Raw genomic sequence first — 209,273 nt, 5'->3', positions numbered from 1 at the left:
AGGATCTCGTCACGGTATGTCTGTGCATTAAAATTGCCATAGATAAAATGCATTTGTGTTAGTCGTCTGTAGTTTATGCCTGCCCATACCTTGACCCGACCACCAACATGGGGAACTCTGTTCACAACATTGACATCAGCAAACCGCTCGCCCACATGACGCCATACATGTGTTCTGCGGTTGTGAGGCCGGTTGGACATACTGCTAAATTCTCTAAAACGGCATTGGAGGCAGTTTATGGCAGAGAAACATACATTCAATTCTCTGGCAACAGCTCTGGTGGACATTCCTGCAGTCACCATGCCAATTGCATGCTCCTTCAAAACTTGAGACATCTGTGGCATTGTGTTATGTGACAGAATTGCACATTTTAGTGGCTTTTTCTTGTCCCCAGCACAAGGTGCACCTGTGTAATGATCATACTGTTTTATGAGCTTCTTGATATGCCACACCTTTCAGGTGGATCGATTATCTTAGCAAAGAAGAAATGCTCACTAACAGGGATGTAAACAAATTTGTGCACAACATTTTAGAGAAATAAGCTTTTTGTGCGTATGGAACATTTCTGGGATCTTTTATTTCGGCTCATGAAACATGTGATCAACACTTGACGTTTATATTTTTGTTCAGTATATATAGGTCTATGGGTGTCCCGTACCAGTCATTATGATATCATCCCACCTCTGTTACCAGTGTAGTAATCTCAGCTACTAGACTATAATCTGTTACAATAGATTGCCAGTGTAACAAGCCAGGGTGCACCAGACATTAACATTTTAGTCATTTAGCAGACACTCTTATCCAGAGCGACTTACAGTAGTGAGCACATACATTTTCATACTGGTCCCTTATGGGATTCAAACCCACAAACCTGGCATTGCAAGTGCCATGCTCAACCAAATGAGGCACACGGGACTTACTTAAAGTCCTCTCAATCAAACATCAAGAAAAAGGATCTGAAGACTATTTTTGTGCCCTCTCAACTTGACTTCCAGTTACAATGTATGCAGCTCACTCATCTCCTTAAAAATATATGTTCAACCCCTATGTGGGTATAGTAGGCAGTGCACTGCATAGGTAAATGGAACATGACAAAGTAGCACTTGACAAAAAAAGCACCACTTGTATTTGTTGGTCTTTTAGAAGTCTGTAAGAGTTTTATCTTTTTACAAAATGAAGAAGAGAAAACAAAATGGGGAAAAAAATCAAACACTTCGCAATTCTCTTGGAGAACGCCCTGTTGTGTGTGTGTGCACGTTTCACATGGGCTGGCACACAATCTCTAACGCCACACAATACTGCTGTCTTCTTGGCCTTCAGTGAGAGAGGGAGGGATGGAGAGAGGGAACGGGAAGGCAAGAGAAGGGGGAGTCTAACTAGACCTGGGTTCCAATAGTATTTATTTTCTTTCAAATACTTTAGCTGCACTTGTTTCAACTTGCCTGGCGCAACGGAATAGTCCCAAAAGTGCAAACCCTGTTTATCTGGAGCTCCTGGCAGGATAAACCAAAATGCTCAAAGTATTCGAAAGGAAGAAATATACAATTTGAGCCCAAGTTTGTCTCTAGCATAAAATAAATGTAATTTTAAATACATTAGTGAAGAGGGGGAACAGAGGGACAGAGCAGAGATGGGGTAACATTTAGGGGTGTGGTGCAGCAGTACTGCGCATCTGCCTGACATGCCTAGTCCATCTCCTCAGCTGTCTTGTGCGCCACTTCAGCCTTCAATCTTTTCCTCCCTCCACAAGTCTCCTCAATCCTTTCCCTTTACAGTTTGGTTGCCGAGGGCAGCGGGTTGCTCGGGGCATCTGTTGGCACGGCAATTCAGGAAGGCAGCCTCAGGGTTCCTTTGCCCAGCAGGAACTGCAGAACGCGGTCAACCAGCAGGGCAGCGACAAAGTCAACCACCAGGACCTGGGCGATGACTAGCTTGAACTGCAGGGCAGAAAACACATGAGGTTATAATAATTTATACGTCCTTTTGCGCTGGTTTCCCAGACACAGATTAAGCCTAGTCCTGGACTTAAAAGGAGTTAAATGGAGAATTTTATTATAAACTTAGTTAATTCATTATAAAGATTCATACATGCATATAACAAGTTATAAAGCAATACAAAATGTGTGTGAAAGTACAGATGTTGGATCTTGATTTGACCAGTTTCATTGCATGATGAAAATAATCCTGCAGGAGAAGTTGAATGTTTGAAGCAATATGTAGAATCGCCACCAGGGGGAAGCTGAAAGCAGTGTTTCGATACAATGCAATAGCATCCCTACAATGTACCTTGGACTGCAAGGCCACTGTGTGCCAGTTAAAGTAGGCTACAGCGCGTCTCGCGTGTATTCTTATGTGGATTATAAAACATTGATATTTGTAGGGTGTATATGTATTTTTCGTTAGGGATAATCATTTTATTTGTTGATCAATTGTTTTTTTATATGTTCAAGGCAAGAAATAGGCAAAACCAATTATTGGTGGCCTCAGTGCCTGTGTGGTCCAGCATCTACAGCCACTGACCCCGGGACATATATACCAGAGTTGGCATTGGTTCAAATCCATCCCACTTCTCTATGACCACCCCCCAAATCTTTCCAACAATGTTCTCTCGCTTCAATAAAAGCAAAACAAATACAAAAGGCGTGGGATTGCCCCACCTTTAAGAAATAATAAATCATTGGACAAATAACAATTAGATTGTGAGCACAAGTCCAACATAAAAATGATTATAAGTAATACAAGGTATGCTAAATTGATTCATAGAACATGCACCGACCTAGCAAGCAACAATAGACTGGGAAACAAACAGTAGCCTATTATGGGTTTTCACACCTTTCAATATGTGACAATGAATAGGCTAACGGGTAGCCGACAGAACATGGACAAATATAGCCCCACTGGTCTGAAAAACTTGACCGCCCCCTCAAGGAGAAATAGAGAACAGCGGCTTTTCAGTGAACATAACTACTATAAATCAGAAGGCTCATTTGAATTCCCTAATGAGCAGTACAGTTTTCCAGGACAAAAGAGTGATCAGATTAAAGCCCGACATCTGTATAATATATGCTGACCTCTGTTGGTATATCTACAAGAGCAAACTGCTCGTTGAATTCAGGCGAGGACCCTGAGAGAAGGCCCACGATGGCCAGACCTGACAGGGCAATACTCCACAGCAGCGGTTTGTTCTCTCTCAGAGACTCCATGAAAGGATGACCCTAGAAAAAACACACAGTATTAGTGGAATACACGTGTATTATTCAATGATGGCTAGGATAAGTACTGAAGAGTCTTTTCATTGTATAGAAATGGGCCACATTTTCAATTAGGTATCCCTTATGAAGGCTTAATGAAGCCTTCATAAGCCCTACATAGAAGCCTCACAAATATTTTATATGCAAAGAAAGGCCTTATAAAGGGATCATGAAGACTTCATTAAACCTAAGATATGGAGGAGGAAGAGCAGTACCTTGTAGTTAATGGCAAAGGTAGCCATCTGCATGGCCATAGACATTATGTACACAGTGCTGTTGATGAGACTGGGCTCAAACTCTTTGTACAGGTCCGCAAACCTCTCCGCCCTAAAAGGTAAAAGGACAACAGACAGAAGATTAAGAGAGGGGATACTTGGACAGGTTGGAAACAAGACCATGTCAATCATTGTAAGGTGAACATGTACGGTTAGTACTGGGTGGGAGCAAATACAGTATCAACAAGTCTGTAGATATCTATAGTGTGTGTGTGTGTGTGTGTGTGTGTGTGTGTGTGTGTGTGTGTGTGTGTGTGTGTGTGTACCTTGGAGGACTTCTGCTCTGTGCTCCTTTGTACAGGTATACCAGACTACAGAAGTGAACAGCAAACTGCAGCAGCACTGTCAGAACAGTGTACAGGTTGAAGATGTTAGGTAAGGGCCGCTCTTTAGACAGAGTCTTCAGGGGCTGGACAGGACAAGAGAAATTAGGATGAAAACTTGAAAAGGGAGCTTTAACATATGATCTATTTCCTGGAGCGTTTGGTGCCCTGAGCCGCACTATAAAAGCATGTATGACACACAAATTAATCCCGGCTAAAAATGTATCCTGGACTTGCGTTTCTCGCGGGTCCAAGTTGCAGGACCAGAGTATCAGGAGTCGCGTGGAACGTTTTGCCTGTTGTAAACTAGCTAGCTCGCTGACGTCATAGAATGTGCGTCTTGCTAATCTCACCCTGAAAACAGTTATTTTCAGGTCTGGTGGAAGCAAAACTGATGTTGTAGAATTCTCACAAACACTCCAGGAAAACGGACCAGGGCACCAAATTTAATGTGAAAAACCCCTAAATTGAGTTAAAGCTTAACTTGAAACTAGGGCTACATAATAATATGGATTCCTACCAATCACAACTAGAGTACATGCATGTCATACATGTAGTAAGCACACACAGGTTCTTTCTTAATACTCTTTCCACAATTTCTAATGTCCTTTTCTCCTAAAACAATGTCTGCGGGAACTGAGGAGAGGATTCAAGGAAAAGTAACGCTTCCCTCTGATGTTTTGAAGAAGCAGGGAAGGAGAGGACACAAGGAACTGAAGGAGGAAAAACTATCAAGGGATAGCACTACTGTGTTTTTACCTCCATGTGACCTCTCACCTTTGACCTGGAGATGAAGAGGAAGCAGCCGGCCAATAGCAGGCCCTGTAGGGTGGCCTGGAAGTCACTGAACTTGACCCCCTCCAGGTAGAGAACAGACTGGCTGTAGGCCAGCACCAGGGCGTTCAGCGCCAAGATCTTAAACATCTGTAGTGTGGTCACCAGCGTACAGCGGCCCTGCTTTATCACGTGGCAGACTGGGGAGGAGAGATGATGAGGAGATGATAATCATGTAGTGAGAGAGACAGTGAGAGAGCGAGAGGGAGAGAGAGGGAGAGAGAGAGAGAGAGAGAGAGTGTGTGAGTGAGTGAGTGAGTGAGTGAGTGAGTGAGTGAGTGAGTGAGTGAGTGAAAGAAAGCGAGCGAGCGTTTGTGTTCATTTGTGTTTGTATACAGTGTGGATGTAAAAAATGTGTGTTGATTATGTGTGTGTTCCTCACTGCACTGTATGGAGGACAATTTGGAGGTGAAGGGGGCAGCAATGGAGGCATCTCCCAGTTTCACTACTTGTATCTGATCTTCTTCCAGCTCCCTTAAGACTTGACTAATCCTCTCCTACAACAGAATAAACACCAAATGGTTAACAACACGCACGCATGTACACACACCCCTCCCTCCCTACACACACACACACATCCCACCTTTTGCGCGGCTAGCTGCTCCTCTCTCTGGGCCATGACCCTCTGCCTGGCTGCCCTGGAGGTCAGTTTGACCCCTGAGCTGGTGACCGGAGGTAGGGAGGGTCTGGAGTCGGCTGCTGGGGTCTCCTTCTCTCTGCCCCTCTTCCTCCTCTCAGGCATACGCTCTGGGGCGTTCGCCAACAGAGCCACACCTGATGGGGGGGAAAGGTGGAGGGAAGGTTGAGAGGGTAGGGGGATACAGGGAAAGAGGGAGAGAATGGACACAAAATGATTCCCATATAGTGACATTGTTTATGATAAGAGGATGGCATACATTTGCCTACTGAGACAATAAAGGTTGAATTGAAGGTGCCATGGACTAAGGTGTGCGCGTTAACGTTGCTGAATATTGTGCACAGCTTTGAGTGACATGTCGAGTGACCTCACCGATATGGGCGTGTTTGAGTGCTCCGACATCATTGGTCCCGTCTCCGCACATCAATGTTGTATAGCCCAAACCTTTAAGACTAGTGATTACAAACTCCTGGAACACAATAACAATACACACAGTTAGCACAAAACGACACAGCATAAAACTAGCCTCAAAATGTACCGGCAGTTCTTGAGTGTGTTGGTTGTACACCGAGTGTACAAAACACAAAGAACATCTGCCTCATATTGAGTTGGACTCAGAAAAGCTTCAATTCATCAGGGAATGGACTCGAAAGCATTCCACAGGGATGCTGGCCCCTGTTGACTCCAATGCTTCCCAAAGTTGTGTCAAGTTAGCTGGATGTCCTTTGGGCGGTGGACCATTCTTGATACACACAGGAAACTGTTGAGCATGAAAAACCCAGCAGCGTTGCAGTTCTTGACACAAACCAGTGTCTGGCACCTACTACCATACCCCGTTCAAATGCACTTCAATCTTTTGTCTTGCCCATTCACCCTCTGAATGGCACATATACGCAATCCATGTCTCAAAAAAAATCCTTCTTTAACTTGTCTGCTCCCCTCTTCCTCTAAACTGATTGTAGTGGATTTAACAAGTTACATCAATAAGGGATCATAGCTTTCACCTGGATTCACCTGGTCAGTCTATGTCATGGAAAGAGCAGGTGTTCATCATGTTTTGTACAGAGTAACTGTAGCCTATTTTTAGTTATCTAATCAATTTATTAATTCATTACAACAACCAAGACAGAATTGACCATAGCGCACTACTTTTGACCAGGGCCCATAGTGCACTACTTTTGTCAAAAGTAGTGCACTAGAAAAATAATAGGGTGCCATTTCTGACACTGCTAACGTCTACAAGAAGGCAAGAAGACTGACCTTCTGTTTAGGGCTGACCCGTGCAAACACCTGGACATGGGGCAGGAGGGCATGGAGCAACCGGGTGTCACTGGTCAGTCTGGTTAGCCCCTCCCCCGTCACACACAGATCATACTGATCGACCAGCGAGGGGACGGACGGCGGGGGCAGCGGAACACACACACTGCCGTCTATAGACTCCCACTGCCACTCACCTGGAAGGAACAACGCCACAAGTGACCGTATTACGGAGCATTCTTAAAACAGAAACATACTACACCCGGATTAAATACATATTATGTCAAATAGTCTCAAGTACCTACGGTGCGCTTGATTTGGTTTGCATTTTATTCCATTGCACTGGGGCAAAGTACACCAAGTGCAGCTCAAGTATAATATATATGCATTTGACCCAGGTCTACAACACATGCACTGTCCACTATAGATCCCATCATTACAACAATCATATGGCTATATCATCAATGCATTACTCTGTAGATTAGTCTCGTACAGAGCCCTCCAACCATGTTCGTGGAGAGCTACCGTCCTGTCCGTTTTCGCTCCAACCCCAGTTGTAACTAACCGGATTCAGCTTATCAACCAGCTAATTATTAGAATCAGGTGCACTAGATTAGGGTTGGAGGAAAAACCTACAGGGCGGTTTTCGGATCAAGCATAAATGGGCTCTTCATGTGCCCCTACCCTGGTTGGGTCTGGCCTGCAGTACGAGCGTGTGTTCCTTCTGGATGAAGTGGAGCTCTCTGGCCACATGGCATGCTGTCAGAGGGTTGTCACCTGTTATCATCACCACCTGAAGGAGAGATGGAGGAGAGGAGGGTTATGTGTGTGTGTGTGTGGTGTGTGCGTGCGTGCTTTACGGAGTAAGTGCGTGCATGGATGTGCCTGATATTACTGTGATAATTGTAATCTGAACCGAACCTTTATCAGTATCGGTGTGTGTCTTTTCCTGCTAATGAGTCTGTGCGAATGTGTGTGAGCGTGCGTGTGTATTCTGAGACCGCCTCCTCACGTGATGCGACGCCTCCTGGATCTCTTTGATGACAGCCTTGCTGTCAGTCTTCAGGGGACACGAGACGACCATGAAGCCGGCAAACTGCAGGTCACACTCCAGAGCATCACGAGTCACCTCCCGCACCTGTACAGACCGCCACAAGGCACCCAGTCACACAAACAACCAACCCCTGCTGTAAAACAGAGCCACTCTCATCTAGCCACTTGGCTGAGGTTCACGAAAGCCCTGTAGCTAACGTGGTACTTTATTTATCTCCAGGACCCAGAAGTACCTCAGCCGCTTTCTCGGCTGTGCAGCTTGGTTGTTGAGAGTATTGAAATAGCGTTCCACGTTAACTACGAGGCTTTCGGGGGAAACTCATCCCCTCACACAGAGCAGGACACGACAGATAGGTGAGTTAGACAGGACAAGTAGATAATGGATCCAGAGCATCTGGCACCGCCTATCAAACCACGCTCAAAGTCGCTCAGGTCACTGGTTTTGCCAATTCTAACGTTCAATCAAACAGTAACTAATGCCTCGATGCCCGTCTGCCTGCTTTATATAAACGGCCCATTTTCGTGAACCGGGTGGTGTACCCAATAAACGTTTATTTGATTTAAAAATGATATTACTAACAACAACAACATATTTTGACCAAGTTTTGACCAAGTGTACCATGGAATAAGTATTGCTTGTGTAATACAATACAATGTAATATTATTCATCTACAATGTATGTTCTTAACCCTGGGCAACATAGGCTTGGGAGTCTCACAGAGATACTGGTATCCACAGTACTCCACCAACTATCCGTTTCTCAACTCAATATTTATTTTAATCCCCCAAAATGTATTTTTTTTCTTTTTTCTTAAGTACATTGTCATTTAAGATTTAAAAACAGCAAAGTTTTCTCTCTGCCCCATGAAAAAATGCACTGCCCCATGAAAAAATGTGTCGAGTTGCAAGATATTAGTGTTAAAGCTGCAACAACAACAATTATCTCTGCCACATGACAAAATGTGCAGAACTGCAAGAAATGTTCTCTCCGATGCCAAGAGGCGGGTCTTTCGGGGCCCAAGACTTGATTCATCCAGCCATGCACTGCCAAAGTCATAGTAAAACTCATAGTATCCTAGTTTGTTTTTTTTATCTCACGAGTTGTGATCTGATTATGAGGGGGTCCCTGATGAATTTGCTATCACGAAAGGGATCCCCGGCTGCAAAAAGTTTGAGAATGATAGGACAGGTAGGTGAGTTGGACAGGACAGGTAGAGTTACCTGTTGGTGGCTGAGGTGTCCGATCTCTCTGTAGCCCAAGGCCAGAACCCTGGCCCCTTCTCGGGACATCTCCCTGTGCACCTGGTCATAGCTGTCTGGGCACTCTGAGAACTACAGAAACAAACAAATGGCTAGAACAACGGTAATGACTGCAGCAATGACGTATTCACTCAACACTGGGACTGTGTACTTGTACGTGAAGTGTGGTACAGTAGACATGTATTATAGTTAGACATGTAATTACATTGACCATAAAGACATATTCAATTATACATTCAAATGTCAGTGGTTCTATTTCATTCTATGATATTAACCATGTCCCTAAGTGTCTCTGGAGCTCCTTTGACAGTGGAGACATAGCAGAGGTCAGCGGAGCCCAGTTTCTCATAGGAGGCGAGGACGGACATCCTCTTCAGAGCACTGGCAAAGTGGAACCGCTGGTGGATCTTCAGGCCTGGGGTCTTTATACCACGAGCAAACACCTTTTCATCTACACCACACAGAGAGGGACAGAAGGGTAGATATGATGTAAACACAGAGACACACACACTTTCTCTACTGGTGTACAAAGAGGAGACGGAGCAAAAATCATGAGGTACACGGGCGCACACACACACACACACACACACACACACACAACCTTTAGTGAGGGTCCAGTCAGCAGCAGTGAGCATGGCCTTCTCCAGAGGGTCGCCTACCAGCTGTCCGTCGTCAAGAGTAACCAGTGAGTGACAGGTAGCAATCACCCGATGCGTTTCCACTGGGATCTCTGACACGGGAGTCACTTCTTTCCCTTCTCTGGAGGAGTTTAGAAAACGTTTACAAACAAACAAATGTAAAAATGTACTTCATATTCTTCCAAAAGATTTGAATATGATTAAATAAACGCTCAAAAACATGTCTGTTGCTCTTTACGTGTCACTCCTCAATATGACAAGATTCACAGTATGACACCAGCGCATAAGGGCATTGGTAGACACTTTACTTAACCCAGACCGCTACGATGCATTACGATGCCTTTAGGAAGCCTTTAAAAACGTTTTAATGTTATCAGGTCCAGTCAATCTTTGGAAAATAATTGCAACAAAGAAATGTATCATACTGAGAAATGTAAAAGAGAGAGTGTACCTGAGGCCAGCGACCCCCCGCACCACCAGATGGTCGCTGGTCAAGGTGCCCGTCTTGTCGAAGCAGCACACCTCCACCTTGCCTGCAAACGGGATCCTGAAGGGCTCAGTGCAGAACACATCTATGAAAGGGTGAAGAAATAAAGGGGTGAGTCAAATAGCAGAACAGCGAGGAGGACTAATATCATTATGTACTACAAACATTACTATTCCACTTTCAGAACCACTTTCACAACACATACCACAGCATACCACCCCCCCCACACACACACACACACACACACACACACAATATGTTGACTCACAGAGCTTGGCCAGAGCGATGAGGGATGTGTTGACCGCCAGAGACAATTCTATAGGAAGCTCAGGTGGAACCACAGAGGTCAGGATGAGAGTACACTCCAGGAACAACTTATACCGGTTCCTGCTAGGGTCCTTAGTTCCTGCAGGGGAGAGAACACACAGAGACAGTTACACACCTATAAGTAGTAGTTACTCACACAGAGAAAGCTATGCAGCATGTTCATTTATAAAATGTTTGCACACATGCCTGTAAGATGCTTTGGATAAAAGCATCTGCTAAATGTCATATATTGTTATTATTAGTAATAATATATACAGTTATACTGCATTAGGTCAGGAAAAATCTGCTGCTCTCTACTGACCTCAGGGCCTATTTCGACAACTTGTTTTCTTACGTTTTATAAAGGAGGAATTTGTGTTTAAGTCTTGTGTTTTTTATTTTTATGAATAGGGTCCTTTGGCAAGACTGTCAAAATGTTCATACATGTCTTAGGGAGTAAAAAAAATATCACCTTCAATTCTGTCTTGGCTAAGATATAAACAAAATGTATAATGGAGAAATGTTCTAAGTAGGACCAACTGTACTTCTGCCTCTGCATTGCTTGTTCCATGTGGTTCTAGACTGACGTAAAAAGTGCTTTATAAAATCCATTTGATTGATTGATTGAATTGCGTTGTTCACTGGATTACTCACCTTCCACCCACACATATCCAGCAGCAGCGATGGCGAACACCAGGAGGAAGAGGATGAAGATGAATGTTTCTAAGTTGTTGGCTGTCACCCTCTTCACTCCAAACAAGATGGTCCTCAGCAGTTTACCCTGTAGACAGGCATGGTCAACAACACCAGGGTTGTATTCATTAGTGAACACCGTAGCAAAACATTTTGCAACAGAAAATGAAAACAAGCGGTTCTTATTGGACAAGTTCGGTAAGTCAAGAGCAGCAGCCCCTCACCTGAGAGGTATAGAATCCGGTTCTCAACACATAAGCCACACAGCCATTGTCCACAGCTGCAGAAAAATGTAAAAGAAGAAAAACAAACTATGATTTGCTCTAAGTAAGACAAGATAGATACAATCACTGAGGGCAGATTCAATCCATCTATTCTGAGGCTGAGGGAGATGACAAAATTTCTCTAAAATGTAGATTTTTTTTATATTGATAAGCGATAACAACATTTAGATTGAAAGTGCAATACAATTAGAATTGTTAATCTCAAAGTGAAAAAAAAAGCTGGACATTTCTGCTTTACGACAAGTGAATAATACACGGCATAGTAGGTAGGAACTGACGTTTGAGTCCTACAGTGGCACGGAGCGGGGGGCTGTGCTGCACCACCTTGGTCCCACCAGAGATTATGTGGAGGCGGGCGTCTCCCTGAAGGTCCAGTACCCTCTCTGGGTCCAGATCCTCCACTGGCTCCTAAACACACAACATGGTGGAACTTCAAGTTAAAATACTCCTTTTAAGGATTAATGGAGCCTAAGATTTCTAAGCATAGGATTTTGATAAAATGCATTTGTGAAGCATCTATGATATTCTACGCTTCTCTTTGTGAATGATCTATAGTAACATTCCCATTGTGTTGACAATCTACAGTGATCATCATTGAGATGTTTCTACAACTTAGTTTGAGTCAATTGATAGGACATGATTTGGAAAGGCACACACACCTGTCTATATAAAGGTCCCTATAACCCTTGACAGTGCATGTCAGAGCAAAAACCAAGCCATGTTGTCAAAGGAATTGTCCGTAGACATCAGAGACAGGATTGTGTCGAGGCACCGATTTGGAGAAGGGTACCAAAACATTTCTGCAGCATTGAAGGTCCCCAAGAACACAGTGGCCTCCATCATTCTTAAATGGAAGAAGTTTGGAACCACAAATACTCGTGCTATAGCTGGCCGCCCGGCCAAACTGAGTAATCAGGGTAGAATTGCCTTGGTCAGGGAAGTGACCAAGAACCCGATGGTCACTCTGACAGAGCTCCAGAGATACTCTATGGAGATGGGAGAAACTGAAACGTCACGTCTGAAGGAAACCTGGCACCATCCCTAAAGTGAAGCATGGTGGTGGCAGCATCATGCTGTGGGGATGTTTTTCAGTCGCAGGGACTGGGAGACTAGTCAGGATCGAGGGAAAGATGAACGGAGCAAAGTACAGAGAGATCCTTGATGAAAACCTGCTCCAGAGCGCTCAGGACCTCAGACTGGGCGAAGGTTCACCTTCCAACAGGACAACGATTCTATACACACTGCCAAGTCAGCGCAGGAGTGGCTTCGGGACAAGTCTCTGGATGTCATTGAGTGGCTCAGCAAGAGCCCGGACTTGAACCCAATCAAACATCTCTGGAGAGACCTGAAAATAGCTGTGCAGCAACGCTCCCCATTTATCCTGACAGAGCTTGAGAGGATCAGCAGAGAAGAATGGGAGAAAATCCCCAAATAGAGGTGTGCCAAGCTTGTAGAATCATACCCAAGAAGACTTGATGCTGTAATAGCTGCCAAAAGGTGCTTCAACAAAGTACTGAGTAAAGGGTCTGAATACTTATGTAAATGGGATATTCAATTTTAGAATGAGGCTGTAATGCAACAAAATTTAGAAAAGGTCAAGTGGTCTGAATACTTTCCGAAGGCACTGTATATTGTCCAGATAGACTGCATTATTTTGCATGGATGTTATCTAGTCTAGTATAGCACAGGTTTTCCGTCTGTCTGACCTTCATCTGAGGAACGGACTCTCCCGTCAGCATGGCCTCGTCCACGATGCAGCGCCCTCTCAGCAGCAGCACGTCACATGGAACCAAGTTCTCCTGGGGCGAGCGGCCTGGGGGGGGAAGAGAAAGACATATATTCTGTGCCAAACCAACGTCAGAATGCTGTTCATTGACTACAGCTCAGAGCTCAGCACCATAGATTTCTTGAAGCTCATCACTAAGCTAAGGTCCCTGGACTACACCTACCTCTGCTTGATCACCGATGATGATGAGACAGACTACAGGGAGGTTAGAGACCTGGTAGTGTGGTGCCAGGACAACAATCTCTCAGTAAATGTCAGTAAGACAAAAGGAGTGGACTACAAGAAACGGAGGGCCAAGCATGCCCCCATTCACATCGATGAGGCTGTAGTAGAGCGTGTCGAGAGTTCCTCTCTGTCCACATCACTAAGGATCTATCATGGTTCAAACACACCAACACAGTCGTGAAGAGGGCACGACAAAGCCTCAGAAGGCTGAAAAGATTTGGCATGGGCCCTCAGATCCTCAAAAAGTTCTACAGCTGCACGATCGAGAGCATCTTGACTGGCTGCATCACTTCTTGGTATGGAAACTGCTTGGCATCAGACTGCAAGGCGCAACAGAGGGTAGTGCATATGTCCCAATACATTACTGGGGCCAAGCTCCCTGCCAACCAGGACCTCTATACCAGGCGTTGTCAGAGGAAGGACCAAAAAAATGGTCAAAGATTTAGGCCATAGACTGTTCTCTCTGCAACCGCACAGAAAGCAGTACCAATGCACCAATCTATAAATAACAGGACCCTGGACAGCTTCACCTCCCAAACCATGACTTCTGAACAAGAATGTTACAGCTAATCAAATGGCTAGCCGGACTACCTGCATTGACCCTTTTTTGCACTAACTCTCTTGCACGGACTCTACACACACACACAGACTGGGGTGAAGGTTCACTTTCCAACAGGACAACAGGACAATCACACAGCCAAAACAAAGCAGAAGTGGCTTCAGGACAAGTCACTGAAAGTCCTTGAGTGGCCCAGCAAAAGCCTGGACCTGTACCAGATCAAACAGCTCTAGAGACCTGAAAATAGCTGTACAGCGACACTCCCCATCCAACCTGACAGAGCTTGAGAGGATCTGCAGAGAAGAATGGGAGAAACTCCCCTAATACAAGTGTGCCAAGCTTATAGCGTCATACCCAAGAAGACTTGAGGCTGTAATCGCAGCCAAAGGTAATTCAACAAAGTATTGAGTAAAGGATCTGAATACTTCAGTTGTCTTTTTTCAAATAAATTAGCAAACAATTGTTTTTTTAACAGTTTTTGCTTTGTCATTATGGAGTATTGTGTGTAGATTGATTAGGGGGAAAACCGATTTTATCCATTTTAGAATAAATCTGTAACTTAACAAAATATAGAAAAAGTCAAGGGGTTTGAATACTTTCCGAATGCACTGTAGATGTACAGTACATAGCTACCTCTATTACCTAGTAACCTTGCTTGGTACTGGGTACTGATACTCCCTGTATATATACATTTTATTTTCTACTCCGTGGCCATGTTATTTTTTTAAATTATTTTGATTCGTTATTCACTGTGTATTTATTCCTCTTATCACTATTTATATTTTACAATTTTGTATCTTATCTTTAACTCTGCATTGTTGGGGCCTCCCGGGTGACATAGCGGTCTAAGGTAACGTATTGTTGTGTTTGAGGCATCACTACAGAACAGGGTTCGATCACAGGCTGTGTCACAGCCAGCCGTGTCCGGGAGACCCATGAGGCTGGATGGTGTTTCCTCAGACAAATTGGTGCCCCTGGCTTCCAGGTTAAACAAGCAGTGTGTAAAGAAGCAGAGCGGCTTGGCTTGGCAGGGTCGTGTTTTTGGGGAACGCATGGCTCTCAACCTTCGCCTCTCCCAAGTCCGTAGGGGAGTTGCAGCAATGGGACAAGACTAACTACCAATTAGAAATCACAAAATTGGGGAGAAAAAGGGTTAAAAGAACAAAAAATAATAATATATATATATATTTTTTTATCTGCATTGTTGGAAATGGACCTGTAAGTAAGAATTTGATTCTTAGTCGACACCTGTTGTCTACGACGCATGTGAAAAATAAAACTTCATTTGATTTTGACTGGCTGTGGACAGAGGAAATACGGAACTAAATTCTCCTGGGGTGAGCATCCTGGGGGGAAGACAAAGATATACGCACACTGTGTCAAACTGGCTGGGGCTCTATCTCAATTAGTCTCTTCACGATTCCTCGCATCTCTTCTCATCAACAGTATTTGAGGACAAAGTCCAAGGTCCCTCCCCTTATTCTCCAATGTATTTTAAAAAGGAGGCGAGGATATAAGATGCGTGAAAGATGATTTGAGAAAGTGCCTGGTTCTAGATGAAGAAAATACTCCTGAACGGAAAGGGTTAACAGACAGGAACCTTACCTATTGAGACAATGTCCCCGGGGACTAGTTCATCACTGGACACAGGCCTCCACTTCCTGTTGCGGTAAACCTGTTCGGAAACATGGGCACAAACGTGTAAATATCAGGGGCCTGTTCAGTAGGGAGAAAGCTTTTTTGACACCGAGTAAAACAGGGAGGTACTAGCTACACTTGTTCAATAATAAGAACACACAAAGATGTTCATTTTCCGTTTCAAAACATTTTACACGGTGTTCCCTACTGAACACGACACGGACAGATCTATATAAATCCAGATCAAATCGATCATTTGGTTAATGCAGCATTTCCAAAACTAGAGGTCACAACACTCCGACAGGGGTGGAAAGGTAGCCTGGCGGGTTAGGAGCGTGGGGCCAGTAACCAAAAGGTTGAAACCGAAAGGTTGCTGGATCGAAACCCAGCGCTGACATGGTAAAAATCTGTCGTTCTGCCCCTGAACAAGGCAGTTAACTCACTGTTCCCCGGGCACCAATTACGTGGATGTCGATTAAGGCAGCCCCCCGCACCTCTCTGATTCAGAGGGGTTGGGTTAAATGCTGAAGACACATTTCAGTTTAATGCTTTCAGTTGTACAACTGACTAGGTATCCCCCTTTCTATTTACACCAATTGTAGCTCTAACTTTGGAACGACATAAACTATACGCTATTTATTATGACCCTATTCCTGCCAGCTAAGACTCTCATGAACAAGAATGTGTCTTCTGTTTCCCTCTACCACGCACATAAGAATAATTTGTTAGAATCGAGTAGACAGAACCAGGCACCAAATCAGACTGGGGGGAAAAGAATATCATAATTGAAAGCAATGATGGTGTTCTTTTCGACACAGAAGATCATACACAACTATTAACCAATGATTTTCTGAACTTCCCAATACCTTTCTGATGCATTTCAGTCACTTCAAACCATACTTCCTTCTGATTGAAGAACTGCCATATTGATTTGCCATAGACACAAATAAAAAAGTTAAGATTGGCTGTTGATTACATTACCTTTTTATTTTACACATGGTGGGGTTGCAAAAAATGTTTGATAATCAAATTGGGCCATAGACCAAAAAAGAATTGGGAACCCCTGGATAAATGAGCCTGATGCTAGTATATAGTGGGAGTCAGGGCCTTCATTCTACAACTACAATAACAAGGCTCTGGTGACAATTTGATGATCTGCACTTGAGCAAGAAGAGCATGCGCCTTTGCTTGTATCGTATCAGCAAATATCAAAACGACATGATCATTTGGATAAAGAAACAGTAGTTCACCTGGATCATGTAGGGTTTGTTCCCCATGCGTCGTATCTCAGACATGTTCCTCATCTGCTGTTGTACCAGAGAGGCTTCGAAGGCCACCAGCATGAAGAGAGTGAACACGCTGTAGTACCAGTACTCATCCAGACACCACAGACCCACACAGAACACCTGAGGAGGGGGAAGAGAGAGCATCCATCTGTACAAATGTTGAGCCAAGCAGTACTGTGCTGGCTTGGTTGATGCATCGGCCATCCACCATAGTTGCTAGAACGGTAGTGGAAAGGACCACGTGAAAAGACAATATCAGAGCTAGTGCAGTATGTTTCAGGTCAGCAAGATAGTATGATAGTATTAACTATTGAGTCAATTCTATCCCCACATGCCCTTAAAGAGATCAATATAGAAAAAGGAAGAAAGAGACTAGAGAGGGATTTTGCTACGTGTCACATTACTACTTGACAAAACAACCCGCAAATACGCATGCGCACACACACACACCTGGAAGACAAAGAAGGGAGCGGTGGCTCTCTCCCTGAAGAGCTCCAGGAAGTCCGGCACCACCATCTCAGCGCGGTTGGTCCCATAGCGCTTCTCGGCGGCATGCAGGTCTGTCTCCTCCTGGTAGCCTCGCCAGGCCTGGAAGAAGCCCATTGGCTGTCGGACGGGGAACGACACGGGGAGGAAACACTTCCTCTCCTTACTGTCGAAAATGTAGCAGATCTTCTGGAACTCAAAGGAAAGGATTCCCTCGCCATTCTCATCCTGAAGAGAGAGCAGGAGAGAGAGCGATAGAGAGTGAGTACATGAATTAAAACACACACACAAAATATGCCATCCAAAAAGCAGTGTAACTGACTAGCATAGAGATGTTAAGAGAGGACCATTCTGACACCATGCATTTCCAACAAGTTGTAACCAGTATACCTGAGTCATGTACAGCACGGCACACCGTAGCAAATCATTTTGCAACAGTTACAAATGTTTTCTCCCCATTGAACACAACCATTGTTTAAGTAAACAAGGTGTGAGACAGGGGAACAAGGCAAACTTACCCGGTCTCTCTGCAGTGGTACCAGCTCAGCAGAACCATTGTTGGGGGTGGGTATAACCTTAGCCAGGGTGGCCTTGTGTGGGTCTGGCTCCTGTTAATACACATCGATTCACAGCATGTGAGCAATTCATATACTCTGACAGACACAGCCATATAATCAGGTCCAAACTTTCTGAACAAGAAACACAAATATATTACACTTCATTTGAAAATGTCCTTGTCAGCATTATTTTATGCTCTACACTATAAAGTGATCAAAAGTTAAATTGAGCAGTGTTGGTTCACAATCTCCAACAGCTAATTCCAAAACAACAGAAGACGATCCATCCACTTTACCTTTGCGCAGGTGAGCAAACAGTGCGCGTGCACGGACCAATAACCGGAGAGCGCTGTGAGGACGTGAGCGATCCCGATGGCGGCGAGAGCAAGTAGGCCTGCTTCTGGGTACTCGGAAGTACCGTATACTACGAGCCACAAGTACAACCAGCCAGGGTACAGCACGGCTAAAAAAGGTAGAACTGTGCCGTGGAATAGCCGGGGCCTGCGCCGGTACATTGACACCGAGCTAACGTTCTCGTCGTCAGTCTCGGCGCTGTCATGCTGGCTGTGGTTGTTCATAGAGGGGGCCATTTGCAGGTCCCCCGATCCCCGATTCCCGTCCCCCGCAACCACATCCCCCTGTTTCATATTCCCCTGTTTCGTAGCCCCGTTAATTTTCGTCCCTCTCTCTCCGGGCCCTCTCTTTCCTCCACCTCCCCCTAGTTATTATTGTCTCTGGTAAGGCAGTTCAATCTAGTTGTTTTAGTCCGGTGTCAGGTCCAGTTTTGTGTATCGGCTCGTTCTCACACAGCTGCTTCCGCGTACGCAACCACGTTAGGACACGTAATGTCCTTTTTGCTGTCGTGTGGTTACTTCCTGTCGAGAGAGATGCCGATTTGATCACATTTGTTTGACATCAAATATCCTAAATCAAGTGCATTTAATTAAATTCAAAGCAATGGTTAACAACATAAAGGCTAAAATATCACAGAGCATTCGGTTGTTTCTCCTTTAAGAAATCAACGCTTTTGTACTCGAGCTATCAAAATCTGTGATTGACAACAACCCAGGACCAATGGGATAGAACAATGAAAGTATGCAAGTGGTTTCGACCAATCGAAATAGAGGAGGGTGTATGCGGTAGATATTCTGTGTATGGCTGTGAACACTTGTTTTATAACCTTGCTTCTCACTTTACTTTCTTTCTAAACAAGCCGTCAAATTACCTCCATCGCAAACATGTGTCTTCAACGTTATGTATTTGATTCCATTTCATAGCTATCTATTTTAGTAAAAAATTCTATGTTATAATCTGACTTTTCATAACATGTTAGGAAAGAGGATCAAATTAGAGATTTCAACATTATAGTTATTATTACTCCCATCTGTCATTGGCACTTATATTACTTTTTTCAAAAGCTTTAAAACTGTTAACAAAGATGTTAAAAGAATTTAAAACTAAACAATAAACCAACGGACCAGTTCAAGTACAATAAAATTCTCGGTAATGTTATAGATTTTTGTTGTAATTGCTATAACTGTCGTATGTTGTTGTTTATCTACCTTAGTTGAATGCACTGACTGTAAATTGCTCTGTATAAGAGCATCTGCTGAATGACCAAATTGTAAATGTAAAAAATACTTGCAGAGCATGCTGGGTATTATCATAATGAGCTCCGCCCTCAAGTGCATATTTGGTCGATGCGGACCGGATCCAAATTTGAACGAATCAAAGATGTTTAGGCTACGTTTCACAAGTTTGAACATCACAGCACAGTACAGTATGGTACAGTACGTTACAGTAGAGTAACGTACCATACTGTACGAGTTTTGTTGAATCGAGTACAATAGACCAGAGGTTTTCCAACTGGGGTCTGCAGCCGTACTGCAGGAGGTCCACATAAATCACTGGGGAAGTAGATAAATGGCTTCATTGCCAAAACTCGAACTGTCCTTTTAATATGGAGGAAATTACAGTAAGTGGAGCTAATTACAGGATTCTTCTGTATAGAACATTTTTAAGCAGGCCGTCTAAGAAGTGGTCATTTTCGGAATGAAAAAAACGGTTTTAGTGTCATCTTAAACGACTAACCCCAGATACAAAGCATGCAGAAAAATATTGAAATATATATATTATGTATATATATATATATATATATATATATATATATATATATATATATATATATATCTTCTTTTTTTAATACCTTCTTTGAAAACTAACAATCAAATAAAAGCTAGACAGTCAGGTGGAATCTAAAAAAGACAGGCATTCAAGGAACATGCCCATAGATATTTTTATAATGATTGAGCAGAGGAACACAGCATTAGCAATGGCATAGAATTGCAGAAAATCTGCTTTACAACAACAACATTTTCTCTACGCCGCCAAGATACCTTTCTAGCTAATAGACTATGTTACAGTTTACTCTTCCAATGAACTGTGAGGAGGTCAAAATAATGAAACTGTCTACCAAATCGATTTATTTTAAAATGTACGGTACAGTATAGTAGTTTAATTCAGTAGACCAGATTACAGTTCAGTAGCGTTTATGTCAGTAAAATCGAGTACAGTTTAGTTCAGTACATTAGAGTATAGTAGGGTACAATACAATACTCTATACTTTACTTTTCTGTACTGTATGCTACTTTTCTTTACTGTACTGTAATGTACTTTACTGTACTGTCCAAACTTGTGAAACATAGACTTCTATAATTGGTTCCGATTTGGTCCATGATTGGGCAAAATATAGGCCGGCCCGGACGTCTGTGGACGTTCAGGTCAAGGCTGGTCCAGACCTGACCAATTTTGAACCAAACATAAGTGTGTAAATCAAGTCCGGTCCGGACCGGACCAACTCTGAACCAAACATAGGTGTCTAAATCAAGGCTGGTCCAGACCGGACCACATCTGAACCAAACATAGGTGTCTAAATCAAGGCCGGTCCGGACTGCGCCATAAAAAGAAAGAAACAAAGACGTCCAAAAGACTTTGCCATCGGTAAATGCTTAGCGATCAATTTGTTTTTCTGACATTCTGTCCACAGAAGAGGACACACAGTCCATGACTGGACTTCACTGTAATTGTCTATGCATATCTCAGAAACTGTTCTGCATGTCCGTGTCATCCTCCAGGCAGGTTGCCATGGATATTACCGCCAAGTGTTGCCATAAGGAGATGGAAAGCTATGGGCAGTGTGTGGCCTCCCACCCATCAACATGGCAACAGCACTGTCAAGACCTGAAGATGAAGGTGGCACAGTGTACCTCTTCACAGTAAGCTGTTGTCTCTGACAATATCAGTTGTGCATGTAGCCTAAAATCCATAACCTATTTAGCTAACTTTCAACTCCTTGTGGGGGAGTTGGGGGGGGGGGAGAAGGGTGGACATGGGGAATGAACTCTAGTCTCCAGTGGGGAACAGTATATTTGACTGGGCGGCGAACATTAACACTAGACCACAGGCTTTCTCCTAGGCCTAGACCCTATTCCTTCCACTGTGCTGTGCTTGTTCTTCGAGGGTCTAGGTTGGGTTACTGTAAAGAACTGTTGGTGTGAAAATAATTCAGGTGCAGGACGTCAAACCCGTGAGTACCGTACAGTGCTGATGTTGTGAAGTGTAGGATTGTGTTTGTTTTCTTCAATATCTTATTGATCAATGTTTCTGCAGCCCTGTGATCCAGAAGTTCCGGACAGACTGTTCAAAAGAGTTCACAGAGTTTGAGCACTGCTTACGAGAGAACCAGAACTCACCTACCTCCTGTTCGGTACACGTAGCGCGCTTCCTCGGCTGTGCAGAGACAGTGGACCTTGCCGGAATGCGTGAGTGTTCACTGATTGTAGATCAGTCTTCGGCTCGTTCACTACAGCCCTCAATTCTTTGTGATTATACTAACTTTTGACTGGTTCCCCTTGGCCTTGAGAGAGTGCTTTACATCAGTGTCTTTCCTCTTCGTCTTCAAGTACCCCCTAAAGTAAACACTAAAGAAATATCTTATTATGTGGTGTAAACTGGGTCTTCCTGTCCTTAGTATTCATACCTGTCCAGTGTCCGTACTCCGTACTGTATTTGTTTTACCATTTTGATCATCTCGGGTAAACCCAGAACTAAAATATTGCGCAATTTTGTCATTTATGTTTACGTAATCTGTTTCTGAGAGATTACCTTTTTGAATATTTGGTGTAGTAGCTGAAGTGAATATACTATATCTCCTCTTTCAGCAGTGAACCCGGTTCCTCGGCCCTCTTAGGACCCAGCAGTGACCATCATCCATCCCTCTCAGATATCTCCTTCCTGCAACACTGACACCGGACTGCTCTATCTATCATGGATAAATCAATGCCCATGTCATTTTGATAATGCCCTGACTTGGTACATGGATAAAGTGGACTCTTGTCCATGGCTACTTTAGGATTTGTCAAAAGATCTCAAAATCCTAGACATTTACAATTTCTGGAACTGATTTCTGAATCAAGACGGGTTATTTATTGAAGTTCTTTCATAACTCATCGATGCTAAAGCTCTCTGAAAAACAATGGGAATCAGAGGAGTCGTTTTCCCTGTATGTGAAAATAATCACTCAGTGCAACTGACTATGCAGCAGGTTTTAGTGTGTAATACATATTTACAACACTGTGGTAACCTCAGGTAGCAGCATAAATGCTTTTCTTTGCCTCTCAAATGTATATTGAGAATGAATGTGTAAAACGGTGTTAGCTTTGTAACCTCACTCCGCAACATATCTGTGTACAACTGCGTGATATATAAGTACCCCTTGTTTGCGGTGTGGTTGTCTCTTGTAGATGTTATTTTGGGTAAATTCTATCATGAAACTCCTATATTTCAGTCCTATTACTCATCCAGTTTGGATACATGCTGTCTGGTGTTATGGTGCTACACAAGGGTGCCCCTCGCTCCCTCCCACTCTCCTTTTCTTCAGGTTGGAGTGAGTCATGGTAGAATACTCGAACTGTGTTATGTATATCTCTCCCACACATCTCTCCTTGGCAACACGCTCGCTGAGGGAAAGGAGGGAGCTCAGGAAGGATGGAAGGAGGGGAAGGGGCCTGGAGAGTTAGAATTTGAAGGAGCTGAGGAAAGGTGGAAGGAAGGAGAAGTAGAGGGGATGAAGGAGGAGGCTATCCGCTGGCAGAAGGAACAGAGCCCAGGAAGGTTGGAGGAGAAGGAGGGGGCTGTGGAGTTATAATCTGTGTGACCACAAAGACAGTCAAGAGGGAGGACGTTGAGTTATGTAGCCTTTGACTACTAACCAGAACAGGCCCCCTTTTCTGCTTCACTTATTAAAGGCAGAGGGAGATGCAATCAAGTGGAGAGATTCTTCCTTGGAAATGTCAGTCTTCAAAAAATTTGACACAAACAACGTGCAGAGGCTCTTTTCTACAATTACATTGTAGCTCCCTACCATACCCGTGTTGACTCCAATGCTTCCCACAGTTTTGTCAAGTTGGCTGGATGACCTTTGGGTGGTGGACCATTGTTGATACACACAGGAAACTTGAGCATGAAAAACTCAGCAGTGTTGCACAAACCGGCACGCCTGGCACCGACTACCATACCCCGATCAAAGGCACTTCAATCTTTTGTCTTGCCCATTCACCCTCTGAATGGCACACATATGCAATCCATGTCTCAAGACTTAAACATCCTCCTTTAACCTGTCTCCTCCCCTTCATCTACACTGATTGAAGTGGATTTAACGAGTGACATCAATAAGGGATCATAGGTTTCACCTGGATTCAACCGGTCAGTCTGTGTCATGGAAAGAGCAGGTGTTCATCATGTTTTGTACACTCAGTGTAGAAGGAGAAGCCTTGCATCATCCGCATCACACATACTCAGAATAATGTAGGCATATTTAGTCAGACTCTGAATTGACAGGTTATATTGACGAAACGCGACATTACACTCAAAAAGTACACAATGGAAGAGGTCACAGAACAAAAACTTGGAACAATATCTTTCAGACAGAATCTAAGATTAAGAATTTCTCATACCTTCCAGAGAAATGTATCACACAATAAATTATATCCACGTAAATACTATACTGTAAAAAATATATATCATCAGTCAATTATGAGAAATCATATAGGAAGTGGACTCCACAAGATGGTCCCAGTGTGGGTATAAGCTATAGGAAAATACTGTCATCAGTGCTATGTTCATAGTAATAATTATTTACATTTTGAAAGTGTGGCACACACAGCTCATGCTACAACATAAATACTTAACCATAAGAGTACAAAATATTGAACAACGTCTATTGTAAGGTGTTTTCGATCAAAGATAAATTACAGTGATTATACCTATAGTAGTACTGTAGTATTCATTGTAACAACAATAATATTAACACAATTATTTTACATTGGAACACATACTTGTTTATCGTCGCTAGGGCCAGTAGTTTTCCTGACCACGTGACCTGAACAGGAAAAACTCCTGGGCCTAAACATACTTTTTACTTATGTTTTACACACCAATTAATATTCAACTTCTACATTTTCGTTTAGGGCTTAGTGTTTTTCCAGCCCAGGACAAACTCCTGCACCTTTTAGTGAATACTTCACAGTATTAAAGAAATAGTTACACGAACGCTAGCTTTGCTCCAGGGTGTTACAAATGGCTTGCTGATGCTGAGCATTCCCAAGCAAACCCCACATAAAACCCTGAGCCAGAGCTACATGAAAGCGTTACACTTTACACAACCCTGTTTCCTTTATAAGGTTCTCTGAATGACCCTGTTAGTCTACTTTATAGTGGTGTTTCTCAATCCTGGTCCTGTGGCCCCAAAAGGAGGGTACATTTTTGTTTTTGCCTTTCGCACCTGACAACGCACCATCTTGACCACACAGCAGCGCAGAGCTTTCAAGGCCTCCTTCGAGGCGTCCTCCGAACCATGCAGAAAGGTAAGCAGACCAGGCATAACATTGTTTCTTTCTTCTTTCGCTCTCTTTTCAATGTGCACCCCTTTAGGTCCCCAGGGCCAAGATTGAGAAACACTACTCTATAGGACCCTGATGTTATCTACGGTCTACACATCTCCTTTCACTATGTTGACTAATGTGAACTAATCGGGTTACAGGGATTTGTAAATCATTTCCCGTATAACATTGCTAAAAACCCTAACCGACACACTAACCTGAGAGCAAACTCTAGACCTAAGTTACCTAACCCACTTGTTTCACTCATTCCCAAACAAATCGAGCGTGCAACTCTGCACCCTTCAACTCATATCGACCTCTTATGAAATCTATCTCTCCAATGTTCCTCCAAATCCACCCAGTACCTTTATTCCAGTCATTCATTTAGGCTGAACTCCCATTCACTTTTTGATTTGACTGAATTGACCCCATCCACGCTATGAACCAGTGGCCATCTCCAATACAACGCTTTTTGGGTTGAATCATGTTCTGGAGGCAGCTCTGCCCCAAGCCTGCTGTAACCTCTCTGGTATGTGTCTTCACTCTGCTCCTTAACCCTGCTGCCAAGAAGACTCCCTAACCGTGTGGGCACAACAAGCAGGTCAGATCCTGAGCTAATGAATGAAACACTCCCCATTCATTAGCAACCTAATAAGTAACATAGGTTTCTGACTCACAAACACACAGACCTGACAGACCTGGGTTCAAATAGTATTTTCTTTTCTTTGAAATATTTTAGCTGCCCTTGATTTGAGCTTGCCTGGAGCAACGGACCAATGGAATAGTCCCTCTTATATGAAACAAATGAGAGAGTATTTGATCAAGTATGTTGTTAATAGGATTTCACATCTGTCTGCTACAGGGAGGATGTTGGGATCAAGCAAAAGAGTGTGGCCGTGTCCGAATACCCATACTTGCATCCTAAATAGTAGGCCGTTTGAGTATGTGAAAAAAAGTTTCATAGTATGTGAAATCTTGAAGATCTAGTATACTTTAAATGCCCGGATGTCATACTCATTTTGGCCTTTCATCTAAGTAGAATTCACTGGGCACTATTGAGGAAGATCATCGTCTTTTCACACCCGCGTGTTCAACAACAACTGATTATCAGAATAGGGGAGGCTCTCTGCAAAAAATGTAAGAATGGCGGGGAACAAGAGCGAACTGCGCATTCGATGACGCCTTCTCAGTATGGATGAGTAGTACTTTGATGTTTGTTGCTTACTGCATACGTTTGTACTAAACCGAACGTTCAAAATAGTATGTAATACAATTAGTACACAGTATGCAGTTTAAGTAAGTAATGGGCAAGCCAGACTTCGGACACGGCCTAAGTCATAGTTGAGATCTTAAATGGCTACCTGGGTCGTGTTTGGTATGGAAAAATGTGTTCTTAGTGGACAAATGAAGGTAGTACCTCCCCGTTTCACTCCCAACGTTTTCCGCCCTACTGAACATGACCCAGGTGTTTACTATTATGATTTTACTTGGTAAGGTACAATAAGCCCGGTCAGATATGGATATGGACCCAGCTCAAGCATGTTTGGTATGATGACCTTCTGGGCCTTGTAGGATAACCGGTCATTAGCTGCTTCTCTGAGTGGTGATTGGTGGAGTGAGTCAGGGGTCAAGGGTGAGGGGTCAGGATGTGAAGTAGGAGTTCTGCATGGAGTAGAGGCGGTCGATGGGGTTTCCCACCCGCCCCGCCAGGAGCCCACCATCTGCCGCTGCCAGAAGACAGTCGCCGAGGTGACTGAGGCTCCCGTCGCTGTCCAGATCGTGGAACACAGTCTCTGAATCTAAAGGGGAAATAGAGTTAGTATGTCTGTCTGTTTGGTCCGTCCATCTCTCTCGGTCTTTTTCCATCTCTCTCCCTATCCCTCCCTCTCTTACCGTAGGAGTGAAGATGTTCAGAGCCCAGCTGAGGAGGGGTGAGGCCATGGCGGAACGGCTCTCCTCCGTAGATGTTGGGGTCCAGAGCCAGTAGCTGCTGTCGTGGTAACGAAGGGTACGCCAACAGACCTTCCAATCCATGACCACTCGAACCGTCTGGGAAGACAGAGACTGAACATGAATCAATCCCTGCATCTCTTCCTCTCGTCCTGCCCCTTTAACTCCAGAGACATTGTTTCACCTGCCTTGAGGTGAGTTTCCTGAAACCTCGCTACTTTGGCAAAAGCTACTCTGTTAATTGTCACGTTTGTGGCGAAAGACTAATCTTCCTGTGCACGAATGAACAAAAACGGTCAAATTAAGCACTTCTACATCTACCGTTCCGCGAGTTAAGTACCAGTTAGCCACAAGGCTTTTGTGAAATCCCTGCTCTATTCCCCCCTCTTACCCTCACTGTCATCGTTGCTCTGTCGACCCCCCCTGCTCGGCCCTCTCCTGGACCCTCCCAGCTGCTCCTGCTCCTGCTGCTGCTGCTGTTGCTGCTGCCTGCGAGCTATCTTCTTCATCTGCAATGCACAGGACCAACACACTGATAATGGACTCAATGGCGCTATTGCTCTGTCGTTCGTTATAAGGATAGTTCTTCCTTGTGTTATTTGGGTGGATTATCCCTTTAACTGTGCTTTAGCCTTTAAAATAAATGTTTGCATGCAGTTTCAGAGCAATTGCGCCATTAGATTCATGATTAGTGTTGTTGGTTGTATTAGTGTCATGGGCAGGGGGGCGGGGGGGGGATTCAGGACAGGTCAAATATCTCACCTTTGCTCTCTGGTTTTGGAACCACACTTGCACGACTCGAACTGTCAACCCGGTCTCAGCTGCCAGTGTCTCTCTCACCTGAAGATAAGAGAAATTAAGCCATGACACTAAATGGGACTGTGTGTGTATATGTCTGTGTCTGTGTCTGTGTGTGTGTGTGTGTGTGTGTGTGTGTGTGTGTGTGTGTGTGTGTGTGTGTGTGTGTGTGTGTGTGTGTGTGTGTGTGTGTGTGTGTGTGTAAGAAAGAGAAAGAAAAGTGAAAAAGAGAAGGAACAAAAGAAAGAAACCGTGTTACGCCTGGTCTGCTTACCTTTCTGCAAGGTTTGGAGGACACCTCGAAGGAGGCCTTGAAAGCTCTGCGCTGCTGTGTGGTCAAGATGGTGCGTGGTCGCTTTGACCGTTTGTGGTCCTTCCCTTCGCCGCCCTTCCCCCCTACAGAACCGCCCCCACCATCCTCATCCTCACTCTTCACTGAGGGGTGTGGAGAGAGAAAATAGGATCTTCAATTGACAGACAAATTGCTATCAAATGGTGCCTAGTAGTGAATCCCAATGAAAAAACAAGTCATTAGGTTATCACTGTGTAATTACGTAATCTCCTGCACTTTCTATACCGTAGCATGAAGTGCCACCTAGATTTCATCCGGTGATTGTATGGTTTGATTGATTGATTGATTTGTTGGTTGCCCCGTCTTTTCCTGTTACCTGACTCAGTGGGTGTGGGGCTGATGGCAGCCAGCATCTCTCTCTCCTTCTCGTAGTCTCCTCTGCAGAGCAACTGGCCCTCCTTCAGGACAAACTCGTCCCCGCGCTGCAGCCGGCGCTCACACTCACAGCAGCTGAAACAGCCCAGGTGGTACACCTGCCCCAGCACACGCATGATCAGCTCTGAGCGGCCAATCACCTGCAGGCACGCACTGCACTTCCTGACAAACAGCCTATAGGGACAGAGGGGGGAAAGGGTGCATTCCAGTGTGTAATAGGTCAGGTGTCTTTATTGCAGTCGGGTGTGTTCCATGTTGTCTTTTTTGCAGTCCTGAAGAAGAGTTAGTTTAACGTCACAGTAGGAATACGATAAAGTAATATTCTGAGATGTGCAGAAGACACCGTCTTGACCACACAGCAGCGCAGAGCTTTTAAGGCCTCATTCGAGGTGTCCTTTCCAAACCGTCTTTTTTGAAGTCGGGCTGCAGATGATCAGGTCTCACATTGCTTGCAGGAATGTTGTAATTTCTCACTAACATGATATTAGCAGTCCTCTGAGATGTGCCGAGCGACTGAATGAAAGACAACCTGGAACGCACCCAAAGGCAGAGAGACAGACACAAGATTGCCTGAAAGATTAGACCTCATTTGCACCTGTGGAGATTCTCAACCAAACCTGTGTACGGTATATAATTAAATGTCACATCAGCATTTCCCAGAACATAAAGCTTGAACATATCTAACATATGTTTACTGCAATAACAGTATGTGGTAACGCTTCAGAATGTTGTTCTTCACTGATGACACTTGGGGGCAGTAGTCAACTGATGTGTAGGGAGCCTGCACTGAAGTGTTGGTGGAATCTTGGTCTTTTACTAATTCTTTACATTAATCTATTTAACGAGCTGGTCCAGTGTTTTAGCCCATCATTACCTACTATTCACAATTTAGTAGGATTTAAAAGAGAACATGTGAAACAAGCATCGTGCTTGGACATATTTTTTTTAAAACAGTTCACACACTGTCATTCACCGGGCTTTGTTGTCTACTTTCCTTTTGTCTTTTCATCACTCCTCTCGCGTGTCCCAACCCCTTTCATTTTCTCCCACTCTTCATTCTCTTCTCATCAACATATCAATTCAATTTAAAGGCCCCAAAACTCCTGCTTTTAAATTCCTCTTGAATCCCAGTTGTTTTATCACTCTGCCCCCCATCCCATCTCCCTCCAGTATTTTCTGACAGGATTCCCAATTCCCCCCCCCCCCTCCGTCCCTTCTCCTTCGCTCCCTCCCTCTGTAGTTCAGTGAAACTAATAAAGACAGGATTAATTAGATTGTTGTTTAAACAGTGCGATGCCCAGACAGACGCTGTAAACTCATAACCAGGGATTGGCCATAGCATGGGGTTAATCTCTTTCTCTTTTACACACCAAAATACACACACAAACACACACACAGACCCCCCCCCCCCCACCCCACAAACACACACACACACTCTCTTTTTTTCTCTGTCTCTCTAGCCTAACCCAACCTATAAACTCACACATATATTTACAGGAAACCCAGGTTACTCATCAGTATACGGTGAGTACTTCCATATACATTTCCACAATATCTATACATATCTAAAACACCCACACGCCTAATCATATGATGGCACATTGACACTGGGGAAATCCCTGGTCTGCAACCAAGGGGTCTGCTGTGGCAGTGACTTAGCTTATAGAACAAGAGAGACCATCGAAATAAGAGAGAGTGTGAGAGGCAAGAGGCAAGGGATGGCTGGATGAGATGAGAAAGTGACAGGATGAAGAGGGACAGAGAGATGGAGGGAAGTTGGAGGGAAAGAAAGGAGAGAAGGAGAGAAGTGTTAAGGCTCCCTGACTGGGTGAGAGAAAGGTGTTGCTGCTACCCCAAATCTGAAGGGTGGAGAGGGGAAGAGGCGAGAAGAGGAAAGGAGGAGAGAAGAGTGAGCCAGGTCGGCACATTAGAGCTCCTAATCTGTGATCTTGTCCTGTCCAAACCACAGCTGCCACGGAAAATCTATCTCAATCCATCGGTCTGCCAAAACTAGCTAACACTCCCGAAAATTACCCCAATCACAGCCCGCCACCGTCACACATACTTACTGAACCAAACACACTCCCTTGCCAAACACACTTACGTGCACACACTCACACACACGGACGCACGAGCACACCGATCGAGGAGCACCACTTCACCACTAATCCAGTCACCACCACCACCATCTATTCACTTCACACTCCATTATACCAAGCTGTCTGTCTATAACACACAGAAAGTTCTCTCAAGTGCCTCCTCTTAATTGCCTCATTGCCTCCAGCAATTGTAAAATATCTTATCCAATAGCCCCGAAAATGGCAAACCAGTATCTATTGTTTAAATGTGGCAATCTGCTATTTTTTTACTTTAACATTCATGACATATACACATTCATAATTGAAGAATATAAAACTTTGTGCCTCATGAGTTTAGTTCAATTGTCTTACCCCATCATTACCCAAATCATAAGATTGTTTTACTGCTTTGTTCATAAACAAAGTAATAAAACAGACACTGGTATAGCCTCAAAATATTGGTTAAAACTATACATTTGATCTCATGGATGGTCAGTCTTTACATCAATAGCTCTGTATACATTTGAGAGTAGTTACATTTCTCCATCCCTCAGCCGTTTACAAAACCAATGGCAGGGTGACGGCTTTGTTATTGTTTTAACTGCAGATTTCCCCTTTAAATCCCAGTTTTTGTTTTTTAATCCCATTTTATACTGCCAGCATTTACACAACATAAAGGCGACTTGGGACAACGGTCACCAGACCACAATTCCTCTGCAGTGTTTAAGTCCTGCTTTTTGGTTACTAATCCCATTTCATAGTGCCATATATTGTAGAATTTACTAAACTTGGAAACTGAGGGCAACAGTCACCGAGGGAGGTCTCTAAGTAGATCAGTATAATCCCCCTAATAGAAGTGTAATTCACAATAGACCTACTTGTGGCCCAAATGGCACCATATTCCCTTTATAGTGCACTACTTTTGATCAAGCCCCATAGGGCTCTGGTCAAAAGTAGTGCACTATATAGGGGATATGGTGCCATTTGGGCCGCATACCCCATAACCCAGAGAGAGGAGAAATGGCTCATGGCTGCTATCAGGATGAATGGTCCCACTTTAGACGAAACACTTTTTAGGCATAATGAAGCCTTCATAAACCCTTTATGAAGGCTATATAGGTATCTCTGAAATTATCACAAGCATTCGTAAGCAAACGGGGTTACTTTTCACCCTGGTTGGCACTTTGACCTCCCCAATTCACAGCACCAATGAGACTGACTGGGTTCGGACCCCAGTCTCTTGCACGGCAGTAGGTTACGACTGTTAACCTACTGAATTAAAGCCGAGACATTAGCTTGGGGAGCGAATGCAAGTCCTCAGATCTCAGCAAAGACTCTGTTATGCATGTATTATTTGTATGTTGATGTGTACGTGGTGCTGCTTGCTCCTATGTGCGTAAGCATGCATGTTCGGTATGTGTCCATCCATGTGAATGGATTAGTGAAAATGTGCATTGGGTTTTGTATTGTCAGCTATCAGTGGATGTTTGTCTTAGCATATTGGAAATGTAAGTTTAGGTGAGGTTGTGGGTATGGGATCTTTACAGTGAATCTGGATGTTACAATCTTAGTATGGCTTTAGTATAATTTTATTTCCGTGTGTATGTGTGAGCGTGTGTGTGTGTGTGTGTGTGTGTGTGTGTGTGTGTGTGTGTGTGTGTGTGTGTGTGTGTGTGTGTGTGTGTGTGTGTGTGTGTGTGTGTGTGTGTGTGTGTGTGTGTGTGTGTGTGTGTGTGTGTGTGTGTGTATGAGCGGATATTGCACTGTGAAGCAGGATGGCTCAGAGCCAGGGTTCGGTAATCACATCATCTCCTTTTATTAAATCTCCCTGCACTGCTCCTGTGTTATTAAAATTTCCCAGCATTCCCCACGATACCGCTCCCTCCGCCACCACCACAAACATGCAAACACACACACTGGCACGCACACAAACATGCTCATGTCCACACGCACACACACGCTCGTGACTCACACACACACACACACACACTAAGATGCACGCATTCAAAAACAGGAGGCCTAGTTTAGTAGGGGTGTGGCTTTCAGATAGTTCTTTTTGGCCACCCATGAGAGTCAATGTCATTCCTGTTAATCTGTTCTGTTGTATAGTTTTCACGTTTAGCTTCAATGAAGCTTACAGAAGTGTATGAGTTCCCTAAAAGCTTATGTAAATCCCACTGGTGGGATGCAATAAGGTGATATACCTTATTATAATTAAGCAATAAGGCCCGAGGAGAGTGAGGTATATGGCCAGTATACCATGGCTAAGGGCTGTTCTTATGCATGATGCAACGTGGTACATTATATACAAAAGTATGTGGACACCCCCTCAAATTAGTTTGGCTATTTAAGCCAAATGCATTGCTGACAGGTGTATCAAATTGAGCACACAGCCATGTATTCTCCATAGACAAACATTGGCAGTAGAATGGCCGTACTGAAGAGCTCAGACTTTTAATATGGCTCCATTCTAGGATGCCACCTTTCCAATAAGTCAGTTCTTCAAATGTATGCCCTGCTAGAACTGCCCCCGGTCAACTGTAGGTGCTGTTATCAGGAAGTGGAAACATCTAGGAGCAACAACGGTTCAGCCACAAAATGGTAAGCCACATAAGCTCACAGAACGGGAACGCCACGTGCTGAAGCACGTAGTTTTCAAAAATTGTCTGTCCTCGGTTGCAACACTCATTACCGAGTTCCAAACTGCCTCTGGAAGCAACGTCAGCACAAGAACTGTTCACCGGGGGTTTCATGAAATGGGTTTCCATGGCCAAGCAGCCATGCACAAGCCTAAGATCACCATGCACAATGTGAAGCGTCGGCTGGAGTGGTGTAAAGCTCGACGCCATTGGACTCTGGAGCAGTGGAAACGTGTTCTCTGGAGGAATGAATCACACTTCACCATCTGGCATTCCAACGGACAAATCTGTGTTTGGCGGATGCCAGGAGAACACTATCTGTCCCAATGCATAGAGCCAACTGTAAAGTTTGATGGAGGAGGAATAATGGTCTGAAGCTGTTTTTCATGGTTCGGGCTACGCCCTTTAGTTCCAGTGAAGGGAAATCTTAATGATACAGCATACAATGATATTCTAGACGATTCAGTTTGGGGAAGGCCCTTTCCTGTTTCAGCATGACAATGCCCCTGTGCACACAGCGAGGTCCATACAGAAATGGTTTATAGAGATCGGTGTGGAAGAACCTGACTGGCCTGCACAGAGCCCAGACCTCAATCCCATCAAACACCTTTGGGATGAATTGGAACGCTGACTGCGAGCCAGGTCTAAGTGTCCGACCTCACTAATGCTTGTGGCTGAATGGAAGCAAGTCCCTGCAGCGGTGATCCAACATCTAGTGGAAAGCCTTCCCGGACGAGTGGAGGCCGTTATAGCAGCAAAGAAGGGGACCAACTCCATATTAATGCCCAGGATTTTGGAATGAGCTGTTAGACAAGCAGGGGTTCACATACATTTGGTCATGTAGTGTATATTAGCCATAAATCACAAACCCCCGAGCAGTGGTGGAAAAAGTACCCAATTGTCATACTTGAGTAAATGTACACACCCCTTAATAAAAACTTACTCAAGTAAAAGTGAAAGTCACCCAGTAAAATTATTTGTTTCTAAATATACTTAGATATTTATTTTTTTACATGTAATTGCTAAAAGTAAAAGTACAAATCATTTCAAATTCCTTATATTAAGCAAAGCAGATGGCACCATTTTTTTTATTCACGTATAACCAGGGGTACACTCCAACACTCAGACATAATTTAAAAACAAAGCATTTATATTTAGTGAGTCTGCCAGATCAGAGGCAGTAGGGATGACTACGTGTTCTCTTGATAAGTGCGTGAATTGGACCATTTTCCTGACCTGCTAAGCATTCAAGTACTTTCGGGTGTCAGGGAAAATGTATGGAGTAAAAAGTACATTAGTTGTCAAAAATATAAATAGCAAAGTAAAGATACCCCCCCAAAATATTTAAGTTGTTCTTTAAAGTACTTTACACCACTGCCCCCAAGGTACCTTATTGCTATTATAAACTGGTTACCAACGTAATTAGAGCAGTAAAAATAACGGTTCTGTCATACCCGCGGTACACTTAAGGAATACGGCCCGAGGGGGTGTGGTATATGGCCAATATACCACGGCTAAGGGCTGTTCTTAACCACAACACAACGTGGAGTGCCTGGATACAGCCCTTAGCCATGGTATATTGGCAATATACCACAAACCCCCTAGGTGACTTATTGCCATTATAAACCGGTTACCAACGTACTTAAAGCAGTAAAAAATGTTTTGTCAGACCCTATATCTGATATACCACGGCTTTCAGCCAAACCAGCATTCAGGGCTCAAACCATCCAGTTTATAAAGTCTTATATATCGCGGCTGTCAGCCAATCAGCATTCAGAGCTCCAACCACCCCAGTTTATAATACAGTATGTAATAAATGATCTTCATATTATAGATTGAAGAATGTGTAAAATGCAAAAACAAAATAACAGGTAGACAAATCAAATCTATCTGAAAATAATTGAAGGATTACATTTAAAACAGACCCAGCTGCTAGGTCCACTCAGAAGGAGAGTAAAAAAATACCCAACTGATAGTTAAATGAACCAATGTTTGGGTAATCCCAACAACCCATAAAACAACTGGCTGGGTCAAAATAACCCAGCATGTGTTCTGTCCAATATTTACCCAGTGCTGGGTTACCAAATAATCCAAATTGGGTTGTTTTTAACCCAGCATTTCTTGGAGTGTATGTGTCTTAGACACGGTACATCACAGAACAGTGATATACAAACAGAAACAACTTGCAATCACACAAACATATGCAGATGGAAGCCATTTCCTTCAAAGCCTATGTGTACTTATAGACAACGTGCATCAGAGAGTCTTATTTGATTTCCAAACATTTTGAGCTATACGGTATGAATGACCCTCTGATTAGTATAAAATACAATATCAAGGTTTATTGCTAATGATTAGCACACCAGTCTCTCCGTATACTTTTCTTTTCTCTACTATTTACACTGTTCCTGACAATACTTGAGATACTCCACATCTGATCTCGGCTGAAAGATTTGACCCTTTAATGACAGCTCAGATATGGCATAACATGACCACATGGAACATACCTGCAAAGAGTAACGACTGAAAACTGTGCAGAACACTGTGCTTGATGCTTGGGAGAGTGTGAGAGGAATGTGTGGATGTGTGCGAGGATATGGATGAGTCTCTCTCTGTGTGTGTGTGTGTGTGTGTGTGTGTGTGTGTGTGTGTGTGTGTGTGTGTGTGTGTGTGTGTGTGTGTTGTTTAGATAAAACAGCTAATCCCCAGGCCACCAGAACGCAATATCCTGTCTGGCGGTTTCTCATTTCCTGTCTCTCTCTGGCGGAGCGGGGTGCAAGGGGGAGGGAGCAGGGGGAGGGGAGGGGACCCGTTGCCCCAGAAACAGGAGATACAGCCCCCCGATTTGAGAATGTTGACACCGCTCTCTCTCTAGCTCTCTCTCTCTCTCTCCCTCCCTCCCTCTCTCGGGTCCACCCCCCCATCTTTCCTTTTCTCGCTCTTCTTTTATTATCTCAGATTTAATAACGGCGAGGCGAGCAGCTTGTTCTTCCATGAAACATTTATTAGCTGTCTGTAATGAAATTGTTGTGGGGGAGGCCAGATGATTGGGGCTCATCGGGCATTATGCAAAAACCGTGGCAATATTACTAGGGGGTGACACAGACACACCTCACCTTCCTGCTCTTCTGTCTTCTCCTCCATGGCCTTCATCTTCTCCTAAAGCTCCCTCTTTTTATTTTATCCCATGCTCGCCCCCGATCTGCAATTTATCTTCTCTATCAACTTTCTCCAACTTCTTCTCGTTTTCAGTCACCTCTCTGTTCTCTTTCTGTCCTTTCTCTCTGCATAGCTTTGACACAATGCATGCCTTGATATAAATCACTGTAAGGTTCTGTCTCTCCATCTCTATTCTCTTCCTACCTCTTCTCTCTCTTTCTCCTGCATCACCTGTTGACCTGAGCTGGGAGGTGACGTGAGAACCCTTACTGTGTGTCTGGTGGAACAGAAGGACTGTCTGAAATAGCACCATTTTCCCTATATATAGAGGCACTACTTTTGACCAGACTGGCAACCTGTTCCCTATTTGGAGCACTATAGTGAAATACTTTAAATTACATTTAATGTCATTTCAGATAGAGACAAGATATTGCATTAAAAACCACAATACTACTCCTCAATCTGTATATGGAGTACTAAACGTGGCTCTGTCTGTCTGTCTGTCTGTCTGACCATACCCCCTGTGGACGACTGTGTATGAGCCAAGAGCAACAAAATATCCCTAACACACTCCTACACTCCCTCAGACTGAACTATAGTGAGTGCAAACACATGGAATGAATTCCTAACAATTCTACAAATAATTCTTCAGAATGGATATCATTGGCTGCAATAGGCTATGCTTCGGTTCTGACTGTGTGCCGCATTGTACAGTAGGCTTCTACACCTGCATTGCTTGCTGTTTGTGGTTTTAGGCTGGGTTTCTGTACAGTACTTTGAGATATCAGATGATGTAAGAAGGGCTACACAAATGCATTTGATTTGATTTAGGCTTGCTGCAGTTGTGTTGATTAATCAGCTTTGTGGGTTTTGGCACGTTTTTTTTAGTAGTCTATATGTTTTTGCAGTATGGGGCAGAATGTCTTATGCTTGATTTAACCCATTCTTTCCACTGTGCATACGAACTAACTATCCATCTCCTAGCACAGTTATACTGTATATTATGGTATATACAGAATATAACTATATACAGGTACTATGCATATATAGTTCTTCTCTTAGGCTTGTCATCACTGGAGTGGCTGAGTACATTTGGTAATTAGCGCTGTGTCCAATCAACCCCCTCCCTCCACCCCACCTTCCCTCTCCTCCCGTCTTGAGACACAAAGAGGCGCTGAGCGGAGAGACGATTAAGAGAAAACGAGGGATAAACGGAGAGATAAACTGATTGGTGTCATCACTGCTATCAATCTCAACGAGCGGGAAATGAGGTTTGGAATTGAGAAATATTATTACAAACCAGACAGTGATGAACGAGGTAATGGAGAGAGGGGGAGCGAGAGAGGGAGGCGGGAGGAGCGTGAGGGGGACGGGTGGGAGAGATGCTGTATGTGTGGAAGACCTATGGTTTCTCTGTTCTCAATCCCAGCATAGTACAACAGGGACTCCACATAGAACACAGTAAGATGAGAAGGTGGGCTTCTGGCCTGGCAGTTTGAGAGATTGTTTGGTCAGTGAACATTGGACTTGGCTGTGACTCTTGGGGCCTCCGCTCCCATGTGACTGTGGGAGTCTCCCCTCTCCCCTGCTCCAGACAGGGTCCCCTTGTCCCCCACCCCACAGAGTGATCTATTAGAGCCAGCATTGCAGGGCCAGAGGGTCGGCTAGCAGTTACCGGCGATACCACCTTGGGTGCAGATGCCTGTGTGAGTGTGGAATCGATTCCCAGCCCCGCCGTACTTTCCACACAAACCTCTCACTATCATTTCCGGTCTCTCTCTCTACAATGTCTGTACTACTAAAAAAAAAATCAATGGTGTTTTACCACCAGCTATGGTGATACAGTGATGTCCACTGTAGTGTCCTACATGTTGATATCCACTCCATGTGTGTGTGCAGTAGGAGCAGGCTATGTGCTGCTTGGTGGTGGTGTTGGTGGGAGGGGGTAGGCCTCCCACTCCAGACTGATATTGAACCTGGGCTCCAGGCTCCTCCAGGCTCTAGTCACCCGCCGGGCCCCCAGGGCGCAGGGCCTTTATTGGTAAGAGACCTGGGTCAGCCTAGAGACTCTGCTCTCTGTCACTCTGTGGGAAGTGTGTATGTGTGTGTGTGTGTATCAGAGTGTGAGGGGGATACTGGAGAGTCTGTACGGGCAGCGGTCTCTTGGAAATTGTTTGCAGTAAACACACACACCTCTCGTCTAAGAAAAAAGACAAATATGAAAATATTTGAAAACAATGGCTTGAGAGAGATACTGTAGCGGGAAGAGGCAAACATCTGGGCACAGCAGAGTAGAACTATGCTCCTCACGTAATGAGTAAACCTAACCCTAGCTTCAAGCACTACCCTTACCCTAGCTTCAACCACTACCCTTACCCTAGCTTCAAGTCCACATCCCAGTTCAACCATCACCATGACCCTAAATCCAGTTCCAACCATAATCTCCCAACTCCGAATTCACAACTTAACCCCTGATTAGCTCCCCAAACTAATACCTAGGCTTAGCTCAGCAGGCTAACACAGTCTTAGAACTAACTCAGGAGACCTGGGTTTAGGAGACTACAAGGTCAATATGAGAGTGCTATGGGAATGATACAGTAAGGGCTCGATTCAATCAGATCGACTTTAGCCCGCGATAACCAACTTCTGCATAGCGGTATATTGTTTCATTTAGGCGATGTCGGAGGTGGAACTGCGTTGGAACTGTCCAATCGGCTTCCCGTGTTATACCCATCGCAGACATGCAAATCGCATTTGTATAAACTGATTGAATCTATGCTTAATCCTGGAACTCTAGGGGCAGTATTTTCATTTTTGGAAAAAAAACTTTCCCATTTTAAACGGGATATTTTGTCAGGAAAAGATTCTAGAATATGCATATAATTGACAGCTTTCAATAGAAAACACTCTAATGTTTCCAAAACTGTAAAGATATTGTCTGTGAGTATAACAGAACTGATGTTACAAGCGAAAGCCTGAGAAAAATCCAATCCGGAAGTGCCCCAGGTTTTGAAAGCGCTGCGTTCCAATGACTCCCTATTTGGCTGTGAATGTACCATCAACGAGCTTACGCTTTCTACGTATTCCCCAAGGTGTCTACAGCATTGTGACGTAGTTTTACGCATTTCTGTTGAAGAATAACCGTAGGCGTCACATGGTGGCTCCGAGAGAGATTCTCGCGTAAAGTACAGAGGTAGCCATTACTCCAATCGGTCCTAGAGAAAAACGAATTGTCCCGATGGATATATTATCGAATAGATTTTAGAAAAACACCTTGAGGATGGATTCGAAACAATGTTTGCCATGTTTCTGTCGATATTGTGGAGCTAATTTGGAAAAGAATTTGGCGTTGTGGTGACCGCAATTTCCGGGAGATTTCTCAGCCAAATGTGAAGAACAAACGGAGCTGTTTCGCCTACTGTTTCGTGAGTGAAAACATCCGAAGTTCATCAAAGGTAAACGATTTAATTTGATTGCTTTTCTGATTTCCGTGACAAGGTTGCCTGCTGCTAGCAAGGCATAATGCTATATTAGGCTATTATAAACTTACACAAATGCTTGTCTATATTTTTGAAAATCTGAGACGACAGGGTGATTAACAAAAGGCTTAGCTGTGTCTCAATATATTTCATTTGTGATTTTCATGAATAGGAATATTTTCTAGGGATATTTATGTCCGCTGCTTTATGCTAATTCGTTTCAGGCAATGATTACGCTCCTTGATCCGGGATGGGTAGTATCAAGAGGTTTTAAGTAAGAGATCATTTGCAATAACGTACAGCAGATAAAATAGCTCAAACCAAAAGCCCAAACATCAGCACACACATACAACTCCAGACCGCAAAGGGTTACAGCAAAGAAACAGATCTCAAGCTTTCCACTATTTCTGCCAAATTCTTAGACACACAAACACACACGCACACTCAACCCAAATTCTCATACACACTCCTCCCGTACATCATACAGTACACACACCTGCTCACGGTTGAGGGGGAGCCGGGGAGTGGTGTGTGTGTGTGTGTGTGTGTGTGTGTGTGTGTGTGTGTGTGTGTGTGTGTGTGTGTGTGTGTGTGTGTGTGTGTGTGTGTGTGTGTGTGTGTGTGTGTGTGTGTGTGTGTGTGAGAGAGAGAGAGGTGCTGATGGAGTGACTGCAGGGAACACAAGGAGACATTGTTACTAATCTTCTGAAGGTCACCAGTAAAGACGTGTGCCAAGTCTCTCACAGAGACAGACATATACTGTACTCACACTATATAGAGAGAGACTCATCATATACCCACTATATTGTGAGGCAGGTAGCCTAGTGGTTAGAGCGTTGGGCCAGTAACCGAAAGGTTGCTGGATCGATTCATCGAGCTGACAAGGTAAAAATCTGTCGTTCTGCCCCTGAACAAGGCAGTTAACCCACTGTTCCCCGGTAGGCTATCATTGGAAATAAGAATTTGTTCTTAACTGACTTGCCTAGTTAAATAAAGGTTACATTTAAAAAAATATGGAGAGAGAGACTCAACATATATACACTATACAGAGAGAGAATCAACATATACGGTGCTTGCAAATGTATTCATCCCCATTGGTGTTTTTCCTATTTTGTTGCATTACAACCTGTAATTTAAATGGATTTTTATTTGGATTTCATGTAATGGACATACACAAATGTGACGACCCTCCCACTCTGTCTGCCGAATTCTTTCTCTTTGCTCTTGTTTTCCTTAATAGGATGTTGGTGGGGAGGGGGGGGGGTCGTCAGCGAAATGGGACACACCTGGGCTCGGGTGTGTCCCAGGACAAATACATCTTTTCCCCATGCAGACATTTATAGATTTTGGTTGTGTCATTTTTGTGGCCAGTTTGTTTGTTATGGCACCGTTCATTATCACATTTATGGCATGCAAACACTCACTTACACTACTGACTACACATACACACACACACACACACACACACACACACACACACACACACACACACACACACACACACACACACACACACACACACACACACACACACACACACACACACACACACACACACACACACCATGTTAATTGTTTTTAGTTTACTTTAGTTAATACATATATTTTGTTATTCCTTATCTCCACTTTGTCTCCCTTTTTATTATGAACTTTGAGCCGGTTCGTAACGTGTGGAGGCTCGTCTGGGATCATAAGGTTGATTCCTAGACATTTTGGCGTGTAGCACTTTGTTGCATTATGAAGGACTAACACTAGTGTCGTTGGGCTTACTAGTATGTGTGTGTTCGGGAGACAATGTGAAGTTAATGTTTGAAAAGTCTGTAGGTGATTTTCTTTGCATCTTTTGATTACAGCTTTTGAGTTGTAATGTTTAGTGCCCAGTATTGGCTGCCTTTGTTTGGGTAACTTGCCACCGAGGTGGCTAGCTGGTTGTGTGCTGCGTTGGAGAGTATATTCCTTAGTTTCCAGGCCCCTGCCCAGGTTGGAGACTCTTACTCTACTCCCTGTTGGGACATCGGTCTGAGGCGAGTACAATTTGCTATGTACCTCAGTGGGAAATTTGGGTAGGGTTGTGAAACTTGCTACCCAGAACTATAGCCTTTTTTTCCCGTTAGGCTTGGCGACGTGTTTCACTTTGGAATACGTTAGGCATGGTTATTTTGCTTATTTTTGTGTGGTGTCCGTGGACTGAGCAGTTGTCTCTGGGGCACATCTATGGCTTGGGGGGAATCTGCCAGCTTGCTTCTTTTTTCCCCCAAGTGGGCTACAGTGCGTAATTACCCTCCACAAATCCGCAAGGTGGAGTTATTGTAGGTTTTGGGGAAGCTCCATATGTATCTCATCTCTCTTCTGTGGTGCCAATTGTGATTGTCATTTTTGTTCTAGTGGTCTGGTCTGCTCAGCAGGGGGGGAGGAGCAAATTTTTTTTTTTGTATTTACTTGTGACTATGGTGTCTAACGTAGACGTGTTCATTTGCTTTCCATCAGAGGAACTGTTAAAATGATGTACTAAAGAACAGCTGTTGCAGATCGCTGAACACTACAAGATTGAAATGAGTGAAAAAACGTCTAAAATGATGTTGGTGTTGCCAAAATTTAATGAGAAGGACACCGAGATGTTCTTTTCGTTTGAGCTTGTTGCGGATGTGCTCTTGTGCGCCCTGTTCCTGAATGTCTACGTGACGGATCATTGTTTGAGATTGTCCTTTTCTGTCGCTCCTGTCTGTTCCCTCCTGGTCTCGTTTTCTTCTTTCCTCTTAAACGTTGCTTCATGTGTACAAAGGTTGCTGGGGCAAGTGAAAGTGTGAACACGTACCCTCTCGTCAATTTGGGACGCAGAGGCGGGGTCAATTTGGGGCACAGAGGCGGGGTCAATTTGGGGCGCAGAGGCAGGGTCAATTTGGGACGCAGAGGCTGGTATGGTTTTCCGGGGTCCTTGTTGGTCCTCGGTTTTATGGGACAGGGGTGTGACGACCCTCCCACTCTGCCAAATTCTTTCTCTTTGCTCTTGTTTTCCTTAATAGGATGTCGGTGGGAGGAGTCGGGAGGGTCATCGGCGAAATGGGACACACCTGGGCTCGGGTGTCCCAGGATAAATACACCTCTTCCCCAATCATTGGGGAGACTCTCCATGCAGACACTTATAGATTCTGGTTGTGGCATTTTTGTGGCCGTTTGTTTGCTTTGTCTCCTTTCAACACCCCTCATTATCATATTTATGCGCGCAAACACTCGCTTACACTACTGATAACTGACTACACAAACCATTGTTCATTGTCTTTAGTTTACTTCAGTTAATAAATATGTTATTCCTTATCTCCACTTTGTTTCATTTTTTGTTACGAACTTCGAGCTGGTTCGATGAGAAATAACTTTTTTTAAACCAAAAATCACATTTTTTACTGAAAAGTGGTGCATGCATATGTATTCACCCCTTTGCTATGAAGCCCCTAAATAAGATCTGGTGCAACCAATTACCTTCAGAAGTCATATAATTAGTTATATAAAGTCCACCTGTGTGCAATCTAAGTGTCACACGATCTGTCACATGATCTCAGTATACAGTTGAAGTCGGATGTTTACATACACCTTAGCCAAACACACCTAAACTCAGTTTTTCACAATTCCTGACATTTAATTCCAGTAAAAATTCCCCGTCTTAGGTGAGTTAGGATCACCACTTTATTTTAAGAATGTGAAGTGTCAGAATAAGAGATTCATTTCAGTTTTTATTTCTTTCATCACATTCCTAGTGGGTCAGAAGTTTACATGCACTCAATTAGCATTTGGTAGCATTGCCATTAAATTGATTAACTTGGGTCAAACATTTCGGGTAGCCTTCCACAACCTTCCCACAATAAGTTGGGTGAATTTTGTCCCATTCCTCCTGACAGAGCTGGTGTGACTAAGTCAGGTTTGTAGGCCTCCTCGCTCTCACACACCTTTTCAGTTCCGCTCACAAATTTTCTATAGGATTGAGGTCAGGGCTTTGTGATGGCCACTCCAATACCTTGACTTTGTTCTTCTTAAGCCATTTTGTCACAACTTTGGAAGTATGCTGGTGTCATTGTCCACTTGGAAGCCCCATTTGTGACCAAGCTTTAACTTCCTGACTGATTTCTTGATGTTGCTTCAACATATCCACAATTTTCCGTCCTCATGATGTCATCTATTTTGTGACGTGCACCAGTCCCTCTTGCAGCAAAACACCCCCACAACATGATGCTGCCACCCCAGTGCTTCATGTTTGGGATGGTGTTCTTCGGCTTGCAAGCCTCCCCCTTTTTCCTCCAAAAATAATGGCCAAACAGTTCTATTTTTGTTTATGGCCTTTCAGGTTATTTCGATATAGGATTCGTTTTACCGTGGATATAGATAATTTTGTACCTGTTTCCTCCAGTATCTTCACAAGGTCCTTTGCTGTTCTGGGATTGATTCTCACTTTTCGCACCAAATTACGTGCATCGCTAGAAGACAGAACATGTCTCCGTCCTGAGCGGTATGACGGCTGCGTAGTCCCAAGGGTGAACCATACTTGTGGTCTACTATTTTTTTTCTGAGGTCTTGGCTGATTTCTTTTGATTTTCCCATGATGTCAAGCAAAGAGGCACTGAGTCTGAAGGTAGGCCTTGAAATACATGCACAGGTACACCTCCAATTGACTCAAATTATGTCAATTAGCCTATCAGAAGCTTCTAAGGCCATGACATTGTTTTCTGGAATTTTCCAAGCTGTTTAAAGGCACAGTCAACTTAGTGTGTGGAAACTTCTGACCCACTGGAATTGTGATAAGGAATAATAAATGAAATAATCTGTACACAATTGTTGGATAAATTACTTGTGTCGTGCACAAAGTAGATGTCCTAACCAACATGCCAAAACTATAGTTTGTTAACAATACATTTGTGGGAGGTGGAAAAATGAGTTTTAATGACTCCAACCTAAGTGTATGTAAACTTCTGACTTCAACTGTATATACGCCTGTTCTGACAGGCCCCAGAGTCTGCAACACCACTAAAGCAAGGGGCACCACCAAGCAAGCGGCCCCATGAAGACTAAGGAGCTTTCCAAATAGGTCAGGGGCAAAGTTGTGGATAAGTACAGATCAGGGTTGGGTTAAAAAAAATATCTGAAACTTTGAACATCCCACAGAGCGCCATTAATCTATTATTAAAAAAATGAAAGAATATGGCTCCACAACACACCTGCCAAGAGAGGGCCGTCCACCAAATCACAGACCAGGCAAAGAGGGCATTAATCAGAGAGGCAACAAAGAGACCTAAGATAACCCCGAAGGAGCTGCAAAGCTACACAGCGGAGATTGGAGTATCTGATCATAGGACCACTTTAAGGAGTACTCTCCACAGAGGCCATAAAAAAGCCATTGCTTAAAGAAGAAAATAAGCAAACACGTTTGGTGTTTGCCTAAAGGCATGTGGGAGACTCCCCAAACATGTGGAAGGTACTCTGGTCAGATGAGACTAAAATTTAGCTTTTTGGCCCTCAAGGAAAGCACTATGTCTAGCGTAAACCCAACACCTCCCATCACCCCAAAAATACCATCCCCACAGTGAAGCATGGTGGTGGCAGCATCATGCTGTGGGATGTTTTTCATCCGCAGGGACTGGGAAACTGGTCAGAATTGAAGGAATGATGGATGGCACTAAATATAGGGAAATTCTTGAGAGAAACCTGTTTCAGTCCTTCAGAGATTTGAGACTGGGACGGAGGTTCACCTTCCAGCAGAACAATGACCCAAAGCATACTTCTAAAGCAACACTCAAGTGGATTAAGGGGAAACATTTACATGTCTTGGAATGGCCTAGTCAAAGCCCAGACCTCAATCCAATTGAGAATCTGTAGTGTGACTTAAAGATTGCTGTACAGCAACGGAACCCATCCAACTTGAAGGAGCTGGAGTAGTTTGCCTTGAAGAATGGGCAAAAATCCCAGTGGCTAGATGTGCCAAGCTTATAGAGACATACCCTAAGAGACTTAGGCTGCGGCTGAGGCTGAATTGCTGCAAAAGGTGGCTCTACAAAGTTTTGACTTTGGGGGGGTGAATAATTATGCATGCTCAAGTTCTCAGTTTGTCTTATTTCTTGTTTGTTTCACAATAAAAACATTTTGCATCTTCAAAGTGGTAAGCATATTGTGTAAATCAAATGATACAAACCCTCAATAAATATATTTTCATTCCAGGTTGTAAGGCAACAAAATAGGAAAAATGCCAAGGGGGGTGAATACCTTTGCAAGCCACTGCACACACTCTATAGAGAGAGTCTTTCACACACACACACACACACACACACACACACACACACACACACACACACACACACACACACACACACACACACACACACACACACACACACACACACACACACACACACACACACACACACACACACACACACACATATATATATATTTATATATATAGACATTTAAAACATTTTAAACATTAACAATTTGATATATAGACATTTAAAACATTTTAAACATTAACAATTTGATGTTATTTTAAATGGACAAAAATCAGCAACAATCTAAGTGACTTAGAAATGTCCTTGTTTTTGAAAGATTAAAGAAGCAATTTTTTTTAGTCCATTAAAATAACATCAAATTCAGTGTCATCAGATATACAGTACAGTGTAGACATTGTTAATGTCAATCATGAAGTGGAACGACATTTATTGGATATTTCAAACTTTTTTTTAACAAATCAAAAACTGAAAAATTGGCCGTGCAAAATTATTCAGCCCCTTTACTTTCAGTGCAGCAAACTCTCTCCAGAAGTTCAGTGAGGATCTGAATGATCCAATGTTGACCTAAATGACTAATGATGATAAATACAATCCACCTGTGTGTAATCAAGTCTCCGTATAAATGCACCTGCACTGTGATAGTCTCAGAGGTCCGTTAAAAGCGCAGAGAGCATCATGAAGAACAAGGAACACACCAGGCAGGTCCAAGATACTGTTGTGAAGAAGTTTAAAGCCGGTTTTGGATACAAAAAGATTTCCCAAGCTTTAAACATCCCAATGAGCACTGTGCAAGCGATAATATTGAAATGGAAGGAGTATCAGACCACTGCAAATCTACCAAGACCTGGCCGTCCCTCTAAACTTTCAGCTCATACAAGGAGAAGACTGATCAGAGAGGCAGCCAAGAGGCCCATGATCACTCTGGATGAACTGCAGAGATCTACAGCTGAGGTGGGAGACTCTGTCCATAGGACAACAATCAGTCGTATATTGCACAAATCTGGCCTTTATGGAAGAGTGGCAAGAAGAAAGCCGTTTCTTAAAGATATCCATAAAAAGTGTCGTTTAAAATTTGCCACAAGCCACCTGGGAGACACACCAAACATGTGGAAGAAGGTGCTCTGGTCAGATGAAACCAAAATTGAACTTTTTGGCAACAATGCAAAACGTTATGTTTGGCGTAAAAGCAACACAGCTCATCACCCTGAACACACCATAGCCACTGTCAAACATGGTGGTGGCAGCATCATGGTTTGGGCCTGCTTTTCTGCAGCAGGGACAGGGAAGATGGTTAAAATTGATGGGAAGATGGATGGAGCCAAATACAGGACCATTCTGGAAGAAAACCTGATGGAGTCTGCAAAAGACCTGAGACTGGGACGGAGATTTGTCTTCCAACAAGACAATGATCCAAAACATAAAGCAAAATCTACAATGGAATGGTTCAAAAATAAACATATCCAGGTGTTAGAATGGCCAAGTCAAAGTCCAGACCTGAATCCAATCGAGAATCTGTGGAAAGAACTGAAAACTGCTGTTCACAAATGCTCTCCATCCAACCTCACTGAGCTCGAGCTGTTTTGCAAGGAGGAAAGGGGAAAAAAATGTCAGTCTCTCGATGTGCAAAACGGATAGAGACATACCCCAATCGACTTACAGCTGTAATCGCAGCAAAAGGTGGCGCTACAAAGTATTAACTGAATAATTTTCTGAATGGCCAATTGTTCAGTTTTTGATTTGTTAAAAAAGTTTGAAATATCCAATAAATGTCGTTCCACTTCATGATTGTGTCCCACTTGTTGTTGATTCTTCACAAAAAATACAGTTTTAAATCTTTATGTTTGAAGCCTGAAATGTGGCAAAAGGTCTCAAAGTTCAAGGGGGCCGAATACTTTCGCAAGGCACTGTATCTATGTTCTATATATTTTGGTTAGGTGAGGGTATGACTAGGGTGGGTACTCTATGTTTTTGAATGTCTAGGTTTTTTGTATGTCTAGGGTTTTTGTATGTCTATGTTGGCCTGATATGGTTCCCAATCAGAGACAGCTGTTTATCGTTGTCTCTGATATGGTTGATCATATTTAGGCAGGCTTTTTTCCCACTTTCTGGTGTGGGATCTTGTCTATGTGTAGTTGCCTGTCAGCACTATATTGTATAGCTTCATGTTTCGTTTGTTATTTTGTTAGTCTGTTCGGTGTTCATTCTTTTAATAAAGAGAACGTACGCAGACCACGCTGCGCCTTGGTTAACTCCTTCATACTACGATTGTGACAGTCAGTCTATTCTTGTTCTGAGAAATGAGGGCTATTCCATGCGAGAAAGCGCCAAAACTGAAGATCTCGTACAACGCTGTGTACTACTCCCTTCACAGAACAGTGCAAATGGTCTCTAACCAGAATAGAAAGAGGAGTGGGAGGCCCAGGTGCGCAACTGAGCAAGAGGACAAGTTCATTAGAGTGTCTAGTTTGAGAAACAGATGCCTCACAAGTCCTCAACTGGCAGCTTCATTAAATAGTACCCGCAAGGTCAACAATGAAGTGGCGACTCCAGGATACTGGCCTTCTCGGCAGAGTTCCTCTGTCCAGTGTTTGTGTTCTTTTACCCATCTTAATCTTTTATTTTTATTGGCCAGTCTGAGATATGGCTTTTTCTTTGCAACTCTTCAATACACACCCCTTGACTCTTTCAACATTTTGTTGTGTTACAGTCTGCATTTAAAATGAATGATGATTAAATTAGATGTGTCCCTGGCCTACACACAATACCCCATAATGTCAAAGGGAATTATGTTTTTAGACATTTTTACAAATTAATAAAAAATGTAAAGCTGAAATGTCTTAAGTCAAGTTTTCAACCCCTTTCTTATGGCAAGCCTAAATAAGTTCAGGAGTAAAAATGTGCTGAACAAGTCACATAAAATACATGGACTCATTCTTGTGTGCAATAATAGTGTTTAACATGATTTTTGAATGACTACCTCATCTCTGTACCCCACACATACAATTATCTGTAAGTTCAATCAGCCAAGCAATGCATTTCAAAAACAGATTCAACCACAAAGACCTGGGAGGTTTTCCAATGCCTCGCAAAGAAGGGCACCTATTGGTAGGAGATTTTAAAAAATGCATATATTGAATATATCTTTGACCATGGTGAAGTTATTAATTGCACTTTGGATAGTATACACCCAGTCACTACAAAGATACAGGCATTTTTCCTAACTCAGTTGCCAAAGAGGAAGGAAACCGCTCAGGGATTTCACCATGAGGCTAATGATAACTTCAAAACAGATACAGAGTATAGTGGCTTTGATAGGAGTAAACTGAGGACATATCAACAACATTGTAGTTACTCCACAATATTAACCTAACTGACATAGTCAAAAGAGGGAAGCTTGTACAGAATAAAAAAAGACTCAAACAAATGCATCCTGTTTGCAACAAAGCACTAAAGTAATACCGCAAAAAAATGTGGCAAAGAAATGGACTTTGTCTTGAATACATAGCATTATGTTATAAAGAAATGGATAAATGGATAAAAAGAAATGGAATAGAGCTAAGCAGAGGCAGAATCCTAGAGGAAAACCTGGTTCAGTCTGCTTTCCAACAGACACCAGGATATTATTTCACCTTTCAGCATGACAATAACCTAAAACACAATGCCAAATATAGTTGCTTACCATGACAACTTTGAATGTTCCTGAGTGGCAAATGTATGGCAACACTTGGCTGTCTCGCAACAACCAATTTGACAGAGCTTAAAGAATTTAAAAAAATAATAATGTGCAAATATTGTGCAATCCAGGTGTGCAAAGCTCTTCAAGACTTACCACAGAGAGACAGCTGTAATTGCTGCCAAAGGTGATTCTAACATGGATTGACTCAGGGGGTTGAATACTTATATAATCAAGATACAGTTGTGTGTTTTTTCATGAATGTTTCACAAATATTAGAATTTTTCTTCCACCTTGACATTACAGAGTATTTTGTGGAGATCATTGACAATTAATCAATTTTAATCCCACCTTATAACACAACAAAATGTGGGAAAAGTAATGTGTTATGATTACCTTCTGAAGGCACTGTAGTTTCAGACACTTTTAGAGGGAGTGAGACAGTGAACTCATCAACTCAACACCATTTCATATCTGTCACACTCCAATTCCCCCTACTAACACCTCACCCAAATTACCCTGTAACGGTACACACACTCGTCTTAGTTTTCAAGTTAGGAATTATTAACATCATTTCCAAAGACGCAGCAACTGAGAGAACTTCTCTACTACTCTCTCTCACTTTCTCTTCATATCCTCTGTCTCTACTCTATATCCCTCTTCACCTATCCTTCTGTCTCTCCTCTCCCTTCTCTCCTCCCTATCCTCTCTCCCCTCCAACTTTCCCTCCCTTTTTTTCCCCTCTCTCCTCCAGATGTCTGCTACAGTGGGAGAGTCTGTGCGGCTGGACGTCGTCTGACACTGTTCACAACAATGATAACGACCTGCAGGCTACGTCCTTCAGCCGTCCGTCCCTGGGGATCTCACACACACATACAAACACACACACACACACACCCACGCACAAGTTGAATGCACACACATCCACACGACCACACACACACACACACACACACACACACACACACACACACACACACACACACACACACACACACACACACACACACAAGCAGACCCCCAGACAGATAAAAAGTCCAAGTCATATTTTTCAGAGAGGAAAGTGGAGCTAGCTTAAATCCTCACTAACAGCAATTCAGCGTTTCATGTATATACCCTCCAAACATTCAGGGACTAGTGTCTGCAGGTTTTAGTTTTTTTTCCTTTCAATTAAGACCTAGGCAACCAGGTGAGGGGAGCTCTTTACTAATGTAACCTTAATTCATCAATCAAGTTCAAGGGAGGAGCAAAAACCCGCAGACACTCAGCCCTCCATGGGATGAGTTTGACACATTTTACATCTGTTCTGTCACACATTCCATATAGACCAGTTCCTATAAGACCCTAAATAATTTCACACGTTTGTTCTATCTCGACACCAGCACACCTGATTCAGGAGGGGCACAAGGACTAGGTGACAAAACACTGATTAAGACAATGCCAACACTAAGGTTTGTGTGTCTTTTGGGATTTTAGTAGTTTTGACGTTCTCTTACTTTTCGTAGTCATGCTTGCAATAGAGCAGACGGTCTCTGCAGTAGCATGTCCCATTGAGTGCACTCAGACACACCGCACACTTGACGCAGGTCTCATGCCACGAGCGCTCGTTGACACGCAGCAGGAAGCGGTCGGCAATGGGCGACTCACACCCCGCACACACCTCGCCCCCTCCGCCCCTGTGTTCCGAACCTGAGGGGAGAGGGGGCACAGGAAAAAGGGGATACCTAGTCAGTTGCACAACTGAATGCATTCTACCGAAATAATGCTTCCGCATTTAACCCAACCCATCTGAATCAGTGAGGTGCGGGGGCTGCCTTAATCGAAGTCCACATCATCGGAGGGTATAGTGTGTGTGTGTGTGTGTGTGTGTGTGTGTGTGTGTGTGTGTGTGTGTGTGTGTGTGTGTGTGTGTGTGTGTGTGTGTGTGTGTGTGTTCAGATCTGTAAATGTCAAGCAGAGCTTAAAAAAAAAGCATTTCAACATTACTTCCCAGCAAGGTCAAGGATTTTTTTATAACAAAAATAGTAATACACATGATAAATACAAATGAAAATGTATCACATGTCAAATGTATTACATATTTGTCATATATGTATCCAATTTATAACATATAAAGTTGAGAATGTAAAAGTTTCTGTCACTATAACCTTTGAAATTTCAAATGGATATTTATTTGATTATTGGACAATAATGTTAAAATCATTATGTGCCAGTCAGGCTCAAGATGTCAGTCCTATTTCACTCCTCACCGAATGGCGTGGAGGCTGGAGGCTGCTGAAGACATGATTGGGTCTCCTCTGTTTTCATCCCGGCCCTCCTTCCTTCGTCGTGTTCGCTGGACGAGAAGGAGGAAAGAGAAAAGGGACAGTTACCCTCTAAATGCAAGCCTACAGACAACAAGTGCGTAGAAGGAAAAAATAGAGGGCAGGTTGTCGTTGACGAAAAGTGAGAAAGAGAATATACCGTAAGGGGGAACTAAAACGCATCAAAAGTCAATGAAAGAAAGACACGTGGATATTATATTTCAGTGTCCTCTTGAAAACATATTTAATCTCCAATGTATACATGAATTACATGAACAGTCGACCTGCAATGCGCACATATTGCAACAGGAATAAAATATAATATAAATATTGCCGTGGGATTGGATAAATTATTAGGAAATTAAATAAATGTGCTAAACCTAATAGGCTACTCAATTCGGTGCACTCAACAGAGTTTTAAACACCTGACCCACTGCGACTGAACGTTGGAGCCGAAGGTGGTGTGTGGCCCCATTCCTGTTTATTGACTTGCATCATATGACACCCGAAGTCAGATTGGGGGTCGAACCGGAGATCTGGCTTTGGCCTAATCTTGACCAAAAACTGGTCGGGATTAAACCCCGTGACCTGCTGACGCCACACGGACACACAAACGGGGGATGCAATACGTGATATTTTCAATAAAGAAAGATGATGTTGTCGAATACAATTCGTAGAAATGTATGAAATCTATCTAAATTCCAACTAAAGCATGGGGATTAATTAATATATTTTGAATAATAATACCAATATTAATAATAATACTGTTAATAATAGAATAATACAAATAATAATAATACTAATGGTTGTGGTAGACTATAGAATTGTTCCATCACGACACTTAGTCTTGGACTTCTCAGGCCTATTCCATGAACACAAACTTCATCTACATAAATCGTGACATTTCAAGAATGGACGGTAATCAATAGGCATATTGCAACATAGCGAGAACATGTTTATTTATTAATTGACAATATTCCAAATCAAAGCGACCCTAATTTTTATTTTTTTATGAATATTTATGATTAAGAACGCCTAAATCTAATTCCAGCCGATAACCTACATTTCGAAAGGAACTAACCGTTCTGAATGACCGATTATATTTAAATATATTATTTAGGCTTGAAATTATAATTTCTCAATTATTGGGTTATCAGATAACAATTCTTAATCGAATATGGCGCTTACCGTGGGCTACTTGTTAATGAATTGACTTGATTGACTTTCAAGATGCCTTTGCTCTCATTGGAGCAATGCGGGTGTCACTGCTTCGAATACAAATAAAAGGAATTTAAAAAAATGAAACCTGATTCATATATCAAGAAATATGAATCATAATTGATGTAGGCTATAATGTAATTTACACCGTCATTACAAATCGAAATAATTATTCGGTCTATGTGATGAATTAAGGATTACAATCTCGAATAAAATAGCCTACTAAATGAAATAATTTAGGCCTATGCATGTGCATAGACTACAGAACTGTATCCAATAACTTCACAAATATGTATTTCAATTGATTATTATCCAAATGATCACAACAGTGATTACAAGATAGGCTATAATATTAGAAAACCCCATAAACCAATCAAAAACAAATATGGAATATTATTTTGTTTTCGACCAACTGCTATAATGGACACTATCTGTCATAGAATGTGAGTTGCCTTGCTTGTGCCAAAGCAAGAGCGTCTCTATTCGCCTATTTCCGAGAGCACATAACGGATTGCAATTTCCTGTCTATTATTCATAACTGTGTAAGGTTCATGCAGACTAATACTGTGGACCAGAACGGCATATTCTTAAACTACTATCAAACACATGCGCCAACAGGTGCAGTAGACCTTACAGTGAAATGCTTACTTACGAGCCCCTAACCAACAATGCAGTTAAAAAACAAATAAGAATAAGAAATAAAAGTAACAAATAATTAAAGAGCAGCAGTAAAGTAACAATAGCGAGACTGTATACAGAGGGGTACCCGTACAGAGTCAATGTGCGGGGGCACCAGTTAGTCGAGGTAATTAAGGTAATATGTACATGTAGGTAGAGTTATTAAAGTGGCTATGCATAGATGATAACAACAGAGTAGCAGCGGTGTAAAAAAAAGGGGGAGGGGGAGCAATGCAAATAGTCTGGGTAGCCATTTGAATAGATGTTGTTGAGTAGATGCCAAGGAGTCTTATGGCTTGGGGGTAGAAGCTGTTTAGAAGCCTCTTTGACCTAGACTTGGCGCTCCGGTACCGTTTGTCGTGCGGTAACAGGGAGAACAGTCTATGACTAAGATGGCTGGAGTCTTTGACTGGAGTCTATCCTATAAGCTTTACGTTATACCGATAATGTACTGGACAAAACTGAAGGGACACCTGAAATTATTAGGAAATTAAATAAATGTGCTAAACCTAATAGGCTACTCAATTCGGTGCACTCAAACAGAGTTTTAAACACCTGACCCACTGCGACTGAACGTTGGAGCCGAAGGTGGTGTGTGGCCCCATTCCTGTTTATTGACTTGCATCATATGACACCCGAAGTCAGATTGGGGATCGAACCGGAGATCTGGCTTTGGCCTAATCTTGACCAAAAACTGGTCGGGATTAAACCCCGTGACCTGCTGACAACACACGGCCACACAAACGGGGGGATGCAATACGTGATATGTTCAATAAAGAATGATGATGTTGTCGAATAAAATTCGTAGAAATGTATGAAATCTATCTAAATTCCAACTAAAGCATGGGGATTCATTAATATACTTTGAATAATAATACCAATCTATGACTAAGATGGCTGGAGTCTTTGACTGGAGTCTATCCTATAAGCTTTACGTTTTACCGATAATGTACTGGACAAAACTGAAGGGACACCTGGTTTAGTCTCATTTTGCGCCCCCTCTAAATAAAAAGCATAGGCCAATCAAAAGCTATAGGCCCTGTGTAGTGATAGGGCTATCAAAACTTTAAAATATGGTATGTTAACACCAAAGTCTGGGGAATGTGCTCGGTAGGCCAACAATTAAAGTGTTGAGTGAAGTTGTAGGTTAAGGTCAGGGTCAGGTAAGGGTTATGGTTAAGGTTAGGGTAAGGTTTAAGATTAGGGTTTAGGGTAGGGATGTCACAAGGATCGCGGATAGCACTAACAATTAAAGATTGCCAGCAAATGCGGTGGATATAGGCTATGTCGTCGATTTTATTGGAGCTATGTTATTACTGCATCATCAGCACACGTTCACAATAAAGCTAATCACCATTTGATATCATATTTCCCCATTATATTCACATAATTAGGCTACCCCTGCCTTTTTCAATTTGGGTCTCCCTGTAGCCTATATTCTCCACAACATGTTGATATAAACATGTGTAGGCTTGAGTTAGACAAATATTTGTTTGTTTGGGATAAATAGTTTATTTCTATATAGGCTAATACCACCCCACATTTCAGCACCTCATTGAAGAGACATGCCTACATTGACATTTCGGACCATTGGCTACAACCGAGGTTGTGGCTATTATCAAATGAAATGAAATATCAAACTCGATGAGGAGCGAGACTCAATCATCATCATCATCATACAGGTAGACATGGGAAATGACAGCGGTTTTCAAATCCCTCAACCGGGACCCCCAGATGTTCCACAATTATGTTGTAGCCCTGAACTAGCTTACCGAATCAACGGCTTGATAATTAGTTGACAAGCTGAATCAGTTGTGCTCGCTCTTGAATAGTTGCAATTTTGGAACCGACTGGAGTCCCTGATGAGAGCTTTGAAACCCCCCGAGATAGGCTATAATAATTTCAAAATATCGATAAGGACTAAAGGTCTGCTATGGACCGCAAGCCTATGATAAGACAGAAAATGTATATCGGCAACCTTACCATTCAACAAAAGATTAAAGTCAAATGTTACTAAACTATTTGGGTATTTAAAAGTAGGCTATGTTAAAGTTGATAGGCCTACAAATATGAAATGATGTGGGCTAGTCAAATACCAGATTAGGCTACAGGCAATATGCAACACAACCCACACTTGGATAAAAGTCAAACCTTTGGTGAAATTCCCATGAGCCTCAAATAATACCACCAAGAAACCGATGTAGGATCACTCCTATTCTCAAGGAAAAACAAGACACGTAAAGGAGGTGGCCTGGTTAAATGTGATGAAACATGTAACACTTTATATTGGCAACATATCTGCAAATTGAGGTTGGCAAAGCACCGACAACCTGTCGACACGTTCTGGATGTTGGCGGCGGACGCACATACCTTGAGGTGAAACACACTCCTTCCGAAACCTCTATCGGTAGCATTAAAATAACATAAGACTAGTCGGTCCGTGGATGTGCACGCGTCGTATAGTCCTATTTCAAACTCCAGACAGAGAATAGCAGCAAAATAGCTTCATGTTAAGGCAAACTATTCTTTTGTGCTCTCTTTTCTCCCCGTCGTTCTGAAGCGGACTGTGCGCCCGGAGTTCGGTGTGCATAAAACGATGGAGGGAGTGGAAGGAGGGGAGGGGGGCAGGAGAAACGGCGACGGTTCTTAAGGTGAGGGGGTGTATGACGTAGTGATAATGTGCTGTGCTGGAATAAGGTGTTTGCATTCGGTGGAGATGGAGACTGGATAATAAGGAATCACCATTGGGTGATGAATGTTGTTCTTTTTAGATAATTGGATTGTTTTAACAAAACCATCATCCATTAGCATTGACAATAAAATTACTTTCAATAAAAATCACAGCAGAAAAAAGTAAGCCATTGACCATCAATGCCTAGTTTACACATTATCTTATGAAAGTGTGCTGCTGCATTATAGGAACTTTTATTTATTTCAAACCTTATCCTACTTGGCTATACCCGTATTCTCAACTGTTGAGATTACATCAAACTATTTTGATAGTTAGGCCTATTGAACAATGACTAGGTCACAGTTTCACAAACTTGTTTTAGTTCTTACCCTAACACTGCACAACTAATTCAAATAATCAACTAATCGTCAAGCTTTAGTAGTGCAAAAAAACAAAACGTGCACCCCTTGGGGTCCCGAGGACCGAGTTTGGGAAACGCTGGACTAGGCCCTACTGTATGCATGACCAACCTAAAGAGAAAGGGTTTGATGGATTATGTGTGGATGAGACAAAACATGCACCTAACTAAACAATTCGAAACAAATGTTTTCCTACTTGCTAGAAATAAGTGGTCGGTTTAACGTTTGGCCCCGTTTGTAAAAAAAAAAAAAAAAAAAAAAAAAACTTTTCATGCGGTGAAGTCTACTGCCACCGTGTGGCAAGAGAGGTGGAGGCGAGATGCCTACAGCCAGCCTACTGTTCTTACATGATGGTAAAGTCAGTCACACCAGCAATTCTATGAAATGCTTTCGTACAAAGTCCAAACAGCAATTCATCTGACTGGAATTCATATCAAATGGATCCAAATATGGAAATCGTTGTAGTTAGAAGTTAATATGGAATATGGAATACAAGGGAATCTCAATGTAAGTACATCTTTATATGTGTTTATTAATAGAAATATTACAGCATTCCGATGAGCTTCCTATAAAACCCTAATAGAACAATCACACATGTATCGACCGTTTGTTTACAGTGGAAGCCTGGCATTCGCGTTTTTAAGGGAATGGCGAACAGTGCAGGAAACACTCGTGTCAGAACTGGGGGGGGGACTTTTTACAGAATTTATCAAGAGGATGAGGTTATAGGAAAGACAGCGATTTATTGTCCAGCCCTGTGACCGTAAGTGGGCAGTCTATCTAGCCTTCGTCTTTGTGTGCGCTGCTGCATAGAGCATACTTTTCCCCAAAAACTCTCAAACTCTATCCAAATATTCAGAGCAGTTCATAGTTACAGTTACAATTAATTTAGAACAGTCCAGATTAACTTTACAAAAAAATGACCCCCCCCATAGAAACCTTGAGAAACGAGTTCGCCTGAACTCAGGAGAGAGTGTGCTTCCTCGTTAAAGGGGTTACAGTGAATATGTGTTCTAAATGGAACCCTATTCCCAATCCTTACATAGGGCACTGGTCAACAGTAATGTACTACTGGGAATAGAGTGCCATTTGGGATGGAACCACGTGGACTTCTACTTAAAGAGGTTATTACAGTGCTTATCCTGCTATATTTAGGTTATGGAGTCCCTTCTATACCAGAGCTGGCTATTGGTTTCCGTGGTTTCCGGCCCAATCCTGGCCTGTTAGAGATATAGTGTGTATTCATTAGTGCACACCGTACAGTAGCAAAATGTTTCACAATGGAAACATGTGTCGGTATTACTTTATAATAAATCCATGTAATAGAGCATTTATAATGGATTAGTAAAATAGCTCATGCATCATTTATTAATCATTACTCATTCATACAATTTTAATATAGGTCCGTATAAACCATTGTCTAATCATTAGTTAAGTATTTTTGCGTGGCGTGATCTAAAGTGTGGGCTATTAATACTTTATAAACGCTTTGAGTGACCAGTGTAATTTCTCATTAAAAGATGGACATGCCATTCATTGGTAGACATTCTAGCAGTACCTGCTGCAGGTCTCAAAATGGCCCCTAGAACATATCAATGGTTAAACAATAAGCACACAATACAGATGATTTTTAAATATATTGAACATTTTATTCCGAAACAGTCACACTGTTGTAATAATAGTGCGATGTGTAACTTCAGACACATTATATGCTGAGAAGAACAACGTTTTTTCGTCTGAAAATGCTATCATTAGCGTTTCTTGGCAGTGAAATGTCTACCAAAACCAACGCGTAGAGCAGTCAGTCAATATACAGCTTGCGAGGTAGGGAAACAAATATCTGAATTCATAATTTAGCTGAACTATCCCATTATGTTTAAAGAGTGACTACATTTTAAAGGCCCAGTAAAAGTGTCGCCAAAAAACAAAGCCGTGTGAAAATAGTGTGGTTAAAAGACTGGAAGGATTTAAAAGTTCTACATGTCACATTTCTATCTGCAAATCATACATTGAACATATTTACCTCAATCACATAGGCCTATCAGTAGTAATGAATGAATAAGAGAGAACAACCGATCTGGCCAGCTGTTGTGTGTAGGCTACATCTCCCAGTTGTATGACTCGTTTGCGTTTGTGAGGTTGACAAGATTAGCAAAACATTCACGTTACAATAGAGGGCTGCATTCCTGTGCGAGACAGGGTGGAGTGAGCTGGGCCACATAAGCATAAAATAACATTGCGGGACTGCAGTTGGGTTCGGGACCAGTTCTTGCAGTAGCGGGTGGGAGTCGGACAGAAAGCCAGCAGTGGTATGAAAAACTGCTTGTGTGGGCGAGAGCGGGTGCAGGCAGGAGCGGGATGAATAAATTAGTCTGGTGCAGACCTTTACATTACACCTCTTCCTACAACAGTTTTCGTGAATAAAATGTTTGATATATTTCCTTAATCTAAAGGCCCACTGCAGTCAAACACTAGATTTTCCTGTGTTTTATATATATTTCCACAATATGAGATTGGAATAATTCTGTGAAATTGTGAAAATTATGATAATGCCCTTTTAGTATAAGAGATTCCAAAATTCTCTGCCAATATCAGCTAGTTTTTAAGTTTTCTCCTCCCCACTCAGACCACTAGCAAAATTCTTGCTTGAGAAATTGCTGTTTGCTAAGAATCGACTTTTTGTTTCTTTTTGACCATTTTAATTGAAAACAATCACAGTGAGGTACTTAATTGTTACCCAGAAATGATTTGATATTGAGATAAAAACGTCTGTATTGGACCTTTAAACATCCTGTGTTGTGTACTTGTTCTTTTACCATTGATACTGTATGTTTCAGACCTTAAGGAGCATCAGGTACAGCTGGACCGTCTGTCTACCAATGGCATGTCCATCTTTTTGTGAGAAATTACACTGGTCACCAAACATTTATAAAGTATTTATAAAGTGTAAATTGCACACCATTTATATGAGGCCACGCAAAACAACGTAACTAATGATTCTTCAAATGGCTTCAATGACCTATATTAAACATCGTATGAATGGAGAATTGATTAAGAAAAAAAATGAATAAACTATTTACTAATCCATTTACAAATGCTTTATTACGTGGAGTTGCTATAAAGTGCTACCAGAGTTTCTATTGGACATATTCAGGTAGGTCCCTCCCCATTTGGTTCAGTTTGGTTTCTATTGAAGACACACACAGTGTAGTGTGCATGACTGGAATTGTCACGGTGCTGATGATAGCATTACAACGGATGTTGATGCAAATTATACATACAGTATAGGGATGAATTATTTAAAGTCTAGATTTGGCTATGTGTGTCTGTGTATATAGACAGTGTGTATGGACAGTGTGTGAGTAGGCCCTTTGGTGAGCGTTTCATTTATATATCTATGTGCATGTGTGATGAGTTACATTACCAGTCAAAAATTTGGACACACACACCTACTCATTCCAGGGTTTTCTTTATTTTTGACTATTTTCTACATTGTAGAATAGTGAAGCCATCAAAACTATGAAATAACACATATGGAATCATGTAGTAACCCAAAAAGTGTTAAACAAATTCAAATATATTTTATATTCTTCAAAGTAGCTACCCTTTGCCTTGATGACAGCTTTGCACACTCTTGGCTTTCTCTCAAACAGCTTCACGAGGGATGCTTTTCTTACAGTCTTAAAGGAGTTCCCACATATGCTGAGCTCTTGTTGGCTGCTTTTCCTTCACGCTGCGTTCCAACTCATCCCAAACCATCTCAATTGGGTTGAGGTCGGGTGATTGTGGAGGCCAGGTCATCTGATGCAGCTCTCCATCACTCTCCTTGGTCAAATAGCCCTTAACCAAACTAGAGGTTTGTTTTGTGTCATTGTCCTGTTGAAAAACAAATGATAGTCGCACTAAGCACAAACCAGATGGGTTGGCGTATCGCTGCAAAATGCGGTGGTAGCCATGCTGGATAAATATTCCTTGAATTCTAAATAAATCACTGAAAGTGTCACCAGCAAAGCACCCCTACCTCCTCCTCCATGCTTCACTGTGGGAACCACACATGCGGAGATCATCCGTTCACCTATTCTGCATCTCACAAAGACACAGCGGTTGGAAACAAATATCTCAAATTTGGACTAATCAGACCAAAGGACAGATTCACACCGGTCTAATGTCCATTGCTTGTGTTTCTTGGCACAAGCAAGTCTCTTTTTCTTATTGGTGTCCTTTAGTAGTGTTTTCTATACAGCAATTCGAACCATGAAGGCCTGATTCATGCAGTCTCCTCTGAACAGTTGATGTTGAGATGTGTCTGTTACTTGAACTCCGTGAAGTATTTTTTGGGGCTGCAATCGGAGGTGCAGTGAACTCTAATGAATTTATCCTATGCAGCAGAGGTAACTCAGAGTCTTCCTCTTCTGTGGTGGTCTACACGACTTTTGCGACTGCACTTGAAATTTCAAATTGACTGACGTTCATGTCTTAAAGTATGTGTAATGGACGGTCGTTTCTCTTTGCTTATTTGAGCTGTTCTTGCCATAATATGGTCTTTTACCAAATAGGGCTATCTTCTGTATACCACCCCTTCCTTGCCAACTGATTGGCTCAAACACATTAAGAAGGAAAGAAATTCCACAAATTAACTTTTAACAAGGCACACCTGTTAATTTAAATGCATTACCTGAGCCTTCCTCATGAAGCTGGTTGAGTGAACTCCAAGAGTGTGCAAAGCTGTCATCAAGGCAAAGGGTGGCTACTTCCCGGAATTTCAAATATAAAATCTATTTAGAACACTTTTTTGGTTACTACATGATTCTATATGTGTTATTTCATAGTTTTGATGTCTTCACTATTATTCGACAATGTAGAAAATAGTACAAATAAAGAAAAACCCTTGAATGAGTAGGTGTGTCCAAACTTTTGACTGGTACTGTATGTTAGTATGTTCTGTATTTATGAGTATTCTCGAGTAATCATGAGTGTATGTCATTTGTCACTGTATTTGTAAAAAACACTTGACGTTACACAATACAATTCATCCCTTCTATGGGTTTAACCATAGAAATAGAATCCTGTCAGTGTACGGAACGTTGACTTGAATGGGCAATGTCCATTCTGGAATGAGATTCTAATTCTATGGTTCAAAGTTCCAACCTTCCTCCTCCTCAGACAAAGTGTTGCTGCAGTCCTGAGTGGCTACGTCTGAGCTTCAGCCCTGACAGGATCTTCCGGGCCGGGCCACTCAGACCCTCCTCTCCGCTCAGTCTCCGCCTCTCACCCACCCACCCCTGCCTGTTATTGGACTGGTTTACGTTCAGCTTAGACAATGTTGCAGACCAACTCCTAAGCCCCGCCTCCTGAGCACCGGTGCTCGGCGTCGGATTGGCTCCTGCCTCTACTGCTGTTGTTTCAGCTACTGATGTTTCTACTACCACTGTCCCTGCCCGCAGCCTGCCCTGTGGAACCTCACATGGGCGTGTCTTCTCTCTTTCTGTCTGGCTCTCTGGGGCGTGGCCTCCAGCCTGGCTGAGCAGGTGGTAGGCGGTTGTCTCGGGGGGAAGCTCCAATCGAAGGATTCTCCTTCTCTGGCTAACATGTTCAGGTTCTGGGGAGGGGCTACGGCTGCTGTCTGCGCTCCTCGGTTGGTTTCTCTTCTTCTCCTCCTCCTCTTCATCCTCATCCTCCTCCTCCTCTTCCCCGAGCTGCCCGGCACTGGTAGTGCCCGTGGAGCGGCGGAGACCCGGGGTGGGCTGGCGCTGGTACTTGACAGGCTGCCTGTTGAAGTGGCTCCGTGGCTGGGTCCCCACGGAGGGAGAGTCAGCTGGCTCTGGACCCCCTACCAGATCACCCAGAGCAGCAGCCTCTATTGATGCCCCCCTCACAGCCACGACTGGGGAAGCAAGGGGGAGGAAAGGGAGGAGAGAGGGGAGGATATGCGACAACAAGACAAACCAGAGAAACACAGATTAACCACTGTACTTCACCTTTAGCTTAGCAAAGTAAATACTCTGTCTCTTTCTATCATAACATGTTGTGTGAGTTTAGGGCTAGCTTTTGAGAGGCTGTTGAATATTGGCAAAAGAAAGAAGAAAATGCCTACAATGAAGTCAGCAGAGGGCGCTATAACATGACAAAAACAGTGAGCAGCGAGCAGACAAAAGATCTGTTGTGCAGCAGAGAAAGGTTATGTAAGGAAAATGACAGATCAGATAAGAACAGCAAAGTCCTCTAGCCCACCTGTTTACCAACAATACCTATTAATCCAACCAACCATTCCTCTGATACTACAGTACATCCCGCCTACCTGCTCTCTCACTGGCTTCAGGGCTGAGCTGGTCCACTGCCTCATTGGACGACGACTTGTCAGATATATAACCCTCGCTCGAGTCTCTCTTGATTGTACGAGTCTGTTGAAATGACACAAACTCTGAGTTTTGGAGAATAGATATCAGATTTTGGGGGTAGGAAGTGTTGGGAATGGAACACTGTAGCGAGATAAATACTATATTTCTAGGTCTAGATAGTGAACCCCAGTGGGTTACAGAGAGATTGCCAGGTAAATTGTGGATGTTGATTAGCCAATACATATAACATGGACAAAGAAAAAACTTATTGGAGAAAATCAAGTTGCCTGGTCACTTGTTCTCCTAGTTCTGTTTTTCAGGTAAAAAAAAATAAGCAAAGGGCAGGGCACTAACCTTCTCTTCCACCCCCCCCACCCTCACACCCTCCCAGTATTTCCCAGTGGTCAGTGTTGTGTATTTAGTGGCCAAGAATGCCCACGCTAGGGCTGTGTCTCAATAGCTTTAACTTGCTTCCTCTCCTCATGTTCTTTCCTACTCGTGAATTCTGCAGTTTACACATTATCCAGTCCTTTGGCCTATCAGTGGTAACGAAGGAGAGAAGAAAGGAAAGGAAGTAATTTCACAATATAGGAAGGAGAACAGGAATAATTTGACACTCATTTACTATATTTCACAGAAGAAGAAGCCATTGGACAGTATTGAGATCCAGCCGGGGTAGATCTGGTCAGGAAAGGAAGGGTAGGATCAGAGTCCAGTCAGAGGTAGCATAGACACACAGAGACACACACACACACACACACCAATGTTGCATTGTGTTAAGCCTCACAAAAAAAGCACATAATCCCCTCCGGGTTGGCCACAGTAGAGTCACAGCATGGCGAGCCAGGAGCTTTAAAGGGGCAATCTGGGATTGGTACATCTGTTTTGGGATTTTTTTAATTTGAATTAATGATATAGCCATTGACTCTTGAATAATATTCCTTATAAGTGCCTCATTTCTTCAACTCCATCCCTCAGCTGTTTACCAAAAAAAGTGACTGGAGAGACCTCTTGTTGTTTGAATCCCAGATTACCCCTTTGAGACAACAACAGGTAACAGAAGCAACAGGAAAGAAAGCAGCTCAAGGCAGCAGGCTGAGGCTGAACTCCGTGAACCCTGGCTTTGAGGCAGACTTGGGTTCAAATACTATTTGAAATCTGTCAAATACTTTGAGTAGTTGCTCTAGCCTTCCTGGGGTGCCAGATGGGCTGGGCTACAGTTTTGTGACTATTCTATTGGAACTATTGCGCCGTGTAGTAGCCTGGCGAAAGTATTTGAAATCATTTCTAATAGTATTTTAACCCAGGTCTGACTGTAGGGCATCATGAGCCGGCTCAGTGTTACTTAGACTTAGAGGACCAATCACTGGCTGACAAACCTACAGCTGCCAGATATGTGATCAAAAGGCCTCAGATTCAAAATTAAGTGTTTGATTGAGGTTAACATTGCCCTCCTATTCAAACCATTTAAAAACACTGGAGAAAATCTGTATTTAAATGTACTTCAGCATAGTGGGTCTATGAAAAGTATTTGAAAAGTCTATATTTATCTATCAGCTGAGGGTTAACCCATCTGTTAACCAGACCTGGGTTCAAATGGTATGTTTAGATTCAAATACTTAAGCTGCACTTGATTGAGCTTGTCTGACACGATGGAATCCCCCCTCAGTGTGTCCCTTACCTCTAGGGAACGTGGGCGTTCTTTGGACGAGGCTCCTCTAGTGGGGGGGTCCTGGGACCCAGGGTCAACCCCAGCAACAGTCTTCTGGCCCCCCCCTTGACACATCGCCCGGGGAGGGGTGTCAGGGAGGGGGGTGGTGGGGGCGGGAGGTGGAGCATCAAAGATGTGTTGGTGGTGTGTGATGAGAAACTCCACCAGTAGGGCTTGGTAGGTGGTCTCCAGTAGGGCCACCATGGACACGTCTACAGACACTAGCGGGCGCAGCAGGGTCGGACCAAACACGATGCCCAGGTTACTGGGAGACATCTTGTTCTCCTCGTAGTTCTCTGATACTCTGTGGAGAGAGAGAGAGAGAATGTGAAATCAGTGAAGAAGAGAGAGGATAGAGTATGGCCTAAAACATACAATCTGGAGGGCCCAGCATCCCTCATATGACCATGTGACCGACCGTTCTGCTGCACGCCACAATAATCTGTTTACCCTTTGAGCTGAAGCCGAGGCAGCTAACACAAGTCTAGAGGAGCTAACACAAGTCTATGAGCATGGTTCACTGAGACATCTCCACAACAACCAGGTTTGCTAATTGTGCCGCAGTGTGCAATAGTATCTGTGTAGGTGACGCATCATGTGCCGCAGTGTGCAGTAGTATCTGTGTAGGTGACAGTAGTGTGCAGTAGTAGGTGACTGTGTAGGTGACGCATCATGTGCCGCAGTGTGCAGTAGTATCTGTGTAGGTGACGCATCATGTGCCGCAGTGTGCAGTAGTATCTGTGTAGGTGACGCATCATGTGCCGCAGTGTGCAGTAGTATCTGTGTAGGTGAGGCATCATGTGCCGCAGTGTGCAGTAGTATCTGTGTAGGTGACGCATCATGTGCCGCAGTGTGCAGTAGTATCTGTGTAGGTGACGGATCATGTGCCGCAGTGTGCAGTAGTATCTGTGTAGGTGACGCATCATGTGCCGCAGTGTGCAGTAGTATCTGTGTAGGTGACGCATAGTATCAGTAGTATCTGTGTAGGTGACGGATCATGTGCCGCAGTGTGCAGTAGTATCTGTGTAGGTGACATCATGTGTGCAGTGTGCAGTAGTATCTGTGTAGGTGACGGATCATGTGCCGCAGTGTGTAGTATCTGTATCTGTGTAGTGTGCAGTAGTATCGTGTAGGTGACATCATGTGCCGCAGTGTGCAGTAGTATCTGTGTAGGTGACGGATCATGTGCCGCAGTGTGCAGTAGTATCTGTGTAGGTGACGCATCATGTGCCGCAGTGTGCAGTAGTATCTGTGTAGGTGACGCATCATGTACCGCAGTGTGCAGTAGTATCTGTGTAGGTGACGCATCATGTGCTGCAGTGTGCAGTAGTATCTGTGTAGGTGACGCATCATGTGCTGCAGTGTGCAGTAGTATCTGTGTAGGTGACGCATCATGTGCCACAGTGTGCAGTAGTATCTGTGTAGGTGACGCATCATGTGCCACAGTGTGCAGTAGTATCTGTGTAGGTGACGCATCATGTGCCGCAGTGTGCAGTAGTATCTGTGTAGGTGACGCATCATGTGCTGCAGTGTGCAGTAGTATCTGTGTAGGTGATGCATCATGTTGCATGTTCCGGTACGGGATACACATGGTATACACCATCCAACGAAATGCTTCCTTCAGGCTCCTTCTCGACAATGCAACAACAATAAGAAATAAGAAATATAGGAACATTAAGTAAATGGCTCAGTAGAATAAAATAAAACAGGGCCTCCCGAGTGGCGCAACGGTCCAAGGCACTGCATCGCAGTGCTAGAGGTGTCACTACAGACCCGGGTTCGATCCCGTATCACAACCAGCCATGGTTGGGAGTCCCATAAGGCAGCGCATAATTGGCCCAGCGTTGTTCGGGTTAGGGGAGGGTTTGGCCGAGGGGGCTTTACTTGGCTCATCGCACTCTAGCGACTCCTTGTGGATGGGGGACGCCTGCAGGTTGACCTTGGTCATCAGGTGAACAGTGTTTCCTCCGACACATTGGTGCAGCTGGCTTCCAGGTTAAGCGGTCAGGTGTCAAGAGGCGAGGTTTGGCGGGTCATGTTTTGGAGGATGTATGATTCGACCTTCGCCTCCCGAGCCCGTTGGGGGAGTTGCAGCGATGAAAAAGGGGAGTAATTTAAAAATATATATATATATATATATAAATAATACAGGAAGGCACAATTTACAGTCCATATTTCCATGTGTTTCGGGGAAGGGGGGATTGTGCAATACTGAGAAATCATAATAAGAGTCAGCAGTTGTGATGTGTGAGTGAGTGCATGCGTGCTAAGGTGTGGAGAATCAGATCAGGTGGTCAGTCCAGTTCAAGTGTTCAGCAGTCTGATGGCTTGAGGATAGAAACTGTCTCGGAGCCTGTTGGTATCAGATCTCATGCTCCGATACTGTCTGCCCGACGGTAAGGGAGTGAACAGCTCGTGGTTGGGTTGGGGTGTGTGGGGTCCTTGATGATGCTGCAGGCCTTCCTCGGGCACCGTTTCGAATAGATGTCCCGAATAGGTGGGAGCATGGTGCTGCACTGTATAATAGAGTAGTACTTGTGAAGGTGACGCATCATATGCTGCACTGTGTAGTAGTGTAGTACCTGTGAAGGTGATGCATCATATGCTGCAGTGTGTAGTGCCTGTGAAGGTGACGCATCATATGCTGCACTGTATAATAGAGTAGTACTTGTTAAGGTGACGCATCATATGCTGCACTGTGTAGTAGTGTAGTACCTGTGAAGGTGACGCACCATATGTTGGACTGTGTAGTAGCGTAGTACCTGTGAAGGTGACACATCAAATGCCGCACTGTATAGTAGCGTAGTACCTGTGAAGGTGACGCATCATATGCTGCACTGTGTAGTACCTGTGAAGGTGACGCATCATATGCTGCACTGTGTAGTAGTGTAGTACCTGTGAAGGTAACGCATCACTGTGTAGTAGAGTAGTACCTGTGAAGGTGATGCATCATATGCTGCACTGTGTAGTAGTGTAGTACCTGTGAAGGTAACGCATCACTGTGTAGTAGAGTAGTACCTGTGAAGGTGATGCATCATATGCTGCACTGTGTAGTAGTGTAGTACCTGTGAAGGTGACGCATCATATGCTGCACTGTGTAGTAGTGTAGTACCTGTGAAGGTAACGCATCATATGCTGCAGTGTGTAGTACCTGTGAAGGTGACGCATCATATGCTGCACTGTGTAGTAGTGTAGTACCTGTGAAGATGATGCATCATATGCTGCACTGTGTAGTAGTGTAGTACCTGTGAAGGTGATGCATCATATGCTGCAGTGTGTAGTGCCTGTGAAGGTGACGCATCATATGCTGCACTGTATAATAGAGTAGTACTTGTGAAGGTGACACATCATATGCTGCACTGTGTAGTAGTGTAGTACCTGTGAAGGTGACGCACCATATGTTGGACTGTGTAGTAGTGTAGTACCTGTGAAGGTGACACATCAAATGCCGCACTGTATAGTAGCGTAGTACCTGTGAAGGTGACGCATCATATGCTGCACTGTGTAGTACCTGTGAAGGTGACGCATCATATGCTGCACTGTGTAGTAGTGTAGTACCTGTGAAGGTAACGCATCACTGTGTAGTAGAGTAGTACCTGTGAAGGTGATGCATCATATGCTGCACTGTGTAGTAGTGTAGTACCTGTGAAGGTAACGCATCATATGCTGCAGTGTGTAGTACCTGTGAAGTTGACGCATCATATGCTGCACTGTGTAGTAGTGTAGTACCTGTGAAGGTGACGCATCATATGCTGCAGTGTGTAGTACCTGTGAAGGTGATGCATCATATGCTGCACTGTGTAATAGTGTAGTACCTGTGAAGGTGACACATCACTGTATAGTAGAGTAGTACCTGTGAAGGTGATGCATCATATGCTGCACTGTGTAGTAGCGTAGTACCTGTGAAGGTGACGCATCATATGCTGCAGTGTGTAGTAGTGTAGTACCTGTGAAGGTGACGCATCATATGCTGCAGTGTGTAGTACCTGTGAAGGTGACACATCATATGCTGCACTGTGTAATAGTGTAGTACCTGTGAAGGTGACGCATCATATGCTGCAGTGTGTAGTAGCGGTATGGGGGCAGTCTCTCCAGCAGGTCTCTCAGGTTATATGTGAGGTCATTCACTATCCCAGGAGTCTCTGCTGCCGCCTCCCTGTCACTAAGATGCTGGATCTCCTTGCCCACCCCGATGAAGTCATTGTACAGGTCAAAGGTCAACAGCGGCTCTGGAAGCTGTGTGAGGAGGAAGATGGTTATTATTAACAATTAATTAACACATAATAATAATAATAAATACTTATTAGCTTCGATGCATTGACTGACAACTGTACCACATGATGTTCACTAAAAGGGGAATCCTGAGTTAAGATATGTCCATACTAGTCATAGTTTGGCATAATCATGAAAGGGAGCTTTGTGTGAGAGCTTAAATAACAGTGTATAACAATGTATGACTGTATCTCAAGTCAGAATCCATTCGCCTCGATATGGTCTCTATTAACTGTCGTTGGCTCTACAGTATATTGTCTCTATTAACTGTCGTTGGCTCTACAGTATATTGTCTGTATTAACTGTGTCGTTGGCTCTACAGTATATTGTCTGTATTAACTGTGTTATTGGCTCTACAGTATATTGTCTGTATTAACTGTATCGTTGGCTCTACATTATATTGTCTCTAACTGTCGTTGGCTCTACAGTATATTGTCTCTAACTGTCATTGGCTCTACAGTACATTGTCTGTATTAACTGTATCGTTGGCTCTACAGTATATTGTCTGTATTAACTGTGTCGTTGGCTCTACATTGTATTGTCTGTATTAACTGTGTCGTTGGCTCTACAGTATATTGTCTGTATTAACTGTGTCATTGGCTTTACAGTATATTGTCTGTATTAACTGTGTTATTGGCTCGACAGTATATTGTCTGTATTAACTGTATCGTTGGCTCTACAGTATATTGTCTCTATTAACTGTCGTTGGCTCTACAGTATATTGTCTGTATTAACTGTATAGTTGGCTCTACAGCATATTGTCTGTATTAACTGTATCGTTGGCTCTACATTATATTGACTGTAATATCCATTTTCTTTGTTGTCTGGGAAACAGTGGAGTTGTACCTCCTTGAAGAAGTGTTTGAGGACCGAGGTGACGTCATGAGGTGAAAGGTCAGAGAGGTCGACTTGGTCCCCCTGGGTCTCGAAGACCTGACACAGCTTCTGGATACGAGGCTTCGACCCACTGATACGATACACCCCCTGGGTGGGAGGGAGGGAGGGTTGGATGTAGGGGGAAAGGAGGGCAAGAGAAAGCAAGAGGGATTGAGAGAAGGGCACTGTATTGTCGCTTCTGCAAAACAGTTTTCCTGTTTGCTTCAGTACTTATTCTAAGGCATATGACATCCAGGTTAATACTGTACCTGTAGAGTGAGGGCCCTGCTCTCTATCTCGGCCGTGCAGCGCTGGACCACATAGGGCACCTCGTCAGGCCGGTCCCGGGGCAACAGGGAGAAACCCACGCCAAACAGAATGCTCTTCCTGTTCTCACACTCATGCTGTAACACCTCCAGACACTTCCTGTGGACCGCCACGCCACACTACAGATTGACGGCAGGCGAGACAGAGGACATGGATTAGCAAAGCACAGGGTGACCTCAAATCACACCCTATATACCTGGATCACACTATAGACTCAACCTGAGCCATACTGTGCTGGCGCCACTGTGGAGGACAGAGAACCAAACCAGCCCAGTACAGCTCGGTTCCACCCTTTAGTGTGACTGTGAATCAGGCGACAACGTTCTACTTTTGTCAGTTAAGAGGCTGCCACATGAAAGTCTCTCCTTCGTTTCCTCCTCTTTCCCACCTCCTCACACTCGATGCCGTTGACCACGATGTAGGTGTCACACTGCTTGCACTTCACCATCTTGCTCTTCATCTTCCGGAATCGGTGCGTCAGCACGGCTCGGGACGTAGTCCGTACCTTCCCCACCGCACCGTTCCCCTCTGGAGTGGAGTCCACACAATCTAGGAGAAACCACACAGGAACCGGACTCAGTCATACTCGGCAGTGTACAAGTCACGGTGGGAAACACTACCCTTAGTTCCAAACAGAACCCTACTCCCTAGCAACTCACATAGACCTGAGAGGATTGGACAAGTGGAAGAAAACGGCAACACTTCCACCTAGCCAATCAGTAGACAAGAAGCAATTGCCACAATGATTATAATCGATCTAATCCTCTCAGATCTACCGGAGTGGCTAGGGTGTAGGGGTTAGGGCAGCGTTTCCCAAACTTGGTCCTGGGGACCTCAAGGGCTGCACGTTTGTTGTTGTTGTTTGTCCTAACACTCCACAGATGATTCAAATAATCAAAGCTTGATGAGGAGTTGTTTGGTTGTCTGAATCAAAACCAAAACATGCACCCCTTGAGGCCCCGAGGACCGAGTTTGGGAAACGCTGGGTTAGGGGTAGATTCGGGAATTCGGCAGGAACATTTACATATAGAGAGCCACTAGTTGGTGTCTGTTGTGTGAGTTAGGTGACGACGGTGACATTCACCTCCTTCCAGGACAGTGGCCATGTCCCTCTCATCCAGGTCGTCTGATGACATGGTCCCTGTGGAGGGGGCTTTAAGAAGCATCCTGTTGCCATGGGCTACAGGGTTCAGGGTTCAACGTGGGTAAGACACGCAGAGAAGGAGAGAGGACCAGACAAACAGGGCGAGCTGGGTAAGCTTCGTAGCGAACACATTATTTCTCACCACGAGCAATCATGACCTAGATGTTTGACGATTGGTCAATCTTGGTCAATAAATGAAATCTGTGGAATGAAGCACACAGGCTTACCTGGGCTGGACAAAGATTCCAGACTGCCTCCTATGCTCTCACTGTCACTGTAGCCCTTTCGTTTAACTAGACTTTCTTCAGGCAGGGAGAAGGAGTCTTGCAGAGAGCTGGGGTTGCTGGTCTTACGACGGCCACTTGGAGGTGCCACACACAGATTTGGAAACACACGCACACACACACGCAGGTAAGCATACACACACACACGCAGGCACACAATTAACATTGACAACAACTCTAAACATAAGACAATAGGCACTAACGGGACAAACAGTAGCATCCATTAGAGCCGTAGCCTATCTAAAACAGGACAAATCTTCCAACCGAACGTACCTCTTGTTCTGAGGGACAAACTCCTGGAAGGTGAAGGTTTGTAGGGGCTGTTCTTGGCTTCTCTTCTTGAAGATGTAGAGCAGGTAGGGCTCCCCGGGTTCACACGGCCTGCAGGTCAACTCCAGGTTGTGGTAGCCCAGGGGAACCGGCTCCGTCTGCTGACGCTGGAAGTAGAACATGTTCACTGTGGCCTAGGGGTGGTAGAGGTACATGATAAGAGGGATTATTTAAAAATGATTCATCCCATTGAGCTCAAGATACCTCGGTAGCTCGGTTGGTAGAGCACGGCAACGCCAGCATATTCGGTTCAATCCCAGGACTTCCTGTATGTAAAATGTATGCACGCATGACTAAATTGCTTTGGAAAAAGGGTCTACTACCTGGCATATATTATACTACTATATTATTTAGAAATGGAGAACTGGACCATATTTTAATGTTTTGTTTGTTTGTTGGGGCGATTGTTGAAATCAAAAGCATTGACAGTCTTAAAAGACTAATTGAAACGGCTGCTGACTGCTTGCCTTGGGTCTATTCACTCTTATGCCCCCTCTTATGCTGTCACTATCTTTATTATGCACTCCACTTGATCCATCCAGCACAGGGGACGTCTATCTCCAATGGGCCTGGACACCCACCTCCTTGAGCACAGTGTCCCCCTGGCAGATGAGTTTGCGGGTGTGAACTATGATTTTCTCCTTCAATCTCTCCAGCTTGTCCTGGTGGTCGTGGGCCTCACACACACACTGTCTGTACTGCATCTCTGCCTCTATCACCTGGATGAGAGAGGGAGAGAGAGAAGGAGAGAGAGAGCGGGAGATGGGCACAGTGAGTCACCGAAAAATACAACTCGAATTTTCCTTTCAAAAAAATAATGATAACCTAAAAAGTGGAACCAAAAAAAAGAGAGGGATATGTTTCAGTGAACCCCATATGGCGGCCGGACCCGCTGCACCACACCTTTGAATGTGCGTCGTCACGTGACTTCCTCCTCTTATCCAGGGTCTTGTTTCCCGCTGTGAGCTCGTCCCCGGCCTTGGCCGTCACCGCCTTGGTCTTCTCCAGGTCCTCGCTGCGCTGCAGGTACTGCTGACGAGCCTTCTTCAGAGCCGCCACCGCCTCATTCTGACCAATGAGAGAAGCATTGTTACCGCATTGTTCTGACCAATGAGAGAAGCCGTTCAGTTAACGCAATGCTCCGATCAATGGGAGAAGCTGTTAAACACTCGCACACACAGTAGCGTCTTCAAAAAACAAACAAACAGCTGTTTTACCATCCTCCTCTGTTCTCTGGACCACTGATCCTTGAACTCCCTGCGCCACTTATCAATCTCATTCTTCTTGGATGCCAGGGCCTTCAGGATAAAGACGTCAGATTAAACACATCGTACTCAATCCGTTTACACATTATTCCACATTTACTTGCATACAGGAATGTTTTTGTTGTTGTTGTTGGACACATTGAGTAGGCTTGCTAATTGTTTCTGTCTGTGGCGGTTCTCCTGCCTGTCTGTCCGTCGGTCCGTCTGTCTATAGTACCTGGTAGCAGCGTTGCTGCAGCAGTTCTGATGTCTGTTTAGTAGACTGGCTGGTCTTCATGTCGTGCTCCAGGGCCATGGTGTAGATGTACTGCAGAGGCATCATGTCCTGTAACAACGGCACAGTAAGAACCATGCCATAGATATCGTTTCAATGCGCTATGGAAGATATATTTCAGTTATATTTAGAGATAATAGATCTACAGTATTTCAGAGAATATGTAGAGAGAGTGGTGAAATTCATGAAATAATATGTTTCTATGCAATACTGCACATGTGCCTTTAGAAAGTATTCATGCCCCTTGACCTATTCCACATTTTGTTGTGTTGCCTGAAAACATGTTTGTAGATTTTTTTTGCAAAATTATTGAAAATGAAATACATAAATATCTACTTTATATTCACACCCCTGAGTCAATATTTTGTAGAAGCACCTTTGGCAGCAATTACAGCTGTGAGTATTTCTGGGATCTTTCCACACCTGGATTGTGCAACATTTGCCCATTACTATTTTCAAACTACAACATTGTTGATTCATCCTCAGTTTACTCCTATCACAGCCATTATACTCTGTAACTGTTTGAAATTGGCCTCTTGGTGAAATCCCTGAGCGGTTTCCTTCCTCTCCTGCAACTGAGTTAGGAAGGTCGCCTGTATCTTTGCAGTGACTGGGTGTATTGACACACCATCCAAAGTGTAATTAATGACTTCACCATGCTCAAAGCGATATTCAATGTCTGTTGTTTTTTTTACCCATCTACCCATCTTCCCTGGTCTTTCTGGTTGAATCTATGTTTGGAATACACTGCTCGACTGAGGGCCCTTACAGATAATTGTATGTGTGGGGTACAAAGATGAAGTAGTCATACAAATATCATTATTAACACATTTAATGAGTCCATGCGACTTATTACGGGACTTGTTCACCAGATTGTTTACTCCTGAACGTATTTAGGCTCGACTCAAAACATTTCAGCTTTTCATTTTGAATGAATTATATCCAAAAACATAATTCCACTCTGACATTATGGGATATCGTGTGTAGGCCGGAGACATTTAATCCGTTGGAAAATCAGGCTGCAACACAACAAATGGTGCAAAAAGTCAAGGCACTGTAAAACATTTCATTGTGGTAATTCAGCAGATGCTTTAATGCGCAGCGACTTTTCAGTGCATCCCACTATGGTGGCGAGTAACAGGCCTGGAAGAGTCATCTGATATGAATTGAATACTTTTCTATGCAATACTGTACACAACATCACATGTACACCCTATACAGCCCCATGCACACGAGAGACAAGAAAAGCATCCATACCTGCTGAGCCACACAGGACTTAGCTGTTTCTGCTGCCTTTACGATGTTCTTGGCAAACTCTTGCTCTGCAAACAGACCAGAATAAGTCAGTATGATGGAACGTGATTTGATTTGAGTTAAAACAATCGATTAGCATAACAATATTGTCAGGCTGTCTTATCAAAAGCTTTCATCCAGCCAAATATCCATTGGACTTTTGGAGCTGTTGCGTGTTCCATTTATGTCTTTCAATGGTGATATAACAACCGATATGTAACATATCAGATCTCATATCAGGCCATCAGACCTCATAGAGAGGAGAGGTCAGTTCAGATTGTTAGCCTACATCACCAAATATCAAAATCAATGCTCTGCTTTGGCTGCCTAAGTGCTGCCCTACTTCAAGTAGACTAATCTGCTGATCCATACTGATGCTGTGGTGTCAGCGTTGCAACCATTCAACCAGTGGAGGCTGGTGGAAGGATCTACGGGAGGATGGGCCCGTTGTAATGGCTGGAATTGAATAAATGGAACGGAGTCAAACATGTGGTGTCTATAGGTTTGCCGTGTGATACCGGTCCATTTGAGCCCAATGAGCCCTCCTATAGCTCCTTCCACCAGCCTCCACTGCATTCAACTGACCACTGGCTCAGACCTTTCCCTCTACGTTGACCACTTCCCCTACATTGTCACTCTGACCTCTCTCCATTTCCTATACACAGCTATCCAAACACAGGTCTGCTTAGCAGCACCTTGGTGAGCTGATCTCTGCCCTCCTACAGCACAGCACAGAACAGTGCAGTACATTACAGTGTGGTATAGCAGAGTACATTACAGTACAGAAGGCTACAGTACAGAGCAGAACTGTAGGCTGTCCATCCTGTCCATTCTCCTGTTGTGGCCTGGTTAATCTGCCCTGTAGTCTCTGTGGGGTTCCCCTGGGGGGAGTGGCTGGCCCGCTCCATGTTATCCTCATTGGCTACCAACCATACAGGTCTAATACCCTAACAGTGTTCCTCAGGGTAGGTTATACCGCTCCGTAATACCCTAACAGTGTTGCTCAGGGTAGGTTATATCGCTCCGTAATACCATAACGGTGTTCCTCAGGGTAGGTTATATCGCTCCGTAATACCATAACAGTGTTCCTCAGGGTAGGTTATATCGCTCCGTAATACCATAACAGTGTTCCTCAGGGTAGGTTATATCGCTCCGTAATACCATAACAGTGTTCCTCAGGGTAGGTTATACTGCTCCGTAATACCCTAACAATGTTTCTCAGGGTAGGTTATACTGCTCCGTAATACCCTAACAGTGTTTCTCAGGGTAGGTTATACTGCTCCGTAATACCCTAACAATGTTTCTCAGGGTAGGTTATACCGCTCCGTAATACCCTAACAATGTTCCTCAACCTAAGGGGTCCGTGATATCTTGCTGTCCCTGAAATGGTTAATTATTTTCCCTGATATATTTTCAACCAGTTTTGCTCACTAGGAATGTAAATGGTCCCTATAACAGTCCTTGTAATACCAAAGTTTTACCACCAGAGGGTACTGTGGAGAATACTGTTTATCCTTCCACACAGGGTTCAACCACAAGGTCTATTATCCTATTACAGTTGAAGAATAAACACACATTCTCTAATGGCAGGGTAGGCCTACTTTAGACGCTGTTGTCTTTTCCAGGAACAGAGTGACTGACTTCTTGTCTTTCCGAGGAGAAGAGCTTTGGTTGCTGTAGTTTTCTGCAGTTCCATACAGTAAAATAACTTTTTTTTTTACAGAGGGATAAGAGAGCCTTTCATGTTGTCCTAAAATGATTGTTGTTTATCTTATGTCTCGAGAAGGCTTAACTGTCTATGAATGCCAGAAACATGGTATATACTTCACATTTGGTGTGTGAACCCTTTCATTTGTTTATATGCTAAGCACATTGTTCACATGCAAGCACATATTTACAAATATATGTGTTTGTGAATATGTTATACTTGGGTAGTTGTGTCCATTTGTTACTTTGAATGAGTCTGTACCACATTGCAGTGATACACTATGGGCCATGCCCTAATTTTGAGATAGGCACACTTAACTTGAATTAAATCATGTGTTTATATCATTGTGAGATGTGCAGGTATGAATATGAGACAGACAGACTGACAAGCAGGCAGACAGACACAGAAATATCCCCACCCACGTACACACAGGCAGAGAGACACAGAAACAAACACACCCACATCTCCACTCACCCAGGCTGATTCTCTTTTCCATCCAGGCCAGCAGGTCCTTGGCGTAGCGGCACCACATCTTGGCATACTGCAGGGCCAGCTCCACGCCTCCCTCACAGCGACACAGAGCCAGGTCTGCTTCCTGGGCTGAGAGTGAGTACATCAGCATCACTGCATATTCTCTCTACCTCACCCTGATGGGACACAGTCAGGAGGGCTTTTGTACCCCAAAACAAACACAACGGGGCAGTCTGGACCCCCACGGGGCATCCAAAACAAACCCCTCTCCCGCCTGATTCCCAGGGGAAAAGCTGGGCTCACGGGTATGCTTTGTCTCCCATACTATCAACAATGCGTAATCCGAATAATTTGTCATCCAAGAAACAAAAACAAAGGAATAAAAGAGAACCGAAAAAAAAAGAAGGGTATCTCCAATTTCTCAGTTCATTGAGTTCATCAGAAACATAGCTCTGTTTCCACGACAGGTTTGTGGTTTAGCCAAACAAAACTCTATGGAGAAGAGATACCGAGAATGACTGGTCATCAGGGCTTGTCCCCGGAGGCCACAAGGTCTGCAGGTGCTGCAGTTGCCCCAAGTGATCACTCCTAAACCACCACGGGTGGAGGTGTGGTCATAGGTTGGTCATCTCAAAGCATGCATAGCAAGAGGTCATCATGTGGGAAAATCTAAACGTCCCAAGGACATTTTCCAGTCCAGCCTAGACCAGCTGCTTCCAGGGCTAAACAAACTGTGCTTTAACGGACATGAAGTGAAGAAAGGAAAAGAGAGAGAAAGGGATTTGCCTGAGGGTCCCAAACAGGCTTTTTAGGTTCACCTCCTCTCCTCTTCCCTCTCTCTACCTCTCCCTGGCTCCTACCCCCTCCACTCCTCCCCCCCAGCACCTGTTCCACCGCTCCCCTCCTCCGTCAGAGAGAGAGAGAGAAAATGTGACGTCTGAGAAGATCACCCTGGCAACTCCTCGGTGCCAGAGTGCTGTAACCGATGTGGCAACACCAGAGCGGGTGTTTTGTGTCGTGGTTGTTATGGAAGTCAGGGCTTTGGTGTTATTGACAGCAGTCTGAAGTCATTCAACTGCTCTCGCTCTCTCTCTCTCTCTCTCTCGTCTTCCTCTCTGACTCAGTGACAGCGGATGGCGACGTGCAACAATCCTGCAACGCATGTCATGTGCTTTCTTTCTTCCTTCCTCCCTCCCTCACTCTCCTTTCTGCTCTCTCTTTCCCTGTCATGGGCTTTCTCAAGTCCTCTCCCCCCCCACTCGTGATCTCGCGACGTCACTATCAGTACCGCTGTCCTTGCACTTCTTTGACCCGTCAGCAGTCGAGCTGCAGGCACAGAAATAGATCGTTGGACCTGTCAATACCGCAGTCTTCTGAGAAGTCCATTTCCTGTTTCACATCTTCTTCTCCAACACAGAGATGTATTGTGTCCTACACTCTAATTCTGAGCTCGATTCCTCTCTGCGTGTTGTCACAGAAGCCTCTCTCAGTTCCTAGAGTGAGAACAGAGCATAGAAGGGGCTTCTCTCTTGAAACAAGTAACTCCATGTCAGAGAAGCAAAATCCACCAAAAATGATGAAGACTTTAAGACCGAGTGTTGTGCTGCGTTGACCTCTCGCTCCCTGTCTCCCTCTGTTGTGGGCTCCCCTTCACACTTCGGCAACGAGTGTCCCTGTACCACCTGTGTGTGTGTGTCCCCTCTCGCTCCGCTCTGCCTGTGCTGGCTTCTGGGACTAGGGATTATCCAGAGAGGGCAGGTCCAGATTGTGGAGTGACAGGCTTTAGATCACAACCAGGTTTTACCTCCTGGTGTTTGTGTGCGACTTGCAGACCCTGTCAGGAGGACTATGAGGGTGGATGGGGTGAAGAAAGGGTTAGAGCTCAGTACAAACGGATTATTGATGCTCCTCCTTCCAGCATTTTTTCTGTACTTGATCTCCCCCCCCCATCTCTCTCTTTCTCACCCTCTCCCAATCTTTTTTTCTCTCTCTCTCTCTCCCTTTCTGTCTCAGGAGAGAAAACTTCACAGCTGTAGGTTGATGGAATTACAGTAGATCAGGAATATTGATATATGACTGTCGGAATGTCAACTTGTCTTACACAAGTGCCAACAGTAGTTAGTTACACAAGCTCCGAACTGGGTCCATACTGTTATTTACCCTTGACACCAACTAACACAGATAAACAACACAGTTGACACCCGCACATATGCAGTCCACGGATCAATCAATGTCAACCCGGCGGGACAGGCGACAGGCATTGCAGAAAGCAGGTCACGGCACGGACCAATCAACTCATCAGCCCTACCATCCTACCCCCACCGCTCGGCCCTATCCGCAGCCCCACGCCTCGCGTGGGGGGTAGCTGGGAGAATTTGGGGTTGGGAAGAGTGGGTTGGGTTAGGGTGAGGGCAGGATTCTGTATTAGATGTAACTGAATGAAGAGAGAGGAGGAGGGAACTCAGAGGGAAGGTATATGCTATATGCTTGGTAATACGGTGAAGACGAGGTGCTGCGGGGGTGAAGGTTCCCATAGGTGCAGATCTAGGATCAGCTTCCTCTCCCCCAATCCTAACCTTAATCATTAGTGGGGAAAATACCAAATTGACCAACATATATTATTTGATAGTTTCAAATACATGCAACTTAAAAGTGGCCTATTACGAATCGATTTGACATCTTTTGGGCATCAGAGCAACATTTAGGGACTCTTATTTGAGTCAGAAAAGGATGTTCATATGATAGGTAAGAAATATAAAACCTCGCAGAGAGCCTAACCAACTGACAATCTCTTAGGAAATAAAATATAAACCATTGGAACCAAGACTTAAACATGAACGGATGTTGGCACAGGATGGAGGTAAAAGTTGGAGCGTGACTAACGAAATGACGGTAACACTTCACTTGACAGCCAGCGTCATAACACGTAGCCATGTCATAATATGTCGAAACAGCTGACGTACACAGTCATGACACATATATTTAGACCTGTTGTGACATATAAGACACCTACAGAAGACTGTCGAAACCCACAAAACCTACCACACAAGGCAAAAACATTCCATTACGCTATAGCCTACCTGTCAACAGTATGTTTACGTTATATAACATTTTCTGAAATTGACCATATTAAACTATCATTGTAGTTGCTCACACATTAATGTCCTACATGCACCTAATCCCAATGCTCTGCTGCTGATGAATGGGATGAATACAGGAGCAGTTTTCCGGAGCAGGTCAAGACACACGTGGTATACGGTCTGATATACCATAGCTGTCAGCTAATCAGCATTCAGGCCTCGAACCACCCAGTTTATAAGGGAATGTACGTGATTGGCTTAAACAATTATGATGGTCATAATGCTTCCTGACAGTGTCATAAAGTGTATTTTCTTAGTCCAAGTAAAGTGACATAGGATGGTCATAATCCTTTATGACAGTGTCATAGTGTATTTTCTTAGTCCAAGTAAAGTGACATAGGATGGTCATAATCCTTTATGACAGTGTCATAGTAGTGTATTTTCTTAGTCCGAGTAAAGTGACATAGGATGGTCATAATCCTTTATGACAGTGTCGTAGTGTATTTTCTAGAAGGTATTTCCAATACTGTACGATGAAAAAAACATGACTGTAAAGAATGTATTACAACAAAGGACTTAAGAAATAAACTTTGAAACGAAAAGAAACTTCTTGGCAGGGAAAAAAACACATTTGAATAAATGTGGGTTTTGACACTCGTATGTAGGTGTCATAACCATCCGTAAAATAGCACAATATGTCACAACAGGTGTAAATATATGGGTCATGACAGTGTTATGACCATATTACGACAGGTTATGACAGGTTCTGTCGGCTGTTATGACATATTATGGCATGGTTATGCCCACGTGGGTTGGGCGTTAAGTAAAGTGTTACCGAAATTACAGTTAACGAAAATGTATGCTTAACCCAGAATAAACTAATGTATAGAATTTATTATACAAGAGACAAAATTCACAAATTCTACAGCACAATGGCAGTCATGTCTGAAGTATAAAACTAATAATGACTCAACAATCCATGCTTTCTGAGAACGCTATAAAGTCCGGAAGTTGTATGCGGAGCTAGACAGTTGGCTGTCAGAAGTATTACAATTTAAACTTCCCTTTAATCTGTCTGCATATTTCAAGACATGGCATCTGGGGGTGTCGTGAGATACCCGATGGGTTGAACGATTCTCTTTTCATCGCTCATCTTGAAAAAAATAACGTATACTAAGAACGTGGAAATCAATCAATCCGCCATCATTAGCATAATGGAAAAATTTTATGATTTGTTATTTAAAATATTGAAAGTGGGTGGGCTACGGAGAGAAATGGTGCAGATTTAGGCCATGTTACGTAAAAGCGATGCAGGGGGGCTGGAGATTGGGGTCTGGGCAGTTGTGATGTTTGTATGATGTTGCCGTATGTATGTGTATATTTTTGTACTGTTTTCTAAAAGATCAAATAAAATCTTATAACACGGGAAAAAAGATCAGCATCTAGGGGCAACCCGCACCAAGAGGTGACTGTCTGGTGCGCTGCAGTGGGCGACGCGAGGCCTTCCGTGGCGTGCAGCACAGCCAATAGGCACGGCTCCAGGATGTTTCCATTCTAATGTCTTATTTAAACACTGCTCTACGTGGTCCTGTAATCCTTAATCTCCATTACGGCAACGTGTGTCTATGTCCATGGAATTGGGGTTTAATGGGGTCAAAGGACATCCCTACATACATACACAGTTCCTGGAGAAACAAGTGGGCTGTGTTCAGTAGGGGGAAAAACATTTCAAAGCGTTGTGAAAAAAACAACTGTTTTTCAGTATCCATTGCAAAATGTACCGCTGCGTTGTGTCCTATTGAACAAGACCCTGGTCTAACATGTCCCCCACTCATTCCCATTTCCCCATCATCTCACTAGTCTTCCTTTCTGTCGCCTTTGTAGTTTTTTTTGCCTCTCAGGCTGAACAATGCTCTTTTCATTACTCACTCTGTACTCACTCTTCCCTTCTGTCTGTTTCTCTCTTCTCCCTCCCATCCCTTTATGGAAAATCACAATGTTTTGCACATGTAACATTTTATTTCACCTGTGAAATGTCACGTGAAAAAAAAAACATGTTTTGGAATATTTCACATGATCCCATAACCTTTCACATGTGGATTAACATTTTCACATGATGCCCTGCAAACAAAAGTATGTCGTAGGAACATCACGAAATAGCCGAGGTGTTTCCAACCTTCATATTTGACATACATGATTACATATGTTTATTTATACAGTAATAATCATTCAACAGGTCCTCACCTGGGATTTGAACTCACAACCTCACGGTTCACAGCATTCAGATCTTCCTGCTACGCCACCATGTTTGTGTCAATGACTAGTTTCACCTCTATTCTTATACTTTTGACTTAATAGTAAATCTCAGCTTTGTATAATACACTCAAGAAAACTATTATATGTATCCTAGTTATTCATTCAGGAGTAATATCAAAACAGAATTACATGCCTCACCAACATTAGACAACTATACAGAAAACCCTCAAATTACTGAAATAAATCAATGGAACCAATGAGAGAATAGTCAGATTACCCGATGTAAACAAAGCAGTGCAGAGAGGTATTATATGTAATGAACGTGTAGGGGACTTCTGAGAAGTCTGCGCAGCAGAAAGATAAGCGCACTTCAAATCCCAGGTGGCATCATATTGTCCTAATATTTATATATTTCTTAAGTCCCATTCTTTGACTTTTAGATGTGTGCATTGTTGTGAAAACGTAGATACTACTGCACTGTTGAAGCTAGGAATAACACCCGCAATAACATCTGCTAAATATGTGTACGTGACCAATAAAATTGGATTTGATGTCTAAGGTAATCATGTTTAATTACACTATTTTAGCTGATCAGCGTACCAGTTACCTTAAAACGCCTATACCATTTCATTACTTCCTTGAACGTTTTTCACATGTTGAGCTGAAATTCTCACGTGTGAAGACAAGACACACAAATGAGGTCAGTTGTTCACATGTGTACACCATCTTTTCACATGTGGAATTTGCAGTGGCGCATGTTAGAACCTAACTCTCACATGTGGAATTGCATTTTCAAATGTGTAAAAATCGAATTTGCACTTTCACAGGAAAAACTTCAAAATGTTGTCACGTGTATTTTCATGGTATCACCTGTTGAAATGTTGGATTCCCATGTTATCACATTTATTTCACATGTGCTTAAATGTTTTCACATGTGTAGTTTCATGCTATCACATGCTTCTTTAACATGTCACATGTAATCATATTAACTTCACATGAGATCACATGTGAAATTGATGTTGTTTTTTCCGTAAGGGATCACCCCCTCACTTTTTCCCCCATCCCTCTCTACCTCCCCTATACCTCCCTTTCTCCCTCACATTTCTCCCTTCCTCGACCTCTATGTCCTTCTCTCCCCCTCTCTCATCCCTTCCTTCCCCTCTTCCTCCCTCCCTCTCTCTCTCTCTTTCCTGTTTGATGGATATGTCTGAGTGGTAAACTAGAGAGCATCTGTCTGCAGCTCTAATCCTCTCTCCCTCCCCACCCTCTCCAGTCTTCTCCTAATCTCGTTAACACAGTCAATTAGCGCAACCGGCTAATTAAAGGTCAACAAGACAGGTTGAATAGTTGGAGATTAACCACCGTGACTGGCTGTCACCCCACTAGTCCCGCCCACATCACATCCCACCTGGATTGGCTGTCTATTAGTGTCAGTCACCAGTGTTTCCAGAAGAGAATGGCTTGGACTCTTGCATCCCTTTCACATAAAGACCAAAACCACACAAATTTACTATGCCTGCATTTTTATACCAGATTTTTTGTATTTCTGAAAAGCATAGGGGGTAGAAAAACATGGAACAATAAAACCCACCTAAACACCTAGTCATGATTCCTGTATTTATACTGACCCTGTAACCCAAATACAGGTATTGGGTCTGTGTGAATGGTTCTCAGATTTTTTTGCAGGTAAATTCATTAACACTTCCATTGTTTAACACATCCTTAATTTGAAATGCAAACAGCCCCCATGGTTCAACAACAACCCCCAACCCTCGGAATTTGCCAATTACCCACTGATATGTATAAAAGGGGTATACCTGCAAACAACTGGTAATAAGGGTCTGTTTGAAATAAATATTGCCTTACAGTGCATTCAGACCCCTTGACCTTATCCACATTTTGTCACGCTACAGCTTTATTCTAAAATTAATTAAATAAATCCTCAATCTACACAATATACCCCATAATGACAAAGCGAAATCAGGTTATTTATTTATTTCTTCTCAAATTTAATAAAAAGTAAATACCTTATACCTTATTTACATAAGTATATTGTTATGAAACTTCAAATTGAGCTCAGGTTCATCCTGTTTATTTTGATCGTCCATAAGATGTTTCTACAACTTGATTGGAGTCCACCTGTGGTATATTCAATTGATTGGACATGATTTGGAAAGGCATACACCTGTCTATATAAGGTCCCACAGTTGACGGTGCATGTCAGGGCAAAAACTAAGCCATGAGGTCGAATGAGTTGTCCCTAGAGCGTCAAAACAGGATTGTGTTAAGGCACAGACCTGAGGAAGGGTACAAAAAAAATGTCTGCAGCATGGAAGGCCCCCAAGAACACAGTGGCCTCCATCATTCTTAAATGGAAGAAGTTTGGAACCACCAAGACTTCCTAGAGCTGGTCGTCTGGCCAAACTGAGCAATCGGGGGAGAAGCATTGGTCAGGGAGATGACCAAGAACCCAATGGTCACTCTGACAGAGCTCCAGAGTTCCCCTCTGTCACAGGTCAGAGGTCACCTTGGAGTGTATTCCCTGAGGGTGACACTGGAGGGCACCCTTATGTTTTCTAGTGTCTAGGTGAGCCTGATTGGGTTCACCTGGTGTATGACTATTTAGGTCCTCTGTGAACTGGGCCGGTTGCTCAGGTCTCTTGTTTTGTTTAGTGATTCATGTGCCAGTGCCTTGTTTTTGCTGTGTAAAGCTTCAGTAAATGTTCTGGATTTATCCTCACCTCTGCCTGCTGTGTTTCTCTGAGCCTGAGTCCAAGTTTGTACAATACTTATTGTCACACCCTCTGGAGATGGGAGAACCTTCCAGAAGGACAACAAATCTCTGCAGCACTCCACCAAACAGGCCTTTATGGTAGAGTGGCCAGATGGAAACCACTCCTCAGTAAAAGGCACATGACAGCCCACTTAGAGTTTGCCAAAAGGCATCTAAAGACTCTCAGACCATGAGAAACAAGATTCTCTGGTCTGATGAAACCAAGATTGAACTTGAGAGGATCTGCAGAGAAGAATGGGAGAAACTCCCCAAATACAGGTGTGCCAAGCTTGTAGAGTTATACCCAAGAAGACTTGAGGCTGTAATCGTTGTCAAAGGTGCTTCAACAAAGTACTGAGTAAAAGGTCTGAATTCTTACGTAAATGTAATATTTCTAAAAAACTATTTTTGCTTTGTCATTATGGGGGATTATGTGTAGATTGATAAGGGGGGAAAAACTATTTAACACATTTTGGAATAAGACTAATGTAACAAAATGTGAAAAAAGTCAAGGGGTCTGAATGCTTTCCGAATGCACTGTATATAAGGGGCTAGTCATACAAACCTTGCCTTGTATTGTTTGCAGGTAACATACAGTACCACATCTTCTGTCTAAAATGGGTAATGGACACAAGGAACATATGGTGCTGGTGGTAGAGAACAGAGGCCAGTCACCTTCAATACATTACAACCATTACCCCTGTCCTCTAAATACCACTGGCTGTAATGTAACGAAATCTCTCTTAGCCTTTACAAATGCCCTGCTGCACACTGTGGATACTGAAGTTTAAGCCTAAACAACAAGGGTTTGCACATGTTACCAACTGGGCTTGAACCTGGGTCACCTGTGTGCTACATGCCTCAGCCCGCTGAGCGATAGCCTAAGTACGTTTTAGTTGTGGGAGCTAATGCAAGTCGTCATGTCTCTGGCAAGGTTACTCATCACGCTGAACCAACAAACCTCCTCCGTTACTCACACCAGAGTTGGGGACATTTCGAGTCAGTCTTTAGTGATTTGAATTTAAATCAAACAAAATGGAAAAACACACATGCATACAACACACCACGTTCTGCATAAGCACTTTGTGACATCTGCTGATGTAAAAAAAAAAGGGCTTAATAAATGCGTGTGATTGTATTACAAACATACCTGATAGACCTCCATCTTTGTCATCACCATCTGGGGGGTAGACATCCTCACACTGCAGGGTAGAATACAGAACGTTACACGGAGAAATGGATTTGGAGACAAGACGATATACACTGTACTTCATGTCAGTAGAATATGAGCGGAACCTAAATTTAAATGACTCCCCTGTTGGCTAGTACAAACGGTACCAAAAGTATCAACACAACGGAGCACCCAGGCTAGAAAAAAAATGTTGATTGACTGACAGAGATAACATAGTAACGATTGATTATTTGTTTGTTTTTAGGCTGGGTATCTGTAAAGCACTTTGTGACAACTGCTGGTGTAAAAATGGCTTTAGAAAGAATGTTGATTCGTTAATTGATTGACTGATAGTACTGCTCCCCCACCGTCACGTGATCCAGCTCGGTGTTGTCGGTGGTTTCCGTAGAGACGGTCTCAGCAATTGACTGGGAGTCAGGGTCTAGAAACATCTCCTCTACAGTGCTGATGGAGCAGAGGGCAGATACATGTTATAATGGCTTTATGAAGCCTTCGTGAACCATTTATAATTACTAGATGCTTCACTTATTCTTTCTGTGCAAATCCATACTACACTTAACAAAAATATAAACGCAACATGCAAAAATTAACGATTTTACTCAATTACAGTTCATATAAGGAAATCAGTCAATTGAAATAAATTCATTGGGCCCTAATCTTTGGATTTCACATGACTGGGCAGGGGCACAGTCATGGGTGGGGAGCCAGGCCCAGCTAATCAGAATTTGTTTTCACAACAAAAGGGCTTTATTACACACAGAAATACTTCTCAGCACCACCCCACCCTCCTCAGATGATCCCGCCGGTAAAGAAGCCAGATGTGAAGGTCCTGGGCTGGCGTGGTTACACGTGGTCTGTGGTTGTGAGGCCGGTTGAACGTGCTGCCAAATTCTCTAAAATGACGTTGGAGGTGGCTTATGGTAAATTCTCTGGCAACAGCTCTTGGGGACATTCCTGCAGTCAGCATGCCAATTGCACTCTCCCACAAAACTTGAGACATCTGTGGAATTGTGTTGCGTGACAAAACTGCACATTTTGGAGTGGCTTTTTATTGTCCCCAGCATAAGGTGCACCTGTGTAATGATCATGCCGTTTAATCAGCAACTTGATATGCCACACATGTCAGGTGGATGGATTATCGTGGCAAAGGAGAAATGCTCACTAACAGTCAATGTAAACAAATTTGTGAACACAATTTGAGAGAAATATTTTTTTTTGTGCATATGGAACATTTCTGGGATATTTTATTTTAGCTAATGGAAACATAGGACCAACACTTTACATGTTGCGTTTATATTTGTGTTCAGAATATCTAAAAAGTTATTACTTTCAGGTCCTTACATCTGGTGACAAATGTGACATAACCCCTTTTCCACCTTCTATATAGCATTGCAATTGCTTATGAATGATTCATGAAGCACCTAAGAAACCATTATGAAGGGTTAATCTTAAATAGGACCTATCAAACTAAGGTACAGTACCAGTCAAAAGTTTGGACACCTGGAAAATTGCACAAATAAAGAAAAACCCTTGAATGAGTAGGTGTGTCCAAACATTTGACTGCTACTGTATGTACACATAGATGTAAGAGGAAGAATATACTCGGTTTATAAATCTCACGTAGGTATACATTTCCTCTTTCTGGCAACTAGCAGTAGACCCCCCCCCCCAACAAATAAAAAACAAGTAATCCCTGCACTAACAGTCATATTGGTCTTTCTTACTAGCTGATAATTGCCTTATTGAGGAAAGGTTTTACGTACTGTGATTGTCTCACCGAGCTACCTTAAGACAAATGCACTGTAAGTCGCTCTGCACAAGAGAGTCTGCTAAAGGACTAAAATGTAAAACATGTCAAGGTGTTCTGAATGATGGACTGATTATGATGTGGAGGGTGACAATGGTAACAAGTGTACATGATGAGTGAATCTAAAAGTCAAGACTTACGAGTTGACCAGAGAGAGTTCAAAATTATCGAAGTCCCGGAAGATCTCACTGTAGCGCTTGGTCTCTGATTTGCTGGGGACCTTCACATCTGGGGTAAAAGATGGAGGGCAAACATGTGAGCAAGAGAGGCCAAATGCTATTTTTCTTTTTCAGAAAATGAATATTACACAAAAACACAAGTTGAAATTGCTTCTTGCAGCCCCCCCCCCCCAAAAAAAGCTTACGAAATATCTTCTATTTTTAGAAATAACAAATAAAGGGGTAAACCAACAGCTGACACCCAGTTGTTAAACAATGTGCAAGGACATAGAGACGTTTGTGGGTTTGAAGGGTGGTGGTGGTGACCGAGGCCTCAGATGTGTGATTGTATGCTCGTGTAAAAGGCATTAGCTGTAACACTGTTGTCTTTCAATATCCCCAGCCTCTGGTGAAAAACACATATCACTGTCGGTCACCCATTAAATCACACTAAGTACTGCTGAGATGGCTCAGAATGGTTTTAAACTTTGTGTGGACGGCAGACAAGCGTATTTACTTGTTATGTAATATCGAATATGGGAAGGACTGCAAATAAACGTAGAAAAAGAGAAATGCAACTCCAACAAAGGGGTTCTGTTCATTTGATACATAGATGGTGGAAAGCATTTCCTAGGACAGACTGAATGCTGTGCTTACTACAGAGTGCAGCGTTAAGCCTGGTTTAACCAGGCTCGGCATTTACAGTACATGACTCAGCTGGGGAAAATACAGGTTGATGACACCTAAAACTGAATGATGGTACATTAACCCTGAGTGAACAACAACCAGGGTTGGGGAGTAACGGATTACATGTAATAACTGTAGTCCAATTACGTTACCAGCAAAATATTGTAATCAGATTACCAATACTTTTGAAAGACTCAATGATTACTTAGAGGATTACTATTAAATTCAGAAAGGATGTTTGTGAAAAAAAAAATGTACACTTCTGTTCTCTGAAATTAAAATCAGCATTGAAAAAAGGCGCAAAAGTAAGTTTGTTCCACCTGAGCGAGTCTGAACACAAGTAGAGGCCGCTAAAATTACGCACCAAATGTGTTTGATGGATCGCGGGAAAAGAGCAGGAATAGGTTTTTGTAGGCTACAGGTCGTTGTGGGTGGCTGTTCACAAATCTCCATGTGTATTTGAACATGATAATGGTTGAACTCAAGAAGTTTAAGCTGTTAATCAAATCATTGTTTTTCAAACCAGTGGACAGCCAGTGAAAAATGCGCTCTAGCAAAACTGCATAGGGCGGATCCAAGCCTATGGAATAAAAGTGGGGCTTGTATTGCTCAATCTAATTCATGCTGATAAAAAATAATCCATAGTCCTAATGGACACTTGCTCAAACTTGCATACTTTCGATATATTTAAAGTGGTAATCTGTAGTTGCTACATCTATTTTGGGATTTCTAAATTATATGTACAGTACCAGTCAAAAGTTTGGACAAATACTCATTCCAAGGGTTTTTCTTTATTTTTTACATTGTTAGATAATAGTGAAGACATCAAAACTATGAAATAACACATATGGAATCATGTAGTAACCAAAAAAGTGTTAAACAAATCCAAATATATTTGAGATTCTTCAAAGTATCCACCCTTTGCCTTGATGACAGCTTTGAACACTCTTGGCAAAGCATGCCATTCCATTTTTCAAATCAATGAGCCCAATCAGTCCTCTGCGACAACAAAAGTGTAGGGCTGGCTAATAAGTCCTTAGTTTTGGAGTCATGCTCAGGTAAATCAATACTTCCATATTTCCAAGTCCTATTCTTGAAGATCACGGCATGACTGGAAGAAGCCTACATAACCAACCCATAAAGTAAAATGTAACTTCCATATATGGCCAGCTATGTAAACTTTAACATTGATTTATCCTGCAAAAGATGTCGTTCAATTGGTAACATACATTTTTGTCTTCTTCTAATGCATCTTAAAGGGAAAGTCCTCTAAAAGTAACAGAATGTAATCAGATTACGTTACTGAGTTTGCGTAATCCAAAAGTTACATTACTGATTACAATTTGGGACAGGTAACTTGTAACTGTTACAGAATAAATGTAGAAAGTAACCTACCCAACCCTGACTACAACCTAATGCTGTAGTCTCACTCAGACGTTTGCGGGGTAGCATCATGTGCTGAGACTGCATATGAGGCTTACAACCTATAGGGAGGGACCTGTTACAGTTGAAGCTGACAGTGTTTCACTTTAACGGCAGTCAATATGCAAAAACACTCAACTCCCAGTGTAGATTTTCTTTTCTTCTCATCTCTCCTCCCTCTATTGTTCTGTCTCCATTTAGGTCAACCACATCCTGCTTGTGATGTGTGTCATGTTTTGCTCAGAAGACACAAAGTTCTTGTTTATTCACCTTAGCAGAGTTCTGTTCATACAGCAGTAGAAGACAGGTAAGACATAGTGGAACTGTACACAACCAAGTTCAGCTCTATAGCACAAATTACATTTAAAAGCAATGTTCCCTCCTACGCGGAAACTGCATTCCCGGTAAACGCTGCACATGGCGGCTCAATCAGACGTTACCTTGAAATATTAAGCGAGCTCTGGAGCTGAACTTTGGCAATATGGATTGAATCGAGCCCTTAGTCTCACAGAAAGCAGGGCCCTATAGCCTACTGTGCATGGCAGAGTTATAGAGGGAGATCGAGAGTGGGTTCAAATATTATTTGTTTTCCGTCAAACCATTTTCTCTTAAATAACGGAGACTGGCGTCCTTGACTTGATGGTTTCAAGAGCTTAATTTAAAAATATATATGTTTCACGAATGGCACACACCAACACGCAAAATGGAGGATGAGTTCAGGAGGTTCACTGATCCTGCACTGACTGGGAGGATGTAGCATGCAACCACACACGCATGCTCACACACACGCATGCTCACACACACGCATGCTCACACACACGCATGCTCACACACACGCACGCTCACACGTTTGTTGTATTATTCTTGTGGGGACCAAATAATTGATTCCCATTTCCCCTAAACCCTAACCCTTAACCTTAATCCTAACCCTAAACCCTAAGCCTAAAATGGCCTTTTTCCTAGTGAGGACTGGCAAAACTTGTCCAAAGTATCCTTGTGAGAACTTCTGTTCCCCACAAGGATAGTAAAACATACACATACCTTCCCTGAAACATTTTCTCACCTCCTTTTCTACCCAAATGGATGGTTTCCCTGACCCAGATGGAGACTATTCTCCATTGAGCATACTTTGGTCCAGGAGTAGGCTTAATCTGAGCACTGAAAACTGGACCAAATGATAACAATCTTCTGTTTTCTCCTGTTGTTACTCACCTGGAGTTTTGGAGTGCTCCTTCTCTTTAACTTCGGGTTCTTCTTCCCTCTCCATCTCTATTTGAGACTAAATATCACAAGTGCACCTAGCCCCAAACCAGCATCAACCACAGCAACCCCATCAATCTTCCCCGCTCCACCAGCAACGTTCCATCAACCTTCTATCAATCAATCTGTCAATTCCATCAACGTTAGCAATGCGTACCCATACACATGACAAACAGCAGCTACAGAGCAGGAAATGGGCTCGATTTCCTCTAGTTGCACTCAATCACACTAACATTTGACTAGCACGATGCTGCTGTCTGGTAAAGTGCCTGGGTCTGACCCTTCTCTTCTTGTTCTCTCAAAGTTCTCTTCCTCTAGTGCAGAGCGAGGTTGGCCAATACGGTTTCACCATCATGAGAAGAGGAAGTGTGACTGTCAATCTAGGTCACACCTAGGTTGTCATACCGAAAGTAGCTTGATATGTGTGAGAGGGTGGAGGAGGAAAAAGAGAGAGAGAGAGAAAGTGAGCTGGCCTCTGTGTTAGACTGTGTTGTGCAGATGTTCAAAGATGAAACGTTGAGCTCTAAAATGATCTCTCTCATGGGTGTTGAAAGCTGAATGATATTGATACTACATTTGAGGCAGCAGGTTGCCTAGTGGTTAGAGCATTGAGCCAGTAACCAAAAGGTTGCTGGATCGAATACCCGAGCTGACAAGGTAAAAATCTGGTGTTCTGGACAAGGCAGTTAACCCACTGCACCCCGGTAGGCCGTCGTTGTAAGTAATATTTTGTTCTTAACTGACTTGCCTTGACAAATAAAGGTTAAATAAAAAAATGCACATCTCAACATCAACCTCTTGAGATTACAGCCATTTTGAAATGGGAATACTAATTGTACCTTTAATAACTGTAACTGTATCCAATAACAACATAGGTTTTCTTTTTCTGCTGCAAACATTTTGCTACAGTGTGGCCTACACAATCCATGATAGTGAGGTAAGTATGTCCAGGAGATATAATCTAGAGGCTGAGACTGACTGACCTGTGAGAGAGAGGCGCAGCATGGTGAGGGCGTGGCTGACTGGAGGCCGACCAGTGGATGGGTAGCATTCCGCCAGGGGCTGGAGAGACTGCTGTAGGGCCTGGAGCCCCATGGACACATTCAGCTGGTTAGGACCATCCAGCTCTGGGACGGAGAGGAGGAATGAGGGAGGGAAAGAGAAAACATTTAGATAGAGAGAGAAGAAAAACCTGTTGCACAATTGGTATTATGCACTGTAAAAAATGTAATCAAATAAAAGTTGTCTGTGTGTGTGTGTGTGTGGTAAACACTATTTAAATGTTTCTATAGTCAATTGGCACAGTGGTGACCCGTCATTCAGGGCAGGGGTGGCAGAGTAGCAATTACTGGCAAGGCCACTCTAGGACATTTAGAGACTTGTCCCGAAGCCAACCCTGCGTTGTCTTGCTTCGTGTTGTTGTCCTGTTGGAAGGTAACCCTTATCCCCAGTCTGAGCTCCTGAGCGTTCTGGAGCAGGTTTTCATCAAGGATCTCTCTGTAATTTGCTCCGTTCATCTTTGCCTCGAGCCAGACTAGTCTCCCAGTCCCTGCCGATGAAAAACACCCCCACAGCATGACGCTGCCACCACCATGCTTCACCTTAGGGATGGTGGCAGGTTTCTTCCAGACGTGATGCTTGGCATTCAGGCCAAAGAGATCAATCTTAGTTTCATCAGACCAGAGAATCTTATATCTCATGGTCTGAGAGTCTTTAGGTGCCTTTTGGCAACCTCCAAGCGGACTGTCATGTGCCTTTTACTGAGGAGTGGCTTCCATCTGACCACTCTACCATAAAGGCCTGATTGGTGAAGTGCTGCAAAGATGGTTGTCCTTCTGGAAGGTTCTCCCATCTCCACAGAGGAACTCTGGTGCTCTATCAGAGTGATCATCGGGTTCTTGGTCACCTCCCTGACCAAGGCCCTTCTCTCCAGATTGCTCAGTTTGGCCGGGCAGCCAGCTCTAGGAAGAGTATTGGTGGTTCCAACCTTCTTCCATTCCACTGTGTTCTTGGGAACCTTCAATGCTGCAGAAGTGTTCTGGTACCCTTCCCCAGATCTGTGCCTCGACACAATGCTGTCTCGGAGATCTACGGGCAATTCCTTTGACTTCATGGCTTGGTTTTTGCTCTGACATGCACTGTCAACTGTGGGACCTTATATAGACAGGTGTGTGTGCTTTTCCAAATCATGTCCAATGGATTGAATTTACCACAGGTGGACTCCAATCAAGTTGTAGAAACATCTCAAAGATGATAAATGGAAACTGGATGCACCTGAGCTCAATTTCGAGTCTGAATACTTATGTAAACAAGGTATCTGTTTTTAATTTTGAATAAATTTGCAGAAAAATCTAAAAACATGTTTTCGCTTGCCATTATGGGGTAGTGTGTGTTGATTTCTGAGTATTTGTTTTTATTTGATCCATTTTAGAATAAGGCTGTAACATAACAACAAAAAAGTCAAGGGGTCTGAATACTTTCCGAAGGCACGGTATATTTTTTGTAGTGCTTGTTTTGCATGTTATGTTGGTATTAATAGGTGTCATATATGAGTCTGCAAACTGTAAAAGAAATATATATATTTTGAGTAAAAAAATCCGGATACAAAAATGATCTCCTTTTTGAGTAAGGCACCCCCAAAATGCAGGTGATACACCTGCCCTGAAGGATGGGTCGCCACTGGTTTAGTGGCTTTGCTGGCATGCATCTAAAAGAATTAGGTATGCCCTACCAAGATTTACATGCTAAAATCAACACTGAATTGGCATATCAGACAGTATACCCACTGGCCCTGCAACTTGCATTGGAATCAGAAGTAGGATGGCGACCCCTTGAGGCGTGCCCGGAAGCCGCATGAAGTATGCAAGTTCTTGAATGGTTTGAAAGTCGAACAATCATGACGCTGATTGGGCCCTCTGGGAAACAACTAGGTCCATTACCAAGTGCATACAATCCCATCTTATTCGGTTTAAATTGCAATATTACACCTCCTATTTAAGTCCTTCATAGTCACACAATTTGAGATGTACGTAGCTCATGCAGTACGGAGCTCAATTTGGCCTCTTCATGCCTCCAGATGCTCCGTAATTGCGTCACACCATCCATATGGTGCCTCCGACCACATTTTCATATCAAGCATAAATTGTCTCTTAACCACAGGCACTCCGTTACGTTGCGCTGGATGTCTTAAATTTCAATGGGGACGTCCACAACGCAACAGAGTGGAATCTCAACGAACCCTTGCAGTTGATGGCTCCGTGATACAGACGCCGCATACTTTGAATTTTTCCAACCTTTGCCCCATCTTCAGTTAATAAAAGCCCATTGATGCTTGATCCGATAATGTGGTCAGAGGCGCCATATGGTTGGTGTGACACAATTGCGGAGCCTCCGGAGGCATGAAGAGGCCAAATTGAGCTCTGTACCTCTCAAATGTTGGATCAATGAGGAGGGCTCCTTATAGCTACGCATTGACATGATTGGTTGGCGGTAGGTGAGGGCCTGAGGTCCGGTATAAACACAAACGCACTTCCTTGACAACAGCTCTGCGCTGCTCCGCAAAGCGCAAGACGTATGAATGGCCTGACTTCTGCCATTTCACCATAAAATGCTGCACGGTCAATGCAGATGTCAGATTGAACATGCAACGCCTTTAATGTCTACATGCAGATTGTGGTTACTAAATCAACAACATTCTGCGCCCACTACACGTCACTTACTACATGCCGCGCCCACTGCCATTGTGCTGCTAGCGCAGTCTTTGGCACACATTCCAGCACACTAGGTGTCGGTGCAAAGTTGGATGCCAACCGACAAAAAACCCAACCGAGGGAGGGTGCTAGCTAGCTAAGGGACACTGGTACACAGTGGCCTTCGCCGCCCGCCTGCCGAGCACTGCTTTCCCGCAGTTCTGTTAACATTGCGGCGAGGGAAGTCGTTAGCTAATCAAGTGCTATATTTTTAGCTAAGTTGCGAAGGATGTCCTCTGACAGTCTTAGAATGTTATCGGTGATTGATCTTGTTTTCCTGAAGCCAGCTTGGTGGATTCCAAGGAGGCCCATTTCCTCAGTGTGGCGGTTCAGTCTTTGGGTGAGTACTCTCTCAAACAGCTTCCCGACATGACTGAGGAGGCTGATTGGTCTGTAACTTGTGACGTTGTATGGGTCTTTGCCAGGTTTGTGGATCATTGTGACAACTGCAGATATCCAAGGTAGGGGAAAGTAGCCTTCCGTGAGGCATGCTGTGAAGAGGTTAGAAAGGAGGTGCAGGTATTCATCAGGTGCTTGTTTGATGAGTGTGCTGTCAATGTTGTCTTCCCTGGTGCTTTGTTTTTTTCAAGTGAGTCTTGATTTCTTCAACGTTAACAGAGCCGGTGAGGGGATGGTCTAATGGTGTCGGATTTGAGGTGGGCAGAGCCAAGCCTGAGCCTATTGGCGCGTTCTAGCATTTATTTGCCTATTAGCCGTTAGGGAACACCTACTCTGAAATGTAATAACTCAATTCGCCCTTGCACCCTTTCTAAACAACGCAATTTTGAAAAAACGTTGGCAAGAGGTAAAGTCTACAAAACGCAGTCCACTCTGTTTGTTACTCATTTTTGTTTTGGTAATGGAAAACTGTTTGGAGATCAAATGTTTCATTGATGAGAAAATGAGCGGAATGTCAGCAGAAATAGATCTCACTCCATCTTCTCCAACAGCAGGCCAATGGGCTTCCTTTCATCGCCATTCTTAGCAGTGAGTGGAAACGGCAACCGGATGCTTGACATTTATACATCAATTAAATATCTGTCTCATTGTTCGTCGGGGGACAGTAGGAGAGGAGAAAGGACGGGAGAACGGTTGTGCGACTGCTCATGCACTCAAAATGTCGGCGCCAGGAAAAGACACATTTCCGAGGTGAGCAGGACGATTATGAGATGGAGTTACGTCAGGATGCCACCGGGCCACAAGTAAAGTTGGGAGAAGAGGAATCTTGGGATAGGGACACAGAGGTGGATTTCTGAGGAGAAAAGAGGAAGAAGAGGTGGAAGAGAATGAGGAAAGCAGAGGTGAATCTGAGGAAGATGGCGATACAAATGGAGATCTGGTGTTGAAGAAGATTGGTGTCAAGTGCAAACAGTGAGTTCTTGAGGTAAAATGGAAGTGAATGAGTGAGTTAAGAGAGGTGGAAGGTGTGGTGAAGAGCTCGGATGCCGAACCTGGCATCAGTAGACATGATAAAAAATTATCTGGTCCAGTAGGAGTAACATTTTTGGAGAAAGTGGATCCTTGACCTTTTGGTGGATTCATTTGTGGTTTCAGGGTGGGAAAGGAGTTGGGTACAGTTGAATCAGTGAAGGTAACCTGTAGTGGACTTATGATATTTGTTTGTGTTCTGACCAGAGGGAGCGGGTGCTCCGTGTCATGCTTTGCTCTTGGGAAAAGGGCACCAATGAAATGAGTGATTTCTGGGGTAGCGTTAAGTGTGAAGGTGGAGCAATAGAAGTTGAAGATGCCTGCTGTTTGGTGCAAAGGATATCCAGTACATTCGGAAAGTATTCAAACACCTTCACTTTTTCCACATTTGTGAAATACATAAGTATTTCAGACCCTTTCCTCAGTACTTTGTTGAAGCACCTTTAGCAGCGATTACAGCCTCGAGGCTTCTTTGGTATGATACTACAAGCTTGGCACACCTGTTTTGGGGAGTTTCTTCCATTCTTCTCGGCAGATCCTCTCAAGCTCTGAGGTTGGATGGGGAGCGTCGCTGCGCAGCTATTTTCAGGTCTCTCTAGAGATTTTCAATCGGGTGAAAGTCCGGGCTCTGGTTTGGGTCACTCAAGACATTCAGAGACTTGTCCCGAAGCCACTCCTGTGTTGTCTTGGTTGTGTGCTTAAGGTCATTGTCCTGTTGGATGGTGAACCTTCACCCCAGTCTGAGGTCCTGAGCTCTCTGGAGCAGGTTTTCATCAAGGATCTCTCTGTACTTTGCTCCGATCATCTTTCCCTTGATCCTGACTAGTCTCCCAGTCCCTGTCACTGAAAAACATTCCCACAGCATGATACTGCCACCACCATGCTTCACCATAGGGATGGTGCCAGGTTTCCTCTGGGACGTGACGCTTGGCATTCAGGTCAAAGAGTTCAATCTTAGTTTAATCAGACCAGAGTCTTTTGGGTGCCTTTTGGCAAATCAATTTTGAGTCATCGCAAAGGGTCTGAATACTTTTGTAAATAAGGTATTTCTATTTTATTTTTTTAACCTGTTTTTTTACTTTGTCATTGTGGGGTATTGTGTGTAGATTGATGATGGAAAAAATGTATTTACTCCATTTTAGAATAAGGGAAGGGTCTGAATACTTCCCAAATGTTCTGTATCAGTTCTCATTAGAGCTTTTGTGCCGAATCCACTGCACTGTTTTAGGTGCAGCGTTTATCGTCATGTCGCTGCAGTATATAGGAGGGAGATTCTAAGATGTGGGAAGTGTGCAGGAGGGTATGGGATATGGGAGTGTGTAGTTTTGGTGGATAAAGTTGTGTGTGTCAACTGTAGGGGTACCCATGTTCCTGGGGATCAGAAGTGTCAGGTATGAGAGAAGCAGGTTAAGGTGGCTCGAGTCAGAGTGGTGTGCAGCTGGTGTCGTATGCTGAGGCAGTAACGAAAGTAGAGGAGGATGGGTCAAGGGTGAGGATCCCTGTGAGTAGTAGATCTGTGCCAGCACAGAGGGATAAGCCAACGAGTGATTTATGCTTCAGTAAGGTTGGCTTCTTAGTGTGCACAGCAATGGTTATCAACTGTAGAAATGGAACATAAATCACAGAAAATAGATGTGGTGGCAGCGGCAGAGAAGTATTTGGGTGTACGAGATTTGACTTCAGAAGAGTTACAGGATGTGTTGAGTGGTGGTGTCCCGTCCTCCCAGGCCGTTGGCATGGTGCTGAAGCAGGAAGGGTCAAAGTAGTGGAATGGGATAGTGGGTTTTTAATGAGTGTAGGGTTAGTTGGAACTGTGTTTTTTTTGCATTATTCTTTTTAGTAGTATATATTTTTTTATATCACAAAGTATAATGGATTTATATTATAGTGTTGTTGGGGGCGCTAATGCAACATATTGAAGGCTATTCGCCGTTAAACGCCAAAGAAGAAGAACGGCTCACTGTTCTATCTGTGGTGGCATCTTCAATCGAGCCTAGCTTTTTTCTAGCTAGCTAGCTGCTCTGCAAGCTAGCTTGACTTACTTTTAAAGTTTGAGAAACAAGTTGAGGAAAACACATTTTGTTATGTTACTGGTCTGTGCAGTCTATATGGCTGCAGCATGCACATAAAATCAATACTTATTTTGTTCATTAAACAGACAAGATACAGTCAAAACACATGCAATTTAATATATATACAGTGCCTTGCGAAAGTATTCGGCTCCCTTGAACTTTGCGACCTTTTGCCACATTTCAGGCTTCAAACATAAAGATATAAAACTGTATTTTTTTGTGAAGAATCAACAACAAGTGGGACACAATCATGAAGTGGAACGACATTTATTGGAAATTTCAGACTTTTTTAACAAATCAAAAACTGAAAAATTGGGCGTGCAAAATTATTCAGCCCCCTTAAGTTAATACTTTGTAGCGCCACCTTTTGCTGCGATTACAGCTGTAAGTCACTTGGGGTATGTCTCTATCAGTTTTGCACATCGAGAGACTGAAATTTTTTCCCATTCCTCCTTGCAAAACAGCTCAAGCTCAATGAGGTTGGATGGAGAGCATTTGTGAACAGCAGTTTTCAGTTCTTTCCACAGATTATCGATTGGATTCAGGTCTGGACTTTGACTTGGCCATTCTAACACCTGGATATGTTTATTTTTGAACCATTCCATTGTAGATTTTGCTTTATGTTTTGGATCATTGTCTTGTTGGAAGACAAATCTCCGTCCCAGTCTCAGGTCTTTTGCAGACTCCATCAGGTTCTCTTCCAGAATGGTCCTGTATTTGGCTCCATCCATCTTCCCATCAATTTTAACCATCTTCCCTGTCCCTGCTGAAGAAAAGCAGGCCCAAACCATGATGCTGCCACCACCATGTTTGACAGTGGGGATGGTGTGTTCAGGGTTATGGGCTGTGTAGCTTTTACGCCAAACATACGTTTTGCATTGTTGCCAAAAAGTTCAATTTTGGTTTCATCTGACCAGAGCACCTTCTTCCACATTTACATTTACATTTAAGTCATTTAGCAGACGCTCTTATCCAGAGCGACTTACAAATTGGTGAATTCACCTTCTGACATCCAGTGGAACAGCCACTTTACAACATGTTTGGTGTGTCTCCCAGGTGGCTTGTGGCAAACTTTAAACAACACTTTATGGATATCTTTAAAAAATTTCTTTCTTCTTGCCACTCTTCCATAAAGGCCAGATTTGTGCAATATACGATTGTTGTCCTATGGACAGAGTCTCCCACCTCAGCTGTAGATCTCTGCAGTTCATCCAGAGTGATCATGGGCCTCTTGGCTGCATCTCTGATCAGTCTTCTCCTTGTATGAGCTGAAGGTTTAGAGGGACGGCCAGGTCTTGGTAGATTTGCAGTGGTCTGATACTCCTTCCATTTCAATATTATCGCTTGCACAGTGCTCCTTGGGATGTTTAAAGCTTGGGAAATCTTTTTGTATCCAAATCCGGCTTTAAACTTCTTCACAACAGTATCTCGGACCTGCCTGGTGTGTTCCTTGTTCTTCATGATGCTCTCTGCGCTTTTAACGGACCTCTGAGACTATCACAGTGCAGGTGCATTTATACGGAGACTTGATTACACACAGGTGGATTGTATTTATCATCATTAGTCATTTAGGTTAACATTGGATCATTCAGAGATCCTCACTCTCTGGAGAGAGTTTGCTGCACTGAAAGTAAAGGGGCTGAATAATTTTGCACGCCCAATTTTTCAGTTTTTGATTTGTTAAAAAAGTTTGAAATATCCAATAAATGTCGTTCCACTTCATGATTGTGTCCCACTTGTTGTTGATTCTTCACAAAAAAATACAGTTTTATATCTTTATGTTTGAAGCCTGAAATGTGGCAAAAGGTCGCAAAGTTCAAGGGGGCCGAATACTTTCGCAAGGCACTGTATATATACACACACACACACACACACACACACTACCATTCAAAAGTTTGGGGTCACTTCGAAATGTCCTTGTTTTCCATGAAAACATACATGAAATAAGTTGCAGAATCAATAGGAAATGCAGTCAAGACGTTGACAAAATTATAAATAATGATTTTTAATTGAAATAAAAATGGTGTCCTTTAAATGTTGTTTTCGTCAAAGAATCCTTCATTTGCAGCAATTACAGCCTTGCAGACCTTTGGCATTCTAGTTGTCAATGTGTTGAGATAATCTGAAGAGATTTCGCCTCATGCTTCCTGAAGCACCTCCTGAAGAACATCCCACAAGTTGGATTGGCTTGATGGGCACTTCTTACGTACCATACGGTCAAGCTGCTCCCACAACCGCTCAATAGGGTTGAAATCCGTTAACTGTGCTGGCCACTCCATTATAGACAGAATACCAGCTAACTGCTTCTTCCCCAAATAGTTATTGCATAGTTTGGAGCTGTGCTTTGGGTCATTGTCCTGTTGTCGGAGGAAATTGGCTCCAGTTAAGTGCCGTCCACAGGGTATGGCATGGCGTTGCAAAATTGAGTGATAGCCTTCCTTTTTCAAGATCCCTTTCACCCTGTACAAATCTCTCACTTTGCCACCACCAAAGCACCATCACATTGCCTCCACCATGCTTGACAGATGGCGTCATTTTAATTTTTTCTGCGTCTCACAAATGTTCTTCTTCGAGATCCGTACACCTCAAACTTACATTTGTCTGTCCATAACATGTTTTTCCAAGTTTCCTCTGTCCAGTTTCTGTGTTCTTTTGCCCATCTTAATCTTTTCTTTTTATTGACCAGTCTGAGATATGGCTTTTTCTTTGCAACTCTGCCTAGAAGGCCAGCATCCCGGAGTCGCCTCTTCACTGTTGACGTTGAGACGGGTGTTTTGCGGGTACTATTTAATGAAGCTGCCAGTTGAGGACTTGTGAGGCGTCTGTTTCTCAAACTAGACACTCTAATGTACTTGTCCTCTTGCTCAGTTGTGCACCTCGGCCTCCCACTCCTCTTTCTATTCTGGTTAGGGCCAGTTTGCGCTGTTCTGTGAAGGGAGTAGTACACAGTGTTGTACAAGATCTTCAGTTTCTTGTCAATTTCTCACATGGAATAGCCTTTAAATATTTTGTCTTTCCCATTCACCCTCTGAAAAGCATACATACATAATTTAATTCTCAATTGTCTCGAGGCATAAAAATCCATCTTTAACCTGTCTCTTCCCCTTCATTTACACTGATTGAAGTGGATTCAACAGGTGGCATCAATAAAGGATCATAGCTTTCACTTGTATTCACCTGGTCAGTCTGTCATGGAAAAATAGGTGTTCCTAATGTTTTGTACACACAGTGTATATTTTCTAGTAGGCTAAGAATATAATGAAATAAACCTGAATAATCTACAAATAATATTTTTTCAACTTGTGGCACCGCTGTCATATTTATATAAAAAATAAAAAAATAAAAAATAAAGGGTATTTTGTTCATGTATGCTTGAGGAAGGTACAAGGGCATGAATTAATGGCAAAACAACAGAGCATATGTCATATGCTGCAAAAACACCTATGTACACACTACTGCTCATTGAAGCACAATAATCCTTCGATGTAAAATGGGGTGACCAAGAGTCCCTCATTGACATATTTATTATTTTAGCTTAGATCAATTCAGACTGGTTTGAGGCAGAAATGGGGTTCAGCAGACAATGTCACCTAAGTGTAATATTTCTGAATGTTATGGCAGCCAGAGGAGGCTGCTGAGGGGAGGACGGCTCATAATAATCGCTGGAATAAAGTAAATGGAATGGTATCAAATAAGTTTCTTTGATACAATTAAATTACAGCCATTCCATTCTAGTCATTATTAGGCTATGAGCCGTCCTCCCCTCAACAGCCTCCACTGATGGCAAAAGTAGCCAGTCTACTTTAGATCTATCCTATTAGCCATTGCAGGGGGAATCCACCTATCTGATGTAAGACAATGAAGCCATAGGCAGAAGTTTACCGCAATCATGACTAGGTCGGTTGGCAGAAATAAAAGTATAGGCTTTTTGAAACTTTTACAGATGAGCCTTGATTTACATAAATGACAGAAAATACACATCAAATTTAAATACAAAATGCAAGCAAAAAACAAAAAAACAGCCATAAAAAAGAAACATTCATCAGTCTACAATCAGCTTCCTGAATTGCCCTAGTGCAAGGGGGGGGGGGGGGCAAAGCACTTCAATCCAGCTCGTGAGACCTAAAAAAATAAAAAATAAACGTTTTTTTTCTCCCCAATTTTGTGGTATCCAATTGGTAGTTACAGTCTTGTCCCATCACTTCAACTCCCGTACAGACTCAGGAGAGGCGAAGGTCGAGAGCCGTGCATCCTCTGAAACACGACCCAGCCAAGCCGCACAGCTTCTTGACACAATGCCCGCTTAACCCAGAAGCCAGCCGCACCAATGTGTTGGAGGAAACACCTACACCCGGCGACTGTCAGCATGCATGCTCCCGGCCCACCACAGGAGTCGCTAGAGCACGATGGGACAAGGAAATCTTGGCCTGCCAAACCCTCTCCTAAACCAGACGACGCTGGGCCAATTGTGCGCCGCCTCAAGGGTGACACAGCCTGGGATCGAACCCGGGACTGTAGTGACGCCTCAAGCACTGCCTAAAGGCCGCTGCGCCACTCGAGAGGCCCCTGCAAATTGATATTAACAAACAATTGGTTCCCCCAAAAATGTGGCCCTCTGTTGAATTTCAAAATCCAGATGTGGCCCTCAAGCCAAAAAGTTTGCCCGTCCCTGTCCTGGAAGCACCGAAACATCAAATTTAAGAACATTTTGAAGTTTGTTCCACAAATAAGGTGTAAGAAAACAACGCTGATTTAGGCTACCTAGAAGAGACCAATGGAATTTCCAGAGTTAGCCATCCCTGAGACTGGGTGTGGTAGGTAACTGGTATGTCTAAATTAGTATGATGTTAGGTACAGTGGAACTTTTGGTAAAGGGGCTTTATAAATGAAAACATAGCAATGAATCAAAGCTCATGACATCGAAGAGGGTCAATCAACTTCTTTGGTAAAAAAAAAAAAAGACTTTGGCCTACATATGCCTATATAAAAAATAGTTGACAAGATGATAAAGTTGGGGGAAAAACGTATCAGCAATCCACGGATCATTGGGCAAGACTCCGTGATGACGTATGGGCATTATGCCGCGTTCAGGTGCTAGTTGGAACTAGGAAACTCTGACATTTCCGACTTGATAATTGAACGCGGGATGAGTATAACTGCAACCTCGGACATGAACGAATCTTCGTGTCAGAGTCAGAGCGAACATGAAAGTTTCCCAGACAGTCATTTTGTTTGTCCTCGCGTCAACTTGTCTATGTGTGGCATGTCTTGGCAGACGTGAAAATCTTCAGATAACATGAGATAACCGCATATTCGTCTTGTCTGTAAATCATTAGACCTACAAAGAAAACCATATGTGTGAAAGTCGTAAATATGTTCTATTGACTTACCGCAACAGTCCTCAAAAAGCAGCCGAAGTTGTCTCAGACATTCGGCCACTGCGCGGAGTCTTGACACTGTCCATGTTATATCGTAGTATTTCATCCTACGAATTCCACTACCGTTTTGACACGGGAATAGTGTGGTGCTCATTCCCAGTAAATGAGAATCATTCTCTCCCTGTTCAGTAGGCGTATGTTTTACACCACACCGCATATTCAATTCCAACAAAGACGACATTTCTAGCTGTCTACGAGTAGAGGCACGCAACACAAAACAATTTGGCTAACACGCATTAAAATATCCTAGCTCAAAATGTGGTAGGCTATATGGATTAAAATCAAAAACATTCCTTCCATTTCATGCAATGTAGAACAAAATCCATTTGGAAATCAATACATTTCCCTCAGAGGTGTGTAATTGTCAGTTTTGATAGGCAGTTCCCTTGGCGCATCCTAGCCCAGAGTCCACTCAGCCGTTATTGGTTGTCTCATATCCTCCGACTGATTTCCTCAATCTCTTTGAGAATAAAACCTTGTCATAGAACAATGTTTTCAAGTCTATCAACTAGGGTTTTCCCTCCCTACGTAGTCTTGTTCCGCTAGGCATCTTGTCCAACCGCATTCCTACTGTATGTCGCAACATTCTTTTAGCGTCATCTCGACCCTGGTTTTGATAGTTTTTCAGATTTTTTTTTTTAAACGTTTGATTTATAAACCACTTGAAAATAACACATTTGGGACACAAGGCCTATCAATGTTAAAATTTCGCGGGCCATCACACTGGGAGCAAAATAACTGGTTTATAGAGCACACATGAAGCAAAGTAGGCCTAGTCTAGGTCTAATCCATAATGTTGTACTCCTATTTGGCAGGCAGTGCTTAAAAAAAATTATATATATATATATATATATATATATATATTTAGAAATCCCGGATTTTAGGCTTCTATTTTTAGTAACTTGCTGGTAAGTAGAATGCATGAAGATTCTATAGTTAGTTATTTTTAATTATTGGTTAAAGTTTGTTCACTGAGTTATGACACATGTAAAAAGGAACTCTGCAATTTTTGCACAGAATAAGAGGGGGATGGCAATTTGTCACCCAACAACCCAATAATCACAGACAAACAGACAAATAACTTTGATAAGGTTTCAGTGGTGCCAAATAAAGAAATCTCAAATTTGACCATGTGGAGGAATAGAGACCACAATTATCGTTACTCTTTTTTAACAAAATATTTTATTATTTGGTATGAGGTTACAAAAACACTGTTATGACAGACAGGGTAATCTCTTAGACTACTACGAGTGAATCTCAACATCTCACATGGCTCCTCCTCAACCACAAAAGTGTGAGGCGTCTACTGCGGTCGCTCCCGCCTGTGAACCTTGTATAACTCCGTGTGAAGGCAACAAGGCATTAGTCTGGAAACAGACCAGAGGTGGCAAGTGGGGGAAAGGAGTACTCCACTGCTATGAACAGCTCTACTGTAACTCAATGGCAATGGACTGACAGGGGAGGCGGATAGGGGTGAATTCTTACATCCTACTTAAGTTGAATTTTTCACTTGTAGTGATGCATTGATGCTGCAATAGTCTATGTGCTGGGGGGCTAGGGTCAGTCTGTTATCTGGTGTAATTCTCCTGTATTATCTGGTATCCTGTGTGAATTTAAGTATGCTCCCTCTAATACTCTCTCTCTCTCGCTTGCTCTCCCCTCCCGGAGGACCTGAGGTCTAGGATCATGCCTCAAGACTACCTGGCCTGATGACTCCTGGCTGTCCCCAGTCCACCTGGCCATGCTGCTGCTCCAGTTTCAACTGTTCTGCCAGCGGCTATGGAACCCTGACCTGTTCACCGGACGTGCTACCTTGTCCCTGACCTACTGTTTTCGACTCTCTCTCGCTCTCTCCCGCACCTGCTGTCTCGACCTCTCAATGATCGGCTATGAAAAGCCAACTGACATTTACTCCCGAGGTACTGACCTGTTGCACCCTCTACAACCACTATGATTATTATTTTACCCTGCTGGTCATCTGTGAATGTTTGAACATCTTGAAGAACAATCTGGCCTTAAAATGGCCATGTACTCTTATAATCTCCACCCGGGACACAGCCAGAAGAGGACTGGCACCCCTCATAGCTTGGTTCCGCACTGGGTTACTTCCTAGGTTCCTGCCTTTCTGGGGAGTTTTTCCTAGCCACCGTGCTTCTACATCTGCATTGCTTGTTGTTTGCGGTTTTAGGCTGGGTTTCTGTATAGCACTTTCTGACATCTGCTGATGTAAAAAGGGCTTTATAAATACATTTGATTGATTGTTAAGAGATTAGGAAGATTTGACTTAAGTGGAAGTTAGGATTCTACCCATAGTTATTAACTTTAGGAGCTGTTGGTTTCTAAAAAGACGTACTCCACTGCTATAAAGAGCACTACTGTAACTCAATGGTTAGGGTCTGACAGGGAGGGCGGGTAGCCAAGTCATTCACTTTGGGAGCAGTTGCTTTTTTAATTACAACTGTTTTGGTATTAATCTCATATGTCATAGGATAGGACTTTGAGCTCCTTAGTGAGGTTTTCGTAAAACTATGGGACGCGTTTGCGAAGCAGCATACACAACTTTAAAGCATAAATCTCTAATTGATGCAAAATATGTTAGGTCTACCTATAGTTTGAAAATGAACAAATTAAAAAGGTAATCTTAAAGCCATATACAAAATCATCCAGATGCTTGTTTTTTCCAGTGCTTTCAGAAAGACTACTACAGTACACTGTTATAGAAAATGCACACAAGTTAATTAATTAACAATTAATAAATGATGTATTAATTCTAGGAGTCGAGGTCTACTCTGGTCAGTTGTGAGATTTGGCATGATGAACTAGGCTATAAGGCACTTGAGGCATGGTAGTGACCAATCAGAAACAATGTCCCAGTTCACAGGCCAATCACTTCACTGAAATGTAATAGACAGTCCAACCAGATCACTGTTGACATACAGAGCCCACCCTGTATTTAGGTCTTAGTAAATGCAGCAAAATAAAGGCGAGTCCAAAATATTTCTGAAATGAAAAAGTAAATGGAAGAAAAAATGTTCTAAAATCACGCAACCGATCCCTGTTTTCAACTTGTCCTCTTTGGTTAAAAAAAATAAAACATAAACAGGAGCCCATGTACTATACATCCTGTTGCTGCAAGGATGCCAAGAAAGGGGGCTAAAACGTAAAAAAAAAAGACAAAAAAACCCCCATGATGGTTCTGAATCTTCAGCATTTCTCTTCATCAATCCTCCATCGTCAATCCCATCCCCTTCCTCCCCACCCATTCCCATCTCATAGTTCGTCCCGTGTGGCTGTGCTGTCCAGAGGTGACTGGAGTACATCAGAGTTCTGGGCCTCGCTGCTGATCTCCGCCTGCTCCTGGGTCTTCCCCGAGCGGGCCCGGTCCCAGTCCGTACGCACCTTCTCGTTGTCCCACACCACAGAGGTCTCTGTGTCGCTGATGTAGCCCGCGTCTCCTGTGTAGTGAGTGGGGAATACTAGCAGAGGCTCGGCCGAGAAGGCCTTCAGGTCTCGCACCTCAAACTGCTCCATGTAGTCCGAGCTGGAGAAAGAAGCACGAGAGAGGAGAGATAAAGATGTCAAGGGAAACATTGAAAAGAGAAATAGGTGAAAAGGGATGAATCTCAAGTCTTTTCTCAAGTGTCTTCTCTCCTCGCTGCCTCCTTCAACCGTGAAAGGGGGGGGGGGTGAGGGGAGCTTCGGAAGAGAATATCTTTCTCCTCTGATGCTCCCTTCGTTTGCTGCACTTTGAAAAGGAGGCGAGAAGACTCGAGGAATCCGGGAAAATACTTTTGAGATTTACCCAAAGAGACAGGCGACAGAAAGACAAAGAGAGAAAGCGTGAGACAGAGAGGGGTAAACTTACACAGGGTGCTTATTGAACATGACAGGGAGGAACTCATCTACGGGTAATATCCTCTTCAACGGCTCTGCCCTCAGCAGCTTCTGGGCTCCTTGTAATGACATCATATAGCCCAGCGTCCAATAGGAGTAGTCGGCCTCCACCAGGTTGTGTATATTGGGCACAGACTTCTCAGGGCGGTCCACCTGCATCCTCTTCCTGCCGATATAACTGGGAGGAAGAACAGTTGTTGAAGAAGGTTTACACCACATGGGAAGGGTAGACAGTAAGTGCTGAGTCAGCAAGCTAGAACAGGGGTTCTTAACTCTTTTAAAAGGACTTCTAACATTACAATTAACACTTAAGAACTAAACAAATACTGTATCATGTGTCTGAGGGATCGGCCAGCGACATCCCAGGGACCAATTCCGGTCCCCGGACCAGAGGTTGAGAATCACTGACCTATAATAGAGGATATCCAGTGTGTATAGTGGATGATGCACAGTCTATGGGACACCAGTTTTGCCCCTGGCTCTCCACTTCAGTCATCAGAACACAACAGTAATTGAATGTATCTCTATGAGTGGAACAGTGTATGGAACACTCACATCAGGTCCCAGTCTAGACCCTGGCTTTCCACTTCACTCATCAGGTTCATCAGGCGTCGCTTGAAGAAGACCTCGAAACGCAGATCGTCCTCGATCACCAGGGAACTCTTTAGACCCCGCTCTGCGATCTGAACACACACAGAGATAAAACAGTGACCGTCACATTCAGAGGACGCAAAGAAACGTATGTACACTCTATCTATACCTGAGAGTGGCAGTCAGAGGTGTGTTCCAGTGTTGGGCTCAATTCAGAATTTTGGAATTGACTCCATATTCAACTCATGAGTTTAATAAAATAAAAAAATATTGAATCCAAAACATACAATATACTTGAAGTGAAGCCGCTCAACAACTACACCACACCAGTCATCCAACAGACTCCCATTCAGAGCGACACACAGAAGTATCCAGGGTCAATGCCCTGCTCAAGGGCATGTCGACAAGTCTCCCACAAGGCCAAAAACGGGGACCCGAACCCTCTAAGACCCCCCTCCCCCACAGTTCCACAATAGCTGCCCCTCAACCATCCGAGACCCCTCCCGCAGTCCCCCCCCCCAAGAAAGAAAATGTAATTAATTCCATCCCCCTCCCAAAAGAACCCCCGAATGCACCAACAACCAAGAAATGTAACTAATGAGAAAAAAGACAAAGGAAAACAGAAAACAACAATGCAAAAAAGAAAGGACATCTAAAACCACCACTCTTGTGTTCCAATGGCAGGTTGTGTAAGCTAATCCAAGTTTTATCATTTTAAAAGGCGAATTGATCATTAGAAAACCCTTTTGCAATTATGTTAGCACAGCTGAAAACTGTTGTCCTGATTGAAGAAGAATTAAACTGTCCTTCTTTTAGACTAATTGAGTATCTGGAGCATCAGCATTTTGGGGTTCGATTACAGGCTCAAAATGGCCAGAAACAAATAACTTTCTTCTGAAACTCGTCAGTCTATTCTAGTTCTCAGAAATTAAGGCTATTCCATGCGAGAAATTGCCAAGAAACTGAAGATCTGGTACTACTCCCTTCACAGAACAGCGCAAACTGGCCCTAACCAGAATAAAAAGAGGAGTGGAAGGCCCCAGTGCACAACTGAGCAAGAAGACAAGTCTAGTTTGAGAAACAGACGCCTCACAAGTCCTCAACTGGCTGCTTCATTAAATAGTACCAGCAAAACACCAGTCTCAACGTCAACAGTGAAGAGGCGACTCGGGATGCTGGCCTTCTTTTGCCTATCTTAATATTTTCTTTTTTTTTGGCCAGTCTGAGATATGGCTTTTTCTTTGTAACTCTGCCTAGAAGGCCAGCATCCCGGAGTCGCGTCTTCACTTTTGAACGGTGGTGTAGATCTTAAATTATGCTGTGATGTTTAACGTTCAATTTCAATCGATCTAATCAAATAGAATCCACAGATTGCATGTTGAAGATAAATACTTTTACTAAGAGTATTAGTATATTAGTAATTGACTGACCAAGTCTCTCAAGATCCCCTAACAGTATTATTTCTAGGGTCAATTTAAGATCAATGTTATACATTTTCAGCCATTCCTGAACCTGAGACCAGAAACGGGCTACCTGAGGGCAATACCAAAATAAATGGTCTATTGATTCTGTATCCTCACAACAAAATCTGCAGAGCTTCGATGATATTATGCCCCAAATATTCAACATTTTGTTGTTGGCAAGAATTCTATATAATAATTTCAGCTGAAAAGCACGAAGTCTTGAATTTTTATTTTTATTTATTTCACCTTTATTTAACCAGGTAGGCTAGTTGAGAGCAAGTTCTCATTTACAACTGCGACCTGGCCAAGATAAAGCATAGCAGTGTGAACAGACAACACAGAGTTACACATGGAGTAAACAATTAACAAGTCAATAACACAGTAGAAAAAAATGGAAAAAAGAGAGTCTATATACATTGTGTGCAAAAGCATCCTGGTCCTCCAATGAAACTGGTATAATTTCCTATTTATGCTATTTTTTATTCCTCTGTCAGTTTTGATCCTTTATGTTATACAGACCAGTTCCCTTCCTCCTCCCGCTGCCACCCGCCGCCTCCATTTTTGGGGTAATGCTGTAATCAATTGGTTGTACTCTTGAATTGAGCAGACCTTCCTGTACAATTCTGATAACTCCATGAAAGACATAACTCTACCATTCCAATTTACAATATAATTTAAGAACAAAATACCCTTTTCAAACATCTTTCCCATGAATACAGGTATTTTATCAACCAGCACATTTGAGTTCAGCCATAATATTTGTTCTATCTTTTCTTGGGGGATGACATTGAAATTGCAGCCAGCTCTGCAATGCTTGTTTGAAAAAGATAGATACTTTCTGCACACAGGCAAAAAGGCCATTTTTAAACAATGGATGAGCTTTTCTTAGTAATCTACTTTAAAACAATTTAGGGTTCAAGTAAAGCTTTTAGAGAGGTTTAGTGCTTTTTATTTGATAATCTCAACCCACCCAAATCATATTCATTACAGTGGGGCAAAAAAAGTATTTAGTCAGCTACCAATTGTGCAAGTTCTCCCACTTAAAAAGATGAGAGGCCTGTAATTTCCATCATAGGTACACTTCAACTATGACAGACAAAATGAGGGAAAAAAATCCAGAAAAATCACGTTATTTGCAAATTATGGTGGAAAATAAGTATTTGGTCAATAACAAAAGTTTATCTCAATACTTTGTTATATACCCTTTGTTGGCAATGACAGAGGTCACATGTTTTCTGTAAGTCTTCACAAGGTTTTCACACACGGTTGCTGGTATTTTGGCCCATTCCTCCATGCAGATCTCCTCTAGAGCATTGATGTTTTGGGGCTGTTGCTGGGCAACACGGACTTTCAACTCCCTCCAAAGATTTTCTATGGGGTTGAGATCTGGAGACTGGCTAGGCCACTCCAGGACCTTGAAATGCTTCTTACGAAGCCATTCCTTCGTTGCCCGGGCGGTGTGTTTGGGATCATTGTCATGCTGAAAGACCCAGCCACGTTTCATCTTCAATGCCCTTGCTGATGGAAGGAGGTTTTCACTCAAAATCTCACAATTCATGGCCCCATTCATTCTTTCCTTCACACGGATCAGTCGTCCTGGTCCCTTTGCAGAAAAACAGCCCCAAAGCATGATATTTCCACCTCCATGCTTCACAGTAGGTATGGTGTTCTTTGGATGTAACTCAGCATTCTTTGTCCTCCAAACACGACGAGTTGAGTTTTTACCAAAAAGTTATATTTTGGTTTCATCTGACCATATGACATTCTCCCAATCGTCTTCTGGATCATCCAAATGCTCTCTAGGAAACTTCAGTCGGGCCTGGACATGTACTGGCTTAAGCAGGGGGACACGTCTGGCACTGCAGAATTTGAGTCTCTGGCGGCGTAGTGTGTTACTGATGGTAGGCTTTGTTACTTTGGTCCCATCTCTCTGCAGGTCATTCACTAGGTCCCCCCGTGTGGTTCTGGGATTTTTGCTTACCGTTCTTGGGATCATTTTGACCCCACGGGGTGAGATCTTGCGTGGAGCCCCAGATCGAGGGAGATTATCAGTGGTCTTGTACATGTAGTGTGTATAGCCTTAATATTCATGATGATAATTGTAATCCATATTGTATCACCATCATAGTTGCATCATAATTACCTTTAACATCATTGAAAAACACATCCCAGCATGAGTTGAATTTCGAATTGAATAGGCCACACCCCACAGGATGTTGAATTTGAGTGAAGTATAATTTAATTCAAAGAAATCATAGAACATGAGAGTTTCATTGAATCCGCCAGGTCATACTTCCAGATACCAAAGACTATATCACCAGAATTGCCAATGATATTTCCACCAACCATTTAATTTCTTTGGCTTATTTTTGAAGGCCTCAGGGTCAACTTGAGGGTTAAACTACCACATTCTGGGAAATATTGTATTTTCCCCAAATTGAACAAAGTTTCAGTGATTAATGAAATATAACTTATTTGCATACAGGCCAATGTTCTTTTCTTTAATGTTATTCGTAAACATGTTTTGTTTTCCTTGGCTATTGATTTCAAGTGTTTATCCTGCACGGATATCACAACGTGTTTGATGTTTTATGTGCAAGATGTACTGTAGAATAGAAGAGGCATTTGAATTTAATTAAATTAAATTCTATTTCCTTTAATTCAAATTTGAATTGCAATTCTGTATCTGGTTTACTACTACAATTCAAATTCAATTTAAGTAAAATTCAATTCAAGAATTTGAGGCATTCTCAATAATATTATGAATTGAGCCCAACCCTTATGTATTCATTAGGAGAGCACACTGAAGCAACACTTTTTTGTTAACAAATAATGAAAATCTGTGTTCTTATTGGACAAGTTCAGGTACTACCTCCCCTGTTTCACACCGTTTCTAAAAATGTTCTCCCTACTGAACACTACCCTGGCCTGCAGCTGCAGGGCTCACCTCTTTCCAGATGTTGTAGTGTGAGAGGAAGCAGCCCAGCTCTCCCTTAGTGAGGGGCCTGCCGTGATACGGATCACTGTAGCCTGGTAGCATGTGGATCCCCAGGGCATTGATCTCACTGATGTTCATCGCTCTGAGGGGGAGAGAGGGAGGGGCGGGAGAGGGGGTGAGAGACAGAGATAGAGAGAGAAATAACAGGGTCATTTTGAGCACTTGAAGACTTAGCGACATGACATTATAAACAGTGGGGCAACTTTTGCTGTGTGTTATGATGTCCCATCACTGAGTCTACCTTTAATGGTACATGAAGTGTATGACGTGCAGAGAAAGGAGTACCTTCAAAAAGGGGTCAACTTACTTGCCGTCTACCGCTTGAATGACCTTGCAGGCAATCTCTTGCTCGTACAGAGTCCTCAGCATGCGATCCCGCCGGTCGGTCCGTTTCTTTAGGTTGATCATGAACACCTGCACACACGCAATACATGGGCCTTACTGTACGGTAGTGAGTCAATACATGCAATACCACATGGCACCCACAGAGGGAGACATTTATAGCTGAAGGGTGCTGAAGAGACATTCTGAATTCTAGTGATACATGCTAAATAGACAGCTACCCTTAAACACTCATAAAACAATTGGATAGGTGTATGAAATGTGGTGACATTTCAACCGAGCCTAACAGAAGACATGGTGAAGCAATTGCCTTATTGCTTAATGCCATTAGATCCTTATATATCTTCAGGAGTGCCTAGGGCAGAGGTGTCAAACTCATTCCATCGAGGGCCGAGTGTCTGCTGGTTTTTGACATTTACTTTCGATTGTGTCCAATTAAGAGCTAGACTAACACGCAAGGGGCGTTCTTAACTAATCAGTGACCTTAATTGATCAATCAAGTACAAGGGAGGAGTGAAAACCTGCAGACACGCAACCTCCACAGAAAGAGTTTGACAATGTGGGCATAGGAGCTAGGGGTCAATAAGGAAGTCAGAAACCATATTCTGAGCTGGCTCATATCCCACCTCATCAAAGCCCAGTTTATCTTGTATCTTTATGGGGGCCGGGATGTACTCCGAGGGCAGCACATGAGGGTTCCGCACTAACGTGAGAAAGGAGAAAAATGATAGGAATGATAAACAACTCACATGCTGACCAGTAACATTAGTTAGAGAAGAACGAAAAGCTCCAACTTCCAGCTGTGTTCTGATATCCACACTGTCCTACCACTTAGAATGAGGCAATGTATTGAGCATCCATCCTAAGTGGTAACCCAGTGAGACGTCAAAAAGACGTAATTTCAACCAGTTTTGCCCATTCGGATGCTAGTATGGACAGTAGAGCTGACCTTTTGACCTGTGACAATATGACATAACACTCACCATTGACCTCTAACAAGGAATGTAGGAAGCTGTCTGCTTCGTCTGTCAGGGAGTTGTGGGCTCGCAGTGGCACGGGGAAATACCCATAAGTCTCTCTGTTACATAGGAACATCTGCACATCTGTGGAAGACGGAGGAAGAGTAGTGTAGAGGGAGAAGAGACGTTTGTTATTAACAACAAGGTTACTACAAACATTTACACATTGTTTTGCTATGGCTATTCACAGTACAAGTCTCACTGTAGATGAGGTTCTTTGTGTCACGCCTGAAAATATCTACCTTCAAAATATGACACTTATGTATTTATGCAAAAGTAAAATTAAGATATCTTACACAAAGCATACACTATGTCTGTGGATAGAATTAGAAAAATCAGACTCTGAAAACTCACCACTGTCTTTTACACCCAGGAATTTTGCACATAATAATTAAAAAAACATGTGCAGAACGTGATTTCTGATCCTTAGATTTGAGAAAGAAGTCCCCTGAGGGGCGGGACGGGGGTGGGGCAGGGGTGAAATCTACGTAGTCGTAGCCTCCGCCTATTCACAAAGCGCCTGCGGGAGGCAGAGAGCTGATCTAGAATCAAGTCCTCCCTGTCCATATAATCTTATTCATTACTGTTGCTGAAAATTCGGATCTAAAAGAATAACCACAGCAGGCCTACCTGCCATGTGACCAGAACAACAGCAGTAGGCCTACCTGCCATGTGAACAGATATAACCACAGCCGGCCCACCTGCCATGTGAACAGAATAACCACAGCAGGCCTACCTGCCATGTGACCAGAATAACCACAGCAGGCCTACCTGCCATATAAAACAGAATAGCCACAGCAGGCCTACCTTCCATGTGAACAGAATAACCACAGCAGGCTTACCTACTTATTCTGTTGCTGAAAACTCGGATCTAAAAGGTAGGCCTACCTGCCCTGTGAACAGAAAATAAGTAGTAGGTCTACCTGCCCTGTGAACAGAATAACAGCAGTAGGTATACCTGCCATGTGAAACAGAATAACAGTAGTAGGCATACCTGCCATGTGAACAGCATAACAGCAGTAGGCCTACCTGCCATGTGAACAGCATAACAGCAGTAGGCCTACCTGCCATGTGAACAGAATAACAGCAGTAGGCATACCTGCCATGTGACCAGAATAACAGCAGTAGGCATACCTGCCATGCGACCAGAATAATCCACAGCAGGCCTACCTGCCATGTAAAACAGAATAACCACAGCAGGCCTACCTGCCATGTGAACAGAATAACCACAGCAGGCCTACCTGCCATGTGAACAGAATAACCACAGCAGGCCTACCTGCCATGTAAAACAGAATAACCACAGCAGGCCTACCTGCCATGTGAACAGAATAACCACAGCAGGCCTACCTGCCATGTGAACAGAATAACCACAGCAGGCCTACCTGCCATGTGAACAGAATAATCACAGCAGGCCTACCTGCCATGTGAACAGAATAACCACAGCAGGCCCACCTGCCATGTGAACAGAATAACCACAGCCGGCCCAAATGCCATTTGAGCGTGGAGGTCAAACACAATGTGTACCAAATCATTATCATGCTGTATTGTATGTGAAAGCTACTAAACAGGATACACGAGAGAGAACACGTTAACAGTACCTGCCATGCGAGCGGAGAAGGCGAAGACAATGATGTCATCGAAAGCCCAGCTGTAGTCTGGATGAGGGGGGTGGAAGGCCAGCTGGCGTGACGCCTCCTTCCTCAAGTCAATCAGGAAGGTGGAGTGCACCATGGGAACTGCGAAGCATCCTTTACGCACCTGCTTTCTCATAGGGATGTATGCCGGGGTGCGCTTATAGTAACCCTGGAGGAGGACAAGGGAGAACTGTTTAGAATACGATGAGCACTTCTAAGCGCTTCAATCAAGGTGATTGTGCTCTCACTTTAATGCATGATCGCATGCAAAGTATCTGGGGAGGACACGACCGCACGCCTGCACACAAGCACACACACCCACACACACACACACACATACTATCATACCTGGGAGGTCATGCCACACCAGAAGTTGGAGTACGCTGCACGGGACTCTAACATGGGAGCTACGATCGTCTTCTTCTCCTTGATGAGCTTCCACAGTACATTAGGATTGGTCAATAGGTTATCACAGTCCGCTACCTAGACAGGGGAGAGTGGGAGAGGGTGTGAGTGTGTGTGAGAGAGTTTGATAGAAGGGGGAGAGGGAACAGTGAGACACTTAATCCACTTCACGCTTTAAACATCACTCTGCAATGTCAATCCTCTCTTGTGACACTTTGAACAATGGATGTCATTGTAGCCTAAGTCCAGCCACCAGAATCAGTGTTAGAATGAAGAGGCAGTATTGGCCACAGACCTGGGTTCAAATAGTATTTGTTTTAATTCATAAACCTTAGCTGCTCTATTTTAACCCAGCTTTAATTGCACAACATTACTGAAGACAAAAGGCACATTTCAAGAACAAAACTTCCTCATCTGTGCTTTCACTCCGTCCCATAATTATACCCATGCGAGTTCTGGACAACGTGTTCATGCTTTGGAGTGCAAGAATAGAACTCAAAGCTGTCATATTTAAGATTCAGCCAGGTTTGTTACAGAATGGTACATAGTAACACCAAGCCAGATGAATTGGTTTCCTCTAAACCAGAAGTGAGACAGGAAGACCTGACTCCTGGCGTTCTCTTACTGCGTTATTGTTCTTGTAAGGAGAACTCTGCGCCTCCGTAAAATAGGACGAGTCGTCGTGGAGAAAGACTTGACAGCGTCTCAAATGGCACCCTATTCCCTACACACTATGTAGGGAATAGGATGCCGTTCGGAACACACACTGTTGATCTGTAAAAGAGGTTGGGGTCGTCATGGAGACTGGATAAAGAAGTACCATGAAGTAGTCTGCCCACATGTCTCTTGCGGAGTCCAGTGCTGCCTGCCGTAGCTTCATCACGTGTGCATAGCGGAGGTTGGTCCACTGCTTCGGGCTGTCTGCATCCTGGTACTCTCTGAGTGAAAACATAAACAAACAGGACATTCAGTACATCCTCTTGGTGACACTTTACATTAAGGTTCCTTTCTGTAACATTTTACATTAAGGTGCCTCTCGGTGACACTTTACATTCAGGTGCCTCTCGGTGACACTTTACATTGAGGTGCCTCTCTGCTGACACTGTACATTAAGGTGCCTCTCCGGTGACACTGTACATTAAGGTGCCTCTCCGGTGACACTGTACATTAAGGTGTCTTTAAGGAGGATGTTAAGGGTTTATACGTAGTTGGTAGATAGTTAATTATGAGTTAATATGTAGTTTATAACTCACATATTAACCATCTATAAATGACTTACAAATGTAATGTAATGTGTTACCTCTCCTGTATAAATGAGACAGATAGATACAGAAACACACACAGTTTATAAAGTGAACATGAGAGGAACTCACGTGGGCTCCTCCTGCGGCCTCCACTCCACATAGTGGTACAGTTCTTGGACCTTGACGAGCCAGTCACGCAGGATGGCTGTAGTGTTGTCCACATTGTGATCCGTCGCAACCCTGTACAACACAGAGACAAAGGCACATTATTATTTTTTTCCTTTTCTGGTCAACAGTGTAAGGGTAATAAGCACATAGACACACACACAGACGTTTATAGGAGATGTGGCATTGGAAGTAGACCTGAGGAAAGTAGAGACAGTGAATGTGAAAGAGCATATCAGATGACAGTACTTCAGTGCTCACTTCAATGGCCTATTTTCAAGAGCGATGGGATACTGACTCCAGCATTGAATTCCATACAAGCATGTCTTACACCCTTACCAAAGCAGCTCTAATATCCATCATCCATCCATGCGGGTTACTAAAAAGCAGAAAATAGACTAAATAAGCAAGAAGGCTGGGGAAGTGAAACTTTATGGTTATTAGCTACTGAAAAGGACTGTGTGTCTGTCTGTGTGTGTGTGTGTGTGTTTGAGAGTTATTGTGTCAGACTGACAGTTTGCGTGCCTGATTCCATTCTGCGGCAGTTCCAACTCAAACCACATATTTTTGTCTATGTGAATAGGAACAGGTGATCCTGTTACAACCAGAGAGAACGACTGCTAATCAGTCGAGCCGATATATCCGCCGATATTGGCCTTTTCTTGTCTTGTTCCAACGCTGCAACTCCCATACGGACTCGGGAGAGTCGAAGGTGCGTCCTCCGAAAACACGACAGCGCCACGCCGCACTGCTTCTTGACACACTGCTCGCTTAACCCGGAAGCCAGCCGCACCGATGTGTCGGAGGATACATCGTAAAGCTGGATCCGCCCGGCCGTATGCTGTCTCATCATTGTTGGTAATCAAGCCTACTACTGTTGTGTCATCTGCAAACTTGATGATTGAGTTGGAGGTGTGCTTGGCCACACAGTCATGGGTGAACTGGGAGTACAGGAGGGGGCTGAGCACGCACCCTTGTGGGGCTCCTGTGTTGAGGATCAGCGAAGAGGAGGTTGTTTCCTACCTTCACTAACTGGGGGCGAACCGTTGACTAGTCTCTCAAATCACTTCATGATGACAGAGGTGAGTGCTACAGGGCGATAGTCATTTAGTTCAATAACCTTTGCTTTCTTAGGAACAGGGACAAAAAGTATGTGGACCAAGCACATGACCAAAAGTATGTGGACAGGCTTAGGCTTGTGTGCGGCTGCTTGGCCATGGAACCCATTTCATGAAGCTCCCATACGAAAAGTTATTGTGTTGACATTGCTTCCAGAGGCAGTATGGAACTCGGTAGTGAGCTTGTGTAGCTTACCACTTTGCGGCTGAGCTATTGTTGCTCCTAGACGTTTCCACTTCACAATAACAGCATTTACAGTTGACCGGGGCAGCTCTAGCAGGGCAGAAATTTGACGAACTGACTTGTTGGAAAGGTGCCATCCTATGACGGTTCCACGTTGAAAGTGCGGGCCATTCTACTACCAATGTTGGTCTATTGAGATTGCATGGCTGTGTGATCGGGTGTAGCTGAAATAGCTGAATCCACTCATTTGAAATGGTGTCCCCATACATTTGGACATATAGTGTATGAGTGATGGCGAGAGATATGAGGAGATGTGAAAGGGAGCAGAGTTACAGCCTCGCTCTATCGAATCATAGGAGTAGGATCAAGTTACAACCCGCCCATTTCTTAACACATAGCTGAAATAGCCAATTGAGTTGTTTGGAATTTTGTCCTGGCAGCTGAGTTGTTTAGAAATGTAATTATTTCAAAAACATCTCTGATCTAATAGAGGTTAATATAAGTCCCAAATGGAAGACAAACAGATGTTGTTCCCTGTAGCACCATAGATACACTCCACTGAACAGCCAAAACAAGCTCAATTTTTGTATCCTTTATTTAACTAGGAAAGTCAGTTAAGAACAAATTCTTATTTACAATGACGGCCTACCGGAGAACAGTGGGTTAACTGCCTTGTTCAGGGGCAGTGGGTTAACTGCCTTGTTTACCTACCTGCCGACCCCCTCAATAACTCAATCAATGCATCCACAACCTTATTGAATATGCATTCACCTGTATTGTGAATAGGCCTATGCCATCTTCATTTACCCAGTTTATCAAGAGATTTACCATTCAAATAACATTATGTTGTTACGTAGGTAGATTACATTTAACTTTGGTAAAAACGGTGTGATTTTAAAATGTATATAAATATATATATATGTATATTGATGAATATACACCGCTCTTGCTGCAAAATTATATTAATGATATTGCATATTGGCCATCGGCCTCCTTGACCCCCAAAAATCGGTATTGGCCCTTAAAAAAATCCATATCGGTCATTCTCTAGTTACAACACCCATCACTCCTCCTGAGCCCAAGGCCCCGTCAAGAGACAACCCCTATCCCATATCTCCTCTAGACATGTAGATCTGAGAGGATTGGCTAGGTAGGCTATTATGTAAGCAGAGGGCAAAGAGGAGCTAACTATCTTCATGTTTATTCTGCTGGCCTTCCTATCAAATTCTTCCAGATCAGTGCCTGCTAGGGGCCGTTTCTGGATGGGGCCCAAGGGAGGAGCTACTCCCCATATTGCTTAGCCTTAACCTATCCAAGTCATGCAGAATAGTGCTTCGGAGTTGTTTCTAGGCAGGCAACAGAGTCAGAGTGCTGGTCTGGCCTAAACCAGCATGTAATTCTCCAGTCCTGATGGCAGGCAGCCAAAGTAGGTTCTATCTTCTCAGTGTGGAGTGCTGGAGTGCTGATGTCACACTGGTCTGTGAGAACATGGCAGCTCCTTGCTAAGTTTGTTCTCTCCTGTCTCCTCACCTTAGCCGTCCAAGACATACCTACATACTCCTCAAACCGATTTCACATACAGGAATCTCAAAACCTTGTGTACAGTCGAAATCCACTCCTCCTGTGCTCTCCAGAAACCGTATGCAGGGGTAGCCTACACTTTCATTCTGCCCAAGCCATTGGTTGTGTAGGTCCAGATAGGCCTATGTTTCAACTCCAATAATGACAATTTACATTCATTTTGGATCTGAGGCATATAGCTGGATTTATACAAAAATGGTCTGGAGCTGGGACCTGGACTTCTCAACATGAGCTGACAAAACATTGATATAACAGTAAGATATCCTTAAGCCTATTATGGATATCCAAGTGCAAAACTGTTTGTTACTGTAAGGCCGTGTTTATAACATAGCTCCATGTTTACGACAGTACATGGACCATGTTTTTAACATAGGAAACTGTTTGGAAAAAGCACAGGTGTGACTTAATGGGCTTACAAACACATCTAAACAAAATGCCTCGTTTTGGTATAACATTGAATACCTTTTATTTTTTATTTTTTATACACAAACAGTAACACATTTACTGTCAATTGGAGTAGAGCTTAAGTCCACACATCTACCACAGTTAGGCTAGTATATTCAAGGACTAGAGTCTAGCCGTAACGCCGTGGTATATTGTGACCTCACTACACTGTGGCCCATTCATGGAGGTAGACCTAAAGTAGGTAAGTGAAGATCATTTTAGAGCATTCCAATCCTCTCCAGCCCAGCCAAGCAGACAGCTTGGGGCTCAGAGCCTCATACCCTGTTTGAGCATGTTGTTTGGGTGTAAATGGTGAACCCCATCCCCTCCTCCTCCTCCTTCCCCAGAAGCACAGCTGTTTCAAACGATCAACTCAACAGCAAGCTTCAAGTGGTATTTATGTATTCATTTGTGATGCTATCCTTGATATGATCCTGCTGTTGTCACATGCTACACATGCACACGTGTGTGCACATCCATCCATCTATCCAATGTTATCATGATTTATTATAAGAGATATTATACTTTAGTAATCCACAATGACCTGGTGATGTAAAAGTCGAATAAATGACATTATCGTCCATATTCCTACAGATACCTCGCAACTAGGAGATTCCTTCAAAACAATTGGCAACAGTTACCGTGTAGGGCATTACATGGTTGGTTGACCAGCGCCATCTGGAACTGCCTGGTGGGGGAATTTAGGTGTGTGTGAAGGCTACCTGTGTCCTGCATAACGTCAGGAGGATGGACACGAGTATCAGGAGGGGACCTGCAGCTCTCTGCCGTGTGCCAGAGGAGAGGTCTGCTGCTCTGCAGGATGTTGCCAGGATGGGGGCCAACAATGCAGCACAGGAGGCAATCCATGTGCGGGAGATCTTCACCTCCCACTTCTTCTAAGAGGGTGCTGTTCCCTGGCAACACCATAGACTACTATGCACAACCAAATGTGCTTTTAACAGCTATTCATATTTAAATAAGAGTATTCTTATTTTATTCTTATTTATTACTTGGCGTCGCTGCACAGCTATTTTCAGGTCACTCCAGAGATGTTCGATAGGGTTCAAGTCCGGACTCCGGCTAGGCCACTCAAGGACATGGAGACTTGTCCCGAAACCACTCTTGCATTGTCTTGGCTGTGTGCTTAGGGTCATTCTCCTCTTGGAAGGTGAACCTTCGCCCCGTCTGAGGTTCTGGGCGCTCTGGAGCAGGTTTTCATCAATGATCTCGCTGTACTTTTCTCTGTTCATCTTTCCATCGATCCTGACTAGTCTCCCAGTCCATGCCTCTGAAAAACATCCCCACATCATGATGCTGCCACACCCCTGGTTTATGGTAGGGATGGTGCCAGGTTTCCTCCAGACCTGACGCTTGGCATTCAGTCCAAAGAGTTCAATCCTGGTTTCATCAGACCAGAGAATCTTGTTTGTTAGGGTTTGTTTGTCACAAAGTGTTAAAACTAAACTAATGCTGTCAGCTACTCTAGTTTGAGAGGATTTCCAGTTGCTCTGGATAGTCCATTGTAATTATGGCAATGGACCACGCAGCCATCATACCACTCAAGAAGGAGATGCTTTCTGTCTCCTAGAGATGAATGTACTTTGGTGCGAAAAGTGAAAATCAATCCCAGAACAACAGCAAAGGACCTTGTGAAGATCGAGGAAACAGGTATAAAAGTATCTATATCCACAGTAAAACGAATCCTATATCAGTATAACCTGAAAGGACGCTCAGCAAGGAAGAAGCCACTGCTCCAAAACCGCCATAAAAAAGCCAGACTACAGTTTGCAACTGCACATGGCGACAAAGATGGTACTTTTTGGAGAAATGCCCTCTGGTCTGATGAAACAAACATAGAACTGTTTGGCCATAATTACCATCGTTATGTTTGGAGGAAAGATTCCATAGGCTTGTTCATCTAGCAGACAAGATATGCTTATAAGATCTGTGCCATTATTTTGTATGATATGATTTTATATTAAGAAGAATATTATTGAAGTTACCTGAATAAAATAGAGTGGATGTGCGCATATGAAGTGGCTATGTTGAGTGTAAAATGGATAATATGAAACATATTTAGAGTTATTTGGCAACTTTTGTTGTGAATGATACAAGCCTTAGAAATCAAAAGATAAACAGGTGGAGGCTTGCAAGCCGAAGAACACCATCCCAACCGTGAAGCATGGGGGTGGCAGCAGCATGTTGTGGGGGTGCTTTGCTGCAGGAGGGACTGGTGCACTTTACAAAATAGATGGCGTCATGAGGAAGGAAAATTATGTGGATATACTGAAGCAACATCTCAAGACATCAGTCAGGAAGTTGAAGCTTGGTTGCAAATGGGTCTTCCAAATGGACAATGACCCCAAGCATACTTCCAAAGCTGTGGCAAAATGGCTTAAGGACAACAAAGACAAGGTATTGGAGTGGCCATCACAAAGCCCCGACCTCAATCCTTTAGAAAATTTGTGGGCAGAACTGAAAAAGCGTCTGGGTGAGCAAGGAGGTCTACAAACCTGACTCAGTGACACCAGCTCTGTCAGGAGGAATTGGCCAAAATTCACCCAACTTATTGCGGGAAGCTTGTGGAAGGCTACCTGAAACGTTTGACCCAAGTTAAACAATTTAAAGGCAACGCTACCAAATACTAATTGAGTGTATGTAAACTTTTGACCTACTGGGAATGCGATGAAAGAAATAAAAGCTGAAATATATAATTCTCTCTACTATTATTCTGACATTTCACATTCTTTAAATTAACGTGGTGATCCTAACTGACCTAAGAGAGGGAATTTTTACTCTGATTAAATGGCAGGAATTGTGAAAAACTGAGTTTAAATGTGTATGTAAACTTCCGACTTCAACGGTATATATTCTTATTCCTTTACTTAGATTGTGTGAATTAGGTAGTTGTTGTGGAATTGTTAGATATCTCACAAGTTATCGCTGCAGGGTTAGAATTAGAAGCACAAGCATTTCGCTACACTCGCAATAACATCTGCTACCCATGTGTATGTGACCAATAAAATTTGATTTGATTCATCAGTAGTAGCCTAAACATAGAAGTTCCAAGTCATTGTTTATTGAAAAAATGTTTTGCCTCAAAACAACATCAATACACTGTTTAGTAATAAGCTACACAGTAACTTATCTGACCTGGAGGTCAATACCAAGAAAAACTCAAATTGGCCTTCATCCCACCACCCACTAATTTAGACAGCTAAAATATAAAGATCCACAGTCCCCTCCCCGCTTTCATCATGTGGGACAGTCAAGAGATTTCCTGTGGCTATATTTCCTGTAGTCATCATCTCCGTTTAATAGCTGAACTAACAGATCAGTATTTAGCCTAGCCCTTAGGGCGACACATTCAGAAATCATTGGAGTTTTCAGACAGAGGGGATATCCTCTCATTGGCGAAGGTGAGGAGAAATACAGTTGAAGACGGATTGACAGGGCTCAGCTAGTTACAGGCAGGGGGGCTCTATCCTTCCTGTGTTTCCAATGGGTGAAAAAATACCACGTAGGCACTGGCTAGTAGTAGTGGCCTCTACTTCAACAGAAATGCCAAACATCTGGCCAATTCAATTGAACACTATACACCATGCAGTCCACTCTGGTGACGTTGCAGGAAAATGACTACCCCCCTTTTCCCCTAAATAGTTTCAGACTCACTACAAGGAAAGTCGCGCCCCCTCGCCTGGATTCATCTTTCCAGAACCTTTGTGATGATAGCTGTAATTCTGATCTAGCATATTATGTACATTATGGTTGGTGCTAGAAAAGTTGCTTTTGACTGTCATCTAAACATACATAAAATTGACCCAGTAACGAGGAATGACACTCTGCCCTTGTACATTACAGTTACGTTTGCTAACTAACATGCTAGCCACATCAATACCATCATAAAACAGAGCCCATACCTCACATTTAAAAAGACACTTACCAAATTGCCACGCGGTCCTTGGGGAAATTCAGACGTTCGATATTTCCAAGGAAATAAGGCAGAGAATGTTCAGAGTTGCGGCAGACGAGGGCAATGAGGACCCGTGGGGCAAGAAGTGGAGATTCGGGGCTCCAGCGCTCTTCAGGGAAGTATCCTTGAGCTGGTCCGGAGAACAGTATCGTCAGGGCGGTGGACAGAAGGAAGTTGTACCCGTGCATCGCAAAGCACAGCAAATGGAGAAAAGCACGTTATAAACTAACAAATTAACACCCTATGCAGAAAGAGCAAATATTTCAATGACTTGAAGCCCTTTCATGAAAATATGTCACCACCGACAAAAAAGCAACACCTCAATTACAACGCTCAGCGATATTCAACCAGAGGATTAAAGGAGATGGCCCTCAATGTTTAAAGGGGATGGGCCTAAATTACACAGTGGTTGTTACAATGTAACTGCAAGTTTATGACATTGAATAATATTTTTGCATGTGGAAACTACTACGAATTGAGCAAATTATTTGTTGTACCTTTATTCATCAGTTCTTAATGTTAATATTATTTAATTCTATACAAATCTTTATTTTCATCATTGTACTCTTTAGCTAAGAAGGGCATGTGCCATTTCAGTTTATCATCAAAATCCTACATTTTTTGGTTAGACAGAAATGCATGCCCAAAATGTTATTGCCCACTTTGATAGTCAAATGCAAAGTTGAACTTTAAAGTACAGAGGTCAACAGATTAGTAACAAAGTAAACACTGGTCCCATATGGAGACTTTCTGGCTGAGCTCATTGGAATCCCAAACAGTCCCACGAGATTGTACACACGACAGTTCATGAAATCAGAACCCTGAAACTTTAATAGTAAACCTATCTGTATTATTATGACGTTACACTGTTTGATCTGGAATGAATCATCCAGCAACTACTTCAAATGGTTTTCCCATCATGATACATACACTCAGCACAGTTCTACAACTGATGTGTTAACAATCCAATATTTTTCCTATTCATTCATTCACTTACATCCCATTTTCATGATATGTAGATTTTAATCTCACGTCTAAAACATAACACTGTCAAATAGAAACAGGAATGTTAAGTGATATCCTGTACATTTTTCTCTGTAGATGTTGAGTCAATTCCTTTTTGTCCTTCTCTTTGGTCTTTAGAGTTTTGCTGCAGAGCCTGGTCTCTCCACCTGGAGTGTCAAGGAGGCAGCGGCTGGTTCATCTATGAGCCAGAACAGCTCACCGTGGCTGGGGACCACTCTGGCTGCAGGTAGTGCCGGTCCTTCCCCACCCTCCAGCACTTGCTGTGGGAGACCAAAACAGAAACTCACAAGTTGAAAGGAAACGCTCACTTGTCGTAGTGTTATCAACAACCACAGAAATGCTCTCAATCCATTAGTTGTACAGTGACAATTATTTTTGTGATTTTTATTTTATTTTTATAACAGTAAATGACAGGTAAACAAATACAAATAAACCGAATCAAGTCTTCATAGTGACATTACTTGATTCTTAATAGGTTAGGATCAAAGTGAGATATTATTGCATCAGAGAGGATGCCAGTTTGGAGGATAGGATACAGTACCTTTAGCACTGGTGCTTTGCTGCCCCCTGTTGACACAAAGACCACACAGCGGGCTAAGTTCACCATCGGAAATGTCATGGTCACACGTTGTGGTGGGGGCTTGGGTGAGTCACTGATTGGGGCCACTATTTTCTGGGTTTCCTAAAAGAGGGGTAAACCCAAAACACAAGAACGGTCCATACATAGCCAGTGGAGTGACTAAAACAACACATGCATGACAGGTGTAACCGTGTGTGTAAACGAACACATTAAAAAAAAAAAACACAGTACTGGACAGAACCAGACCTAAATGAACTGAAAGGAAGTATCTAAAGATCATTTTTTAAAACCTTACACTGAGACACCACAAAATACTGTCAGTACATTCATGTATAGCACCATACCTTTGAATCTGTATTTAAACCTACTGCATATTACAGTTGAAGTCGGAAGTTTACATACACTTAGGTTGGAGTCATTAAAACTCGTTTTTCAACCAATCCACAAATTTCTTGTTAACAAACTATATTTTTGGCAAGTCATTTAGGACATCTACTTTGTGCATGACACAAGTAATTTTTCTAACAGACAGATTATTTCACTTACAATTCACTGTATCACAATTCCAGTGGGTCAGAAGTATACATACAGTAAGTTGACTGCGCCTTTAAAAAGCTTGGAAAATTCCAGAAAATGTTGTCATGGCTTTAGAAGCTTCTGATAGGCTAATTGACATAATTTGATTCAATTGGAGGTGTACCTGTGGATGTATTTCAAGGCCTACCTACAAACTCAGTGGCTCTTTGCTTGACATCATGGGAAAATCTAAAGAAATCAGCCAAGACCTCAGAAACAAAATTTTAGACCTCCACAAGTCTGGTTCATCATTGGGAGCAATTTTCAAACGCCTGAAGGTACCACGTTCATCTGAACAAACAATAGTATGCAAGTATAAACACCATGGGATCACGCAGCCATCGTACCGCTCAGGAAGGAGACGTGTTCTGTCTCCTAGAGATGAACGTACTTTGGTGAAAAACGTACAAATCAATCCCAGAACAATAGCAAAGGACCTTGTGAAGATGCTGGAGGAAACAGGTACAAAAGTATCTATATCCACAGTAAAACGAGTCCTATATCGACATAACCTGAAAGGCCGCTTAGCAAGGAAGAAGCCACTGCTCTAAAACTGCCATAAAAAAACAGACTACGGCTTGTAACTGCACATGGGGACAAAGATTGTACTTTTTGGAGAAATGTCCTTTGGTCTGATGAACAAAAATAGAACTATTTGGCCATAATGACCATCGTTATGTTTGGAAGAAAAAGGGGGAGGCTTGCAAGCCGAAGAACCCCATCCCAACCGTGAAGCACGGGGGTGGCAGCATCATGTCGTGAAGGAGGGACTGGTGCACTTCACAAAATAGATGGCGTCATGAGGAAGGAAAATGATGTGGATATAGTGAAGCAGCATCTCAAGACATCAGTCAGGAAGTTAAAGCTTGGTCGCAAATTTGTCTTCCAAATGGACGATGACCCAAAGTATACTTCCACAGTTGTGGCAAAATGGCTTAAGGACAACAAAGTCAAGGTATTGGAGTGGCCATCACAAAGCCCTGACCTCAATCCTATAGAACATTTTTGGGCAGAATTGAAAAAGCGTGTGCGAGCAAGGAGGCCAACAAACTTGACTCAGAGACACCAGCTCTGTCAGGAGGAATGGGCCACAATTCACTTATTGTGGGAAGCTTGTGGAAGGCTCCCCAAAATGTTTGACCCAAGTTAAACAATTTAAAGGCAATGCTACCAAATACTAATTGAGTGTATGTGAACTTCTGAGCCACTGGGAATGTGATGAAATAAATAAAAACTGAAATAAATCGCTCTACTATTATTCTGACATTTCACATTAAGATAAAGTGGTGATCCTAACTAACCTAAGGGGATTTTTACTAGGATTAAATGTCCGGAATTGTGAAAAACTGAGTTTAAATGTTTTTGGCTAAGGTGTATGTAAACTTTCGACTTCAACCGTATCTATAAGTGTCGTTAAAAGACATTCTAATTATGATAGACTGAAGGGTGGGTTCCCAGGGGGATTTATAAAATGGGCTGGGGAATGGGTGTGAGATTTTCTAATATTGTTAAAAGCCCCATATGTCAGTCTGACAGTAATTTGTGATTATGTATTCATGGCTTTGCACGACAATACATTTTGTTTCTGTCAACATGAACGCCTTCCCTTACATGTGTTAAACATACATATTTGTATTCAACTAACTTTAGAGGGGTTATGGCTAATTTCCAGTTCAAATAACATGAAACTGGGAGAGGGCTGCTTCCGACATGTATGCTGATGGTTTTCTGTTCTCCCATAACAGATGACAGTTATTCCATTATGAAAGACTATCTGATGAGAAAAGTATCTAACAGCTTTAATTACGCCCAGACCAAGCAACGCCTTTTTTAACGTTTTTTTTTTAACCCTCTTGGAGAACAGATGGAACATCATGATCTGATCATCACAAGACCACATGGTTAAAAAAGAAGAAGTATCAGTAACATTGACATAAATAGTTATCCCGTTTTAGCTCCTTCGATACCAGAATTACAACCTAGTGAGTGATACAGGCAGGGTTCCAGGTCATCTGAGAAGATTGATTTATCATAGAACATGCTAAACACTTCTCCAGGAGTTGTGATATTTGATCATCTGTGCAACACGACTGCAAAAACAAAACAAAAAAACAACAACCTGGGAGTCAACAGGGAACGAGGCTAAAGTGCAATAAAGATGACCTGCAACTGGGGCGTAGACTGTGCTCACCTCCAGCAGGGGATGGTCTGGGAAGAGGGAACAGGTGTGTCCATCAGGCCCCATGCCCAACAGCAACAGATCAAACACAGGGATGTCCTCCTTTGGGAAGGCCTATATGTACATGTGAGACAAAATAATTAAAGGTAGACTAGGTCGAAATGACGTTGCCATGAGCAGCACCGGAGATATTGAGGTGAGCGAGACGCAACACTTCGCTCACACACAGTATCTGCACGGGTTCCCTTCACGCTGTTCACAGCGTGGTAGACAGGGCACCAAAACAGCAGAGAAGTAAAGTCTTGCGCTTCAACACTCTTAGTTGTTGTTGGAAATTGACCAACTATGCTGTTTACTTTTTGCATCTACGTCAAATCGCTGAGTCTACGTTTCATACCAAAATAGACTATAATATCTCAGTGTTTCATGTCAGAACTTTTCTTTGTTTCGTAACCATACAAGTGATAAATTCACTGTGTGTGTATATGCTCGTGTGTGTGTGGGTGTGTGTGTACCTCCTTCAGTTTGCGGGCATAATCCTCAGCACAATCCTGCACAGATAAAGAGGGGTCAATCGCCAGGACCCCACTGTCTGGGATGTTGATTTTGGAGAACAACTGATTCTGTTGACAAAAACAAAACATGATTGAATATAAAGAGTTAGGATGAATATAAGTGTATAAGTGAAGGTTTTAATAAAAACTAGATAAAGGTAAATGCCCTGCCCCCAAATTAAATACGTGTGCTTGCAGAAAAATACAGACATCGGGCTGTAGGATAAGAATATGCACATACACTGACTGTACAAAACATTAGGAACACCTTCCTAACATTGAGATGCACCCCACTTTTCCCCCTTGAACAGCCTAAATTTGTCGGGGAATGGACTCTACAAGGTTTCAAAAGCGTTCCACAGGGATGCTGGCCCATGTTGACTACAATACTTCCCATAGTTGTGTCAAGTTGGCTGGATGTCCTTTGGGTGGTGGACCATTTTTGATACACACAGGAAACTGTTGAGCGTGAAAAACAATGCCGTGTTGCAGTTCTTGACACAAATTTAAACCGGTGCACCTGGTACCATACCCTGTTCAAAGGCACTTAAATATTTTGTCTTGCCCATTATCCCTTTTTAAGCTGTCTCCTACCCTTCATCTAAACTGATTGAAGTGGATTTAACAACTGACATCAATCGGGGATTATATCCCTCACCTGGTCAGTCTGTCATGGAAATAACAGGTGTTCCTAATATTTTGTACATTCATTGTATATTAATTGTCATCTTTCGTGCATAGCAGGTTTACAGTAAACTGATTTTAATATATGCAGCTGCAGAAGCAAAGACCAGTAAATTTTATGTGAGAGAGATTATGTTACCTTGTACAGTCCATAGGTACTCTCTCCATCGTTGAAGGGAACCAGCCTTTCATCACAGAACCCTGCTAGCCAGTGGCTGCAGTCCAGGTCTGGCAGGGCAGGCAGCTCCTTGCTGAGCATGGACACCAGGCTGCCCCCTGAGAGGCCCAGGGAGAACCGGCCATGGTCCAACAGGGCCTTGTCTGCCCGAGATGCTACCAGGTGAGCCAGAGCTGGACCAAGCTCTGCTGCTGAGGGGAACACCACTACTCTTCTGCCTGACATCCTGACTGGAATAGAAGAGGGGGGAAAAAGAAGGTTGAGTTAACATAAAACCGTTTATTGTATAACCAGTGATGCACTTCGTATACCAGCAAGGAGGAAGCGTCACTGTCAACACACCACATTGTTTTACAATTCACCATGATATTGCAGAATTTCCTCAATTCAAGAGAAGCGTGCCAGCTACCAGTAAATATAACAAAAAAGGGCGAGTGGACTGGTCTATAATAATAATGATGGTGGTGAGTAGTCTTCGGGGAAATTCACATCTCACTGTAGCCCGAATGCGACTACGCTTTATAATTGCCTGTACATCAGACTATGTTCAAATGAACTTTCTGGCTTGTAAAGAAACTTTCCAAGTTTTTGCAGTGCTTAGTTTCAGGCTGTGTAACCAGAAAACTGGTATAACAGTCGTATTTATCAGCATAATCTCACTGTTGCACGTTAAGTGTCTACTATGGTGCATGTTAAGAGAGCTCTGCAGTGCCATTGATAGCTTGCATCTCAATCTGGAGAGTAGGTGAAGCTCACCAGTTCCAGACAGGTATCAAATTCAAACTATTAGCTCTAATAAAGCGTGTGAAAAAGCAACATTTTACTCAAAGTTAATCTTGTAGAATTACCTTCTCTTTTTTGTCAGCGAACGCAATTTTGCCACTCGCATCACTTCCTGAAACCGTTCCTCCACTAGCCAATCAAATATCCAGGACCGCCCTGTTATGTTGAATTCTGGTAATTGTAGTGATTGTGATTGGCATAAATGCTTTGTGTGTTATGTGCACTGTCTTTGGATTTAAACCGAAGAACTGTCTTTAGTACACTCTAATCGTCTTTGATGATCTGGATTGTATACGATATTAGATGTAATTCAACTAACTGATAATTAACAGTATAGTAACAGACTATGTACTACGTATAATAATTGAACCCCCTTTACGCGATATAGTTATGGTAGTTATTAAATGAAAATGTTCTACAATTATTCTCCCAAATGCTTTTTAGATGCAAAGTTGCCACTTCTCTTTGCGGTGAACCTTTGTGATTTCCCCTCCGATCCTGTAGATGGAACCATGCGTCTTTGTTGTGTACATGTTTGTACAAAGAACTCGAGGCACACATTGTTATATACAACAAACTAAATATTTGACAGCTCGTTGAAAGTAATACATACAGTTATCGGCAGATTTGAGTTTGAATCTAAATACGTTTGCCAAAATGTCGACAGCCTTTTGTTTTCAAGCACAGCTCGTTTCTGTCATGGACGCGTTATCAAAAACAGCAGTTTCAGAAATAAGCAAACTAGTCGACATCGAATCAAAGGTTTTAAAATTAGAAATAACGCGTGGTCGGAATGAAATAGCAACACTTACAGAGAAACTGCAGCTGATGGAGAATTTGTTTTGGGTCGGCGGGGGGCACAGGCAGGACGCAACGGCAGATACACGCACGAAAACGCCAACAAGAGTGAGAGATGGTTCAATGAACGATTATTGTGAAAGACCTCAGTCTGAGCCCAAAATAGCTGCAATCAAAAAAAGGTTTGCAAAGTTTACCCTTTTTGAATATTCTATGGGCAGGTAATGTTCGTGTGTGTGAATAGATCCGGGTCAAAGACGTGTGCTGTGTTTGAGTCCCAAAAGTGCACATTTCTAATTTGCTATAGTTTTTGACCCAGGTCTGGATTATACTGTCCACAAATAATAGCTATTAGAATGATTATGCATGAAACCCTGTGCTGCTTAAATCCTGTGGCTTCTGCTTGCTCTTTGGGATTAGGCTGGGTAACTGTAAAGCAGTTCTGATGCTGATGTAAAAAGAATTTTATTAAATACTTGATTTATTGATTGAACCCAACCCTTTTCATCAGGCAGAATGTAATCTATTTGTTTTCTTGTATGCTTAGTGAGAGTTCCTGGGAAAATATGTGTCCTCCCCAAGAGATGCACGTCATCCATCAGGTTGAAGATGGTGCTCTTGTTTTGGAAACAGTGGTACGTTAACTGTCATTCCTTCTGTCAAGAAGCCTTACTGTAATGTCCTTCTAGTTACCATTTATTTGCTAAGCTGTTGTTATTTACTCTAAAGCCTACCACAGTGGTGAGAGACCAGCCTGAGTTGATTGTGATCAAGGAGGAACCTTCAGAGGTGGACATATGGGGTAGTGGGCCAAAGACCGAGCTCATAAATGAAAATGGTGAGTGTTGATGGGTTAAAAATCACATGAGGGCCTGGGTGCCAAATAGTACACTGTCAGGGAGGACAGTGACTTGTATTGGCATTGCTGAACAGTTGGGTAACCTAGAAGGTTGGGTAATATAGTGCAATAGGCAAAATGCAGAAACATCGGCTTGTCTTGTGTAACTGAATATAAAGGTTGAACTGTTTATGTTCTAAAATATATACTTATACATTCCTTCCTGTGTCACAAACAGGAGCAGCAACATCACTTGATACAGATGTTGGGTGTCTCGATGTGCTTCAGCATTGTCCAGACAGCTCAGACAACCACCCTATACTTACTGAGAGCCAAGTTAACCACAGCACTCAGCCCTTATCCGGAGTGCAATCGGATGACCTGGACACGCATTGGACACCACCTGCATGTTCACAGAGCCAGGATGTGCAGCAGATCACATTTGCTGCACAGAGAAGCTCCATAACTGGAAACAGCTCTGGTGGTATAACAAATATGCTTTCTCAGAGTTTCAGTGTGGCAAAGTCAACCATGAAGATCCACAGCCTGAGAACATCAGGAGCTAAAAGATTTGGCTGTATGCAATGTGGCAAGAACTTCAGGTGTTCTAGTCAGCTGGAAATACACCAGCGAAGTCACACTGGAGAGAAACCGTACCGATGCACGCTGTGTGGAAAGAGATACGCACAGAAAGGGCATCTTTATACCCACCAACGCACACACACCGGAGAAAAGCCATATCGCTGCCTTGACTGTGGCAAGAGCTTCATTCAAAAATGCACTCTCGATATGCACCAACGTACCCACACCGGAGAAAAACCTTATGTTTGTGTGAAATGTGGGAAGGGATTTACTAAAAACTGTAACCTTAAGAAACACATGGGTGTACATACAGAGTTTAGCATGCATGTTTACAGTGAGTCCAGTTTACAAGAGGACAGATGGACAAATAGACCTCAGCCGTACTAGTACCAACCATAGGCCTACAGCCTCTGCAGTGGATTTGCTGGACTTCAGCCATTCAAAGTTTTCCTCATGGGATATTAGTCTTTGCTTTTCAGAAAAAAATAAAGCTGTCCTATTTTTCAACATTTGCCAGGTCTCTATTTTGCTCTCTGTCGATTTTATTTCATTCAAATGTAACCTTTATTTAACTAGGCAAGTCAGTTTAAGAACACATTCTTATTTACAATGACGGCCAAACCCGGACGACGCTTGGCCAATTGTGCGCCGCACTATGGGACTCCAAATCACGGCCGGATGTGATACAGCCTTGATATCGTTTTCCTCATTTGAAATAGGTTTAGGAGGTGAAATATAGCCGTGAAAGTAACAGCCGACCGCTAAAGGTCTAGTTTTTTAAATTGGATCTAAACATTACCGCATTGGATTGTGGGATATTTGACCGTAAACCATGAATTAAAGCACAACACGTGTTGTGACCTTTACTTTCTGGATTTACGGTAAAGTATCCCACAATTCAAAGTGGTAATGTTTAGATTCATGAGCGAGGTCTATTCAGAAATATTTTTTAGAAGATGGGAAACTGCATCGCATTCGTATTACAGAGCCCATTGTCTACGCTGCTCATGTGTTGTCAATGAGCCGCGCGGTGCATTCCGGGTGAATCTGGGACAAGGAGAGCTCTCCTTCAAGGTTTCAATTGTGCTAGCTCTAAACCCCCAACATTATCATGAATTTCGACAAGTACTACATAAAAAATATTTTCGGAGATGTGAGATAATTAACTTATCTGTAATATCGTATAGCTTTTGCATCGTACTTCGAGGAAAATAGGCATACCCCGACTTTGAGAAGGGATTGCGTGACGATCAGTTTAGCAACCGCGTGACGCAGCATGACAACTTAAACGCGATTGGTCAAAAGTCTGATGGGTGAGGCTTTATACATTCGCAGTTCTTTGCCCAATGAGATTCCTATCTCGTAATTTAGCTTATCTCTGGTCTATTTCAGCTAGCTAGCCACCCAATCAATGTCTATTATTATTCCATTTTATTAATATCGCCAGCCTATCATACACGTTGGACTTAGTTTCTTTTTAAAACAAAACCATGAATACGATGATAAATCGGGGAAGTTTTCAGACCCAGTTAGCTTCCATTATGGAAATGCTAAGCAAAGCTGCTGTGGTTGAAATCGGTAAACTTGTCGATGAGTGCTCGGCCGTTCTCCGTTCTGAAATATCCCAGCACATGAATGAGAACGAGGCATTAAAGAAGAAATGTTATCTGCTGGAGATCGAATTAAAGACGGTAAAACTCCACGAGCGTAAAAGGGTCATTGCCAACCGTTGTCAGAATGGAGTTCAGGTCTCGGGGCAAATATTTACGCATCGAGCAACAGAGAACCGAGGTGAGCATTTTTAGACGGTAACGTTAGCTAGCTTGCTACTGTAGCCGATTAAAATACATTCCACGATCTACGAGTTAAGACTGGTGTGGGCAGACTTTAGATACAACTAGTGATTTCACCACCCAACGAATAACCCGCAAATAGCTGCACACATTGTTCTGTGTAATTGCGGGCTATTCTTTGGGTGATGTAAACAGTACATTGTTAGTTTTTGATAACTTTTTTATGTGACATCGGCAAAACAGCCAAATAACGTTACTCCATCTAAACGTGACTCAATTCTCACTTGCGGTACAGTTCTAGAAACATAAAACCCACTACTTTCATATTACATTAAAAAAAACATTTCACATATGCAAACACAGTTGCAGGCGACATGTTTGTGGCGTCCATCTTCCGTTTACACGAAGGTGTTCGTAGACACAGATGGCTAACGTTAATTAGCACAGGTACGTCTCTGTCTTCCAGTTGTTTTCCGTAAACGAGCGCTGTAACATGGACATTTGTCCGTGTCGGAACCCTAACCCTGTAAGGGTGTGTGGTAATTTAACCGTTTGTTAAACTTCATCTCAGCATTCAACATCATAGTCCCCTCCAAGCTCAGGACCCTAGAACGAAACACCTCCCTCAGCAACTGGATCCTGGACTTCTTGACGGGCCACCCCCAGGTGGTGAGGGTAGGCAACAACACATCTGCCACACTGACCATCAACACCGAGGCCCCTCAAGGTTGTGTGCTTAGTCCCCTCCTGTTCACCCACAACTGCGTGGCTGCGGACGACTCCAGCACCATTAACTTTTCCGACAACATGATGGTGGTAGGACTGATGACTGAGGCAGCCTATAGGGAGGAGGTCAGAGACCTGGCAACGTGGTGCCAGCACAGCAACCTCCCCCTCAACGTCAGCAAGAGAAAGGAGCTGATCGTGGAATACAGAAACAGAGGGGCGAGCATATCCACATTGATGGGGCAGTGGTGGAGAGGGTCGAGAGCTTCAAATTTCTCAGTGTCCACATCACTAATGTGTGAATTAACATGGTCTGCACATGTATGAAGAGGGCATGACAGCACCTCCTCCCCCCTCAGGAGGCTGAAAAGATTTGGCCTGGGCCCTCAGATACTCAAAGTTCTACAGGTGCACCATTAAGAGGGTCTTGACTGGCAGCATGAACACTTGGTACGGCAACTGCAAGGCACCTGACCGCAAGGCGCTACAGAGGGTGGTGAGTGCGGCCCAGTACATCACTGAGGCCGAGCTCCCTGCCATCGATGACCTCTACACCAGGCTGTGTCAGAGGAAGAACCAAAAAATTGTCCGATGCCAGCTACCCAAGCGATATAGACTGTTTTCTGCTGCCGCATGGCAAGTGGTACCAGTGCACCAAGTCTGAAACCAACAAGACTTCTAAATAGCTAATCAAATGGCTACCCGGACTACCTGCAGTGACCCTTTTTTGCACCAACTCTCTTGCACAGACTCTATGCACACATTGGACTCTACCCACACACATATACTTACACCCCAACATATACACTACATAAGCCCACACACACTTTCACACTCACCACATACGCTGCTGCCACGGTTTATTATCTATCCCGTTGCCTAGTCACTTTACCCCTACCTATATGTACATAGCTACCTTAATTACGTCGTACCCCTGCACATCGAATCAGTACTGGTATTCACTGTATATAGCCATGTTATTTTTTTTACAAGTTATTCACTGTGTATTTATTCCTTGTATCACTATTTTGCATTTTGGAAAAGGACTCGTAAGCAAGCATTTACCCCGGTTTACGACTTCATGTCAAATACTTTTGGATTTGATATGACAATCTCCTATTTGCCCACAAAGCTGCTATTCATCTTGCCTGTAAACAACTCTGCAAGCATGTATGTACATCCAAAAACGGTCTAAATAAAAATGTATAAGGAGCCGGACATTTTTTTAATGTATTGTTTTTGACCAGAAGAGCTACCAATTGGCACCTCTTCCGGTCAAACACAATACTTAATTTTTTTTTTCTGTTGCTTGTCAATTTTTATTTAGACCTTTTTTGGAAGTACATCCTGGGCGTAACAGCAGTAAAGGGCGATAGTTGCTGCAGGGCAGGCATATTTGGTGAGTAACTTATTTTAATGTTATAACGCGTGTAGAGCTGTTTACTGGGAAGATGAATGGTGGCTGGTTCAGCCATGGTCAGTATATTCATGATAGTCGTTCCTATTTTCAGAGAAGCAGTCTGCCCCAGCGATAGAGGGTGTCTTTGGTAAGGACTGGTGCATGGATCTATGGAGAGATGGGGAGTCAATCCCTCAGGATAAAGAGACAACAATTGGATCGGCCATCTTGGGCGATGATGGGGTCACTCAGGTCAGATTTATTAATATCCTTGAATGGTACATCTCTGCTAGCCAGGCTGTCCCAATTTTCTCCCTTCCCCTGACCTTAGTCCTACCCATTTGATGTTTGCAGATCTGTAAGGTTAAAGACCGAGCAATGTGGTGGAAGCTGAGTGTTTATACCTATCCAGAGTTCAGATCAAAGGGTTAGGGCCTAGGGAAAAGGTTAAGGAGTGAACTGGGACTGAAAGGCTTATACTCTTGGATCACATTGAAGGTTACAAAGGTGCTTCTGTTACATTCAGAATAAAAAAGAGCAATAATAACGGTCTCTCACCTGTCTTGTGTAGGCAATAGACTTGGAGGACAATGAGCCTGACTTGGTGTTTATCAAAGAAGAGCTGTTTGAGGATCAGCCAGTGGACCAGCAGAGGGGACATGCAAGCAACAGAAAAAGTATGTGTGTCGTGATCATTGAAATTCGGGACAGCTCATTCATATGTAAAATAAATGACATCCTTTCATGAAGGAAGGATGCACGTTGCAATTGTAAGTCTGGATAAGAGTTGTATGCTACTATGACTTGTTAAGGAACTAGGGCTGTGGCGGTGATGACATCTTGTCAGCCTGTTATTGTCATGCGAAAGACAGCTGGTCTCACGGTAATTGACTGTTAATTAACATAAATACGTTTCGCATCTCCAGGCTCCACTCGTACAAGCCTCTGATGCGTGCCTTTGGAATGTCTGCATTTTCAAAAGTTGAATAAATCGACTATACACCGCAATCACAAATTCATTATTTTAGGCAGGTCTGAAGAAACCTGGTTAAATAAAGGTGAAAAAAAATATATATATAAAAAAAACTTTAAAGGCCGTTCAGCAAGGAAGAAGCCACTGTTCTAAAACCACCATAAAAAAGCCAGACTGCGGTTTGCAACTGCACATGGGGACAAAGATAGTTGTTTTTGGAGAAATGTCCTCTGGTCTGATGAAACAAAAATAGAACTGTTCGGCCATAATGACCGTCATTATGTTTGGAGGAAAAAGGTGGAGGCTTGCAAGCCGGAGAACACCATCCCAACCGTGAAGCACAGGGGTGGCAGCATCTTGTTGTGGGGGTACTTTGCTGCAGGAGGGACTGGTGCACTTCACAAAATAGATGGCATCATGAGGTAGGAAAATTGTGTGGATATATTGAAGCAACATCACAAGACATCAGTCAGGAAGTTAAAGCTTGGTTGCAAATGTGTCTTCCAAATAGACAATGACCCCAAGCATACTTCCAAAGTTGTGGCAAAATAGCTTAAGGACAACCAAGTCAAGGTATTGGAGTGGCTATCACAAAGTTCTGACCTCAACCCTATAGAAAGTTTGTGGGCAGAACTGAAAAGGCGTGTGTGAGCAAGGAGGACTACAAACCTGACTCAGTTACACCAGCTCTGTCAGGAGGAATGGGCCGGAAAGGGCCAAAATTCACCTAACTTATTGTGGGAAGTTTGTGGAAGGATACCTAAAACGTTTGACCCAAGTTAAACAATTCGAAGGCAATGCTACCAAATGCTAATTGAGTGTATGTAAACTTCTGACCTACTGAGAATGCGATGAAATTCTGATATTTCGCATTCTTAAAATAAAGTGGTGATCCTAACTGACCTAAGACCGGGGAGTTTTACTAGAATTAAATGTCAGGAATTGTGAAAAACTGAGAACATGTATTTGGCTATGTAAACTTCAAACGTATCTGTCGATGTTCCCTTGCCATCCATGTGTAATATGTGGTAGACTATGTATTGTATAACGGCACAATCATCTTTTCTTCGGGCTCATATGGCCTTATGCATACAGGTGCTTTGAATGAATAATTTCCTTGTTAGGCTTTGAAACATCCACATTGACCATGTTTTCCACTGTTTCAACCTATTGATCAATTTAAAGAAAAGTTCAATCTGTTTTAAAAGCACATACTGTTGATGTTTGATTTTCGACTGCATTTGCATTGTCAGTGGTTAGAGCCCTGAGTACCAGACCATTAGGACCTGATGAGTTAGCGAGTTGGGTACTACTAATTTTACTGCAGTCGTGACTCATAACTGCCGGTGTGGCAGTAATACGGTCACTGCAACAGCCCTATATGGGACTGGTTATTGAATGGTTTCACAGCTGTGGTGCCAGTATTGAGATTTGTTTTCATTTGTACTGTACAGGGAGCGTAGCTGTGGATGATGCTCTAGCAGTAGAGCAAGCAACTGCCAGTCAACTTCACCTATACAAGGGGGACTTGAACACATACCCTGCAGGCAGCCAACAGGTACAGCCTGACACAGAGCAGCCCACATCTATTGAGAGCCTCATGGAAGATCCCACTCTGGCTGGTCTGGTTGACCAAACAGCAGTGCCTGGCCCTGACACAGCCGATGGGATGTACATGGACTATCCTCCACGCAACACATACGCACCAAGAAACCGGCCAAGCCACCAGCAGGGAACTGGAAAAGACCTGAAGCAGCAGTTTGACTGTTTGTTCTGTGGGAAGAGCTTTGGTTATTTGAGCTACTTGAAAGTCCACATCAGACGCCACTCTGGAGAGAAACCGTTTGGCTGCACCGTTTGCGGGAAGCGCTTTGCTCAGAAGACGTACCTGAAGCTGCATCAGCGTACACACTCTGGGGAGAAACCTTACAGTTGTACAGAGTGTGGGAAGAGTTTCTCTCAGAAGAGCTCGTTGAATGTCCACCTCCGGAGTCACACCGGGGAGAAGCCTTATAGCTGTGTCGACTGTGGGAAGAGCTACACCTATAAACACGGTTTTAACACACACCAATGTTTCAATTAATTTGATTTTTAATTTACATTTCAACCTTGTTTTGAAAACTGGCAACTGAAACATCTTTAGCCGTATTGTAATCATGGTGGTTTTCGGTAGGTAGATTTTTTTAAAGTTAACATTTTTGCGCTACTGTGTGCCCTAATAAACATGATCAAGCTGTTACTCTTCACTACATGGCAGAGAACTGTTCCATTCAAGTTTACTCTGCTCCGTCTGTAGGATTGCACACAAACACTGCCTTGTTGTCCCACAATTAGCAAGAGACTAGATGCCCCACTGTTAGATGAATAGACATTTTTGAAATATCTCTAAAGACATGTACTGTTTGTGTTAAACAGTGGTGGTCCTGATACGTTGTTTGCTACTGTGAAGAATGCCAGTGTAGTAGACTGGTCATGTAAACGTGTGCCAAATAATTATCTGTAATGAATTAAATGGGTACAGTAATACATTTACTTATTTGTACTCACATTTGTATTCCATATGTTATAATGTAAACATGGCAATGATTAAATGATTGAAATGGTATACCATTAATGGTGTTTTAATTATGAAAGCAAACTAAGTTTACAGTAGATGAATATATTCCAGAAAAACAACTGACACAATCATGGAAGCATTATGTACAAAACAAGTATAAAATGCACTGCTGGGAACAGAACTTGAAAACATCCATTTAATGATATCTTATGTAATTTGTACCAACGTATAGAGGACAATGCAGATACAGTGCCATCTTGCATTAATACCTTGAGCCTAAAATATAGAACAGGCTAGTGGTAGGTAAACATGACAGTACTTATGAATTGTGCAATACTCATGCGCCACGTTCTTTGCAAAATAAAACTTCAATTTACTTTTATTGTAGGTAAATTCAGACAAATAAAGCCTACAACATACTGTATAGTATTTGGGGGGGGGTCTCCGGACTCCCAGGTCCAGCGTCCAGATCCAAACCCCTTGCTAGGTGACGTGATAAGGTCGCTCCAATATTGTGAAGTATGACATACACTAGACAGTATTTGGTTCTCCAGTTTGAGCAGAGCAGGCACACAATCCTTTAAAGGGGCAATCAGTGGTTCAGATAAGAGGCCTCCCCACCCTTCTCTGTAAAAAGCTGAGGGCTGGGCCTGGAGAAATGTAGGCTAACAACTCAAATTCATAGAGCTATCGATGCAAGGATTGACCATCAAAATGATAGTTTTATCCATGTTTCGAGGCTATTTAGGGTGGCAACCTAGTCGTTAAGTGTTGCCCTAGTAAACGAAAGGTCACTGGATCAAATGCCAGAGCTGACAAGGTGAAAAATCTGTCGATGTGCCCTTGATCAAGGCACTTAACTCTAATTGCTCCTGTAAATCGCTCTGGATAAGAGCGTCTGCTAAATAACAAATGTGTTTATTTACTTTGTTTATGTTGGGTTCTGATGGGGTACAACAGTTCAACTAAGCTCATGAGGCATTAAGTTATATTCTTCAACAATAAATGAGTACATCATTTCTAAGTCCCAAAATAGATGTAGCAACTGCAGCTTGCCCCTTTAAGTCAAGAGTATTGCAATCAACCAAAAATACATCATTTATTTTTATGAACAGTCATGTGTGTTTGGAGCAGTTGCTGATTGACGAAAGACAACTGACACTTAGAACATTTGTGCACTTGCGCCTTTTTCTTATTATCTTCCTTTTGACCGTGAGCTTTGGCCAAGTGCTGAGTGAGGTATACTTTCTGGGTGAAACCAATTTCACATGTGAGGCATTTGTACGGTTTCTCACCAGTGTGAAGGCGCATGTGACATTTCAGATTGCCCTTCTGTGTGAATCCTCTCCCGCAGACAGTGCACGTGTGGGGTCTCTCTCCCGTGTGCACCAGGTGGTGTATCCTCAGGCTTGACGGACAGCTGAAAGACTTGCCGCAGTAATGGCAAAAGTACTTCGAGCTGTTTGAGGCCAGATAATCGGGAGCAACACACTTGTGTTTTTTGAGCTGAGTTTTCCCAGGATAACAGTTCTTACACACACTGCAGTACAGCGATTTGTGAGATTTCATATGCATCGTCAGATGGTTCTGCCGTAAGAAAGTCTTCTTACAAATCACACAACTTAACTTGTTTGTGTCGGATTTACTATGGGAGTGCAAGTTAAACCTATTAAAGTAACTGAAAGTCTTAGTCTTCCCAGCAGTCTTTCCAGCTTTGCTTTTTGACTTTGCTACAGACTTCTTTGCATACGTTGGCTTTGTGAGGTGTTCATCTTGTCCTTCGTTGGGCAACAGCTCGGTATCGTCTGGTAGGAACTCATTCGTCTCATCGTCCTCAATGGGAAATACATGTTCGCCATATTCCTCCTCCACTCCGTCGATGGATATGAAACGTAAAGTGTGTCCTGTGGAGACATCCGTAGTTGACATCTCCAGTACCTGTTTATCCCGTCTCCCTGGCCTGTCCTGGCGGAAGGAATCAAAGGATGGATACTCATTGGAGGGCCCTTCTCTTCCATTGTCCAATAAGTCATCATCTCCTGAAGCAACAGAGAAAATACAAAAAAGAAGAATACACATACAAGTTGTGGCTTCGATTGTTTTTCATGAATAGGTGGACAGGCAATGTCCAACCTCCACGATGACCAATTAAGAGAGGGTCACAGTGTCTTATAACTGTGCATGTCATCAAAAGCATACAGTTAAACCTATGCGATTTAGCACTACACCAGCCAGGCAATTCAAACATCTCATATTAAAACATCTAACAACTTACCGTCTAAAATTATTGTTGGTCTTTCCTGTTGGTCTCTGCTGTTTATGATTTCCACCTCTAAATCCTCCTCTTTAATGTCAGCTTGGCCTGAAGGCACCCCTGTTGACTGAGAATAAGACAAATATTTTTAGAGCCACTTGAAAAATATAGACACTAAATAACGAAATGCATTGAAGGAATAAGACTTCTAAACATGACAGAAGGGGTAAGTGTCAATAATGTAGGGGAGCCTCTGATTCACTCATTTCAAAGAGTTGGCCATCTGACAGCATGTCCTCTGGTAAGTCTGAGTCCTCTGTTGGTTTCCACAATCCTGCCTAGTGCTTTCTCATATCAGTGCAGATGAAGAACAGCAGATGAGGCAAGGGAAACTGTCCTCAGTCTACTCACTCACTTTGGCAATGTGTTGCGGACTGTTCTCTGTGCTGTAGGGATCCCCATGGTTCCATAGATCAAGGCACCATTCCTTCCCAAATATTCCTTCGATGGTGGGGGACCCGTTTAGCCCTGGAAGAGAATGCAGAACTGAATTGGCACTTGGGAATATTGTGTCAAACACATTGAAAACAGTGGCCCCTATAGGACGAATAGACTAAAAGGGAAAGGAATGAAGACTATAAAATCCCCATTCTGCATGCATTCTTGTCAACACAACATGCATCCTCCTCCTTGCCATGGATGCATTATCAAAAGACCACAACATACCTCTGTCTATTCTGGTGATAGTTTCACCAGTTTGAACACCAACAGAGCGATAGTTTCCAGCCAGCTTGGGAGCTGTGCTTTTCACAATTGTCAGTTCACTTTCCAGATTATGCAATTTATCAATGAGAGCCTCATTTTCTAAAGAAATTCCCGCGTATTCGTCGTCAACCAGTTTGCACACATGAGCCATTGCGGTTCTAGACAGTATTTCCATGATGGAGGACAGTTGTGTGTGAAAAGAAGCGCGTTTAGACATGGCTCTGCGTTATTGTCCAAACACCGTTTGAATTGATATTAAAGTTGTTCAAACTAACCAAATATCTCGTAAATTTCGAACACAAAAAGCCTACCTAACCCAGCTGCTGAACAGAATCTAACTGGGAACAAAAACAAGAGGCGATGGAAATTCAATTTCCGGCCGACGCAAACGTATGACGTGAAACAGATTAAAATAGCATACATGTGGATAAAAATATGCTTTGTTAACTCGAACATTTTATAGTTAAACGGAATACATACCAATAATTTGATTAAACATATAGCACCGTAGTAAACGCTACATTTAAAACATTTATTATTCTGTGGGGCTGTGACCCCATCTACTGGTCCAGAATCATATTACTGTAAAAAAACAAACAAAAAAAACACAAAAAAACGCTCCACATCAGTAAAAGGAAGTACGCAAATCTGAGGAAAAACTGATTTTTAAAAAGACAATCTGAAAATGACAGTAAATGAATATGGTCAAAAAAAAGCTAAAATGTACTTATTTGAGACGCAGCACTTTATTTCTACCTTTCTGATAATCTGAAATGTTGGTGAATTATCCATCCATGACATTGTGCTGTACAAAAATGCATTTAATTACATCCCTTAATTATTCTATACGTTTGTCAGAGAGACAGTTAATGACAATGAAAAAAATGTCTCAGTGATTTGACAAGAGCAACAATGCATCACTAAATAATTTGTGGATTTAGTTAAGCAGCTAATCTTAAAAGAACATAGAAAGTACAAAATGGTGAAATACACATGAGTCTGATGAACAAGTGGTGTCTACTTCCACAAAATTGGCAGTTACATAAAAATAAATAGACAAAAAACCTGGGACAAGGAGAGCCCGGTCATGGCGAGAAGGGATACAGCTTTTGTCAAATGAACGTCAGATTTGGCTTTTCGTAGCAGGTTAGGAGAATGAGGTCTGCACAACGCATCACCGGGGGCAAACTACCTGCCCTCCAGGACATCTACACCACCCGATGTTACAGGAAGGCCATAAAGATCATCAAGGACAACAACCACCCGAGCCACTGCCTGTTCACCCCGCTATCATCCAGAAGGCGAGGTCAGTACAGGTGCATCAAAGCTGGGACCGAGAGACTGAAAAACAGCTTCTATCTCAAGGCCATCAGACTGTTAAACAGCCACCACTAACATTGAGTGGCTGCTGCCAACACACTGACTCAACTCCAGCCACTTTAATAATGGGAATTTATGGGAAATGATGTAAAATATATCACTAGCCACTTTAAACAATGCTACGTAATATAACGTTTACATACCCTACATTATTCATCTCATATGTATACGTATATACTGTACTCTATATCATCTACCGCATCTTTATGTAATACATGTATCACTAGCCACTTTAACTATACCACTTTGTTTACATACTCATCTCATATGTATATACTGTACTCGATACCATCTACTGTATCTTGCCTATGCTGCTCTGTACCATCCCTCATTCATATATCTTTATGTACATATTCTTTATCCCCTTACACTTGTGTGTATAAGACAGTAGTTTTGGAATTGTTAGTTAGATTACTTGTTGGTTATTACTGCATTGTCGGAACTAGAAGCACAAGCATTTCGCTACACTCGCATTAACATCTGCTAACCAAGTGTATGTGACAAATAAGATTTTATTTGAATTTACGCAGCAGATTAGGAGAATTACGGTTGGGAAAAGGGTTTGGGTTATTGATGCTAATTTGGGGATTTTGAGCTAGCGCCCAATTGACTCCCATTCACTGTTCGAAGGAGAGCTCTTCTTGTCCCAGAGTTGCCCAGAATGCACCGCGTGGACCAAGTGATTGGTCGACAGTCTTCTGGGTGAAGCGTTATACATTCCCCCATTCATTGCCCAATGGGACTGCTGTCTCATCCTTTCTCTAATATCTCTGGTACAGTCTCAGTTCGATCACTTCCCCTCCCTTTGGCCCTAACCCTTTGACACTTGCATATATGTAAGATGGAAGCAATACGGTGAAAGATTTACCCCTAGCTACACTGCTTATACCTATCCAGACCCTTTAGACATGCCGACATTGAGGGGTTAGGGCTACGGGGGGGATAGATGGGGAGCAATATGGGATCGGATGTCTGATGTAACAGACAGGCTAGTGGCTGGACGCAGGCCTCTTCACTCCCATGACCCTGAAAGTGCTGCTGGCAATCTTCTCGTAGAGCAGGAACATGAGGGCAGCGGTCAGGACAGTCTGTAGGAGTTTAGCTTCCAGGCCTTTGAATAGACCCAGCATGCCATACTTCCTAATGGCGGGAGAGAGTGTCGAAAAACAGAATTATGTAGGAGATGAAGGCATTGGCTGCGTTCCAGGTAGTCTTAATTGCAATGGTGCTGCACATATGATCAGATCTCACATTGCCTGGAGAAGTGTTGGACATCTCAGTAAACACATTAATATGGTATAAGAATCCTCTGAGATGCACAGCACGACGGCAATAAGACAACCTGGAACGCAACCACGGACTAAGTCTAGGTGTGGTAGCAGTCATGGTGCTTGGTAAATAAAATGTTGAAATAAGGTAGGCAGGTGTGTGTGTGTGTGGACCATCCTCACTCTATTGATCAGCAGGTGCATAACACTTCTCAGGCTGTTGACAAGTGGCGATCCGCCAGTGTGCTGCGTGTGTTGACCAACCTGAGAATGAGATGCAGATAACGAGCAGTGAAATTAACACACGGAGAGAGCTTGCTCCACTGGAATAACACTAAACATTGGGACAGCCCAATGTTTCACAGCAGAGCACTAAAACGCAACCTCCAAACTGGCGGACACACTCATACACAGTCACAGGACAGACAGACAGACAGCCCTCACGAAAGAGTACTACAGAATTACTACACAGAACCTATTTGTGCATTAGCGGCAACGCAGAGACTTGTGGGGATTGTGTGGTGAACGTGTAGTTTACACACTACTCAAGATACACAAGTAGAGTTTTGTGGTGTCCAGTAGGAAAACAGTGGTGTCTCCAGTAGTAATCAGGTAGAGAGTTTTACTACTTGATGTTGGTAGCCGAGCGGTTTGCTAGCACCATTGAAATGTAGCTATATATGTTTTCGGCATGCGAGTTAATAAGAAGGTGTGCTTGTATGCAGATGTACAGTATGTTCATACTGGATTACTTACCCATTCTACTTACCTCTTTTGCCCTGTTACCAAGGAGGCCCTCAACATAAGAAGACTGGAGGCCATTGTTGGTAAGATTAATGTTGTTTCTCAAATATTTATTTGCTTGTCTTATGTGACTTCTGTTAGCAGAGGTTGACAATGGCTGATAATTGTTTGTTTCTTGTACTTGTCTTTATATTCTAAATGTAGATAAGGATGAACAAAAAGTGTAAATACCTAATTTAATATGTAATTAATGTAATATTTATTTATATTACATTTGTATAAACATTTCTTGTTTGATGATATAACTACATGTGCACTAGTCTAGTAGAGACACAGTAGTGACACAAGAAGACGTCAATAGTGAACAGGCCCAGCATGCCATACTTCCTAATGGCAAACAGTTGTAAATGTGTCAGTCTTCATTTGTAATTCAAAAGGGTTTATGTGGGAAATGAAAAGGTATCAGGAGCAAATCAGTACAAATGTCTCTCTTTATGTAGTGTTGTGGTGTCCCTCTTGTCATGATGTCTTTTGTTCTAATTTTTTTAAATAAAAAATTAAATCCCAGCCCCCGTCCCCGCAGGAGGCCTTTTGCCTTCTGGTAGGCCATCATTGTAAATAAGAATTTGTACTTAACTGGCTTGCCTAGTTAAATAAAGGTTAAATACAAAAACATTAAATTACTGGTTGACAGATAAAGCTAATGATTCCTCTTTGCTTTTCTGTTATACCATTTTTATTTTGGTAGTGAGGGAGGACTGAAGGGCCTTTTCCCATCAATGAGAATTCAATTCCCATCGATAATTTTACCCAGTCTTTGCAATTAATCCCTTCGCCCCCTCCTATTACCTCTCTGTGAACCAAGCTTCTCATCTGCCTCTTCAAGCCTTCATAGATCATGAACTGGACAGCCAGGTTGAGCACCAGCAGGAGAGAGGGAAATGTCCCGTTCCACAGGGACCCACCCCTTCCTCCTCAATGATCTGCACAAAGGCATCTGAGGGGAGGAGAGAGGGACACTGTTTACCCTAGAGACAATCTGACATAGTGACAAATAAACCTGACTAGGACAACAGTAGTACAATGTGTGTTTGCCTGCGTGTTTGAAAGAAATAGAGAAAGACAGAGGGAGAGTGTGTATGTGTCTGTACGATGTTCGAGAGAGAGCGAGAGAGGATGCTGCCTGAAGGGGCAGTAGGCACAGGGATGGAGCTAAACTTGTCCCCAGAGAGACAGACATTATACTGGCACACATCTACAACTTTATCTGTTTCCAACACTCATACTGCAGCTGTCTTTACCCATGATGCCTGAGTAGTTAGTGGGACGGAGGTCTGCATTGCGGAACTTTGTCCCCTGAAGCTTGAGCCGTGTGTTGACCACCCACAGCGGAGTGGTCATAAGCACGTTCACTACACCTGCAGAGAGATGGGGAGAGAGAAAGCACAGAATCATTCCATGACACTATTTAAGTGTTATTATGTTAGTTAGCATCAGCGTATGGGTCTTTAGGGTCTTATGTTGGCCTACCTGCAGCGGTGCCCATTAGCAGGTCTCTGCTTGGAGTTGACTTGTGTCCCCGGAGCCAGCTGGCTCTCAGGCTGTGGAAGCAGTAGAAGTAGATGAAGTTGGAGCAGCAGAGACTGCAGATCACTGGGAGCCAGCCCCTGTAGGGCGCCAGCCTGCAGATAGGACAGGCAGGGGGACAGACACAACCTCAGGTGATTCTGTTCAAATACAAAAAGGCTAAAAGAGCAGAGAGAAAGCAGAACGAGAGAAAGACAGCTCTTGTTAACGAACAACCCCTCTTCCTTGACAATCTCTGACAATGGTAGGAGTGGACCTGGCTTTCCTCTTCTCATCCACTATAGAAAAAGAGGAACAGAGAAAATAGACATGAGACTTGCAACGAGATATCTTATGTCCTCTATTCAGTTTGCCACAAAGGCGTAAAGATATAGCTAGCCTTACCTTGCAGTCGTAGTCTTGCAGTGTCAAGTGGGGGAAAAAACGGTCACACTCCCTTAAAACATATAGGCCTACTGTCAAATGTAGGGTCTTCAAAATGTGAACATTTGCTGATATTAGGCTAACCTTATTTATAGGGTACAAGTTTGGCAGTATTGGCCTGTTAGATAGCAATTTAAAGAAATACTGCCCCTTGTTTTCATGTAATGCAGAGAATCTGCAATAACCTATTATAAAAAAAAGACCAATCTTTCATGAGAAAACTTCAGCAAATCGAAATTCTCGAGTGCTCATTTTAATTGCGGTAGATACAAATGTCAACTTGACTGTTTTGTTTGCATTCCACTATGCAAAATTGTTAGGGAATAGAGATAGTAAATAAAAAAATAAAAATCAGTTCCTTCCAGAGATCATCATAGCGGCTGAATGCTCTTATGGGTTTTTCTCATAGACATTAAAACCATTTCCCCCCCGAATGCACTTCGTACTCATTTTACATCCATGTCGTTCGTATAGCCAATGGTACATATATTCCCTTTCCCAATAAGGTGATTGGACAATAGGAGATGCCGCGTGTTCATTTTATTGGCTTTTCCAGTTGTCACTCAAACAAATGAAACGGCAGGGCTGCCCTTCAGTAGGCATTTACGTTCTGGAACACTCAATTGAACGGAAACGTTGCTGTACTGAATGACCAGTTGAAGAACGGGGGCGGGTTGTCATACTGTACTGTATTTGGTTGGGTGACGCTTTCAACAGTACCACTGCCCTTTAAATACACTCATTACTTCAAGCCACACCCACCAAACCGGAGCAAACGTACCTCAGTCGGTTCAAGAACATTTTGGGTAAACGTGTCGTTCAGTACAAACCGTTCCGCAACATAGCAAACGCTCAAGCGAACAAAACGCATCTCAGGCTTGTCCAGATACAGTACCACAGACATAATGGTTTAGTTATAAAACAAAAATGTGGACTAGGCTGCTGAGGGGAGGACTGCTCATAATAATATTTGTAATGGAGCAAATGGAATGGCATCAAACACATGAAATCATGTGTTTGATTTATTTGATACCATTCCATTAAAAAACTTCTTCAGGATCAGTGTCCCTTCCACGGGACGGTTGAGCTAACGTAGGCTAATGCGGTTAGCATTAGGTTGTAAGTAACAAGAACATTTCCCAGGACACAGACATATCTGATATTGGCAGAAAGCTGAAATTGTTGTTAATCTAACTGCACTGTACAATTTATAGTAGCGCCTACAGTGAAATAATATCATGCTATTGTTTGAGGAGAAAGCACATGAAAAGTTATTCATCAATAAATTAGGCGCATTTGGGCAGTCTTGATAAAAAATAATAACAGAAATGCATTGGATCAGTCTAAACTTTGCACACACACTGCTGCCATCTAGTGGCCAACATTAAATTGCACCTGGGCTGGAATAATACATTATGGCCTTTCTCTTGCATTTCAAAGATTTTTTTTGTACAATGTTTTTTTCTTTGTATTATCTTTTACTAGATATGTTGTGTTATATTCTCCTACATTCCTTTCACATTTCCATAAACTTCAAAATGTTTCCTTTCAAATGGTACCGAATGCATATACAGTTGAAGTCAGACGTTTACATACACCTTAGGCAAATACATTTAAACTCAGTTTCACAATTCCGGACATTTAATCCTCGTAAAAATTCCCTCTCTTAGGTTAGTTAGGATCACCACTTTATTTTAAGAATGTGAAATGTCAGAATAATAGTAGAGAGAATTACTTATTTTAGCTTTAATTTCTTTCATCACATTCACAGTGCGTCAGAAGTTTACATACACTCAATTAGTACTTGGTAGCATTGCCATTAAATTGTTTAACGTGGGTCAAACATTTCAGGTAGCCTTCCACAAGCCTCCCACAATAAGTTGGGAGAATTTTGGCCCATTCCTCCTTACAGAGCTGGTGTAACTGAGTCAGGTTTGTAGGCCTCCTTGTTCACACACACTTTTTCAGTTCTGCCCACACATTTTCTGTAGGCTTGAGGTTAGGGCTTTGTGATGGCCACTCCAATACCTTGACTTTGTTGTCCTTAAGCCATATTGCCACAACTTTGGAAGTATGCTTGGGGTCATTGTCCATTTGGAAGACCCATTTGCGACCAAGCTTTAACTTCCTGACTGATGTCTTGAGATGTTGCTTCAGTCCCTCCTGCAGCAAAGCACCCCCACAACATGATGCTGCCACCCGTGCTTCATGGTTGGGATGGTGTTCTTCGGCTTGCAAGCATCCCCCTTTTTCCTCCAAACATAATGGTCATTATGTCCAAACAGTTCTATTTTTGTTTCATCAGACCAGAGGACATTTCTCCAAAAAGTCCCCATGTGCAGTTGCAAACCATAGTCTGGCATTTTTATGGCAGTTTTGGAGTAGTGGCTTCTTCCTTGCTGAGCGACCTTTCTGGTTATGTTATGTTTCTGGTTATGTCGATAAAGGACTCGTTTTACTGTGGATATAGATACTTTCATACCGGTTTTCTCCAGCATCGTCACAAGGTCCTTTGCTGTTGTTCTGGGATTGAATTGCACTTTTCGCACCAAAGTACATTAATCTCTAGGATACAGTGCGTCTTCTTCCTCACCGTTATGATGGCTGTGCGGTCCCATGTTGTTTATACTTGCGTACTATTGTTTGTACAGATGAACATGGTGCCTTCAGGCATTTGGAAATTGCTCTCAAGGATTAGACTGTGGAGGTCTTGGCTGATTTCTTTTGATTTTCCTATGATGTCAAGCAAAGAGGCACTGTTTGAAGGTAGACCTTGAAATACATCCATGGGTACACCTCCAATTGACTCAAATGATGTCAATTGGCCTATTAGAAGCTTCTAAAACCATGACATAATTTTCTGGAATTTCCCAAGCTGTTTAAAGGCAGTCCACTTAGTGTATGTAAACTTGACCCACTGGAATTGTGACAAAATTAATTATACGTGAAATAATCTGTCTGTAAACAATTGTTGTAAAATTTACTTCTGTCATGCACAAAGTAGATGTCATAACCGACTTGCAAAAACTATAGTTTGTTAACAAGAAATGTGTGGAGTGGTTGAAAAACTAGTTTTAACGACTCCAACCAAAGTGTATGTAAACTTCCGACTTCAACTGTATATGCATATCCTTGCTTCAGGGCCTGAACAACAGGCAGTTAGATTTTGGGTATGTCATTTTAGGCAAAAATTGAAGAAAAAAAAGGTGCAGATCCTTAAGCGGTTTCAATTCCGCTCCAGCCATTACAGGCCTGTCCTCCCCAATTAGGGTGCCACCAATCTCCTGTGGTTTGGAGTTACTTTTCTGTAATATCTCTGGCTTGGTGCCTGTCCCACAATGTTTTCCGGTCGTCACATTTACCACAACCACAAGGTCATAAACCCTGCCTATTTCTAAAATAAAGATTCTTAAACTTAACCCCTTTATTTAACTAGGCAAGTCAGTTAAGAACAAATTCTTATTTACAATAACAGCCTACCCCGGCCAAACCTCCACGACACTGGGCCAATTCTGTGCCGCCCTACAGGATTCCCGATCACAGCTGGTTGTGTTACAGCCCGGGATCAAACTAGGGTCTGTAATGACACCTCTAGCACTGCGGTGCAGTGCCTTATGCTCCCAGGTGGCACAGAGGCCTAACACTTTGTGGCTAACTCTAACCTTGAATTAAGACCAAAAAGCACATTTTTATTTTGATACATTTTTTAGGATAGACAATTTTGACCTTGTGGCTGTGCCATCTAGTGGAAATCATGTTGTTTTCATAGTCTTGTTCATTCTACAGGCTTGCTACTACACCCATCTGTATTCTGAATTCTAAAACGGTGCTCCTTTCTGGAAAAGGGTATGTTGTTTTATTGTGTTTTGTGGTTGCAAATATTAAAAGTTCACTACAAAAATGTACTTTCTGCAGCCCTATTAGACAAATTCTAAACTTAACATTTGTAACAGCCATGTCGGGAAATAAATGCATTTTAGACAACTAATCACAGTAATTAATCACAACAAAATTAGAAGACATATCAAGCATCGAGAGGCCTCTTTCCCCATCCAAAGGTATTCAAAAGTCTCTCTTCTTGTCCATGATATGTATTGATGCTTATAGCTACAAATAATCTCTCTACCACCTCAGCAAAAACTTTACAAACAGCCTCCCCACCCCTCCAGGACAGAAAGGCTATAGAAGCACCCAGTAACACACTGACCAGAGCTGAGTACATCTGCAGAGAGAACCCCAGGCACATGGATACAACCACAGCTACAGTCAAGCCCATTAACCTTCCTATTAGATGTCTGGGTGAGAGTTGCCCCAATTTATCCCACACCAAGAAAACTGACACACCACCTCCACCAAGCCAACTTTGCCCTGCACACCACCCCAACCCCAGCACAACTAGGGCCCCCAAGTTGTGGAGGTCCCTCCGTGTCCCCAGGATGGATACTACCAAGGCTCCTGTGGCCATGCACCCGGGAGCCAAACACAGCACCATCCTAGCAGCCCCCACAGCCACTGACACGGTAATGAACTGTGCCATCCTGATCTCGCCGCTCTTTGCCACATTCTTCACTGCCTTGACCGTCATGATGCTCATCAAACCAGCGATGACCACCCCACTCACTGCAGCCACCCTGGCCCCCACCAAGGTCCCGCTCACCCCGTTACCCACAACCTCCCACCACACCCCAGGCTCTAGGAGCTCCACCACCCTGCCCACCCCATCTGCAGCACCCACCCCCAGCCCGATCAGAAGCCCCAAGAAGGGGGCGCGGAGGACCGATGCAACCAGGCCATTAGACCCAGACAGGACCTCTGCTATCCAGAACACTGAGATGGCTGCTAGTCCTCTCAGAAGCCCGATGGCACCCCCTCTGGCTGTGGTTCTCAACACCAGCTCCACACAGAGGTGGTAGTCCAGCGGTCTTGCTGGTGGCAGTGACTCCGCTTCCCCTGGACTCTCCTCCTCTATGTCTTCCAGTCCCAGTACTGTCCATGCTCCAAGAGAGAGAAAGAGAGCTCCCAGACTCACCACTATCAGTGTGGCCCTTACAAACGCCCACAGACGTCCCATGATGCTCCAGCATCTACCCCCTCCTCCTACGTCCTTCTCGTATTTTCTTCTCCCCTGGATGGAGAACGATCCGTCTCTCTCTGTTCCCTCTCCCATCGTTTTGTTTTTGATGAACAATTGTTGTTTTTTACTGAATCACCTAAACTGTACAGTCAATCACCCTCTCATTGTTTCTGTCTCCATTGGATGAGTTGAGGCAACCTGTTTTTCTTAGCGAAAGGTGATACCAGAATTTGGTTATCTGATATCCCCCACCCCCTCAGAGTGGATCAGTTCCTTCAGTCTGTCTCATGTTGCCCACTGAAGGTGCCTCTTCTAAGGAGATCCCTCTCCATCACTGAGGTACTGGTTGCATCTATAGGTTAGAGAACCACGATGGAAATAAGTCAAGACTTTTGTGTCATCCTCAATGATTCGATTTACGCACCTTGACTATACAGTATGTTTCTCTGTTGTTTTTTTTACAAGCCGCCAAGACTATGAAAACACCAATTTAGAAAACATTGCTATCATTTAAGATAATCTTTGTCAAACAATTCACTTACTGTAGCTACAGGTGCTGCTCTCTATGGTTGTTAGCCTGTCTAAGAGCGTCTGCATCTGACTCGGTCTGAATCGGCTGATTGCATGCTGCCTGACAATCAAACCGTTGAGAAGGCTGTGTGTGTGTGTGTGTGTTTCGGGAGTTACTGGTTGGACCAGATGCCAGACTAGTGAGAACAAGTCTCACCTACTATTTCACAATCCTTATCCATCTGTGTAGGCCTAGATTGTGGTTTCCACTCACCACACCAGTTTCTCCAACCATAACTGCTGCAAACAAATGCTGCTATAGTAAATTACTTTGATTATCATGATCAAGCATTAATTAATTAACCATTTAATCAATCAAAATTGTTATTCCATTGTAAATTCTACAACACAATCAATTAACATTATCAGAGTCTCGCGTCCGAAATGGCACCCTATTCCTTACATTATGCAAATTCAAATATGAACCTTGAACCCAGTTCCCCTCTAATCAGGAACCAATTTAGACCTGGGACACAAGGTGGGTTTTCACTGGGTTTTAGCTCATAGAGTGCACAATATAGGGAAAAAGAGTACCCCTTCGGTCGCATGCTGAGTCAGCCTCCCCGTCTCTCGGCCAGGCTCTGCAGTAGGGCGATTACAGTGTCACTTTAGCTAGTCTCTGCAGCAGCATTTCCACTAGATTATATAACCATAAACTCAAAATTCATGAAAACAAACATGAGCTTTTTGTACTTATTTTAAGATTAGGCATAAGGTTAGTAGTGTGGTTAATGTTAGGTTTAAAAATCTAAATTTAAGAAGATGAATAGTAAAAATAGGCGGGGTTTAGCCATAATTATGGCTTTGTGGCTATAGAAGTTAGTGACAACCCGGGGCGATGACTGTCACTTCCTGTCTCTCTCAGCCAGTCTCTGCAGTAGGGCAATGACTGTGTCCTGTTTGGAGGAAAGCAGCTCCAGGGCCGTGGCCATCCTACCCAGGGACTCTGCCATGCGCGCCTCCCTCCTCTCGCGCCTCCTCCCCCGGGCCTCCATCCTGCTGCGACGCCCCTGCTCCTCCTTGGCCTGCCCCTCCTGCCTCCTCAGGAACTCCTGCAGCAAGGAGGTGCCTTCTTCTGCTCGCTTCTGCTGCTGGGCTAGAAGGGAGGTAATGGAGGATCCCTTGGAGGAGAAGCGACAGCGCTTCTTTCTGCGGAGGTCTATGCGGCTGAGGTTGGAGGGGATGTGACGGGAGGCAGGGGGCTGTGCGACCGGAGCAGGGGAGGGGTTTGGCTGTAGAGGGTCTGTGTTATTGGCTATCCTGGGGGAGGGTGTGCCCAAGGGGGTGGGAAGAGGGAGGGAGGAGCGGACGGGGGTAGGGGGAGGGAGGGATCTGACAAAGGTGTAGAGAGGGAGGGTGGAGGGAACTGGCGTGTGGAGTGGGAGGGAGGAGGGGACAAGGGTGAGTGTCCGAGTGCATGTAGTGATGAGGTTGCCATGGGGAAGGAGGGGCTTCTGCTCTGTTTTGGAGGTTTCCGTGGAGACGTTCACCTTAGGGATGCTGGTTACTAGGGTAGGGCTGCTAGTGGTCTCGGCGCCGATGGTGTCACCAAGCATGGCATCCATCATCTTATGAGCGAGTGAGAGACAGACAGAAAGAGACAGAATGTTGAGATAAGAGGGTCTTGTTTGCACCCTTGGGCAGCTTTGTTTCTTACTTTCATAATACACCCCCAATGTCACTAGAATTGATGAGCATTCACTACAAGACCACTAGAACAACACTATCAACAAAATGGAGAGACGGTTGCCTGACAACGTCAAGAAAATGATGCGTGAGCTACGCATGAGTAGAAGGCTGTGTGTTGCTGTGATCCTGAACAGCCCGTTAGCTCGAAACAATGACAAGAAAGGTGGTGGCTTGTATCTTGTTTGTGATACCATGTCATGTTTTAAGGTGTTTTGACTTATACCACATCTATGATAATATGGCTCAAATGCGCTAGTTAGCTAACAACTGGCACGATGTATTTGAGACACAAAAAGTGCTTATTGTCTTTTCAATAAACATTTAGAGACGAGATATAGTTTCAATAATCCTATGATTCTAAGCCAACCCTGTCTGTTTTGCCCAGATGATGCACACGCATCGGTTTTCTTGCTAAACAACACACGTCTATCATAATAAAACAAACAGGTACCTCAAAGTACTCCCAGGAGGTTCTGGCCTGGCCGGTCTCCCTGCCTCTGTATTTGACCCTCTTGTAGGTGACGATCAAGTTGTTCCACTTGCGGCGGATCTTCTCAACGGGAAGACAATGACCCTGCTCCTCCAACTCCTTCTGCACGCTCTGGAAGAGCTGTGAACGCTCCCTCGTCCCGTACAGGCTCCAGCGGCGCCCCACTGCTTCGATCAAGTACACAATGGCCTGGTAGGAGAACTCTGGGGAAACCTGGGGAGGAGGCCGAGGAGTCGGGAGGGTCATGACATCGGCTGAGGAGAGGAAGGAGGTTGGAGAAGAGGGATGTTTAATAAGTATATAAGTACTGTTAAGTCGCTCGATCAGCTAGCCAGCATGCATGTGAGATTTGGTTCTGGGTGCTGCAGATAAATGGTACATCTACAGTAGGTGCTTAGACCAAGAAATATAGGAAGAGTTATATTGATTTGATGTGCCCTATTTTTTTTTTATCTCCTTCACTCTTTAACGGCAAAAATAGGACTCACCTGGAGCTATCTTTAAGATGGTTTTGCCATCTGCAGAAGTAGAGGAAAAGAAACGGTCAGCACTCACAGGATCTAGTGGACAGAAAGAAAGACAGGTGTCACATGCAAAACCGTCAAAATACAGTTTAGTATTTTGCGATAGTTCATAATATCAGTAATATTCTGATCATTCATTATAGATTATACAAATATTTATAAAGTGTGCAGAGCCTTTTTCCTGTTTCTCCAGGTTTGCCTTTTACGTCCAATACCTTCACTATTCAGTTCTGGTGTGCGGTAGATTCGGCCTATTATCTAATAGTGTTTTTAAAGTAAAAGTTAAAGTTCCAGTGAGACAAGACTGGAAAATATGCTCTCGCTGTCTTACTTGTACGGTACCAACAACTTACACAGTACGATGGGTTTGCTGGTCGTTTGAGTTGCTAGCCGCCCATGCTGTGTTGAATATCCTGCATGGTCTTCTATTGGACCGCCTTCTCCCGGAGAAATATCATGACGAGTTGCAGACGCCGTGGCTCTTTTGCCCGAAAGCATCGAAGATGATTCGTCTTCATCGTCAAAGGACTCGGAGTCTTCACTTTTCACAGTGATATTCAACGACATTACCGCGTCTACCATGCGCACTGGCTTGGTTATGGAATCGCTCGAACACGTCTAAATAGGCTGCCTATGTGGCTGTTTCTCTCAATGCTTATGAGAAGGAAAAAGTTTTAGTCTTTCATTTAGACAAAGAAATTCGCCTACAAACCCCAACATCAGCCACTATTGCAGTATTTGCATTCTCGGACATGTGACTTTACAACAAGCTGAAGAGAAATGGCTGCGTACTTTACCAGGCATGTCTGCGCAACGCTGCTTCGCAGCTCTGAGCATGGATTCGCTGCTGGCAATTGTGGTGACGTGTACTAGCGTGCGCAGGCCCTGCACGAGTGCAGAGACGCAACGCAGACGCTGCCCAGACTGCCCTGAAGAGGGCGCTGCTGCTCTGTCTGACATTCTCCTCAACAGAACCATATTCTGGTAGGCTACACACAGTCAAACAAGTAGACCTATTGTATGTTGTACAATGTTTCAGAAAATGTTGGTTTATTTTTCGACAGCAAATCTAAAACAAAACGCACGTACAAAGCAGATAAAAAAACGATGGTGACATCACAGATGGAACAATGAAATAGATATTTCACTGGATGTTTAAATGTGAAGCATCCGCTTGACGTTTCCACTCGCTTCTAAATATGGTACTGAGAGGAAGACCACTGGCGGATAGTGGGAGAAGATGGTACGAGATGGATTTTGGCCGACATTATGCAAATGAGCTCACCGATGAAACATTTGATCTCAAGGTTTTCTGTTCCCAAAACTAGAATATGTTATGAACAGAGTGGACTAAAGTGTGTAGACTTTAGCCTTTGCAAACGTTTTTAAAAATGCCGTTGTTTAGGAGTGCAAAGGCGAATGAGCTATTGCACACGCGCACTTCACGTAGTAGGCGTTCCCTAACGGAAATATGCAATATGCGCCAATAGGATTTCGCTATCTCGTGCTAGGCTCTGCCTGCCTGCCCGCCCGCCCGCCCCCTGAAGTTGGTTGCTGAATGGAGTACTCTTGAACTCTCTCAAATAGATCCTTCAATCTTTCGCCCATTCCACGGAACGCTGCATTATCACTCAGAAAAAAAAAAACTTTTGTATAGAAAACAAGTAAAGAAATGCAATAAACAACTCATTTAGCCTAATTCATATTTATTATGGATTAAACAAGGGCACATTATTAAAGTGTTATTCATTCATTAGCACAAGTTGACTAGTATAATCAAAATGTTAGCCCTGGGTCTTCACATTGGATACTGCAGTAGTGCAGTCTCACCCTGTTAAATGTGGCACAGTTGGTGAAGAGATAAGCAACACATCAGACACAAAGTTTTGCACTGTTTGGTAGAGATTCTGTTGAAGCACTGTTGGCAGCGATTACATACCTTGAGTCTTGGCTTGGCACACCTGTATTTGAAGATTTTCTTGCATTCTTCTTTGAAGATCCTCTCAAGCTCTGTCTGGTTGGATGGGGAGCGTCGCTGCACAGCAATCTTCAGGTCTCTCCAGAGATGTTCGATCTGGTTCAAGTCCGGGATATGGCTGGGCCACTCAAGAACATTCAGAGACCTGTCCCGAAGCCACTCCTGCGTTGTCTTGGCTGTGTGGTTAAGGTCATGTCATGTTGGAAGGTGAACCTTCGCCCCAGTCTTAGGTCCTGAGCACTTTGGAGCATGTTTTCATCAAGGATCTTTCTCCCAGTCCCTGCTGCTCAAAAACATCCTCACAGCATGATGCTGCCAAGGTAAGAAACAATCTAGCTGGATGGTTTTTATCAAAATCTTGTCAATAATGTCATTTCAGCAAAAATCGAGGGCATGGAATGGCAAAATGACTTCCGTAGCTAGCCTAGGTTTTCAATGGCCTTGCTTTAATGTGTAAGGGACTGTCAATGGTGCGGATAGAGCACAGCCGAGATTCCGTGCCAACCTGTCACGTTTGGTCAAAAGCACTCTATGGTGTTGGCATTTGAACTTTATGTTTATTGTGGTATAGCGTGATAAGCATATTTCAATATTATTCCAATGCAAAAACCCAAATGACTCCCCTGGGTATAGCTACAGTGCCTTCAGAAAGTATTTACACCCCTTGACATTTTCCACATTTTGTTGTGCTATAGGCAGAATTTAAAATGGATTAAATTGTGATTGTGTGTTACTGGTCTACACACAATAGCTCATAATGTCAAAGTGGAATTATGTTTTTAGAAATGTTCACAAATTAATAGAAAATGAGAAGATTAAATGTCTTGATTAAACAAGTATCCTTTGTTATGGCAAGCCAAAATAAGTTCAGGAGTACAAATTTACTTAACAAGTCACATAATAGTGTTTAACATGATTTTCAAATGACTACCTCATCTCTGTACCCCACACAATTATCTGTAAGGTCCCTCAGTCAAGCAGTGGATTTCAAACACAGATTCAACCACAAAGACCAGGGAGGTTTTCCCAATGCCTCGCAAAGAAGGGCACCTATTGGTAGATAAACATGATGAAGTTAATTAAACCTTGGATGGTGTATCAATACATCTAGTCACTACAAAGATACAGGCGTCCTTTCTACCTCATTTGGTGGATAGTAAGGAACCCACTCAGTGATTTCACCATGAGGGCAATGGTGACTTTAAAACAGTTCGAGTTTAATGGCTATGATACGAGAAAACTGAGGATGGATCAACAAAATCGTAGTTACTCCACAATACTAACCTAACTGATAGATGGAAAAGAAGGAAGGCTGTACAGACTAAAAATACATTTTGCCCCAAAAATTGCTAAGCAATCGTTTTTGGGTCCTGAATACAGTGCTCTTTTTGGGGCAAATTCAATACAACAAATTACTGAGTACCACTCTCCATATTATAAAGCTAGTGGTGGCTGCATCAAGTTATGGGTATGCTTGTTTGTAATCGTTAAGTGGAGCTAAGCACAGGCAAAATCCTAAAGGAAAACCTGGTTCAGTTCGCTTTTCACCAGGCACTGGGAGAGTAATTCACCTTTCAGCATGACAATAACCTAAAACACAAGGCCAAATCTACATTGGAGTTGCTTACCAAGACAGCATTGAATGTTCCTGAGTGGCAGAGTTGCAGTTTTGACTTAAATCTACATCGAAATCTATGGCAATAATGTACAATCCAGATGTGGAAAGCTCTTAGAGACGTACCCAGAAAGACTCATAACTGTAATTGCTGACCAAGGTGCTTCTACAAACTATTGACTCAGGGGTGTTGAAAGTTCTGTATCTGTATTTTCAATACATTTGCAAGAATTTCTTAAAACGTGTTTTCATTTGTAATTATTGGGTATTATGTATAGATGGGTGAGAATGTGTATTTAATCCATTTTTAATTCAGGCTGTAACACTATGAATACTTTTTGAAGGAACTGAATCTTGTAGCCTATATTCATTACCAAAACGGCCTTGCGTTAGTGTGTAGAGCGCCGTCCATTGTACTGATACAGTGCAGCAGAGATAGGCAACAGATTTCACGCCAACCTCAAGCAATGGTCATAGTCTCTGCATTTGAACGTTATGTTTGTGGTGTAGTGTGATATAAGCAGAATTCAATATAATTTCAATGCCCCCTTAGTCACTTTATCCTGGTGTCAGGTCTGGAACGGCACCATCCTGATCTCAGCCCCCTTCACCGCATTCTTTATTGCCCTGACTGCCAAGATGCTCATCAAACCCCAATGGCTACCCCAACTCACTGCAGCCAACCTGGCCCCTAGCCCAGCCCCGCTCACCTCATTACCCACAACCTCCCACCACACCCAAGGCTCCAGGAACTCCACCGCCCGGTCCATCCCATCTGCAGCACCCACCCCCAGCCCGATCAGAAGCCCCAAGAAGGGGGCGTTGAGCAGCGAAGCGACCCAGACAGGACCTCTGCTATCCAGACCAATGAGACGACTGCTACTCCTCTAAGTAGCCCGACGGCGGCCCCTCTGGCCGTGGCTCTCAACACCAGTTCCACAAAGAGGTGGTAGTCCAGCTGTCTTGTTGGTGGCAGCGACTCTGCTTCCCCTGGACTTCCCTCTTCCTCCAAGTCTTCCAGTCCCAGTGCTGTCCATGCGCTGAGAGAAAAGAGAAAGAGAGACTACAACCAGTATGGCCCTTACAAACGCCCTCTGACGTCCCATGAAGCTCCAGCGTCTACCTCCTCCTATGTCCTCCTTGTGTTTTCTTTTCCCCTGGATGGAGAATGATCTGTCTCTCCATTTCTTCTCCCATTGTTTATTATTCATTAACAATTGATTTTTATTGAATCATCTAAACTGTACAGTCAATGCGCACTTTCAAGCGGATTATCTTTGTCAAATCGGTGACCATTGTTGGTCACCACCTTTCAAAGTGTGTTGCATTATGGGGTTAAAAATAACCAGACTTGCACCTACATGTTGACTGCATTAACTTTACAAAACTCATGTGATCTATGGTCATGAAGTTCTGACTGCAAGTTTCTGCAGTTGCTTTTTACCAACTCCATCCTGCAGCCAACGCTTGTACATTGTGGGTGGATCTATTTTCAACCAATCATTAAGTTGTTTTTGTTTGACCATGCAAACGAGACCAGAGACATGAATGTGATATTTGAGGCTCTCTCCTATGATTCTAAGCCAACTGTTTTCTTTGCCTAGAAGATCTGCAAACATTTTATTTTGCGACAGCTCATAATTTCAATACAATTCTGATCTTTCATTATAGATTGTAATAGCATTTTCTTGTTTCTCCAGTTTTTGCCTCCAGCACCTCTGCTAGCTAATCAGCTCTGGGTGTGCAGTAGATTCTGCTATTATCTACTAGTATTTCTAAAGTTAAAGTTCCTGTGAAACAAGACTGAAATATATATATCTGTCTGAGTTTACAGTACAAACAACTTACAAAGTACTATGGGTTTGGTAGTTGTTTTAGTTGCCAGCCGCGGTCATCTTCTGGACCGCCTTCTCCCGGAGAAATATCATGAAGCTGCACTCTTTACTCAAAAGCAGCGAAGATGATTCATCTTCTTTGTCAAAGGGCTCTAAGGTTACGTTCCAAACACTTAAAAGACACACCCTCAGCCCTCAAATTAAGTGGACACTTCTGCATTCTTTACCAAGCATGTCTGCATAACTTTGCTGCGCAGCTTTTGGCAGGGAGTCACTGCTGACAATTGTGGTGACGATACCAGCTTTGGGCAGAGACGCAAAGCAGACGCTGCCCAATCTGCCCTGAAGAGGGCGCTTCTGCTCTTATATTCTCTTCAACAGAACCACATTCTGGAAGGCAACACACAGTCAAACAAGTAGACCTACAGTATGTTCTACAATGTTTCAGAAATTCATGAGTTTATTTTCAACAGAATCCCTGAACATAAATATAGTGAGCCCAAACCAGAAGTAAGAACCTGGAAGGTAAGACATTCTAAGGCTCTTTCTTGCATGAGAGGTGAAATGAAATTTTATCACCATTATATTTAAATTATTATGACACACCCATTTTGACTGTAAGAATTAATTAAATAAATTAATGAAATGACTAGATGTATAACAATGTACATGCAAGTCTGTATGAAGGCTGTATAGAAAGACCAGGGCATGGTGAATATTCCCTGTTGTCTCATAGCTCACAGATCACTGCACCTGTACATAGCTCATCTGTAAATAGCCCATCCAATCTACCTCATCCCCATACTGTATTTATTTACTTATCTTGCTTCTTTGCACCCCAGTATCTCTACTTGCACATTCATCTTCTGTACATTCTACCATTCCAGTGTTTAATTGCTATATTGTAATTACTTCGCCACCATGGCCTATTTATTGCCTTACCTCTCTTATCCTACCTCATTTGCACATGCTGTATATAGATATAAATATAAAAAATAGTGAGAGTACAGTACAGGCTCTACTGGCTGTTGGATGCAGTTGGATGCTGAAGTTGGATGCTGAATGTACTCTTGAACTCTCTCTCAAATAGATCCTTCAATCTTTCGCCCATCACACGAAACTCTGCATTGTCCTTCATTAAAAAAAGACAGACACATTTGTAGAGAAAACATAATAAACAAACTAGAAATGCAATAAACAACTCATTTAGCAAAGACGCATTAGCACAAGTAAAGTTGACTAGCATAATTCCAAGATTTTCATGGAGTCTTCACATTGGATACTGCCGTAGTGCAGTCTTACCCTGTTAAATGTGGCACAGTTGGTGAAGATAAGCAACACATCAGACACAAAGTGTTGCACCGACTGGTAGAGATTCTGCTGCAGCTTCTCCACAACCCTGTCCAGCCATATAGGGGTCTTTATCACACTGGTGTAGTTTCTCACCTGGCAATGAAACACACAGATGGAGATATATGTTAACTTTGACACACACACACACACACACACACACACACACACACACACACACACACACACACACACACACACACACACACACACACACACACACACACACACACACACACAGACACATCTGCACACAGACAGACATGCACACAGACACGCACACACAGAGAGAGAACCAAGCAAACATACATTGATGCAAGGATCTTTCACAAAGATGTGGTCCTCATCTGCATGGTAGAGACACAGCAGGAGGTACTGGCATTCCTGTCAGAGTAAACACACCATTATGTGACTGATCAAAGACTGTTTACATTTTAAGTCTGAATAATTATTTAATGTCAAGTATATAGTGATATTTATAATGGACAGACAGACCGATAGGTCGATTGATTGAAGGCAATTTGCCCAATGGTAGATATCATTCATTCAGGCTCCTCACCAGTGGGTGGTCAGAGATTCGGCAGTTCAAGGCTTCCTCGTAGGTAATTTGTGTGGGGTAACGCCACGACTGACTGGCCCTCAGTACACAGAATGTACACAACCACGGACGATCATCCCTGTGATTACACACACACACACACACACACACACACACACACACACACACACACACACACACACACACACACACACACACAACATTTCAATAGTGCACAAATAATCTGACAGCTAAGTTTACCAACACAGAACAAACATACCTCTCTTGTATCAATCTCTTTCTCTCACTCTCTCTCATCAACCCTCAACTCTTCTCACCCCAGCATAGCGTCATCCACATTAGGAAGATGACATCTCTGATGGAAGGAGCGAGGACACTCATCACAGCATATCAAGCTACCCCAGCTTCTACAGATGAAGCAGTCGTCATCGTTATCCTGACCATGATGCCAAGACAGAGAAGAGAGGAAGGTGAGCAGGAAATGGTTAACAATCAAGCACCAACTGTTTGTTTGTGTGTTAACGAATATCGTGCATATTGGTTTCTCACACTCTTGGGTGTAAAACAAGGAGACTCTGGGTCAAAGACTCTGTTTGCTATGTTTTATTAATGATTTGGTGTGTCGTGTCTTTGGCTATGCCGGATTAAGTGATATGACATGCTATTCTAATTAATATTACCTGATTGAGCTAATCATGTAAATGTAATTAACTTGAGAGGCGGGCACCACAAAATAATATTTATAGAGCTGTTATCTTCCGAATAAACTCTTAAAGACCTAGTAATATTTTACATCAATAGCAGTCAATATTAATCGTCATCTTAATTCAGTCTCGTCTGAAAGTTGTAAATTCTTAGTTACCTGCAACGAACCCTGGCTAACAAGTTGAATCAGCAATACAAAATTGGGTTTAATTATTTATTTAATAAATTAAAACAGTTAAATATTGGAGTAAGATACAATGCATTCTGAAAGTATTCAGACCCCTTGACTTTTTCCAGATTTTGTTACGTTACAGCCTTATTTTAAAACTGGCTGACTCAGCAAGTAGAGTTCTTGGGGGAGTTGTAAGGAAAAACCAAAATACAGAGATTGTATTTGTATTTACCACATATTCCAAACATTATCAGATGTGTGTGTCCTGTTCTGGACTATTCAGCAGGTTTTTAATGGGATCTGTTCACAGGAGGAACCTGGGCAACCAAAATGTCGAACCTTTTCCAGCAGTCTGACTTTTAACATATGCACAAAAAAAAACAAATTAAGGGAGACAGACACTATTAAAAAACAACTGTCGAAAATGGGTGGGGGAGATGATTCATAAACCCAAATTGAGAACCTTTTGTTTGATTAAGGGTGAATTTGTGTGTGAGAGATACAGCATATTATGTACAACCTACTTAAAAGCAAGAGATTGTTATGTGTAAGATCAGGGATATTGCCCGTGCGTATTGAAACAGGTCGGGATAATGGTAAAATGGATGAGGAAAAACTATGTAACTATTGTGACCTCGAAGAAATAAAGAATAACATTAATTTTATCATCCATTGCACTTTCTACCACGATATATATACACTTGTCCTTATTTCAGGAACCAACCAGATTTACCTTGGCAATATGTGGCTGAGTGATGAGGAGAAACTGAAATGTTTTTTGTACATTGTCTATTTCTGTTTGCTGAATCTTTTTGTTAAGCTTGGAATAAAAGAAAAAAGGGCGACCTAGAATTCAATTCTAAAAGTATTTCGTTTTTATATAGCAAAGTGCACATCTGTCTATAGATATTGTAGGCCTCTCACATTTGAATCTTCTCTTTGCGCGAGATCAGGTTGAAACACCTTCTGTAGAATTTTTCTGTATTTATTTTTTATTATTTTTACTGTTCTAGGGTTATTATTATTATTATTATTATTATTGCTTGAAAAACCTTATCTACTATTATGTACTGATTTATTTTTCATTATTTATACAGTGCACACTGCGCAGAACACCAGAAGAATTATCACTGTGAATCATTGTAATGCTTGTTTATGTGTCAATTAATCCCGTAAGGGATGGGTTGCCGACTGATGATTTGACATGAAAATGTCATTCATTACCTATACAGTGATGTTAAGAAACATCTTGGAATTTCATTATTACAACTGAAGCATTCGTTTAACCAATGTGATTGGCTGATTGGTAAGTGGGTGCCACCATGTTCCTGAGGATCGAGGGGGAAGCTTACCCTGTCTTTGGCTGTGGAGCTGCACAGCTTGCACTTACACAGGAGAGAGTGGATGACCAAGATCTTACTCTGAAAATGAGAAACAAACAAAGACCTTTTTTTTACCCCCTTTTTTATAGTATCTAATTATTAGTAGTTACTATCTTGTCTCATCGCTACAACTCCCGTACGGGCTCGGGAGAGACGAAGGTCGAAAGCTATGCATCCTCCGAAACACAACCCAACCAAGCCGCACTGCTTCTTAACACAGCGTGCATCCAACCCTGAAGCCAGCCACACCAATGTGTCGGAGGAAACACCGTGCACCTGGCGACCTTGGTTAGCGTGCAATGCGCCCGGCCCGCCACAGGAGTTGCTGGTGCGTGATGAGACAAGGATATCCCTACCGGCCAAGCCCTCCCTAACCCGGACGACACTAGGCCAATTGTGCGTCGCCCCACGGACCTCCCGGTCACGACAGAGCCTGGGCACGAACCCAGGGTCTCTGGTGGCACGGCTGGCGCTGCAGTACAGCACCCTTAACCACTGCGCCACCCGGGAGGCCCAGAATTCACACATTTTAACTTAAAAAATATTACACAGCTCCATTTAGGTTGCAGTCAGACTATCTTAAGCCATTCCTTGTACAGTAGGTTGGTAAGTGCCAAACACACATTATTTCCCCCTCATCTTTCTTCCTCTCTTTCTCTCTGTTCTCCTTCCTTCTGTACCTTGATGAGGTGGCTGAGTGGTTTCCCATCCCACTGGATGTCGTTCTTCCAGGATGGATCTTCCAGAGCTGACTCCCCCTTCACAAACTCCACCGGGGTCATCCAGCGCAGCTCCGTACGGATGCTCTTTCCACACGACCCTGGGGCAACAGAGAAGATAGGGGCAGAAGGACAAACTCAAATGAATCCAATATGGGTCACTACAGCTGACCAGAGTGACATAGGGCTATGGTAAAATAACCTGTAGTGTATTATCAATAATATTATGTTTATTTTTGTGGGGACATTTTCAGGACAAGTGCCGGTTTTAGCCAGTCAGCACATTTTTGACCATAGTCCCTGTACAGACAGACAATGAGCACATACAGAGCAGAGAGCAACATATGACAACTAACACTTAGTACACAGACAGAAAGAGCAATGACACAAAAAGCAACCAAACAAAACACAGAAAATTATCAAACAATATCTACACGCCTCACAAACTACAGACAACATGGAAAGTGGCTATATACAGCTAATTTCACGTGTTCACACATCTGATTTTCCTTTAGCCATGTCTTTAGGTTACAGTATGTGTGGCGCAGTTACGTGTGTCTGAAGGCAGTGTGTTACAGACATGGGAAGCTCTCACAGCTGTAGGATTTTCTTATTTTTTATTAAACCTTGAAATAATAAAATATGTACCTGATGCAAACCGATCCTTATGTAGCATCCCATTGATGTCTCCACAGGTGACTTTGAAGACAGACTTTTTCACAGCACCATGACTGCCTCCTTTCCTGCTCCCTCCTTCAGCAGTGTTTGCCTGCTCTTCTCTCTCTCCTTCCTCTCTTTCCTGCTCTGCTTCGTCCGCTACCTCGTCCTCCTCCTCATCGTCATCCTCCTCAGATTCTGAAGTAAAGATAAACAAAAAGGTTTAGGGAAAGATGGTTGACTATAGTTGACGATGCATTCGGAAAGTATTCAGACCCCTTCACTTTATCTGCATTTTGTTACTTTGCAGCCGTATTCTAAAATAAAAAAAATTCCCCTCATCAATCTACACACAAAACCCCATAATGACAAAGAAAAAAACTGGTTTTCAGAAATGTTTGCTAATTTATTACAAATAAAAACAGTAATACCTTATTTACATAAGTATTCAGACCCTTTCCCATGAGCCTCAATATTGAGTTAAAGTGCATCCTGTTTCCATTGATCATCCTTGAGATGTTTGTACAACTTGGATTCCACCTGTGGTAAATTCAATTGATTGTACATGATTTGGAAAGGCACACACCTGTCTATATATAAGGTCCCACAGTTGAATAGTGCATGTTAGAGCAAAAACCAAGCCATGAGGATGAAGGAAGACAGGATTGTGTCAGCACAGATCTGGGGAAGGGTACAAAAACATTTCTGTTGCATTTAAGGTCCCCAAGGAGGCAGTGGCCTCCATCATTCTTAAATGGAAGAAATTTGGAACTACCAAGACTATTCATAGAGCTGGACGCCTGGGAAAACTGAGCAATCGGGGGAGAAGGGCCTGATGGTCACTCTGACAGAGCTCCAGAGTTCCTCTGTTGATATGAGAGAACCTTCCAGAAGGACAGCTTTCTCTGCAGCACTCCACCAATCAGGCCTTTATGGTAGAGTGGCTAGAAGGAAGACAATCCTTAGTAAAAAGCACATGACAGCCCACTTGGAGTTTTCCAAAAGGCACCTAAAGGACTCTTACACCACGAGAAACAAGATTCTCTGGTATGATGAAACCAAGATTGAACTCTTTGGCCTGAATGCCAAGCATCATGTATGGAGGAAACCTGGCACCATCATGCTGTAGGGATGTTTTTCAGCGGCAGGGACTGGGAGATTAGTCCGGATTGAGGGAAAGATGAACAGAGGAAAGTACAGAGAGATCCTTGATTAAAACCTGCTCCAGAGCGCTAAGGACATCCTTGTATATTTATGGATAAAACACAGTTTCTGTTCAAATCTAAATGTACAAAAATAAAAAGGCAGAAGGTGTTGGCGAGGATGGGTACAGGGCGAAGGTTCACATTCCAACAAGACAACAACCCCAAAGCACACAGCCAAGACGATGCAGGAGTGGCTTTGGGACAAGTCTCTTAATGTCCTTCAGTGGCCCAGCCAGAGGCCCGGACTTGAATCCGATCGAACATCTCTGAAGAGACCTGAAAATAGCTGTGCAGAGACACTCCCCATCCAACCTGACGGAGCTTGAGAGGATATGTAGAGAAGAATTGGAGAAACTCCCCAAATATAGGTGTGCCAAGCTTGTAGCATCATACCCAAGAAGACTTGAGGCTGTAGATGCTTCAAAATAGTACTGAGTAAAGGGTCTGAATACTTATGTAAATGTGATATTTCTGATTTTTCTTTTTAAGAAATTTGCTAAGAGTTTCTGCTTTGTCATTATGGGGTATTGTGTGTAGATTGATGAGGGATTATTTTTTTCATCCATTAAGAATAAATCAAATCAAACTGTATTTGTCACATGCGCCGAATAAAACAAATGTATACCTTACTGTGAAATGCTTACTTACAATCCCTTAACTCTTCTTGAACTGCAATGTTGTTTAAGAAAACATTTACCAAATAAAATTAAGTAAAATTTAAAAAAAAATGAGAACATAACAATAATGAGGCTATATACAGGGGGTACTAGTACTGAGTCAGTATGCGGGATACACCTTAGTTGAGGTAATTTGTATATGTAGGTAAGGGTGAAGTGACTATGCATAGATAATAAATAGTGAGTCGTAGCAGACACCAAGGTACTTGAAACGCTTGACCGCTCCACTACAGCCCCGTCATGTTAATGGGGGCCTGTTTGGCCCACCCTTTCCTGTAGTCCACGATCAGTTCCTTTGTCTTGTTCACATTGAGGGAGGGGTTGTTATCCTGGTACCACACTGCCAGTTCTCTGACCTCCCTATAGGTTGTGTCATCATTGTCGTGATCAGGCCTACCACTGTTGTGTCGTCAGCAAACTTAATGACGTTGTTGGAATCGTGTTTGGCCATGCAGTCTGGGGTGAACAGGAAATACAGTAGGGGACTAAGTACACACCCCTGAGAGGCCTCAGTGCTGAGGATCAGCGTGGCAGATGTGTTGTTACCTACACTTACCACCTGGGGGTGGCCCTTCAGGAAGTCCAGGATCCAGTTGCAGAGGGGGTGTTTAGTCCCAGGGCCCTTAGCTTAGTGATGAGCTTTGTGGGCCTAGAGTGTCTGGGAGGATGCTGTTGATGTGAGCCATGACCAGTCTTTCAAACCACTTCATGGCTACCGATGTGAGTGCTATGGGGCAGTAATCATTTAGGCAGGTTACCTTCGCTTCCTTTGGCACAGGCACTACGGTGGTCTGCTTGTAGGTATTACAGACTCAGTCAGGGAGAGGTTGAAAATGCCAGTTGGTCCGTGCATGCTTTGAGTTCACGTCCTGGTAATCCGTCTGGCCACGCGGCTTTGTGAATGTTGACCTGTTTAAAGGTCTTGGTCACATCGGCTACTGACAGCGTTATCACACAGTCATCCAGAACAGCTGGTGCTTTCGTGCATGCTTCAGTGTTGTTAGCCTTGAAGCGAACATAAAAGGCATTTCGCTTGTCTGGTAGGCTCGTGTCACTGGGCAGCTCGCGTCTGGGTTTCCCTTTGTAGTCCGTAATAGTTTCCAAGCCCTGCCACATCTGACGAGCGTCAGAGCCGGTGTAATAGGATTCAATCTTAATCCTGTATGGTCGCTTTGCTTGTTTGATGGTTTGTCTGGTTCGCCAATGACTGAGGTGGTATACTCCTCAATGCCAGTGGATGAATCCCGGAACATATTCCAGTCTGTGTTTGCAAAACAGTCCTGTAGCGTAGCATCCGTGTCATCTGACCACTTCCGTATTGAGAGAGTCACTGGTATTTCCTCCTTTTCATTTTTGCTTGTAAGCAGGAACCAGGAGGATATAATTATGGTCAGATTTGCCAAATGGAGGGCGGGGGATTGCTTTCTATTCATCTCTGTGTGTGGAGTAAAGGGGGTCCTAGAGTTTTCTTCCCTCTGGTTGCACATGTGACATGCTGGTAAAGATTTGGTAAAACTGTTTTAATTTTGCCTGCATTAAAGTCCCCGGCCACTAGGAGCGCCACTTCTGGATGAGCATTTTCTTGTTTGCTTATGGCCTTATAGAGTTGGTTGAGTGTGGTCTTTGTGCTATCATCGGTCTGTGGTGGTAAATAGACAGCTACGAATAATATAGATGAGAACTCTCTTGGTAGATAGTGTGGTCTACAGCTTATCATAAGGTACTCTACCTCAGGCGAGCAATACCTCGATACTTCTTTAATATTAGACATTGCGCACCGGCTGTTATTGACAAAAAGACACACCCCCAAACCCCTTGCCTTACCAGACATAGCTTCTTCTCTGTTCTGCCGGTGCATGGAAAATCCCGCCAATACCATATTATCTGTGTCGTCGTTCAGCCACGACTCGGTGAAACATAAGATATTACAGTTTTAATGCTGTAACGTTGCAAAATGTGTAAAAAGTCAAGGGGTCTGAATACTTTTGAAATGCACTGTAAGTGTGAAGGGTTAGGCCTGTGTTATTTACAAAACGTTATAACATCAAAAAATACACAGTTAGAGAGACAACACCATCCCCTTTACCAGATAGTCATGTCTAAAGGATTCAGAAAGATTGAATTAAGTTGTGATTGGTGTACATACGTGTGATTGAGCCCACTGATTGGTTGGAGGGAAACAGTGCTCTCTAGATAGGAGAAAAGGAACAGACCAGTTTTACATATATCAGTCCCATAATAGACTCTTTGTCTAATATGGTAAGAACATGTACAACGAAAATTCTATTTATCCCCGAATAAACATCACAATATCAACGTATAGGCTAAGCTGTTGTCAAGTTTAGATGTTGCAATAAAACTGATTCATGACTAACATTTATAAACAACATGTATTCAGATGCTATGACGATGCAGCACTTTCTTTGCACTTTTAATGGTCCCACATCTTCATATACCCAGTATGGTACCAGGCTCTACTTAGAGAATCCGAATTGTAATGATGTGTTACCGTTCTATTCATTTGTAGGGACCTCCGAACCGTGGACGAGGAACCAGGGCGGTGATCCTGGATTACATTCAGTTGTTAAAGGCAAGGATATATTTTTTAATTCAGTTCTTACAAAGTCATTTTTACATAGAATGATGTGGGTGAACTAAGCATTTGAGGGCATTTGTACAAATAAATAGTCAAATGAAGTTTGGCTGTTAATCCAGAGGATGTGGTATTTTGAAAGATTGGTCTCCTACCTGTGCACTTTTTCTTCTTTTAAAGTCTGGTGAAGTTAAATGACCTTCCTGAAGTGGGTGGGATGGTGATGGGAGGGGGTAGAGAAAGGGGGACCAACATTTTTAGTGTTGAGTGACTGAATGGCATATCAGTGAAATGCCTGTAGAGTTAGTTTATTTACAGAAAAACAAAAAGGATATAATGTAGCTATAGTTTGTTGCTCCATCTGGACCATTTTTCTGATATATGTAATGATAAACCGATATGCTGTGGTAAGAGTAGGGGAGACCGGGGTTGGTTGTCTCACGGGTTGGTTGTCACAGTGCTAATAACCAGCAACCTAAATGGAGCTGTGTAATATTTTTTAAGTTAAAATGTGTGAATTCTGGGCCTCCCGGGTGGTTAAGGGCCGTGCCACCAGAGACCCTGGGTTCGCGCCCAGGCTCTGTCGTGACCGGGAGGTCCGTGGGGCGACGCACAATTGCCCTAGCGTCACCCGGGTTAGGGAGGGTTTGGCCGGTAGGGAAATCCTTGTCTCATCGCGCACCAGTGACTCCCGTGGCGGGCTGGGCGCGGTGCGCGCTAACCAAGGTTGCCAGGTGCATGGTGTTTCCTCCGACACATTGGTGCAGCTGGCTTCCGGGTTGGATGGCGCTGTGTTAAGAAGCAGTGCGGCTTGGTTGGGTTGTGTATCAGAGGATGCATGACTTTCAACCTTCATCTCTCCCGAGCCCGTACGGGAGTTGTAGTGATGAGACAAGCTACTAAACAATTGGATACCACGAAAAAGGGTCAAATAAAAAAATAAAAATGTGTGAATTCTTCGAAAGAACTCATCCACCTGGTCAATTCATGTCAACATGACAAAAAATTGAGGTGAATTGAATTGATGTTTACTTACTAGTCGCCAAAGTTTCCGAGCATGTCTTTAATTATCATTAAGGGGATAGCTGGGGTTGGTTGTCACTATCAACATTACCACTGCCAGTGCACAACAAAATATATTTTGTGCTTGTGTTATAAAGAGATCCCTTTGTTGCCTCTCTCTCAAACACATTTTTTTTTAAACATTTTTTATTATTATTTCTTCTTGGGCCTCTATAACTATATCTATTGTTTTTATTTTTGTTGTTGTTGTGTGATTTGGATTAATCCCCTCTACAACACAGAACCCCACTAATCTACTGACGGAACGCAAGAAGTGGCTAATAACAGACCTCCATCCTATACTAGCTTGCTACTGATGGCCTGGCTAGCTGTCTAAATCGCCGTGACCCCCAACCAACCTCTCCACTCACCGGACCCTTTTGATCCCTCGACTAAGCATGCCTCTCCTTAATGGCAATATGCCTTGTCCATTGCTGTTCTGGTTAGTGTTTATTGGCTTATTTCACTGTAGAGCCTCTAGTCCTGCTCACTATACCTTATCCAACCTATTAGTTCCACCACCCACACATGCAATGGCATCTCTTGGTTTCAATGATGTTTCTAGAGACAATATCTCTCTCTTCATCACTCAATACCTAGGTTTACCTCCACTGTATTCACATCCTACCATACCTTTGTCTGTACATTATACCTTGATGCTATTTTATCGCCCCCAGAAACCTCCTTTTACTCTCTTTTCCAGACGTTCTAGACGACCAATTCTTATTGCTTTTAGCCGCACCCTTATTTTACTCCTCTGTTCCTCTGGCGATGTAGAGGTGAATCCAGGCCCTACAGTGCCTAGCTCCACTCCTATTCCTCAGGTGCTCTCTTTTGACGACTTCTGTAACCGTAATAGCCTTGGTTTAATGCCAGTTAACATTAGAAGCCTCCTCCCTAAGTTTGTTCTATTCACTGCTTTAGCACACTCTGCCAACCCGGATGTTCTAGCTGTGTCTGAATCCTGGTTTAGGAAGACCACCAAAAATTTGGGAATTTTAATTCCAAACTACAACATTTTCAGACAAGATAGAACTGCCAAAGGGGGCGGTGTTGCAATCTACTGCAAAGATAGCCTGCAGAGTTCTGTCCTACTATCCAGGTCTGTACCCAAACAATTTTAACTTCTACTTTTAAAAATCCACCTCTCTAAAAACAAGTCTCTCACTGTTGCCGCCTGCTATAGACCACCCTCTGCCCCCAGCTGTGCTCTGGACACCATATGTGAACTGATTGCCCCCCATCTATCTTCAGAGCTCGTGCTGCTAGGCAACCTAAGCTGGAACATGCTTAACACCCCAGCCATCCTACAATCTAAACTTGATGCCCTCAATCTCACACAAATTATCAATGAATCTACCAGGTACCTCCCCAAAGCCTTAAACACGGGCACCCTCATAGATATCATCCTAACCAACTTGCCCTCTAAATGCACCTCTGCTGTCTTCAACCAAGATCTCAGCGATCACTGCCTCGTTGCCTGCATCCATAATGGGTCAGCGGTCAAATGACCTCCACTCATCACTGTAAAACGCTCCCTGAAACACTTCAGCGAGCAGGCCTTTCTAATCGACCTGGCCGGGGTATCCTGGAAGGATATTGATCTCATCCCGTCAGTAGAGGATGCCTGGATATTATTTTTAAATGCCTTCCTAACCATCTTAAATAAACATGCCCCATTCAATAAATTTAGAACCAGGAACAGATATAGCCCTTGGTTCTCCCCAGACCTGACTGCCCTTAACCAACACAAAAACATCCTATGGCGTTCTGCATTAGCATCGAACAGCCCCGTGATATGCAGCTGTTCAGGGAAGCTAGAAACCATTATACACAGGCAGTTAGAAAAGCCAAGGCTAGCTTTTTCAAGCAGAAATTTGCTTCCTGCAACACTAACTCAAAAAAGTTCTGGGACATTGTAAAGTCCATGGAGAATAAGAACACCTCCTCCCAGCTGCCCACTGCACTGAAGATAGGAAACACTGTAACAACCGATAAATCCACCATAATTGAGAATTTCAATGAGCATTTTTCTATGGCTGGCCATGCTTTCCACCTGGCTACTCCTACCCCGGTCAACAGCACTGCACCCCCCACAGCAACTCACCCAAGCCTTCCCCATTTCTCCTTCTCCCAAATCCGTTCAGCTGATGTTCTGAAAGAGCTGCAAAATCTGGACCCCTACAAATCAGCCGGGCTAGACAATCTGGACCATTTCTTTCTAAAATTATCTGCCGAAATTGTTGCCACCCCTATTACTAGCCTGTTCAACCTCTCTTTCGTGTCGTCTGAGATTCCCAAAGATTGGAAAGCAGCTGCGGTCATCCCCCTCTTCAAAGGGGGGGACACTCTTGACCCAAACTGCTACAGACCTATATCTATCCTACCATGCCTTTCTACGGTCTTCGAAAGCCAAGTCAACAAACAGATTACCGACCATTTCGAATCTCACCATACCTTCTCTGCTATGCAATCTGGTTTCAGAGCTTGTCATGGGTGCACCTCAGCCACGCTCAAGGTCCTAAACGATATCTTAACCACCATCAATAAGAAACATTACTGTGCAGCCGTATTCATTGATCTGGCCAAGGCTTTCGACTCTGTCAATCACCACATCCTCATCGGCAGACTCGACAGCCTTGGTTTCTCAAATGATTGCCTCGCCTGGTTCACCAACTACTTCTCTGATAGAGTTCAGTGTGTCAAATCGGAGGGTCTGCTGTCCGGGCCTCTGGCAGTCTCTATGGGGGTGCCACAGGGTTCAATTCTTGGACTGACTCTCTTCTCTGTATACATCAATGAGGTTGCTCTTGCTGCTGGTGAGTCTCTGATCCACCTCTACGCAGACGACACCATTCTGTATACTTCTGGCCCTTCTTTGGACACTGTTAACAACCCTCCAGGCAAGCTTCAATGCCATACAACTCTCCTTCCGTGGCCTCCAATTGCTCTTAAATACAAGTAAAACTAAATGCATGCTCTTCAACCGATCGCTACCCGCACCTACACGCCTGTCCAACATCACTACTCTGGACGGCTCTGACTTAGAATACGTGGACAACTACAAATACTTAGGTGTCTGGTTAGACTGTAAACTCTCCTTCCAGACCCATATCAAACATCTCCAATCCAAAGTTAAATCTAGAATTGGCTTCCTATTTCACAACAAAGCATCCTTCACTCATGCTGCCAAACATACCCTTGTAAAACTGACCATCCTACCAATCCTCGACTTTGGCGATGTCATTTACAAAATAGCCACCAATACCCTACTCAACAAATTGGATGCAGTCTATCACAGTGCAATCCGTTTTGTCACCAAAGCCCCATATACTACCCACCATTGTGACCTGTACGCTCTCGTTGGCTGGCCCTCGCTTCATACTCGTCGCCAAACCCACTGGCTCCATGTCATCTACAAGACCCTGCTAGGTAAAGTCCCCCCTTATCTCAGCTCGCTGGTCACCATAGCATCTCCCACCTGTAGCACACGCTCCAGCGGGTATATCTCTCTAGTCACCCCCAAAACCAATTCTTTCTTTGGCCGCCTCTCCTTCCAGTTCTCTGCTGCCAATGACTGGAACGAACTACAAAAATCTCTGAAACTGGAAACACTTATCTCCCTCACTAGCTTTAAGCACCAACTGTCAGAGCAGCTCACAGATTACTGCACCTGTACATAGCCCACCTATAATTTAGCCCAAACAACTACCTCTTTCCCTTACTGTATTTAATTTATTTATTTATTTTGCTCCTTTGCACCCCATTATTTTTATTTCTACTTTGCACATTCTTCCATTGCAAATCTACCATTCCAGCGTTTTACTTGCTATATTGTATTTACTTTGCCACCATGGCCTTTTTTTGCCTTTACCTCCCTTATCTCACCTCATTTGCTCACATCGTATATAGACTTGTTTATACTGTACTATTGACTGTATGTTTGTTTTACTCCATGTGTAACTCTGTGTCGTTGTATGTGTCGAACTGCTTTGCTTTATCTTGGCCAGGTCGCAATTGTAAATGAGAACTTGTTCTCAACTTGCCTACCTGGTTAAATAAAGGTTAAATAAATAAATAAATATTTTTCCTGTCACATTTTTAGGGCATAACATGCTGAACTTTGTTTGATCAAAGAAAGGCTATTTCTGAGAATGTGCTTGCTATATTGCTTCACTTCTTGTTACAAAAGGAATAAACAACTAACTCCATCCAACCCTGTGATTGGGCTAGTTGTAAGAAGTGGGCAGAGTGTGTTTGATGGCTTATAAAATCGAATCAAATTATATTTCATTTACACGCTTCGTAAACAACAGGTGTAAACTAACAGTGAAATGCTTATTTACAGGTCCTTTTCCAACAATGCAGAGTTAAAGATAACGAGGTAATTAAGGTAGCTATGTACTGTAAATGGGGGTAACGTGACGAGGCAACAGGATATATAGTAAACAGTAGCAGCATATGTGGTGTGTGTGTGTGGCGTCAGTATGCATGTGTGTACATGTTAAGTGTGTGTGTTAGGGATTTACATGGGTAACCGGGATCCCTGATTGACCCAGCAACACTCTTCATATTTCCCCCCAAAAAATCAAGGGACATTTTCCCCCAATGTCAGCACTAATGCAATTCCACAAAATAGACAACATGAGCAGCATCAACATAAAATATTACATTATCCTAACAGGTTGTCGCATGGAAGCCTTCAGCCTAGCGTATTTACTTCACACAAAGTCGGTATTAATTCAAAGCACACGCATAATTGATATTGCCGGACTGCACATGCGTCCCGAATGCAGTAAATAAAACCTACAGGAAACCCCTACAGTATAGCCTATAAAACAAGGCTCCCCAACTGGCGGCCTGCGGGCTGAATTTGGCCCGCTGGTGGTTTTATTTGGCCCACCAAGTTTTCTAAGCACCCATTGTTGAATTTTTATTGTTGGACATAAAAAACTGTAACAACACCAGGAAATCAGCTCCAAGTGATTTTACATTTGGGAAATCTATTCCTAAGTATTTCCACGCATAATAGAGACACACGTGGCCACCCCTCCCACTTTTCTCTGTTAAATTTGATGAATATGTTATATATATTTAAATGCAATGTATCCATGTCTGGTTGAATTGTGTTTTTAAATGGTCAAATAAATCAAATCAAACTATATGCTGTACCTGGATCAGTTCTCCCAGAGTGGTGCCGCTACAGCGGATACTGTACTTCCACTTCTTACTGCTCTTCTTCCCCCCAAATTCCTCAAAGCCACTTGGGGTGAACCAGCGACCCTGGACCACAATGCACCTCTCCCCTGAGACAGACCATTGAGGAAGTCAGACATCATACACCACTACAAATTAAAACCATGCAAAGTCAAATTGACCGTAGTACACGTGCCTGACTGTGTCTACTGCACAGATCTGGGCCCGTATCCTCAAAGGGTCTCAGAGTAGAACATTTATTGTAAATGCTGATGGGTAAACATAAAAGCTATGCATTTAGTCATAAAAGTCACACCTTGTCGACAGATATTTTGTACACCTCATAAACGGTCCTAACCAGTTAAGGGTTATCAGCAGGTGTCTTGATAATAGAAAAATGCAGCAAGTCTGTGGTTCCTGCCCACATGCAATTACTTAGGAGTTGTTAAAATAATGTTTTAATATTTCTATATGATCAATCCATAAATAATCTAGACTTACTGTACATGTAACAGTATGAGACCTATTTCACAACTATATGCCTAAATATTATTATTATTATTATTACTTATAACCACTAGGCTAATAAATAAACACGTTTTTCTTTTAGATTATTTAATTATCATGTTATTTCAAGTTATCAATTTGGAATGCAATATTACTTTATTAAAAAATATGTCTAAATTGGGCATGCCTATAAATTGAGTAATTGAAGGCATCTGGGATTTATGCTGAAATGATAGACCTTTCAAACGTATTCCACGTTGTATGCAGTATTATCAGCAAGTGACTTGATGCCTCCTTTGGCAGAGAGATTCAGAGTTGTTAAATGTGAGTGACGAGTGTGTTGATATAAAGGTAATCTTGTAAAAAAAAAAGTCCACGTTTAGAAACCATCATATTAAAAAAAAAGGTTATGCATGCCAACATATTACAGTAGGAAAAGTTATCATGCCAGGTGAACATTACATCAAACTTTTTACCATTGCAACATTTTTGATGTAGGCTACAGTCAGATTCGCCCTGGTTGCCTGAAGCTGTTACCTACAGTATGAAGTTCACAACTGGCAATGCTTCATCGCGATTGGTTATTCCCCATCATTTGAAACAATGTCAATGAGAGTCATCACTATCTGTCCTTTGCGGTACCTCAAACTGTTGTGATTACCCGCTGAGATAAACTTTTATTAGTTGATTTTAATCCGGACTCAGAATTTGTCTGGGAAGTATCTTACGACATTCTAAAACCTACTGTGAGTTGTCTTTTTGTTGTCTTAACTTGTTTTAACAGGATCCCTAGGAACGTTTCTGAGATGCTTTGTGGATATGGGCTCTGGCCTCTGGGTTGGAGAAATGTAACCACTCTCAAATTCATAAAATGGGCTATGGATGCAAAGACTGACCATCCATACTATTAACATTCTAGTTTTAACCATGTTTTGAGGGTATATAGTGTGTGTTTACATTTACTTTGTTAACAAACATTGCAGTTAAACAAGCTTATTTTTTTGTTATAATGGGGTAAGTCAGTTAAACTAAGCTCACAAGATATTTCGAAGTTATATTCTTCAAGAATCAATAGAAACATATCATAAATGTCCAAAAACCAATGTAGCAACTGCAGATTGCCCCTTTAAGGTCTCAGGCACGGTTATTGGGACCACATCCACCGTTACACAGAAACACAGAGAATCACATCACATTAAGTACATTGTTACGACCTACCTTTGGTCAGCTTGTTCCTGATGAGAATGCCTTCTTTGTCCCCACAGGTGACTGGGAGCTGGGTCTTGTAGATGGGCCAGGTCCAGATGTCATCTTTCTCCCCCTTCCTGGAAGCAAAACCTGCATGGGGACAAATTCCGGACAAACATTAAGATGTGACTTGAAATTTAAAATAAAAATATTTTACCCCCTAAAAAAGGTTACAGAGGGACTTTAGACTTTCTGACTCAAGTCCTCCTCTTTCCCAGAGGGCAGCATGAATCCTGGGACTCACAGTTGGTCGGACTCTGGACTTTCCTCTTCTGACTGGGGTTGGACTGGGTGGATGTGCTGGGCTGCTCCTCCTCAGCACTCTCACTTCTCTCTTTCTCTTTACTATTTTTCCTTGTTTTCACCTCCTCCTCCTCTTTCTCCTCTTCCTTCTCCCCCTCATCTCCTTCCTCGGAAGCCTTCTTTTTATCCTCCTCCTCCTCTTCCTCATCCTCCTCTTCTCCTTCAGCTGAAGCCTTCTTTGGCAGTTTCTCATAGAATGTGAACGACCCTGCATGGGATTGGAGGCAACATTTAGCAAACCATACAACCTAAATAATTTACAACTAATTAAAACAATTATAATATCAATTTGACAGGGCATTGAACCTCAACTTCTAAGTCTCTACCATTGTGGCTACATTTACAATAAACTAGGAATTAGAATTATATACTGATATTAACTTATACAAACGAATGCCATAATAATACAATAATAAGAGTGAAGGCTCCAGAACTGACCATCCAGCAGGCGGTTTCGGAGCAGGCGTAACGTGGGGTACTGCTGCAGGAGGTGGTCCCTGAACACACAGTTCCAGAACACCTTGATGCTGTCGGGCCTCTCTGCCTCCACCCAGTCCAACACCTGGTACACACCCTTCTCCCTCACATCCTTACTCCTAATCCGAATCAGCTTCTGCAGGAGGGGTCAAATACAAAACTATGGTCCAATTTGTGGGGGTTGCAAATTAAGGCCGGAATGGAGTGATAGACTTGATTCTCTAGCAACCACCATCTCAGATCAATTCATGTGACAGACAGGAATTTATGAACACACATCAGGCATTATGAATCAATGATCATCAACTCCAATTTCCACTCATACAATAACATTCAGAGACCTGTTACCAGCTAGCAATAGGACAGTAACTGGTGTTAATTTTACCAAATAAATTCTGTAGATTACAATTTTTTTGTTAGACAGTTTAATCTGTGTTTATTCAGTAGAGTAAAGTATAGTATAATACAGTATAGTTTACTTCAGTGGAGTACAGTAACATATAGTAGAGTTTAATACATTAGAGTACAGTTGTTTAATTCAGTAGAGAAGATTAGTACATTAGACTGTGCTCTACTGTATTGAACTATACTTTACGTTTATTTACTGTGTTGTACAAACCTGTGAAACATAGATGTCTATGATTTCTCAACCATAAACATATGTCAATGTTTGGGCCAAATCCCAACCGGACCAAATCTGAACCAATTATAGCCAATTTTATTTTACCTTTATTTAACGAGGCAAGTCAGTTGAGAACAAATTCGACTAGATGTCTGCAGATGTTAAAATCAAGGCCAGTATAGACCGGACCAACCAAACATTGACGTCCTTGATTGGTTCCGATTTGGTCCAGTCCAGTGAGTGGGCGGGTGTGTGAATAGAAATTTAGCAGTCCAGTCTACTGCTCTCACCTTGTACATTTCTTCCGGAATGAGGTGGTGGTCTCGGAGCTGGTTAAGAAATGTGTGTGGTTGCTCCATGCACGACATCTCAGTCCTACTACAGCGGAAAAACCGCAGTAACTCCTCATCGGTCAGAAAATTTAACGGGTCCATTGGCGCAGACTTCTTCAAAACAGTTTTCTTTGTCGAAAAAATCAAATATTTACCAGGTCACTGAATATTATTAATAGTTTAATAATGAACGATCCGGTTCATATTGGGTGGCATATATATACACTGATAAATTAACGTTTGATTGACATTATGTAGTCTATTTACATTTCAATACAGACCCCGGGCGGATTGATTTATTCAGACGAATGCACACACCGATAGACGCGCGTTTGGAAGAAGGACGTAGAGGACGTAATGAAAACGTTTTCAACTGTAGGCAATAAGTTGTTATTAATGTTATTTTCAAAGATATTATAGATATCCCGCAAGCACGGAAGTACACTTCAAGTGATGTTTGGAAAGTGAAAGTGTTCATGTGATTTCATATGAGCCACAAGGGGAGAGGCTATAGATTCATTCTATATGTGAGGAGCTCCATGGACCCGCCTTGTTCGGAAGTAATTTAGCCGTTGTAGCCATTGGCGGAAGGGTTGACAGGTCTCGCTGAAATGTCTAGGCCAAATACAACTCAACACTGGACTACAAGGCCTGTAAGCGAGGAGTTGCCTCATTTAGTCAATAAACCCTTTCCCCATAACGTTATCGAGCGAATAAAGAAAGAATATCAACATAACTTGTAACGACAGAAGAAGCAGAATTATCGAAGTCTTTGTAAAATAAATACTTGGACAACATTTTAAAACGAATGTTAGACAAATTTCTGGCAATTGTGACTTTATTATGTGCCAGATTTTAAGACTACTAATTGTTATAAATGGCCAATTTTCGAGATTGACTTGTCATTTCAATAGGAATAGGCTAGGCTTACTGACAAAAATCTGGGTTTATATTGCAATTAAACTTTGCCATAGTTTGGTTAGATAGATGCAGGTAGCCTACAGCCCCTGATCGGCATACATCTCATTTCAGATAGCCTACAGTAACCTAGACAAGATGCAGGCAAGATGTCAAATGAACGATTTATCAGCTTGCTTGGTTCAAATTTATAGACTGATTTATTCCCGTAATGATTGTAAAATGGTGCCGGAGCAGAAGAAACATGTGGTTGGAGTCATTAAAACTCTTTTTTTCGGGGCGTCCCGGGTGGCGCAGTGATTAAGGGCGCTGTACTGCAGCGCCAGCTGTGCCATCAGAGACTGGGTTCGTGGCCAGGCTCTGTCGTAACCGGCCGGTCGCCTCCCTAATTGACATCATGGGAAAGTTAAAAGAAATCAGCCAAGACATCAGAAAAAATACATTGTAGACCTCCACAAGTCTGGTTCATCATTGGGAGCAATTTCCAAACACGTTCATCTGTACAAACAATAGTGCACAAGTATAAACACCATGGGACTACACAGCTGTCGTACTGCGCAGGAAGGAGAAGTGTTCTGTCTCCTGGAGATGAATGAACTTTGGTGCAAAAAGTGCAAATCAATCCCAGAACAACAGCAAAGGACCGTGTGAAGATGTTGGAGGAAACAGGTATAAAAGTATCTATATCCAGAGTAAAACAAGTCCTATATCGACAGAACCTGAAAGGCTGCTCAGCAAGGAAGAAGCCACTGCTCCAAAACCGCCAAAAAAGCCAGACTACGGATTGCAACTTGGGGTCTAAGATAGTACTTTTTGGAGAAATGCCAAGACATCAGTCAGGAAGTTGAAGCTTGGTCGCAAATGGGTCTTCAAAATGGACAATGACCCCAAGCATACTTCCAAAGTTGTGGCAAAATGGCTTAAGGACACCAAAGTCAAGGTATTGGAGTGGCCATCACAAAGCCCTGACCTAAATCCTTTAGAAAATTTGTGGGCAGAACTGAAAAAGTGTGTGCGAGCAAGAAGGCCTGCAAACCTGGCTCAGTTACACCAGCTCTGTACGGAGGAATGGGCCAACATTCACCCAACTTATTGTGGGAAGCTTGTGGAAGGCTATCCGAAACGTTTGACCCAAGTTAAACAATCTAAAGGTAATGCTACCAAATACAACTTGAGTGTATGTAAACATCTGACCCACTGGGAATGTTAGTTAAATAAATAAAAGCTGAAATAAATTGTTTATTCTCTCTACTATTATTCTGACATTTCACATTCTTAAAATAAAGTAGTGATCCTAATTGCCCTAAAACAGGGAATTGTTACTAGGATTACATGTCAGGAATTGTGAATAACGGAGTTTAAATATTTGGCTAAGGTGTATGTAAACTTCTGACTCCAACTGTAGCCTATTGCTGAAATGCGCTGAATTAATTGAGGAACGCGATAATGCTCAGGATTTATGAACGGCCTGAGAAGCAATTCACAACGTCAAAGATCATTCTATCAAGGCGTCACTACAGATCCGGGTTCGATCCTGGGGCTGAGTCGCAGCCGGCCGTGAACGGGAGACCCATGAGACGGCGCACAATTGGCCCAGCGTCATCTGGGATAGGGGAGGGTTTGGTCAGCTGGGAAGTCATTGTCCCATTGCCCTCTAGCGACTCCTTGTAGCAGCCGGGCACATGCACGCTTCAGGTCACCAGCTGTACAGTGTTTTCTCCTACATATTGGTGCGGCTGGCTTCCGGGTTTAGCAAGCAATGTGTCAAGAAGCAGTGCGGATTGGCGGGTCGTGTTTTGCAGGACGCATGGCTCTCGACCTTCGCCTCTCCCGAGTCAGTACGGGAGTTGCAGCGATGGGACAAGACTGTAACTACTAATTGGATGTCACGAGAAAAAAAATATATAATGAAAAAATAATTCTAAGTTCTAAAATTCATTCTAACATGACTAAATATCAGTTTAATTTGCTCTGAAATCTTTACATAGTTGTGCAGCCAAGACAATAAGGTGGCGCAGCGCCACTCTTATTTGTGGAGAACCTTGGGGACCATATCTTTTAAAACGCTTTAAATGGGCACTTTCCGGTTGTTGTGGACATTTCCCGGGACTCTGAACAATTATGAATTATTCCTAGTATTGAGACTTGGTAGATTCTCTGGAAAATAATTAATCCCTAGTGGGTGTATGCAGTGTGTGTCTATATGTGTGTGTTGGAGAGTCAGTGTAAGTATGTGTGAATGTGTGGGTAGAGTCCAGGTTGTGTGCATAAAGTCAGTGCAAGAGAGTTATTGTAACGGTTCTCGTCTGGTGAAGGAGAGTCGGACCAAAATGCAGCGTGGTATTCTTGATACATGTTTAATGACGAATGAAAAAATGAATAATACAAAAACAACAAATGGAACATGAAAACCTATACAGCCTATCTGGTGACAACAAACCCAGAGACAGGAACAATCACCCACGAAATACTCAAAGAATATGGCTGCCTAAATATGGTTCCCAATCAGAGACAACGATAATCACCTGACTCTGATTGAGAACCGCCTCAGGCAGCCATAGACTATGCTAGACACCCCCAAGACAAAAGACAAAACACACCACAATAAACCCATGTCACACCCTGGCCTGACCAAATAAATGAAGACAAACACAATATAATACGACCATGGCGTGACATAACCCCCCCCCCCCTAAGGTGCGGACTCCCGGACGCACATCAAAACAATAGGGAGGGTCCGGGTGGGCGTCTGTCCATGGTGGCAGCTCCAGCTGCGCTGAACAGGCGGGAGACTCTGGTAGCGCTGTAGAGGAGAAAGGCTCCGGCAGCGCTGAACAGGCGGGAGACTCCGGCAGCACAGGAGAGGAGAAAGGCTCCGGCAGCGCTGGAGAGGCGAGGCGCACTGTAGGCCTGATGCGTGGTGCTGGCACTGGTGGTACTGGGCCGAGGACACGCACAGGAAGCCTGGTGCGGGGAGCTGCCACTGGAGAGCTGGTGTGTGGAGGTGGTACTGGGTAGACCGGACCATGTAGGCGCACTGGAGCTCTTGAGCACCGAGCCTGCCCAACCTTACCTGGTTGAATACTCCCGGTCGCTCTGCCAGTGCAGCAAGGTGGAATAGCCCGCACTGGGCTATGCAGGCGAACCGGGGACACCGTGCGCAAGGCTGGTGCCATGTAAGCCGGCCCAAGGAGACGCACTGGGGACCAGATGCGTAGAGCCGGCTTCATGGCATTTGGCTCAACGCTCAATCTAGCCCGGCCGATACGAGGAGCTGGAATAGAACGCACCGGGCTATGCACCCGCACTGGAGACACCGTGCGCACCATAGCGTAACACGGTTTCTGCCCGGTCTCTCTAGCCCCCCGGTAACCACAGGAAGTTGGCGGAGGTCTCCGACCTAGCGTCGCCATACTCCCTGTGAGCCTCCCCCCCAAGAAATTTTTGGGGCTGACTCCCGGGCTTCCTTGCCAACCGTGTTCCCTCATAACGCCGGCTCCTCTCTCCGGCTGCCTCTGCTCTCCTAAGTGCCTCCACCTGTTCCCATGGGAGGCGATCTCTTCCAGCCAGTATTTCCTCCCATGTGTAGCAACCCTTGCCATCCAAAACATCCTCCCATGTCCATTCCTCATTTTGTTGCTCCTGCTGCCGCTGTTGCCTGTTACCACGCCGCTTGGTCCTGTTGTGGTGGGTGATTCTGTAACGGTTCTCGTCTGGTGAAGGAGAGTTGGACCAAAATGCAGCGTGGTATTCTTGATACATGTTTAATGACGAATGAAAAAACGAATAATGCAAAAACAACAAACGGAACGTGAAAACCTATACAGCCTATCTGGTGACAACAAACACAGAGACAGGAACAATCACCCACAAAATACTCAAAGAATATGGCTGCCTAAATATGGTTCCCAATCAGAGACAACGATAATCACCTGACTCTGATTGAGACGCGCCTCAGGCAGCCATAGACTATGCTAGACACCCCCAAGACAAAACACACCACAATAAACCCATGTCACACCCTGGCCTGACCAAATAAATGAAGACAAACACAATATAATACGACCAGGGCGTGACAGTTATTGCAAAAAAAGGTCAATGCTGGTAGTCTGGGTTGCCATTTGATTAGCTATCTAGCAGTCTTGTTTAGAAGTCTTGCGGCTTGGGGGTAGAAGCTGTTCAGGGTCCTGTTGGTTCCAGACTTGGTGCATTGGTACCGCTTACCATGCAGTAGCAGAATGAACATTCAATGGCTTCGGTGGCTGGAGTCTTTGACATGTTTTGGGCCTTCCTCTGACACTGCCTGGTATAGAGGTACTGGATGGCAGGGAGCTTGGCCCCAGTGATGTACTGGGCCATACGCACTACCCCCTGTAGCGCTTTGCTGTTGGATGCCAAGCAGTTGCCATACCAAGCGATGATGAAGCCAGTCAAGATGCTCTCAGTGGTGCAGTTGTATTACGTTTTGAGTATCTGAGGGCCCATGCCAAAACCTTTCAGCCTCCTCAGGGGGAATTGGCATTGTCGTGCCCTCTTCATGACTGTGCTGGTGTATTTGGACCATGATAGATCCTTAGCGATATGGACACCGAGGAACTTGAACCTCAGGACCGGCTCCACTACAGCCCTGCCGATGTGAATGGGGCATGCTTTGACTTCCGTTTCCTGTAGTCCACGATCAGTTCCTTTGTCTTGCTGGCATTGAAGGAGAGGTTGTTGTCCTAGCACTACACTGCACTACACTGCCAGGTCTCTGACCTCCTCCCTACAGGGTATCTCAATGTCGTTGGAGTTGTACGTGGCCACACAGTCGTGGGTGAACAGGGAGTACAGGAGGGGACTAAGCACGCACCCCTGACGTGCCCTGGTCTTGAGGGTCAACGTGGCAGATGTGTTGTTGCCTACCCTCACCACCTGGGTGCGTTCGTCAGGAAGTCCAAGATCCAGTTGCAGAGGGAGGTGTTCAGTCCCAGGGTACTTAGCTTAGTGATCAGCTTCGAGGGTACTATGGTATTGAACGTTGAGCTGTAGTCAATGAGCTGTAGTCAATGAACAGCATTCTCAAGTAGGTGTTCTTCCTGCTCTTCCTCCCGGGGAAGGACTGCCCGTTCCATGATCTCGCCATCACGGTTGACAACTCCATTGTTTCCTCCTCCCAGAGCGCTAAGAACCTTGGCGTGATCCTGGACAACACCCTGTCGTTCTCAACTAACATCAAGGCGGTGGCCCGTTCCTGTAGGTTCATGCTCTACAACATCCGCAGAGTACGCCCCTGCCTCACACAGGAAGCGGCGCAGGTCCTAATCCAGGCACTTGTCATCTCCCGTCTGGATTACTGCAACTCGCTGTTGGCTGGGCTCCCTGCCTGTGCCATCAAACCCCTACAACTCATCCAGAACGCCGCAGCCCGTCTGGTGTTCAACCTTCCCAAGTTCTCTCACGTCACCCCGCTCCTCCGCTCTCTCCACTGGCTTCCAGTTGAAGCTCGCATCCGCTACAAGACCATGGTGCTTGCCTACGGAGCTGTGAGGGGAACGGCACCGCTGTACCTCCAGGCTCTGATCAGGCCCTACACCCAAACAAGGGCACTGCGTTCATCCACCTCTGGCCTGCTCGCCTCCCTACCACTGAGGAAGTACAGTTCCCGCTCAGCCCAGTCAAAACTGTTCGCTGCTCTGGCCCCCAATGGTGGAACAAACTCCCTCACGACGCCAGGACAGCGGAGTCAATCACCACCTTCCGGAGACACCTGAAACCCCACCTCTTCAAGGAATACCTAGGATAGGATAAGTAATCCTTCTCACCCCCTCCCCCTTAATGATTTAGATGCACTATTGTAAAGTGGCTGTTCCACTGGATGTCAGAAGGTGAATTCACCAATTTGTAAGTCGCTCTGGATAAGAGCGTCTGCTAAATGACTTAAATGTAAAATGTAATGTAATGTCCAAGTGGGAAAGGGCAGTGTGGAGGTCAGTTCAGTGAAGACACTTGCCAGCTGGTCAGTGCATGCACTGAGTACGCATCCTGGTAATCCGTCTGGCCCTGTGGCCTTGTGAATATTAACCTGTTTAAAGGTCTTACAGTGACTCCATTTTTTTATTAGATATGAAGATAAAATGGGTCGGTCCCCATTTCAACCCAAGACCTTGGTGTTCCTCCTAATATTGAAAATAGTTGTATATCATATATCAAATCAAATCAAATGTATTTGTCACATACACCAACTGCGTTGGTTGTCACACTTTTTCACCTGACACGATCACTTTGCCTAGCACAGGAGGTTGTTGGCACCTTAATTGGGGAGAACAGGCTCGTGGTAATGGCTGGAGTAGAATGAGTGGAATGGAATCAAATATATCAAACACATGGTTTCCATCTGATGCCATTCCATTCGCGCCGTTCAGCCATTATTATGAGCCGTCCTCCTCTACTCTAATATGTTGGCATGCATATTTTTTGTGGTATGTATGATGTCTGACTTCCTCATTGGTTTGTCTCAGGGGAGAGGTGCACTGTATATGATACATACTATATGATACAGACCTATATATATCCCAGAGTGTAGTGTATGGCAACATTGTCCAAATGACATAGGCCTGATATGAGTATGGAAAGTTACCAAGCTGTTTAACTTTTTATGTGTTATCACGTCTGGTTGAAATGTGTTTTTAAATGGTCAAATAAATGAAATCAAAATATATGCTGTACCTGGATCAGTTTTCCCAGAGTGGTGTCTCTACAGTGGATATTGTACTTCCAGTTCTTACTGCTCTTCTTCCCCCCAATCTCCCCAAACCCACTTGGGGTGAACCATCAACCCTGGACCACAATTCTCCTCTCCTCTGGGACAAACCAATGAGGAAGTCAGACATCAACCAGCAAATCTGAACCACAATGCACCTCTCCACTGAGACAAACCAATGAGGAAGTCAGACAAACATACCACCACAAATTAAAACCATGCAAAGTCAAATAGACTGTAGTGCACATGTGCCTAACTGTGATTGAAACCTCGGTTTCCTGCACATCACAATACTGTGTTAACCCACTGAAGTCTATACATTAGATCTGGGCCCGTATCCACAAAGGTTCTCATAGTAGAACATTTATCTGGTTTATGGGTGGTTCATAATTGCCACATGCAATTACTTTGGAGTTGTTAAAATAATGTTTTAATATTTCTGTATGATCAATCCATAAATAATCTAGACTTACTGTACATGTAACAGTATCTTTGAGCATTTGGCAATGATTTCAAGAGGCCTATTTCACAACTATATGCCTAAGTTTTTCTTTTGATTCTTTATTTCCCTACATCATGTTATTTCAAGTCATCCCCAAAAAATAATAATTGGGCATGCCTATAAATTGGGCATTTGACAGCATCTTGGGCTTACTGTTGACTTTGTGTTCAATGAAAATTCTATACCTTTCAAACGTTGTATGTAAGAGTGTATGCAACATTATCTGCAAGTGACTTGATGCTTCCTTTGGCAGAGAGATTCAGAGTTGTTAAATGGGAGTGACAAGTGTGTTGATATAAAGGTAATCTTGTAAAAAATTATGCTTTATACAACCATCAGAATTGGTAAAAAAAAAAATGCTTGCCAACATATTAGAGTAGGCAACAGTGGAGGCTGCTGAGGGGAGGACGGCTCACAATAATGGCTGAACGGCGCAAATGGAATGGCACCAGATGGAAACCATGTGTTTGATGTATTTGATTCCATTCCACTACAGCCATTACCACGAGCCAGTTCTCCCCAATTAAGGTACCACCAACCTCCTGTTGTTGGCAAAGTGAAAATGATATGATAACTTTTTACCATTGAAACATTTGATATAGGCAACAGTCACATTCACCATGGTTGCGTGTTACATATAGAGTTCACAGCTGGTAATGCCTCATCGCGATTGGTTATTCCCCATAATTTGCCACAATGCTGTAGTCAATGAATAGCATTGTCACATATGTGTTCCTTTTGTTCAGGTGGGAAAGGGTAGTGTGGAGTGCAATAGAAATCAAATCAAATCAAATTTTATTTGTCACATACACATGGTTAGCAGATGTTATTGCGAGTGTAGCGAAATGCTTGTGCTTCTAGTTCCGACAATGCAGTAATAACCAACAAGTAATCTAACTAACAATTCCAAACCAATTTCTTATACACAGTGTAAGGGGATAAAGAATGTGTACATAAAGATATGAATGAGTGATGGTGCAGAGCAGCATAGGCAAGATACAGTAGATGGTATCAAGTACAGTATATACATATGAGATGAGTATGTAAACAAAGTGGCATAGTTAAAGTGGCTAGTGATACATGTATTACATAAGGATGCAGTCGATGATATAGAGTACAGTACATACATATACATATGAGATGAATAATGTAGGGTATGTAAACATTATATTAGGTAGCATTGTTTAAAGTGGCTAGTGATATATTTTACATCATTTCCCATCAATTCCCATTATTAAAGTGGCTGGAGTTGGGTCAGTGTGTTGGCAGCAGCCACTCAATGTTAGTGGTTGATGTTTAACAGTCTGATGGCCTTGAGATAGAAGCTGTTTTTCAGTCTCTCGGACCCAGCTTTGATGCACCTGTACTGACCTCGCCTTCTGGATGATAGCGGGGTGAACAGGCAGTGGCTCGGGTGGGTGTTGTCCTTGATGATCTTTATGGCCTTCCTGTAACATCGGGTGGTGTAGGTGTCCTGGAGGGCAGGTAGTTTGCCCCCGGTGATGCGTTGTGCAGACCTCACTACCCTCTGGAGAGCCTTACAGTTGTGGGCGGAGCAGTTGTCGTACCAGGCGGTGATACAGCCCGCCAGGATGCTCTCGATTGTACATCTGTAGAAGTTTGTGAGTGCTTTTGGTGACAAGCCGAATTTCTTCCGCCTCCTGAGGTTGAAGAGGCGCTGCTGCGCCTTCTTCACGATGCTGTCTGTGTGAGTGGACCAATTCAGTTTGTCTGTGATGTGTATGCCGAGGAACTTAAAACTTACTACCCTCTCCACTACTGTTCCATCGATGTGGATAGGGGGGTGTTCCCTCTGCTGTTTCCTGAAGTCCACAATCATCTCCTTAGTTTTGTTGACGTTGAGTGTGAGGTTATTGTCCTGACACCACACTCCGAGGGCCCTCACCTCCTCCCTGTAGGCCGTCTTGTCGTTGTTGGTAGTCAAGCCTACCACTGTTGTGTCGTCCGCAAACTTGATGATTGAGTTGGAGGCGTGCGTGGTCGCGCAGTCGTGGGTGAACAGGGAGAACAGGAGAGGGCTCAGAACGCACCCTTGTGGGGCCCTAGTGTTGAGGATCAGCGGGGTGGAGATATTGTGTTGCCTACCCTAACCACCTGGGGGCGGCCCGTCAGGAAGTCCAGTACCCAGTTGCACAGGGCGGGGTCGAGACCCAGGGTCTCGAGCTTGATGACGAACTTGGAGGGTACTATGGTGTTAAATGCCGAGCTGTAGTCGATGAACAGCATTCTCACACAGGTATTCCTCTTGTCCAGATGGGTTAGGGCAGTGTGCAGTGTGGTTGAGATTGCGTCGTCTGTGGACCTATTTGGACGGTAAGCAAATTGGAGTGGGTCTAGGGTGTCAGGTAGGGTGGAGGTGATGTGGTCCTTGACTAGTCTCTCAAAGCACTTCATGATGACGGAAGTGAGTGCTACGGGGCGGTAGTCGTTTAGCTCAGTTACCTTAGCTTTCTTGGGAACAGGAACAATGGTGGCCCTCTTGAAGCATGTGGGAACAGCAGACTGGTATAGGGATTGATTGAATATGTCCGTAAACACACCAGCCAGCTGGTCTGCGCATGCTCTGAGGGCGCGGCTGGGGATGCCGTCTGGGCCTGCAGCCTTGCGAGGGTTAACACGTTTAAAGGTTTTACTCACCTCGGCTGCAGTGAAGGAGAGACCGCATGTTTTCGTTGCAGGCCATGTCAGTGGCACTGTATTGTCCTCAAAGCGGGCAAAAAAGTTATTTAGTCTGCCTGGGAGCAAGACATCCTGGTCCGTGACTGGGCTGGATTTCTTCTTGTAGTCCGTGATTGACTGTAGAACCTGCCACATACCTCTTGTCATGTCTTGTTATGTCTGTTCCTGTCCTTTCTCTTCACTCTGTCTCTCTCTGCTGGTCTTTTTAGGTTACCTTCTCTGTCTCTCATTCTTCAGCTGTTCTACATCTCCCCTAACTAGCTCATTCACTCTTTCCCACCTGTTCTCTCTTCCCCCTCTGATTAGGTCTCTATTTCTCTCTCTGTTCCTGCTACTTTCAGTGTCTGATTCTTGTTTGTGTTTTTGATGCCAGAAGCAAGCTGTCGTCTCGTTTGCTTCCACCTTGTCCTATCCTGTCGGAGTCTGCCTGGCAGGTGCATCCTGCATTATACTACGTTCTTTTTGTTCCATTGACTACGTTGGAAGAGGATTTATGCCATTCCTGTTTTTTCATTAAAGAACTCTGTTTTCTGTTAAAACCACTTTTGGGTCTTCACTCAAGTACATAACAGAAGAATCAGACCAAGAATGGACCCAGCGGCTCCGGACCCTTTTCACTCCGCCGTCGAGATCCAGGGAGCGATGCTAGGCAGACACGAGGAGGAATTGTCTGCTGCTCGACATGCCGTTGAGACCCTGGCCGTCCAAGTCTCCGACCTCACAAGACAGGTTCACCAACTCCACCTCGATCCACCGCCCACTTCCAGAGTTTCCGAGTCTCCGGAGCCCAGGATCAACAACCCGCCGTGTTACTCTGGGGAGCCCACTGAGTGCCGCTCATTCCTCACTCAGTGTGATGTGGTGTTCTCTCTCCAGCCCAACACTTACTCCAGGAGCGCAGCCCGCATCGCCTACGTCATTTCTCTCCTTACCGGACGGGCGCGTGAGTGGGGCACGGCAATCTGGGAGGCGAGGGCTGAGTGTATTAACCAGTATCAGGACTTTAAGGAGGAGATGATACGGGTTTTTGACCGTTCTGTTTTTGGGGAGGAGGCTTCCAGGGCCCTGTCTTCCCTATGTCAGGGGAATCGATCCATAACGGATTATTCTATTGAGTTTCGCACTCTCGCTGCCTCTAGTGACTGGAACGAGCCGGCTTTGCTCGCTCGTTTTCTGGAGGGTCTCCTTGTCGAGGTTAAGGATGAGATCCTCTCCCGGGAGGTTCCTTCCAGTCTGGACTCCTTAATAGCTCTCGCTATTCGCATAGAGCGACGGTTTGATCTTCGTCGCCGAGCTCGTGGAAAGGAGCTCGCGTTCTCCGTTGCTCCCCTCTCCACATCACTGCCACCTGCCGCATCACTGCCACCCTCCTCCGCCGGCTCGGATGCTGAGCCTATGCAGCTGGGGGTATCCGCATCTCGGCCAAGGAGAAGGAACGGAGAATCACCAATCGCCTCTGTCTCTACTGCGGCTCCGCTGGTCATTTTGTCACCTCATGTCCAGTAAAAGCCAGAGCTCATCAGTAAGAGGAGGGCTACTGGTGAGCGCAACTACTCAGGCCTCTCCTTCTGGATCACGCACTACCTTTCCGGTCCATCTCCGCTGGCCCGGTTCATCTGCTTCCTGCAGTGCTTTGATAGACTCTGGGGCGGAGGGCTGTTTTATGGACGAGACCTGGGCTCGGGAACATGACATTCCTCTCAGACAGTTAGGGAGCCCACGGCCTTGTTCGCTTTAGATGGTAGTTCTCTCCCCAAGATTCAGCGTGAGACGCTGCCTTTAACCCTCACTGTCTCTGGTAATCATAGCGAAACCATTTCTTTTTTAATTTTTCGTTCACCTTTTACACCTGTTGTTTTGGGTCATCCCTGGCTAGTGCGCCATAACCCTTCTATTAATTGGTCTAGTAATACTATCCTATCCTGGAATGTTTCTTGTCATGTGACCTGTTTAATGTCTGCTATCCCTCCTGTTTCCTCTGTCTCTTCTTCACAGGAGGAGCCTGGCGATTTGACAGGGGTGCCGGAGGAGTATCACGATCTGCGCACGGTGTTCAGTCGTTCCAAGGCCACTTCTCTCCCTCCACACCGGTCGTATGATTGTAGTATTGATCTCCTTCCGGGAACTACTCCCCCGGGGTAGATTATACTCTCTGTCGGCTCCCGAACGTAAGGCTCTCGAGGATTATTTGTCGGTTTCGCTCGACGCCGGTACCATAGTCTCCTCCTCCTCTCCCGCCGGAGCGGGGTTTTTTTGTTCAGAAGAAGGACGGGTCCCTGCGCCCATGCGTGGATTATCGAGGGCTGAATGACATAACAGTTAAGAATCGTTATCCGCTTCCTCTTATGTCTTCAGCCTTCGAGATCCTGCAGGGAGCCAGGTTTTTCACCAAATTGGACCTTCGTAACGCCTACCATCTCGTGCGCATCAGGGAGGGGGACGAGTGGAAGACGGCGTTTAACACTCCGTTAGGGCACTTTGAATACCGGGTTCTTCCTTTCGGCCTCGTTAACGCTCCAGCTGTCTTTCAGGCACTAGTTAACGACGTCCTGAGAGACATGCTGAACATTTTTGTTTTCGTTTACATGGACGATATCCTGATTTTTTCACCGTCTCTCTCGATTCATGTTCAGCACGTGCGACGCGTCCTCCAGCGCCTTTTGGAGAACTGTCTTTATGTGAAGGCTGAGAAGTGCACTTTTCATGCCGCCTCTGTCCCTTTTCTCGGTTCCGTTATTTCCGCTGAGGGCATTAAGATGGATCCCGCTAAGGTCCAGGCTGTCATTGATTGGCCCGTTCCTAAGTCACGCGTCGAGCTGCAGCGCTTTCTGGGCTTCGCTAATTTCTATCGTCGTTTCATCCGTAATTTCGGTCAGGTGGCAGCTCCCCTCACAGCCCTTACTTCTGTTAAGACGTGCTTTAAGTGGTCCGTTTCCGCCCAGGGAGCTTTTGATCTTCTTAAGAATCGTTTTACATCCGCACCTATTCTTGTTACACCTGACATCTCTAGTCAGTTTGTTGTTGAGGTTGACGCGTCAGAGGTGGGCGTGGGAGCCATTCTTTCTCAGCGCTCTCTCTCTGACGGCAAGGTCCATCCTTGCGCGTTTTTCTCTCATCGCTTATCGCCGTCAGAACGTAACTATGATGTTGGTAATCGCGAACTGCTCGCCATCCACTTAGCCCTAGGCGAATGGCGACAGTGGTTGGAGGGGCGACCGTTCCTTTTGTCGTTTGGACTGACCATAGGAACCTTGAGTACATCCGTTCAGCCAAACGACTTAATGCGCGTCAGGCTCGTTGGGCTCTGTTTTTCGCTCGTTTCGAGTTTGTTATTTCTTATCGTCCGGGCTCAAAAACACCAAGCCTGATGCTTTATCTCGTCTCTTCAGTTCTTCTGAGGTCTCCACCGACCCCGAGGGGATTCTCCTGACGGGCGTGTTGTCGGGTTGACTGTCTGGGGAATTGAGAGGCAGGTAAAGCAAGCACTCGCTCACACTCCGTCGCCGCGAGCTTGTCCTAGGAACCTTCTGTTCGTTCCCGTTCCTACTCGTCCGGCCGTTCTTCAGTGGGCCCACTCTGCCAAGTTAGCCGGCCACCCCGGCGTTCGGGGTACGCTCGCTTCCATTCGCCAGCGTTTCTGGTGGCCCACTCGGGAACGTGACGCGCGTCGATTTGTCGCCGCTTGTTCGGTCTGCGCGCAGACTAAATCTGGGAACTCTCCTCCTGCCGGCCGTCTCAGACCGCTTCCCATTCCCTCTCGACCGTGGTCTCACATCGCTTTAGATTTTATCACCGGACTGCCTTCATCAGCGGGAAGACAGTTATTCTTACGGTTGTCGATAGATTCTCTAAGGCGGCTCATTTCATTCCTCTCGCTAAGCTCCCTTCTGCTAAGGAGACGGCTCAGATCATTATCGAGAATGTTTTCCGAATTCATGGCCTTCCGTCTGACGTCGTTTCCGACAGAGGCCCGCAGTTCACGTCTCAATTTTGGAGGGAGTTTTGCCGTTTGATTGGGGCTTCCGTCAGTCTCTCGTCCGGCTTTCATCCCCAGTCTAACGGTCAAGCCGAACGGGCCAATCAGACTGTTGGTCGCATTTTACGCAGTCTTTCTTTTCGTAACCCTGCGTCTTGGTCAGAACAGCTCCCCTGGGCAGAGTACGCCCACAACTCGCTTCCCTCGTCTGCTACCGGTCTATCTCCTTTTCAGAGTAGCCTCGGGTACCAGCCTCCGCTGTTCTCATCTCAGCTCGCCGAGTCCAGCGTCCCCTCCGCTCAGGCTTTTGTCCAGCGTTGCGAGCGCACCTGGAAGGGGGTCAGGTCGGCACTTTGCCGTAATAGGACGCAGACTGTGAGGGCCGCTAATAAGCGTAGGACCAAGAGTCCTAGATATTGTTGCGGTCAGAGAGTATGGCTCTCCACTCAGAACCTTCCCCTTAAGTCAGCTTCTCGCAAGTTGGCCCCGCGGTTCATTGGTCCGTTCCGTATTTCTCAGGTCATTAATCCTGTCGCAGTGCGACTTCTTCTCCAGCTATCTTCGTCGCGTTCACCCGGTCTTCCATGTCTCCTGTGTTAAGCCCGTTCTTCGCGCCCCGCTCGTCCCTCCCCCCATCCTTGTCGAGGCGCACCCATCTACAGGGTTCGTAAGATTTTGGACATGCGCCCTCGGGGCCGTGGTCATCAGTACCTAGTGGATTGGGAGGGGTACGGTCCTGAGGAGAGGAGTTGGGTTCCCTCTCGGGACGTGCTGGACCGTTCGCTGATCGATGATTTCCTCCGTTGCCGCCAGGTTTCCTCCTCGAGTGCGCCAGGAGGCGCTCGGTGAGTGGGGGGGTACTGTCATGTCTTGTTATGTCTGTTCCTGTCCTTTCTCTTCACTCTGTCTCTCTCTGCTGGTCTTTTTAGGTTACCTTCTCTGTCTCTCATTCTTCAGCTGTTCTACATCTCCCCTAACTAGCTCATTCACTCTTTCCCACCTGTTCTCTCTTCCCCCTCTGATTAGGTCTCTATTTCTCTCTCTGTTCCTGCTACTTTCAGTGTCTGATTCTTGTTTGTGTTTTTGATGCCAGAAGCAAGCTGTCGTCTCGTTTGCTTCCACCTTGTCCTATCCTGTCGGAGTCTGCCTGGCAGGTGCATCCTGCATTATACTACGTTCTTTTTGTTCCATTGACTACGTTGGAAGAGGATTTATGCCATTCCTGTTTTTTCATTAAAGAACTCTGTTTTCTGTTAAAACCGCTTTTGGGTCTTCACTCAAGTACATAACACCTCTTGTGTCTGAGCCGTTTAATTGAGATTCTACTTTGTCTCTATACTGACGCTTAGCTTGTTTGATAGCCTTACGGAGGGAATAGCTGCACTGATTGTATTCGGTCATGTTACCAGTCACCTTGCCCTGATTAAAAGCAGTGGTTTGCGCTTTCAGTTTCACGCGAATGCTGCCATCAATCCACGGTTTCTGGTTAGTGAATGTTTTAATTGTTGCTATGGGAATGACATCTTCAATGCACGTTCTAATGAACTCGCACACCGAATCAGCGTATTCGTCAATGTTGTTATCTGACGCAATACGAAACATGTCCCAGTCCACGAGGTGGAAGCAGTCTTGGAGTGTGGAATCAGCTTGGTCGGACCAGCGTTGGACAGACCTCAGCGTGGGAGCTTCTTGTTTTAGTTTCTGTCTGTAGGCAGGGATCAGCAAAATGGAGTCGTGGTCAGCTTTTCCGAAAGGAGGGCGGGGCAGGGCCTTATATGCGTCGCGGAAGTTAGAATAACAATGATCCAAGGTTTTGCCAGCCCTGGTGGTGCAATCGATATGCTGATACAATTTAGGGAGTCTTGTTTTCAGATTAGCCTTGTTAAAATCCACAGCTACAATGAATGCAGCCTCAGGATGTTTGGATTCCAGTTTGCAAAGAATCAAAATTTGTTCAGAGCCATTGATGTGTCTACTTGGGGGGGAATATATACGGCTGTGATTAGACACAGAGTTCCGCACCTTGAAAGCGGCAGCTCTACCCTTTAGCTCGGTGCGAATGTTGCCTGTAATCCATGGCTTCTGGTTGGGTATGTATGTACAGTCACTGTGGGGACGACGTCCTCTATGCACTTATTGATAAAGCCAGTGACTGATGTGGTGTACTCCTCAATGCAATCGGAAGAATCCCGGAACATGTTCGAGTCTTTGACAGCAAAACAGTTTTGTAGTTTAGCATCTGCTTCATCTGACCACTTTTTTATAGACCGAGTCACTGGTGCTTCCTGCTTTCATTTTTGCTTGTAAGCAGGAATCAGGAGAATAGAGTTGTGGTGGGATTTACCAAATGGAGGGAGCGGGAGAGCTTTGTACCCGTCTCTGTGTGTGGAGTACAGGTGATCTAGAATTTATTTCCCTCTGGTTGCACATTTAACACGTTGATGATAGAAATTTGGTAGAACTGATTTAAGTTTCCCTTCATTACAGTCTCCGGCCACTAGGAGCGCCGCCTCTGGGTGACTGGTTTCCTGTTCGCTTATTTCCTTATACAGCTGACTGGCTGTGGTCTTAGTGCCAGCATCTGTCTGTGGTGGTAAATAAACAGCCATGAAAAGTATTGCTGAAAACTCTAGGCAAGTAATGTGGCCTGCAAACTATCACAATATACTCTACTTCAGGCGAGCAAAATCTAGAGACTTCCTTAGATTTCGTGGATCAGCTGTTGTTTACAAATATGCATAGACTGCCCCCCCTCATTTTACCGGAGTGTGCTTTTCTATCTTGCTGGTGTAGTATATATCCCGCAAGCTGAATATCCATGTCGTCATTCAGCCACGATTCCGTGAAACGTAGGATATTACAGTTTTTGATGTCCCGTTGGTAGGATGTTCGTGATCGTACCTCGCCTAATTTATTGTCCAATGATTGCACGTTGGAGAGTAGTATTGATGGCAATGGCAGCTTTCCCAGACGCCTTCTCCGGGTCATGACCAGGCATCCGGCTCTTTGTCCTCTGTACCTGCGTTGCTTACTCTTGCAAATAACGGAGATGTCGTCCCTGTGGGGTGTTTGTAGAATGTCTTGTGCGTCGTCCTGAACCTTGCTGTTGGGAAACCACATTAGTGTCCAACTTTCAGCAGTTGAAAATGCAGTTCCCCTGACTTCACTCCTCGACTAAAGTCTGTTGCTTTTGCCATACCACTCAAATGAGCCCTGTGTCTTTGTGCTATATAAGCTAGTGACAACCCTGCAGCAGGGTGATGACTCTGTCACTTCCTGTCTCTCATGGAAAGTCTCTGTAGCAGGGCGATGACTGTGTCCTGTTGAGAGGAGTTCAGCTCCAGAGCCATGGTCATCCTACCCAGGGACTCAGCCATGCGCACCTCCCTCTGGTACCACCACTCCCGGGCCTCCGCCCTGCCACAACTCACCTGCTTCTCCTGTCTCCTCAGGAAGTCCTAGAGCAGGGATGTGCTCTCCTTCTCTCGCCTCTGCTGCTGGGCTAGAAAGTTGGTAATGGAGGAGCCCTGGGAGGTGGAGCAGAAGTGACGGTGGATATGACGGGACTGGAGCAGGGCAGGAGTTAGGCTGTAGAGTGGGAGGGAGGAGTGGACAGGGGTGGGATCTGACAAAGGTGTAGAGACGGAGGGAACTTGCGTGGGGTAGTGGAAGTGAGGAGAGGAACTGGGGTGAGCTTCGGAATGCAGGCAGTGATAAGGTTGCCATGGGGAAGGAGGAGAGGCTTCTGCATGCTGGTTACTAGGGTTGGGCTGCTGGTGGTCTCCATGCCAATGGTGTCACCAAGCATGTCATTCATCATCTTATGAGAGAGACAGAGACAGACAGACAAATAGAGAGCAAGAGAATTTTGAGATAAGAGGCTCTTGTATTGAGGTGTTTTGACTATGAAAACGTGGTTCAAATTCGCTAGTTAGCTCACCGACTAACTGTCACAATGTATTTATTTATTGTTTAATAATGCTATGATTTTAAGACAACTGTTTTTTTTGCTCACATCAAAACAATTCTGATCTTTCATTATAGATTGTAATAGTATTTCAAAACTGTGCAGACTTTTTCCTGTTTCTCCAGTTTTTGACTCCAGCACCTTTGCTAGTTAATCAGCTCTGGTTGTGCAGTAGATTCTGCTATTATCTACTAACATTTCTAAAGTTAAGGTTCCCGTGAGACAAGACTGAAATATATGTTATCTCTGCGATTATACAGTACCAACTACTTACACAGAAATAGGCTGCCTATGTGGCTATTTCTCTCAATGCAAGGAAAATGCAGAAGGAAAACATTTTAGTCTTTCAATTAGATATAAAGACATTTGCATACAAACCCCAACATCAGCCACTGTTGCAGTATTTGCATTCTCTGACCTGTGGCTTCACAACAAGCTGAAGAGAAATGGTTGCATTATTTACTAAGCATGTCTGTGCAACGCTGCTGCGCAGCTCTGGGAAGGGATTCACTGCTGGCAATTGTGGCGACGATACCAGTGTGCACAGGCCTTGCACCAGGGCAGAGATGCAATGCAGACCCTGATCAAACTGCCACTTTCCTTAGATTCCTACTGCTGCGATGGCCAAGTGGTTTAAGCATTGGAAATATTCTCCATTGTTGTCTCCCCGTACAGTTTCTAAAACTGCTCGCAGCACATTGACAAACCAGTCTTTATTTGTAGCATTGGTGACTTGATATTGATGAAGTGCTTAATGCAGACTTGTATTTTGATTCAAGTGCTCAGAATATGTATTTCTTGAAAAACAGTTCAAATGGGCTCTTTCAGTAGATCGTCGAGTCTTTACAGAAGTAAAATGTACAGAATGAGACAGCCGACTGGTTAAGAACTGGTTTTTAAGATACCATGCTGCGATGGCTGAGTGGTTAAGGCTTTCGACTTGAAATCCAATGGGGTCTCCACATATCCTTGGTGACATGATATGGATAATGTCCATAATACATGGAATTGTCCAGTGATTCAGGTGCTCAGAGTATATCTGCCTTGACCAACAGTTCAAATAGGCTCTTCAGTACAGATACTGTTGTTTGTGTTAGATTTATGATGGAAATTCTGAGAGACAGGTCCTCCTTGAAAACTCATTTGGCCTCCCCGCGCAGGTTTGAACCCTGCTCACAGCGCTTTGACAAACCAGACTTTATTTGCAACATGTCATTGGAGACTTGATATGGATAATGTGTGCTTAATGCATGGACTTTGATTCAGGTGCTCAGAGTATATCTGCATTGGCAAACAGTTCAAATCGTCTCTTCAGTACACATACTGTTGTTAGTATTAGATTTATTATGGAAATTCTGAGAGCCATGTGGGTATATCCTCAGACTTGAAACACCATTGGGTCTCTCTGCTCCTTTTTAAATCTTATTCTCAGTGAATAGTCCACTTGTACTTTCTCTGCACATAGTTTTTTGACTTGCACATTAAACTTCCAACCTTCACAGCTTTGGAAAGGACCGAGGTTACTTGGCGCAATAAGATCAAGATCTTGTGCCATCAAGTTTACCATTTTTCACCAATGATGTCTGTTTCCAAATCCCAATATCTTTACTTGCATTCCAACTGCTGCAATGGCCGAGTTCTTTAGACGTTGGACCTGAATTTCAATGGGGTCTCCTCACCCATATTCTTAACTTGCTTGAAGCATATAGCCCACTTCTGCTTTCTCCTCATCAATTTCCTTAGTTTCCTACTGCTGTGATGGCTAAGTGGATTAAGCATTGTAATTGAAGTCCTATGTATTTTTCCTGTACAGTTTTCAACTCTGCATACTGGGTGATGATAAAGTAGACCTTTAATAATTGGATCTATCTCCTTTGAATTTAAATTGTCCTTACTTTATGTGCTCGTCCAACGATTGAAGTGCTTAGAAAATTGCCTTTTTTAAACTTTGCTTGAAAAAAATTTGAACTAGGCAGTTGAATTTGGATACTTTTGTCCTTGTGTGAGGTACCTCAGAAAGCTGTGATTGCAGAATGGTTAAATTGTTGGACTCAAAATCCATTGGGGTTGCCCAGTGGAGGTTTGAACCCTGCCAGCAGCGCCTTGACAATCCAGTCTTTATTTGTAACCTGTCATTGGGGACTTGATATGGATAATGCTTAGACATGTCCTTTGATTTAAGTGCTCAGAATTGATCTTCCATGACAAACGTTTCAAGTAGGCTCTTCAATAGCAATAATCTGGTCACTTTCGAGTTAAAATGGACAGAACGAGGTAGTGGACTGGTTAAGGGTCTGTAGGTAAGAGGAGAAGCTGTGATGGCCTAGAGGTTAAGGCGTTGGACTTGAAATTTATTTGGGTGTCTCCGCGCATGTTCGAACCCTGCTCACAGCGCGATGTCTAATCAGTTTTCCATTTAAAACATATCCTTGTGGACATGATATGCTTAATGTGCTTAATGCATGGACTTGTCCTTTGACTCAAGTGCTCAGAAAATTTTTTCCTTGACAAACAGTTCAAATAGGCTCTTCAGTAGAAAGTCTCGTCTTTACAGAAGTAAAATGTACAGAATCAGATATTGAACTGGTTAAGGCCTGGCTTTTAATGTTGCAAGCTGCGATGGACGAGAGGTTAAGGCATTGGACTTGAAATCCAATGAGGTCTCCCCGCGTAGGTTCGAACCCTGCTCACAGCGCTTTGACAAACTAGTCTTTATTTGCAATATGTCATTGGAGACTTGATATGGATTATGTGTGCTTAATGCATGGACTTGTCCTTTGATTCAGGTGGTCAGAATAAAATTCCTTGAGAAACAGTTCAAACAGGCTCTTCAGTCGAAGGTCTTGTCTATACAGAAGCAAAATGTACAGAATCAGATAGCCGACTGGCTTTTAACATAGCAAGCTGTGATTGCAGAGTGGTAAATTGTGTTGGACTTGAAATCCAATGGGGTCTCCCCACTCTGGTTTGAACCCTGCTCACAGCATTTTGACAAACCAGTATTTATTTGCAACATGTCATTGGAGTCTTGATATGGATAATGTGTGCTTAATGCATGGACTTGTCCTTTGATTCAGGTGCTCAGAGTATATCTGCATTGGCAAACAGTTCAAAAAGTCTCTTCAGTACACATACTGTTGTTTGTATTAGATTTATTATGGAAATTCTGAGAGCCATGTGGGTATGTCCTCAGACTTGAAACCCCATTGGGTCTCTCTGCTCCTTTTTAAATCTTATTCTCAGTGAATAGTCCACTTGTACTTTCTCTGCACATAGTTTCTTGACTTGCACATTAAACTTCCATACATAAGGGAACATTTCGGCATTTGCTGTATGGTTAGTGAGAAAGTCCATATTGCAAATGTACGGTCCCTTACTAGACGTCCGAAAACATTTGTAAAATTCGCGGACGGCGTCGGGCCGAGCGGCAGGGCCGGACCTACCGGGAAGTCATCAAATGAACTTTGTCGGACATTCGGTTTTCGTTTTATAAAATAATCAAATTTTGGTCATTTTTCCGCTATCCCGGAAAATCCCACAAGAGGGCATAAGCAATCATATTGCAATTTGACAAAACATCACGAATCACGACGGGGCCTTATCTCGAAAACTGAAAATATTTTGAAGCCGAAACTTGGTGAGCATAGGTTTGGCATAATGGGCAGTTGGCCCCGAACAAGATGGCGTCTAGGCCTCAACGGTTTTTGAGTTATGGCCATTTTTCTGGGATTAAAGGTCCAAAATGAAAATAGAGAAATTATTTTTCCACTTCACATCAAAGTCAAGGAGCCTCCGGTGTCAATAAAAAAAACAGCCATTTATCTATCGTCATTTAAGAGAAATCGCACAATGAGAGATTGGTGATGTTCACAGATAGGTGTTTTTTTTCAACAGTTACAGATCCAGTTGCAGGGGGTCCATACGAATATTTTTAAAGTGTGATGCGGAGCTCTGCGAGATTTCTGTGATTTTCTATGATTTTCTGAAATAACACACACTCACTAAACCCTCCGTAAATAACTCAGTTCTTAACGTAAAGACTTAAAACTCAGGATTATGTAAAGGCATACCCCAATCAGGATATGAGTTTATTTATAGCTTCCTGTGCCAACAGGAAGTGCCTTAAATGGTGTCATAGTGGCTGTTTCCAAGGGTTAAAAAGGTCAGATCTGTCCAAAACTTCATATGTGTGATTAGGCAACCCCCATGAACTGTAAATCAGTCATTTTCCCCAAAAAAATTCAAAGGAAAATTAAATCACACAGACACACAACTTGGAAGGAGGGACGTATTGGGGTGCGTAGAGACTGACACTGCCTCCAATAGTTAGCTTTGTTCGAGCTAAAAAAGAACCGTCAGACCTAGAGTTTCGAAACTTTCGAAACCTGTTCTAGACCTCAGGTCGATAGTGCGTGGTGAGTTAGGTGGCTCTAGAAGGTTCTCGGACCGAGAAACAGCCTCGAACATTTGCAATGATTTCAATTCATTTTGACCATTTTGAAAATGGCGACATTTAGAAAAGTCTCAGAGACACAAGACTAGGTGCATTGAAACCGGCTCAGCCCATAGACACGGACCCCAACGTTTCTGTCCGATAGCTCATTCAAGGACCCCATAGCAAGGCATGGAAAAAAGTGGATTTTCAGCACCAATTAGGGTTTTACTCGGGCACCGAAGGACCTATCGAGCCGAAACTCGGGATTCGGGGTCGCCTCACATAGGACTACACATAATGTTCGAACTGGACCCGTAGCTAGAACGTAACTATGTGTTTTACGTTTTTTATTATGTTTTAAACTAAAGGCGCTGTGAATTATGGGCCTGCTCTGACATATGTGATAGTTGGCTTCCAAATGAGTTGGAAAAAGTGGGTTTGGTGTCAATTGATATCAGTTTGGTGTCAGAATGACATCTAATTGACTGATGGACACTGACTTGCAAGTTGACTTTTGTGCATTTGCAATATGTTTACACGGAGAGGGACCATCACCAAAATGGCATTCTGAAATCAACACAAAAAATGGCATCACCATAGTCTCCAGACTGTGCCGAGTTCAACGAGACGCCCCGCTTGACCGTAGCTCGCTCTGAGTGCAGTGACCATGAAAAAAAGAAGGCCCAAAATGAAGCCTGGCCCTCAATGTCATTTGCTTTTGGGTGACAGTGAGAGAACCATTTGGGTAAGAAGCACAATTCGACCTCAGGTGCATTCCTAAGGTCCTCCCGATCTGTGCAAGCCTAACCTTGACCGTGTGGCATTAACCCTTAACAGTTAAAAGAAGGTGTTTACATCAAACAGTTTGCATTGACTTCTCTCCCCATAGGAATACATTGCCTTCACCTCTAAATTCAACCTGAAGCCTATGTGGGTTATGAATGCCTTATGAACCTGTCTTCTATGACAGTCCATCAGACCACTATGAGGTCTACCTGTGTCAATTCTAACCTTCCTGAAGCAACCGGAAGTGGTTAAAATCACCCAAAAGGTATTTGGATGTACATCACCTGCAAAGGTGAAAATGACTCTGCATTCAACCCTGTGTAGATCAGTCAATTCTCAATTTAAAGACTTAAAACTCAGGATTCTGTAAGTGTCTATGTCAATCAAGACGTGTGTTTACTTATAGCTTCCTGTGCCAACCGGAAGTGCCTTTAATTGGGTCACACTGTCTGTTTTGAAGGGTTAGAAAAGTCACATCTCTCCAAAACTTCATATGTGTGACTAGGTAACCCTCCTAAACTGTAAATCAGTCATTTCTCGCAGCAGAAGTCAATGAAAAGCTCTCACACACACACACACAGCAAGGATGGAGTGAAAAAGTGCGGTGCTCAAAGACACAGAGAGCAGGCAATGGCATAAACATAATCTCTAGGCCGTGCCGAGTTCAACGAGATATCCCGCTTGACCGTAGCTCGCTCGGTCTGAGAGCAGCGAGCATTAGAAAAGTAGGCCCAAAATGAAGCCTGCACCACAACGTCATTTGCTTTTGGGTGACAGCGGCGGAACCGTTAGGTTTAGAAAGACAATTCAACCACAGGAATGTTCCTAAGGTCCTTCCGATCCGTGCAAGCCTAACTTTGACCGTGTGGCATTAACCCTTAACAGTAAAACAGGGTTTTTTGATCTCATAGAATACAATGATATCTCTCCCCATAGGAATACATTGCCTGCTCCCCTAAATTCAACCTGGAGCCTATATGGGTTATGAATGCCGTATGAACCTGTCTTCGGTACCAGTCCATCAGGCCACTATAAGGTCTACCTGTGTTGATTCTAAGCTTCCTGGACCAACCGGAAGTGGTTAAAATCGCCCTAAAAGTGTTTATCCATACCCTGCCTGCAGTTTGATAGACATAGTGCATTCAACCCTGTGTAAATCAGTCAGTTTTTATGGTAAATACTTAAAACTCAGGATTCTGTAATAGAATACCCCAATGAGAATGTGTGTAGAGTTATAGCTTCCTGTGCCAACCGGAAGTGCCATAATTGGTGTCTCAGGGGCTGTTTCGAGGGGTTAAAAAAATCAGATCTTTCCAAAACTTCATATATGTGATTAGGCAACCCCCATGAACTGTAAATCAGTCATTTTTCCCATAAAATTTCAAAGGAAAACTAAATCACACATACACAGCTTGGAAGGAGGGACCCATTGGGGTGCGTAGAGACATACACTCCCTGCATTAGTTAACCTTGTTGGAACTTTTAAAGAACCGTCAAACTTTAGAATCCTGTTCTAGACCTCAGGTCGATAGTGCGTGGTGAGTTACGTTGCTCT

General features: G+C 43.5%; 10 protein-coding genes, 2 long non-coding RNA genes, 1 other non-coding gene and 1 pseudogene across 24 annotated transcripts; 6 read left to right on the top strand and 8 right to left on the bottom strand.

Annotated features, from left to right (window-relative positions):
- Nucleotides 1-1,100: 1,100 nt before the first annotated feature.
- Nucleotides 1,101-18,844, bottom strand: atp13a1 (ATPase 13A1). Its single transcript, XM_064988674.1, has 25 exons — nt 18,132-18,844; nt 17,797-17,886; nt 17,243-17,506; nt 16,757-16,912; nt 15,474-15,543; nt 13,005-13,111; nt 11,577-11,706; nt 11,239-11,294; nt 10,976-11,102; nt 10,284-10,421; nt 9,980-10,100; nt 9,492-9,649; nt 9,166-9,341; nt 8,852-8,962; nt 7,590-7,715; nt 7,262-7,370; nt 6,581-6,774; nt 5,693-5,789; nt 5,267-5,457; nt 5,066-5,180; nt 4,627-4,823; nt 3,793-3,935; nt 3,467-3,578; nt 3,072-3,215; nt 1,101-1,937 (listed from the first exon to the last, which is right to left on the bottom strand). The coding sequence occupies exons 1-25, from the start codon at nt 18,480-18,482 to the stop codon at nt 1,827-1,829; spliced, it is 3,594 nt and encodes a 1,197-aa protein (XP_064844746.1). The 5' UTR covers nt 18,483-18,844; the 3' UTR covers nt 1,101-1,826.
- Nucleotides 17,460-22,652, top strand: LOC135555897 (coiled-coil-helix-coiled-coil-helix domain-containing protein 5-like). 2 transcript variants are annotated; one of them, XM_064988706.1, is made up of 4 exons: nt 17,460-17,539; nt 20,970-21,110; nt 21,505-21,656; nt 22,056-22,652. In XM_064988706.1, the coding sequence occupies exons 2-4, from the start codon at nt 20,980-20,982 to the stop codon at nt 22,082-22,084; spliced, it is 312 nt and encodes a 103-aa protein (XP_064844778.1). In that variant the 5' UTR covers nt 17,460-17,539; nt 20,970-20,979; the 3' UTR covers nt 22,085-22,652. The 2 variants fall into 2 exon arrangements, with proteins under 2 accessions (XP_064844778.1, XP_064844777.1); XM_064988705.1 differs by lacking the exon at nt 17,460-17,539 and adding an exon at nt 19,668-19,810.
- Nucleotides 22,653-23,702: 1,050 nt separating this feature from the next.
- Nucleotides 23,703-56,326, bottom strand: lmx1al (LIM homeobox transcription factor 1, alpha-like). 3 transcript variants are annotated; one of them, XM_064988687.1, is made up of 9 exons: nt 56,115-56,326; nt 51,795-51,880; nt 51,042-51,234; nt 28,190-28,422; nt 27,796-27,956; nt 27,486-27,563; nt 27,115-27,232; nt 26,667-26,837; nt 26,315-26,572 (listed from the first exon to the last, which is right to left on the bottom strand). In XM_064988687.1, exons 1-9 carry the CDS (start codon nt 56,156-56,158, stop codon nt 26,415-26,417), a joined length of 1,242 nt encoding a protein of 413 aa, XP_064844759.1. In that variant the 5' UTR covers nt 56,159-56,326; the 3' UTR covers nt 26,315-26,414. The 3 variants fall into 3 exon arrangements, with proteins under 3 accessions (XP_064844758.1, XP_064844759.1, XP_064844760.1); XM_064988688.1 differs by having other exon boundaries at nt 26,667-26,822; XM_064988686.1 differs by lacking the exon at nt 27,115-27,232 and having other exon boundaries at nt 23,703-26,572; nt 26,667-26,822.
- A 1,020-nt stretch (nt 56,327-57,346) lies between these two features.
- LOC135555885 (GEM-interacting protein-like) lies at nt 57,347-104,965 on the bottom strand. Of its 2 annotated transcripts, XM_064988675.1 has the most exons (21): nt 104,402-104,965; nt 92,746-92,889; nt 88,376-88,463; nt 86,776-86,872; nt 86,387-86,438; nt 77,131-77,256; nt 74,913-74,977; nt 73,599-73,706; nt 73,334-73,414; nt 73,020-73,184; nt 72,698-72,835; nt 72,060-72,250; nt 71,730-71,863; nt 71,443-71,538; nt 70,747-70,907; nt 70,301-70,477; nt 70,002-70,139; nt 68,917-69,119; nt 64,854-65,187; nt 63,133-63,235; nt 57,347-62,718 (listed from the first exon to the last, which is right to left on the bottom strand). In XM_064988675.1, the coding sequence occupies exons 1-21, from the start codon at nt 104,628-104,630 to the stop codon at nt 61,994-61,996; spliced, it is 3,555 nt and encodes a 1,184-aa protein (XP_064844747.1). In that variant the 5' UTR covers nt 104,631-104,965; the 3' UTR covers nt 57,347-61,993. The 2 variants fall into 2 exon arrangements, with proteins under 2 accessions (XP_064844747.1, XP_064844748.1); XM_064988676.1 differs by lacking the exons at nt 92,746-92,889; nt 104,402-104,965 and adding an exon at nt 91,715-92,078.
- LOC135555901 (uncharacterized) lies at nt 71,516-84,417 on the top strand. Its single transcript, XR_010457916.1, has 3 exons — nt 71,516-71,913; nt 77,157-77,262; nt 82,444-84,417. It is a non-coding gene; the product is annotated as an uncharacterized LOC135555901 (long non-coding RNA).
- A 647-nt stretch (nt 104,966-105,612) lies between the features above and the next one.
- LOC135555886 (procollagen galactosyltransferase 1-like) lies at nt 105,613-125,891 on the bottom strand. Its single transcript, XM_064988677.1, has 12 exons — nt 125,475-125,891; nt 118,169-118,279; nt 117,616-117,733; nt 116,739-116,873; nt 116,355-116,559; nt 114,721-114,840; nt 114,364-114,440; nt 113,703-113,809; nt 113,345-113,477; nt 108,899-109,026; nt 108,315-108,521; nt 105,613-107,990 (listed from the first exon to the last, which is right to left on the bottom strand). The coding sequence occupies exons 1-12, from the start codon at nt 125,690-125,692 to the stop codon at nt 107,720-107,722; spliced, it is 1,830 nt and encodes a 609-aa protein (XP_064844749.1). The 5' UTR covers nt 125,693-125,891; the 3' UTR covers nt 105,613-107,719.
- A 421-nt stretch (nt 125,892-126,312) lies between these two features.
- pgls (6-phosphogluconolactonase) lies at nt 126,313-132,973 on the bottom strand. 2 transcript variants are annotated; one of them, XM_064988703.1, is made up of 6 exons: nt 132,877-132,973; nt 131,243-131,511; nt 130,381-130,488; nt 129,878-129,979; nt 127,072-127,212; nt 126,313-126,790 (listed from the first exon to the last, which is right to left on the bottom strand). In XM_064988703.1, exons 2-6 carry the CDS (start codon nt 131,504-131,506, stop codon nt 126,644-126,646), a joined length of 762 nt encoding a protein of 253 aa, XP_064844775.1. In that variant the 5' UTR covers nt 131,507-131,511; nt 132,877-132,973; the 3' UTR covers nt 126,313-126,643. The 2 variants fall into 2 exon arrangements, with proteins under 2 accessions (XP_064844775.1, XP_064844774.1); XM_064988702.1 differs by lacking the exon at nt 132,877-132,973 and adding an exon at nt 132,130-132,234.
- On the top strand, nt 131,651-134,789 carry LOC135555890 (zinc finger protein 572). Of its 2 annotated transcripts, none has more exons than XR_010457912.1 (4): nt 131,651-131,745; nt 133,410-133,497; nt 133,592-133,700; nt 133,939-134,789. XR_010457912.1 is itself a non-coding variant. In XM_064988689.1 (4 exons), the coding sequence occupies exons 1-4, from the start codon at nt 132,722-132,724 to the stop codon at nt 134,667-134,669; spliced, it is 1,251 nt and encodes a 416-aa protein (XP_064844761.1). In that variant the 5' UTR covers nt 132,312-132,721; the 3' UTR covers nt 134,670-134,789. The 2 variants fall into 2 exon arrangements, 1 of the variants encoding a protein (XP_064844761.1); XM_064988689.1 differs by lacking the exon at nt 131,651-131,745 and adding an exon at nt 132,312-133,044.
- An 840-nt stretch (nt 134,790-135,629) lies between these two features.
- On the top strand, nt 135,630-141,778 carry LOC135555880 (zinc finger protein 24-like). Of its 2 annotated transcripts, XM_064988669.1 has the most exons (5): nt 135,630-136,073; nt 138,129-138,200; nt 138,313-138,452; nt 138,772-138,877; nt 140,628-141,778. In XM_064988669.1, exons 1-5 carry the CDS (start codon nt 135,773-135,775, stop codon nt 141,254-141,256), a joined length of 1,248 nt encoding a protein of 415 aa, XP_064844741.1. In that variant the 5' UTR covers nt 135,630-135,772; the 3' UTR covers nt 141,257-141,778. The 2 variants fall into 2 exon arrangements, with proteins under 2 accessions (XP_064844741.1, XP_064844742.1); XM_064988670.1 differs by lacking the exon at nt 138,129-138,200 and having other exon boundaries at nt 135,635-136,073.
- On the bottom strand, nt 141,768-150,149 carry LOC135556821 (peroxisomal membrane protein PMP34-like; annotated as a pseudogene).
- Nucleotides 150,150-150,388: 239 nt separating this feature from the next.
- On the bottom strand, nt 150,389-159,080 carry LOC135555879 (uncharacterized). 2 transcript variants are annotated; one of them, XR_010457907.1, is made up of 5 exons: nt 158,852-159,080; nt 158,463-158,534; nt 157,936-158,228; nt 155,768-157,363; nt 150,389-155,577 (listed from the first exon to the last, which is right to left on the bottom strand). XR_010457907.1 is itself a non-coding variant. In XM_064988668.1 (4 exons), exons 1-4 carry the CDS (start codon nt 159,078-159,080, stop codon nt 156,641-156,643), a joined length of 1,317 nt encoding a protein of 438 aa, XP_064844740.1. In that variant the 3' UTR covers nt 150,389-156,640. The 2 variants fall into 2 exon arrangements, 1 of the variants encoding a protein (XP_064844740.1); XM_064988668.1 differs by having other exon boundaries at nt 150,389-157,363.
- Nucleotides 159,081-159,395: 315 nt separating this feature from the next.
- Nucleotides 159,396-182,060, top strand: LOC135555882 (uncharacterized). Of its 4 annotated transcripts, XR_010457909.1 has the most exons (7): nt 159,396-159,482; nt 160,496-160,796; nt 164,400-164,451; nt 166,158-166,305; nt 168,784-169,005; nt 173,880-173,942; nt 181,976-182,060. It is a non-coding gene; the product is annotated as an uncharacterized LOC135555882 (long non-coding RNA). The 4 variants fall into 4 exon arrangements; XR_010457910.1 differs by lacking the exon at nt 164,400-164,451; XR_010457908.1 differs by having other exon boundaries at nt 164,400-166,305.
- On the bottom strand, nt 164,359-184,165 carry LOC135555877 (nuclear body protein SP140-like protein). Its single transcript, XM_064988664.1, has 16 exons — nt 183,651-184,165; nt 182,700-182,874; nt 182,203-182,469; nt 181,929-182,048; nt 180,180-180,313; nt 174,101-174,148; nt 173,862-173,918; nt 173,499-173,541; nt 169,462-169,668; nt 168,775-168,914; nt 168,065-168,133; nt 166,153-166,271; nt 165,836-165,953; nt 165,586-165,660; nt 165,229-165,372; nt 164,359-165,058 (listed from the first exon to the last, which is right to left on the bottom strand). The coding sequence occupies exons 1-16, from the start codon at nt 183,792-183,794 to the stop codon at nt 164,945-164,947; spliced, it is 1,974 nt and encodes a 657-aa protein (XP_064844736.1). The 5' UTR covers nt 183,795-184,165; the 3' UTR covers nt 164,359-164,944.
- Nucleotides 184,166-205,110: 20,945 nt separating this feature from the next.
- Nucleotides 205,111-205,192, top strand: trnas-uga (transfer RNA serine (anticodon UGA)). Its single transcript has one exon. It is a non-coding gene; the product is annotated as a tRNA-Ser (tRNA).
- The last annotated feature ends 4,081 nt before the right edge of the window (nt 205,193-209,273 follow it).

This window comes from Oncorhynchus masou, chromosome 15 (assembly GCF_036934945.1).
Source record: "Oncorhynchus masou masou isolate Uvic2021 chromosome 15, UVic_Omas_1.1, whole genome shotgun sequence".
In the NCBI taxonomy this organism is placed as follows: domain Eukaryota; kingdom Metazoa; phylum Chordata; class Actinopteri; order Salmoniformes; family Salmonidae; genus Oncorhynchus; species Oncorhynchus masou.
This window is presented reverse-complemented; position numbering and strand designations above follow the sequence as displayed.

Excerpts from the sequence above, each read along its gene's own strand:
- atp13a1 (XM_064988674.1), bottom strand. The coding sequence starts at position 18,482 with ATGAAACAGGGGGATGTGGTTGCGGGGGACGGGAATCGGGGATCGGGG. Across the intron at positions 8,963-9,165 it reads CAGAGACACTTAGGGACATG|TTCTCAGAGTGCCCAGACAG; the intron begins GTTAATATCATA and ends TTGTTTCTGTAG. Across the intron at positions 7,716-8,851 it reads GACACCTCAGCCACCAACAG|GTGCGGGAGGTGACTCGTGA; the intron begins GTAACTCTACCT and ends CGGTCTGTACAG.
- LOC135555897 (XM_064988706.1), top strand. The coding sequence starts at position 20,980 with ATGGATATTACCGCCAAGTGTTGCCATAAGGAGATGGAAAGCTATGGG. Across the intron at positions 21,111-21,504 it reads GCACAGTGTACCTCTTCACA|CCCTGTGATCCAGAAGTTCC; the intron begins GTAAGCTGTTGT and ends ATGTTTCTGCAG. Across the intron at positions 21,657-22,055 it reads AGTGGACCTTGCCGGAATGC|CAGTGAACCCGGTTCCTCGG; the intron begins GTGAGTGTTCAC and ends CTCCTCTTTCAG.
- LOC135555886 (XM_064988677.1), bottom strand. The coding sequence starts at position 125,692 with ATGCACGGGTACAACTTCCTTCTGTCCACCGCCCTGACGATACTGTTC. Across the intron at positions 117,734-118,168 it reads AGGCCGCAGGAGGAGCCCAC|AGAGTACCAGGATGCAGACA; the intron begins GTGAGTTCCTCT and ends GTTTTCACTCAG. Across the intron at positions 116,560-116,738 it reads GGTGTGGCATGACCTCCCAG|GGTTACTATAAGCGCACCCC; the intron begins GTATGATAGTAT and ends GTCCTCCTCCAG.
- lmx1al (XM_064988686.1), bottom strand. The coding sequence starts at position 56,158 with ATGCTACCGATAGAGGTTTCGGAAGGAGTGTGTTTCACCTCAAG. Across the intron at positions 27,564-27,795 it reads CCTCCAAACCTTGCAGAAAG|GTGAGAGAGACACTGGCAGC; the intron begins GTAAGCAGACCA and ends TCTTATCTTCAG. Across the intron at positions 26,823-27,485 it reads TCCAAAACCAGAGAGCAAAG|ACGGTTCGAGTGGTCATGGA; the intron begins GTGAGATATTTG and ends CTGTCTTCCCAG.
- LOC135555890 (XM_064988689.1), top strand. The coding sequence starts at position 132,722 with ATGTCGACAGCCTTTTGTTTTCAAGCACAGCTCGTTTCTGTCATGGAC. Across the intron at positions 133,045-133,409 it reads ATAGCTGCAATCAAAAAAAG|TGAGAGTTCCTGGGAAAATA; the intron begins GTTTGCAAAGTT and ends TTGTATGCTTAG. Across the intron at positions 133,701-133,938 it reads CGAGCTCATAAATGAAAATG|GAGCAGCAACATCACTTGAT; the intron begins GTGAGTGTTGAT and ends TGTCACAAACAG.
- LOC135555880 (XM_064988669.1), top strand. The coding sequence starts at position 135,773 with ATGAATACGATGATAAATCGGGGAAGTTTTCAGACCCAGTTAGCTTCC. Across the intron at positions 138,453-138,771 it reads GCGATGATGGGGTCACTCAG|GCAATAGACTTGGAGGACAA; the intron begins GTCAGATTTATT and ends TGTCTTGTGTAG. Across the intron at positions 138,878-140,627 it reads ACATGCAAGCAACAGAAAAA|GGAGCGTAGCTGTGGATGAT; the intron begins GTATGTGTGTCG and ends TGTACTGTACAG.
- LOC135555877 (XM_064988664.1), bottom strand. The coding sequence starts at position 183,794 with ATGGACCCGTTAAATTTTCTGACCGATGAGGAGTTACTGCGGTTTTTC. Across the intron at positions 182,875-183,650 it reads TTCCGGAAGAAATGTACAAG|AAGCTGATTCGGATTAGGAG; the intron begins GTGAGAGCAGTA and ends CCCCTCCTGCAG. Across the intron at positions 168,915-169,461 it reads TAAGGATCGGTTTGCATCAG|GGTCGTGTGGAAAGAGCATC; the intron begins GTACATATTTTA and ends CTGTTGCCCCAG.
- pgls (XM_064988703.1), bottom strand. The coding sequence starts at position 131,506 with ATGTCAGGCAGAAGAGTAGTGGTGTTCCCCTCAGCAGCAGAGCTTGGT. Across the intron at positions 130,489-131,242 it reads GTACCTATGGACTGTACAAG|AATCAGTTGTTCTCCAAAAT; the intron begins GTAACATAATCT and ends TTTTGTCAACAG. Across the intron at positions 126,791-127,071 it reads GCAAAGCACCAGTGCTAAAG|CAAGTGCTGGAGGGTGGGGA; the intron begins GTACTGTATCCT and ends GGTCTCCCACAG.
- LOC135555885 (XM_064988675.1), bottom strand. The coding sequence starts at position 104,630 with ATGTCGTCTTTGTTGGAATTGAATATGCGGTGTGGTGTAAAACATACG. Across the intron at positions 73,415-73,598 it reads TGCAGCAACGCTGCTACCAG|GCCCTGGCATCCAAGAAGAA; the intron begins GTACTATAGACA and ends TTTATCCTGAAG. Across the intron at positions 71,539-71,729 it reads GGAATCTTTGTCCAGCCCAG|CCCATGGCAACAGGATGCTT; the intron begins GTAAGCCTGTGT and ends TGAACCCTGTAG.
- LOC135555879 (XM_064988668.1), bottom strand. The coding sequence starts at position 159,080 with ATGGTAGACGCGGTAATGTCGTTGAATATCACTGTGAAAAGTGAAGAC. Across the intron at positions 158,535-158,851 it reads CAGCAAACCCATCGTACTGT|ATCCTGTGAGTGCTGACCGT; the intron begins GTAAGTTGTTGG and ends TCTGTCCACTAG. Across the intron at positions 158,229-158,462 it reads CATCTTAAAGATAGCTCCAG|CCGATGTCATGACCCTCCCG; the intron begins GTGAGTCCTATT and ends TCCTCTCCTCAG.